Source organism: Sabethes cyaneus, chromosome 2 (assembly GCF_943734655.1).
Source record: "Sabethes cyaneus chromosome 2, idSabCyanKW18_F2, whole genome shotgun sequence".
NCBI classification, from domain to species: Eukaryota; Metazoa; Arthropoda; class Insecta; order Diptera; family Culicidae; genus Sabethes; species Sabethes cyaneus.
In genome coordinates this window covers 184,763,503-184,996,515 of record NC_071354.1, presented here as the reverse complement: position 1 = coordinate 184,996,515, position 233,013 = coordinate 184,763,503, and the positions used below count along the sequence as shown (strand labels likewise).

At 39.6% G+C, this 233,013-nt stretch overlaps 4 protein-coding genes across 11 annotated transcripts; 2 read left to right on the top strand and 2 right to left on the bottom strand.

The window, feature by feature from the left end:
* The first annotated feature begins 5,106 nt into the window (after window positions 1-5,106).
* On the top strand, window positions 5,107-180,164 carry LOC128738118 (G protein alpha o subunit). 5 transcript variants are annotated; one of them, XM_053832988.1, is made up of 9 exons: window positions 5,107-5,296; window positions 6,151-6,657; window positions 70,356-70,398; window positions 83,099-83,240; window positions 98,651-98,811; window positions 167,218-167,340; window positions 167,418-167,547; window positions 175,287-175,440; window positions 175,540-180,164. In XM_053832988.1, the coding sequence occupies exons 2-9, from the start codon at window positions 6,540-6,542 to the stop codon at window positions 175,725-175,727; spliced, it is 1,059 nt and encodes a 352-aa protein (XP_053688963.1). In that variant the 5' UTR covers window positions 5,107-5,296; window positions 6,151-6,539; the 3' UTR covers window positions 175,728-180,164. The 5 variants fall into 5 exon arrangements, with proteins under 5 accessions (XP_053688963.1, XP_053688961.1, XP_053688959.1 ...); XM_053832986.1 differs by having other exon boundaries at window positions 5,107-5,359; XM_053832984.1 differs by having other exon boundaries at window positions 5,107-5,359; window positions 6,128-6,657.
* On the bottom strand, window positions 99,237-125,947 carry LOC128738117 (probable cytochrome P450 49a1). Its single transcript, XM_053832983.1, has 10 exons — window positions 125,722-125,947; window positions 109,448-109,694; window positions 109,021-109,137; window positions 108,641-108,717; window positions 108,290-108,485; window positions 107,761-107,926; window positions 107,369-107,538; window positions 99,870-99,948; window positions 99,521-99,754; window positions 99,237-99,350 (listed from the first exon to the last, which is right to left on the bottom strand). The coding sequence occupies exons 1-10, from the start codon at window positions 125,945-125,947 to the stop codon at window positions 99,237-99,239; spliced, it is 1,626 nt and encodes a 541-aa protein (XP_053688958.1).
* Window positions 180,165-190,259: 10,095 nt separating the features above from the next.
* LOC128733690 (cyclin-dependent kinase 5 homolog) lies at window positions 190,260-193,530 on the bottom strand. The gene is made up of 4 exons (XM_053827453.1): window positions 193,422-193,530; window positions 193,120-193,330; window positions 192,509-193,061; window positions 190,260-192,449 (listed from the first exon to the last, which is right to left on the bottom strand). The coding sequence occupies exons 2-4, from the start codon at window positions 193,285-193,287 to the stop codon at window positions 192,301-192,303; spliced, it is 870 nt and encodes a 289-aa protein (XP_053683428.1). The 5' UTR covers window positions 193,288-193,330; window positions 193,422-193,530; the 3' UTR covers window positions 190,260-192,300.
* A 4,616-nt stretch (window positions 193,531-198,146) lies between these two features.
* On the top strand, window positions 198,147-221,885 carry LOC128733935 (dnaJ homolog subfamily C member 13). 4 transcript variants are annotated; one of them, XM_053827810.1, is made up of 17 exons: window positions 198,147-198,174; window positions 198,860-199,266; window positions 199,330-199,470; window positions 199,736-199,891; window positions 208,537-209,132; window positions 209,197-209,449; window positions 209,513-210,310; window positions 214,140-214,696; window positions 214,755-214,923; window positions 214,983-216,110; window positions 216,171-216,368; window positions 216,426-217,744; window positions 219,191-220,109; window positions 220,168-220,713; window positions 220,772-220,894; window positions 220,963-221,221; window positions 221,282-221,885. In XM_053827810.1, the coding sequence occupies exons 2-17, from the start codon at window positions 199,078-199,080 to the stop codon at window positions 221,407-221,409; spliced, it is 7,479 nt and encodes a 2,492-aa protein (XP_053683785.1). In that variant the 5' UTR covers window positions 198,147-198,174; window positions 198,860-199,077; the 3' UTR covers window positions 221,410-221,885. The 4 variants fall into 4 exon arrangements, with proteins under 4 accessions (XP_053683785.1, XP_053683789.1, XP_053683787.1 ...); XM_053827812.1 differs by lacking the exon at window positions 198,147-198,174 and adding an exon at window positions 198,221-198,282; XM_053827811.1 differs by lacking the exon at window positions 198,147-198,174 and adding an exon at window positions 198,293-198,448.
* Window positions 221,886-233,013: the final 11,128 nt, after the last annotated feature.

The window sequence follows — 233,013 nt, the reverse complement described above, 5'->3', positions numbered from 1 at the left end:
AAAACACTATTCTCTAGTTACATTTAAGAAGGTGAACACATTGTATTTTATTCAACAGGTGCAAACTAAAAGTCTACGGTTCAGGCATTGCTGTGAAAAATCAGGTGGGCGCCGTTGGCTTAGCTAAGCATGGAGTTCTTTGATCAATTTTCCAAGGGTCAGTCTGACTAAAAAATAAAAAGCAGGCGCTCCTCCTGGAACATCGTTTTCATGCAATCCTGGCGGTTGGATGATAGCTAAGCAGCTAAGGTGTTTTGTAGGATAGAGCGTTTTATTCAGCACGTAAATTCAACAACAAATAATCCGATGTTTAATAATTCTTGATGGCCATTCTAGCCAAACAAAGAATCTAGGATTCGTCGATATGGCAAAAGAAAACCAGGTGATTGTGTTAAGCCACCGCATTGTTCTCATAAATGACAGCCCTTCGATGTAATTTCTTATTTCTATTTCAAGACTCATTTCTCAGAAGCAGTTGAAAACTTTCTAAAATATCATCCGGGATATGTTGGAACTTTAAACGAGGTAAGCTAAGCTCCGAACAGACGGAATATATGTCAGTAGCGGTTGATTTTTAAATTTTCACTATTGATAAATAATTAAATGTCGAACATTGTCATAGTTATGAATCAACCAATCACGTGTCAGCACATTTTTATTTTTCAAGTCTGTGATGACAATCATATATACGTCCTCGTTCCAACGAATTATTTTCCATTATATTAACCTAGACAAATTTGATGTCCTGAACGTAAAATGTGTCCGTGAAGTTTTAAACTGTTCCTTATGTTCGACGATTTACATTGATATTCTATTAAAATCAAGGGTGGAAACAATCACTTCTAGCGACCAAGAACATCGGAGTGATCAGATTCAGGTTCATTGACATTACTACTTGTAAGTGACAAATACTTTGGTTTTTGTAAAAATGGAAATTTAACACTGTTTGTCATGATTAGTACGGGTCGTGATATGTGCGTGTGGCGACAGGTTACAAATTTGACCAAACATTTTGCGCATTTTACTGCACTAATCCTAAGAGTTCATAGTAACATAATTAGTAAGAAATCACACTCGAGCGCTGCTGACGCTTTTATTCCAAAATTGATAACGAATGTTTCATTTATTTAATCGACCAGTGACTTGACGATTCTTTGGATCCTTCCATAGTATTGTTGTCTCAGAATACCATTACAAGATCCAGAGAGTTGATCGTTGAACTGGCCGTCCACAAACTAAACGGCTTGTTGGTTAAAGGGCTTCTATTTTTGAACTAATCTGTCACAATAGATGGCGTTTTCATAGCTTCATTCTCTTCGCGCTGATTGGAGAGTGCAAATAATAATAAGTGGTGAAAATGACACTTGATCCATGGCCGCCGGGTCGATAGAACGACGGTAAGAAATCGGAGATCTCCACTCCCGCCTGTCCATGTGCCACGGCTTTCACTTGTCGCTGACTGATTCTAGTCTACAGCCAGAATATCGTCGGTTAAGCCGCGTCGCCGTAGATCTCTGGGTCTGCCTCTTTTTCGTTGTTCTTGCGGATTCCAATTGAGTGCTTCTTTGCAGATCTCGTTCACTGCTTTCCTCAAGGTGCGTCCGATCTAATTCCACTTATGTTCTCGTTGATGCCATCGACGTTGGCGTTGAAAATTAGGGTATTAACATGTATAGTGATCTGGTTTGAGCACCAAATGTTTTGCAGACCTGCAAAGGCACGCCTGGCCTTCCTGATCCGTGTGGCTATATCAGTCTAGGTATCTCCATCGAGCGTTGTCTGGCCACCAGGATATTTAAAGTGTTATACTCAACCTGTTGTTCTGCTACTGTGTTGTTGGTATTGTCAGTGTTCTCTACCATTGACTTAGTTTTGCTATCTACAATTCCAACGGAGGTGATTTGCTGCTGAACAATAGCACTTGTTTATAATACAAGCGCTCAGCGTAAAATGGCGTCGAAAGAAGAGCAGGTGCGAAAAGCAATTGTGTGCGGTCGCAATGAAAATCCGGATCTCTAGTTAAGAAAACTTGCTAAAAAGCTTGGATTTCCTCCAAGCACTGTTCACAGTGTTTTAAAATTGTTCGTTACTCGCTTGGCAACAGCTAGGAAGAAGGGAAGTCGAACAAAAACGGATCTGAGGAACCACCACAAGGATGCGAAGGTAAAACAAATATTACGGAGGAGACCAGACCAGTACCATTGCTCGTAAAATAAAAATGTCGCCAACATTCGTGCACACTCCTAAGCAACGACAAGACATGAAGTCTTTCAAGGTGAGGACTGTGCCAAACCATAATGATAAGCAAAATACGACGGCCAAAACACGCGCACCTAAGCTTTATCACGAATATTTAACGAAGTTTCCATGCGTTATAATGGACGATGAAACGTATGTCCTAGAAGACTTTAAACAGCTTCCTGGTATGTCTTTTTACACTGCCATGAAACGGAATGGCGTTGCAGAGTGTTTTAGGACACAGAAGTAAGCCAAGTTTACCGAAAAAAATATTTAGTATGGCAGGCCATATGCAGCTGTGGTCGAGCAAGCAAAAGTTACATCACTACGGAAACGGTTAACAAGGAAATATGCCGTGAGGTGCGCCCTAGATATTTTCGTGGTTAACTCGGACAAACGCCTTTTTACAGTCTATAAAAAAACCAGCAGTAGAGAGTCCTGACATTCGTTTAACTGCTCCAATATAATGCGAAGCGTTGTAATATGGTCTACACACTATTGACACACATAGCATAGAATCCAGGTTGCTACCGCCAGAGATCAACGTCGATATTCTGGATCCATATGACCGCATTTCAAGGTCAATACTAAAAACACGAGGTTGGTCTATTCTGGATCCAGTCAAGGATTACCTTACAGAGTACCCTCAGAGTAGTACAGAGTAACGTGATGTAACACCAGTTGGCGCATTCAATCAGGCCTCCTTTTGTATGGACCTCGAACAATATGCCCTGCAACCAGTCCACTAGAACAGTTACGGTTTCCCATATATTACTGAATAGCTTATGCATTTAACGCAATAGTTACTAGTATTCCGTCAGAATAGAGTCTCAAAGTTCTAATAATACTAATAATCTGGTGGGTTCTGAACTGAACCCGAAAAACTGATAGTGCGGCAGGTGGTTTCACCTGCGGGCTGAAAAGCGAAGTTTTCGTGCTCCGTGCTGTCTTGGCCAAATCTCGCTTTCTCGATACGGAAGTTTTATACTGCCAACAATATGCAAGTAGTACCCAAGGCTTCATGGAGGCTCGCGCCACTACGTACCAAATTTTCACCATGCAACCGATGTTGCAGAAATGTCAGGAGTACAACTTGCCCACGCATCACATTTTAATTGATTTCAAAGCAGCAGTTACGAAGCAGTTGAGCGAGACCTGCTATGACAGATAATGCACGAACACGGTTTTCTGAATAAACTAACGCGATTAATCGGAGCTACATTGGATCGAGTGATATATTTCGTGCGCATCTTGGGGACACTCTCGAGTCCCTTTGAGACGTGGCGAGGCTTGAGACATGGTAACGACTTATCCTGCATGTTCATCGCTCTTGAGGGAGTGATCCAATGAGTGGGTATCGAAACGAGAAACACGATGTTCACCAAGGATAGCAAACTCCTAGGCCTTGCAGATAATATTGATATCATTGCCAGAAGTTTTGCAAAAGCGAAGGCAATCTACGCCAGACAGTAAGCGGAGTCTAGGAGGATTGGGCTAAAAATAAATGTATCGAAGGCCAAATACATGGAAGAAAGAGGCTCAAAGGAAACAAACGCACGCCTCCTACTGATGGTAACTGTTGACGGCGACGAACTAGAAGTGGTAGATGAATTTTTGTACTTCATGGATCGCTGCTGAGCACGGACAACAACACTAGTAAGGAGATTCAGCGACGCACCCAAGCAGAAAATCAGGCATACTTTACCCTTCGCAAGACGCTACGATCAAAAATCATACGCCGCCGTACGAAGCTGACAATGTACCAAAACCTTTATCTTACACCAGAATCTTTATGGACTTGAAGCTGTGACGCTACTCACGGAGAACATACGCGCCCTTGCCGTGTTCGAGCGGAAGGTGCTGTGGACGATATTTGGCGGAGTACAAACTGAAAGCGGAAAGTGGCGGAGGGGTGTGAATCGCGAGCAACAGGCACTGCTGGAAGAAATTCCCATCGTAGATTTGGCCAAATTCGGTAGGCTACGGTGGGCCGGACGCCCACGTTAAAGATGCCGGACGACAATGCGACGAAAAAAGTTCTCTTCAACAGCCCCACCGGCACCAGGAACAGGGGGCTCCACGTGAAGATGGCTCGATCAGGTCGAAAGTGATTTGCGACTTCTGAGACGTCTGGAAAATTGGCAGCGAGTGGCCCAAGATCGAGTTGAATAGAGACGACTGCTTGAAACAGCACGAGCCACCGGTTCTATACTGCTGATGATGATGACCCAAGGACAAAGAACTCCAAACTTTCCGAATTTTCTAAACGTTCCTAGTTGGAAACTATTGGACAGTCGAATAGATTCTCAAGTACTGAGGAAACAGTTGGCAAAGGTGTATAAGGAGGAACAATACTGGTATAAAGCGTAAAAATAGACACTGCGTTTGGAAAATCGGAAGCCTCTTACAAAATTTGCTCGTATTTTGTAGCCATCGAACTTCAAACAGAAATCTGTTTACATGGTTTCTATTATAATATTTTCATTGACACGAAAACACATTCCTGTATCTATAAGATAGACAACTAAATTATTTTCCTTACAGTTATTCAATGAAATCCTACAACGATTTTCAACCGTCCTTCACTCAAATTTCAGGACGCAGCCACACGGTACGGCACATAGCAGCAGCACTGCCCGGAACGAGTCGAGCATACCTTTCACTGGGTGGATGCATGAAACATGATGCAAAGTAAACGTCAGCCAGCCAGCCAGCAGTCAATTCAGTTCATGCCGCCTGCGCTAGTGTGTGTGCAATCGCGTGCAGCACCACTGCTGAGAGGGTGTCAAACTTGTCTACAGCAGCGAGATCGGGCGAGAAGAAAAATACCGAAAAAGAAGAGTGGCGAGTTTTCCAGCAGCAGGACGGGCGCGATTTGTGCAAACTAATTTGTGCAAAATCACCACTGAAAGTTGTAAAAATTATCAATGAAATCCGCTTTGTCACGGCTGCAGTCGGTGGAGTGTTCGATTGGTTAAATAGTTTCCACAAAAACGCGACCGACTAGCCGCCTGGACTGCTGCGATTGGAAAAGTGCTTTCCTCGGTTCTACAGTGAAGTGAGACTCCCATCTTTTTTTCCCCCTGCTGGTAGATTTTCGGGCGGATGGAAAATCGCTAGTGTGAGTGTAGATACAGGAAAACAGTGAAAAGCGGATAATTATTGCTTATGAAAAATTCTTTGCAAATTTCCTATTTCGAGATCATTGCAATGCCCCAGGCCAATGCATTGGCTAGAAAAGAAAGAGTACAGTGATAGTGTGGAAAATCGGATGGAGCATAGGGAGATAGGGAGCTCAAATTTTGAATGGAACATGCGAGTGGGGTGTAGGTGGTAACAGACGTTCACAATCAATGCAGCATCCGGTTTGACAAAGTAAAATGAAAAGCTACAGCTTTCGAGTCAAGAACAAGTTCATGTTGATAACACACAGCACAGGGAGAATCAGAAATCCAGAGCGCTAGCCAGCCTCTACAGTCTAGGTGCAGTGGTAGCAAGCTAAATTGCTTCGATCCGTGCGAGAATAATCCAATCAATTGTGTCTGTTTCATGTAATTGCCGTGGGAAAGGCACGCAGTAAATCTGTCTGAAAAGCACTTTAACCGCAACTGATTTTGCTGCGCAGGCTGGTGACTCGTAACAACGGAAAGTATTTTTGCTGTGAATGTAAATTTTGCAATCATTTAATATGTACGCTTAGTAGACGGTTGAAGTCATCAATACATGAGAAATAGTAAACTTTAAGTTCTACTATCATTTTAACTCAATCGAATGTTCCATTCAAAAAATGAGCATCATTTGATTTGTGACTCTTGAATGAAGAGTTTCACAAATCCGTGATTATCAAGTGCTAAAACCAGAATGTAAAGGAAAACATCTGTTTACTTAGTGAAGTCTTTAACATAAATATAGAGTCGTTGCTGTTTGGAAATACAAGCCGAAGGTGGCAGCGTGTAGCGAAAAGTTGAAAATAAAATCACCTAATATAAACAAGAGAACCTGCGTTGCAAGCAAGCGAGCGTGTGAGCGAGTGGGAAACTAGCAAAGCCAGCTAATAGCGTTGCATATGGAGAGATAAGACCAGTGTGTGGTGTGTGTCAAAGAAGTGTTTTCTCCCCATCGAAGCGTCTCTTAGAGAGTGTTTTCAGCAGCTCGGAACGCACTGCCATTAATCGGGCGAGACTAATCTGCGCACGCGATTAGCCGGCAGGGGAGACGGAGGAACGGACAGAACCATATTTGGACGGAACGCCGGCTAGGCAGGAAAGCGAGCACAGCGCACACAGCACAACACGGTCACAATGGGCTGCACATCGTCGGCTGAGGAACGCGCTGCCATCGCTCGTTCGAAGCAGATCGAGCGCAATCTTAAGGAGGATGGCATCCAGGCGGCGAAGGATATCAAACTGCTGCTGCTCGGTGAGTAGAATATTTTATGCATTTTTTTCTAGTCATTTTTACAACAGCTTAACATCATAAAGAAATATATTCAATGTTAAAGTCTTGAAAGAAATGTATTACGCTTGCTTATGATTTTTTAAATATTGCGGAGCTTCCACCTATTTAAACTCCCACGCAAAAATTATTAGCGTGGTTATTTTCTGCGTATCCTACACAGGTATGCAATTTAGCAATTTAAACCACCAGTTTATCGTCAATACACACACCCCCTCTGCACCCCTCTTTACTTGACAAGCATATTTTCAATGTATTGGCAAGTACAGGATAATTATTATTAGAATATGAATTTGCGTAGGACTCGTAAAATTGCTGCAATCCAGAACATTAAAGCCAGACATGTTTTCAGCGACAACTTCAGCGAATTTAAACAAAATGTCTATAAAATTAATATTGTAAAAAAAATAACTGACAGTTTATTAATTTGACTTTTAAATTAATTAATAAGTCTGAAAGAAAACTTTAACTAAATTTCAAATAAAATTGATAAAATCAACTTGAACCGAAGCAGGAACATAATTGTGACAAAATGACTAGCCGGTTTCCATACAAAAAATGCCTCCCAACCTAATTACGTTTTGGAATGATTCAAATAAAGTACTTGTCCTGGGGAGCATTTTGGCAAATTGGTAAATATATTGTCGTTGAACTGAAAAAAAACGAGAAATGATAATGGAAGAAAAATAAAAAGTAGTAAGAAAATGTCCTGATAGTAAGAGGTATTCTATTACACACATGGTCGATGGCATTAATTAAATGAGTGAAAAAAAAATCACGATTAAATTCCGACAAAAGTTCGAAAACAGACACTGATGAAGCGTGCAAGTCGTAGCCCAAGCAACAATGTGAGTTTTATTATACTCTTATTGCGGGTTTCAAGACCAATTTTGGTCTTAAATGCCATCATAAGAACGTAATAAAACCCAAATTGTTACTCGGGAGGTGAAATAGTGGAATTTATTCGTGAAAAAGTTTTTTTTTTCATTTAATTTTCTTATTTCACTAAGACGCTCAACGACTTTAGTCGATGACATTGATGTTATCCGATAAACCTAGACCACATGAGACTTCGTAATGACGGCAACGCTGCTCCTTCGAGTGCTATGTTAAATAGTAAGTTTATTAGTCCGCTGCACTTTACTGCAAACAATTTAACATATCTCATCCACTATCTAGATGCTTGACGTAGAACAGTCAAGGGTCAGTTTCGTTGGAAAAATCGTGTTGCTTTACTAAATCTAACGCTGCTTTCAAATCAATAAACAGAGGCTACATTTGAAAGTTGAATTTTCGAAATTCGTTATGGGTTTGTCGCAAGATAACATTTGGTCCGCTGTAGAGTGTCTCGCTCGAAAACTGCATTGTTATTCGCCAACAAAGAATTTATGTAATGGTATCTGTCTGTGAAGCAGAATGCGGGAGAGAATAAACGGACGCGAGTTATACCTTGAAAATTGGTGCATTGATGTATGGTGCATTGGTCCCTTTTTCTTTCGGATGGCTTAATCTTTTTTAAACATCTCATCAAAATGTTGTTTCCAGCGCCCGGTCATCTCTGATTTTTCGGTAATTAGGTTTCCCTCCTTGTTATTGAACACTTTAGGAGAGGTTCGCATCAATAGCCTGAGCATAGTTGACTAGGCTACGCCGCCATTAGCTTTTAGGTCTGCCTCTTTAGCACTTCCTGCGTTTTCAGTTGAGTGTCTTCTTGCAGATTCTGCTCGCACCTCTCCTCGAAATATGAAAAAACCACCACCATTTATCCGCCAGATAGAGCTGGTCGACGTTCGAGTTCCGAATTGGAAATAACCCGAATAACGTATTCAGTTGTTTCCGCTGAACCGCACCACGTCTCACAGGTAATAGAACGAATTTCACGTTTAAATTGAAAATTATTGTAAGGGTCGGTAACGTGATCTGATCGCCGAATATTCCAAAAGTCGAAAAAATCACTGCTGGCCTTCCTGATTCGTGTGTCTTTCTTTCATATTGCCATTGGAAGAACAAGAGAAGGTCGTTGGCTAAGTCGAGACCATTTAATTGTTACATTGTCAAAGAGTTCCAGTGTTATCCTCGGTTAGGTTTACTATCAATGCCTCTAATTTAAACTTCGTCGATAACGACGGAACAGTAGCGGTGAAAGTACGCGTCCCAAGTAGCACGCTCCTATCACATTTGATTGAAATAACATGTTTACGACTCGTATTAGTCATATATCAGTCACTACAACAACTTTATAACAACCGTGTTGGTAGGCACTCTGTCTTATTCCTGCTGTAACACTTTTAATAAGGTCCGAGAGGCCGTCATGTAGCACTTTGCACGAAACCGCTTAACCCATTTCCTCCCAGCGTTGCGAAAACGCAACGCACTTTTATTCGTTTCTAGAGAAGACCCGGTTGAAGATATCAACTTGGACCCTGAGAAACAAAAAAAGATTGGAAAAAAATCTAATCGACCTGTTTTTGCTCAAAGGTCAGATGTTACATGTAACATAATTACAGCTATGACAAAACAACAGGTTTTGCTATTTTTCAGACAGTTAAGGAAAAATGCTCATAAAACTCGATTTTACCTCTATTAACGCCTGACCTATCAATCAGTGTTAGTAAGAATCGGATGCTTGCCAAAAAAAACTTTGTTTCATAATTTTGATTATTTTTGTAATTTTCAGATAGGTTTGAAGCTTTGCGTTGCGAAAACGCAACGCTAGGAAGTAACGATATTCAAAATTTGCAACGGGAATGTTTGTTTTCGTTCGTTCGCTGCGGTGTTTCATTTGATGTCGTTGCTTTTTAGTAAACAAATGAATGTAAATCTTATCTTTTGCTTATTTAAAATATCCCGGAAACATTATAAAAGTTTACATAACATAGAGTTCGCTGCTTTAAACACTGATGGCAGATGGAGAAGCCGTTGTGATAAGAGCGTAATAAAATTGTTAAAGTACCTTTGCCTCCGGAATATCTGGAGGAATTGAGTGATGGCAACGACAGTTTCATGGACCCAAATTTAATGTTACAACCTTTCCGGAACTTGTTGGTAGGCATTTAATTATCTGCGATGACATGCATTTAGCATTCAAACTGCATACTATGCGTCTAGTGCAAAGATGGTCTCCAACCCAAATGTTTTGATATCTATCATAAAACATAACATGTAATACTCTAAGCCGTTCATTTAATCTTTATTAATACTCAAAATCACAAAAAAAATTCCAAATTTGATTTAACGGTAAAAAAATGTGAAGCATTTTTATGCATAATAATGCAGGTATGCAAAAACGGTATACCCTTAATGCCCAGCGTTGCGTTTTCGCAACGTAGCGTTGCGGGACACAGGGTCAAAATTAAAAATACATGTCAGTGGTTTTTTCTTAGTTGACCGAAAAGAGAATTTTCCTGAAAGTTTCAACTTTCTATCCCTGCTGGGAAAAGTCTGGGGCTTAATGGGTTAATACTGAACGACGGTGAGATAGACTGACGTAAAAACAGGAACTCCACTACGTCTTAGAACTGTAGCCCGTCGTAATACGGGTAATCTGAAGTACTGGGAAAGCAGCATTGCCGTGCGGTAGAAAGGTAGATGAGCTTTGCGGTGGTGTGGATGTTAGATTTCGCCGAGTGTTTGAAAAATTAAAAAGAAATCGAACACAAAAAGCCGTCGAACGGCTGTTCGACGCGGTGAGCCAAAACCAAGAGCCAAATTTTGAATTTGCATTATTTATCTTTTGTACTCTCCTCACTTGCTTGTAAAGCTGGTCCACCTATTTTACTCCTGACTGCGCTATTCTGTCTAACAAAGGATACTTAATTAATTTCACTAAGCTAAAGACATTCTCACTCTTAGCACAAACGTCATTTAAAAACGCGAAACACAAAAACACACACTCCGACTTCTTCGACTATTCAAATAAAAATGATCGAGCCGAGATTTGGAAGACCCTCAGATAGGAACGAGATTTTTAAATTTGAAGGTAGGAATTTCGTAACGAACTTCTGCGACCAATTCAAACGCGAACAAATCTCTCTTTTTCCCTTTGGTTTTATGCATTTAACCATTTCATTTCCCACAGTTTATTGAACTTACTTCGGGGGTAATTTAAAGAAGAACATGGCAAGTAAGCCCATGCTTCGTGCTTCGAAATTTGACTTTTGCGAACAGCGAATGAGCGGCTCTAATCTAATCTAATTATCTAATCTCACAGCCAATTCTGGAAGGCATCCTGGAAAATGACGATTACTTGAATCAATCATTTTTCTTGTCAACGGCCAGGCCAACTGCGCAGCATGTACCGCAGAGAGAATTCCAAGGAATCAAGTGGAACCAGAAAAAATACCTAATTTCATTAAACTCCAAGGGGAAGGCAGAGAGCGTTAACCTCCCGTACCAAACGCTTCCCATATACATACATAGAAAATGATTTATTCACAGTCGTTGGGAGTATCTTTGCTAATAAAGGTTAAGTGATACTCCGGACCATCAGGGATTAACTAATGGCATTTAGACCACAAGCCAGGCTGCAATAGACCAAGGATATAGCGCCTTATTTCGCTCTCTAAAAATAGATTAGTTTGCCAAAAAAAATAGTTTAAATCATGTAATACTTAAAAATAAAGTCGTGTGGTTTAATGGTTGCCTAAAACTACATTTGTAAGGTTAGGAACTGAAAACCGCACGACCCCGCACCTCCTAGCTGGGCTACTCAATTATACAAATTGAAGTATTTCCAGGTATGGCCACGTGGAGGCGCTAGGTAAGGGCTTGGGATGGCTAGAGCTATGTTGGGCGCTTTTTTCTAGTTGCCTTCCCCATTTCATACCCACAGCGAATGAGTGGCTCTAAGAAGGAGAAAACTCGGCCAATTTGTACGCAAGATGTATTGCGTATGAGTAGCTAACTAGTCATAATTTCAACTAGTGGCACATGCACTAATTGGTAAACTTATCCAAACTACAGAAACAATTCGACGTAATGAACCTGATTGCTACAGTGCGCCACAGAAGTTTTCGTCATTTAACGGGTGGCAACTAGAATTTTTCGCGGCCCTTATGCTCAACAACAAACGAGCTCAGAGTGAAATGAGAGTATGTATGTGTTAACTCTCTCTCTCTCTCCTCTTTCTGTTAATATTTTTTGTTTTGTTTCTGCTTGCCCAGTTTTGCTAAAAATGGCATCGAAACAAGAAGCATTTCGGGAGCGCGTTGTACACTTCTACGAACTGCAACAGAAATCTCGGCAAAAAGTATACGGTACAACATTTAAAAAGCAAATATGTTGCGGCTTCGACTGTTGATGCGATTTCTTGTTTGGGTTGGTTTATGGGGGACATTTTTTACAAGCGTTATTTCCGAGTATTTTTGATCGCGAACTTTGAAACCCTGTTTAGGCTAAATAGTTTGCTAATATTATCTGTGTTTCATTCTAAGTGCATATGAATAAATATGTTATTTTCATCATTCTTTTGAATTTAGGTCACCAGTTTCTATAGATATAAAAAAATTTCACAAACGAACATTTTTGGTTTTTGGCCCAATCTCACCCCCGTGGCACAATCTCACCCCGGATGGCGGTAGTCTGATCCATACATAATCGGCTGGCACGGAATCCAGTTTACTACTGCCGGAGCGTAGCGTTGATCTTCTCCTGGATTCGATGAAAGATCACCTTTCAGAGTACTTTAAAAGAGATACAGAGCAACTTGCCTAGTTTCCACAGAGCGGTCGTAGCTCCTACAAATCAAAAGGTTCCCTTTCTTGGTGATTTTTACCAAGATGTCTTTATCCAGTTCACCGAAAATGTTACTGTTTCCCAGATATTGCTGAAAAGCTGTAGCAACATTTACCGTGATAATACTTATTACTTTTGCCTGCCGTATCAAGAATTCCTCTCCACTGTACTCGGTCCTGGGCTACATGTCGCCAATTCGTTAAGCGTCTCGACACACACAAATCGGCTTCAACCTGGTCGAGCTAGCAACGAGGCACGTGGTGCCCCTCAATTCCTGGTGCCGGTGGGGTTCTTCAAGAGAACGGGGTTCACTGCAAAGTCGTCTGACTTCCTTGGCACGTGGCCGGCCTACTGTAGTATCCCAACTTCAGGCAGGTGTACGATAGGAATCTCTACAAGTAGTGCTTGCAGCTCGTGCTTCATACGTCTACGCCACTCTACGCTATCTATTTGTATTTCGCCAAAAATAATCCGCAGCACCTTTAGTTTAAATTAGGCAAGTGCACGTATGGCTTCCGTAAGCAAAATTATTGTCTCATGTCCATAGAGGACTACCGGTATGATTAGCGTTTTGAAGTTCGTCAGGTCTGTACGACGACGTATGCTCCTTAACCCTACTAGCACGGTTGTTACAAAGTAGTTGTGGTAACCGAATTATGACTATTTTCAGTCCTAATCCGGTTGCTACAACTTAATCGACCTAAAGTGTGCTACTAGGGAGTCGAAGTGTCTTGCTGAGGGAAACGTAAGCTCGACATCCAATTTGAATGCGTCGTTGAATCACCTTACCAGTATTATTGCCGGCGGTAACCAGAGATCTCAAATTTATGAACTCATCGGCCACTTCCAGTTCATTGCCGTCAGTAGTCACTGTCTGTGGTAGGCAAATGCTGTTTTCTCTCGAGTCTCTTCCTACCATATATTTGGTTTTCGACGTATTGATTTGTAACCTTACCTTTCTAGCCTCCGTTTTTGGTCTGACGTGGATTGCCTCCGCCGTCCAAAGTTTTATAGTAATGAGGCGGAGGTCGTCTGCAAAGGTAGTAGTTGGTTATTCTTGCTGAAGATCTTTCCTCTCGTTTCGCTGTCCGCTCGTCGAATCACACCTTCAACGAAGATGTTGAATTACGTACAGGACAGTCCATCCTCCTGCTGTAGCTTTCTGCATTCTTCAAAGGGACTCGAGAGTGCCACGAAAACACGCATGTAACACATCACTCGCTCCAGAGTAGCTTTTATCAGCCGCGTCAGTTTGTCCGGAAAACCGTACTCGTGCATCAATTGCCACAGCTGTTCGCGCTCGACTGTTTCGTAGGCTGCCTCGAAATCCACGAAAATATGATGTATGGGCATATTGTAGTCCCGACATTTTTTGAGGATTTGTCAGACAGTAAAAACTTGCTCCATATAGCCCACCGTGAATCCTTGAAATCTTTAAAATTATCGCCATTGAAATGTCCCTCGCAGAACTGCACCCACCTGTCAATCACCTCGCGCTCGCTTGTGACCAGGTTTTCCTCCTCGTCCCGACACATATCAGATTTCGGTGAGTGTTTTTTACGAGATTAATTCACCTTCTCATAGAACTTACGCGTCTCATTGGCCCGGGATAGTCGATCCAGTTCTTCACGATCTGTGTCCTCCCTCCTTCTGGTGCTTTTTCCTCTTCAAGATCGTGGTCAACTCATTCTGTGCTCGTCGAGATTTGGCCAAATTCTCCCTAATACCAATGCTTGAATAGCTCTTTTTTTATCACTTGTTGGCATTCCCCGTCAAACCAATCATTTCGTGCACTCGAGGTTTCCTTATGTAGCACCGCGGTTGCGGCCTCATCGACGCCCGAGCGTATCCTATTCCATCCGTCTTCGGGGGTCGAAGCACCTTGCTCCACATCCATAGACGAAGGTAGAGCTTCATCCAGTACTAATTGCCGAATGTTTAACCGAAGAGGGCGGTTTTATCGCGTAGTATAAATCGTCGATAGTTTTAAGCGCACATGTACTGTGCTACTAGGTATTGGTCCGAGTCGAGCCCCTTGGATCTCGGTTAGTCCTAGTGTTTGGAGCTACGGCGGCTAAATTTCTCTTGCCAATCGAGGCAAACTGTCTTGCTGGGCAAGGATCTGTCGGTAAATCTGTGGCTACATTCCGCAATTCTGAATTTTGCAAGATTGAATAGAAAGCTTTCATTTCGATCTGGTCCATGGCCTGGGCGCCACTGGGTTAATCGTACTGAATTAAAGTAACTTATAAGTAAAATGGGTGGTTTCAATCCTTATCCGTGTAGCAATTATAAATTACTAACTTTAGCAAACTTTCCAGCATAATATTCAAAAAAAAAGAAAAGATTTGGACTTTTTCAATCTTGTAGGGAATTTAAAAAGCCGGAATTTTTCCGAAATCGACATGGAAAAGCGGGAGAAATCCAGGAATTTGAAATCACCAATTGAGTTGCCACCCTTCGGTATCACACACATATATCGCACCGTTTTTGCATCACAAGGATTACTTGCAGCAAACTGTCGCACTACCGAATGTATTCAAATATCCGCTCTGCTTAAAGCAAGAGTGAAACCTCGTTACCAAACCTTTATGCTGTAATAATGTTAATTTTCTGCCCCGTTGTAGGTATGTATAAAATCGGCTAGAACATTTGATGCTACCCGTTTGGAGTGGCCAATAATGATCGAAACGCACAGATAAGACCAATCTAATTATAACATGTGGCACCCTGTATATAGGCATGGCCGTTATCTGTGCCTACAGCAAGAGCATGTCCTCGAACGGCAAATAAGTGCCACCGGTTTTTGGCGTATCTTATATTGATCGTGTTTTATTGCCTCCAACCCATTTTCCGCTACCGCAGTGGTTCGATTGTTGGATGGAATGGAACACACCGGAAAGCAGATTAAAACGCTCAAATTGATGCACCGATGGAGATAAGTTCGAGGGAAGCGCTTTGCTGCTAGAATTCGATGGAACCGGTAATGTGCACGCAGAATTATCGTCCCCGACAGTAACGAGTAGCGAATAGTTAGATGTGACATAAAATTTGTTACTCTTGTTCGTCCTGCCAACCAACCACACGACAACCGCATGCATCCTTTTACGGTGTGGTGCGCAATGGAGCTTATCGGTTTATGGAAGTTGAATTACTGTGTACGGTTTTCCTGTAGCAACTGGTGTCTTTCTCAACCAACACATATCTTGCAAGAATACGTACGTACAATAGGACAACATGGAGCGAGCACCACCGAAGCAGGTGATGAAAATCGTTATGGAAGGCTGCCAATGTAAACTGCATAATGCTGGTCGGATTGGGTAGACTATCAACATGCTGCTGCGCATAGATTATAAGTTATAGTTATGCTATACATATTGCAATCGTCGGTCGGTCTGCATTGAATGTCTTATCGGAGGCAGTTTAGAAACAATACATCAAGAGAAACTCACCCAGGGGTTTCTTACTGAACAATACGGCGTCGGTTACTATTCAGTCCTGGGCTTGGGTGGGAAGAACGGTGTGACCAGGGTAAGGGTTCTCAGTTGTTCCAACATCGTATTGATTCAACCATCGAAATCCGGCGTTTCCATATGGCATTTATCGGATTCCACACTACTGGTAGAAGTGCCATCAAACTACGGAAGCCAAAATTGAACGTGAATGGCACTTTACCAAGGAAACACAATATGCTAGGACCCGATGATGGAATATGCCGTGGATGCACTAGGATTCGGGTTTGCAGCAAGCAAGAATCGCACATTCGAAACAGCACTCTGAATTATAAATTAGATCCGATGTGTCCATGCAATATGGGAAGTTGGGTTTTCGAAAATGGTATGCAACAGGTTCCGTTGTGTGCTTTGCAATCAGTCATTCTGGTTTGTAATGATACTGTTGCATACCTGTTCTCGGTCGGATCGGAATCGGAATCGTTTGCTGCGCTAGGTTGTATATTAATTTTTATGATGCTATTTACGGTACGAACCGTACCGAATTGATTAGTTCGGTCGAATTGTTGTTATTCGATTCGTTAATAAATTTCTGTACCAATCTAATTTGAATCGAAAAATGCTAGTGAACACAGAACATCACAAAACTAGTCTACTATAAACTATAACAGTCAGAGTATGAATATTCAAATCAAAAGAGAAGATATCGTGTTTCATAAGAGAAATCATATTTCAATTTATTCATCGTTGTGCAAATGTAATATTTCACATTCCATGCAACACATAATAAGCGGCTTCCTTGACCAAGTCACGAAGGGGAACCACTTGCAGCAGGCAAGCGGAAAACAGTGCATTCACTAGACCACATTTGCTGGCAAACTTTGAAGTCTGCAGCAAATTTTGCACACACGTCACAGTTTCGCTGTGAATGATGCTCAGGTTACCATACTGGGCGTACAGATTGTGGAACAGAACACCTCCGGTGTTGCTGTAAAATCCGGCTTGCAGCGTAAATACGTACAAAAGGCAGTGCGCTTCCTGAATTTCCCGAAAATCCTCGGTCTGCAGACGTTCCAGTGCCGTACGTGGAATTCCACTGATAGACATACTCTTTATCATAATACTTTTCAACTGTGGTGCTCGATAGGTTACAAATTGCACATTCTTCGTCAAATCTCCGTACTCACGGTAGAAACACTGGAATGTTACATAGGCAGTATCGACTTTGCATTGCTTCTGGTTATCTCCGAGGCAGAGATTAGTTCTCATTTCAAACATACCTTCGTAGGACGAAGGAAGAAAGAACCGTTCCAAAGCTGACCGCTTAAGTCCCATTGCATCATCCCAAGTATGCAATAAGATCATAGTACAACGCACTAGACTTTCGGTTTGCACAGTGCAAGGGAACTTTTCCTGAACTATTTGATGAACCTCTTCCTCCGAGAACTGCAGTAGTTGTCCACATTCCTGCACTCCTCGTTCAAATCTTTTGAATACTGTCTGATGTTGCAGCAAACCTTGAGAGGTAGAAAAGAAAACTAAAGTTAGAATTAGCCTGTTAAGTTCCATGGCGTTTGACAGCCTTTAGGTAACTGAAGTATATGAAACAATAATAGCTGTTGGTTGGACGTGACTTCTTTAGAACTAGGAAGTGACTCCACTTAAAAGTTTTATTTGTGAATGAGTATTTCTTCTTCCGGTTTCAAACCACTTGGGCGCATCTTGCGCTAATCAAAATGAAACATATAAGTTTATTTTATTTCCCACTTATATTATCAACCGAGAAAGTGCAATCACAAGTGGGATGTTTAACTGTTTTCAATAATTGGATCACAGTTGAATTGCTGCTTCCATCAGATTCCTCCATGTTGTCGCACTGCTGCTGTCTACAACGTAATTCGTACCAACAACGGACATTCATGTGCTGTCCCCAATTCGGCTCTCCGGCAGCCAACGATAATCCCCCTCTGCAGAATAACGGCGGGGTTTGACACACTCAGCGCACTAACTGCTAACCGTAGCCATAGGTATGTAATTCTCGTGTTTTTTTTTGACGCGGCCACAGAACAGCGGTTCACGCGATTAGCAAATCAGTTTGGCGTTTTGTGATTTTGTTTCTAGCTTTTTAGCGTACTAAGCTGATTCTTTATTCATGCACTTATTTTTAGTTTATCGAGCTGGTTTTATTCTTGCACGCGGAATATCGTGTTATACGAACACAGTTTGTTCACTATTCAGTATCAGCTAAATGACGAATTTTGTTAAAAAAATACTGCATCAATTCATTAGCATTGAAACGCTATTATTCGGATTCTTTTTCGCTTTTTTACTGAGTTTAACCGCTTTTCGTTGTGATAAGTTAGATTTACTGTAACAGAGATAACCGGGAAAAAAATGCCTAAATGTACCTTCAATGTTAAGTAATTATAAGGCATCTTGTCAGGGTCTTGGTTTGTCTGTAACCTTGGCTCTTGTATAATAAAGGAACACCCATAACTTTCATAGTAATATATCGATATAAACCCCCTTTAGTGCATTACGTAACTTATGAATGGTCCTTAGATAATTTTCTTGTGTATTTTTGGGCGGATTTTATTTACAAGCGGCTTATGTAAATTATATAGACTTTCATATAAATATTTGCCCATAATCTAAGATAATTTTTGGGTAGGAATTTTTGTTGTAGTTCTACAATCGACAGAGAGGCGGTAGAAGAAAGTAATGAAACAAAGGTGTTGATAGTGTTTGAACAGAATGAGACAAGGTGTGAAATGGACAAAAATGGAAAATTTGGTAAGGGAGATTCATTAAAGCAATGCTAAAAAAGTTGTCTTGCGTAGCGTTCCTCTTCATCCTCGAGCTGGGCGATTGGCTCGATCAGCGGATTCACGTCAGCTCACTTCAAGCCTTGTCCCATTCTGTTTGGATACTATCAAAACCTTTATTTCATTACTTTTTTCTACCATCCCCTCCGTCAATTGTAAAAACTACCATTATAAAAAACTACGTATATCTCGCGAAACATGTGAGAAGAGCCTATGTGCAAATGAGAGATTCTTTTCGTGTCTCTTCTCTTGCGTTTATCACGGTGACATAAATGCATTCCAATGCAATTTTTCTTCACCAATAGCAAGCTAAAAATGCCACTTAAGTAACAATTCTAAAGCCACTTGGTTTTACTTGAATTTTATAAAGGTTTTATTGGGGTATTAATCATTAGCTTCGGTTTTATTGAGGTATTGTGCAATACCAAGAGAGTACGAGTAAACCACAATAAAACTGTTAATAAAGCAAATTTCTTGTGGTTACCACGTTAAAAGTTGTTGGCTGCACTACGTCTCTTATAAACTTACCGTAAGTGTGGCGTAGCAATACAAAATGGCGTACCAATCAAAATTAATCTTATCGCGGTTGCTTAATGCTTATCAAACCGCAAGAAATATGTTAGTTTTATAGATCTATTAAAACGGTAACACCCTGACCAGTTTTTTGACGTAGGACTACGTCTTACGGCAAGTTTTGAGATAGACTGTCATTTTTTCATCATACCTGTTCCTCACGGCGAGTTTGAGAAGGTTTTTAAATCTTTTAGCTCTATTAACGCCAATAGGCCCAGCCGTTGTTGAATTTCATACAAAGAAATGCGAACTTTTTATCCCGTTGTTTTGTCACAAACAGCAATTAAATTTTGTGTAGAAACCGTAAATAACGCAGTAACGCAACGCAAAGCGAATTTTTTTTTGTGTATATCACAGTTTTGCTGATATTTTTCACTCGGGTTTTTACCTACCCGTCAGTCTGTTCGAGGAGATCAATGTGGTTCATGCCGAGTTTAATGTAATAAAAGATTAGGTGCTGCATGCAAAGTTAAATGTTACTAGGTAAAAGTGTGATTTAACGTTAACGGGGTTTTTGCAATATCGATATAACTATCGATATCCGGCCTAAATATCGATGGCAATATCGCGGAGGGTCCAAATATCGATATTGCTGATATCGATATTTTTTTCAGGATATCAACAACACTAGATTAAACCTAGTCCAATTTGATGTCTGTGTTAGGGAAGTGTTCCAGAAAAATGACAAGCTCGTTGTCCCAACAGAACGCAAATTCTTTACTGCGAGATTATTTTAAACCTCGGCGAATTTGATATCTGTGTTGGAAAAATGTGCTACAGCTGTAGTGTTCGGTTATAATACGACTCTGTGAATACGCATGCTTGCCGTTTCATTAGAAGTGCAGTGAAAAGATGTGCTGCTGATAAAATAGGATTGAATTGGTAAAATCCCTTCAACCTTTAATTTCAGTAAGGTAGCAGGAAAGCAATAGTTTGTGTTCTTGATTTTGTTAAATTGTTTTCAAATGCACAATCTTTTAAGAATTGAACGTATGCAATGTTACTACTTTGATAAATGTTACATACAACGCATGTAGCATGTATATATGTTGCATGTAGCATGTATACATGAAGAATCGAATGATTACAAGCATGAATACATGCTACTATCATTATAAAGAGACTTACGTAGTCCTGCGTCACCTATATATGCGTTCGTGTCTTGTACACAACCCCTCTGATTTTTTTGCTGCTATTATGAACAGTACTAAAGTTCAACACCTTAATCATTTTTTATGCAAGGCCATATTGCCATATTCCAGTATTTTGTTTTGGGTCGCAAACAAAAATTCATCAAAGCAGTGTTTTGCAGAAAGAAACTTATTATGTTACTCAGATGATTTTCCTACAAATTGAGATTGACTAAGTGAATTGTTTTTATTTTGTTAAAACAACCAGTTTTCGAAAATTGCAAAATTTCAGTGGCGCGTTGATTTTTTCTACCTAAAATATCAATATGCACGATAAAGTTTAACGAACGAAGACTGCTCAAAATTCATTTTTTGTTCTATGGGATATTTTATTATGATCGTTCAAATCGTTCAGAATGATCTGACAGTAAAACTTTAACTTTTCTGCTCACGGATAAATTTTCAGGTTAACAAAACTGGCCGTACTGATTTAGCTTTGCCCAAAGCGAAAAGCTTTATTAGATTATGGCGGTGGCTGTCAAGCAGCGAAAGTTTAATCGGTTTTATTGCTGCTTTCGGCAGAGCGTGATGCGACTACTTGAGCTTATAACCTGATTCTCATAGAGGTTATGAAAACATTCTGAGGAGTTCTGAGGCCACTTGGTCCGAAAGTAGCTAGTAGAAAGTTCAGGTGGAGCTCATAGTTTTATTAGCGGTTTTATGAAATTGGCCAGGAAAATCATTATTTGAACGTAATAAAACTTGAAATTGTTGCTTGGGCAGCAGCCGCTTTATGCAAAATTAATCCTTTCAAGTGCATTTGCATCGCCGTGATAAGCGGAACTTGCACATAGACCCTTTTCACATGTTGCTCTAGATATAAAATGCAACAGACTATTATGCTTGTGTAACTATTAAGTAAATGTCATTGCTTCTTCTTCTTCTTCAGTATAGAGCCGGGGTGGCTCGTGATGTTTCAAGCAATCGTCTCCATTCAACTCGGTCTTGGGCCACTCGTCGCCAATCTCCTAGTCGTCTCAGAAGTCGCAAATCGCTTTCGACCTGGTCGAGCCATCGTGCACGTTGGGCCCCCCGTTCCCGGAGCCGGTGGGGTTGTTGAAGAGGACTATTTTCGTCGCACTGTCGTCCGGCATCCTTACGACGTGTCCGGCCCATCGTAGCCTGCTAACTTTCGCTAGATATACTATGGGAGTCTCCCCAAGCAGTGCCTGTAGCTCGTGATTCATACGCCTACGCCACTCTCCGCTTTCAGTTTGCACTCCGCCAAATATCGTCAGAGCACTTGCATGTGAACATCGAATATTAAATATAGGTTTTAACCTGACATCTGTACATCGTTGTATCACGTATATTTAAACACCAATTTTGAACGCCTTCTTTTTCGGGTTCACAAAAATTCTGCCCTGGGTAAAAGAGTATTCGTGAGGTGCTTACACCAGCTGTAGTTTAGATTACATGCATTAGTTTCAGCTCTGTACAAAGCTGTGATTCTTATCACGAAAATATGGCGTCCTGTTAGGGACCTGGTTTTGATTACAGACAGAATAAGAGACTTACAGTTATGAAGTTATGATGATTTTAAGCAAAAATCTTACAGTAGTTTTATATTTTTTCTAACATTTTACCATCGACAGGTGTCTTACAACAGGTAAATAATTTTGCAATAGGGAAAATGTCGTTCGCCCCGCTATTTTCATCGTAAGATGCCCGACTCGTAAATCTGATCCGCTGACCGTCACTTTTACTGGGTACACGACATCTGGAATACGTATTTTGGGCATAAATGTATTAGCCATAATGGAAGAATTACATAAATTTCCCTAACCTAAAAATTTAATATAACGAAGAGTCAAGTCAATTGGCATAATGTTGTTTAGCATAACGCAACCGTAAAGGACCATTTAACATAAGTGACATTTGGCATAAGTCCTCCAAATTCATTTCATGACCAATGACTGGTAGATCATTGAACAGAATCTGTTGAAAAAAGGGTTAGAATATAATTTTTCATAGATGGTTCAGGGAGAGACAACTGCAGGCTGCGAATGTTGCCCGCCACCCGCCAACGAAGACCGCCACAGAAATTACCTCTGTAGAGGCTTATCCGTTTTACTAGGTTTACTGAGTACGAGTTGTTTTTACATTGATTCGTCTCTTGCTAATAACGAAGCATTGTCCATAACTGCCTCTTGTAAACAAGTACTGAACAACAAAATAGCATAGCATTATGACGTTGCACTCATCGTAGATGGCACAAGTACTAAACAACAAAATCTGGCTAAATTATCAATTAGGCCAAAAAATCGATCTGCCATATGAATTTTATGTCAAAAGTCTATTATGTCAAATGGAATTTTGCAAAATGGCGTTATACCAAAATGATTCTTTGATGCGCGAATAGTCGAGACTCCGCCTGAGTCGTCCGCATTGACCAAATCTCATACCTGTTTCTATGCGTTCTGATTCAGGGTCAGGAAATCAAGAGAATCTGTCGTTTCTGCTTCAACGTTTCTAGCAGCAGCCTCTACTGCTTTCTTCGGTGCTTGCAAGTTCGGATGACGCCTGTCTCGGTAGCGGAAAGCTGCACGTCATGAACGTATAGATACGCCTTTAGCTTTTTCTTCGTAAGGTATGGGTATAAAAACCTCATTCCAGTGATCCAAGTGTTCAACTCACTTCATGATCCTTCGTCCTCTTCGTAAACTGCTCTGCGAAGTTCATTCTTTTTGGAACGCAACGTCACTCCGACAGATTTGTATGGGCAAGTATTTCATCAATACGACGAAGGTCTACAAGCTCCATGTATCCATATTCTTGCTCGTCCAGAAGAAATGGTCTCCACTGGATGAACGTCTCGCTAACGCGGAAGCTGTCCTGGCCTGTAATACTGTCTCACAACTGATATTTGCTCCGGGGAAAACACTGTCATTCAGCTGTCCAGGAAATCAATAAGCAGTGAATCAGCCATTTACCGTGAACCCCCACTTATATGAAGAACATCTTATTCAGATTAGGGAGTTCATTTTCACATGCGAGCATGGCGAGCGCCCTATAAATTTATTGTTTGGCTTTGACGAATACAAACGTTATGAAAGCGCATTAAATATGCGCGAATTCTGAGCTTCCGGATTGTAGAAGACAGGAAATTGGCTCGGCAATTCTGTCTGAAACGGTCTATTTTGGGTGCTGGAGAGCGATAAGTTTCATATGAGCTATATTGCCAAAGCTGCTAGGCACGAGGAAACATGTGACGTTCTTTTACTTTTTTCCAATTTGCCCGGATAATATGTTACATGTTGGTTATAAAGCAGGATAGAATGCTGTTATTTTAATTACTAATGGCACCAACCCTACTCAGCATCTTTGGCTCGAGCAGCACGTTCCTCACAATCATGTTACCAACCCTACTAGCACAGTTGTTACAAACCAGTTGTGGCAACCGAATTATGACTAATTTTACTCGTAAATAAGTTTCTGCCACCTTAAGTGCGTAAAATGTGCTGCTTGGGAAGTTTACATCAAAACGCAAAGAAAATTTTGCTACAAAAAATTTTATTTAGAACTCACTTTTTGTCAGTAATCAGCTACAAATAAGCATTGTCAACATCTTATAGTGTTGACAATGCTTATTTGTAGCAGATTACTGACAAAAAGTGAGTTCTAAATAAATTTTTTATAGCGAAATCTTCTTTGCGTTTTGTTGTAAACTTGGACTTAGCAGAAAAGTAGCCGTATATGTTGGCAAAATGATTTTAAGTGAATTAAATACTTATTGACTTGCCTTTAAGTTGCACTAATAATGCTTATTGCCCTAATTCGTAATGGCTTTGTGACAAATCCTCGATAAATTTCGGGAATTCAACTTGCAGACTCACCATTTGTTTATCGACTTCAAGGGGGCGTACGATTTCGTTAAACGACATGAGCTGTGGCAGATTAAGCTTGAACATGGTTTTCCAACACAACTGAGGAATTCGATAAGCGGATTGCCACCGAAAAAGTAAGTAATGCTTATTGGTTACCTTGGTAGCGTACACCGGACAGTTCTTCTACCACAGCTTGAATGCCTTTAGCTCCTTTGCTTGCCGTGGGCCTGGTATGCAGTCTGAGCTCTACTATTTAATTTATTCTAGCGTCTGGGAAGTAAATCTGGGAAATTATAATTAATTCAATTGCCTGCTGTATGATCTTCCAACAAATTTACGCTCAACAACAAAGAGAGTAGATCACTATGGCACAGCTCAACCCAGTTCAGCTAATAGTTATAGGGAAACGAAAGTTTGTTAATAAGCTCATTCAACAGCATCGGATTGTTGAGATGATCTGACAGATGGGCAGCCTCAAAATGGTCAGAAAGTTGCTTCACCGTGATTCCAAACTGAATAAAAGAGTATTTCGGGTTGTAAGCTATCATCAAAAGTATCTTCAAAAGCTTCTCTAGTTTTTCTTAATATCTAGCATGTAGGGAGATCATCGATGACATGTGGAGTCAGACTTCAGATAATGGAGTAACTAGTTGACTTCTAACAGTTTTAAGTCCGCTACTCCGTAGACTGTTTTACACCCGGTTCAGGTTGTCAAACTTTAAGAAACCACACGCGCACGTAGACTACTCGTAGCTGCTTTTGAAAATTGACCACAGCTCTGGTTCTTGCTTGATGATGGGTAGGTTCATGAAGACAACTTGTCTAGCCGCTATCTGTACCTTGAACAAACTTTTTCCTGCACCGCAAGCTCGCAATGTATTGTAGAGTTAAAAAGTCTAAATTACTCCGTTCTGTGTTGGCATGTTTTAACCCATCAGAATTCCAGTCACCAGCACATCGAATTACAACTTGACTTAGGAGCTTCTGATTTGTTAAATTCCATGGCAAGAGCAGATTATTTACCTAAAATAATTAGGCAATCAGTAAGGCATGTGGTACTCACTGAGTATCTGAGTAGGCAGAAACTTAAGCTGTTCCTATACGGCTGTTTAATCCTTTCAATGCATTTTTGAATCTGGAAAAACTCGTATGATTAATAAAAATGTGAGCAATCTGTCTTTCTCCAGTGTTAAGATGAGTAGTTCCATTCTCAATTTAAACTAGGTAGTTTGACTAAATCACCTTTTTCAAGCTTATGAATAATCTTCGTTCATCAAAATGAAAATAAAACATGCAAGTAATTAATTTGCCATTCATTTGAAAATATTTGAACTGATTCTTTGAGCGCTTCAGTAACGTTGTATGCACACACGCTGTTAGCAATTGATATCATGCGCGCGCCTTGCATCGTCCGGTGAATCTCGGATTTGCATGCGGTATAGTATTTCCCCTAACGGATCGCAAGAGACAGATGTTGAAAATGACACCATTATGAATTTGAATAGACGGTGTCATTGTTCTTGTAGCAGTGTAACTAGCACTTACTAATCTAACCTTAATATCTGAGAATTAATGTATGCCGCACCGTTCAGTCGCGAACAGTGCGTGCCTTCGGTTAGGTTTCGGAAGTCTGCTGTTTGCAACCGCTTGCCGTCGGCGTCGCCGACATTGCACCAACAGCACCGCTCGCTGTCCCATTCTACAGTCACAGTTCAATCAACCAAGGGCCACCCCAAAAACTATTCCACACACCGGAAGCCCGATGAGGGGAACTCGTACATACTGTGTAGTAAATTAGACAGTGTGAGATCAGCGTTCGTGCAGTCAACTCTTGCTCATTCGATTTTCTAGCTTTGCAAGCTCACTTTCGCCTGTCGAAAACTGAATGATTTTCACCAGGCCCTACTCACGCACCGTTTAATCGTCGATGACGGTGATGGTGTTTGACTAGTAATTTGTTGACTGAATTCTCAACTACCGCCTTCTCAGGTTTCACGCGGTAGCACTAGAGAGATTGTAGTTCTTTTGTCGACTGTTCATCATCATCATCATCATCTCTCTATCGCTCCTATGTGGTGGCTCTTTCTCGACTCAAACGAGACATGCGCTTGGATCGGCTTGGTAGCGCTCGAGTGAATCCGTAATCGGTTGCTCAGTGAAGTTTTTTGAGCGACGTTGTTGCGTTCCCCACGTGGAAGGAGGAACTAAATTTACTGTGAAGGTTGTGCTGTGCTGCGCCGCGTCGCTCAACAGTGGTTGCGGTTTGCAGTGCCGGAGGTGAAAATTGAGCCGCAGTCACTGTTAGTGAACCGCAGTCTCTCCGGATGATTGGCACCGGACATCGGATAGCGGTTACATCCTACGGATCGAGCCGGGGCTTGAAACTTTATCCTTGCATGCACGCGCGCATTAAGCTGAACTGTGCAGTGCAGTGCAGTTTCGCTGTTAGCTAACTTTAGTAATTTCTTTCTTACACACAAATTTCGAAATAGTTTGGAAATCGGGTTTTCAGTAACAACCGTCCATGTTCATTATCTCCGGGCTGGTTTGGTATGTCATGGCAGATAGCCAAAAAAATTTAAATAGTTTTGTGAACAAATCGACAAATGTAAAATTAACGTGTTCAACTATTCCATCCTAGAGGTGGGAACAGGTTTTATTGTTGTGTAATTGTTTTGTGTTGAGAAACAGTATTGTAACTGTTTGCTGCTCAAACAGTTTAACAGTAACTTGAAGGTCAATGATATATTTATTGGAGGTGGTAGGTTATTGATTATGAGATTCCAAAAATCTGCGAGCGTCATAAAAAGCGGTTAGATTTTGTGCATTCATAAAACTGTCATTTCTCAACCAATTCGAAAGAAATAACTTTAGAAATTCTGGGTATGACACCGCTAATAACTTAGCATGTGTGATGACTATAAGACGATTTAACTTTGGGTGGACAATTGGTGTAAGAAAAATTGCCCCAAATACGAACTTATTACAGGGTGGCAACTACCTGGGAAAACCTGGAAATGTCAGGGAATCTGAAACCTAGAGAAACCTGGAATAATCAGGGAATTTTTAACAAAATCAGGAAATTTTTTAAACAACCTCAATGATCGATTCATTGAGTAGTCAAAAACACTTGCAAATAGATAAAGAAGTACGGCACACAAGCGATAGATTGGGTTATCGATAATTAGCTCAGTGTTTTGCAAAGGGCCTTATTCTGCGAGGCAAGTGAAGTGATATAACAAATTTAGTTTGCACTCACTTTGCGCGTTTCGTTTGGCGTTAGTCAAGTCGAATCGAATGACATTGAAGTTTCAGGATGGACATTTTGTGGCATGTGACACCATTCGCAAAACATCGAAATAAATGCCAGTGGCACCGCAGCGAAATTCGGTTTTCGAGAAAAATATTGGAGAAATTCCACTGACTCACGGCAGTACATAAACTTGTCATACTTTTGTAACAAATTGTAACCGAAATGCGGGTGTAGCGACCCTACCTTCCACATTACGAATTTTTGGCTCTATCTTGGACCCGGAAGAGTAAATCCCGATCAATCCATGCAAAGTGAAATAAACCGCGTTAGTCAGAAAGTAGAACAGCTACTAGTAGTAAAGCAAAATTAAAAATTAGCTCAATTAAACTGCTTTTTTGCATGGCTTATGGCTCGAAGAACGAAAATTAAACATACGAACATTTCCGCGTGGCTGGCAGGAAAAGCACCACGGCGGGTTCGAGAGCTAGCCGCAATATGCACTAAAATTCCGCTTGCGCCTGAGTTTGTGAATAAACTTGCGCGGGAAAAAAAACGGGAAAGGAGTGTAATTTGCTGGTCGGCAGAATAAGAAAAAGTGATTGAAGAATTCGCTTAGGGAAATAGAGTAGGTGGGGAAATTTTTCTTAATACCTCGTAGATTGATAAACAATTCAAATATCAATGATCGAAACACATTTTCAGTTAAAATTATATCGCAATATGAAACCTCGAATTTTATTAAACACCGGGAAAAACCAGAAAAAATCAGGGAATTTGGTTTTTCGAATCCAGTTGCCACCCTGTATTAGTCTATAGTGACGGTAAAAGGCGGAACGTGGAATCGGTTTCGGAGCGCAAACCAGCTAGGTAACCAGCAAACATTACCAATGCAATTTAACTGCAAGCCAATAAGCATTTAAGTCACCTTAAATGCTGCTTAAAAACTACTTTGGTAAAATATACAGCTGGTTTAGTCCTAATCCTTTTATATTGTTGATAATGTTTAATTGCAGCTGATTACTGACAACAAGAATTAGAATACCAATAAGCGATTGTTTTATTGCTAATGCTAATACTTTTTGGTTACGTGGACAAAAGCAACGAAGTCCGTAGATGGTCTTATATGTGTGTTAAGAATCATGAAAAAGTTCTTAAAGTACAGTTTAATCAACATTTACGCAATGACAACCGACAAATTCGATGATGATATGGCTACTTCTGCGACAGACTCGTGCGGATCTTCGGAGAGTCTTCAAACCACGACGTGAATAGCCACCTCTAGCACACACTTTCCACATCCGTATATTCGGAAACACATCTAGAGACATCCAAATGGAGACTTTACTCCCAGATCGATCGTATCCTGCCTGATTAACGGTCGACTTCTTTTAGATGTTCTCGATGCACGGTTTTTGAGACAGTGGGGATAGCAGGAACAGGGTAAGAATCATGAGCTGCTTAAGCAGTGGAGCCAACAACACAGAAGGAGGTCGAAAAATGGCACGGCTACTGGGAAGGACGGTATCTTGGCAGAACTTCTGAAAGCGGAGAACGAGCATACGACTGTACGCAGCAATCCATCGGATCATTGTCAGCATCTGAACGGAAGAACAAATGGCCAAGTAGTGATTGGCATTAGATGGTTTCATTTGCTCGTTTCCCGACACGTGTGTTGAAACTATCGTGGCATAACATTGTTCAGCTCTGCCTGTAACGTGCTCTCTCGTATCCTGTTCTGTAAACAGATTCCATTAGGGGAATTCTTCATCGGCAACTACCAAGCTGGTATTCGTGGGGGTTGCTCCACCGACGAATAAGATGTGTACCCTGCGTCAATTACTGGACGAGTTCCAGGAGTACAACTGGCAGACTCCTCGTTTGTTTGTTGATTTTAAAGCGTCGTATGATTCAGTTAACCTCGAGGTATGATGCTGGCTCAAGCCAGTCGTAGTATGTTCGAAACCCGACTGGGCGAGGCTGTTAGAGTCAATAGGATCGTAGTAACTGGCCCTGCAATTGTCCGGTACTCAAACAGCTGGCTGCGAAATCTGCCGTATAAAAACAGAAGGTCAAGTTTCTCGGCTTGCTGAGGCTGACGGTAGAATATGGTACGCCGCTTGGTGGGCCAAAATCATGCGTCAGAATGGCGTGTGAGACCTTAGCCACTTTCGCGATGTTGGATGAACTAAAGCAAAGGGATGCATTTTATATGATATTCAACACTGCCTTATTGATTGGAAAAGAGAGAAAAGGTGGAAAGTAGCGAGACTACCATCACGAGATCTCATATGCTTCTTCGTTTCGTGGATGACGTCAATATCATCAGGAGCAACCACAAAACAGTGGAAGTGGCAAAATAAAAAGTGGAGTGCAGCGTATACGCATGAACCACCAGGGTATTTTCTGTAACCTGCACTGCATTTTTTTTTGCTAGAAACGTTATCCGTTATCCAGGTACCAGTGCTAGTGATTTAACCATTTTTAATTCTACCACCAGTGGTGTCTCTAACTATAGCCATCCATGGCGAGGCTGACTAAAAAAGGCAAAGCAAAACCTAGCTGCTACATTCCGTTATCAAAACTTGACCTTCTGTTTTTATACAACAGACTTCGCAGCCAGCTGTTAGAGTGCAGGACAATTGCAGGGCCAGTTGCTACGATCCTATTGACTCGAACATCCTCTCCCGGTCGAGATTCGAACATAGGACGACTGGCTTATTAGGCCAGCGTTATACCTCGACGCCAACTGGGAGGCGAAGCTGACTACTACATTTAAAAAAGCAGGTGATAAAGGGCCTGAGAATAAACCCACGAATACGATATAGACGCTTTTATTTCGAATGGCCTGATTCTACCTAGATTTCTGTCGCTTGTCGAAGCAGACTCGGTAACTTTGCGGCTACACAGCCTTCCGAACGCTGATATAGTGAAGGTAGTACAATGTGACAGGCTACGATGAGCTGGGCATGTGGACAGAATGCCGGACGAAAGACGAGTCAAAACTGTATCGAGTAGAGAACCACGAAGAGATAGCATTCAGAATCCGAAGAGCTCCGGCAAGCAGAACTTGCACCCGGCGGATGTGCGCAGTCGAGAGTGATGTTCGTTCAGCTGCTATTCGAGGGGACTGCAGAACGGTAATCCAGGACCGACAGCGCTTGAAGACCATACTTCGTTCGCCGAAGGATCGATTAAAGACTGCGGCCACAGAAATAATCCCCATTTAAAGTTTCCAGTAGATTGAGATCCACCGCTGGAGAGCCGATCAACGGCGAATAAACAGCCTAACTATCATAGTCCAGTAGTTATCTAAGCAAGTGCGTTAAGCACAATAGCCCCTCCCTGAAGTGATACCGATAAGGTGGTGCCAGGGGGGATTGAGGTTGGAGACTCGAGTAGGGTTTTAGTGGGTCGGGATCCTCACGCCCCATTAGGGGGGTCGGGATACCTAAACCCCACTCCCTGAGTTGTCTTCTCAGGTGTCTGATAGTACCGTATCTTCTAAGGTGCTCAGCAGATTTCCCAACTCGTAAAAAAGGAGATTGAGATCCAGTGTTAAAGCAGGCCATTCTTGTAATGATATGAAACGAAACGGGATAAATTCTAGGGACACCACTTATGTGTCGCTTTTCTTTTGACTGATGGAAGGAGTAGAATCCAGCTGAGAGCAGTAGTTTCCTATAGTAATTAGTTTTACAACTTAAATTAATATATAATTTTTAAAGCATGTTCCATATGACACATTCCAGCGTTACGGGACACAATTAGCAACCATTTTTACTGTACAAATTTGCATTTGTTTCACCAAATTTTTGCCAAATAGCTTGTAAAATTGGTGACTAAAGGGGACTTTAGTTTCCAGTTGTATGCCAGGGATTTGGTTCAATGTGAACTTATTTGCGGGGTGGGCATGGTGTCCCGTAACGTTGGAATGTATCATATGGTAATGGTTATTTTTTTTTCCGCTTCGATGAAAATTAGCGAAAGTTTGGTATTCTGTGAAATTCTACCCAAAACCATCATTCATTCATTAATTCATCATATTGCCCCCCGGATGCTGTCTGTTTCACGCCGACGCACAGGGGTCTAAAACCAAAAATATGTCGCATTAGAGTTTTGAGCGGGATAACTTGGCGTCTAAATGTACACGATTAACAATAGTATCAGTGATTGTGACGACTTGCAACTCCCGGAGCAGACGCGATAGGCAAAATAATATTAAACTATGTTATGGAAATCGAATAACACATATCAAAATTTGGTATTTGGCTGACATAGTTGGTCGAATAACAAAACATAATACTGAAGTTTTTGGAGCGTCCTAAAAGAATACGAAACCTGAAATTAAATAAAAAAGAAAACTTTCATTTTTAATTTTTATTTTTTTTTATTTTTATTTATTTAATTTTATTCAAAAAACATCAGAATTCTGCTCGTTCAAAATGAAAAGAATAACTACTTGTGTTTTTTGAATAACAAAGCACTAACATGACTATTTCCAGCGTTTGGAATAACACATTTAAGTATTTCTATGGTATTTAGCATATGAGATATTAAAAAGTTATTTAATAAAATATATCGAATATCATTTTAAAGTCACAATAAGATACTATAACAGAATCAGTTTTTAAATTCATCTTACTACTACTGCACAGTGGGGATTTTTTAGAAAATAAAAGTCCTTTATCTCTATATCTCAAAATACCGCTGGGCCAGAATTAATCTTTTGATGACAAAAGAAAGATATTTCTATAAGGATTCCAATGGTGTGATGTTTGTTTACGGCACGCATCTGTTTCCAGCAGTTTTTGCCAAAAGAAGGGCATTCTACCCTCGACATGAAGAGATGTAAAAGTACATATTTTCGGATTCCGCTGAGATAAAAATGATCTTTTTTCGCCATAAATAAGCTATCATCAAGAGGAATCCGACGACATGGTATTTGTTTACGACTCACGGTTGCGTCTTGATGTTTTGGCCAAATAAACGGCATTTGACCCTAGTTTTAACAAAGATTACCAATAAAAGTGAATATCTCTGGATTCCGCTGGGATAAATGAACTCTTTTTTCACCAAAAGAAAGTTACTTTTATATACTTTCGAACAGTTTGGTGTTTGGTCACAGCATTTGTTTGTATTTTGTAGTGTCAAATGAAGATCATGCTATATTAATTTGGTCACGTTAACTGAGAAAATTAGGGTAAAATGACTAATTTTGCCGCGATCAAATACCCTGCCATTGGAAAGTACATAAAATTAGTTTTCTTGTGGCGAAAAAAGATCGGTTTTATTCCAGTGGATTCCAGAATTATTGATCAATACATCTCTGTACTGCTAGAAAAGTAGGGTAAAATCCCCTTCGTTTGGCCATAACTATTAAAAACAGGTGCGTGCCGTAAACGAGGACCAGACCATTGGAATCCCCATAAAAATACCTTAAATATCAAAAGATTGATCCTAGTCCAGCGACATCTGGAGATATTGAGATAAAGGACTTTTTTGCAAAAAAAAATCCACTGTGCACTGTTTTAAACATCTACTTAATAACAAAATGTGTTATCAATGTATCTCCATATCTATTCAATAACAAAATAGGGTAATTTGCCAATTATTGCACACCACCCAAATATTGCGCACTGCGTAGTATTTGCACCATTTCACGACAGTTTATTATGTTAAATATAATTTGACAACAACATTGGCTAGATAATTTCATTGTCCATCAGAATGTTACTATTTCCTTAGTAAATCAACGTGGTTTTTAAGTGCAATAACAAATTTTCTGACATGTGTCCCAATTTCGCTTTCACCAAACGATTTTCTTGACAAAATTAGTAAGAAAGTTGATTTACAAAATAAGCTTTCATAGAACGTAAGATGCAAATAAACATGTTCTATGGGTTTCGGAACATTGATAGAAACTTACTGTACTCAATAAATGGATAAAATTGGGTCTTTCTAACACAAATTGCCGATAAATCCGTAAGTTTAATAATTGGAACTACATAAGGCTCTCCTTCCAATTTTATTGCACACCTGTTTTGCTTGTCCTAACCCCTGTGTTTCTGCAACGCCGTTTTGACAGTTCACTTCCCGCGGCGTTGCTTTTTGTTTATCAACGCAAGTGGTGGGAGTCGTAGTTTTCCGTATCGCGATTTTTCCCGTTTTCACCGTTTATTACGAGGTTTCTAGGTCTTAATGGATGCTAAAATAATCCTAAAGTGTGTATATGTAAGTGGTATTGTTCACAAACAAAACAAGTTGGCAATAATGCCAATGTAATAATGAGGAAAAAAATGCTGTGCAACAATTGAGCGAAAGGTGAGCAATACTGAAATTTGAAGGTTATTTTGGTGCGCAATAATTGGGCGCAGAGTTGGTATGCAAAAAACGCGTTTTACACGATTTTTGTAAGATATTCCACACAGATGGCTATGGGAACCTATTTTATATTAGTTTATTGGCATACTAAGCGGTTTTACCAAATAAAATTTTCTTGGATTTGTTCAAAATCATCAAATTGCTATAAACGAGTGCTTAGCTGTGCAACAACTGGCAATTTACCCTATATCAATCCAAGATATATATCAATTTGAAAGTTTTTTACAAAATTTACTATTTTTTAATGGTCAAAAACTTCATGATATTGTTATTTTTCGTTCTTTAATTACGGATCATGAGCTGTTAGTGCGATCACTAAAAAACTTAAATTGTGACCACGCATAAATCATAAAAAGTTTCATAGTGCACAGTAACGGTAACTCACAGTAGGTCAGAGTTGCGAATCCTGCTAAATAAGTTTGAGTGTATGAATTGGGAAAACTATTCACACACACAGACTTGCTCACATCACTGCTCTTTTTCGTACGTTTCCGCTCTCATTTTCCCTCATATATAGGATCACCTTCCGTTCACAGGACCGTCGCATCCGTCCGCCACTGCTACTACTACTGCTGTGGGTCAGTGTTTTATTCCCAACATGCAAATGTCGACACTCTCTGCGTTCAGCGACAATGGAGTGAACCCTCTCAGCAGCCTAGCCTCTAGAGCGCGGCGTGAGTGCTCATTCGCATGTGTTCGTGTTGACGACTTTCGCTGATTCGGACGACTTTTCTCGCTCTGGATTATCGAGCTTTTTAGGGCGGCTCCAGTTTTGTTTTAGTTCTCTCCCGTGTCTTATGATATTGGAAAATTCCCTGCAACGATAGTGGAAATTTAGTGGGTATTTCAGGCAATCAGAGTGCAAAAGTAGTTATATTTTGCACCAATCGGTCATTCAAACAGGTGTAAAGTGGTTTTAGTTGGTTTCGGAGTGCATTGTGGGCTGGAAAAAGGTGAAAAGTTAACGCTAGGATTTTGCTCGACCAGGATCGATTTCACCCCGGATGCTAGGTAGTGAGTTCATGTGAGCAGTGAAAACAGAAAGAAGTAGAAATCGTGTTTTCACCTTCAGAGCACCAAAATTTGTTCCGTGGAAAAGCTTGACATGGTGAAAAGTTAGCATTTCAAGGATCCATGGGAAGTGCAATTGTGTGCAGGATTATGGGAAAAGTTGTCCCTGAGTGAGATTCAGTGTGTTTCCCGGAGTCCCATATTGTAGCCAGTGCAGTGTACCGAAACAGACAAACACACAAAACCCAGACAGGAAACGTTGCCGAATATCACTTCTTCAACCTCGCCCTAAGTTGTAGTGCGCTGCCTGCGAATGCAAAACTGTTTTTCTCGGTTTGCCCGAATTCGAGCTGCGGTATTTTATACAATACACCATTTCCCATGCTGATGATGCCCACTGTTTTCCCTTGCAAATCCGTCTGATTCACACACACGTTCGTATTGATTTTTCTTTCTCCACGCTTCATCGTCGTCATCTCGGGAGGACGGTTTCCGACCCGATGTTCGTTCGCTTCGTTCGCACTCTGTGCGCAAAAAATGACGTGTCGGACGAAATCGAAGTTGGCTGCGAGACACCACCCCGTTTGGGTCGGGTCGGATTGGGTGATGATGGTGATGATGAGATGGGGTGGTGGGTCGTGTTTTTTTTCTGCCTCTCTAGTTGTTGTGTGTACACCGCACCGATATTGGTTTGTTGCTCGCGTGACAGCCCAACTCCGGTGTGCTCTGTTCGGTGTCATTCAAATTTATGATAGGTGTGCTATTTAGCCTATCGAACATCACTCTTATTTTTATTAGATAACGATGGAAGCGCGATGGTGAAGAGCGACCGGCGGAGGATAATATGATCGATACTATTGATCCTTAGTTTACTTCACATATTTTGCTAATTTTTGTTCTCTGAAATAGGAACAAAATAACTTTATGTGAAATTAATAAGTATGGTTTGAAACGAAGGTTAAGTTATCCTACTTTGCAGTGTTACTCATGTTTCGAGTTTTAACTTCTCATTGAAATAAAAAGCAGTGCACCATGTGCCATTGAAGTCAGATGGCAAAATCGTGCTGAAAATAGCATGTGCTTCCTCGATTTTTGTGTGAACAATACTTTCAATCAAATTGACTAGTTAATTTCCTCCACCTAAAATCCATTACTTATTAAGAGTGATTGGAATTGGATTATGATCTTATTCATTTCCCGTACCGCAAAAAACCTTGAACCTTTTAATCACATCCAGCGGCTATCCTTATTCCGATACATTACCGTGATGCCGGCCACACTTGCCACAGTAAACGCCACTTTTGCCCTTCCATACAAGCCGGGAACGGGTCGTTCCCAGTTTTCATTGATAAGCGTCACTGCACGGTGCTTACTTACTGACTAACTGGAAAGCGTGCTGGAAAAATCAATTATCACCAGCTGCCTACTAGGCAGGTACCTGTATAGGTAGCGAACTGCTGCTGCTACTGACGATGATTGTTGCCATTCACTGCTGGTCCCGAACCCGATGAATCAGCCGACAGCAGCGCAACAAGAGCAACCCAGGAATATCGCTATTTTTAGTCCAATTATTATGATATGAAGTGCCAGCGGGTTCAACTGGTATCCGTGAAGAAAAAAAAAGAACGGAAATAAGTTGGCAGACTTGTTCAAACTGTTGATAGCGCGCTAGCCCTGCAATCGCTATGAAAAATAATTTTTTTTTTGTTTTTTTGTTGGCACTATTTCAGGCACTTCTACTTGATGGTCGATATAAAATATGCTACAGCGAAACAATGGCTTCGATGTTCTACTTAGAAAATTGGCTTGAAAGTGATCTAGCCAATCGTTTTTGGGTTATTTGTTGATGAATTGTGTGGTGTAGACGCTATTGTCAGCTTCATTAGATGCCTATATCTTCATTGTAAGATGTTCTATGTTGCAGTTGAAACCAAATTTTAAGCCAAGTTTATTTCAAGAAATAACCTAGTTGACGGAGTCCTATAATTAATAAAACAATTCGGACTCTATTGGAATTAATTGCGAGAAAAGATAAATAGAATATAACCATTGAATAAACTGCACATAAATGTGGATAATTATAAGCTCAAACAAAGTTTAACTTTGTAACGATTGCTATGCAGCTAAAAACTTAAAACTTAAATAGACCTTCAAACTTAACTTGCTTCAAAAGAAAGAGCGTTTTCAACAACGTATTCTGCACAATTTCAGCGATGTTCACAAAAAAGTACACGTTGAGTGCCTTGAACTTTTGCGTGTAGCATGCAACTGAATTTCACAGGAAAATTCCGGTTTTTTTGCCGACTTCTGCTTGCTTGCCTGCTGCACCAATCATCATGGGGTGTTTTGCACCAAAAAAAAATAGGACTGGAGAAAAACTAGGAGCAGCTAAATGTTTGCGTTCCTTTGTTCCGTTGTTGCGTTGTGCCGTTAATCTTTCCAGCGAAAGTAATAAATTATTCGAATCAAACCTATTATTTGCATAAGGAAAAACTGGCACAAGCTGGCCGCCGGATCAAGGTGTTGTTATTAGCTGCACGTGACTTAGCTTATTGTGTTTGTGATCCCTATCGGTGGCAGGAAATTAGTAAAAGCTTACCATCATATTGTGGCACAGTTTTCTGAAATTTGCTTGAGATGATTAAATATTTAGTAAGACGACTCGACGGACGTCGAGTTCGTGAATCCTAAAATGTCTTTTCCCTAAAGCTGTAAAACAATCTTTCATTTTTGAATAATGGTGCAACTGGATGAATAATAAGACATCTAAATTGATCGGCTTCGAATGGATTTTTTATAAACATTATTATTAGCTCCATTCTTTGTTCAGACATTTTTAACAAAATTCTTACCTTTTTACCTTTGTTATACTATATAACAAAGGTTTAGAAATTGGTCGAAAAACACGAAATTGATCCGAGGCCCGTAGGGCCGAATCACATATACCAATCGATAGAGCTCGACGAACTGAGCAATGTCTGTGTGTGTGTGTGTATGTGTGTATGTGTGTATGTGCAGCTCATTTTCTATCGCCTGTTTCTCGAAGATGGCTGAACCGATTTGATCGCTTTTACTTTTGTTTGAAAGGTATTATTGTCTAGTATACCACTATTGAATTGCTTTGCGGTCCGACGTTTCGTTTAAAAGTTATAAGCAAAAATGTGAAAACTACGTGACACGCGTTTCTCCTGAACTACGCAACCAATTTTAACGATCTTACTACCAAACGAAAGCTCTTGCTGTTACTAAACTTTTTACCAAGTTTTATTGAAAACGAACAAGTAGTTTAAAAGTTAGCCTTAAAAAACCATTTTTGATAAGGTTCAAATGATCGCCTGTTTCTCAGAGATGGCCAAACCGATTTATGCGCTATTAGTTTTATTTGGCAGGTAATATAGCCGGATAGATCACTATTGAATGGTTTTTGGATTGGACGTTTAATTTGAAAGTTATAAGCAATTGTATACACCACACCAAAATTAACAATAATTTATAATGATTTTAACCAAGATAATTTACCTAATTTCAATTATTTTAATATCAAACGAGAGGTTTTGACACTACGAATATATATGCAAAATTTCATAAGAATTGGTTTTACCGGTCAAAAGATATTAATCCTCGAACGCTCGCGCCAACTTTTGCAACACAGTTACTCGCGCGCACAATAGCCCAAAACCAAAGAAAACGTGTGCACTAGAGTTTTGACTAGGAAAACTTGGTTTTAAGTTTATCGAACCTTTGAAAGAGTTTCTTGAAATTGAATGCTCTATCATCTGGTAGAATTTAAATTTGGATTAATCCCCCTAAAAGTGAAAAAAACTATTTTTCTTCAGTTTCAATATAACACATTGATGTGTTCTGCAAAGTTTTAGAACATATTATTACAAGAAATTTTGCTGAAGACTGTAACCTTCTATCTCTTCAGCGAAGACAGAGAAATCTTATTTATTGTTTCTGTATTTGTAAAATCAGTTTTTCTATTTTAGCTCTTTTTGCAATTGTTGTATGATTTTTTCATGTGTTACAAAGTTATACAAATAGTAAAAATACACAACTTTGCTGAAAATAGTATACCTCTATGTTTGCTTGTTTTGGAACTGTAGAACTTTGATTATAAAAATACCCTGATTTTAACCCCGAATCACTCGGCTACCAACTGACGGATACATTTTAAACATTTTACATTTGCTGATAGTTTTGCCACATACAGACACCATTTTTCCATATGAAGTAACGTGAAAAAATTCCAGTTGGGGCCAATAGCGGTACACCTCACATGCTGCTTGCTTCGTTTCTGTGCTGTCGGTTTATGCTGATCTATTTTCCTAACAATTTAAAGTATTATTGCATTGAATAATTCAGACATTTTGCTCATAACAAGTTTATTGAAAAATATACGTTAGTTAAACAACGATTGGTAAATATGGCATTCAAAATCCTACACATGTTGTTCAGAATACAACAGCGTGAGTAACCGAAGGTTAATAAAAATTGATGAAATTTTTTCAAGAAAACTTTATTGATGCATAGTTATGCATAGTGCAAAAACCTATAAACTAGACCTTTACTACGCAATGTATATGTTAAAGAATAATATTTCTTCTTACAACTTACTTACTTTGCACTTACCCACATTAATAACAACTTACTCAGCAATTTCATGAGAAAAAGAACTATCAAAATTTGTAAGTGCTTCTATTTTGTTCAAATTTTGTAAGCTTATTCAATTTCCAAAATTTTTATGTAAACCAACGCACAATGCAACGTTAATTAATAGATGAATTATGTTCCGAAGACGTGTCGATTTCTATCTCAAATAGCAAGTAAGACCGTATAACAAAGGTTCTTTTCACCAATAGGTGGATTAAATCAGGTTTTTGATGTCAAAGGTTGAACGATAGCAGGTAATGGGGGCTGGGGCACACTGCCCAAGTAACAATTTTAAGCTTTGTTGTTACGTTCCACTAGTGGTTTTCATGACCAATTTTATTAAACTGCTAATAAAACTATGAGCTCCACCAGAACTGTCTGGTGACCGGAATAATATTATTTTTCGACCAAGTGGCCCACTCTTCAGAAGGTTTTTACAACCTCTATGAGAATCATGTCATAAGCTGAAGTAGTCTAATCACGCTCTGCCAAAAGCAACAATAAAACCGTTTATGCTTTTCGCTGCTTGACAGCCACCGCCGTAATTTAATTGAGCTTTTCGCTACAAAGCTATATAAAGCTATAGCTTGCTCTGGTAAAAAGCCGAAGCAGTCCGCTAGCTTTGTTAACTTGAAAATACGTCCGTGAACAGAAAAGTTTTACTGTCAGATCATCATGATCGATTTGGTTTATAGCGACCATCATAAAATATCCCATAGAATAAATAATAAATTTTCATAAGTCTCCGTTGATTTGCAGCATATGCGTACTAAATTTTATCGTGTATATTGATATAATAATGCATATTGATATGAAAAACGGTCCGCTTCGACAAAATAAACATAGGGTGTTATGTAGCTTAGTGCAGATATTTCAGGGGGTGGTAGAGGACCACATTTGACGAGAAAAATTCTACGTATATGGTCAAATCTCAAGCTTTACAGACTTATTAAACTTTCTTTAGTTTTCGATTTTGTTTGCCTTAAATTTGCTCTAGTACAAAATGCTGGCTACCTCAATTCTGTTATTTCTATTCGAAAGCTGAAAAAAAATTGTATTGAAAATTGTTCCTAAACCTCCCACTTTAAGAAATTTAGTAACTTTTTAGAAGCAAAAAGCTTTGAAATAAATGTTTCTCAAGGCGTTTTTATCAAATTTCTCCTAAAAAGGTGTGATAAAACTGATTACATTTATATACCAATTTGAAGCTCTGGTACCGTTCTACAATTAGTTCTTTGACGTGAAAAACCTATCTCTTTTAGCTTCGTTGTGCCATTCCATTTTAAGCGTATGGTTTTGGATGTTGAATTAGTAGCTGAAAGCTGCACGAATTCATACATCACGCATAGCACGTTAGATCACCGCGTGCGACGGACACGGTCAGACGCATATGGAAAACATTAACGAAACAGATTTCTCGGGTCCTTTGCTTTCTGCTAACTTTTTTTCTGCAAAACACTGCTTTGATGAATTCTTGTTTGCGACCTAAAGCAAAATACTAGAATAACCATAATAAAACCGCAATAATATCTTTATGAAATTCAAGTATAACAAAGTAGTTTTAGAATTGTTAAATGGGTGGGTCACATTCTCTATAAAATTTAATGTAAAAAAATAATTTCTAAAAATTTAGCTAGGAAGTACGGAAATTTTAAGTCAAGTCATTAAGACTCGGTATTTTTGCGTATTTTTAACTGCGCAAAAATAGATCCAGTCTCAAATCAAACTTTAGGTCCAAATTCAACGGTTTAATTTCAATTCCAATTTAAAGTTTGACGTCGAATTTCTAGTCTGATTTCAAGTAAAAATTCAAATTCAATTTTAAGTCCTATTTTAAGCCAAATTTTATGTTGAATTTCCTATCCAATTTAAAGTTCTAATTGAAATCCAATTTATGTCTAATTTGAAGTTCAATTTCAAGTCTACTTTTATATCCACTTCAGCTCCAATTTTCTGTGCATTTTCAAGTCCATTTCAGTCCATCTTTTGATTTTAAATATAAATTCTAATCAAAATCAAGTTCAAAGTTTACTCCAATTCCAAACAAAATTTCAAGCTTAATGAAGCCCAATTTCGTGTCAATTTTTAAGTAAAATTTAAAGCAATTTCAATTCTTATTTCACGTACTTTTTCAAGACCTCTTTCATGTTTATTTCAAATCCAAATTCAAATCCAACAGCGAATTTAATTTTAAATTTAATTTAAAATCCAACTTTCAGTTTAATTTGAAGTAAGCCTTTAAACTTCGCCCGCCCAGTTAACTCCGGGGTACGATGCTGGGCTAACAAGCCAGTCGTCGTAGGTTCGAATCTCAACTGGGCGGTGCCGCTATTGAGTCAATAGGATCTTTACACTAGCCCCGTAATTTTCCTGTACTCTAATAACCGGCTGCGAAGTCTGTCGATAAAGAAGGGTCAAGTACTGAAGGACGTTTATACTCATGGCTTTGCTTGCTTCCTTTAAACTTCAACTACAAGCAAAGTCTCATATTCAATTTTAAGTCTAATGTAATTTCAATTTCATGTTCAATTTGATGTCCCATTTCTAGTTCTGTTTTACGTCTAATTTTACATCTAATTTTAAGAATAATTTCAACTTTAATTCTAAGTCTAATTTCAATTTCCATTTCACGTCCAATTTAAATCCTGTATCAAGTCCTATTTTAGGTCCAATTTTAAGTAAATTGTGTTTCAAATTCAAGTACAATTTAAGTGAAATTTCAAGGTCAATTGTAAGTCCCACTTCATGTTAAGTTTAATTATAATTACGAGCACAATTTTAAGCACGATTTTATATCTTATTTCAAGTATAATTTCGTGTTTAATTTCAAGTCGAATTTAAGCTCTGATACCCAATTTCATGTCCTATTTCGAGTTCTATTTCTAGTCTAATTTCAATTCGAATTTGTAGCCCAAACTCAAGTCCAAATTTTAGTTCAATTCAACATCAAATTTTCATTTTTATTTGAAGTCTGGTTTCAAAGTTATCTAATTTATAAATCGGCCCAAATTTAAAGTCAGTTTCATGTCCAATTTCCAGTCCTGTTGCAAGTTTCAAATTTATAGTCAAATCCCCCAACAACAAAAAAAAGTTCAAATTACAGTAATGTTCCGATTTTGTCAGCTCCCGATTTTGTCTCCCCCCGATTTTGTCTCCCCCCGATTTTGTCTACCCCCAATTTTATCAGTTTTTTATCCCGATTTTGTCAGCCTATAAATTTTGTTTAACTTTTGTGCTTTTAAACATGATTTATAAAACTTTTCAACCTGCTTGAAACTATTCAGTGGGGTGGGGGGAGTTTTTGAATAAAATGATGCCTTCTTGCGAGTAATTGGGGGTCAAAATTTGGGTATTTTTATAGTAAATGTTCTATAGTTTCTAAACAAGCAAAGATAGAGGTGTACTATATTCAGCAATATTGTGTATTTTTACTATTTGTACAACTTTGTAAAAGAGGAAAAAGTCTTACAACAACTACAAGAACAGCTAAAATAGAAAAACTGATTTTAACGACTGTCCATTTTTGAGAAATAGGATTTTTCTATCTTTGGTGAAGGGATAGAAGGTTACTGTCTTCAGCAAAATTTCTTGTAATAATATGCTGTAAAACTTTGTAGAACGCAACAATGCGTTATATTGAAACTGAAGAAAAATAATTTTTTTGCACTTTTAGGAGGATTAATTAAAATTTGAATTCTGCTGGACGACAAAACATTTAATTTTAAGAAAATCTTCCAAAGGTTCCATAAACCTAAAACCAAGCCCGCTCAAAGCTAATGCGCACCAAAAAAGGTTCTGGACCAGTGTGCTGTGCCCGGTTCATTGAGCTTTCGGTTGACCAATTGAGAGTTAAAATTTAAGTTTTAGTAGAAGTCTCGATATTGCAAGGTCTTAAGTGTTGAATTTTGAAAAAATGTTCGAAAAAAAATTTCCCGATTTTGTCAGTTTCTCCATTTTGTCAGCCCAAAATTCAACTTGGGCTGACAAAACCGGATTTTAATTGTCAAGTCCAATTTCATGTTTTATTTCCAATCTAGTTTCAAGACCATTAGGGTGTTCAGACAAGGACATGTGTCCCGTCTTTCATATAAAATTTAATGTAAAAAATCTTCGTGGCTATTCCGGACCTGGAAGTCCGGAGTTTTTAATCGACCGGTATTTTTTCGATGAGTACATTAAATGCATAAAAGCCGGCCCGCCAAAAAACTGTATTGTTGCCTTGGTTACTCTAATCTGATGTCCATTTAGCCCATCGATTAGCTCAGAAAATCGATTAGCTTTTGCGTAGGAATCTGTTTATATGTTCGAAGGGAAGAAGAAAAGAAACATAGACAACTATGAGGTAACACTACGTTATGCGCGTTATGGAAACTTTCCATAATTCCAAATTCTAGTAACCGAATAGTACCAAATTCTTTGTTCGTCCAGTAGTACATTGCTGATCAGTAGCACGGATTCATGTCCAAACGCCAGCTGTCTAATGGATTACTTTGTTGGCAGTGTTTTCAGACAGAAGTCATCTACATGGACCTCTCTACTGCGATTGTCAAGCTGAATCATTACTATAAATTGCCGTCACTAAACTGGACAAATCCAGAGGTCCAGAGTTAGTCCAGAGGTCCAGAGATTCAATCGACAGATATGTCTGGTCAATGCATTTAACGACCACTTCCTTTCGCCCTTTTACTGTTTTTTCCGGAATTCCACAAGGTAGCCATCTCGAACCAATGGTCTTTCCTATTTATTTAAGCGATAGTTCACTATAGTGACAGTGCTCAAAGGTTTTTGGCTTGCGTTCGCCGACAATTGAAAACTGTTCTCAAAAGTCTATGACTCATCTGGCAATCTCGCACTCCAGAAACAGTTGTCTATATTCGTTGGATTGTGGATTGTGGATTATCGGATCGGAAGCTGAATCCGATAATGTTCGAATACCAACTATCAAGTATACCTTTATGTAGTATAGGTTACTTTAAAGATTACTAAACTGCAAATTGAAATATCTCTACTGTGCATTAGTTCGTTCCAATCTCGAATATTGTGCATCCGTATGGAGTCTGCACTATCAAAACGGTGTAGCTGAATCGAGGTGGTGCCATGGAGATTCAATCACCCTCCCAAGATTACCATGGAAGGAGAAGGACCCGTTCCGATTCCCAAGCGTTGTAGACTAATCAACCTGGACACCCTGCAAACAGGTCCGGACGTAATCAATACTGTCATCATATCCGATGCTTTAACGTCCCAGATTGACTGCCTTTGGATTCTAAAAAGAATCGGCCTTGCTAAAGATGGAACAATTCCACTATTACACCTTTAGTACTATAACAGGCTTACAACGCAGTTTTAACCGTTTCATGTCATAATTCCCCAGATAACTAATAAGCATTACCAATGCTATTAAGTCGCCTTAAATGCTACTTAAAAACTACTTTGACAAAACATACAGCAGCTTTACTGCTAATCCTTTTATAGTGTTGACAATGCTTATTGGCTTCAACAAGCCCACCGGTACCAGGAACAGGGGCGTTCAACGTGCACGATGGCTCGACCAGGTCAAAAGCGATTTGTGACTTCTGAGACGATTAGGAAATTGGCGACGAGTGACCCAAGACCGAGTTGAATGGAGACGAGTGCTTGAAACAGCACGAACCACCCCGGATTTATGCTGCTGAAGAAGAAGAAGAATGCTTATTTGCAGCTGATTGCCGACAAGAAGAATTTCAATAGAATTTCGGATGCCAAATTAATGCGAATAGGGTGTCAAAAAGCTAATAAACAATACCGCGCAGTATAAAATGCCGGATATGCTAATAAGCAGCTTATTTACTGCTTATATTAATGCTTGTTGGTTACCTGGGTCGACTTTGACGTCAGCCGCAACGTGCTGAAACCCCGATTTAGAACCTTCGTTAGTGTCATTTTTACAAGTAAATAAATGTAAATAAATAAATGGCAAAGTTGTATCATGCCAGAATATTGTCAATTATGCCACATTGCGTAGAGTCATACGGAACCCGGAACCAGTCATACGGGCTCTGAGAGACATGAGATGACCACCAATCGCTATATTGTTGAATGCTGATGTTTTTTGATATGCGACACGACGTGCTTTACTGATGCTGAAATGTCCCGTTACGGGAACCGGTCCCGGATTTATAGTGTCCCCCCGGATCCGGATGGCGCGCACCGTGGCACCTAACTGCGGCAAAGTAACTGATATGTCTACAGTCGATGGTATGTTTACAAAAATCAACAGATTTCAAACCAATTTTAGATATTTGGCAAATTTATCTAAAAAAGCCATATCTCGGTCCCCCAAGGAACTCCGGAATAACTCCGAGAGCATATGACATATGGCCATTATCTATAGTTATTATGAAAATAGAAAATATTTTCGGCAAAATTCCCAAATTTGGTGAAAAAATATTGAAAAATAAAAAAGTTATGGCCATTTTAGTAAATTTTGCAGTGCTAAAAATGATGTAGACCTTAGAGGGGTTAATGTTAATACTATGGGCTATAGATTTCGTATAAAGATGCCAAGTCCTTTTTCATCATTTGTACATCTGTTTTCTTTCCGAAAATTCCTTTAACGGAAATGAATCAGAGCCTTTTTCTCTTATTTGAGCCTCCCTCATTATGAATGGCTACCCCACTCCCGTTCTTTTTTGAGCCCTATTCTCACAGTCACTTCACCGCACCTCACTTCTTTCACTTTCCTGTCACCTCACCTTACAGGCCCCATTTGATTTGTACAGTCACCCAGCTGACTGTGAGAATCGCAAATTGTCACCTCTCCTAAAAAATTTAGGTGAGGTGACTGTGAAAATAGGGCCCTTTTAAGCCCTTTTTAATCTACCAGCAACTTGTACACTTGTTATCGTTGCGGAAATTCGCATAATGTAAGACAAACAAGGCTCATTTTCCTTATTTGGACAGCTTCCGCGTTATTGGGGATTATCCTCCCCCCCCCCCCCCCCCCCCCGGTGCCAATTCCCTTATGTCAGGGAACATGTATGCCAAGCAAGGTTGCCAACAGGTTTTCCCGAAAATCTGGAGAACACGAATAAAAGTGTCTGGCAAAAATCTGGTGGTTAATTAGTACGATGGGGAGGCGTTTTCCTCAAAAAATCTCGCTCGTTTTGCTCACCGTAGATGCAAAATTTCGTCCAAAATTAGAAGTGATGACCTTTTTGCAAGACAGTGGATCGGAAATCTGGCAAAAATCTGGCACATTGCCAAATATCTGGAAGATTTCGAGCTTTGTCTGTTTGTCTGGCGCGCAGTCAAAAATCTGGCAAAATCCAGATTTATCTGGCATACTGGCAACCGTGATGCCAAGTTTGTTAAAGAACTTTTCTTTCAAGACGTCAGTTTTGAATGTAACAACAGCATATCTATACAATCGTTCAAAGTGAGGTTATCGAAGCGCACTTTCCCAAACCGGTTGTACTTTCAATAATGTCCGTGCTATTGGAACGGTAAAACTCAATCATATTTTTTTCGTAAATGAAAATAACCGAAATTCCAGTTGCCAGAAGGTGTGTCGTCTGTGCCAGGGAAGTAAGTCGACCGCAGGCGAAAATTTTACTTTGAAACTTTTCGTTGGACTTCACTATTTATCAATAGAAGAAAACCCGCGCTGAGAATCGCGGCTAACACGCTGACGGACGAACAACGTCACACGCAGTGACTTGCAAGTCGTAAGGGCCTGCATAGTGTCGTCGTCCTGAAAGTAAAAACAAGTTAGATTAAAACTTCTCGGTCGATGGTTTCTGTAGTAGACGGAGGAAGAGGCACAATTTTTTTCTAAAAATAACCCAACCAGATACGTCGCTACATTAATAAGGGGGGTTGCCCAGTCTCCTTTTGTCTGCGCCTCTATGGTTCAAAGGTACATGGGTACCAGCGAGCCACACGCCCTGGCGGGTGTTGTGGGTTCGAATCCGGTTATAATCTCTGATTATAGCTTGGTTCGACCCATGCACCTTCCAGCATTGGACAAAAGGTAGGAGTTACAACGACAACTTGTTAGGTGTAGTAACCTATTACCCCCCATCCTCCAGCTCTCCGGCTAGGGCTAGAAGGATATCCAAAATTCTAACCTATTTCATATTATTTTGTCTATTTCTAAGCTTTAAATAACATCAATTAAAGTTCAACACCCAGTTGGAACGAATTTTTCTACGTGTTCTATCTGACTAAAACACGTCACCAGCTGCAGAACATTCGTCCACCCACAGCGCAATGAGGAGATCTGAATTATTATGCGACGTAATAATGTGCTATCAATCTTCTGGCGTTCTACGTTCCGCCAAATTGCGTGGGCCCCTGGAGGCTCTTTTTCAACAGGCAGACCACGTTTCGCTGCCTGCGGTAGTTCCGATTCCGACAGGCATCTTTATGATGAATATTTGCTCATTGAGATTCACCTGCGCAACAGCACGGTTTTTAACATTGACATGTCTGTTTCTTCACTGCATTCCTAGACAGGAATTAAAGTTCCCAATTCTAGAATTGAATTTCTTCTACTGTACGGAAATGCCGAGCTACCAATGTAATGGCGGTGCGATGTTTCTGATAGCTAAGCTATAGTAAACAGATACCGTAATAATAATCATTGACTAGTTCGCCGATTAGGTAATTATGGAGGCATTAACTTTGATTGGTTTGATTGGTTTTGATATATAATTCACACCGAAAACTTTTCCTTATAACTGACAAATGACAGCCGATACTGTATCTATTCAGTTTGTGATCTTCCATTAAATAGTCAAGGAATATAACCTGCCAATTGTTCTGTCAGTTATGTTGCTCGCCAAGCCATGCACGTACAAGTCGTCTGATTTGAGTTATACTAATAGCGTCATCGACAGAAATGGATCAAAATCAAATTTTGGTTGTTTGAAAAATTGGTCTTGACCTCTCTTTAACGACAGACTTTGCAGTCTGTCGTCAGTTTCATGGATGCTACTAACTCTGTCAGCAACTTTAATTCAATATTCAAACTTACGACGACGTGCTTGTTAGACCCAACGTCTTACCTCTAATTCAACCGGCAAACAGGTCACTGGCAGTAATGACAAAGAGTTATGTTAGTCATTTGCACACCACTGGGAAAATATTATCACGCGTTCTTCGAAGTTGATGGGTCGAAAACGTAACACGAGTTACCCCCAAAAAATAAAACAAAACTACACATTGCGGAGAGAATACCTGTTCCGAATTACCTCTCATTATGGTGTGCGGAATACCCCCCGCGTACGACATTCCCTGCGATATGGATAAGAAAATTTACGACATGAATAATGAACGCTGTTTTGGGGTTACGTCGACCGGTGCCGATCAAACTGCCACGAACGGCTTTACTCACCCACCGTCATGGAGGACTACGTCGGCGACGTCGACAAAGTATTACTCTCCGGACGATGATTCTCACGTTCTCTCGCCACCATGGCCTGCATGAGATGTAGGTAACTGCGTCTGTTGGGTACACTCACTCACTCACCAACAGCAGCGATGAAAGTTCATCCACACTTCACTCGCAGCGTAGAACCTGACGGCGCTGATAGAGTGATTTGGTTACTTTGTAAGAGCACCCCCCTCAGTTAGCGGAGGGCGCTTTTCCAACCTCCCAGCCAGCTCCCAGCTGAGTACCAGCCGACCCCAGCGATGATGGTGCATCAACAGATTACAGTCAGCATCGTGGCAGTTTGGCTCGATCTTGATGGTGTTGGTGATGGTGTATCATCTCAGAACGTAAATCCGTTTGCTGAAATATATCTTCATAGCTTCTATATGTTTCTTTCAAATTTTAATAGAAAGCTACTGCCAATGAATGCCATAAAGGAAATTATAGGTAGATTTATAAATATAAACAGGTTGGGGATAAAAGCTGAAGTTTTAGGGTAAAAATGAGACTACATTATTTTAATGAATGAATGAAATGGCAATGAACGCTTTTAAATGTTTGCACGCCAGTATCTTTTTGCAGTTGACGTGGTCTTTATTGTAGCTTGCGGGGTCTCCAACGGTCTGGTAATACAAATTTATTGAACTTTACGACGAATGGCACATTCCAGCGTTACCGGACACCATCCCCACTTCGTGAATCAGCTTGTACTGCACCAAATCAATGACATACAACTGCAAAACATAGTTCCTTTCTGTCACCTAATTAGCAAGCTATTTGCCAAAAATTTAGTGGAACAGGAGCCAATTCGCACATTAAAAATGGTTGCTAAATGTGTCCCGTAACGCTGGAATGTGTCTAATACACAGTAGCATAGAGGAAAAAGCGCAAGTGAATTTACTGTACTCACACTTGAAGGTGGCTTTTGACAAAATAGACCAAAAAATACTGCTACACAAATTATGACATTAGAACCCTACCTTGCGGAGCGTGAACTAAGGGCGAAGATTGATGGTTAGGTATCACAACTTTTCTCAAACAGCTCCGGAGCTCCACAAGGCAGCAATCTTGCGCCATTGCTGTTTATTTTATTTTTCAATTATGCTGCTTTTACTTCGGATGATGGCTTCAAGCTTGTTTATGCAGACGATTTAAAGTTATAAGTTACTGTTCGCACGCTAGAGGATTATTGACGTCTACAAAACTCGCTAACAAGGATTGAACGAGTTCAGAATCGTTTTATACGTCTGGCAATGAGAAACCTATCTTGGCGTGCACCACCGGATGGTCGGAATGGATGTTGTAAATGCCGAATCGGCTATATCCGACGGACACGAAGTGCCTCACAATCTCCAACTTCTACTCTCCGGGGTGGAGCTGGCAGTACGAATAAAGCTGGGAGCGTAGTTGCTTGACTGTTTTTGCCTTGGCTGGTCAATTGATAACGTTAATTTTTTTTGTGCGTAACAGGGTTGCTGCAATTGGCAATGCACAAGTGGAGTCACCACCAAGTGGCGGGGTAGTTGTTAAAAACCATCATGTTGCTGTGATAAAAACCAAATTGCTGCTTGGGATAATCAATGAGCCATATACATTTACACTTCCTAGCCTTGCTCAATATACGAATATCGTGTGCATCGCACAAGTGCGAAATAACACGTTCTGCTTCTTCGAAAGCTACCAAAGTAGTGAACTATTTTCTGTTCATAGTGATAGTGATTATTTTGAACACTATCGGGTATCACCGGCCATCCTATACCTGCTAAATCGGCCAAACTTCATGTTCAACATTAAATTTTTGAACGATGATCATGATAAAATTCAAAGCCGATGGATGTATTATGGACGATGCAGGCGAATAGTGTGTGTAGCGTAAGTTTTATTACGTTCCTATAGTGGTTTTCAATACCAATTTCCGCTAAAAAAAACTATGAGCTCCACCAGAACTTTCTGATGGCCGCTTTAAAACTGCCTTCTGAGGCCCACTTCTCAGAATGTTTCCATCACCTCTATAAGAATAAGCCTATACGCTCAAGTAGTCGTATCACGCTCTGCTGATAGCAGCAATGAAACCGATTATGCTTTCGCTGCTTGACAGCCACCGCCATAATTTAAAGAAGCTTTTCGCTCTGGTAAAAGCTAGATCAGTTCGCCAGCTTTGTCAACTTGAAAATACATCCGTGAGCAGAAAACTTCAAGTTGTACTGTCTGATCATTCTGATCGATTTGGTTTATAGCGACCATAATAAAATATTCCATAGAATAATTAATAAATTTTGAGCAATCTTAGTTCGTCTGCAGCATATGCGCGTTAAATTTTATCGTGCGTATTGATATCACAGAACAAAAGTGGAAGTAGAAATCCAAATACGTACATGCTACTTTCTATAGATACTAGCAAACCTGGCGGTAGCGAGTCACTTTTTTCCACGGAAACACACGAACGCATACGAATGCACACGAAAGCATGTGAAAGCTGCTATGCGATTGGCAGTGAGCGTTCTGCTTATATTGCTGTTATTCGCTTCTATGCGAAAACCTTCCCAAAGAAAAATAAAAACAAAAAAGACTCTGTAACCAGTTTTGATCGCCGAATCGTTCGGACTTCCACTTCTGTTCTGTGTTGATATGATCGGTGGATAAAATCAACGCGGCAATGAAGTTTTACAATTTTCGAAAACTGGTTGTTTTAACAAAATAAATATATTCAGTTAGACTAATCTCAAGTTTTTAGTCTTGACCTTGAAATGCGATCATACATATATATTAATATTTTTTGAAACGATGGTTCTTCAATTGATGAAGGGACGGTAGGGGAAAGAAATGAAAATTTTTTGGTGAAGGAGGGGAAGACCAACTAATTTTATCATGATAATATAAGCAACCACAATAAATTTGCTTTATTTCCAGTTTCATTATGGTTATATAACTAGCTATAAGTGTGTTTTGACTCGTAGTCTCTTGGTGTTTCAAAATACCGTGTACCCCCGTTGGAATGACCTTCTTTAATCTGAACATTTTTAATCTGTACCCCGATGAAATGAATGCGTTCACATTAAAAACCGATCAAGCGTCATACACAATTGACGTTAAAGTTAACCAGGCAAATTGAAAAAAAAAAAGCAAAAAAACTTAATGCGTTTCCTCTTGCTCAAGAGCTTTGGCAATATAGCCCATATTGAATTTGCCTCTCGCCAGCACTCAAAACAGACCATTTTAGTGGAAACTGTCGAGCCAATTACTACTTCCTCAAACCGGACGTTTAGAATTCGCGCATGTTTGAAATATTTTCAAAACGTTTGTTTTTGTCAAATCAAAACAACAAGTTCATAGGGTGCGCGTCTTGCGCATATGTGAAAATGAATAGAGTTACCAAATATTCTGATGAAAAATGAACTCGCCCAATCTGAACGAGGTGTTTTTCATATTAGCGGGGGTTGAGTGTACCACAATTAAAACAGAGGTAACGATTAATTCCGCAATGAAACCTTTATAACATTCAAGTAAAACCAACTGGCTTTGGAATTGTTACTTGTCATGAGGGATGTTCATCGATTCGAACAATCATTTTTTCGCGACTTCTCCAACCACTGCTTGCCAGGCATCATAAATTTTTCAGAGTTTATTTTCCGAACCGGGTTACTATGCCTGATAAACACTTTATTAGCTCATATGAAATGGGCTACTACTTCTAAAGTAGTCAAAACCGTCTTGTTTCCCATTTTTCAATAGTTTTATCTAAAACTACCATAAAACGCTAACGAAACCAAAAGTTCTTGCCCAAAATAAAGAAGATTTTACCATGACAAATTTATTAAGTAACAAAATTTTATTGCAAGATAGCCATAAACTTTGTTTAGTATAAACAAAGAAAACGATTCATTTCAACGAAATAGGTCACAGCGCATATTGACACTTTTGAAACATAGAGCTCAGTGGGCTGCAGCTTTCGTTTTTCGTTCGAGGTCTACTTAGTTACCGTCGCAAAACTCTTCTCGTGTTCTTAGTCCTCTGTTAGCAGCTTCAAGCACATAAAAAATTACCGGTCTAATAAAGGTTTGTACATTGTTAGATTCGTATGACCGCGAATTATCTTGATCGTTGCGTTTTGTAAAGGGAAAAGTAGACCCGATTTCTTGATTCTTTATTCTTGAAGGTATACTGGAAAAGGACGATTACTTGAATCAATCATTTTTCTTGACAACGGCCAAGCCAACTGCGCAGCATATACCGCAGAGAGAATTCCAAGGAATCAAGTGGAACCAGAAAAAATACCTAATCAAGGGGAAGAAAGAAAGCGTGGACCTCCCGTACTAAACGCCTCTTATATACATAGATATTGATTTATTTATTGGGACGAACCAACCAACGGTTGAAAGCCCCATCAAATAGTAAATAAATAAATAAATGATTTATTTACAGTCGTTGGGAGTATCTTTGCTAATAAAGGTTAAGTGTCACTCCAGACCCTCAGGGATGAACTAATGGCATTTAGACCAGAAGCCAGGCTGCAATTGGCCAAGGATATAGCGCCTTATTTCGCTCTCTGAAAATAGATTAGTTTGCCAAAAATATTAGTTTAAATCATATAATAGTTGAAAATCAAGTCGTGTGGTTTAATTGTTGCCTGAAACTACATTTGTAAGGTTAGGACCTGAAAACCACACGACTCTGCACCTCCTTGCTTGGCTGCTCAATTATACAAATTGAAGTCTTTCCAGGTATCGCCACGTGGAGACGCTAGGTAGAGGCTTGGGATGGCTAGAGCTATGTTGGGCGCTTCTTCCTAGTTGCCTTCCCCATTTCATACCCTTTTTCGGTTGGCACGAATGTTTTACCCACTCTACTACTGCCGCTCGTTATGTTAGATGAATATGAATATGAAATGGTACTACCACCTGCCTTAGCAGAACATCCGTTCATAGCAATGAGCCTATCATGTCAAAAAGAGTTGAACATATTCAACGATTGGTCATGCTTCCCAACTCTTGTATGAAGGGCCAAAAGGGAATTGGTCGATAAGCAACATCACTTACACGTACCAGGGATTTAGAGAATCTCCTTTCAAGGGCTAAGTCACGTGAGTCAATCGTTGAATAAACCGTCTTAATGCAGAGTGACTCCATCAGGTGGGGAGAAGAGCCCGCTCATTATCCACGATGTGTTGTTAATCGGGCCAAGATTAACCCTAGAAAGTTGACTGTTTCACTCTCCCTAGGCCCACCGCTTCAAACAAGTGCTCTGATGGTCCCTCCCTCTTCCCGATTCTAGTTTATTTATGAAAGGTGGAATATATGGGTGAAAATAGAACAATCTCACCAGTAGTCCTTCGAATGGAATAGAGTTGCGTCCTTTTAGTTTCCACAAGTGCTTCTAATAATTAATTTAATTTTTGCTTCTGGTATCCAATATCCATGTGCAGTATTAATACTCGTATTAGCCAAAGTTTTCACTATATAGCAGGAGGTGCTTCATACGCTAAAATGAATAAATAATTAAAATAACTTATTTTATGCTTACCTATTAACAAAGTCGTATGGCTCTGCCATCTGCCCAAAACCTCGATTTTGAGATCAGGCAGCCGGTAACCACCCAGTATCGCACCTCCTAGCTTGGCTACTCAATAGAGCATTACCGGGTATGGCCACGTGGAGACGCTAGGTAGGGGCTTGGGATAGCTAGAGCTATATTGGACGCTCCTCATTTGCTTTCCCCATTTCATACCCACTGCCGCTCGTTATGTTAGATAGTCCAAAACCTTATTTTGTTTCATTCTCCCCGATTCTATTCTCTTCCATGAATTTGATCTTCGAAGTATGTATGTATTTTTAGCCAAACCCTCCTAGATTCCGCTTTCAATCTAGCGTAAATTACCTGCGCCGTCGCAAAGTTCCTGGCTATGATATCAAAGTCGGCTGCGAAGCCTAGGAGTTGGCTACTTTTGTTGAAGTTCATACCGTTTGTTTCGATGCCCGGTCTTCGGATCACCCCCTCAAGCTTTTCACTGGGTCATTTCCAAGATTTGGAAGGATAAGCTACCGGAGGAATGAACGAGGTAGGAGGTGTTTGTCCCATCTACAACAAGGGCGGTTGGCTGGACCGCTGCAACTATCGCGGCATAACGCTGGCAAACACCGCCTACAAGGCACACGTATTCATTTTACGTGATTTCCTTTTTCGTTCGAAATTTTGAATTAACGTCCTCTCATTTTACGTCCAAAATTTGAATCAAAGTCCTCTTTTATGTCCGAAATTTAAGTTAGTGTCCTCGTCAAATATCATCTCAGGATAATCTCAGGAAATTCAAAATAACGTCTTTTTTTTACGTTTAATATTCGAATTAACGCCCTCTTTTTTACGTCCGAATTTTGAATTAATGTCCTCTCATTTTACATCCAAAACTTTAATTAATGTCCTCTTTTTTTACAACCGATTTTTTTACGTTCCCCCAGTAGGGGACGTAAAACGAGATATGATTGTGCTCTTCCAGATCCTGTTACGCCGGCTGTCACCGACGGAACAAGATTTCGTAGGGAAGGCAAAGTGAAAAGCAAAGCAAACTGTTTTATTCGTACGGGTTAAAGATCAGAAAGCAAACTCATCCTTTTGATACTATCCAAACCTGTTCTTTATCCCTAAACTGCATGAGAATTAATGTACAATCGGAAATGCCAAGTTTTTACGGAAATACGGATATGAATATAGCTCCAATTCGACTAAGAAAAGAAAATAAGAAAATAAAAAATCCATGAATCTAAATTTGTAGAAAAATTTGGCATCACTGTTCATCGTAGCCAAGGTGTTTCATCTGGGTTGGTGAAATTAAGAAAATATTACTTTAAACAAAACAAAACAAAACAACTTCAAAGAAAACATAAGATCGTCTAAAACTTTTACAGAAAATTTCAACTAAACCCTCAAGAAACGCACTGAAAACGACCTTGACAACCTGGCTACGTTAATAAGGGGGGTTGCGCAGTCTTCTTTTGTCCAGTGCCTCTATTGTTCAAAGGTACACGGGTACCAGCGAACCACACGCCCTGGCAGGTGTTGTGGGTTCAAATCCGGTTATAATCTCTGATTATAACCTTCCAGCGTTGGACATAAGATAGGAGTCACAACGACAACTTGTTAAGCGTAGCTACCTATTACCCCCCCCCCCTTCCTTTCCACTCTTTCTCCTCCTTTCCCAAAAAATTTTCATTACTTTCCCCAGCGTCCCTCCATCAATTGTAAAAACCATCGTTTCAAAAAAATATTAATATTAATGCCTGACCGCATTTCAAGGTCAAAGACTAAAACACGAATTTGGTCAATACTTCATATATGCTTGTATCATCTATGTTTTGAAAGTTGAGACATCAGGAGAAAATGTATGGAAAATTGACATTTTCTCACTAATCAATTTTCACCATTCGCTATGCCCTTTTCTTCGATGCGAATCAATTCGTTAAAAAGTTTCTGATCCATTGATGTGAAAATCGGATCACCCTTTTATTTGTGGACTGTTTTATGTTCTAATCTTAATTGAAAGGAATCATTTCAGTTTTTCCATCTATTGGTTGCCAAGTCGGTTGAATGAAAGGTCAAACCTCTTCGCAGACAACAACCAAAAGTTTGCTTTTCCATTTGTATTATGTGCATTTCCACTGTCCTTCACATCTCATTTTAAAATCATTCTCACTGCTGCCAAACTGGTTTCAACTGTAAGTTTGTGTTGACACCAAATATTCTTACAGCTCGTCGAATTGCAAGCACTTGATGCAGGTTGTAAACTTTTTGCCTTCAGCCAGGCTCCCGCCCGGTACCGAGAGAGGGTCGAATAAAGTGGAAAACTGATTACATTACATTTGGCCTCCTCTGATTCCATAATGAGATAAAAGGTTTCGCTCGCTCATCAAGCTTACACACCCAACCTGCCACCCACGCATCCCACAACGTACACTACTCGTACACACTGCACTGTTATCATCATTTTCACGCTCTCGTCGGTCGTTGTCTCTCCGTTTTCCAAAGGGATGATGGCCACCCATCGTGAAACAGTTTATAGCGATTCACTCCAGCGCCAGCGCTGCTGGTTCTCTCGCCTCTTCGTTCTTCCTCAAGGTCAAAGTGCGATGCTCATGCTTGCTGGTAGATTATCGAGTCGATGATCTACTGCTGATTGCTGGGTTAAATTTGCGTTGTTTTTCCAGAGTTTACTGCCGCTGCCGGTTTGCTGCGAACAACCAACCGAGGCTCATAATTCAACTTCTTGATTATCGATTCCCTCGAGAGGCAGTAAAACCCTCTTATCGTCAACGATGTTATTCTAAATTAAATACCCTAGGAGGCACCGCCGTCAACCATCTGTAGCTTTTAGCACAAGTATTGAAGTGGTTTACTTTCTAATTTTGGTTGCGACCACAATATGTCATTAGCAAACTAGTCCTATTTCGCAATAATACAATTTAACTACATTTAAGGGCAAAAATTAACTTAATTTCCGTCGCAATCCGGAAATGTCAAACTGCGATTCAAAGAAAAACTTTTTTCCTTCGTCAACCCTCGGTCTGATCTCACTTTTACGAACGTGGTCTTCATTAATGCCTCAATCAGTATTCATCTTTGCCACCCGGTAGCAAGGATAAAGCCCCTCACTCACTTTCTGCGTCAATTAGTTGCTGTCGGAATGCTAGCAAAGTTACTATTCTCCCTTTTCCCGCGTAATGATATACCGACATTCGATTGGTTTCGTCTCCACCCGAAACTCATTACGCAACTTTTACTACTTGGCTTTTATGACTGGCCTGGAATTCCATTCATTGTTCCATTCCGCCTCCCGCTGCCTGCCTGCCTGCCTGCCTGCCTGCCTGGGTGGCAGTTAGCCCGTAGGAATCCATCGTGCGCTTGCCGTGCCCGGCCGAGTGAATGCTCGACAATACACATTTTGTTTGCTCTGGAGATAGCGGGGCATAAAAATGATGTTGACTTTATTTCTTGGGCTTCGTTTTTTCCGACTGTTATGATGATAGACAGGCAGAAAGGAAAACACCGGATCCAGCAGACATATTTATATACGAAGTCAAATCAATAATCCTAGCACAATGTGTTCTTGCAATATTTTAGACGCTAATTGAATTGCCCGGTTTTGCTTTTGATTCCGCTTAAGGCCGTATCAAGTGTCACCGAAATGGCGAAATCAGTTAAATTAAATCGAAACACCATGCGCCTCCATCGTCAGTCTGTAAATGGAGACGCATTATTATTCACGAGCAATTAGTACTAAATTCATCTCATTCAAAACAAGCAACATTTTACAACTTTATAAGGAGGAGCCATTATTTTCGGGGAATGGCATTTTTTTTTCTTTTCTTTGGGGAACACACTCGAAACATAAAAGCTTTCCCTTATCGTGTTTCTCCCGTCACTAGTTTGGCTAACGACACTGAACGAACGCACGAACGAACGAATGATGATGAATCGAACACATTATAGGTCACGCTACGTCCAGTACATTAGCAATCCAGTAAAATAAATGGGTATCGAATGTGTCCCGGTAATAGGTGGGTGCTTTCGTGATTGAATGCAGCATAAATAGATTCCACTTCAGCGATCGCCGAAACCGTAAAAATGCTTCTATTATCACTCAACTGAACGGGCAAGATGATGCTGCGCTCAGCCGACAGAAGAATTTGAAGTGATGTTCGCTCGTTTCGAATAAGTTGCCGTAAAAAACGATCGCTTCCGGAATGCAAGCGCGCTCACATAAAAGTGTTTGCCAATAAGGGTTGGCGAATAAAGTCGATTTTATAGCTCATATGTGACGTTTCAGGTTGACGTGTGTGAAACTGATATAAATGAAAATGTCTAAAGTGTCCAGTTATGGTGTATCTGCTCAAAACCGTTGCGGTTTTTAGTGTTGTTCAAATGTGCGACTAAAGAGGCAAGCTCAATCCATCTGAATCGAGAAATAAAAAAGTTGCTCATCGAAGTGAAGTTCTGTGTCTCCCCTTCTAAGCCACAGCTAGTATATCCCGTGTGTAAATACGGTGCTATCGGCAGCCGGAAAATTAGCCGAAAATACCATACCGTCGTTCGTACGTACGTACAGCCGTGTGAAACGGTGTTGCGTGCCAGCCACCACTTTCTTCTTCTTTGATCTGTGATTTCGGCCGAGCTGCTGGCTGGCCGAACCAACCAAAGCATCCACCACGTTTTGCACGGAAGCGATCCGCATTATGGGGTGCGCACAGTCGGCTGAGGAGCGTGCGGCAGCGGCCCGCAGCCGTCTGATCGAACGGAACCTCAAGGAAGACGGCATCCAGGCGGCGAAGGATATCAAACTGTTACTGCTCGGTAAGCTGTAATTATAGGTTAGAGTAATGTGCCAGTTTCCTGGCCGCATTAGGAGCTGGATTTCACCATCAAAGAGCCATGCGGGCTTCGCAGACTTGGTGGTTTTGTAATTTAAAGGGGAAGTATATGAAACGAACGTTGCAAGAAGATTTCTTTTGGTGAAATAAAAGTATATTAAAATTGTAGCGTGTTGCGCAAATCTACCTATTCAGTCTTTAAGAACATATATTCTATATATCTATATACATATACGTAAATAATCCCAAGTAACAAATTCAGTTTCAAGGTACACTTCCCGCACTTGCTTCTTAAAACCTATTATAAAGCATGTAATACAACAATACTGCGATAAAACAGTCATAACATTCTCTCTTAAGAGTATTTTTTTCCAAAGATATACGGTTTTATAAGAATTTGACGGCAGCATTGTTAAGATAAATCCATCTTGCAGTAGTAAGTATTGTCAAAACTATTTGCATATGTTAAGGAAAATGTAAAACGTCGTTTTTAAACATGGATCAAGTAGGGCAACAAGGGGTAAGAAGGCCCGGCGGGGTAAAAGGAACCACATCGATTGCGTCAAGAAATCCTTACATTGTTTACAAATACGCCAGTATGTTTTGTTTATTAGCCTGTCTAAACACTTTCGAGACAACCTATAGCACTCGACCGTATCAAACGTAAAAACTAGAATCAAAACCTATTTTTCGTTCGCAGTATCTTCATGTGATATAATTTCAGCAGCAAAAAATTTAAGTTTTCAGCAAAAAAAATGTATTTTCTAGTTTTTCTTACGGCTGACTTTTATTGGGCAATTTTCGTTCTCCGTGTGTCGAAAAAAGTGGCTTGTGAGAAAAAAGAAAAATAATGAAATTGTTAACTAGAGATAAGACGGACCATTTTTCACGGGGTAAAAACGCCATACGTCATAATGCTCATAATTGCCTAATAAAGTTCTTTTGCTTAGTGTCTTAATAGATTCTAAAAATATTGAATGGAAAGACCAACTTCTTCCTGTTAAATTCGACTAATTATTTTATTATTCTGACAGATACGCATTTCGTTTGTCTTCAGTGTCTTTTTCGAAATAGAGTATGTACACCCGTACTAAAAATTATCCCTGAGTCTGAGATTATCCTGTCTGGCTCATAGCCTCCCATGTCAAAAGAAGCAAACAAGTGCCATTCGAATAACGCAATCGATGTAAATTTGCATCTAACGAAATCTAAATTCGATAATTTCAATTCACTTAACGGCTCATTTAATGTGTTACCTTCCTGAATTCAATCGCTATCTGAAGTGCAGGCTATTACAAAGAGCAAACGTCCTGCTAACAAATCAATAAAAATAACACAAAGAAAAGACCGGGACGCCTGGTTGTGAATGAGTAATTATTAGACGTTTCAAAAATTGATGAAAAATCACGAGAAAATATACTGATTAATTCTTTATATAATTTTTAATGGTAGATGAATTAATGCTTATTCATGTGTGGAACAAGTAAAAGAAATTTCTGTACACATTTTATGCTAGCATTTTATTTGCTTAGGGGGACCATCTTACCCCGTCTTCCCCTATTCTTCGTAGCCGCTTATAAGGTAAAATATACTTACTGAAAATTAATTGGTGTTTCTTCTATCATACTTTAGAATTGTTAATCAAAATTATAAAATTCACCTGAGGAAATAATTACCAGAACTAGAAATAATAACCAGAAAGAGAAACCCCCAAAAAGAATTAGATAAACAAGTTTTACTTTGGGGTCTATTTAGCGATTCATTTTCTCACAACCACAAATTGCAAAATGCTTGTGCTATTAAACAACGACTTTCGACATGTGCCACAACATGTGTGCAGAGTTTCGAGGCCCGCACTCGTGTGGTCTAATTTTTACACGCACGCGTTCTCGTTCTAACAAACACGCTGGCATAAGCATCTCTTTCGGACTCTCGCTCTTATTTTTTCATGCACCACGGCGAGTTTTTGCGAGTGTGTATTTAGCTGTCAGCCACCGGTCATCGCTCTTGTTCATCATTGCTACCCACGCAGCTGATACCGATTGCTCGTGAGGGCTCACACTCTCAACCGCGTGTGTAAGGAAGGACGTAAGATGAAGAAAAAAAGAAAAAGCAATCCAAAATCTGTATCCATACAACCTAACACGGATGATTCCTCTTCAGAATAAAAAAAGAGAAGAGAAAAATTCACACTTTACTCAGTCGCGATTTATGTTGCTCCATTTTGTTTGAACTTTTCTCTCTTTTACTGATCGCGATTGCTCTGCAACCTGCTCATTGTTCTTCTCATTGAGGAATAAACTGAGCAACAAAGTGTTAATACACTTTTGGCTGCCCATGATATGGCACAAAAAAACTGTTTAGACTTCTCGCAGCGGCAACAGTGCAAAAAATGTTGCATATGACGACGGTGGATGATAGATATGGCAACAATGTAATTCCCGTGCTGTTGCTTGCTGCAGTACGAGCGCACAATGAGAATCTAAAGTTTGTTTATATTTCTCTTTATTTTTGGTCAGTTTCTCATTGCGTGAATGTATTTCTCATTTGTGGCAGCAGTTCTGCTCATTGTGTTGAATGAAAAAAGTTGCACTTTTTGCACAATGAGTGCAACCTAATATGCCTCACGGGCTGTTGCCTTTCCAGGTAACTAATAAGCATTAGTATGAGCGGTAAATCAATCGTTTATTAGCATCCCTGGTGGCAACTTAAATGCTTATTGGCTTGCATTTAAATTGCATTGGAAATGCTTATTGGTTACCTGGGTTCTCACGAGTTGCTGGCTTCGTGAGTGGGCTGTGCAGAAAGACGGTACGAGGCTGTGGGTTCGCGAGTGTGTAGGTAGCAGAAAATATGCATACAGCACCGACTCGTACGCTTGCATCAATGGCGTAAGTGTTGGATGCTGTGCTTCTCATACTCGCTCGTGTGTGAAGGTAACGGGCAAAAAAATTATACCAGATTGCAATCAAGACAAGCATTTCATAGAGTTACATAGCGTTAGACCTACATTTAGGTATTTTGGTCATACATCCCAGTATTCCCGTTTTAGTTTTTTTGCAAAACTATAGAAAACTAGCTGTGTGCCCGATCTTACTCGGTACTCCTTTGTTTCTCAGTCACTTGTACATCAGTTATTGCAACGGAAATTCTCATACTGCAAAAAACCAAAGCCGTTTTTCTTTATTTGAACGTCTCTACTCTCTTTGCCAGCTCCGCTCCTTTTGTTGTCCCCCAGCTACTTGTAGATCTTCTTTTCGAAAATTCCTATAAAGCGGTACAAAGACTTTTTTGCTTTTTTAAACCTGCCTCTTGTCAATAGGCAACCCTACCGATCACCACCCCTTTTGTCAATCTTCTCCCTGCGCTGAATCTCTCATATCAAAGAACATGTGTGCCAACTTTAATGCAGAACCATCCAGGCGTTGCGGAGTTATGGAGGTACATATATTAATACTCACTTTTCTAGTACTTCTTTGTTGACTCTCACCAGTTAGTTTCTCCCTTCACACAGTCACAGTGTTTTTTCCGAAAATCCTTATTACGGAAGAAAGCGCCTTACTGCTCCGCACCTCCTTTCAGACCCCCCCCCCCCCCCACGGTTTGCTTTCGAGCCACTTGCACAACTTCTATCGGTTCAATTGAAGACCGCTCCCCTTGTTGGGACCTTTCGCTTTCGCTTTTGTGAATCCTCAAATGCTGATACCCTAATGAAAAGTAATAAGTATACCAAGTTTGGTGGAGAACGGTCAAGGCGTTTTGGAGTCATGGCGCAGCATACAGATGTACGAGTTTTGTTCAAAAAGTATCGCGAATGTCATGCTGTTTCAAGAATTAATTATTTATTCATGAATATCTATTTTATCCCCTTCAAAGTAATTCTCATCAGACATTATACACTTGTGGTAACGTTTTTTTTTTCCAATCCTCGAAACATTTTGAAAAGCATTGTGATCTTCTTCAGCTCCTCCTTCGATGCTATCTTTATCTCCTCAATCGTGGCGTAGCGTCGTCCTTTCATGGGCCTCTTTAGTTTCGGGAACAAGAGAAAGTCACTGGAGGCTAAGTCTCTCTCTGGAGCAAACTTGGGTCGTCACGGACAGAATCCAATTGCTCCTGAGGAGCAATGCTATTGCTATGCTGTTTTGGTCGAAATTGAGTAATTTTGATACGAATTTCGCGGCGACCCGTCTCATGCCCAAACTATTTATTAAAATCAAATAGCACGAGCCAATATTTAGCTCCTCAGCAACTTTCCTGACGGTGACTCGACGATTGACCAATACTAGTTTCTTAACTTCATCAATGTTCTCGTCTGTAGTTGACGTGCTCGGGCGTCCGAAATGCTCTTCGTCGCTCATATCTTCTCGGTCCTCTGGGAACACGATAAACATTGCTTCTGTCTCCAAAGTAGCTTCGCCGTATGCAACAGTCAACATTTTGAATACGTCTGCGCACTTCAAGTTGTTTTTTGCACAAAATTTTATACAAATTCTTTGATCCATTTTTTGGAATAGACAAAAATCGGAGACAAGTTAAACACATCCACGCACAATAGTTGTCCAAAACTGACTGAACATTCAAAATGGCCGAAATTGAAGGTAATGAGTACCATCATAACGCCACAAAAAATCGAAAATCGAACATACCTTGCCCACGAAAATTCAAAATTCACGATACTTTTTGAACAAACCACGTACCGTGAACGTACCATATTCTGCGCAGCTCCTAATTGTGCGCATTTTTCTTTATATATGTATTTTTCAACATTGTGCATAACTATGGCCATTGTGTTATTTTTTTATAAATCTCTGTTGAATATTACGCCATTATTCACAATAGGGCCATAATATTTGACAGCGAAATAAATTAAAGTGAAACTGAAAGTATTTTATATGTCAGAAAACAACGTCGTTAGCGCCAACGCTAAAACTGTCCTTCTAGAAAATTAACAAAATAATGATCGAAATTCTTTGCAATGATCAAATTACCCAGCATAATTAGAAAGAATAATTAGTTTTAGTCATGTTTTAGGCAAAAAGAGTGATTGCATGCCTTGTTTTCGTTGGAAAAATGCGATGCAGTAGTGCGCAGATTTGGGCACAGATTTTTTATTCATGTTCCAAATTCTGCGCAGTAATGTATCCTATGAAGAAATCGCGAAAAAATACGCAACTTCTCCCAAATGGCTGATGTATAGAGGCATAGAAATTCAAGTAGAACCTTTAACTTTCATTGATTGGAATCCTGTGTTACAGCTCGGGGTCCGAACCTACGAACGCCCATTCATGGAACCATGTCTTCTGATTTTTTCGACAGTCGAACTTCATTGAGCTGTCAGGGAGTGGGGAAGTGGTTTCTATATGAAAACACAATTGTTAATATTAGTCTAAAGTATAATGTTCAGTATAGAGAAAACCCGAATGAACTCGCCCTTCACGTTATCGACAATAAAATATTTAAAATAAGCCAATCCAAATGATAATAATGTTCCTGTGCCACCTGGACAGCACAAGAAGGCCAAATCATGAATTTAATCATGGTAATGGCTAATGTCGGATTTTTGATGTGCTTTCAGCGTATAAAGACATAAACTACATGGTATGAATGTTTATTGTTACTTTTTAGGTGCGCAGAATTAGGAACAAACATGCGCAGAATTAGGAACATGGGCAAGAGAGTGCGCAGAATTAGGCACCGTGGATAAGTTTACAAAACGAAAGATATACTCAATTGTTGGTCGACTTTTAATTCCCATGTTTTTTACCATATATTATAGACCGTAGCACTACATGTTGCTGCTATCAACGTTATCAATTTAACTCTAGAATACTTATAATAGCGGAGGAATCATAAAAATGTCTTAACTGCGCAGAATATGGTACGTTCACGGTACTCCTCTCAATTTAACGCAAGATGACGCACGCGGGCTACAGATAGTTTTTTCATACTTATGTTCATACTTTAAAAATATGTTTTAAATTAGCGTTAGCGAGAGAGTGCACTTCAACGGCACGTGACACTTTACAGATGTTTGTTAACATGTTGGCTGTCAATTGTATGTGAAATAACCAAAATAAAACTCGAATTGAGGCTCAGCTACAACAAAGGAGAGAAAATTAGGTCTAATAAAATAAAAAATAAATAAAAAGCAGCTAGAGGGCTGAAAACAGCAAAGCACCTGGAAAGGACTAGAATTCATCAGGTTATACTAGAGGTATGGATTGAGGAGGAACTACCTACGGACTGGTTGGAAGGTCTCATGTGCCCTATTTACAAAAAGGGTCAACTGAGGTCCCGTAGTCTGCAACTCCGTCCAAAAATCACGCTTTGTAAGAAGCTAATTCTCCCGATGGTACTCCACGGCCACGAAGCATCGACGTTGAAAGAGAGCGACCGACGAGCTCTTGGCGTTTTTGAGCGTAAGATCCTGCGATCAATTCTTGGCGGTATATTAGACGAAGAAGTGTGTCGCAGGCGCATGAATCATGAAATATCCCAAATATGTAAAGATGCGGATATTGTGAAGGGATTTAGCAGGCTACAGTGGCCTGGTCACGTAACAAGGATGCCAGATGATAGACTTGCAAAATCGATATTTCGCAGAAAACCCGAAAGAGGCCGACGGTTTCCTGTTGGATGATCGTTTTTGACGTAGATGCTAGATAAACGGATGTTAATTTCGACGAGCCATCCCATAAAGTTGTAGAGAGGTTAAGAAGCACCAATATTTTATAGAAACCATTCATGTAGACTTTAGTCAGATGAAATAATAATAATAAATAAATAAATAAATGTTAGGAGCGACTGGAGAGCGGCAGCCCAAGAACGAGGAACGTGGAGACGGCTCCTGAATTCGGGACGGATTCAATAAGCGGGTTGTCGCCGAAAAACAGATTTAGATTGAAACTATTTGGACGAAAAATTGGGAGAAATTTTCACGTTTCAGTATACCAACTTGTGCTTCGGTACATAAACCTTAAAATGTACTGAAATTTAACCAGAGTTAAAGCTTCATTGAAACAATTCTCATGCGTCCATCAGTTTCAATCAAATAAATAAATGAGTGGATAAAAGCAGCCAGATGACCTTGGATCTCACGGAAACAAGCCACCCCGGTTCTTGCGCTCCGTCTAGATTATTAATTATCCTACAGTTTGGACGGAAATGAAATAAAAATGCTAGAATTTTTAATGTGTCAATGATGATTTCATGATAAATCTTTGAGGTTTAAGCATTGAAAGTGGGTGAAAATTGTGTCTCTGACTCAACTTTCCATACATAGGTTTTGTATTGGCTATATGTCCCTAGTTGCAGATTTACCATTATTATTTTCGATTTCACATTAAGCTACATATCATACATGGCGGAAAAGACTAAAATTTATCTAATTCATGAGGAATTAAAATCTGCGTTTGATCTGTTTGATGACGAAAGTTATTCGCTAGACAAAAATTGTTAGTTACTGAGCAGTCTGATAAATACCTGAAAAATGAAACACGGAGACGTTTTTTTGGCCAAAGTCGGTTTTATTTTTCAACATACTCTCCTTTTAGGTCGATACAGCGAGTCCAACGATTTTCTAACCTTTTGAAACCGTCCGAAAAGTACTCGATCGGAAGGTCTTCAAAATACGCCTCAGTTTCAGCTATGAGCTCCTCATTTGAGTAAAAACGCTTACCGGTGAGCCATCTCTTCAGGTTAGGAAACAAGTAATAGTCGCTGGGGGCCAGATCTGGTGAATACGGTGGCTGAAAAACCAATTCGAAACCGATTTCATGCAATTTTGCTTGTGCAACTAAGCATGAAAGAACAGGCGCATTGTCGTGATTATAAAGAGGGTTTTCCTTCTTCAAAAGCGGTTTTACCATTTTCAAGATAGTCCACGAATATTATGCCATGTGCATCCCAAAATACGGAGACCATAACCTTTCCGGCCCGTTGTTGCGTTTTTGGACGCTTCGGAGCACTTTGGCCCGGTAAAACCCACTGTTTTGCCTGTTGCGTTGACTCAGAATTGTAATAATGGATCCTAGGTTTCATCCATGGTTATGAAGACTCGGTCGGCTTACGCGAAAATAATGCCAAATTCTGCTGGGAAGTCGTCACACGAATTCGTTTTTGGTCCATTATGAGCAAACGCGGCACCCATCGCGAGCAGAGCTTCTTCATGCTCAAAACTGAATGCACGATATTGTCCACGCTTTCCAATGACATGCCTACAGCATTAGCTACCTCTCTCAATCTCACTTTGGGATCATTCAATATCATATCATGGATTTTTTCGACGTTTTCTGGTGTAGTGACCTCTTTAGGGCAACCAGAGCGTTCAGCATCTGCTCGTACGGCCACATCGAAACTCGGTAGATCACTTGCGAATCGTTTCTCGTAATATTCATCCAGCTTGGCCTTGGTCTCGGATATCGTTTTCTTGCGTCGATAGTAGTGTTTGATCAACACTCGAAATTTAGACTTTTCCATATTAAAAAAAACTCGGAGGTTAGTCGATTCTCAGTGCTGTAACTTGTAAATGCGTAAACATAAATGGCTGAAGTTTTGACAGTCGTCATTTGAAGGATCAAGCTCGACAAAAATGGTTCATATTAGTGAATACTAATGCCATCCCTTAGAATTTTCAGGTACTTATCAGACAGCCTAGTATTTCAGTTCAACTCAGTAACACCTCATTTGTTCTGCAAAACGCTTCTGCAATAATGTCTTTCAACTGGGTATGGTATTCTGGGACACAAGCCCACGTTATCAATTTTCATTAATCTAACGATTAATAGCTTCGATGGCTATGGGGAGGAGCATGGTCGCCTTATATCCCCCTCCATAGCACGAGGAAGTAAAATTATTGGTACAGTTAAAGTTTTGGGGAAAGTCGCCTCTTGGCATTGGGAATCGGCGAAATTAATCGAACGGCAGTTTCCTATCGGTATTTTTGAACAAATAATACATGGAAAACTTTGTAAATTAATTATTTAGTAAAACTGGTGCAAAGCTAGAATTTCGACTAATTTTTTATTAATTTTTGAAACGTTTCTTGTAAATATGACATTTTTGATGCAGGAAAAAATCTGCATTTTTCTTTTCTGAGATGTCATAAAGAATTTTTTAGAGGAAAATGTGCAAAGATAGTTGTTTCAATTTGAAGAGGATTTTTATGTACTAACTGTAGATTGCAGTGCACTATGTACTCTATTTTAAGAGATAAAACTATTTTCGACAACCTTACTAAAACCGGAATGATACAACCGACCTATTGCATCGTTGCTTGTTGTAAATTTGATACAGTATCTTTGGCCGTGGTACTGCTTTTACGAAAACGTGACTACAAAGAACACCAACACCGCCATTCGCTCCACTAACTCCACTAGCCATGCATGAGGAACTGGAAGAATAAACAGTCTCGAACTAAATTTAGATAAACTGTTCAAATAGCAGAATAGGGTAAAGTTATCTATTACCGTCCATCACTTACTTTAATTGCTATTCTCACAATAGGATGGTTCCACAGACCACAGACTAGAATAATAAATCTTGACTGTAAGGAAAAACATTTCCCCCATACCGACGCGACGCCGCGTTGCCTATTGGACTGGAACCACTGCGCTGTTGCCATCGTACCACCACACGTATGCTGTTGCTGCTACTGTCAGGCACTATCGTCATCGTACCGCCACCCACTAATTCGGATGCGGAAGAAACAAAGCTCGCTTCACGGAGCAGATCGAAATTTCCTGCCAGACTAGCGAACGGCAACGAATGTCCACCGTTTAAGCCCCGGCTTGGCTAGCAAGGCGGCAAAGTGGCCATGTGTCTTGCCACAGAACAGAGATGAGCTTTAGCTGTATTTATAGCCCACTTGGACGGACTGACCTTCGTCGGTTTTTTAATCCGCTCGTACCACACGGATTCCCGCAGAGACACCCTCCTGGCACGGTGAAGGGATTTCCATTGCACACACTCCGGTTCCGGTCCCGGTCCCGGAGCACAAATTCATTTGCCGTACAGAAATGAATTAAAAATGCATTGGCTGCCGTTTCACGCTCGGATGGGTAATACTTGTACCGTACGAAGCCGGAATTGAGAGGATTTGTGCCATGACGTCAGTCGCCTTGAGCGGTGCGAACGTCACTCTGATAATGAACGGCATTGAATCGGGAAGTCTGATATTTATGTCCGTCCGATGCTAGCCTAGCAGCGCGCGGAAAGCCCCGATGACAAGTTGCCTTCGCATGGTGCGAGGTGAGGTGGTGGCAGAACAAAGAACAATCCTCCTTCGGTCCCAACCCCGAAGGGGTTTATCTGTGTAGTTTTAGAATCGTGCCATGATGTGTTGTTGTTGAAGAAATGGTGGGTGTTTGGGTGGAAAATCTTTGAACGATGGGGTCTTATACGTAGAAATAATCCCCTCGACAGAGTTGACAATAATTCAACTGACGTAGTAAGGTTGGAATGTGTTCTAAGAATGTAATGCCAATGATTTATCCATTGGCACTTTGGCTCAAACCTAAACAAATCGTCCTTCAAAGGGGTCCCTTGGTACGTTAGAAATATCGATTTGTAAACTAAAATAATAATTGAAAAAGGCAAAAAATTGAAAAAAAGAAGATTAAACGAATGATTATAGTCAAGGTTTGGCAATCATGATTTATGAGGATTTATTAGTGCAGGCATCCGAAATGACATGGGTTTCATCGGTTTCTATTTGAGAAATGTTTTGAAACCATCCTCCTTTGGGTGTGTTGCGTCCGGGTCGCTAATTGTGTTGGAATGGGATTTTGTAGAATAAACGTAAACGTAAACTTTTTCCAGTCCCAAATTCAAAGATAAAAGGACAAATAATAATTATAAATCAAACGGTTAGAACCCAACAACAAACTCACTGGATTTTAATTAAGCTATTCTAACTGATTTGGGTGAATTTATAATGGAACTGTATCGTTCACGTAAATCTAATACAAGCCTTTCTTTTTTTTCTATTTCAGGCGCTGGTGAATCTGGGAAAAGCACAATCGTAAAACAGATGAAGTAAGTATTGAAGTGCACTTTGCTTTGATATTTTTATTTGATGCCGCCGTACGGCTCGACTGCGGTTGGTGAGCAATTCAGTGTTTGTAATAGCAAAAGGCGATAATTTTCTGATTTTATTACCCCATACGCCGGCCAGATCGGCCAAGAATTTGACCTTCCGTTTTCGTTCAATAGCGATGGTAGATATCATTTTGGGCTATGGAATTTAACACTCATTCTTATTATTAAATGTCGTCGTCATTTTCGATTGATTCTGTTTGATCGAGTCAAATGCCTATTTGATTTTGTAGTGCTATTCACGTGTTTGATTTAAACCTGTTCAGTAGGTGTCCCGCTTTCTTAAAATAGGTGGTATTAAAATAATATCAGGTTTAGAAAAATCCATTTATCTGTTGTCAAGATAATTTTTTGTAGTATCATTATAAGTATTTAGCCGTATATCAAACATTGAGCAAACAAGCCAAGGTGCTATGTCTGACCATCTGCACAAAATGGTGTAATCTACGCGGGTTTGAAAGCAGCGTACGATCTAATCGGTGACAAGAATTATGTAGCTCAATAAATCGTATACTGTTTACACCGCTCTTCAGCAATATTGTCTTCCAACAGAGCATCAGCTATCGAGGTCCTGTTGTAATATGAATTGTACGACGGTTGAACATCGGAAAGCTTAAGTAAGTTAAGCTGGAGTCTGTCTGGCAAACGACGCGGACGGTGATTGCTTGCTGGTCATAGCGATACAACCCAAACTTAACTGCGTAGTCCGAGGTTTGCGCTCCCAGACAAATTTTTTACACAATTTGAGCACTTGCTGAGATAAATACTTTCTCGGTTGCTGCAAGCTTCCTTGCTGTACAGCCCTCCTACTACTACGGTGCATCCAAGAACCGGGGACTCAGGAGCTGAATGTATCTTGCTAAGCGGCTGCGAAGTTACCTACACCGGCACAGCTGAAGCGTCGTGAATTACTACATCCAATTTCGACTACCGAGGAGTTTAGATGTATTCAGTAGGAACTACCCACTATTTGGATACCAAATGCACCACACTCTTTTTGGTTTTTATTACAGAGCCTTTGATCTGAGGGATCATTCAGATCTTAAGGGGAAACCGAAAGTGGCTCAAAGATGGCTGGGTAAATGACTGCCATTTGAAGCATGTATTGTTTTGCGCCTTAAAAATGCATCTGTATTAGCAGAGCATGCTTTCGCCACGTAATCAGTGCTTCCAGCGCTGTTATAATTTTCTAAAATTTGTAATTCAATTTATCGATCTGCTATGTATCAATAAACGCTCAGCAAAACATAATTGCTAATGGAAAATAAATTTAACTGATCATATCGATCATTATGTGTTCATAAAAGCGGACCAATGCATAATTTGGAATTAGTTAATAGATATTTGGTTGCGCACATATTTCGTTGAACTAGCGATTTCCGAAAAAGCAGCAACACAGTATCAAACTTTCGTCACATCAATGAGCTTTTAAAGAGCTTTCAGCTTTCGCCGCGTCGATGAGCTTAGAGTGAAGTAAACAAACAAAACGCAAACGCAGGAATCGAAAACGCAATCCGATGCAAGCGGATTAATTAAATCCTAGTGATCCTACGCATTGTTCAGTTGCTGCTGTTAATTTTGATTGAAACGGAATGCCTTGATAAAGAAAACAAACCCTTTTTCGGGATGTTTGTAGACAGTGCGGTTGGGTGCGGATCAGCTGTGTTTATGTTTGCAAGCTCCGCTATTTGACATATATTACCAATACTAATGCAATATTCAAATAAACGTTTAGGGTTTTAACGAACACATGAAATGTACAGTACAGTGTTTGTCGCACCAACACTAAAAGGTTAGCCACTTTCGGTTCCGCGTTAAGAGGAAAAATTAACAAATTAAAAATTAACATATTCATATCTTCTTATCATCACCTGCCGATTTCACAAATTTTAATACTTTATCTTCCCTAACTTCATCAAAACATAGTATTTCGCCAGTATTACATTCTAAGTTAATGTTTTTTTCTAATTACTTCGTATTCTTGACACTCGGTAAGGATCTGTTTCACCGAGAGCTGTGTTCCACAGTGCTGGCACGCATTATCCTCCCGTTTTTCAATCAGTTAGCCTCCGCAAAATAGTTAAAAACGCCTTTTAATATGGCATATCGCTTTGATGCATGCTTGTCTTTCAACTAACATGTAAAATGCTAGTAAAAATCACGCAGGTTGGAAGATTTTCAATTAATATTATCGTTCTAAGTACATTGGAGGTTTCATTGGAATTCTGCTTTTCAGCTATTTTTGTACTTTACAGCTTTTAAATCAAAAGCTTGTAAAAAATTTCATTGCATTTCATAGTCTTTAAATAAACATTGAAAATTTTTGTCTCACATGCTAGAATGTTCCATCTACCACGTTTTTATACAAGACTTCAGTTTAGAAAATATATTTTTATAGTATATCGATATGATCGGTTGAAGAGGAGTGGTAGGTGCGTTCTTTTCTTCAACGGATTACTTCCAGGGCATCAACTTTGTCTAGATTTAATGTTCAAATGATAAGATCGATCGTAGGGTAGGGATGATTGAAAGTATAGTTTTACACTCTTACAAACCTGTTTACTTTAAGGACATCGAGTTCGTCTAGGTTCAATGTTTAAATAATAACATCGATCAAATAATGAGGATGGTTTCGAATTTTTACAAATTGTTTACCTTCAGAACTTTAATTTGGTTCAGGTTTACTGGTAATGAATAATTCCTGTCCTGTTGGAAAGCAAGGGTTCGGTCTCTTTTTTTTAGAGTCGAAATAAACGAAACCGCAAGTTTATAAGATTGTCGTACCGGACCTGGGAAGCAAAAAAGTGCTTCCATATGATTGGCTAATTCGTTTGTTTTTGACAATGCCTACTATTTATGCTTTTTCCAATAGTGATTTGACAAATTATTTTTATATCTGCTATGCTAATCAATTTAAAAAAAAATCTGATCGATTGATGCAAATATCTGGAAAATCCATTGAAAAATGGCTGAGTTATAAGCGAGCAAATCATAACCACTTTTCGTTACATGCTCATTTTTCGATCTTCTAAAGTGCACCCTAATATAGAAAACAAAAGCGAAGTTCTACGTTAAAAAAGACAGCAAAGGAAAGTCGAACAATTGAAAACGCGAAAGATTCAAGCTCTCTTAGGGAACGATACGTGGATTGAAAATACAACTACAACACCATTACCAGACTATCTGACCTTAAAGTTGGGCCAAATTTCAATGTACAAAACGGGAAAAAAGTACCGCAGATGATCGCCGAAATAGAGAGAGCTATCAAATTCAAAGATACGACGGATGATATCAGAACCGATGTTTCCACCGCAATGATAAACCATATAAATTATAAAAATCAACCCAGACACCATGAACATGAGTGGACCACCAAAAACATGGATAAAAGGAGAAAATTCCTGGCAGAAAACTCTGACTTAGTGATCACCAAAGCGGATAAAGGTAGCAAAATCGTGATACTCTCATCAACCGAATACCACAACAAAATGGAAAATCTTCTGCACGTTGAAAATACCTACAGAAAACTGAAAAAGGACCCAACAGCAAAAATTCCAAAAAAAATTAAGGTATTAGTCGATAGATGGAAGGCAAAGAAATACATCGACCCGCGTACACACCGAAGACTGAAGGTGACCAGCTTCTACCCACCATGCATATACGGATTGCCCAAAATTCATAAATTCATAAGCAAGAGCGGTCCCTCCGCACTATAGTATCAACCATCGGATCAGTAACGTATGGAATGCCCAGTTCCTTGCTGAAAGAGTTGGTAAAATAGTTGAAAAAACTAAATTCTATGTCAAAAACAACTTCGAGTTCCCGGAAGAAATAACAGGAATGCAGATTCCTGTCATGATGATTGCTTCGTAGCAGCTCACTACACATTTCACATAGTTTGTCGTTGGGTGCAGCATCACTTCCACCTCCGTGCTATTAATTAATACTGTCTTCATAGCTAGCAGGTTTCTAACTTTCTCCTTATTTCGTACCTTGATCGGATGGCTAGCATATCGTAGCGTTGTTCGCCGTGTATGAATCGTCAATACTGCCAGCAACATTTTCCAATAAATGTCCAATGCAGCAACACGGTCGTTCGACTTGAAGTCCCGCTCGTAAACCGATCCTGGTACAGTCACTATTCCACTGCCAAATATATCACGTGTTGTAGCGATGTGATAGCACAATAGACGTACCCGACGTCAGTAAACTTTCCACTATTCAGATACCAAACGCATCACACACACTACAAGCGGTATAGCAACTCGGATTATATGTAGTACTCAAAAAATTTTCGAACTGTTTCACAAACAGTTTAACCACGATTTCATCTCCGAAATTTTAACTAGCGATCAAGTACAACTGACTTCTGAAAACGTCCCATCCCACTAGCAAGCATGCTGCATGGATCTCAAACGAAATAAACAGTAGCACCTGTACTAAATTGAAATGCATAACCAATGCTAGCTCAGATGGAATCACAGATTTCTCTACCGCTTTCGATAAACTAAATCACCAAATTGTAATGTCTAAATTTAAAAGACTTGGATGAGCACGTAAACCAGCAATAAAAGTTGCTGATTCACTATCGTCAAAATTGCAGCAATATCTAGAGTTGCACAAGGAAGCCATTTAGGTTCGTTATTATTTCTATTATATTTGCATGATATTCAGCTACCAATAAAATGCCAAAAATTGGTCTATGCTGATCATTTCAAACTGTTTCACATTATACAAAATATTGACGGCATAAACTTTCTTCACGAGCAACCTGGATGAGAGACTTTGTGCTCACGGGACTATCCTATGCAATATGATTTACGTTTACATTTTGTGGGATATTTCATCTGACATACCATCATTGATTTGACCAAACTCGTGACTTTAGTCATGACCTTGAAATGAGGTCAGGCATATATTAATATTTTTTTTTTTTTTGAAACGATGATTCTACAATTGATGAAGGGACGGTAAGGGAAAGTAATGAAGAAGGTTTTTTTTCGGGAATGAAGGGGAAGGGTGGAAAGGAAGGGGGGTAATAAGTAGCTATGCTTAACAAGTTGTCGTTTCTTCTTCTTCAGCAGCATAGAGCCGGGGTGGCTCGTGCTGTTTCAAGCACTCGTCTCCATTCAACTCGGTCTTGGGCCACTCGTCGCCAATTTCCTAGTCGTCTCAGAAGTCGCAAATCGCTTTCGACCTGGTCGAGCCATCGTGCACGTTGGGCCCCCTGTTCCTGGTGCCGGTGGGGTTATTGAAGAGGACCGTTTTCGTCGCACTGTCGTCCGGCATCCTTACGACGTGTCCGGCCCACCGTAGCCTGCTAACTTTCGCTAGATGTACGATGGGAGTCTCCCCAAGCAGTGCCTGTAGCTCGTGATTCATACGCCTCCGCCACTCTCCGCTTTCAGTTTGTACTCCGCCAAATATCGTCCGCAGCACTTTCCGCTCAAACACGGCAAGGGCGCGTATGTCCTCCGTAAGCAGCGTCACGGCTTCAAGTCCATACAGAACTACCGGTCTAATAATGGTTTTGTACATTGTTAGCTTCGTGCGGCGGCGTATGCTTCCTGATCGTAGCGTTTTACGAAGGGCAAAGTAGGCCCGATTTCCCGCTTGGATGCGCCGCTGGATCTCCTTACTAGTGTTGTTGTCCGCGGTCACCAGCGATCCCAAATACACGAACTCTTCTACCACTTCTAGTTCGTCGCCGTCAACGGTTACCGTCCGTGGGAGGCGCGCATTTGTTTCCTTTGAGCCTCTTCCTTTCATGTATTTGGTCTTCGACGCATTTATTTTTAGCCCAATTCTCCTAGACTCCGCTTTCAGTCTGGCGTAGATTGCCTCCGCCGTCGCAAAGTTCCTGGCAATGATATCGAAGTCATCTGCAAAGCCTAGAAGTTGGCTACTCTTGGTAAAAATCGTGCCTCTCGTTTCAATGCCCGCTCGTCGGATCACCCCCTCAAGAGCGATGTTGAACAGCATGCAGGATAGACCGTCACCTTGTCTCAACCCTCGTCGCGTCTCGAAGGGACTCGAGAGTGTCCCAGAGATGCGTACGAAACACATCACTCGATCCAATGTAGCTCTGATCAGTCGCGTCAGTTTGTCCGGAAAACCGTATTCGTGCATTATCTGCCATAGCTTGTCTCGATCGACTGTATCGTATGCTGCTTTGAAATCGATAAAGATGTGATGCGTGGGCACGTTGTACTCCCGACATTTCTTCAAGATCTGTCGGATAGTAAACATTTGGTCCGTAGTTGCGCGAGCCCCCATGAAACCCGCCTGATAATTCCCTACGAAACCTTGTGCTATCGGTGACAGCCGGCGTAACAGGATCTGGGAGAGTACCTTGTAGGCGGCGTTTACCAGCGTAATACCACGATAGTTGCAGCAGTCTAGCCGATCACCCTTTTTGAAGATGGGACAAACCACTCCTTCCATCCATTCCTCCGGTAGCTGTTCCTCCTCCCAAATCCTCGAAATAACCCAGTGTAGAGCCTTTGCTAGCGCTTCCCCGCCATGTTTATAAAGCTCTGCCGGTAGGCGGTCCTTCCCAGCGGCTTTATTGGTCTTCAGCAACCTGATTTCTCGTTTGACTTCTTGGAGATCAGGTGCTAGGACATCACTATCTTCCATGGGCGCTCCTAGGTTAATTTCCGTTCCGCCTCCTTCTGCGACTTCGCCATTGAGGTGTTCATCGAAGAACTGCTTCCACCTGTCGACCACCTCGCGCTCGTTTGTAATTAGATTCCCTCCCTCGTCCCTACACATGTCAGGTTTCGGTGTGTAGCCCTTCCGAGTTTGGTTCACCTTCTCATAAAACTTGCGCGTGTCATTAGCTCGGAATAGTTGTTCTAATTCTTCACGATCTCTGTCCTCCTTTTGGCGCTTTTTTCTCCTCAGGATCGTGGTCAACTGGTTCCTAGCTCGTCGGTACTTGGCCAGGTTCTCTCTAGTGGCAATACTTAGATATTTTTTCCAAGCGTTTTTTTTTTTCTCCTCCACCGCTTGTTGGCATTCCCCATCAAACCAATCATTTTGTGTACTCCGAGGCTCAATACCTAGTGCCGCGGTAGCGGCCTCTCCGATGGCCGAGCGTATTCTGCCCCAACCGTCTTCGAGGTTTGAAGCACCTAACTCCTCGGAAGAAGGCAGTGCCTCATTCAGTACTCGCGCGTAGTTCTCGGCAGCTTGTGGGTTATCTAGCTGCCTGATGTTCAGCCGAGGAGGGCGGCTTTGACGTGTCCGGTATACGGTGGACAGCTTTGAGCGCACATGTACTGCTACTAGGTAATGGTCAGAATCAATATCCGCACCCCGACGGGAGCGTACGTTCGTGATGTTAGAGAAGAACCGGCCCTCTATGAGAACGTGGTCAATTTGGTTCATTGTACGTTGGTCAGGTGATCTCCAGGTGGCTTTGTGGATATCCTTGCGCGGGAAAAAGGTACTTCGGATCACCAGGCCTCGGGAAGCTGCGAAGTTTATACATCGTTGGCCGTTATCGTTTGTGTCGGTGTGCAGGCTATGGGGTCCTACCACCGGTCTATACATTTCTTCCCTACCGACCTGGGCGTTCATATCCCCGATGACGATCTTGATGTCCCGTGACGAGCAGTTGTCGTACATAGCCTCCAGCCTCGCGTAGAACGCTTCTTTCTCATCGTCGGGTCTACCTTCGTGCGGGCAGTGCACGTTAATGATGCTATAATTGAAGAAACGGCCCTTTATCCTCAATACACACATTCTCTCGTTGATCGCCTTCCAATCTATCACGCGATCCTGCATTCCGCCCAGCACTACAAAGCCCGTTCCCAGTTCGTTGGTAGCGCCACCGCTCTGGTAAAACTTGGCCTTTCCCCCACGGATCTTCCATACCTTCTCTCCTTTGCGACAGATTTCCTGCAGAGCTACGATGCCGAGTTTGCGGGGTTCCAGCTGTTCAATCAGCACCCGCTCGCAACCTGCGAAATTTTGCGATCTGCAGTTTCAAGTCCCGAGTCTCCATTCGTCGTCCTTATTTCGTCGCCTAGGTCGATGCCGAATATTCCGCTCCGAATATGCTTGAATGTTGTTAGTTAAGTTTAGTTTAGGTGTGTAGCCGTACTGGGGCAACACTACCGAGTCTCGCGATGGGGCTGCCATCTCATAGTGCCGAGACGCACTATACCTCCTTCCCGGTTAGTATACGACCTTAGTTTCCACCGGGGTTGGTTACCCGATCTCCGCTAAGGTTGCTCGTATTCCGGCTGGTACCACGAGGAGGTCGGGATCGGAGTTGCTGGATAAGAGGCTAACGACCACTATGGGGTCTATATTCCGCATTATCTAGCCGTTTACCAACAGTTGTCGTTGTGACTCCTATCTTTTGTCCAATGCTGGAAGGTGCATGGGTCGAACCAAGCTGTAATCAGAGATTATAACCGGATTTGAACCCACAACACCTGCCAGGGCGTGTCGCTCACTGGTACCCGTGTACCTTTGAACCACAGAGGCGCTGGACAAAAGAAGTCTGCACAACCCCCTTTATTAACCATAACGACTTCTCGGTCGGTGGTTTCTACAGTAGGTGGAGGAAGAGGCACAATTTGTGTTTAAAAATAGACCAACCCATGTCGCTATGGTTAATAAGGGGTTGATTTGTTTGGCTGAATATCACCTGTTGCATTTTACGTCTGTGGTCAAGTGTGTTTAGGTCAATTAAACGGCACTTGTTTTCATAAGGTGGCAACTTATCGGAATGACGCCAAGGGAGATGTCGCAAAGTCAATCGAACAAATCTCCTTTGCACATGTTCGATGCGTAGTGAGTAGATTCCAAATGGTCTGCTTGGGCAATCGAACCAAATTACAGTTCTCCAACGGTGGACGAATCGGACGATCGCGCAGTACAAGGATTTTAAACAATGGACATCCTTAAAATCTCGCCCAATCTTACAGATAAACCCAAGCTGTCGAGATGCGTTAGAAATAATCAGCTCACGGTGTTAATTATATGTTAATTTAGCGTTCAGCAAGACCCAGGTTACTAACTTGTTCCACTTAGGGTAATTGTGTAATTAGCAGTAACGCAATCGTCGAAGAACAACAAAAAAAGCAGAGGTTCCATGTTGCTGCCTTGAGGTACTCCAGCTTTATTGGTAAACATCGAGGAAATACTAGATCCGAATTTCACACATAGTACTCTACCGATTAGGTGTGCCTTGTGCCTCCCAGTTGGCTTCGAGGTGTGACGCAGGCCTAATAAGCCAGTCGTCGTATGTTCGAATCTCGAGTAGGCGAGACTGTTAGAGTCAATAAGATCGTAGCAATTGGCCCTACAATTGTCGTGCACTCTAACAACTGGTTGCGAAGGCTGTCGTATAAAAACAGAAGGTCAAGTTTCCATTACGGAATGTAGCACCTAGGCTTTGCTTTGCTTTACTCTACCGATTAGGTATGAGTTCAGCCATTCAATCATTTGTTGGGAAGCACCTAGACGAGACAATTTCCGTAAAATTATCCCCCATGGCCAATTCTAGCAAAAGCCGTAGTGAACTCCAGCAAATTAGTTCAGACTAGACTTGGGATACCAGGAGTACCGGAACCGGTAATACTGGTACTATCGGCCGACTTTCCTGTACCGAAATACCAGTACTGTCATGAGAGAATAATGGTATTTTCAGTTCCAGGCACTGACTCTGAAATTTAAAGTCAATAAAATTAAGGTACAACTCTGATAAATAAATTTTATACAAAATTAAGATAAATTTTAGTTACAGTAATACTCGCTTTACAAACATAAAAAAATATACTGAAACGACTATGCAATCCCAAACAGTCCTCCTAAAACAGTCGATTGCCATTCACGTTTCATATTCCATCAGAAAAATGTTTTCCATTCTACATATTCTACTTATGCCATGTCAAAACATGTCACTGTTTTCGTCAAATTTACGATAATATCCCTACTGTTCGGTGAATATTATCAGTAACAACCGACTTTCCCGTTTTTTTCTGACCCCTTCCCTCTTGTTGTTTCTACTTCATTTACAATTGCACTACCTACCTACTACAGAACGGAACCGGGTGACACACGCGATCGCATCAATTTTCCGTAAAGTAGGTTTAAGGGAGGCAAAAAATTTACTACTGTTTTTTGCCTTTTTGCTGCTGCTTTCGATGTGGATAATTTCTCCTATGGATAAACAGTAGGTACACTTTCCGTAGGTAATGAAACCGACACGGAAGTCTATTGATTTTAGTTCCATTCCAACGTTTAGCTACGTTCTGCCTGTTCCCAGACCAGAAGTGTACGGGAGGAATTGGCGAACCCTGAACTGACTGTAATAGGGCTCAACCTTAGGAGTTTACATATCAACCGGACATAAATCAAGAGTCAATTTCAACATTTGTCGCTTGTTATGTTCTCTTACGGTCGGTGGCCCAATTTCAGTTGATGGTTAAGAGCACGAATTTGTTGCTTCAATCATTTTTCACTGTGGAATTCGTAGAACGATCCCACTGAGTTTCAACGTGGTGCTGCATTTGTGACTTCTTGAGACTTCACGTCATAGAAAAGACCCCCGTTAGATGCCATTATCTGCGGCATTATCTTTCTCTCTCTTGAGTTTCGCCGCACATTTCATTCAAAATGATCAACTTTTCCACTTCGCCGTCGTCGTTTCGCCCGAGAAGTGGCCATTCTCCTCACACTACTGCTCCGGCTGCTCGTGGCTCGTTTTTAAAATTCATTCAGAAGCATATAACTTTTCTTTTGTAGTTTTCATTGCCATATGGTTGGCAGAGGAAGTAGGGTGTGTGTGTGTGTGAGGGGGACGGGGGCGACAGTTCTCGATTGGTCGGTGTGGTGCAAACGCGAGTACCCTTTGAACCTTCACCCGGCTCTGGCTGTCAGCCGTCAGCGTTCAGTGAAAAGGTGGAAATGGAGAATAAAAAAATGGCACCAACGACTTGGCTCCGCAGTACATTGTAGGAATTGTACGGGGGAATAAAAAGAGTTTTCCTTTGTTTCCAGGAAACAATTACCTTTGTCTGGTTAAGGATCAGGTGGGTGAATGGGAATACCGATAAATAGATTAGAATTTTATGGCAGTCCTTCCAGGTTGAAGTGCGCCGTTCGAACGACGAACTGTTTCATTTAAAGTAATTGCTGTTGGTTCCGGTTATCAATAGTCTAAATGTCTCTACTTGAGTTATACCTTGGCCTGAACCAGAGTAGCAGTTGCTTCGAGCGGGAATGGGGTGCTCACAGACATTAAAATAAATTATGGTAAAGGCTTAGTTTTGTAAAAAACAGAAATTGATAAGAGAAGAATATTTCTAAGAAATTGTAATGGAAATTTATTGTATCAAACTGTGTTGATTGTTGGTGACTTTCGCCATGAAGCCTTTGAAACCAATGACTGATAGGACAGGGTTTGTTTTTGTTCCACGTCTAGGCAAATTGTTTAACTATCTATGATAATTGTAAACATTTTGGCTTAGAATCGAGTTGTTGAATTTCTCAGAACAGTAATCATTTTAGGCGCAATTATATTGCTCTAGGAACAGCTTGGCGAAGCTAAACCTGAATCTCAACAATTCGTCGAAACCAGCAATTTACAGAATTTGCCGATACAAACAAAGCTACCAAAGTGGATTTTTAGATTTTCTTTTTAGTTTTCTCTTTAGTTTTAGATTTTCTCCCTTTTTCAACCTTGTCATGAACCTGGTTTCTTACAAAACATTACAGTACTTTATTTTGAAACGATGATTCTACAATTGATGAAGGGACGGTAAGGGAAAGTAATGAAGAAGGATTTTTTCGGGAATGAAGGGGAAGGGTGGAAAGGAAGGGGGGGGGGTAATAGGTAGCTATGGTTAACAAGTTGTCGCTGTGACTCCTATCTTTTGTCCAATGCTGGAAGGTGCATGGGTCGTACCAAGCTGTAATCAGAGATTATAACCGGATTTGAACCCACAACACCTGCCAGGGCGTGTCGCTCACTGGTACCCGTGTACCTTTGAACCACAGAGGCGCTGGTCCAGCTTGGTTCGACCCATGCACCTTCCAGCATTGGACAAAAGATAGGAGTCACAGCGACAACTTGTTAACCATAGCTACCTATTACCCCCCCCCCCCCCTTCCTTTCCACCCTTCCCCTTCATTCCCGAAAAAATCCTTCTTCATTACTTTCCCTTACCGTCCCTTCATCAATTGTAGAATCATCGTTTCAAAATAAATATTTATATATGCCTGACCGCATTTCAAGGTCATGACTAAAGTCACGAGTTTGGTCAATTACAGTACTGCTCTCGAAAAAAAAATCCAATGATGTAAAATTGTTGTTTACATGTACAGATCTGCTTGTTCGTCGTACAGCATGACATTCGCTCATCAGACAGCGAGAATATTTTTAATCGCCTTTGCAGGGCAACGGACGAAATACATATACCTATACGTCCTACCACTTGTTATCGCATTGGAAAGCTTTTTCCTCTGGCAGCCAAGTAGATCCTTCAGCACCCGGGGTCGTGGTACAGGATTTGGCCTATTTCTAGCACATCCGTTCGGCTATATTTAGCAAATATTCATTTGCTGGAAATTACCTATTTATAATCACTCTAATCAATTACGTTTGTTTTCTTTTTCGCAGAATTATTCACGAAAGTGGCTTCACGTCAGAGGACTTCAAACAGTATCGACCCGTAGTTTATAGCAACACGATACAATCGTTGGTTGCAATATTACGAGCGATGCCAAACCTCAGCATCGCCTTCGGCAACAATGAGCGAGAGGTAAGTAGTCGGTTAGCTCGCAGCATCACCATGCGTCTCCTCCATCCAACAAAGTCCCGATTCCCTTCCTTTTGATAAAACAGCTCAACACTTTCAGTCATCGATATAGGTACACAGGTACCTAACGTTTGTCGCCTTTAATTCAAATCTCGATTGAAATTTGATACGTGTTTGAGCTTGCAAATACAAACTCGATTACGCTTCCGTTTGACCACACCGAACAAGTTGTGTGACAATCTGAAAATCCACAACCGCTACGAGCTTTGAGAGCGTTTCCTATAGGGAAATTGTATCCGATAACAGGGTGCCCTGCACTTCAGTGCGTCGTTATTCAACCGCATCGGCTGGCGGAAAACGAGAACCCTTTAGAACTGTACAGCGCACACAGGAAACATGATCCTCACAGCAAACAAGTTGATTTCTGTACTGTACAGGTAGGTTTGCAGACTATGTAAGCTGTTAATTTTAATTTTCTTCTGTCCTGTCAACTGGTGGTGTTGAAAAGGCGACCGTCATCGATTACATCGAGATCGCACCTTATGTAATTCATAAAGTGTTGGTGAGAAAAAGGTGCGAAAGTGTCTGATTGAGTTGAATTAATAATAAACGATATTTGAGTTTAGTTTTAATTTCGTGGAATGGCTTAAAATTAGATTGGAAAATATGTTTAAATTTTTTGAGTCATTGACCTGTAACATTTGGTGTTATTGTGAATAGTGAAGTCAGCACTAGAAAAGAATGATTCTCATGCTTTAGTTTTTAAGTTTTAACATTGATTGGCTTTACATTTACCGTTCTCCTTCTTTTAATTTTCAGAAATTTTAATGATGATTTGAAGAACTAGTTAATTTATTCGAAAATGGTCTTATCGTGCCTCCTTATGGGTAGTATAAATATAATTATTTCCAATGCCTGGGATCGCCGGAACATTAATTCAATAAAAATAATAGCCTTTTTACCACTGAAAGCAAGAGTAAGTAAGTAAGAGGGCATCTAAACGAATAATGTTAAAATCATCGAAGTTGAAATCAAAAGTAAGCCAGATTTCAGAAATAGAAAACACATTCCATTTGAAATAACTGATCATTACTTTGAAAGACTCAAGTTAGTTAATAATACTTCTGCAGTGGGATTCCACTGTAATACATTAATTGAAAGCATCACCTCGATTGCTGACTGAAAATTCAGAAAATTATAGACGTTCAGACTCTGGTTGAATCTTAGAAAAAAAAATATGGAAAATTAGGCTTTTGCGTGTTCCTCACACTTCCAGTGCTTGGAAACTCGTCAAGTGAATTCAATTTAGACCGTCCTGGACAAGTTTGCTTTGTATTTGTTACAACACTTCTTGATTTCTTAGCGTTCACCATTCGCGTGCTTGGTAAATCTAGGGATCTAGCAGTGGCAAAACAAGATCGCTCAAGTGGATCGCTTCATAGAGGTTCTTTGAGATTGGACCACTTTGACACATTTCTGCAAAGGTGCGTTTGGAACTCGCGTTCCTTCAAAGATCGCTTGTTTACACCAATGTGCAATTTGTGCTTCCGAACGGTAGAGGAACTTTTCAGTAGCATTCTTGAAAGTGTTATCCGAATGATAAGTGCTCGATGTCTGAGACCGAGAAACTCAATATTTGAATGTCGACCATGAAAGTGTTCGAAATTTGTATCAAAACCTTTGAACAAAGGTTCAACATAGCTTAAGTGTTCGAGGTTTGAATCAGAACGGTATGCGCGAAGCTTCCTCGTAAGAAGCTCACAAGTTTGCTCGAGATTCGAGACCGAACCACGCAATTTATTTGACAGGGACAGGACTTTCGATCCCGCACGACTAAATAGTATTTAGGCACATCCCGAGATGTCTGTAGCAAACACAACTCACGGTCCAGTCGATCCATTCAAAGGGCTGGCATTTGAAACGTGAGTTGATCTTCTCATTGACATTTTAACAAAGTTTAGTAACGTTTCATTTATTTCATACTAAATGCGCAACACAAGTGTGAAAGCTTCAAATATACCCACCAGCACAAGGAGGAAATAAAAAAAACTAAGAGAAAAAGAAACTACTTCACTGAAACACTCACTGGGACGTGCTAAGCATCTTAGGCAAACGAAACTCGACAAACTTCGTATTGCCACAAATTAAACTGTATTGTACATAAATCGTGAATCTCGGATGATCTTTGTCACAATCTTGAGTTTTGCAAGTTGCTGGGGAGTTCATGGGTGTTTTAATATACAAATTTTGCTCACATTAAAGTAGAAAACATCTCCCCCATTGCTTAGCCTGATGAAATAAAGCGGATAGCATTTAAATATTCGCCATCATTACAAACCATTTCGCCGAATACCATTTTGCGAAACACCAATTCTCGGTTGACCATAACGCGGAATATAGAGTTTCGCAGAATACCATTTCGCGAAAAACCTTACGCGGGATGTACCATTTCACGGAAAATCTTTTCGTAGAAAGTATCATTACGCTAGGATCTAGGAAAATAAATAAACCTAGATAGAGGTGATCTCTACGGGAGGCTGCCCTCCGCAGTGGCCGGCGCTTCCGTCGGCAGGTCGCCGGCAACACTCGCGGCCTGTGGCCGTCTCGCGCTGAATTATCTAATGTTACTATTGATAGTTTTTGGTGGTCTTGTTATTGATTAATGTTTATGAAAGAGTCTCAAATTTCTCGAGTTCGATTAGTTTTTGAGTTACGCAAAAATGTCTATTTTATTTGTATGAGATTCTCTACCACAGGGGTGAGGGGTCTCAAACCATCATTAAAAAATTCCTGCCTCCAAAACTCCCCACATGCCAAATTTGGTTCCATTTGCTTTATTACTTCTCGAGTTATGAGGAAATTTGTATTTCATTTGTATACGAGCCCCCCCTCCTGAAGCGGGGAGAGGTTTCAATTCACCATAGAAAACATTCTTGTCTCCAAAAACACCCACATGTCATATTTTGTTCCGTTTGCTTGATTAGTTCTCGAGTTATGAGGAAATTTGTATTTCGTTTGTATGGGAGCCCCCCTCCTAAAAAGGTAAGGGGTCTCAATTCATCATAGAAAAAAATCATGCCTCCAAAAACACCCATATGCCAAATATGGTTCCATTCGATTAATTAGTTCTCGAGTTATGAGGAAATTTGTATTTCATTTGTCTAGGAGCCCCTCCTCCTTAAGTGGGGAGAGATTTCAATTCACCGTAGAAAAAATTCTTGTCTCCAAAAACACGCATATGTCAAATTTTGTTCCATTTGTTTGATTAATTCTCGAGTTATGAGGAAATTTGTATTTCATGTGTATGGAAGCCCCCCCTCTTAAAAGGGAGAGGTGTCATTATTCCCCTCCTAAAGAGGGCAGGGGCTCAATTCATCATAGAAAAAAATTCTTGTCTCCAAAAACACCCACATGTAAAATTTTGTTCCATTTGCTTGATTAATTCTCAAGTTATGCAGAAATTTGTGTTTCATTTGTATGGGAGCCCCCCCTCTTAGTGGGAAGAGGGGTCTCTAACCATCATAAGAACTTTCCCTGGCCCCAAAAACCCCTATATGCAAATTTTCACGCAGATCGGTTCAGTAGTTTTCAATTCTAAAAGGAACACAGGGACAGACAGACAGAAATCCTTTTTTATAGGTATAGATTGCACGTTTTTAGCAGATAATTCCAATGACAGACTTTCGCAGTCACTTATACTACTAAATATTTGTAGTGACAATCAATAATGTTGATCATGTTTACATTTGTTTAACACTGTAAATCGTCTGATAGTCGATGAAAACAGTATAAGTGTAAGTGTACAAAGCGTTACAAAGTTCAAGTATGAGTGTGTAAAAAGGTTCACCGTGCAGAAATTTTTTGCACAGGAGTCTAATATGGTGCAAAAAGCGCAATACATAATAGCGAATATGTCTCGAGCGCCACGTGTTTTGCTTCCTAAGCACACAGCTTATATAAATATTCATCTAAAAATAATCCAGTTGATAATAAGCTATCAAAATGAGACAATATATTGTGTTTCGGTTGAAAAGTATAAATGGATAGGACTACCCAAGTAAAACAATTGGTTTAAAATCAGAATTCCTAACAGACTTAAAACAGAGCTATTGCTGACATTTTGTTTTCCCATACTCATTTACGACCCATTTACGACTGAAAAAGCACAAGAAACGAGCTAAAATGTAACATGTTTGTGAAATGTTTCAAAGCGACGCATATGCGTTGCATGGTTTTCGCACTACCAACAGAAAAGCTTATTTGCGCTGTTGCCGGCATTTTTTCTGATGTTTCCCTGAAGTTATGCATTTACAAGCAAAATAATGTCAGATATTTTCGCATAATAGTAATGGCTAAAATATATTTCGGTAATTCATCAACGCAATATTGTAGCGTTCAAATAATCCAAACTAAAGTGCGATTTTAGATTTATCGTGAATTTTTAAGCTTTGCCATTCTACTTCCATAAAATTGATGCGCTCAAGAAATGCTTTGATAAGGAAAAATTGAGTGAAGTTGAAATAATCATAGTTTTTTGACGACCTCACAAAACATGCTAATCTCTGTGAAAACCTGTGGGATTTTACATGAAATATCTCTACGACCCAAAATAATAATCTATTTCATCATATTTTTGCACAGTCATCGGCCATATTTATACAAGAATGCGTACACTTGAGCACACCGATATCCGAAAAATACGAAACCAATGAAAAACTTTACTGTGTGAAGTTTGTTTTGCATTAGCATACAGCGTGATACAACTAATTCAAAGTTAATTTTTATTTGAAAAAGATCTTAAATTGCGACCAAAAGAACAAACACATAAATTGGAGCATTATAGGGGATCATTCAATAATGATGTCCATTGCTTATGGGGGAGGAGGGTGTCAATTTTGTGACAGGTTGTGACAAAGGGGGGAGGGAGTCTAGGAAAATGTGACATCTGTCAAAAGAAATTGCATTTTCATCAAAGGGCAGCAAAAATATGTTTCTCAATCATTCATCACTCATCGATTTATTTCGATTTCGAACTTATTGTTCCAGCTGACGGCGCTTGAAAGTCAGGCACAATTTGTGAATGTTAACTAGATAGACCATGCGTTACATTGAAGGATTATGTAAATCAATTTCAGTTCATTTGCAATCAAAGTTTCTAGCTTTTTACTAAATATTAGATAGAAAAGTACAATGAACTCTAAAAGCTATCGTCACGATGTAGTGAAACCTGCTTCGCCGACGCAGATTGAAACTTGTTTTAAAGTGGAGCCGTGTTACTTCAATTGAAACCAAAGCTTCATTTCTTCATGGATTTGTAACAATTTGCAATTGAATGTTCGCAGTTATTATTTGTTATTTTCTATATCTTTTTAATCATATACTAACTCTTAAAAAATTAAGCTATTTTTATAAACCACTTTTTACTTTCAACACGCTTTTTAATTTTTATTTTGAGCTTGTGTGGGGAGGGGGGGGGGGTAGGTTGAGTTTTGTGACACAATCGGGCAGAGGAGGGAGGGGGGGGTCTAAAAAAGCCGAAATTTGATGGACGTCATATTTGAATCGTTCCTAGCTCAATAAAATGTTGCATTGTTACGAAAATGTGTCAAAGTTATTGATCTGCGCTGTACTCATCGGCATCGCTTCACCCGATTGTCAATGCTGGCATTGAGGTTGCCAATAAACATCGTTTACCAATGTTTTAAACATGTTGCCAGTGTTACTTGGGTAGTACCGAATGGCCGAAACGCAAATAGCCGAAATCATAGTGGCCGACTTTACGAAACTGTCACAGAAGGCCGAATTTATATTTGACCGACCCTCTATTCGGCCGAATCCCGAAAGCTCAAACCCCTGCTTGTCTGAGTTACAAAAGGTTCAACATGAAGACGAATTTTCTCGGAATACCTAAATAACTTTCAAATGAAAAAAAATAATCGGAAATCGAATCGATTTGTTCAATCGAACAAAAAACAAAATAAGCAATACAATTTTTCACTACAAATGCTTCAAGAACGCCTTTGTTTAGCGCTTACTAAAAGCACAACTGGGTCCAAAAATTTTTGTTGTTCATTTTGTGATTTTGTATTTCTAATAGTTTTTTATTTATTTCTCTCCGCGAATTTGGAACGTTGCGCTTAAGAACCTTTATAAGTTTTATATCTTATCACTCGCGGAACACTGTACTGAGGGAGATTTCGGATCAACAGGTTAACGACCGTACTTAAAGTTCAATCAACTTAAACATCGGATTCTGAGGCCAGCTCAGCCGTATTTATTTGAACTCATTTGCATGTGTTCGTTGCAGTATTTGAATCTGCTGTTGCATCTCTGATATGGGCTTAGCTATTACTGAGCCTTTTTCTTATACATAACAATTCTTCCTCTTTTAGAATTTGAATACAAAATTTTTTTTAAGTATTTACAATTTTATAGCTAATAATTTTCATGTTTCGTATAACCACTTGATTGCGCTTAACATTCTAAATTTTTATTCACTTAACTAATTAATATACAATCATTGACTTCAGTTATTCATTGACAGTTTTGTATTTTGTAAGTAATATTTGTAATATTTATATTTCACTTTCGATTGTGTCCTTTGACACCTTTCCATCTTGTTTGTATATAAAATTTGCTCAATAAAATATTCTTTTTCAGATTGTGCCCGCTGACACCTTTTACTTTATACATAATTTTCGTTTAATAAAATTTTGGTTTTTCAGATTGTGCCCGTTGACACCTTTATGCTTTGTTTGTACATAATTTTCAATTAGTAATGTTTTTCTTTTTCAGCTTGTGCCCATTGACACCTTTCACATTTGTTTTTATATAACCATACATATAACCTTTTCTTTTTTTTTATAAAAACTTCTTCACGTTTTCTTAAATTACATCTTTTCTCTCACCAAAAAAAACTTAAATAAAAACTTTTCACTTTTCAATTTTTGTTGTCTCTATGCTGTCGTAATCTGTCAGATCGTCGCAATACCGAAGATCCCGCTTTGCTACTTGAACCATCATTGTATCGGATTTTCTTTTCTTTATTCTTTGATATCGTGTCAGAGAAATGAAAGAGTTCGTCGTCTGACATGGTCCTTTCACGCTTGCAGGTCCTTCTGCATGGAACTGTCAGATTCTGACGACAGTTAGTTACTTTGGGGACCCTCAATTGCTCTCGATGCGCCTTTAGCACCACGCTTCCAATAGAAATCTGGAAGATTGTAGGAGAATACTGTTTTACAAATTTAGCTTCAACCCATCTTGAACAGTCTTTTATATTGTGATTTTTGTACCAAATAATATCCCCCAATTTCAATCGAGCAATAGGGTCAACAGAAACTGATTGCTTATTACTAATATCACAGATTTTTGATTTATTATCATCAATAAAATCGTCAATTTTCTTTGGCTTATTTATTTTCTTTGGATTAATTAAATCCAATAGGATTTTTGGCGTATATTTGAAAATCCTCTCCGATGGAAAACTACCATCTTTAGGCAAGCAAGTATTCCGATAGTTCATCAAAAATAGATTAATTTGATCTTCCGTTTCCATCCGCTTTACCTCTGAATCAAAAAGGAATTTTTTGAACACCTCCTTTACAATCCTGACAGACCTTTCGGCTTGCCCGTTACTAGAAGGATTGTAAGGAGGGCTTTTCATGACAACTATACCTTGCCTTTCCAAAAACGAAATAAAAGCAACCGAATTAAATGGTGGGCCGCCATCTGTAACCACCACATCCGGAAGACCAAATCTGGCAAAAAAGGAAATGAATTTCTTAATAACCTTGCTTGCGTCTGTTCCAAACCTCATCCATTCTACTTCGATCCATTTCGAAAAACTGTCAACGATCAGTAGAAATACCTTTTGACCAAAATAAAAAAAATCCGCGTGTATCCTACTAAACGGACGAATCGAAGGAAGCCAGTGAGTTTGCGTGCTAACTTTGGGTGTAACTGCCATTCTATTACACGGTTCACAGGCGTGGACGAAAGCTTCAATAGCAGCGTTAATACCAAACCAGAACACAGACCTACGAGCCATTTGCTTCATCTTTACCATACCAGAATGATTTACATGCAACAATTTCAAAATATCTCCTTGCATCGATTTTGGTATAACAACTCTATCCTGGAAAATTAGACACCCGTCAACCACTTCCAGGTCGTGTCTATTAGAGTGAATATTCATCAAGTCTTTGTCTATTCTCTCAGGCCAACCATTCTGGTAATAAGCAATTAATCTTTGTAAAAACACATCACGACTTGTTTCCTTGGCTATCTTGGAGCAATCTATGGGAACTTCCTGAGTAAAATTTATGCTCTTTACGAATTCCCTATCATACTCTTCTGGAGTACCCTGTTCAAGCGGAAAACGAGAGCAGAAATCCGCGTTACCCATTTGTGCTGATGGTCTGTAACATATGGTAAAGTCATAGATAGAAAGCTCTAAAATATACCGCTGTAACCTAGTGACATAAATAGCATTTTTACCCGTCTTTCCAAAAATTCCAACTAGAGGCTTATGGTCAGTATAAACCGTGAAACTTTGTCCATAAAGGAATTTGTGGAATTTCTTAACTGTACTTACTAGTGCCAAAGCCTCTAAATGCAGAATCGGATAAGAACGCTGTGCTTTATTCAAGGAAAACGAAGTAAAACAAATTGGCTTTTCTACACCGTTAACCACATGTGCGATTACTCCACCCAATCCATAACCTGAAGCATCTGAAACAACTACGATTGGCTTTTTTGGATCATAATATTCTAAAATATTTGCATCCAATAAAGCAGCTTTGCTATTAATAAAAGCCTGTTCGCATTCTTTACTCCATTCATATTCAACATCTTTCTTGAGTAATTGATACAGACAAAACAGCTTTGAAGACAGATGCGGAACAAACTTGCCATAATAGTTAAGGAGACCCAAATAAGCTTTCAACTCAGTTACATTTTTAGGTGTAGAAGCTTGGTTAATTGTAGTCACTTTATCTGGGCTTGGAAGCAACCCATTGTCAGATATAATATGCCCTAAATAAGGCAAACTCGACACGAAAAACGAACATTTCCTCCAATTAACTTTGATGTTTGCATTGCTTAGTCTTTCCAGTACTGTATAAAGCTTCTTACGACAATCCTCCATATCAACTCCTGCAACTAGAACATCGTCTAAGTTAACAGAAACATTGTCTAACTCTGCCAGAACCTGCTCCATAACCTGCTGAAAAATAGCAGCACTAGAAGACGCTCCCTGAGGCAAACGATTGTATGTAAACAGTCCCTTTATGGTATTTATTACCATTATTTTCTTAGATTTTTCTGATAAAGCTAACTGAGTGTATGCACCTTCTAAATCCAGCGAACAAAATACTTCGCAACCAGACAGTTTAGCGAACAAGTCCTGCGTAACGGGAAGAGGATATGTGTTTGGAATGATTAATTTATTAATGGAAACCTTACAGTCAATAACCATTCTGATCTCCTGATTCTTTTTCATCACTACAACTACAGGGGAAGCCCACTCGCTAGTCTTAATTGGTGTAATAACCTTTTCCCTTTCTAACATGTCTAAATGTTCTAAAACCTTTTCTCGTAATCTGTACGGAACATCGTAGGCTCTCTTAAATATCGGTGAATCATCCTTCAACACTAAGTCAGCCTCATACCCTATAATCGGAGAAGAAAAATTTTTGAGGAAAACATTGAGAAAACGTGTTTTAATGTCCGAAATTATATTATCTTTACTGTCATATGAACGAATATTGTTAGCAAAAGAAGAATTAGCAAAAACTTTTCTCCAGCTTGGATAGAAAACGTCCAACCAACTACGTCCTAATAAAGGAAGAAAATCGTTTTTACTATCTAAAACTATCAACTCTAAACGCTTATAAATTCCGTTAATAACAACATCAACCAACACCTTCCCCAAAATTGAAAGTTCAGATCCATTAACAACAATCAATTTCCTTGAACATTTTTGCAGAGGCATGTCAAAAAAATTGCAATATAATTGTTTTCCTATTAAAGTAATTGAAGAGCCGCAATCAACCTCCATTTTAACAGTACGACCCTCAATCAACACATCAGTCAAACATGGTTCATTCAATCTAGTTTTGTTAGATACCATCATACAAGTAAAATCACCTGATTCATCCAAAGAGTCATCCATTGTTGGCTTTAATCTGTTGAATAATTGTTCCAAACCGCTGCTAGTACCAGGATGCGGTTCGTCAGCAAAACGAACAGTCGGTTTCCGTTGGCTGTTAAGATACTTAAAACATTTCTTTAAAATGTGGCCCGGTTTGCCGCAGTAGTAACAGGTTACATTACGTTTGTTATAACCATAATGGTCATGTCTAGAGCCGCTCTTACTTCTATTCCTGTTACCACTCCTACTCCTGCTTCTCAAACCAAAGCCCGAACGACTTCTGCTTCTGCCTCTATTCCTGGAATCATTCAAAAAATTATCCCGTCTTCCCAGCCTAGCTTTAACCGTTGCTACCTGCTCTGCTCTACCACCCAACATCCTAGCTCGCGATCCGGCCAACTCCCAATTCACTAGCATGCGCTCAGCTGATGCTAGCGTAAGATTCTCTTCGCCTAACATCTTTTGCTGCAAATCTTTGTCGTACACACCCATTAATAATTTGTCTCTAATTGCTGTATCCCTAAACTCCCCGAATTCGCAAAACTCAGCCTGCATCTTGACGGCTAATACAAAATTTTCCGCCGATTCATCAACCCCTTGCACACGGTTGTAAAATTTAAACCTCTGAATCAAGTCCGATTCACTTTTATCGAACCGCTCTTTAAATTTTTTTATCATCTCATTATATGGTATGGTTGATAAGTCTTTAGCTGGGTACAGTAGCTTGAGTTCCTCAAATACTACTGGCCCACTCAACGTAATGAACAGAGCTTTTTGCGAGTTCTCGGGAACCTGGTTGTATTGAAAGACATATCCAAGACGCTCAACATAATTGCTAAATGAAGCACCAGGGACGTAGGGTTCAATAGAACCGATAATGTTAGAAGCCATGTCAGATGAAATTGCTGCACAAGAAAAAATACGGTCACCCTAATAAAAGCAAATGTAGAAGTCGCTTACCGAAGCTGATGTATACTATACCACTCAGAACAAAATCTCTTCACGCGCTCTCTGCCGCTGATGACCAGATGAACGCTATGGATGCGTAACGATAAGTAACGAACGATAAGTGGACGCTGCTAAACCAAATCCTCTCACGCGTCGATGCGGTAAACTGGTAGGTAAGCTGCACACCACTTCAAACTTCAGCAAAAAAAATCTAAAGCTGCACACAATTCGAAGCTAAGCTCAATACGCTTCGAGCAATATAGGCGATGTATGTATTGTTGAATTAGCAAAAAAAAAACTATTCTCCCGTTGGAGCACCGAATATAAAACTTTCTTTAAACGAAAAATTGCCTTTTAAAAAAAACACTTTAAATATACTTTTTGCTTCACTTCCGTATTTCCGTATTCCGCTCAATTCAATAATTCAAAATTCCTAACGGGAAGCCTTTGCCTCTCACAAGCCGCGCACTATTTCCGCCAATTTTTCAAATAGTAGACCTTTGCCTTTCACAGATATTTTCCCCCTCAGCGACGCTATAAATCTCAGAAAATTTAGCACCTTTGCACACAAATTTTCGTCAGTTTTCTAACAAATTTCCACTACTAAAAGCACTTATACCGACCTTTGCCGTACAATTTATAAAAATCACCGAAATCTTCAAAATGCCTTTGCATTACATAAATTTCACTATTTGCACCATTTGAACTTAAACGCGTACCGGAAACTTTTCTCGCTCGTCGCCAATTTTTATATCTTATCACTCGCGGAACACTGTACTGAGGGAGATTTCGGATCAACAGGTTAACGACCGTACTTAAAGTTCAATCAACTTAAACATCGGATTCTGAGGCCAGCTCAGCCGTATTTATTTGAACTCATTTGCATGTGTTCGTTGCAGTATTTGAATCTGCTGTTGCATCTCTGATATGGGCTTAGCTATTACTGAGCCTTTTTCTTATACATAACAATAAGCTGCGAGAGCTATTTAGCGAGTCAGTAGCAAATGTTTCCAGGGCGAGACGGCCGCAGGTCGCGCAGGGAGGCACCTCTTTCGCAGAAGCCAATTCTATTTAGGTCCGTGCATTTTTCTAGGTTCATTGAGTTTGTGCAGGTTGATAACCGTGAATATTTTAGGTCATTTGTGACTCGGCCATCAGATCCATTATCCATTAGATTATGTCATTTATAATTTCGACATTTTGTGTTTCGGCCATTCGTGATTCGACCATTTGTATTTCGGCCATTCGTAGGTAATCCCTGGGAAGCAGGGCTAATAGATGGAAAATGTATGGGAAAACCTTGAAAGTTTTCAATTTCAATTTTAAAGTGATTTGAAATCCATTTTTCCATGACACCACACGATTGCTGGATCTTTTAGGAATCGATTGATATGGAAACCCTCAAAATTCGATCAAAATTGCTTGAGGTATAAGCGTTTAAAATCTTTCATTTTTTCAAGACGTTGGCTTGAATAGCAATTTGAAAAGGATGGCCTCTTCGTGGAATTTGAAAATAAACAGCCAGCAGCTGTATTGTGCGATCTATCGGATTATTCAAAGTATGAGCATAAAAAGACTTTCTTTCGACGCATTGGACAGAAGGTCTCGTATGCCTTATATACAGGCTTCATTCTCGGTTTTTTGCTCAGTAGATGCTCAATTGACTATAGCGCTTCAACTAAACAGAATTCGAAAAAGTAGCGTAAAAAGCAATTGTAGAGCTTATTATTATCTACATTATTGTTGAAGAAGGTATGGTTTTATCTTTTGTATTTACGGCGCTATGCGATTGCTACACCGTTGATAGCCAAATGAGCGCTCTTTTTGCTACCAACGGGGTAGCAGCCCCATAGCGCCGTAAATACAAAAGTTAGAACTATACTTTCTTTAACAATAATGTAGATAATAATTAGCTCTACAATCGTCCTTTACACTACTTTTTCGAATTCTGTTTAGTTGAGGCGCTGTAGTCAAATGAGCATCTACTGAGCGAAAAACCGAAAATGAAGCCTGCTTATATAAGGGCCATTGATGCGGGTAGCAATAATCGGGACATAACTTTCCTCAACTCTGCACACAAAAATTAACTCCCGCATGCTGTTCCCTAAATTGAGACCGGTACAGAAAATCTTTGTTGGTGAATATTAGTGCGGCTTTCGAGAGGTAAACTCCACAATGGATCAAATGTGCCACCTTGCGGCAGATCCATTACAAATTCTAAGAGTCCTCATAGACTGTTCATAGACTTCAAGGCTGCGTACGATTTAGCGGAGCGAAATTAATCGTGGCGGGTTTTGACTGAACATGGTTTATCAACGAAACTTATTAGACTGATGCGTGCCATGCAATTTGATGGTTCAACGTCGAGCGTCATAATAGCTGATGAGACTCGTTCGTGAAGTTATAGATAATAAAGCGGTATTTTCATTACAAAGTCATACATATTCCTAGGCTTTGCGATGATATCTCTATCATCGGTGATAGACGCAGAGCTTTTTACACGGCTCTAAATATCTTAGCAGGGAAGATGCAACGATTCGGCTTATCATAAACTATACTAAAACAAAATACATGGCAGCTGGGAGAGTGCGTGGTAGCTCTTCGGACCTTCTTCCTTGCGTAGCCAGGTGAAGTCCTGCAGTCTGTATTCTGCACAGTGTGCTTCTGGTGATTTTCTACGGCTATCAAATGTAGACGTTATAGGAGAGTGATCGTCGGACTCTGGATGTTTCTGAGGGAACAATTCTTGGCAGCAATTTAGAATTAAAAGTGTGGCACCGGCGTATAAATCACGATCAGGTGTAGATGCAGATATTTTAAAGCGAGTAAAACACGACAGACTACACTACCGCTCCTCGCATAACAGTCCTATGGAGTTTCCTATATAAATGGGATTGTTATGCGAATAGCGGTAGCATAGCGGGCCTGTCACGTAGAAAGAATGCAATATGAGCGACCAGCGAAAGAAGCATTCAGCAAAATCCGATAAAGGCCGATGACTTCCAGGCAGATGCCGGTTCAATGTTGCAGAGATTGCTTCGGAGGGTTTTTTTTTTTTTGAAAAAAATCGACTTCTTTTTTCAGCAGTGTGGGAATTGCCACAGAGATCTTTGTCGATCTAGCGATTTCGTCAGCAAATTCTCATACAGCTACTTTGAGTATTTCTTTGCTTCCAGATTTTGCTTCATGTCACGTCCCGGTACAGCTTGTTTCTTGAAATTTCTCAAATTAGCCCATTTCTTCGCTTTCTGGACGTAGGATTGTGAAACTTCTTCTACTTTCTCTCGCCGTTTCTCTCGATGACAACTTAGAATACTGTTTTGTGACTCTCACAACCTTAAATTGGATTTAGTAACAACTACCTACCTTTGCTTTTCTGCCACTTATCCGGGTTTCCTGTCGACAGTCAGATGTTCTGCAAATCGTTTAAGCCCGTCACGCACCGTGAAACTGGGATAATTCATCAGTTCCGCCATCTTGCGAGCTTTGCGACGTGCTTGTTGCGGTGACGCCACGGTGCAAACAAATGAACTCATCCTGATAACCAGGATATATGTATTCAGATTTCGACGTGTTCAACCTTTGCAGCCGTAAATCCAGTATTACAGTACTTTAGAGCAATAGAGATTTACAGTTTTTGCAAATTCCAACAAAACAAAACGAAATGCTAGAAACTTGGAGATAGAGTGCCAGTAAAGACCTGCCAGTGAGTTGTCAATGGTTAATGTCAAATTATTGTGAACTGTCAAACTGTTCACCCGTGGAATTTGTTGGTTATGCCAAAATAAGGAAAAGTGAGTAAACGTAATTCTTTATCGAAGTCCGGAGTCCGGACAATAGATTTTGTGCGCTTCTTGGACGCTAATGAATTCTAGCTTGTTTTGAGATACTGTACCTTCAATTGGCTATTGTTGAGAACAATTTGGTAGACTGATATTGCTTTCCGGCACTGTGGGGTGTATGTTTTTGTCTTGACGGTAAGACTGAACTTTCGCCACTTCATGACAGATCCTCCAGAGAACGCTCATTTCTGGACCTTTTAATGATGCGTTCACGCTTTCCGGACATACTTTAATTCATTGTCTATTTATTCTTTCCCAAACGTTTAAATAACCATTTTTGCTATGCTACAACAGACTGCAGTTGTACGATTAAATTTGAACTGCTGTTAAAAAAGTAGGTAACTACATTTCTCGTTGGTGTATTAAATTTGCTTCCCAAAATTACTCATTCATTCATCTCCCACTTGGAATGGTAATTAAATTGCAACCGACTAACTCGTTTTTCCCATTTTTCTTTTTTCTTTTTCCAGTGCGACGCAAAGATGGTGTTCGACGTGGTGCAGCGGATGCACGATACAGAGCCATTCTCGGAGGATCTGCTGTTAGCGATGAAAAGACTGTGGTCGGATTCCGGTGTGCAAGAATGCTTCTGCCGTAGCAACGAGTACCAGCTGAACGATTCCGCTAAATAGTGAGTACTACCTAGCTAGTAGATAGATTGTTTTTTTTTGTTCGCTTATCGTGTTACACCTAAAACCGAAACCGAAATATCACACAACTTGCCCGGTGGTCCCGTCGGTCCATGATGGGAGCAACATTGTGCTACGTTATAAACCGAAATGCAAAACCCCCCAAAAGTGACTTATGAACCGTGGTGTGCCTTATCTGCTTGTAAACCGTATCTCGTTTTATTCCATACATTTATGTACATAAATATTTTATTACATCTTTCGGTGTGCTTTCGTTTTTCGTTCACTGGTTCCACTCACTGGTTGCACTGGGAAGGAAAGGTGGAAGGTGGCATTAGCATAATTCCCAGTAGTTCTACGCTGATTCTTAGACACTATCCCGGTAGCTATTCTGTTGTTGCTCGGCAAACAGGTACCGCATAGAGTGTCAGTCGCTGCGCTCCGTTAGTTTAAACTTCAGTGGGTTGGCGGGGATGTACGTGGGGTTCACCTTGTAGGTTAGTTTATCGTAGTTATACTCGACATGGTACCGCCGGAAAAGCTACAAATGTAAACACAAATGTAAAAGAATAGAAAAGGTCAAGCAAACCAGGCAGAGGCAAGCTAGGCACGCACGCACTCGATGTTTATCTATTTTACTTATTTTTTCACCGGAAAAGAGGAAGTGGCATTGCGGCTGTGAAAGCGTAATCGTTTAGTTTTAGGCCTTACCTTGGACAGTAGAATTTGCAGCTCACATTCGGCGAACCGCCGACCGATGCAGGTTCGTCGACCGTAACCGAAGGGTAGACTTACGTAGGGATGAATTTTTTGGCCGGCGTGTGGACATCCGGCGTGCTCCTTCAGCTCTCCGCGCTTGAGCCACCGTTCGGGCAGAAAGCGGTCCGGTTCCGGGAAGTACTCCTCCAGATTAGACACGACCAGATGAGGGAAAATAACATGGGTCTACGGAGAGAAAGTTAGAAAAGTAAGAACGCAGCAAAGTCGAGCGTAGGTTAATAATGGCAAAGATGACTGGCAGTCGAGTGAAAGTGAAAATGGTTAGATCCGGCGTTTTTACCCCTTTGGGAATATGGTATCCTCCGATAACGGCATCCGACTGGAGGCTGCGTCCGTTGCCAATCACAACCGGGTACATTCTGAAAAGGGAAGGCGGGGAGAAAAAGTTAGATACGAAAAGCTAATGATGTGACGATAAATTGAATGAGAAAAGGAAAATGAGAGGATGATTCTATAATATTCGAGCGACGGAAATGTAACTTCAAATGTGACAGAATCATTTTCAAATCAGAAATCAGACGCACACACACCACGCCATGTGGTGTCCTTGGAGTTGGAAGGAACGCGCAAGATCAAAGATGTATAAAAGTCGATTTTAGATTAAATTCGACGAAAAGGGCAGATCCGTCAAACTTATTTCTGTTATCAACAACTTTCGCCAGACAGTTGGGCAGTCCCTGATGTTAAAAGCATAAAAGAAAAATGACTTTTTCTAAGAATAATATTTCTTTCTTGGCAGGAGCCCTCGCCTAATGCCAAAGTTCATCCGAGAAAGAAAAAAACATCACGCATTTATGCTGACCAACCACAAAAAATAGATGGTTTTCCAGAGCGCTTTTTTGTCTCTGAAAGGGGCTCAGTTAAGTTTAAATTAAATTCAAGATTAAATTATGTTTCAACAAAATGTTGTGAGCCGTTTCACGGAAGATCCCGTTTAGGTTGAAAGCACTAATGGCGAGTTTGAGTGATACGAAATCGGATGCTTTTATCCCTTTTCATTTCAAAGGAAAGGATAGTCAAGAATACTCAAAATCAATTTCACTGCACTGCACTGGGGGTAAACCAACCGGAAAAGCTTCCCCTAGATTGACACAGCAATCAAGTAGAAGCTTTTACAAACCACGTGTGAAATTGAAAACTTCGACGCAACATTGAATATCAGTGAAAACGAGGAACGTCGGAAAATTCGTCGTAGGTACAAGGTTATTAACAGAGGTGACTAGCAATTTTATACTTGTTTCCGTTCCTGTTCTTAGCAGGTACAACACAGAAAAGCACTCGCTTTATTTTTATTGTCGACAACGGAAGTGTGCGGATGTAGATTGTCGGTATAAATATCATGTTGTGTTGAACCCCTTTGGTCAACAGGTTTGGTGGAGCGGAAAAATGGAGAAAAACATACCAGCCGGCATGACAGGAATAAAATGAGTTGCCGCTTCATAGCTCAATTGGTTTATTTTTCTTTATATTAACAGCAAAAAACGTGTTAAAGCACTCTTTCTGTTAAATATTTTTATGTCAAAAATCTAGCATTTTTTTCGAAAGATGTGTCAATAATGAAACAGTTCTGAAAAGGTAGTGCAATCCTTTGAATTTTCACCTCTGACATAACAATGTTTCAAACAAAGAAAATACCCACGTAAAATTACAATAAATTACCGTTCGAATAAATGTATCGCTTAAAAAAATAAACTGCAAACTATAATAAACATTGTACACTGCTGCGGCAGCATGGTGAAACTTCAACCATTTGCTGCAACTGCAACGAAATATAAAACCTCGTTTTATCGCCTGCCGCCGTCGGGTGGTGAAATGATTGCAATTTATGCTGTGCTTTATTTATGCCTTTTTTGTTGTTGATTGTTTAAATTGGATAACCGAATTGTTTAATGCAGGATAACCGTACCGTATAGTGCAGAAAGTCGTGAAATTTAATTATTTTTGTGGCTGCACAATTATTTTTATAATGCATTCAAATATGCCATTTCCATAAGAAATTGCTCGAACCTGAAATGGCACTTCAATATGCATATTATACAAACATGAAAAGTATTTTCTTTAAATTCTGCTACCATAAAACGCCAATAATGTGGTTTTCCTTTTCTTCTTCTTCACTGCGACCAACACTGCAGATCAATTGTGATATCGTCGGTTATTTGCTGTAACCGGCACTGCATTTATTTTGGTATAATCGCTATTGAGTGAACGATATGTTTAATACTAATTTTATGCGTGCTTGTGGGTATTTTGCTGCAAATCAACTGTAGGCTGTATTTTTTTTCTGCACACAATAGTGTTACTACAATTGGCGATGCGCAGGTCGATTCACCACCAGGTGTGCAGCGTGACACATGCAAAATCGCTAATATCAATGCATTTTTTCAATGCATACATTATTATAGAGCATAGCAATAAACATCCCATTAAAATACTCTTCATTTGGTATTAAAATTATTGAAATCGGTTCGGTGGTTCCAAAGTTGCATGCATTTTCAAAGAAAGAAGGTTTGGTAAACCACAGTTCCTAGCGGGAATTGTATGTTTCCTGTTAGCTTTACAGCATAGAAAAATCTTACGATGAAGCAAAAATGCATTACAAAATAAATGGATGCTTCCTTACGTACTTCATACTAGCATTTTTATACCTATTCTGTGTGTAACTTCTGTGTCTATCACATATGCCATATAGTTTACTCAATGAAAACATAATTTCGTATTCTTTTAGAAAGAATATTTGTATTCTTTTAGAAAGTATATTGTACGTAAGAGAGAATATACTTTGGCAACTGTGTCCTGCAATCATCGTGGCTCTGCGGGTTATGGCGTCGTCGACTGTTCTTACGATAATATGACAAACGAGCTCAACTTCGATTGCCGATCATTTCAGATTTTTCCAGGAAATAGTGATTTTACTATTTTCCGATAGATGCCGATTCGTACGCATACGAGTATACTTTTATATGTACGAAGCATTCAGGACTGATTTTTCCAATCTACTTCGTGGTAGAAAACAATAAAAGAATTCGTAAAACAAACGTGTATTTTCGCTTGGTGTATATAAATAGTCGTCCGTGGCTGGGAAGGCCTAGAGGGCAGGGCTATGAGAATTTTATTTAGTTTCACTATTCGAGCGATTCAAGCGAGATCATCTAAATACGTTCTGAATATGAAGAGCGATTAGCGTTCAAAATCTTTAATTCTTTCGTGATACTGCCCTGAATTAGCATTGGGCGATACTGTAAGAAATATCGATCGAAATATCGATATTCGGCTGTCGATACAATGTTATTAAAAAACTGGATGATGCGGCTGGAATATTGGGCGGTAAATGTCGATACCACCGGTACCGATACACTGATAGGGTTCTTTCTACTGTGAACTTCAAGAAATATTTATGTATTTAATACGAATTAATTCGCAATCGGTTTGAAATCGCACTCGAAACTAACTTTACTATCAGAGCTGGAATTGCACTTGAAATTAGACATAAAATGAAACTTACTTACTTACTTGAAATTGAACCTGATATTAAACTGTACTTGAATTAATAATTGAATTCAAATTAAATTTAATTTTCAGGTCCTGTTTTTCGGCTATGTAGTCTGTATTTAGCAGCTAAAACGATGTTTTGCTTCTATATCCGAAGTTTCGGTGGTTTTATTCCACCTTTTTCAAGGAAACTAAATTTAATTTTGTACTGAAATTGTACTTTGAATTAAGCTTAAGATAATGCTTAAAATTCAACTCAAATTCGACTTAAGTTTGGACCAATTCAGACTAGAAACTTTACGACAAATAAACTGAAGTTGAGCCTTCAACTAAATTTAAAATTGGACTACATTTTCGAATTCAAATTGGACTTGAATTGAAATTAAACATGAAGCAGTACTTGCAATGCGGCATGAAATTGAACTTGAAATTTTACTTAACATTAGCCTTGAATTGGACATAGAATTTAACTAGAATTTATACTTGAAATTCAACTTGATATTTTAGATGAAATTGGAGTTAAAGTGGACTTAAAATTGAACTTCAAATTGGAATTAAAATTAGACATGAAGTTTAGAGTGACTATATACAGAATGGTGACAAGTCATCCCAAATGTATGCAATGCGGCTTTTCCAAGGTTTTTCTTTCCCTTTCCTGCATACGCGTTGGATAGATCGTCTGCTCGATTGGAATGACACTGACAGATAATTATCATTCCAATTTTGACATTGTCGCCACTCTGGATATAGTCACTCTAATGAAGTTAGTTGAAATGGGATTTGCAATTGAATTGAATTTTTATCGGATCAGATATCGGACACGAAATCTGACTTGAAATTGGGTTTTAAATTGAAATTTGACTGAAGATCTAGGACTGGATCTATTTTTGCGCAGTTAGTTTATTTATCGCAAAAATACCCGGCAATTAAATTAGTCACCATACTTCATAATTACACCTCTTATTTTAGTTTCTCTAACTTTTACTATAAAGGTATCGATACTGACTGGTATCGGCACGCTGGGTATCGATCCAAAAGTTTTTTTTTCGATACCGATACCGTATCGCCCAATACTAGCCTAAATCTAAATTTTGGATTGACACCCTGTGGTAAGACGTAGTCCTACGTCAAAAGCTATTTTCGTATAGAATCCATCGCAAAACTATTTTATTGTCAATCAGGTTTCATATCACAGGAAGCAACGGGAATGATTTTACCAGAAACCTATTCCAATATGCATGATAACATTTAATGCGCATATGCTGCACAATTCCAAAAACTGCTGGAAATTTGTTATTTATTTTTTCGAACATTTTACTATGGTCGCCATAAACCAAATTGCTTAGGATGATCTGATAAGTTGAAAAAGCAAGCAGCCTGATTTAAATTTATAGAACAAAATTATGTCAGTTGCTGCCAAGCAGCGAGACACATAATCGGTTTTATTCCTGACTTCATCAGAGTGTAATAAGACTACTTAAGCTATTAACCTTACTTTTATAGAGGTTATAAAAAACTTCTGAAGAGTGGTTTACTAACAGAATGGTTTTATAGCTGCCCAGGTAAGCAATAAGCATTAACAAAAGCAGTAAATCAACTGCTTAATAACATATCTGGCATTTCATACTACACGTTGTTGTTTTTAGCCGTTTGACAGTCTATTTGCATTAATTTGGCATCCGAAATTCTATTCAAATTCTTCTTGTCGGTAATCAGCTGCAAATCAGCATTATCAGCAAGAGACAAAGCCTTGGGTTTAAACGTCCTGTTGAGAACTTGACCTTGTTAGACCAGCATCGTACCTCGACACCAACTAAGCAGATTCAGTATTGTCAGCACTATAAGAGGATCTGCAGGCAAGTAGCTGTATATTTTGCCAAAGTAGTTTTTAAGTAGTATTTGAGACGACTTAAATACTTATTGGCTTGCATTTGAATAGCATTGGTAATGCATATTGGCTACCTGGGTGCTATTAGAAGGTTGTGGGGATCTCTAAGTTTTATTGGTAGTTTTATAAAATAAGTGTTAAAACCATCTGAAGAGTATAATAAAACTTAAAATGTTACTTGGATATTCTAACGGGTGACAACTAAAATTTTAGAATTTTTTTGAAGCCCCTATACTCAGCAACAAACGAGTTCAGAGAGAAATGAGAGTCTGTATGTGCTAGCTGTCTCTCTCCTCTTTTTGTCAATATTTTTTGTTTTGTTTATGCTTGCCTTGTTTTGCTTAAAATGACGTTGAAACAAGACGAACTGCCGCAGAAATCTCGGCAAAAAGTATACGGTACAACATTTAAAAAGCGAATGTGTTGCGGCGTCGACTGTTTACCAAATCCTAAGATGCCCAACAACTATTCGCAAGCAAGGTAGTGGAAGATCAGCAAAAATTATGAACGCAGAAGAGCATCGTTCTCTTTCTCGTGCCTTCAAAAACAAGCCCTCGGGTTTGGCTATCAATTAAGATGTGCCAGACGAATGTTTGAAGAAAATTTTGATCCCGTTTCTACAAAAACATCATGCAAATGGACAATACGTGTGTTGGCCGGATAGAGCATCATCGCATTACGTCAGAAAACACAATCGTTCCTGAATACCCATTCGATCCCATTTGTATCCAAAAACCACGACCCGACAAATCTGTCTCAGTGCGCCCAATCGAAGATTTCTTCGGGATTTTGAATTCCTTGGTGTACAAAAATAACTGGAGAGCCACGAATTGCAAACAATTGATTGGTAGAATCAAGAGATGCATTCGCAAAGTTGACATGACGGCCGTACAACGCTTCTGTTCAGACATCAAACGGAAGCTTGGCCGAACAGCCGATTGCCGTTTTCAAATGTACACTAATTTTTTTTCAACAATGGATAATGTATCTTTAATTTCGGTAAATCAGATCTTCTTCATGTATCTTTGTGTTTTTTTGACAGCTTGAGAAAAAAATTCCAAAATTTTTGTTGACACCCGTTATGTTCAAACGGTTCAATTCAAATCTCTAAGACTATTTGATATTTCGATTGTATCCCTTATTCTAACTGCCACAAGCAACAACATCCGCTGAATTCCGAAAGCAATACCTATTTACTTTATTTAGCAGGTTTGAATTGTAAAAAAACGTAATTAGCAGAGATTTTGCTAAGCGGTGTAACCCTATGAAATAAAGCACGAAAGCTTATTTAAAGACTTGAGAGTTTTTTCGTTAATGATTTCTATCTACTAGAAACATTCAGAAGGCTTAACCTGTTTCATTAACAGGTGTTTAGCAGCTTCTGCAATCCATCAGAAACTTTATTTAAGCTAACAGTTAAATGCTAATAATTTCACACCTACAAATAAGATTCGCAAACCGTTCATTTTCAACTACTTAGACACTACTTACACTGTGCAGTGGCGATTTTTGTCGAAAAATGAACCCAAAACTAAAAACAGCTGGGCCAGATTAAAACCTTTGATGTCAGAAGAAAGAAGTGCTTTGGTAAAATGAATGGTATTTTATGCTACGTTTCTCGATATACAGAGGTGAAAATGTCAACATCAGTCCACTGAGATAAAATCGATCTTGTTTCTATAAAAGTAGTTATTTCCATATGGAATCCATCGCAAAACCATTTTACATCTTAAACATTGAATTGCAAGCTTTATGCATATTTTTCATTCGAACACGAAGAAATTTTTAAAAGTAAATCTCATTTGAACTTCGAAAATAGCCTTCAACAATCCTGAAGCTCAGTAAACTCATCAAACCAGGGCCCGACAACGTCACCTTCAATTGCATAGCGTCACTCAACAATGAAGCAGTGAAGCTTCGGTTTCAACTGGCTCAAGTCAGCGTCAGTGAAACGGGTTTCACTCCATCATGACTATCAGATTCAGACTAATGTCGACAAATCGTGCCTGACTTTCTGCCGTCGTCAATTGAAACAGCCACCAACTTCAACTGAAGCTTGCTTGAAACGTTCTGTTCAACAAATGAAGCAAGTTACTTCATGTATGAAGCGAAGGTAAGAGGAAGTCAGTTTCATTTATTTGTTTCGACGATGTCGGGCTCTGCATCAAAGTTTGATATTTTCCAGTTTTTTGTATCCAAGAATATGATTTTTGCTCAAATCAACATTGGTTAACTATCAGAAAGGATGTTAAAATAGGCAAAAATGCTATTATCATTACAAATTCATCAATTCATCAAAAGTTTGAAGAAGCTAGTCCAAGTCCAAACCACATTTATACCTACTTTAGATAATAATAGTGCATAAAGCAATGAACTGGAAAACTCGACGAACACAAACTCACCTGAGAGTTTCCTTGATGCAGGCGCGCAGGTATGGCATCGTTTCCAGCATCGAAATCGTAAACTTCGTATCAGTCGTAGGCAGGCTGCGTTTGATTTCGTTGAACAAAATTTCCTGCTTGTCCGGGTTCTGACTGAGCTGATAGATGGTCGAGGTAGCAGCCACCGAGGTCTACGAAACGTAAGGCGATTAGTAAATGCAACAAAGAACGGTTGCTAACTGTGTTGCATTCGCTGTCGAACAAGCGCGAACATCGACTGGTTAGCGGTGACGCAAACCATACGTTTAATCGATCGATGAACACAACTTCAAAGCACAACTGTGAATGCGAGACACAGAAAGCACCAGCCGAGCCATGGGGTCTGCACTGCTGTTGGGTATTGTATTGCTTACCGTATCAACGCCAACCATAATCAGATCCAACGCCAGGACGGCCGCTATTTTGGGATTGTTCGTTTTCTGCAGGATGCGCTCGACTATCGAAATATGCTCCTCGCTCTTCACTTCGCTGCTGTTGTTCATCTTTTCCATAGCGATATTGATATGGCGCATGCAGAGGCTAAAAATAGGTAAGATAGGAACGGAGGCAAAACATTTGAACTTTCGTGATCGACCAACCGACCAGGTTAAAAAGGGGGAAGTTAAAGCCTGGCCAGGGCACGTGTTCTACTTTGCGCGCGGAAGATAAAGTTTGTTATGCTAAAATTATTTTTGACCTTGGTATGAATGGGAGTAACCATATATCAAGGGCTTCCAGATCAAACTGATTAGCGAGGCTATTATTAAATCACCAACCGTAAATGCTTAGATAACAACTACTAAGTTCGATATAAAAAAAAAACTACGGTCTGGTGGCACGGAGCACCAGACACCAAATCGGTATAACCCACCACTAATTAAACGCCACCGTCAGTCCACTTACTCTCGGAATGTGTCCAGCGCTCCGATGTATTTTTTGTAGGCACTGGTCTGGTATATCCGCCAGATGGGCATCCGCAGTTCGACCTCCGCCACGGTCCAGAAGAAGGCGTTGATTGAGTCGATGATTCGCTTCGATTCCTCGTTACCCGTTTTCGACACACAGCCTAACCGGGTGTCCAGCGCCACACGTCCTATCGCTGTTCGTTCGTCCGTTCGATGCAATGGAAAATGGGACGGAAAAAAGAAAAAAAAAAACAAACAGAACGGATTCCGTTTAGTAAAAAATGGGATTATGTTTAATCAAAGCGATTCGCTTTTTTATCATAGTTTTTTTTTATGGTTGGCTATTTACACTCGAGCGCCCACTTGTAGAGCTCATGGAGAAAGTCGCCCGGCAGTTCATTGTTCTCGTCCCGCATTTCGTGTATTCTGGACAGTGCAAGTGGAGGAAGGAAATCGCAGGAACGAAAAGAGGAAAAAGAAAAGTTGTTGATTAATTAAACTAAAGTTATGGGCCTGGCTGTTGATATGGTTATTGTTTGGCGTAGTTTTGAACTGTACAAGGATGATTTCTGTTGGCTTGAATTATGAATGGAAGCATGCCATAGTCTTCCTTGGACTATATTTTGATGGAATTGAGCGGAATTTATGAATTGCATGAGCATCTAAATGTACGCGAAGTACGAGGGTGAAATGTGTTTGTGATAGAAATCAGCATTATCATAACTGTACCTGGACATAAAATCGGAGGAAATTTCGTCGAGTGGAGCGATGTATTTTTTCGCTGTCGATGGCTGCAGCATCACTTGCTGTACCTGAGCGCGGAATGCATCCCACTTTTCGCCGTGTCTGTTGAAACCAAAAAGCAGAAAAAAAATGAAAAATTGTTGCACAAACCTGACGAAAAAATAGGTCGCTAACTCTAGTAAGCGATTAGGAAGGCAGACGGCAAAAAAAAACGGTCAAGTTCAAGGCCACAAACGTGGCTTGACCGGCACGTAATCATTTAAGTTTTTTTGGTGCAACCGGTTCCGCAGCTCGCGAAAGGTAGACGCAAAACAAAACGCATTAAGCGGAACCCGTTTTTCTTCTTCCCAAGCTCTCACTGCTCACATACGAAAATCGTTACATTAGCTGGCTGACGTTTGCGAATACTCACACTCCTATCAGTCCCATGTTATCGCCGAAAAAATTTTTTCGCAGCTTGGATTTGTAGTTCCGCAGCGACGGCATGGCCGGCCGGTGCGGTTGAACTTCCTCCTTTTTGAAAGTGTCCCGGATTAGGTCGGCATCGAAAACAAACAGCAGGTCCGGGTGCCCGATCAGGCCACCCACCTTGGCGATCTTGCCAAAGTGTCGATGCAGATCGCACATCACCTTGTCCAGATCTTCGATGCGATACTGGCCTGTGAATATTGAAACGAAAATCGGTATTAGTTTTGCATCTGAGAAGGGTAAGACTATGTCTTAATCTAAAAACCAATCATTTTTGAATTATTTGAAAAGCGAATTAAACCTTCTGTTGAGAATTCCTCTCTTGAATTCTAGTCAAATGAATAGAAAGTCTGTCCAGTAAAAAATCTTTAAGATTTTTCCCCGAATTAAGCGACATATTTGAGAAAATTTGTTGTAATAAATCACAAACAAAATTAAATCAAAACTAAATCCTTCACGAGGACACAAAGTGGCACGTATGTTAAATGATTGCAGGTCTTATGAATCCTCAGCCCACCAGTCAGAAGAGAAGGTGCAGGTGCAGGTGCTGCAGCGTAGCAGCAAAAGTGCAAGTGCGGCACGGCACAGCTTATACGAGTGGAGACGGTTTGTCTGGGCTTGTCTGGGTCTCGGGCGCCAACGGGACAGACAAGTGGAGCAATCATATTCATGAATAAATTACCAAATAATTAACTTCGGCGCTGCTCTCCCTGGCTGTGTGCGCCCCGCTGAACTGAACAGTGACGATGCACTGCAGTAAACGCAGTCATAATAATCTTTCGGTAATTTCGGTAAATGGTCTTTGTCTTTTGCACTTTTCCAGTTAGCGTTGATTTTTTGTAAAATATGTGAGCACATTATCCCAATGTGCTTTCGGCAGGTACGACAGGTTCCTTCGTCCAACGCTCACGGCGCGGCGGCTATCGTTGTCGGCAAGAAACTCCCCGTTCGCGTGTCATTCTCTTACGCCCCATAGCGTGTAACAACGCGTTCGCGTTCACATTCACGAAAAAGAGCGAAACATGACAGACTCCTGCAGACGGTAAAATTCGCCGCCCATATATTAGGTGTGTATTCCAATTTAACCCAGAGGTCTACTTACCGTGGGTCGGGTACATTAATTCAACGTAGTATTTAAGCAATTAGTCAGTCAGCCATTATGCTAGTGAAAACAGTGTGTATGTAATTGATTCAAAAATAGAAGGACGAAATTAATAAGTAAGCATTCTTGACTTCAAGTGTGATGATAGTCGAGGCTAAAAACTTTTGTGTCATTAGACTGAGACAAAAAGGATAGAAGAAAACCTATTCATTGTATGTCAAAGGTCGTTGTGCCGTATGACATTTGATGTACCTAATCTATCATTTGGTGTTGAACATAAGCAACATTAAAATGCTAAGCGCTTTCTTCAAATGTGAACGAATGGAGGCGGTTAGTTATCTGTTAAATTTTAAATCTCTTTGTGTAACTTTACCTGGCCCTTTCATGTTAATAAATACCGTCTGTGTTTGAATGACCATATTAGGTTAGGTTAAGCCTTTGCTGTCAACATATATTTTTCTCGCGAATTGGAATAGCGTTAAACTTTTGTTCCAAAAGCTGTCGAAAGCAAATAAACTTTTTACAGAGAACTAATTGACTGACTGACTAACTAACACGAACTACGAATTTGTGCAACCTTTCATGCTATACAAAGAACTAAACCTTCGCATTAACATTAGCGTATTTAGAAAGAAGAACCTGAATGTAGCTCCGGCGCGCATTTGCAGTATTCAGGTTGCGCAAACCGTATGCTTCCACGATGAGTAATATAAAAAAACCTGATGCACCAGACAATTCGGAATAGAAAAACAGCTAAATGTTAATTATCCTTTCAGAAAAGCAAATGAAACCCATAAAATGTTATGGCCGTTGATCTCAGTATATCGCGGAATAATAGTCAAACCATTTTGAAACCGATGAACAAATTAAAACTTAAATGAAATAATCACAGAATACACACAGGCACGATGGTAATGATGTTTGACGTGTTTGTTCACTTACTGTTACTTAATAGTAATTTAACATTAATCAACATTAATCTATTTGACAATAGCGTCTATATGAATAAAACAATCTAAATTAACATATTAACTAGGTGGGGGGAGGGCTTTGAGAAGCGATTAGTCGCGAGTTAGAAGCTTAGTATAATCAAGGCATTCGATTTCAAAGTGACATTAGCATGGGTTTATTCTCAGGTCCCTCATTACTCTTCCTTCGTGCTAAGTTCTATATTTGATCACCCTTTTTGTAGATAGGACAGGTCACCTATTCCATCCATTCTACCGGTGGCTGGTGTAAAACGTTTCTCGGTCATATTTATACAGGGTATTGTCGTTATCATCTGGCCGCTGTTACGATCGGGCCATCACGATTTTACAGTTTTAGTAACTCATGATATCTATGATACAACCATTGTAAAACTCCTTACTGTGATAGCTAACTTTTCACAATATTGTGAGTTTCAATCTTGTATTCAAAACACCCGTACTGAATTCAGTGACTAAATCTTACAAAAAAAAGTTTTCCAGGCGCAATGAACTTTTCTTCAAGAAATGATTCATGAAATACAATTATCGAGATAAATTTAGAAAATGTATGAAGTGTGTTGTACAAAGACTATAGAAAAATCCCCTCCACCTTACTGGAAGGCTAAGGTAAAATACTAAAAAAGCGCTATTTGTAAAGGTCGGACCACTTGAGTAGTCATGGTTGGGCCACCATAATTTTAAGCGCAGAAGTCCAATAATCGCTAGAGAATGTCAGTCACGTAAAATGTCATGAAATGAAGCAAAATTAATACGATAAAAACCTAGATTTTTGTTTTTTTTTTTTTCATTGCAGTTGAACACTTCGGAAAAGGCGATTGTAGCAATATTGATTTTACAATATCGCCAAAATTTCGCAAAAATGCAATTAAAAATAGGGTATTTGTGCCTATATGAGCCGTTGTTCACGGAATTCATTCTTTTCATGTCTCTATATAGAATTTCAATACGTATGTCTTAGATTTTTTGCGGTGGCCCAACCTGTACAACATGGCCCGACTATGACAACATTTTTTGTCTTCACGTAACTGCCTATAACTTTTTTATTTTTCAAGCAATCAGTTCAAAACTCTCCGGAATATACCTTATTCTTAGACCTTTGCAACGATCCAAAATTCCTTTTGAAACGAAAGTTAAGGACGAATTTCAAAACGTGGCCTAACCACGACGACACTCCCCTAGCTCTGCCGGTAGGCGACCCTTAACTACCAGCGGCTATGTTGGTCTTCAGCTACTCGATTTCTTGTCACCGGTGAAACCTTTTTAACAGCGCGAAAAGTCTTTCTTATTGTTAAGCTTTTTTTCTTGATTTATGATGTCTATATTTAAAAATCGAATTTGCGATTTAAAGTTTTAAAGGAATAAACGTTCAACTATGAAATTTATAACTATAAATATGACGAAAAACACACTATTGAATCACAATTGCAAGGATTAAGTTTTTTAAAAGAGATTTTTAATTTTAACTTTATTCATCTCTGAGACAACGATTATATGTTATATTGAAGAACGTATTATGTATATTAAAAACCACACTGAAGAATAATTGCCAACCGCAAGTTAGGGCCTCCACCATTCGTTTCTCCGCCTTGAAAGCGCGCTAATGGCTGAATTCCTCCCCATTTGCTAAGCCTCTCTTTCAGAGACACGCAGCAGTTTATAAGGGGGGGATGTAGCGACCATACCCGCTATTTAACTCTCTGTAGACATAACTTTCAGAGATTCAGTCAGGAAATCAGACCAACCAACGGCGGCAGTGAATTAAAACAATACTTGAAATGCGCGCCCTACTTTTTGCGCGAAAATACGAAACACGGAAAAGAAAACATTTAAATGCTTCGTTCGCGCGGCGCGAGTTCGACAGACTAGAATTCCATTACCTGAAATTAATATGCTTTTCAGCAGAACTTATAACATTGAAAATTAAACAAAACACACCAAACTGCCTGGGTTGCTAAACGTAATCGGCCGACGCGTCACTCAGAGAGCACAAGGTTTTACCAACTTTGTATCAGCTTGTATCAAATTATTTAGCACCTCAAAATTTTGAAATTTTGGGAAGAGTGGGAAATGATCCCAAGACAAGCATTAGCCAACCCGAGCAGGAGCGAAGAGCAAAATAATATAAAAACAATATCAAACTGTGTTACAATGGTATATTTTGTTATTGAATAGATATTGAGATACATTGATAACTCATTTTGTTGTTGAGTAGATATTTAAAACAGTGGTTGTAAGATGAGCTTAATAACTGATTTTGTTATCATATCTTATTTTGGCCTTAAAATGATATTCGATATATTTCATAAATTTTTTTTTATTGATAAAGAGATTTTAGATTATAAATATTTTATAAAACGATTTTTTAATATCTCCTATACTACTGCATTGGTATTCAATACCTTAATAATATGTTATATGTTGTTCTAAACTCTGAATACCGTCATGTTATTGCTTTATTATTCAAATAACACAAGTAGGGTAGACGCACCATTAGTGGTGGTATTATTTGATAAATATCAAACTTGTACCAAAATCTGCAAAAATTATGGAATAATTCGAGTTTCCACCACTACTGGTACTACCACCACTAATGGTGCGTTTACCCTAATTATTCTTTTGGCCTTGAAGGAGTAAAATTTTGTTATTATTTTTTGTTATTTTACCAACTATGTCAGCCAAAACAAGACCAAATTTTGATATGAGTTATTCGATAACACATTTTGATATTATTTTGCTTTTTGCTCCTGCTCGGGAAGTTGCGCCACAGCTTCGTGTCACACTGGAGGCACACTACAGGTTGAAGAGCTACTAGCTGCGGATAAACCTAAGCAGCCCGAATTTTCCAAGACTATGAAGCAAAACTGGAGGCGAACCCTCAATTTATGAAAAACATCGTTATTGCTGTTATTGTTTTTCATACTTGTTAGGCCGTGTACGTCGCACGCAGTGATCTAGTGCGCTATGCGCGATGTATAAATTCGTACAGTTTTCACATACTGATTCAACACCCAAAACGATACGTTAAAAATTAAATTGCAACGAAACTAAAAGAGATAACCTTTTCACGCCAAAGAACAAATTGTAAAACGATACCAGAGCTTTAAATTGGTAGTTAAAAGCAATCAATTTTATCACACCTTTTTAGAAGAAATTTAATAGAAACACCTCGAGAAACATTAATTTCAAAGCCTTTTACTTCTGAAAAGTTATTAAATATTATGAAGCAGAAGGTTTAAGGGCAATTTTCAGTACAAAATTTGGCATCAGGCATCATAAGTCGTAGGTAGTACGAATAACGTTCAAACACGTGTATTGGCATAATTATTCATTTGTTTTCGTTTTTTTTCAAGTTCCTTGCTGTTCGAGAAACCCAAATAATACAAAGGATTATCAGTGTAAATGTTGCGCAATTTTCGTCAACAACCAATGTTTATTCCTGTTAAAATTTGCACCGGAAAAGACGACGCATCGGTTAAGTCTGCGTCGAAGATGGCCCGAGACAGTCAGGCACCAGGTCCATAAAAAGTATGACTCAATTCGTAAACCGCAGCGCCTGTCAGTCAGTGCAAACCGTGAGGCGGGTGGTGTTGGTCAGCACATGCTAGAAGGTGATGAACACCGGCCCGTGTTTTGCATAATAAGTACAAGTACAAAGTCGGCGGGCTGGTGCCACCCTCAAGTCGAATCATTCACAAAGAAATTACAAGATTTAACACATGCCAGTACGCACGTACGTTCGGTGCCAAGTCGTTAATTAACCAATATCTTCCATTTGAATATTACTGTTTACACATTTACATTTCGCACACGATGCCGCCTCGCCAGTGTATGGCCGCCAATGTCAAATAAAAAAATTGATTTGCTATTGCTATCACAGCGTTTTTTCTCACGCTCGTTCGATATTTTTTCTTGTGTTGCTATGTTTTCTTTCTCGATGATAAGAACTTTGTTATTACATTATATTAAAATACCTATTTAAAATAATATTATTAATTTTTTGTAAGAAAACCTATTTTGAAGATATTGTCCTGAAAACAACCGTCCTTCCAAAGGACAATGCCTGGGGTTCATTCCATAAAATATTCATCGTTGTTGCGAAAAAAAAAGTTGTCGTCACCTAACAAAGCGACAAAACGTAATTCAACACATACGGTAACGGTCGGTGAGGTTTTGTCTTAGCGCGATTGTTTGCGTCTGAAAACAATCGCAAAAGTTCATATTTTTCGACAATAAGCATAACACGAAACCTGAATACAAATGGCATCAGCCAGCCAGAGAGGTGGAATCATGTCATATGACCAAATCAAAAGGAAAGCGACAAACGGTCCGCGCGACCTTCGGTGGGGCCTGCTTAATGCCACACCAAGCGCCACAAAGCGCAGTTTAGTGAGTGAGTTTTATTGTTATGTAATGTTTGACAAAAATGTGCTTTCCATCTTGGCCTTGTACTAGTTTGTTCACTACCAAATGCTTTATTATAACGCATTTTAAGCTCTAGCTTTTTTCTGCTTTTTTGATTAACCTGTTGGCCCACTTTGCTAATACGTGCGTACGTACGTCAGCATCAGCTGTTTCGTTTCGTTCTGTTAATCAAACAGCTGCCGTATTTGGCTTGGAATCTTAAAGTATTTTTCACGCCACATTGATTTTATTTCATGGAAATAAATTTGAAAGTTTCCGCTGCAGGGTGGAATTACACAAGTTCAATTATTGCGCTATATTCAGTTGCTAAATGACAAATATTAAATCTCGAATGTTTGCACCATTTAAGGCACGCTATGGAATCTGCAGCTACTGAAAGTAATGATTTTGTAGCGCTAATATTAATTCTTTACTTGAATTAAGCCTAGTGAAATAGAATTTTCTCCAGTATCTTATCTGCTTTCTGTCCGTTTGTCTGTTTTATTTCTTTTATTTTAGATTTACGGTAAGGTTGCCATGCTGTCAATACAAACTTACATTTTTCACTTTGATGTCGCGTATAGCAACTAATGTAAAAATGAGGCAGTCGGCCCTACATTAGCATGGTTGATGCATCTGCTGCATAAATATGAACGATAAAAGGCATATTAAGCAAATTTTAATCGCGTTTTTTTTAAACATAGCTGTACATATGCGTAAATGTACAATTTACTTATACAATCGTCACCTATCTATTGAAACTGATAATTTAATTTTCCTCATATATGGGAGCTTGACTGTCTCTTTCGCTATGTAAGCACAAACCGATCTCTTGCGATCTCATACAACTACCAACTGTTTATAAAATTTGTGTGAAGTATTCTCTGTCTTTTGCACTCTTATATAAATCTCTATTCTACTTAACAAATAGAACAAACTTTCGCAGGTGGCAGCTCCATTTTGTTTTCATAGCGATTTAGAAATCAATGTTGTCTCAGTCCATGATGTTATCAATCGTTTTATTTTTTTAAAGGGTCAAATTGAACATATTCTATCGCATTATTTTATTCATGGAAACTATCAAGGCACTTCCAAATAATTAGAGAACCAAATTTGTTCCTTCTGCAACGAAATTTGTGTTGACAGAAAAGAGTTTTATCAAGCATGTTGAAATTTTTTGCTCATTGGTTCCCGGTGATCAATTTCACCCGACTGATCAATCGACGGTAAGTCTGATATTTTCCTTGTTGAAGTACGAGACAAGGCAAAATATTTTCGGTTTTATTATTTCTCACACAATTGACAATTATTGATATAAATCCTATAATGGGTTAGAATTTCAAAATCCTTCACTACTGTCAAGCGAATACAGTTATTCTTTATAAGCACATAGCTGAAATTCTTGTTCTTGTTCTTACATTAATTACCTTTACTCGTTTTACACGAAAATCGGTTGATGTTAAGTCAGGCCGAACCAAGTAACAGAACTCTGATTTCGAGAAAAACGTGTTCAAAATTTGCTGCTCTGTATGGTTTATACCGATCAATCGTTCAAAATCATTTCATAACTCTATGTGGTTTGCCACATTTATGTAGTCTGATTAGAGTAAAATGTAGTTTAGAAAATTCTTGTTGTTTGCTGTCATTAACTCATTTTTTTTTTAATTTTGCGACCTGGTCCAGTCTGATTTAACACCGGCCAATTAAAATATTATGAGGTCTTCAGAAAACACAATAAAAATCACCGGCAAAAACCAAAAATACAACGAAAAGACAACAAAGAGACGGCGTCAAGATTACGAAAATGTGATGCAAAAATGATGAAAAATTGACGAAAATACAATGAAAAGTTGACGAAAAGACGACGAAAGGAGACAAAAATAAGACATAAACAACATGATTATACGCTGAAAAGACGTCAAAAAGACATTAAAACAGTGACAAAAAACGACAGCACGGAAAATGCTAGAAAGGTGCAATAAACAGCCGATCGAAAAACGACGACCAAATGACGAAACGACAGTAAAAAACAACATCTTTGTTTTCTTGACATCAAACAATAACGAAAATGGTAAAAAAGTGACGAAACAGCGACAAAAGGCGAGGAAAAGATAACAAAAAACAAAGAAAAGTCGACATAAAAAGCGACAAAAAACAGACGCCGAAAAACGAAGAAAATACAATAAAGAGATGGCAAAAAGACGATAAAAATACGACAGAGAGATGATCAAAAGGTAACGAATAAAAAAATACAACAAAGAGATGGTAAAAAGATGAGAAAAAGACGTCGAAGATACCTTAATGAAAAGACTAAAAGACAGTAAATAGACAATAACAAGGTGACAAAGAGACGGTAAAAACACGAGAAGATGACAAAAAAATGACAAGTAGATAAAAAACGATGGAAAAAGGCGAAAGACAACCAAACACTCAAGTTTTTTTTTACACGGATTATTTTAATAATTTTTAAATTAACGCGGTTTTTGACGTAGGACTACGTCTTTGTTTACTCTACTGGGACTGGGTAGCACTTTGTGAAAACGAAAATAGAAATGTAACGTTTGAATGAAAGATTTCAAATGCTAATAACTACTAAACTACTGCACTAAACTGAACAGTTTATATGTCGTTGGATAGATAAAATGACCATCAATTTTATGGGGGGAAGGGTTAAGAGAGCAACTTTAAGGAGGGCATAAGAGGTGGGGGGAGGGCTCCTATACAAATGAAACACAAGTTTCCTCATAACTCGAGAACTAATCAAGCAAATGGAACCAAATTTGGCATTTGGGGGTTTTTGGAGGCATGAATTTATTTTATGATGGTTGACACCCCTCACCCCTGTGGTAGGAAGATAAGAACTTTTTGCGTATGTCCGTATCTTTCAACCTTTATGATGCACGCAAGTGATTTTTAAAAGAAATCTCTATGTCTGAATGGTTGTAGGCGTTGTGCTTATGAACGCCGTCCACGTATGTTCAAAGCCACCATTGCATTTAAAGAAGAATTTGATCTGAATATTTCGCTCTTCTCTTTTAAACATTCACTTAAACAATGGCACCTACAGATTCTTATAAGCATGCATATGCCAGAAATGCAGTTTACATTAGTCTTTGATCTAATGATCTGTTATAGCCCTACGACACCCTTTCGTACAACTCTTAGGGCTGTATACTTTGTAGTTTTTTATGACGATTTTTTAATTAACACAGTTTTTTACACGGTTTACGCGTCATATATGTCCCATGTACAAAAGACTTAAGGGGAAACCGAAAGTGGCTCAAAGATGGCTGCGTAAATGGCTACCATTCGAAGCATGTATTGTTTTGTGCCTTAAAAATGCATCTGTATTGGCAGAGCACGCTTTCGCCACGTAATCAGTGCTTCCAGTGCTGTTATAATTTCCTAAAACTTGTATTTCAATTTATCGATCTGCTATGTCTCAATAAACGCTCAGCAAAACATAATTGCTAATGGAAAATAAATTTAATTGATCATATAGATCATTAAGTGTTCATAAAACGTATAATCTGGAATTAGTTAATAGATATTTGGTTGCGCACATATTTCGTTGAACTAGCGATTTTCGGAAAAGCAGCAACACAGTATCAAACTTTCGTCACATCAATGAGCTTTTAAAGAGCTTTCAACTTTCGCCGCATCGATGAGCTTAGAGTGAAGTAAACAAACAAAACGCAAACGCAGGAATCAAAAACGCAATCCGATGCAAGCGGATTAATTAAACATCTTAGTGATCCTACGCATTATTCAGTTGCTGCTGTTAATTTTGATTGAATCGGAATGCCTTGATAAAGGAAACGAACCCTTTTTCGCGATGTTTGTAGTCAGTGCGGTTGGCTGCGGATCAGCTGTTTATGTTTGCAAGCTCTGCTATTTGACATATATTACCAATACTGATACAATATTCAAATAAACGTTTAGGGTTTTGACGAACACATGAGATGTACAGTACAGTGTTTGTCGCACTAATACAATAACGTTAGCCACTTTCGGTTCCGCCTTAAGTGTACGACGATGAAAATATACAGGAAAAACGCGACCAAAAATATTTAAAAATGACGAAAGGCCGCCATCAGAAAAATACCAAAAAGACAGTAAAGAAAGAAAATCATAAAAGTAGTGTAATGAGCAATTGTAGAGTTGATTATTATCTATAATATGGTAGAAAAGAGTATAGGTCTACTATTTGTGTTTATGTCGCTATAGGGCTGCCACCCCAAGATTTAACGTTACATGAAAATTGTAAACCTTGCTACAGATAATTAATAATTGCTTCATGTAGTTAATGTTAATGCTAAAATTGGATAGTGCGCCCATCCCAAGTAACAATTCCAAGTTTTATTTCGTTCGCGTGGCGGTTTCCATGACCAATTTCATAAAACCGCTAATAAAACTATGAGCTGCACCAGAACTTTCTGATGACCGCTATAAAACTGCTTTCTCACCAAGTGGCCCATTCCTCAGAATCTTTTGATAACCGTTATAAGTGTCAGGTTATAAATTCAAGTAGTCGTATCACGCTCTGCTAAAAGCAGCAATAAAACCGATTAAGCTTTCACTGCTTGACAGCCATCGCCATAATTTAAAAAAGCTTTTCGCTTTTTGCTTTTCGCTTTTCTAGCAAACGCTCGATAAGTTCGCTAGGTTTGTCAACTTGAAAATATATCCGTGAGCAGGAAAGTTTTACAGTATCCCCCCGCTAATCCGACACCCAATAATCCGACGACTCAATAGTCCGGATCTCGCTAATCCGGAAAATTCCGAATTAAAAAGTATTGTACTTAACTTCTTTCAATCGAATACTACCTTCGTTTGGCATCTCCGTTAGAGTCAGAATGGTACTCTTTCTAACTAAATGAAAATGATACATGATACATGCTTCTAACGAAGTTAACTTTTGCCATGGCCATAATATTTTCATAGCTATTCTCAATAGACTGATGTGCTTGCGCTTATTTCGACACTAACTAAGAGTTTCAAAGTATTTTGTTGACGAAATTGAGCATTACTGAGTATTAAACATAGTTATTGTGTATTTACGACAAATATTTTATAATATTTCCGGAGTTGTTTACGTATGGATGTAAACAAAACCACATTTCAAATTCACACTGACGTCAGTTTGACTGTCGGATTATCGAGTCAAAATTCGCTAATCCGGCTATAAATTTGTCGGATTAGCGGGGCGGTACTGTAGTTTTACTGACAGATCATTCTGAACGATTTGGTTTATAGCGACCAGAATAAAATGTCCCATAGAATATTTATTAAATTTTAAGCAATTTCATTGGTTTGCACTATGTGCGCATTTAATTTCATCGTGCATTTTGATATGATAGGTCGATAAAATCAGCGCGCCACTGAAATTTCGCAATTTTCGAAAACTGGTTGTTTTAACAAATTGAAAATATTCAGTTAATCAATCTCAATTTCTAGCAATTTTTACTCCATTTGAAAGCTCTATTTTTGTCTTTTACAGAGCCGTGTTGTTTCATTGCAAATTTAGGAAACATCACACGATATAGGTCTCAAAGTTTGCTAAAAATTACACTTTTTTCAAACTGCGAATGGCGGGTCCACTGTTTCGAGGAACTAAAAATGTAATTCTGATTTTTAACCCATTTTCGATCAATTAAGTAAAGATCGTACATTTAAAAATCTCGTATCGGTAGTAGCCCCGTTTCTACGAGAATTATTCAACTACAATGAAAGCAATGTAGGGTTTATTTCTAATTCCCGTCGTAGTAAGTTAAGCCATTCTCATTTTCATCATTTGTTGGATGGATTGAATGAATACTCCAAAAGTTCTTGTGCTGAGTTGACAAAAACACACTTACCTTCCGATCCGTGAACTTTGAAATCACTGAAAAGCGATTATTAAAACATATGCCGACCAACATTTGAAAAGGGCGGATAAGCCAACTGTCAAACAGAACGAGTGAGAGTTTATTTTCCTATGCTGCTCCAGCAAAAAATAACTCACTCGTTCTGTTTGACAGTTGGCTTATCCGCCCGTTTTCAAATGTTGGTTGACATATTATTGAAATTACGCAACTGACTTTATTTCTTAAATTCGTCGTACCGTTTTAAAATCCATCCATCAAAATTTTTCGTCGTCCGAACTAAAAATCACAACAATGTTTACGAAGCTAACGCGCATATATTTGTGTAGGACGGCATGACAAATGTTATTTTGCAAAATTTCTGCAGGTCAGGCAAGTTTTCCTGGCTGTAGAATAACGACAATGCCTTGCGTGAGTTATTTTCATATGTGAATGACGGAAATTAAAACGATTAGTCGACATTTTCTTCTTCGTCGTACGAAAAAACGTAGGAAATTTGGCTGGTAGGACTTCTTTAATGATAAAAAGCATTTAAATAGATCTCAGCTCACTTTGATTGATTGCGCATGATAGACAGCAAACTAAAATATTAAGGAATAACTAGTTTGGCATTGTGTATCATAAAATGCTGATATTTCCATTAATTTGTGTTGGATAAGACGGGAATAGGCAATTACGACGAAGCAGCAACATACCCTGTATCTTGCACAAAAAAATCAAACATGTTATTTTTCTTGCCAGAATATTCGTTCTGAAATGTCCGTTTACGTGCAGCTAAGGGAAAAATATCAAGCTATTAATTTTTGGTAATCATGCTCTTGTGGTTACTAAAATTTAATCATTGTTACTAGTGATTACTTAAGATTATCATTGCTTACTATACTGATTGTCATTGATTATCTAATTAATTTCTAATTGAAAATATCAAATGTCTTCAAATTTACGTCACCAATTAGTACATTTAATCGCCCTGTTTTGAACCCTAATCAAGTAATTTTTCTGAAAAGCACATTAAAACATCTTTCATTTTATATCAATACAATTTGTGCAATATGGAACAAAAATTGTGAACTTTTAAAAATTATTTGTAGCCAAAATGGGTCTAAAATGATGGTGCTTAGCACCTTCCTAACTCAGAAGCGGATAATTGGTAACCAGTTCTTTACGTTTCACATTTTATTTTAACTCAACTAAACTTCACTAAAACAAGATCTAGTTCCAAACACGGAAAATTGCGCATTTGTTTACACCAATTAAATTTCTTTTAAAGATTGGAGCTGTGCAACATATCATAACACCAGGTGCTTTTCAATACTTGAGCAACTGAATAATATTTCGCAGTCGACCAATTCCGGCCTAGATTCGAACCAGTCGGTCATTGCCGTATTACCAGCATCATTGCTTTTTATTAGCAACAACCTGCCCATGGCGTTTAAATTCGGCGGTCGTTTGTGGAATGCATTAAAATTATAACGCCACCGAGAAACCCTCTCCCCTTCAAACACCGAAGAAGATCCCCTCTGCACAAAAGGGTCGACCGCTTCGTGCGGCAGTGTTGCCACATTATGAACCTACCGGCAAACTCATCGACGCAGAAAATAAAAGCGCGTGCGAGATAGCTAATTGGCTAATAGATAAGTGATGTTGAGCTGGGGCTCTAGTTATAAACAATTAATAAGTTCAACACCAAAAATGGGATTATTAGGTTTACTAACTTATTATCTTCGATGAAGTATGTTGTTGGTTAACGTCGATAGTATTGCAATAAAACCTTTATACTTTGGTTGCTCCTACGAAAGATCAATAGGTTTTGTGTAATACGATATGAGATCTGCGAATGCATATCAGCATCGGACCGGGTGATCGAGTTCGAATTGTAAATTTGTTTTATGACAACAGCACAAGAATCATAAATATAAATTTTAATTCCATATTTTGTGCAATGTATGGTCTGAGTGGTTAAAAAATTATTACCGCCCTTTTCAATGCTTTACAATCGTTCAATATACCTTAAGTACTCAGCAAACACTCAATTGAAAACAATGAAAAAAGCAACCAACAAACAAGCAAATTACATTGCTTTTCAACTCAGAATTGCCGGCACCGGAGAATTACGCAAAGTATCTATATACCATCATCGATCACTGCTCTTTCCCAACATTAACGACGATCCTCCGCGTTCAAATCGCCGCTTACAACTCGAATCGGAAGCAACCGGACTGATCCGTGTGGCTGCGTCAATCAGCATAACGTCGTTATAAGGCAGGTTTATTGCCTCCGAAGCCGGTACCACTCCACCACCGCACCGCAACAACTGCAGCACTACGCGACGGAGTTCATAACGAAGCCGGTAACAATAATTAGTGCCTTCAACAATGTGAGTTTCCATAATCGAAACTTACCATGACTCGCGCAAATTCACCTGCCTTTGCGAATGCTGCGTGCGGCTGTCACGGCGGTGCTCCGCGCATCGAGCTCTTCGGCGGGCGGGCTTCTTGAATCGTACGTAACCTCAATAATCTGTCTGTTGTCACTCCCCGCGCACTTTCTTGTTGTCGAAAGATTTAAGATTCAAACCGTTTAAGAAAAAAATTTACTGCACCAACCGATACCGTTTTGTGGTGGCGCCCAAATAGGACACAAAATGGACAACGTAAAATTAATTATGATTGATTTTCGGTGGCAGTTTCATGAAATTTTATGCAGCAATATTTACCGCCATTTATTGGTGTATCACGGGGCAACAACAGGTGCCAAGTGGGACAACACTTTTCGGCTTTTGCTACTGTTGTTGACAAAGTGCGGGGAAAATTGACAGGTATGACGCGTATTATTAATCAATTTTTCGGACCAACTTATAATCAAACTGACACCGATAGTAATGTCAAACTGGTATTGTCAGTGAACTTTGGGTCGCAGGGTAAGTACCCTTACACACACGCACACACGTGCGCTCGTTTTAAAAGTAGGCCGTGGACCAACAACGCAATGGTTTGTGATTCTTTTTTACGACCTTGTCCACATTACAGACCCGCACTGTCGTCCGGTATTTAGCCATTCAGAGAGGTTGCATAATACGCCATCTCTGATTTAAGGGTTATTTTCCCCCTGTAACTTTTGACCGACCTCGGTGTTTGCTGTAAATTCCCTCGAAGTCGTGTCGTTTGCATGGGTATTACATGTATACATGATCATTGTTCAATTAATTTCGAACTGCGAGCACTCGCTAATGTGGAAAAGGTAAGCCTGATTTACTGGTGTCTTGTTTACTTATGCGTTGGCACACTCCGATCGTTGGAGAGGACAACGGATTTCAAAATTGCACTTCTTACATGGAAAGAAAATAAATTTCGAAAGAGATGAGGAAAGTATGTATTTGAATCGTTTGTTTGAGAAACCCCACATGTGTTTTTGACACAATTGTAGGAAAACAACAAAAACTGATTTTCTAAAAGGGGTTTGTGGAACCAACCTTTTTCCAGAATTTGAGAGAAGATGTAGGAATACCCGACGATTCAAAATTGACAAAAACTCATGAAAATTCACTTATGTCAAATGGCGCTTGTGGGGTTTTTCAAACTAACGATTCATTCGCTTTTCTCAACCAATCTAGACGAGAAACGTTCACAGACAAATAGCAAATCAACTTGATGTGAACTTGATGCGAATCTACCAAAATATTTAAAACCCTCGATGCAAAGGTTAAGATTACAAAGTTCTAAGCCGTAAAATTCAATCAACGCTCTGGTTATAAATTTTTATAATACCAATCCAGGAACCAATGTTACATCCGCCTTCAGGAACTCGTTCTACGTGACATTTTATGGAAGCAGTATTCTAGAAATTTCGATATGTTACTCACCGATGAGTGGGGCAAAACGCCAGCTGTTCCCTATCAGGGGAAGTTCCTTCGGTCCCGGAACGTCGGAGTAAGGTTTTACGTGACCGCCGGCATCTGCCGATCGGAGTTCCGGCCTTGCCGCCGTACTCGGCTGTGGTACTGCAGCCACTTCGTTTGGTAGCACATTGATTGCCGTTGAAAATGCTGATCTCTTGAGTAAAGAGTTTGCGATTCTTTGTCCCACCATTTTTTCCGTATCTTAACTTTGCCTGTTGGAAAGAAAAAATGAAACAATTACAAATTAATTAGAGATCACTCGAAGTTTGGGCACTTCTAAGGGCACTGAGTTGAGAGAGGTGTCTAACCTTCTAGCCCACCCGGTTGACTGTTACCGCATGGTCGATTGAAATCGAAAACCGGTGTCATCACGTCACTTTTCTCCGTCACACCGATTTTCGAATGAACATTATAAATTCAAACCAAACAGGTTTGCGGCTTCAAACCCGTCTGGGATGCGAAATATTCGCCTAAATTATGATCTCTACCATCTTTGAAGACGGAGACCCGCCATTCCGAAGGGGGTTAGACGCTCCTTCAAAATTTATTTCCAAAATAGTAAGCTATTTTTGTGACTGTCAATAAAAGAACTCAAAAATTAGAATAATATTCTAATTCGAGCATAGTGATTGGCACAAAATTCGACATCAAAATGCTATGGATACTAAACAGTGGAGGCTCAAATCCACTAATGTCAAGCAAAAATTTCACACATATATCTACATCTGCTGAATATCTTATGATTTTTTAAACCTGTTTGCAGTACCGTCAACCGTCAGGTCAACCTTCGCTTTATTCGGAGTAGGCAACCAAATCGGTTGGAACCGACAGCAAACAGTGCGAAGATTATCCATCCGACCGCCGCGCCACGCTGCGAGTCAATATGAAAAACGTTGACCCTCTCGATTTGTATATAAGCTTCAAGGCCTCTTGAAAACAGCAAGCAGCCTCGATAAGTGATGATATTTCAATGTGTTGAACGGTTTGTTACCTTCCCTGCTAGAATTGTGTGCTATTCGATATCGATTCCGTTTGTACTTCTATTTTTTCCCAATTGAATGTTATTATTTTTGTTTCTGAAAATTCACTTCAACAGCTGTGATTCGTTTGACTGATGCATTTGTTTAATGCTAGTAACATTTGCTGAACACAGCCAATCTGTAGAAACAGTCTTCGAGAATTGAGGTTACACACAAACCTCGTGACAATCTACCCCACCGAGAGCGCAGTGACGTAAATACGAAACGGGTTTGTAGCCATTCTGTGTCAAAAACGGACCCAGATTGACGTCCGTTGTCCGACTGTGCCATTTTGAAAAGATCATTTCAACTGTGTTTCAGAGCTTTATAGAAAAATGGTTCAAATGGCTTGCTTTAGTCATAAACTAAATCAAAAGAGTTAATTTTTGCTTTTTAGTAGAAATTTCTTGAACATAAATAAATGAGGATTTTTTCCGCTAAGTTCTGCTACTATGGAATTCACAAATTATTTACTACTGAATTATTTTGCAGATACGATATTTTGATTGTTACTCACAATCTACTTTAGTGCTTTAATGAAAAATCAGAAGAGGTAAAAAACAAGCACGTCTATTTAACCATGGGAAATATTAACCCGTTTATCGTAAACATCGAAAACCTTCTGTGGGTTTACAATAAGACTCACTGTGAAATATTACTGATGCAGAACTGTTATGGCTACAGCCATTGAAACTAAGAACTAAGAACTCCGACTCCAATGCAATTCTGCTTTTAAAGCTTAGCATTCTATTCATACAAATTCGACTTGTTCACAGTGTATAAAACAACTACAAGGCTACGACGAACCAACTATTTACTGCAAAAGTCATTAATTTCAACTTCGATAAAAAAAGTTTTCATTGAAGCCCTCTTCCGTTGCTTACAATTCAAATAAATCTAGCAATTACTATCTATTGTTCTATTAACGGAACCGTAGAGAACGATTAATACATAAACGTGTTTTCTAAATTATTTTTAAGTTTCCATATTTAACGAGTGAATACGTCTTGCGAGACGGTAAGGGCAGCATTGCCACATATTCATCCTTACTGGAAGGTGTAAAAATATTTTTCATCTTTTCTTTCAAAACTGAATCAAATTCAATACCTTAAAATATATTTTATTGCTTAGAAAAATCTGAGGAACCGCACCCGTCAAGAATGTTCGCGTGAAGCACAAATATGTTATTCAGGCTAAGCTTCACAAATTGATTTTGTTCCGTTTTCGTACATAAAATTGAGAGAAAAAAAATTGTTTTTGACACTCAGAAAACTCTCGCTGCTTTCCATCTCATCCTTAGCCACTTGACCTCATCCACTGCACTGTGGTTGATTGCTATAATCCTAAAAGCCATGTAAGATCTCGTGATAATAGTCTTATTCCTTTCCACGTTTGCTTCTCGTATTATAGTTTAAAGCTCTGATACCGTTGTACAATTCGTTCTTTGACGTGAAACAGCTATCTGTTTTAATTTCGTTGCAATTTATTACGCAATTAATAATTTAAACGCAAAGTGTTCAGTTTTAAATTAGTATCTGAGAACTGCATGAGTTCATACATCACGCATAGTACAGTAGATCACCGCGTGCGACGGACACGATCTGACGCGTATGGAAAACAACAACGAAACAGGCTTCTCGGGTCTTTTTAAGACGTTTCAGAAAACGATTGCAGCATCAAAATGTATTTTCGGACAGAACTTGCGAACAGTCACCTTTGCTACAATGTCCTTCGCATGCGGTGATCTAGTGTGCTACGCGTTTTGCGCAGTTTTCAGATACTAATTCAACACTCAACGCATTACGTTTAAAACTAAATTGCAACGAAACTAAAAGAAATAAGAGTTTCACGCCAAAAAACGAATTGTAGAACAATACCAGAACGACAATTTTCAGGGTAAAATTTTCTCTGTTTTCGAATAAAAGCAATCGAGCTAGCTAGCATACTTTTTGTACTAGAGCTAATTTGATGGAAACAGAACCGAAAATTAAAAATGTTAACTCGGTAACGATTGAGATTTGACTTGTGCGACCATAATAAAATATCCGATAGAATAGATAGTCAATTTTCAGCAGTTTCCGTAGTTGTGCAGTACACTGAAGTCACTTTTCACGCGGTTCGTTTTTTACGCGACTATTTTTACGCGAATTTCGGAGTTTACGCGATTTTTTTCACGCGATTTCCAGAATTTACGCGGATGTGCTCAAAACGTCTATTTTTTCGCGTAGTGTTCAAATCTACAAAGTTTTTTTACGCGAATTTTAGAATTTACGCGGTTTTTTACACGAATTTCGGAATGCACGCGGTTTTGATTTACACGGGACGTATCCTTCGCACCTCCTCAATATTGGTACTAAAGACCTTTCTATAGATTGTATAAAGATAGGAAAGTTGAACATTATTAAAAATCGAAGTGTGTGCTACAATTCGATATTTCTGCAACAATCTATGAATTTCACTCTTTGAATATTTTCAATGATGGAACATAATTCGCGTTGCGTCCGTGGCTTGAGATGGTCTAAATTGTGGTTAGCTACTTTTGATAGATTTATTGCAAGTTCTGTGTTACCTTAGAGAAATCAAAGTTTGTTTTTATTACCAACCCTTCTTCCGTTAACGACATTTTACCACTTCATAACATATAAAATTATACTACTATCGAACACTACTACAGTTGGTCGGTTTTAAATCAGACCGAACCAAGTGACAAAACTCTGATGTCGAGAAAAACACGTTCAAAGTTTGCTGCTCTGTATAGTTTATACCAGTGAAGGCCAAACTGCGGCCCGCATGTGGCCTTCGAGATGATCCGTGCGGCCCGCGGACTGATCTGAAAGATGGTGAAATTATGTGAAATTTTTTTGATGAATTTTTCCGGTTTAAATCTTGTGGCGATTCCTAGAAAATGTTTTTTGCTGTCGGATATTTTACATTTTGTTATGTACAAGAATGGTCAGAGATTATTGCGGCCCGCGGCATTCATGGGCGATCTGATTTGGCCCGCAGCACGCCTATGCCTGGGCACCACTGGTTTATACCTATCAATCGTTCAAAATCATCTCATAACTCAGGCTGTTTGCAACATTTATGTAATCTAATTAGAATAAAATGTAACTTAGAAAATTCTTGATCGTTTGCTGTCATTAACTCATTTATAGTGTACTTTTCTAACACAAATATCAAATTCGCCTAATTTAATTCGTCTCGCCGTAAAAAAATTCCGATCTGTTGGAATAATGTATGTTTCTGGCACCTTCCCTAACGTTTGATGTCTACGTCTATTGGTCTTAAAGTTTTAATGATCGTCTTTTGTGGCAGGACCTGCTTAATTACACAGTTTACGGACTACTCATCCCCTTTGATGGAGTTGTGCTAGATAGTCGTGATCCTATGCCCCAATTCGGTACTGCATGGTTAATAAAACCAATGACCGTTTTGAGATTTAGACTCCAAAGTTGATATGGAGTAAAAAGGTTTGTCTAGGTTTGACCGCGATCGTGAGAAATTTTGTTGGGACCAGGAGACTTTGTCACTCTTTCTGGCATACTTCCCAAGCCAAGACATCAAATTGGTAAACAGTTGATGTATTTACTTGTTGTCCCTACCTGTAAAGCAAAGCGAACACGAAGAAAATGTATGGGGGTACTTGACCTTGAATCTTTTCGTTAATTTTCACTAATTAGTTATTTAACAGGAAAATTATAGGCAGAGCTATTAACCTTAAAATCTTTCATATCTTCGTTACGACTACACTCGAATCTGAATTATAAAATAACACCCTACGGTAAGACGTAACCCTACGTGAAAAATGAGAAAAACAAGAAAGATTCCTAAATAAAACAAGGCAGAAAATGAGGATAAACTGGACAGAGAAATAGGAAATATGTGACAAAAAAGAGAAAAAGAGAAAGAACGGGATAGAAAAGGAGAAAATACGGGAGCAGGAGATTGAAAAAATGAGAACAGAAAAGGAGGAAAAACGAAACAGAGAATAAAATAAAATGGGAGCAGGAGACAAAAGGGATAAAATGGAAAACAAAAACAAGACTGAATAGAAAAGGAGGAAAAGCGAACGAATAAAAAACTATATAAAAAGCGAAAAAAGACGAAAATGGGACCAAAACAAACAAAATACTCGAAACGAGATAGAAAATGACAAAGAACAAGACGAGAAAAAAGGAGAAACGGGCCTGAAAACGGCAAAAAACGGAAGAAAAAAGAGGAAGACCGGAACAGAGAAAATTTAGGACAGAGGAAAAGGGTAAAAAACGATAAGATAAATAGGAAAACGACAGAAAATGAGGAAAAACGAGACAAAATGGGAATGTGGAACGGAAAAGAACAGAAACCAACAGAGAGAAAAGAGAAACGGAAAAAGAAGAATGGGATATGAAAGAAGAAGTATGGCACAAAAGCGGGAAAAGAGTCAAAACAAAAGATGCAAAGAAAAACAGGAAAAGTTAACTAAAGAAAAAGGTAAAACGTAAGAGGATTTTCTTTGTTATTCGATTAGAAGAATTAATCGAACGATTAATGAACATCTTAAGTCCACTATTGAATCAATTTGAATTCCAATTTCAAGTCTTCAATCTTAATTTCAAATTCATTGGTCCTGGTCGATAACGGAGTAGCAGCATATGAACGGTATCCTATGCTTATGCTGCTTTTGCTTATGCTTAATTTCGATCTTAATTTCAAATCCAACTCTAAGTCTAATTCAATTCCAATTTCAAAGAAAATATCAAATCTAATTTGAATTAAAAACTTCAAATGCTGTTTTAAGGCCGATTTCATGTCTAATTCCAGGTAAAACTTCCATTCCTAATTACTCCAGATTTAAGTCTAATTTCAAAGTTAATTTTAAGTTCAATTTCCAGGTCAATTTGAAGTAAAGTTTCAAGCCCAAATTAGTCCAAATTGAATTGTAATTGAATAGACATAGGGTATTGTCAAGTCGGATTTCAACTCTCATTTTTAGCCCAATTTCAACGTTGATATTAAAACCGACTGCATTCGAAAGTTCAGAGTGTTCAACTTGATTGGCTGGTATTTTTGCGATCAGTAATAATAAATTTGCCATCCTAGATTACTCCGTTTTTTGTTTTCAGGCCAAAACATTCTTCTGAAAGGTCGGGTGCTCCACCTCTTGTTTATTTCTGGGCACGCTAGTGGGCATTTCAGGACACATCTTTATTGTGATGGTGGTTATGTCAACAATTAATTGAATATTTAAAGAAAACCATCATTTGAGATTTTGGTTGAGTTTAGACAAGGTAACCGGCTAACAGCCTTCAATGGAGCTTTGCCCTGAATTGTCCCCACAGTAATCGTAGTACTCGTGTTAGATAAAGTTTGTAATGCCATCTTTCGAGGCATACAGATGATGCAACACGTGGCGCACTATGTATGATCTTCACGGGTAATACAATAAAAAACCGACTGAAGATTTTTGGCCTTTTGATACTCAGTAGAAGTTAAGAAATTGCCGACATGTTAAGCGACACTCCCTCTTTCCGCACCTTATCTCGTCACCACAAAGTTGGACTCCTAAAGCAAATAATGAATTCGTTTGTGTTTTTAAGCAAACAACTATGTTATTAGCCATACGATTCTAATTCATACTGCTTTTATTTACACATACTTGACACTTCGTGGGAACGAATCTAAGTTTGAGTGTCAATGTCACGAACAAAACTTCGTTGCGTTCCGTTTTTACCGGCTTACAAAACATATATTTTGCGAACCGTAAGATATGTTTAAAAAATAAGTAATCAGTAAACGCAAATTGGAAAATTTCTAAATTTTTTTGACGTTTGCTATGAAGCGATTTACACTTCAAAGCTCATATGTAGGTACCACAATTCATAAAAAAGACACCTGTTTGAGAAATCACTGCCTCCAGCCAATAGTAACCAATGGAAATGCGGTTAGGATTTGATATTTGCGAAATGGATTAAAATCTACCTAATTAGACTTAATTAAAAACAGGTTTTGTTATCTCAAGTTCACTTTTCTGCGGTCGGTTTGATCCTGATGGCAGAGGCAAATGTGCTATCGTAACTCAGCCACAAAACCAATCACAATCTTCATTCGTTAGGAACCTCTAAATTAATTTAAAACCATTTTAAACATTTTTAAGCAAATGAAACAAGTACAAGCGCGACATGGTTGAAAACCAAACGCTGTGTTACGACCGTGTACCACCGTTACCAAACACTCTATCTGACTAAAGGCACTATGCACATATTTAATCACAATGGCTATTATCCCTACCAGTTCTTTCGTCAGAAGGTTAATGTTTTTAAAACGCTTTATGTTACCTTCAAGTATGAAAATAAGTCGCTTCTATAAAAACAGCAGTATATTAGACACTAAAGTTTAATGCAACTATAATGCAATCAGTAATGCCAAAGCGGTAAAGACTTAGTTACCGCTGCTGGCTGGTTTACTACTTGTTCGGTTAGAACTATACTAAGATTATTACCGCTGGCAGTGAACGCGCTCGTACAAGCACAAATACCACCATGATGGAAAAGATCTACTACTTTAAACTAATAAAACTATTCGCACTGTGGTGCTACTCTCCTCCGGTATGGCGGCTTTGGTACCAACTGGTTCTAAGCACATACGATTCAACAGGTGTGTCAAGATTTCATGGTGAAGCCACTTAGAAAACGCTAGCTAGCATGTACAGAGGCCCTCAGTATTTGTTAGCCGCGACCGACAGATACCACACACTTTCAGCTGGTTCAAGTTACCGAGAAGCCGATAGCTTCAACAACCGCGCAGATCCCACCCATGTTTGACTGATTTGATTGCATGAATGAAACTTTTGCTTTTCTGTTTACAATTTCCCTTTTCTTCTTTTCTTTTTATTTACTTCGTCCAACCGATTAAATCAGACCAACCGAATGACGAAAGTGAATGAAACGAAGAAAATATCAAAGAGCGGCTTGCGATCGACCGACCGCGCAACGCGTTGATGCACGTGCGCGAACCGGGAGCAGGTTTTTCGCGGAAGATCAAGTTCACTTCAGCATGAACGATACCACGCTTGGTTGAGCAACATTTTTTAGCTTAGCTAAGCCTATGGTATAGGGAAAAAAACGCTATTCCAGATGTGTGCTAAGGCTGCATTTGGTAGTAGTATGCCGGATAGACGCCAAAAGGCGTTTCCCACTGACCGACACGATCGACGGACGTTTGCGCGCAAAAACGTGGGCAAACGGGCGTACAAATTGAATTATACACCTTTACAACACAGCAGAGAGGTGTGAATCAGTGAGGAACGAGTGAGGATTGAAATTGCGTAACATATTGTTAGCAGTCACCATTTCACTTTCGTATACAACTTCTTTCTCCGCCGGTTTTTTTTTGGCCATCTCTCACACGTGAATATTTGAATACATTGAAACAGTGACATGAAAATGTTTCCTCGTTGGTCCCCGAATGAGGTTGGATGGAAGGAATAGGTTTCACTAGGCTCTTCATTTTCGAACCGAAATGAAACGTATTTTCTATGCATTATAAAACTAATTATTCAATACGAACAAAAAAGTTACATAAACAAAGCGGCACTTCACATAGTTTCGAGTAAAAACCTTCAGGCGTTCAAGCATGGGACCACTCATTCACCGCATTTATGGCGAAACGCTTCGCGTCAATCCAATGCAAGCAAAGACACAACAGCAGAGACACTTACTTCCTTCAATTGAGAAACAAAACAAAAACTGTGCGGCTCGCTTCTTCAGCTTCCAAAGACTTGTGATTCGCGAGACTTCCCAGTCGAAGAGCTGGCAAGAACTAAACACAGCTGTAATACTAGAACGCTTCAATCGCCAACGAATCGCTGCAAATATTCACAATAACACCGACTCCAACAAAACGAACAATCGTTTCGCTTTTGCGTAATCCCACACTTGAGGCTTTTCAACAATCGATTTCACCACCTCTTCTATTCACTTTTTTTCGATTTCACTTTTTGAATAATCTTTTCCACTAACTATCGCATCCGGCCGCCGTCATAAATAAAGTAGAACGCACGAAAAGAAGTGCAGAATAAGAACAAAACAGGCGCACGCCACCCACTGTTAAGCACCATCAACACTTGAGCTGACGCCCTCGAGAACGGAGAAGGTTGATATTTTTAGGGTGTGAAGTTACAAAGATAAAGTCTTCGCGACACCGTCCGACAAACCGTTCGCCGCTGAATACCGTTTATGATTAAACCAACGGTTCAGATATTCAACGCAAATCAACCGCCAAAAGCTCTGTACGAGCGCTCTCGTCGTGCAACAAGCCGCCACACCACCACGACGGCGACTCCGAAGAATCCGCGAGACTGTCACTCACGACAACCGCGCCGCCGCTCGCAATCCGTGACGGTGACGAGCGACAACAATACGCGTGACTCGCGATCGATGTTGGTTTGCAAATTCACGACGAGCGCCGAAAACTGATTCGTACGCGTACGTCCAGAATCGATCCCCGCCTAAAATTTGAACCGTTTAGGAGAACTACGGCTCGTGTCGACCGGAGCGAACGAACGCGTTACTATGGCTGCCCAATCGTCTCCCCAGCAAACGATTGACTGACTGACCGGTAAACACTGTTGAAGAAAAAATCAAACATACCCCATCACCCCATCACCAAACACCGATCAAACGGCGGACATGCCTATGTAGGTAGGTTCGATTCGATCGACACCCGAGGTCTATGCTGATCAAACCGAAACCGAATGCCTACTACAAGCCTACTATGGTATGCGCGATGATCGCGCAATGACATGGAATTTGTGCCTGATTTTTTTCATGCCTATTTCTGCTTGAGGCGGTTCGGAGCCTAGGCCTAGGTTGAACATAAGCAAAACAAACGATAATGCGTTGCTGCCGAAAAATGTGAAAATTCAGCTTGTTTTCAAACTACTGTGGAATGGTAAACGAAATTCGAGGATTTGAAGAGCAATGCTCAAGTGTGCAGGTTTAGGTTCAAAATCATAGCAATTCGAGAGAGAGAGTTGGTTTTGCTATGCTAGTATAACAAAGAATAAATCTATTATGTTGAAAATATAGGCCCCTTTCACATGTTGCTGCATTCATGTTTGTGATGTTCAACAGCATGAATTCGAAAGAAGCACAATCCCTTTTTAGATTAAATGGGATGGGTATACAATTATGTTTTACATTAAACAATACTAGTAATTATAAAATGAAACAATGGTTCTAGTAGTTAAACAATGGAATGTAAAATTCTACCATATCACATCTAATCTAATAAAACACTAACATACTCAATATCAACAACTTGGTCAACTTTGTTGAATATTTCAAGAAATCGAAGACTGAAAAGATAAAAGAATAAAATAAAACACAAAAGGTGATCGATATCGAAAAAGAACATTTTAAAATTTAAACTGAAACAGTGGTAACCAATTCTAATTCCGAGTATTAAATTGAAACAATGATGCAATTTCGAATTAATGGCAATGCTGCAAAACGAGCGAGGCCCATTCTTTCGCGAATATGCGAAGCATAGCATCCAACACTTACTCCACTAACGCTAACATACAACAAACAACCGCTGGTGCTGTGTGCATACATATTCGGCGCACAACCTCATAGTGTCTTTCTGCACAGCTCGCCCACGAAGCCAACAGCTCATGAGTTGCTAACAATCCGTAAGCGCATGCGGATGTATTGATACACAATTTGCTTTACTTCTTCTTTTCTTCTTCATCTTATGCCCTCGCGTACACAGGCCGGTTAGAGTGCGGGTTCTCGCGAGCGATCCAACTTTCACTACTGGGTTTGCAAGGACGAACGAGAGCGACGACCGTGGTAAATACACACTTGCAAAAACTCGTCGCAGTGCTTGACACAATATGAAAGAGAGTTTGAGTCGTTAGAACTAGTATCATCTCTCGAGCATATCTCAGGCGTTTTTCACTGACTACATTTTCCTCCGATCTCGTCTGTACATCAGTTAATTGGTGAGATCAAAGCAAACAACCATGGCATTCGGCTAACCGAACTGAAAATGCGTCTCAATTTCAATAACGCGCAGAATGTTTGTAACTAGTAGAATCGTTTGTGGAGGATATAAGTGTAGGAAGAGTAGGAAACCGGTAGTGCCATTGAGTCCAGATACGGTTACTTAATAACTGAGTTACAAGTTAAGGTACTTGTTAGATGCTTAAAGAATAATTTTCATGCTTCGCGCAAGGATTTATTTACTAATGGGTCTCTTGCTACCAGATCAGCAGTACGTAAAAGCGTTTCTCCATTGCCGCCGGTCAAGAGAATTTGCTTGTTCTGCGCTCTTTCTGTGCATTCCAGTCGACTACTTTCGTACCGATAACGCTTGCTCCTCTCCTCAAAGTTTGTCCAACCCATCTCCACCTACGCTCCTGAATCTCTATGTGTACCGGGCTATGGAGTCCCAAATTGTCGTTTCGGGGACGAAACTATCAAGCCCAGACGATTAACGAAGACCTGCACTGCCCCTCTTCGCATAACAGTCCCATGATGATTTTTGGTGATTTTGAGTTTATTGCGAATATTAGTTTGATTTTGTCTGTAGTTTAAGAAAAACTCATTAAATAGTAGGCTTTGTTCGCGAAGAATACAAAAACAAAATCCACTTGTGTTATACCATTTCAAAAATATTCGCATAACAGTCACATCCAATTCCGCCCCGTATTAAATTGAAATAATTCCTCATAAATGCATTATATTCAATCATCTGACCTTATTGTTTCTAAGTAGATCGTTTTTTTGTCTTAATTTTTTTGGAATGTATCGTTTGCGACGTACCGTTCGCGTTCATATTGGTCAGAGGTGGGCACCGCTAACCGAAATTTTAGCTTCGCTAACAGCTAATTCGCTAAATCAAAACGTTAGCTTCGATAACCGCTAACCGCTAAATCAATCAACAATTTAGCGGAAGCTAACGCTAACCGCTAACAGCTAAATTTGTAAGCACTGTAGAATCAACATTACTTCAGCGAAAAGCGCTGATTTCGGCAATAAAAGATCATTTTTGTTTCAAAGGTAGTAATAAAATTTCAAGTTTTTAGTAAAAATCCAATGAAATCAGAATAAAGGGAATTAGCAGGTAGAAAATTTGTAAAAACATATTTTGTTGATAATAATTGTCCTTGGTTGTTGTGAAAACTTTATTGCGTTGATACTTGGCCCAACACTTATGAATTTATTAAACTAGTGATGTTCGAGAAAATTGAAAAATCTCCCTTGATGTTTTCAGTGAATGTAGGAGGCCTCGATTTTTTTTAAATTTCGATTTATTTGAGCCCGCGTACAAAAGTAGTCCTCTACGGACTTGAGGCAGCAACTTTGTTTACGGAAGTGCACTTGCCGTATTTGAACGAAAGGTATTGCGAACTATTTTTGGCGGAGTACAAACGGATAGCGGAGAGTGGCATAGGCGTATGCACCATGAGTTGTAGTCACTATTTGGAAAAAGTTGGGAGACTACTGTGGGCCGGTCACATCGCAAGGATACCGAACGATTGTGCAGTAAAATCTGTTTTCTACAAGAGCCCCACTGGCGCCAGGAATAGAGGGGCCAAACGAGTTAGATGGCTTGACCAGGTTGAAGCCGACTTGCATGTGCCGAGACGCGCGTAACGATTTGGAAACGAGTAGCCCAGGACCCATGGGTGACATTGCGATTCTCGTTTCGAGTGATTTTGGTTCGTTTCGACTACGTTAAACGAATGGGCGAAACGAACCAAAATCACTCGAAACGAGAATCGCAATGTCACCCCAGAAGTACAATGGAGAGGAATTCTTGATACGGTAAGAGCCACCCCGGCTCTTGGCTGGTAAAGTACGTACAAAAGTTTGGAATTTGGAACCCTTCAACCGAAGCCTGTGTGATATTTCTCACAAATTTTCCTTCTGCCAAAAAAAAGTTAGCGGTTTATTTAGCGGTACATAAATTTAGCGGAAGCTAACAAAAACGCTAACGGTTATAAAAATTAGCGAAAACGCTAACCGCTAACCAAAATGTTAGCTGAGCTAATTAGCTGTTAGCGGATTAGCGGAATTGTGCCCACCTCTGATATTGGTGTATGTGCTTAAGGATTTCATTTAGTTTCGAATTAGATAATTCATTTATGGCCCTTTTAATTTATTGAGAGATATTTTTATAGTTAATCAAACATTTTTGGTGATTCTAAAATTGATCAATATGATCACTCTTGCTCCGATAACCACAATCGATAGATTTTTAAGAGAGACAACGGTTTTTGCAACCCTTACTTTTCGGTCGCATTTCATATTTAACTCGTTTCAGTTATTTTACTACATTTTTAGTGAAAATTATCACCAGTTTCTTAATAGTTGGAACCAATTACAGGTCTATCCAAATATTGACATATGAACATACACAGGAATGGTCCGATCTCTTTGACTCAATTTTGATTAATCGAGCATATTGATCGTAGCAAAAAGAATCATTTTTTAAACATTTAAATTTGATAGCTATTCATAGTCAATCAATATTCTATGCATTGTTAATTCATTGAAGACATATCAACTCGTAAGTTTATGGCGGTTATTATAATTTGGAAAAGGCGGTACATGTTTTGTGACGCGTTTTGCTTAGGCGGCCAAAATTGCCCCTATCACCCCTATTACTTGGAATATGGTATCATGTGAACTGAGGGGGTGGGGGTAGAGGGTAGTTGAGTTGGACGTAACTATCTTTTAATCTTAATTTTAGTTCTCTTTAATAAAAGCAGCAAGTAAATCTCGAAAATCATACCATACATTATCGACAGTATTTAATTTAACAAACGACAGTTTAATTTAACAAATTTATAGTAGGTTTATAAGGTTCGGTTGAAAATAACCTGCGGGAGCGAAATTAAGTAAAACTAACGAAAAACTTCAATCGCCATTTTCTAGCCTTGCTGTTTTTCGCCATGGGACTGTTATGCGAAGAGCGGCAGTGCAGCCCTACCCATGGATGCATAGTTGACGTAACGACCAACACCATCATTGTTGAGAAAACGCATTTTTATCGGGAAAAATGATTAAGCCCATATAATCTTAACTGTATACTTTTTCAATCAAATAATCTATCTGTCAATTTAGTACAGATTAATAGTGAAAAGATGGCCAATTGGGTTTCGTGATTCATTTTTCGGTTATTGTATTCAAAAAATGCATACGCCAGTTTATCTAATCCAATTTAATCTCACACTAACGCAGTCATTTTTTCCTGGAAAGTGACAATTACTTGAATTAATCATTTTTCTTGTCAACGGCCAGGCCAACTGCGCAGCATGTACCGCAAAGAGAATTCCAAGGAATCAAGTGGAACCAGAAAAAATACCTAATTCCATTTAATTCCTTGAAATCAAGGGGAAGGAAGAAAGCGTGGACCTCCCGTACCAAACGCTTCCAATATACACAGATAATAATTTATTTATAGTCGTTGGGAGTATCTTTGCCAATAAAGGTTAAGTGATACTCCGGACCCTCAGGGATGAACTAATGGCATTTAGACCAGAAGCCAGTCTGCAATTGGCCAAGGATATAGCGCCTTATTTCGCTCTCTGAAAATAGATTAGTTTGCCAAAAATATTAGTTTAAATCATATAATACTTGAAAATAAAGTCGTGTGGTTTAATGGTTGCCTAAAACTACATTTGTAAGGTTAGGACCTGAAAACCGCACGACCCCGCACCCCCTAGCTTGGCTACTCAAATCTACAAATTGAAGTATTTCCAGGTATGGCCACGTGGAGGCGCTAGATAGGGGCTTGGTGTATTAAAAAATGCAGTTTATGCGAATAAACAGACTGTTTATGCTCATAGCTTGGCGTAAAACACGTGAAAAGCAGGTTGCTATGCTAGATGATTATGCGGGGAGTTACGTCAACTATGCAGAGTAGCTCTATTTTCCCAAAATTCTCAAATATTTTCGAACAAGCAAATGTTGTTTGAACTCTGGACTACATGTCCATCTACATTTTGGATTTGGCCGCCATCCAATCGCCAATCGCCGTTGTCACCACCATCCCCCCAACCGATTTTAATTTTACGATCACCATCGGAAAGCTGAGAAAAAATTCTATACGGAACATTTATCAAATTACATGTGCAGTGGCATTAAATAAACGAAACAATTTATTATCTGTATCTGTAATTATCTGCTACAGAAAATTAATTGTTTTATGTAGTTAATGCCGTTGCACACCTAACTTGATTAATCTTTATTATAGCATTTTTTCTCAGCTTTCCGATGGTTGTCTTGAAATTAAAATCGCTTGGGGGGATCATGGCGAAAACGGCGATTTTGTGATAAAATCCAACATGGCGGCCAAATCCAAGATGGCCGCCAATTTTTTTTTCACGTTATTTATAAGCCCTATATCTCCTCTTTACATAACGGTGTCGTTTGGTAGTTTGTTTTATAGCAAATTTTGGAAATATTACAATAATTATATAATTGGGAATCTTGCTACAAATGACTGGTTGTTTTATTCAGTTAATTCCATTGCACACCTTATTTTATGAATGTTTCTTGTAGTATTTTTTCAGCTTTCCAATGGTGGTCTTAAAATGAAAATCGGTTGGGGGCTCAACGTGAAAACGGAGATTGTTTGATAAAATCCAATAGGGCGACCAAATCCAAGATGGCCGCCATAAATTTTTTTCTCCATTTGAAAGCCCTGTTCTTCTTTACAGAACCGGACCATTTGTTAGTTGCTTCTTGGCAAATTTGTGAAATATCACATGATATAGATCTCAAGGTTTGCTCAAAATTCAACTTTTTTTTAACCTGTTAGACCCCTTGGCGCACGAGGGGTCCACTATTTTGAGGTATCAAAAGTGTAATTCTTATTTTTTAATCATTTTCAACAAATTAAGCGTAAAAGTTCCAATATTTGAAGACCTCGTGTCAGTAGTGGCCCCGTTTTAGCGAGAATTACTCACTAATAGCTTCAATTCAAATATCTTCCATAACGACGAAGAACAACAACTGAGAAAGTAGGCCTGTCTCACATCCTGAAACGTCGAATTCGTCTAGGTTCAATGTTTAAATAATAACATCGATCAAAGAGCGAGAGTAGTTTCGAATTTTTACAAAAATTGTTTACCTTCAAGACTTCAGTTTTGTCCAGGTTTGTTGGTAATGAATAATTCCTGTCCTGTTGGAAAGCAAGGGTTCGGTTACTTTTTTTAGAATCGAAGTAAACGGAACCGCAGGCGTATAAGATTGTCGTACCTGGTATTGTCGGCCAGGGAAGCAAAAAAGTGTTTCCATGTGATTGACTGATTCGTTCGTTTTTGACAATGTCTACTAATTATGCTTTTTTCAATAGTGATTTGACAAATTATTTTTATATTTGCTGTATTAATCAATTTTTAGAAAAATTTCTGATCGATTGATGCAAAAATCTCTAAAATCCGTTGAATAATGGCTGAGTTATAAGCGTGTAAACCATAACCACTTTTCGTTTTCGTTACATGCTCATTTCTCGAACTTCTAAAGTGCACCCCAATATAGAAAACAAAAACGTAGTTCTACGTTAAAATTAAATGCATACAGACAATTAGATTTATTTTCACTTTTTCAATTCATTCTATTAACGTAAAAATTGTCTGAAGTTTTTAGAGCGTCTTAGTAGAATATGAAACCTAAAATTAAAAAAGAAGAAAACTTATCCAATTTAATTCTTCTAAATATATTTTATTCACGACAGATACAAACTACGACTTGCAGGCACGAAAACAGACACTGAGGAAGCCTGCAAGTCGTAGGCGAAATACGTATCTGTCGTGAATAAAATATACATAGTAGAATTAAATTGGATAAGTTTTTTTCTTTTTAAATTTTAGGTAAAAATTGTGATTTTGATAAGTAAAACGGTTATTTTTCCTTCATTATTCAATACGGTCTAGCAAAAAAGGGCCGACCTGGACCGATGCGATCTCAATCAATTTCGGTGGTCAATATATTACTACACATCTATACAAAATTTGATTTGTTGCTTTTGAGCGGTTTTTACGTTATTGACATTTGAAAAATGCATTTTTTTTTGGGAAAAATGGCTATAGGTACAGAACCGAAGAACATAGCGACTTGATTCCTTTAAACAAAATGTACGTTTTTATTGGATGTGAAAGTGCTCAGAAGGCAAAATTTATGAGAAATTAACATGAAAGGAGATATTAAGAAAAAACGGATTTTTTATGTCCACCCCGACTAAAAAACTTAATTGCTCCAGCCTATCAACCATAAGAGATAGGAATTTTATTTCTTAAGCAAAGTTACTTAAAATTTATTGTTCTTTAACTTTGCAGAACACTTTATTCAGCTAACTTAAGCCATAAAAAAGTTTATGTTTCGCACTCGCTTACTCTAATTTCGTATACACTAAAAAATGCGAAAGTTGAAATAACAAATTTTCTCCGAAGATACTATATACCAAGGACTAACGGTTTTAGCGGAATTACTTTTGTCCACCTAGATTTGGGTTTCATCCCACGGTGCGCCGCACCGATCTTCTATAATATGGTCTAAAAAATCAAGTTTTATTTCGCTCGCCCAATCGAAAGTTATAGGTTCGAGTCACACCTACCCTATGTCGGTATTTTATGCAGTTTTTCAGTATGTCATTTCTCATATCAAACATTTGCTCAAGGAAAGAAAAAAATACTGATAATAAACTATACCAAAAAACAAATAAATCCTGTTTCTGAGTAAATGAGAAACAAATTTTTTTTTATTAATTTAGATATTTTTTTGTAACAAAATAAAGAAAAATTGCATCACTTGGACCAGTTACCAGACTGTACGAGCGAATATCACCACAAAACTCAAAATAAATTGACATGTGAGGAACAAAAAAAAACCTTGTGACTGAGTGAAATTGTACCGATTTGAAGCTTTCAAACCATTTTACCATTAACTTACTCTGACCCTCGAGAAGCCGGCAATGGTCCGTAACCGTCGTCATCAGGTGGGTAACGAAGAAATAATAATTATAATTATCGCTTGAGCAAATTTTGCAGTCACTTTTTTTTCTATTCTGCAAATGCGTTGTATACACAAAAGCTTTCGAGTGATGTTTGAATTTTACTGAACTGAGAGTGACCGGTTTGCAAAGTTTCTATGCGCGGGCCATACTGCGTGTTCGAAATGGTTAGGTAAATAATGTTGACAGCTCATTACCGAGAAGTAAACAGGACGGCAAACAAACCGACGGGTACCACACATCAAACCGGAACATGCTCGATGGTTGATGAGTATGTTACCAACATCACTCCAAAAGGAAATGATTTTTCCTCTATAGAAGCATAACAATCAGTTCACTGATTATCATCCTCTATTACACTAATACATTTTTTTTTAAAGGGTTATTTACATATTATCGAATATTCTAGCTTCTGTACAATCAGTTTTTGACAGTTTTAACACAATTTCAAATTCTCAAAATAGAATAAATGTGCATTGAGGCAACAATAATATCATTTTAAATGCAAATAGCTTCAACTTTGCTCTGTGGAATGTTTGGTCAAAAATATCAAACACCAGTAGACAAAATTATCCCATTAGATTTATTCGCAAAGCAGGCAGATCATACTGGTCGGTCAATAGAGGACGAGTTATAGTTCTGATGTATCTGAAATAAATGGGAAAAGAAACTGTTGCATGAGAGTGGCCAAATATTTACTTCGCAACTAAGTTTGTCACATTAACACCGCTCAAGGCCGAACGCATTGATTCGTAAAATGTTCACCGACGCCGGTTTGATTCTATACCTGCCCGTAGCAGTCCTAAGGCTGTGTCGACCGTATCTAATGGTAGGATTTTTTTGGCAAATTAGAGTGGATGCCATGACCGTGTGGAAGTATAGCGCAGCGATCTATCTCAAGGGAAATCATCTTTAGTGGATTTGTTTTGGTGTGACTTGGATTGAAGTTTGCACCCCGACTTAAACAAGTCACTATTAGCCGTACAACATCTTGTGACGAACCTCATCTCTTTTTTTTTCTTAACTTAAACAAACAACCTCATTTAATTCGTTGTATTTAACCGTTTGCACGAGCTGTGTGCCAATAGAGCAAAAATCTCAACCCATTTCTATAGGCTCCTATTAATCGGTGGTTTTCTCACCACTGGCACTGCACTGTCACTGACTGACTGGAATGCTCAAACATCGTAACCTTTTGCATTCGCCGCTCGACGCGGGCAAGCATATCTCACAAAAGAGCCTTCTACGGTGTACGAGTGATGAGTCCTCAAATCGTGACACCACCTTCTATTTAAGGGGTTGGCTGTTGTGACGAAACTGGGCAAAAAACTTTAGTGCACGAGCTCATTGAAGTCCATTAGGCTAGTAGGTAAAGTAGGGTGGTAGACATTCACCAAAAAAGACATGCATTTTTTTGATGACAGATGCTACTATTAGATGATTTCATCTTCTGAAATATCTCTTAATAGCAACCTTCACAACTAATAGGTTAGCGTAACAGTCACCCTATACATAACATTGGCTATTGGGTGCTATCACACAGGACAACTGCATCTGTCTATTCCACATTTTCTCGGATCACAGGCAGAAGTTGACATGAATGGGTGCCTAAAGTGACTACCAGAGTGTCCTCTTAGCAAATATTATTTGCAAGTAGCAAAACTAAAACAGAGACTGAGTGAAGACTGTTGACTTGTATTATGTATGGCGGGAAGAAGAGAAAAATAACACATCTCAACTAAATTGCAGCACGAATCAAGTGCGAACCGTAACGATATGATGCAGCATCTGATGCATACGGAAAAGTGTTGATAACGTTTTTCACTCATCGTGCCCGTTGTTGGTTGTTGGCCCGAGTGCCGGTGTGCGCTAAATAAGGAGTCACCCGGCACCGGTTACGTTAAATGACGATCCTTGATCTATCAACAATGGCTTGTGGTCTGATACAAAGTGGGACCAATGTGGAACAGTTATGATTTTAAACAACGAAGAGAAAGGTTCCAAAATGGGAAATAGTAAATTAGACCATTAGGACAGTGACACTTCTAGCTGGTCTCGAGGTACAATGGTGGTCTAATAATCGGTCGTATGTTTGGATCACGGTTGTGAAAGGATGTTTCAGTCTATTCGATCGTAGAATTATCGTCGTAAATTAATTGATATGCTATACCCATCCCATAAAGCTTTACTATAAAAACCTGATCTCTGAGTCGGTTTTTGGGTAAGATTCTGACCTAATAAGCCAACATTCATGTTTGATTTTGATTTTTTGATTGCACTTCTGATTTTTAGCGAGTCAAGGAATAGTAAAAATTTTTGTTTTCTAACTTCTAAATGACTCTACATTAAAACGCCACCGATTTTGCTTTCTTCTCGATTTTCTTTAGCAGTAAACCGGCTTGACCTTCAGCAATGCTAACCCCATTCAGAGGTTTATTCAGTTGTTTGTCGTTTCGGGTGGCCAGCTGCGAATGACATGGAATGATTCTAGTCTTTTTATTGCCATGAGTGGCATAACCAGCCAGTTCAAAATGCTTTACCATTAGAGAGACGGTTGTACTTCGCAGCGTCCAACCGAAAATTGGAAAACAGCACGACTTGCAGTTTGCTGCAATGAGCCTCTCACTAAACAATTTACATCAATTTCCTGAAGTTGTTTTTCATTTTTAAACGCTCGTAGACTAGCTATTAGGCCGTGTGACTAAAAGAGTCAAATCAAACTCTACCATAAGATTTACACGGGAAAGCAAAGCAAACTGTTTTATTCATAAGGCCCAATACCACCCAGTGTGCGGAATTCGAAAGCATTTTAATCATTAAAAATTCCTTCAAGTTGTTTACTAATGTTGAATTTCGACTGCATGTGAGTGGCTGGAAGTATGGCATGTTGCATTATGTTCGATATTCAAAATCATGCAACAACCGGACTAACGTAGTCCTACGTAAACTATGGGCTTGCATCTTGTACACAATCTCTCTGCTGATGTCATTATGCTGTTCAATGAGTGCTAATTTAGAACTTTTCAATTTGGAATACACACGCTTTGTTACAGTTTTAGCGATTGTGTGATACTTGACTTGTTTCTTTTGTACCTATGGCACTACGATTCTGCAATGGGGAGGTAGCAGCCCCATCTATCTTCTTCTGTATGAACGGTGTTAAGTTAAGTCGGACCAAGTCGCAAAATTAAAAAATAAATAATAACAGCAAACGATCAATAATTTCCCAAGCTACATTTTACTCTAATCAGATAACATGAATGTTGCCAACAGCCAAAGATATGAGATGATTTCGAAAACTAATACAGTTACAAATACTAACGAGTAGCAAACTTTGAATTCGTTTTTCTCGAAATCAGAAACTTGTCACTTGGTTCGGTCTGACTTAACGCCGGCGCCGTCCATACATATAAGTGCCTTGTCTGTAACCAAAACCAGGCCCCTGATAGGGCGCCATATTGTCGTGCTGTGAATCGCCCATATTAAGCAAAGACTGCATTCAAGCAAGATTGCATTCAAGACGAGCAAAAGTAACTTAGTTGCATCTCATTAGTTACATAGCGTAAGCATTACATGACGTACCTCCGATTCGCTCTCAATCAGACGCGAGGCGACGCGCGCGGTTTACAGCTAGTAGCACCATAAATATGAACGATAAAACTATGCTTTTTTCAACAAAATTGTTAATAATAATTAACTCTGCAATTGCCCTATACATCACGTTTTCACGAAATTTGGATCTCTAGCAAAAGTATTCGTTTCGGTAACATAATTTGCCTCATCTGCAAAATATATATAGTAAAGTGGTTACTAGTGTTGCGAGGCCCAAACTCGTGTGGTTTAATTTTATCACACACGCGTACTCCTTTCGGACTCTTGCTCTTATTTATTCATGCACTGCGACCAGTTCTTGCAAGTGTGTATTTAACTACAGCTACGGTCGTCGCTCTCGTTAGTATTCGTAGCCCGAGTTGCTGATACTGATTACTCGCGAGGGCTCGCACTCCCGCCCGTGAGTAGAGTCGAAGGGGGAAGAAGAAAAGAAAAAGTAATGAAAAATCTGTATCCTAGTGCGCCACTAGCCCTCACGGGCAGCTCATTGCTCACGAGATGTTTGATTCACGGGTAAGCTATGTAGGAAGACAATATGAGGCTGTCCGTTCGCGAGTGTGTAAGTAGCAGAATGCCTGTACACAGCAATGGCGAATGTTTGGTTTACGTGACGTGAGTGGCGTAAGCATTGAATACTATGCTTCTCATACTCTCTCGCGTGAAAGTAGGCTTCTCGTTCGATTTTCAACATTGATGGTTACACTCTGCATACGTAGGTATTCTAGAAACACAAAGATTCACTATTTCCATTTTTGAGGAAGAATACAATTATATTTCCACGTTATTTATCTTTCTACGCGATATCTGCTGTAAATGGTTCATCAAAGTCGTGAAAAACCGTTTTCTGATTCAAAATTTCAGAGCAAAAACTTCCCTAATGTATGTACGCAGGCTTGGCATACACTTTTCGCTTTGATTTTGCTCTTTTGATTACTGCTCCTCAGCCAAGCAGAATTTGAAAAAGTGGTGTATGGGGCATTTGTAGAGCAAGTAATTATCTATAATATTGCTAAGGAAAGTGAAGTTTTATCTTTAGTATTTACGGCGCTGTAGGGCAGCAATGCCGTTGGTAGCAAAAAGCCTTATAGCGCCATAAATACAAAATGCACTGTAATGCTTTCTTCAGCAATATTGTAGATAATAACAAATTCTACAAACGCCCCATGCATCACTTTTTCAAATTTTGCTTGACTGAGATGCAGTAATCAAAAGAGCAAAATCGAAGCGAAAAGTGTATACCAAGCCTGTATGTACGTCCAACAAAGCCAGCCCTATCTTTGAAACAACCCTTCTGATTTTTTTTACTGAAAAAAAACTTCATGCATATACCGGCCGGGACTACGCTTGAGTTACTCCATACGAAAGGTCCAAGTTTCCACCTCAGTTTTGAGCATTTCTGTTATTATCTCACCAAATATCTGTGTAATATTGTTTTCCAATGCCTTAATGGTTGCTGGTTTATCCGTCTAGATGAGAGGCTGTACGATGTTCCACTAAAAGTTGTCTACAGGCGTGAAAGCAAACGATTTAGATATCCAAAACGAGATTCTCAATTATTCCATTGTATCGCGTGTCACGTGGCAAGTAATTTCCGACTATGTGGTCTGTTATACCGATGGTTCCTTGCACGAAGATCGCACGGGTGCTGGTGTTTACTGCCGTGAGCTGGAATTGGAGGAATCCTATTCGTTGGGTAGTTACTGCACCGTTTTCAAGCTGAAATATTTGCAATTATGTGCGGACCTCAGTTTGCACTTCAGAAAGAACTGATAGGAAAGATTATCTACTTCTGTTCTAATAGTCAAGCCGCTATAAAAGCACTTTGTGCGGCTAATTCAAAATCTAAAACAGTCATCGCGTGTCACACTCAATTAGAAGAAGTATTCTGAAAGCCGTTCATCTGGTTTGAATCCCTGACCATTCCAGTATAACCGGAAATGAATTGCATCAGCTGCTTAGGGAACCACCCATCGCTCAAACCGCAAAAATCGGTCGCCTGCGATGGGCTGGGCATGTCGTGAGGATGTCGGACGACTGCCCGGTTAAAAAAGTTCTCAATAACGATCCGACTGGAACGAGACGGCGGGGCGCGCAGCGAGCAAGATGGATCGATCAAGTGGAAGGCGACCTGCGGACCCTACGTAGACTACGTGGCTGGCGAATTGCGGCCATGGACCGAGTAGAATGGAGACGACTTCTTTATACAGCAGAGGAAACCACGGCCTGGAGCTGATTAAGAAGAAAGAAATGAATGGGCTGATGAACTAGCAAGATCCGGAGCTGAAAAGTCGGTCTTCGGACCAGAACCTGCTTTACCAATTGCGGCATGTGGGATAAAACAAAAGATTCGATCTTGGTTATCATCTGAACATGAGCGTTATTGGAAAAATCTTGAAACTTGTCGTCAAACGAAAAGTTTCATTGTTAAACCTTGTGAGAAGATTGCGAAATTTCTTTTGCAACACTTCAACGTAAATTGCAGTATTCTTGTCGGATCACTAACTGGTCACTGCAGACTGCATATGATAATGGCTACGATTCAGCAAGCTGAATCCTTTCTGTTCGGTTTATGTGAATCCGACTACGCTACACCATATCACGTAATTTGCAACTGTCCTGCAGTAGCACAATTACGTCATAAGATCTTTGGATCCTACATCTTAAATGAATCGGATTTTAGGAAACTAAAATTACGAGACATTTTGATGTTTCTTACCAAAAGCGGTATTGAGGTATAGGCTCTTATTTATCACTAGCTGTAACCCGCGCGCGTCACCTCGCGTCTAATTGAAAGCAAATTGGAGGTATGCTATGTAACGCTAACGCTATGTAACTCTATGAGGTGCAACTACGTTACTTTTGCTCGCCTTGAATGTAATCTGGTATGATTGGTTTGATTCTTTGCTTAATGTGGGCGATTATTACCATGAAAATACATATCGCGCCCCTCATGTTGGCTACAGACTAGGCTCTTATATATATAGATGAGTATACCCACAGGGATTTACTATTGATAAGTTAACTACCAATTATTGCAGTATCCGCTCGGGGGTACAAAAATCACTCGGTATATATGTGTTTGTGTTTGTCCAAATTCTTCATCCACCCCTTCTTATTCTTCCTATTCCTTCTGTTTTCCTTCCCGTCCTCATCAGGTAAATGATGACACGGGCAAGACGGGCTAGGCACAAATCTTCCACATGATTGTGAGGAACATGCTGCTCGAGCCAAAGATGCTGATACCTGATACGTGGCAAGTAGCGCCGTCTTGTTGCAATCGGATGTCAGCCTAATTCAATACTTGTATCTGAAGCGACAAAAAAGCCGTAATAATCGGACGGTAGCGGGCAACATCCTTCTGAAGATTCCAGAGTAGTGAAAGGCTCGTTTGTGCTGTCCAGGCAAATTTTAGTCCTTTTCCCGATTTGATTTTAAGTTACGCGCCATACACGTTAAAAATTATGCACCTTTTTATGTGTATTAATGTATCGAATGTTTAAGATTTGCATTTTACCATACCCCTTAAATCGACTTTTTATATTATTTTGTCACTTAGGACAGTTTGTCGTAAAATTGCGACAATAGTCAAAAGAAATTCATAACACGTAATTAAAACCTTGTAATGGTCATGTTCTCATAATTAGGAAAGCCCTAATTAATTAAGTTTATGCACGTGATTACGTCAACGTGCGTCGTATTTAAATTCCCATTATTCTTAATGACAATATTCAATCGAATTGAACCGACATAAACAGCACATTAAGCATCATAAAACGAGACATGTGAGGATTGTTTATTGCTAACACAGAGAGTGGTCGTCACATTAACCTGTATCTATGTCTCAAGTCTCAAGCGTCAAACATAACGTTTCTATGCTAGTTATGCGTAAGAGCCTAATTACATATACGGACAGGGTGTAATTATCAACCGCGCGGTTGCTTTCATATCGATCAACACTGCGTTATGCGACATAATCATTGTGAAAGGGAGTAGGAATGGAATTCTAATTAGTTATGGGATACAGTACAATCTTAAATATTCTACAAAATTGGTTGGAACTAGTCATAGTTTTCTTAAAGTATAAAGGGTGTTCCACGTCAAATTGCACCACCGAAGAAACGCTGTAGAAAATTACCTAATTGACCGATCATTTTCAAACTTTCAGACAATAAAATATAACCCATTAAGGCTTGTTCGCGACAAAATCTGGACACCTCAATTTTACAATAAAACAAATTTGCTAGAAGTTTATCCATGAAACAATTTTATATCATTGATGTAGGTATCGGTAATAATTATCAAACAAATTAACACTACATATTTGGTCTGCAAAAAAAATTGGCGAACTTTGCAGTTTACACTTGCCATGAGGGTCAGTGCAGACTTGTTGGCAACCAATTTAGCTGCGTTTGTCCAAGATTTTCGAAATTTATCTATAGTTGTTGCTCTCTCTTCGCCAAAGTCCAATACCGCTCGATGGGGCGTAACTCTGGACAGTTAGGTGGATTCGCCTCCTTCGGTACAATATGGACTCCATTAGCATCATACCATTCCAAAACATCTTTGTCGTAGTGACAGGATGCCAAATCAGGCCAAAACAGTGAGGGTACATCATGGCTGTGTAGGAACGGTAACAATCGTTTCTGCAGGCATTCTTCACGGTCTATTTCCTTGTTAACTGTTCCCGTAGTGATGTAACTTTTGCTTGCTCGACCACAGCTGCATATGGCCTGCCATATTAAATATGTTTTGGGGAACTTGGCTTTCTTCTTTGTCCTAAAATGCTCTGCCACGCCATTCCGTTTCATGGCAGTGTAAAAAGACATACCAGGAAGCTGTTTAAAGTCTTCTAGGACATACGTTTCATCGTCCATTATAACGCATGGAAACTTCGTTAAATATTCGCGATAAAGCTAACGAGCGCGTGTTTTGGCCGTCGTATTTTGCTTATCATTACGGTTTGGCACAGTCCTCACCTTGATAAACATCATGCCTTGTCGTTGCTTACAAGTGTGCTCGAATGTTGGCGACATTTTTATTTTACGAGCAATGATACGTACAGAAAGATCTGGTCTCCTCCGTAATATTTGTTTTACCTTCGCATACTTGTGGTGGTTCCTCAGATCCGTTTTTGATCCACTTCCCTTCTTCCTAGCTGTTGTCAAGCGAGTAACGAACGATTTTAAAACACTGTAAACAGTGCTTGGAGGAAATCCAAGCTTTTTGGCAAGTTTTCTTAACGAGAGATCCAGATTTTCAATGCGACCGCACACAATTGCTTTTCGCACCTGCTCTTCTTTCGACACCATTTTACGCTGAGCGCTTGTAACATAAACAAGTGTTATATTTTCAGAAAGAACAGACATACGTCTGCCACTCTGCAATATATTTCACTTATTTTTAATGTATCTCCGAAGCTGTGTGTGTTTAGGGGTGTTCAAATTTTGTCGCGAACAAGCCTTAGTAAGCTTTTGGCATATTTATTCCATTAAACTTCAATACCATTAGCGTATACTCGCACCTTAAGCTTAACTCTATTCAAAAAGTTTTGTACAACATCTGACTGCAACTGTACACTGCTGTCTATACGGAAACTCACTTTTTCTTCAGGTCTTTTTCAGATTTGACATCCTTGGGATGCTTCTGTAATACTTGCTTCATAATAGCCCAGTATTTTTCGATGGGCCTTGGTTCCGGTGCATTGGGGGGACTCATGTCCTTGGGTACGAAAGTAACCCCGTTGGTTTCGTACCACTTTGGATCTGGCTAGAAGACTGTAGGGCCCTCGTATTGCTTCGACAGAGGAGGCAAGATGCTTCTGTAGACACTCCTTGAGGTAGATCTGTCCGTTTACAGTCCCGGTAGTCACGAACGGGGCACTCCGTTTGCCACTTGAGCAGATCGCTTGCCAAATCATGTATTTCTTGGCAAGTTTTAAAACTTTCTGCATCCTTACTTCCTCCGGAACATTAAACTTGTGCAGGGTGGTGAAGTACAGTAGCCCCGGAAGCTGCCGGAAATCCACCTTGACGTAAGTCTCATCATCCATGATGAAAGAGTTGAGGATTTTGTTTGCGCAAAATAAATTCGCGATGTTGCTTTTTGGGTGACGCCATTTTTTCCAATTTTCGAAAAACAACTGACCGCGATAAAAATACAATGTAAACAATACACTCTAAACTATTTCTACCCAAATTTTTAAGAGAAAATACCCAATGGGTAATTTTCTACAGCGTTTCTTCCGTGGTGCAAATAGAAGTGGAACACCCTTTACAAACTCAGATTCTGGGCAGTTTCTAGTCAAAACGAAATAGGTCAAATTGTCTGCTCAAAATCTGAGTTGGGACATTTTAAGAGGAATGTGAGTAGTTTCAAGTTTCAACCAAATTTGGCAGACATTTCCTTTCGATATCACTTGAAAATAAAACACTCTTCGTTGTCATCGTCCTGTTTGTATGTTTTGAAGATGCTAATTTGATTATAATTTTTCGGATCGTTACGTTTCAATATGTTGTTTGGACATTGGATTCTTTTACTCTTTTTCTCCCTCCCTTTGAATGTAGCCTCGCCTCTGGTTGCGTGCCAAACTGTTGAATGATTGGCCCTGTATAGAGCGTCATCGATAGTGTTGCTTTTGAAATACGAAACTGCACGGGCTTCATGATAAGTTTATAGGTATGAAACCACTGACATGCCGCTGCAGCAGCATGTTGCACTCGAAACTATACTGCATAACGAAAATAATCGAGCTAATAATAAGAGCGTGGGCAGCTTGCCGGTAGGCTGCCGTACCATCCGATAGAATTCGATTGAAAGTCGATTGATTATGTAGGAGTTGATTAGCTAATGGTGCCCTGATCCATCGTGTGGTTGAACGTGCCCATCGCGTTGGGTAAAATAAGCTAAATTAGATTTAGAGCTTGCGCGTGATGGATCACACCGCACCGGTCGTTACAGGTTGTAAATTTAATTGCCATTTAACACTCGAACCGAGCGAGTCATCGTTTACGACATTTGGCTTCTTTAAACTTTCAACATTGAAAATATTCCCATCGAAGAGTATTGAGCTCAAGGGTATTAATTTTGCTCTAAGACTGTCGATAGTTACAGCCAAATTGATTTGGTGAGACAAGTTTGGATACGCTATACTTAAAATAAGGTGAAATTCCTATTCTTAAACTATCTCGTCGTAATTAGAATATATTAAATACACAAAACACGATTAAACTCAAATAACAAGTGAATGAATAATTATTTTTGACACAGGTCCTCAGAAGGTCCACCCTGTGGCAGCTTTCCAGTAAAGGGTACTCCACCCTGCCCTCTTCTATTTTGTTTTAATTTATTTTTTGGTATGCATGGAATCTTTTGTGCGACCTCGCTTTTGGGAACAAAAAGATTGACCACCTTTCTCTTTTCTGTCATCACGGTCATTCAGGGTGGCGAACCTGTAACAATTGAAAGCGTTGTTTTGTCCTGCGAGAGATAAAAGGATATTCATGATCGAAGATGTGGGTTGCATAACGCTTGCCGAGCCTATGCTCTGCTGAGGTCAAGTAGGGCACTGAAAACAACATTTTTGGTCACTGATGATTATGTAAAAAGCAATTACCTACGTATGTGCTTTACATACAGGAGAGAAATTTGTGTCAAGCTGGACTTTTTGATCGTTTTAAAATTGCTTCAGAACTCCACGCTAGGTAGCAATCAAGCCATTCTCTTCTCCAACATTACATATTATAATCCGTAAGGGTCAAACCTATTAATCAGGGTCTTGTATTTCCTAACCCACTGTTATTAACAACTAAATTGTATTGCTCGCTTAAGACAGCAGCAACTGCTCCGTCGTCTGACTATCATGCAAAAGGAGATAAACGTAGTAAAACCTGATAATAAAGGGCGACAGAGCGAAAGCAAACTGGTCGTATGATTGAAGAGAATCCTACCTATCCCTTCGGCAGCAGTGGGTCACCCGGTGGGGCCGGCCGGTTTGAAGTTCACCTACAGCAAACATGTGATCTTAATCGTGATGGTCCAGCAGCAAGTGCCTCTACGCCTCTCTACCCACAGTCTAGCACAACTAAATCTGCCTATGATATAACTACCGGCCGGGCTGGTTAACCTTTTCTATCCCTCCGTTGAATTTGTTTTGCTAAGTAGGCTATAATCTTAGTGGCTCATTGCTTTTGCACAGTCTGTCAAAACATTGAGGCTGTCCAATCGGTAGCAAGTAACGCGCGCACGGTTTTTGAGCTTTTTGAACCTCGAATTCGGGTCAAACTGCTCAGCTCGAGTCGTTCTTTGGGCAGTCTTCCTTCGCTGAACGTGACAAACCGATGGATTGCAACCTCCAACGCAACCGACGAATTGACGGGGCCCAACCATCAATCTTTGTGGCGCTCAACAACCGGCAACGTATTATTTTTTGGTTAAGATTTATGGTGGGAAACACAGCCCCCACAACCACAACAAGGGTCGTAAATGGCATAAATCACTGACCACAAAGAGTGACGGAAAATGGAATTAAAAACGATAATTTCAAAGTTGCATGGGTTTTCTGAACGTGAAAAATGGTAATTATCCATTCTAATTTGAGTGTACACACTCGGGCCAGTTAACGATCGATTTGCTGCCAGCAGCAGAGGTGAGATTCACACACCGTTGGACAAATTTTTATGAACTGGAACGATTTCGACACCAGAGGATGTTTCACGCGAATTCGCAATTTCGATTCGAATCGACCTTCTGCGATTCGATTAAAAAATTTCATTGTTATTCTCTATTTTTATAATCTATTTTTTCTATTTTTATTTTTTAAATCTCGAATTCATAGATTTTTTTATACTCATAGCTTTTCGTAAGACTAAATCTCATTAACATCTGATTAAAAATTAAATTCTTCTAACCATGTTACATGAGTTTGAGTGGATATTTTTAAAACGAGTCATTCAAAGTCAAAATAAAACAAAAATGTTGTAACCACGTGGCTATTAATATTTCTTTTTCATTAAGCTTGATGGACGATGGGCAAAACAAAAATGACGAAGCAATATCGGCCAATTATCACCATGACTGTGGAAAACTGTTCGCCGGCCATTTAGCACTTTTAATAACAATTAGATTACATATGTACAAAAGCAGATGATTTCGATGAATGATTTCGTGTAGGTATAATGAAATTCACAAGGATTACACAAGCCTTTAATCGCGCTCATGTATTTAGTTGACTTATCGTCAGTGTCAAATGACTAATTTTACCTGCAAGTTGTATGGGCATGCTGTAGCACGCTGCACTGAATCTTGTCAACTTACTTACTTCTATCTGCCGAGAGCCGGGTTGGTTCTTGTCGTATCAAGAATTCCTCTCCCCTGTACTCGGTTCTGGGCTACTCCTCGCCAATTCGTAGAGCGTTTCGACACACGCAAATTGATTTCAACCTGGTCGAGCCATCTAGCACGTTGGGCCCCTCTATTCCTGGTGCCGATAGGGTTCTAGAAGAGAACGGATTTCACTGCATAGTCGTCCGGCATCCTTGCGACGTGGCTGGCCCAACGTAGTCTCCTAACTTTCACCAGGTGGATGGAAATCTCTCCATGTAGTGCCTGCAACTACAACGCCTACGCCCTTCTCCGCTATCTGTTTGTGCTCCGCCAAAAATAGTTCGCAACACCTTTCATTCAAATACAGCAGACGAACGTATGTCTTTCGTAAGCAAAGTTACTGTCTCAAGTCCGTAGAGGACTACTGGTCTGATTAGAGTTTTGTACATCGTCAGCTTTGTATGACAGCGGCGTAAGCTCCTTTATCGAAGCGCGTTGCGGACGGAAAAGTAATTTCGACTTCCAGCTGGAATGCCACGTTGAAACTCTTTACCCGTGTTATTGTCCTCAGTGACCAGAGAACCCAATATATGAACTCATCAATAACTTCCAGTTCATCGCCGTCAATATTCACTGGTCGTGGGAAGTTTACGTGGATTTCTCTGGAGCCTCGTCCAACCATATATTTATTTACTTTTTGATGCATCAATTTGTAACCCAATCCTCCGTTTTTAGTCTTAGTCACATCCAGGACATACATACATACTGAATAGACCGTCCCTTTGCCGCAACCCTTTGCTCAATTTGAAGGGATCCGAAACACGCACGTAGCACAACATTCGCTCCAACGTAACTTTGATCAGCTGTATCAGTTTGCACGGAAAACCGCTCTCGTGCATTATCTGCTTTATCCATAGCTGTTCCTCTTGAAGTCCATGAAAATATGACGCGTTAGCCAATTACGTTCCCGACATTTCTGCAGTATTTATCGGGAAGTGAAGATTTGATCCGTTGATAGCGTAATACCGCGGTATTTACAGTAATTGAGCCGATCCCCCTTAGCTGATGGAACAAACCATACCTTCCATCCATTCCTCTAGTAGTTTTTCTTCCTCGCAAATCCTTGAAATTATCCAGTGAAGTGCCGTTGCCAGCGATTCTATGGCATTTTTGCAGAATTCTTCCGGTAGCCGGTCCTTGCCGGAGGCTCTATTATTCTGCAGCTGGCCAGTTTCTCGACGGATCTCTTCGAAATCGGCAGCTGGCACGCTGTTATTGTTCGTAAACACTCCTAGATTAACTCCCGTTCCGTCTCCGTCTGTTATATCGGCATTGAGGTCCCCTAGGAAGAACTGTTGTCACCTGTCGATGACCTCGCGCTCATCTGTGAACAACTATCCCTCATCCTCCCTACACAGGTCAGGCTTCGGTGTGTATCCGTTACGTGATGGGTTCACCTTCTCATAGAACTTGCGCGTCTCATTAGTCATTGTTTTAGTTCTTCACGATCTTTGTTCTCCTTCTGGTGCTTTCCCCTCCTCTGGAGCGTGGACAACTCTTTCCGCGCTTATCCATAGTTGGCCAAATTCACCATTTTCTATTTTCGAGGATCGAAGCGCCTAGCTCCACAGAGGAAAGTACAATCCAGTACGCGCGTGTAGTCCTCGGCAACTCGCAGTTTTGCTGAATTGCCGAATGTTTAACCGAGGGGCTTTGACTGGCCAACTTTGTCGTGAGGTATATACCATCGATAGTGTTAAGCTTTCTCAAGGGTGCCCCACATCAAATTGCACCACGGAAGAAACGCTGTAAAAAATTACCTAATTGACCGATTCTTTCCAAACTTTCGGACAACAAAATATAACTCATTAGTAAGCTTTTGGCGTATTTGTTATATTCAACTACAATACCATAACCGTATGCTCGCACCTTACGCTTAACTCCATTCAAAAAGTTTTGTACAACCTAGCTGCAACTTCATCTGTACGGAAATCCACTTTTTCTTCATGTCTTCCTCAGACTTGACCTCCTAGGGATGCTTCCGTAGTGCCTACTTCATAATAGCCTAGTATTTTTCGATGGGCCTTAGTGCCGGTGCATTCATGTCCTTGGGTACGAAAGTGACTTCGATGCCGCCGCTCCAATACATCCTTTGAACATTGGCACGAAGGTAGGTCCGGCCAGAAGATCGTAGGGCCCTCATATTGATTCGGCAGAGGAAGCAGATGCTTCTGTGGACACTTACTTACACTTACTTCCTCCGGAACATCAAACTTGTGCTGGGTGGTGAAGTACAGTAGCCCCGGAAGCTGACAGAAGTCGGCCTTGACGTAAGATGAGAGAGTTGATTTTCCAGCTGCTATAATTCGACCCAAATCCTTTTGTATGTCTTTGAACCTCCCCCTTGTTAATGGCTACCCTATTCCCCCTTTCAAAAATGCGGCCATTCGTACAACTGCTGACGTTCAAAATGCAAGAGAAACGCACCCTTTTACTTATTTGAACCTTACTCTCACCTTGTGAGAGACCGTCTTCTTCTTTTATCATCCCCCTGCGCTCTTTTCGAGTCAGCTCCCCTTTTTGTCACATAGCGAATTATGCATCGGTTTGCTCTAAGAAAATCCCTATAACGGAAACGAAACAAAGGTATTTTCATATATCCTCGGTCCTCCTCGGTCTCACAGACACTTACACAACTGCAATCGGTCCAAATGCAAGGGAAACTCCCCCCCCCCCCACCTTCTTTAGGGACCCCCCTTTTGTCAACTCTAAGTGCTGATTCCTTTATGTCAAGCAACATATGTGCCAAGTTTGATAAGCGAGTTATGCCCTCGCTTCCCTGTTAGGGACCCCTTCTCCTTTTGTTAACCCCCAGTGCTGATTCCCTTGCGAAGAGGAACAAATTTGATGGAGGACGTTCTAGAGTTATGGCAGAGTATACAAAAATACAAACATACTCACGGTTCCTTTGATATAGTATAGTATCCTATTGCATATATAGATTCATCAATATAAGTTTCGATTATCAAGTAGGCACAGGTTTGCAGGAGTTAGACAGGTGAATATTCAGTTGATGAAATATAAACATTCTTTGTTCGTCCACCGTTAAAGGTAGTTTGTTACTACAATTCAGAAGTGGGATCGAGATTTTTTTTTTCAATTCAACAAAATGCCGAGAATACGGAGAAGCATGTCACTGAATTCAAGACCTCGTCAACTTGAAAAATCAATTGAAACGGCTGAAATTCAAGCGGAATCATTTATAGAAAATCATCAAGACCGTGCTGCTGGTGGAGACATTCATGTTCAGGCTCATGCTGTTCTTAATGCTCAAGATTGTGCTGCTGGTGGAGACGGTTTTTATCAGAATCAAACTAAGCAAATGGTCCTGTTACATCCCGAAGATGTCAAACGCATTATTCCTGAATTCAATCCGGCAAGTACAACGGCAGATTCTTGGATTGCGAAGTTAGAAAATATCAAAACGCTATACCAGTGGACGGATCAAGCTTCACTTCATTACGCAATAACAAGATTTGGGAAAGTTCCGAGGTTATGGTATGAAGCAGTTCAAGAAACGATCGTAAGCTGGGAGGATTTCAAGCGTGAACTAAGATCAGGATTTCCATCTCATATTGATGAAGCAGACGTTCATTGTCGATTGATTCAGCGAGCAAAGCTACCGGAAGAAGATTTCGAAAACTATATCTATGAAATAATGGCGATTGGTAAAACGGTTCGTTTAAGTGAGGAAGCAATCATCAAATACGTTATTCATGGAATTCAAGACGAAAAATTACAAATGGTTTTGGCGACAAGTAAATTCAGTTCTATTGGAGAATTAATTTTGGCAATGAAAAGATATGCAAGTATGGTTAATATGAAGAATGGAGAAAGAAGCACGATTAATGTTACAAAGGCTGAGGAGCGGCGTGCTTTATCGAGAAATTGGATATGTCACAATTGCGGAGAAGAAGGTCATATTTCGCGGCGATGCGGTAGTGTTCCAGCGAAATGTTTGAACTGCAATCGTTTTGGTCATTTGGCAACATTTTGTCGATTAAGAAGAGATGTAAGACAACAAGCAGAGGTATACAAAGATAATCGGAATGGGACATCATCCAGAGGAGCTGTTTTCACCATTGGTCCGGTAACATCAACAAGCCAAGGCAATGACGATAGGAACGAAAACGAATTAGGTAAAATAGCCAGAGTTAGGTTAACGAAAGACCATTTTTCAATGCGTTTAAGGTTTAATGATTATTTTAAAAACATTTTATCTTTATTTGATTCAGGAAGTTCCATTAGTTTAATTAAGCAGAGTGTAGTACCGCAAAATTTTGATATTGAACATTTTTCAAATGATTTAGAGTTTAAAGGAGTTAACAATTCAGCTGTAAACGTGTTAGGAGTAGTTAGTATCGAAATTTTAATTGATAATCTTTTATTTAATCTTCAGTTTAAGGTTGTTCCTGATAACACCATGTATCCGGATTGCATCATTGGGCGCGATTTTATCAAGTCGAACGATGTAACTATTGAGCAAGACCGACATTTTATTGAAATTCGGCGAAAATCATATTTAAATAACATTTCGAAGAATTTGGAAGATAATGAATTGTTTTTGAACCAGCTTTATTCTATAGAGATAAATGATACACATAGTTTTAATAATGTTGTTGATGAATTGGATATTGGCGACAATAATATTTCATTAGAGATTGTTAATCAGATCAAGTCACTTTTTGTTCGGCATTGTTTAAAATCAGAGATAAATTCGATACCAGATACTGTACACGAAATGTCAATTAAATTAACAGATCATAAACCTTTCAATTTTTCTGCAAGAAGATATTCTTTTGCACAAAAGAAGGAAATAGAATCGACTATTGATAAACTTTTAGAAGAAGGAGTAATTACTGAAAGTAATTCACCATACGCTAGTCGCATAGTATTGGTAAAGAAAAAAGATCAAACCTATAGAATGTGTGTTGACTACAGAGAACTAAACAAATTTACAATCAAAGATCACTATCCGATTCCGTTAATTGAAGATCTCTTAGATCAATTACGCGATAAAAAATATTTCAGTACGTTAGATTTAAAAAGTGGATATCATCAGTTGAAGCTTTCGAATGATTCACGTAAATATACAGCTTTTATTACTCATATGGGACAGTATGAATATAAAAGAGTGCCTTTTGGCCTTTGCAATGCACCATCAGCTTTTATGCGATTTATTCATTGCATATTCCGAGATTTAGTGAAATCTGGTAAAATTTTAATTTATATTGATGATATTTTAATTGCAACAGAGACGGTAGAAGAACATCTGGAAATTCTGCAATCTATATTTAAAACATTGAGTAGAAACAATTTATCGTTACAATTAGCTAAATGTAAATTTATGAAAACTGAGACAGAATATCTAGGATATAAAATTGATCATGGCGGAATTAGTCCTAGCAACAGGCACATCGAATGCATTAAAAATTTTCCACTACCAAAGAATGAATCTGAGTTGAATAGATTTATTGGTTTAGCAAGTTATTTCAGACGATTTATTCCCAAATTTTCGATAATTTCAAAGCCATTGTATAATGCTTTGAAAAAAGGCAAAAATAAAACGTTTGCATTTAATTTGGAACAAGTAAATGCCTTTGAAGTAATTAAGGAGAAGTTAATAAGCGAGCCTGTACTCAAAATTTATAATCCAAAAGCTCCTACAGAACTTCATACAGATGCTAGTAGTCATGGTTATGGAGCAGTGCTAATGCAGCAACAATCTGATGGATTTTTCCATCCAGTCATGTTTTTCAGCAAAAGAACGACTGACTCAGAATCAAAACTTCATTCGTTTGAATTAGAAACTCTTGCCATTTATAATAGTATAAAACGATTCCAAGTGTATTTACAAGGTATCCACTTTAAAGTTATAACTGATTGCCATGCATTAGCAGATACATTAAAAAAGAAAGATATAAATCCAAAGATAGCAAGATGGGAAATATTTCTTTCAGAATTTGACTTCGAACCTGTTCATCGTCAGTCGAAAAACATGCGTCACGTAGATGCATTATCAAGAATATATAGTATTCATGTAATTGATAATTATAGTAGTGAATTTGAGAGAGCCCTTTTGGCTTGTCAAATGAAAGATGTTGAAATTAATAAAATAAGGGAAAGTCTATTATTATTAGAAAATAAGTTTTTCGAATTAAGAGAAGGACTAGTTTATAGAAAATATAAAGATCAATTATTGTTTTATGTACCCTGTGAAATGGTCAATCGAGTAATCAAGTCTTGTCATGACGATTTAGGGCATTTTGGGGTAGATAAAGTATGTGAAGTTATTATGCGTTGTTATTGGTTTCCACACATGAAGAAAAGAGTAATAAATTATATTAACAATTTTTTACAGTGCATTGTGTTTTCGAAAAAAAACGTTTAAACAAGATGGACATTTAAATAATATTGATAAAGGAAATATTCCATTTGTTACAATCCATATCGATCACTATGGTCCGATTACAATGAACAATTCCAAGTTTAAATATGTTTTTGAAATAGTGGATGGGTTTTCTAAATTTATTAAATTATATCCATGCAAAACAACAAATACAAGCGAAGCAATCAAGCATCTTAAACAATATTTTTCTTGCTACTCTGTTCCAGAAAGATTAATATCAGATAGAGGATTATGTTTTACTTCGAATAGTTTTGAAGCATGTATGAATGAATTTGGTATCAAACATATATTAATTGCAACAGGCTGTCCAAAATCAAATGGGCAAATAGAAAGATACAACAGACTATTGACACCTTTGATTGCAAAGCTGATTGATACATTTCCTTCGAAAGGTTTATCCACGATTTTAAATGAAGCTGAATTTTTTATAAACAATACTATTTGTAGAAGTACAGGAAACACAGCTTCTAAACTATTATTTGGAATTAATCAAAAAATGAAGTCCACCGATTCAATTAGGCAATTTTTAGAATCAAAATTAGACGTTGTAAGAAATTTACCTGATATTAGAAAACATGCCGAAGAAAAAATAAAAGTAAGTCAAGCTTATAACAAGCAAATACATGATAGTAAATGTAAAGTCAACAACATTTTTAAAGAAGGTGATCTTGTGTTCATTCCTCATCATCCAGAAGTTGGATCGTCACGTAAGCTACAAAAACAATTCAAGGGCCCATTTGAAATAAAAAAAGTCCTTCCAGATAATCGATATGTTGTAACTGATATAGAAGGACAACAGAATAGTAGAGTGCCGTATAGTTCCATCTTCGATCCATCTAATTTGAAACATTGGAATCCAACAGATATTTAATGGTGCACTTCGGGTCGAAGCGTTTTCAGGATGGCCGAATATAGTATCCTATTGCATATATAGATTCATCAATATAAGTTTCGATTATCAAGTAGGCACAGGTTTGCAGGAGTTAGACAGGTGAATATTCAGTTGATGAAATATAAACATTCTTTGTTCGTCCACCGTTAAAGGTAGTTTGTTACTACAATAGCAATCTCTTAATAGGCTGAAATTACCTTCCCGTGCCCTAGGTTCTGTTTTTGAAACTTGACCTTCTGTTTTTAATATTTTTTTGAAACGATGGTTTTTACAATTGATGGAGGGACGGTAGGGGAAAGTAATGAAAATTTCTTGGGAAAGGAGGGGAAAGAGTGGAAAGGAATGGGGGGTGGTAATAGGTAGCTACGGTTAACAATTTGTCGTTGTGACTCCTATCTTTTGTCCAATGCTAAATGTTTTATGAAAAAGTCTAAAATTTCTCGAGTTCGATTAGTTTTTGAGCTTCGCAAAAATTTCTGTTTTATTTGTATGATAGTCCTTATCCCCCTACCACAGGGGTGAGGGGTCTCAAACCATCATTAAAAAAATTCCTGCCTCCAAACCCCCCACAATTTGGTTCCATTTGCTTGACTACTTTTTGAGACATGAGGAAATTTGTATTTCATTTGTATAGGAGCCCCCCACCTAAAAAGAAAGAGGGGTCCTAATTCATCATAGAAAAAAAAATTTAAGGCATAGATTTGTATGGGAGCCCCCCCCCCCCCCTCTTAGTGGGGGGAGGGGACTTTTGCCATCGAGAGAACCTTCCGTAGTCCCAAAAACCCCTACATGCAAATTTTCACGCCGATCGGTTCAGTAGTTTTCGATTCTATAAGGAACATAAAGCAGACAGAAATCCATTTTTTAAGGCATAGATTTGTATGGGAGCCCCCCCTCTTAGTAGGGGAGGGGACTTTTGCGATCGAGAGAACCTTCCGTAGCCCCAAAAACCCCTACATGCAAATGAAATTCAGATGGGGTTAAATCTAAGACTTATAAATCAGATACATACCAGCGTTACCGGACACAATTAGCAACCATTTTTGCTCTGTAAATTGATGCCAGTTTCACCACATCTTTTGCAAATAGCTGAAAAAATATGTACCTAAGGGTGGCCTAATTTCCTGTTGTATTCCATGGGCTAAGTTAAAAAGGAACTGATTCAGATAATGCTGATAATGTTCCGTAGCGCTGGAATGTATCATCGGTATATTGTCTTTGTTTCACGCGTGTCGCAAAATACAGAGGCCATGATGGTGAATTTATTTAGAATAAAAGTAAAACTTCGGTGAGCTGAACTTTGTATCGTTCATAATCAATTTCGAGTACAATCCATTCGTGAATAAACGTGAGGAAGCTCGAAATAACGGACTGAAAATATGAAACAATATATTTAAAAATTTTAATCAAATTCGAAAAGCTAATGTTCAGTCGACTATTTTACTATGATCCACACGATTGTTTCGTAAAATTGCACGTTTAACACTTTGCTTCCGCATTTTCCAAATTAGCGCTCTTTCACAACTGGCAAATGCTGCACACGGGCTTCCGAATCACATGCTCCCACAGCGGAACTAAAACAGACTGTCACGTTGTGTAATTTGTTGGAGGCTCCTTTTGGTTCGATATTAATCACTGGTTAATATTTCCTGTTATTCATACAGTTCAATGAAAATAACTGTATTCGTAGCATCACTTACAAATGAGCTGTAATGAACTGTTAATGCTCCAACGTTTTTAAAACATATGTTAACACCACCGGCACTATACCGTGTTGTTACTATAAGTGGTAATAAACTACCATTGAGTTGGGATAACTGAGTGGTAAGTTATTAAAAGTGAAAAACGTCCAATTATCAACGTTTTTTGGCTTAGGTCACGGTTCTCCGAACAACAGCTAGTAACACGAGCCGTCGTGAAGCAAACCCTAATGATATGGGAAGAAAACTCCGGAATTCAAGGTTACGCCATCGTCACCATCATCCAACTTGATTAGCACTTAGGCGAAAAGCATGAAAAATGATACAACCCAAAGAGGCTGCGTTGCCACTGAATTATCATCTCACTAATTGTAAAACCCAGTGGCCATAACGGGGCGGTAAACGGTCGCACAGTGTTTTGCGTATCTGCCAACTCGATCGTCCAAGTCGCCCGCCAAATACGATAAAACATAATTATAGTTTTGTTTGCTCCACGATTTGCCAAGCATAACCATCGAGAATTGACCGTAAATCCTCTAATCTCTCTCTGCCGCTGATTGCCCGTTAAAACGTTCGCTGCGCCATGTTTTCTGCAATTCTGCATGCATAAATATGACAACTTCATCGGTTGCCAACCCCCCACGCTCGTAGCCCTCTCAGGCGGTTCTGTACCATGTTATAATTTGTAAATCTACCGTGATGCAAGCGATGGATTTACCGACCGTTAAGCCCAGCTTGTCAGACGTATTATACGGCCACTTGAAGGGTAGGTACCAGAATATCCACAGCACACGCCACCGATGTTGGACATACATTAAGGTACATCACCATCACATGGCGAAATCCAGCACACACGTCTCAGACAGGTCAGCAGGAGTACAGAAAGCCATGTTTACAGCCCCGGCATTGCCGGCCGTTAATATATTAATACGCAATGGAAAACCGGGTTCCCCGTGTCTTCTTACCCCAACAAATTGCTTTGCACGAAAAAAGATGTCTTAACAGAATTTACTGCAGTCTCGGGTGCTTCTGCTGCAATGCGCTTGATATACAGCTACGGCCGGCTCGGCCCAGCCCGGTCCTGCGTCCGTCGGTTGTAATGTGGCACGCATTAGCAGCATTTATTTTGTTTCTGACTTGCAATGCCCCAAACCAAATGCGAACCTACGAACGAGCATGGCGAACATAAACACTAAAATGCGGCTCACTCGGATTTTAGGTGCAACATGTTCAGGCAGGTCCCCAAACCGAATGCAACCTAGCAAACAGGGCAGAACGAAATTAATAGAGCATAATGGGGGTAGAGCATTTGCAAATGAACAAATCTCGTGACATAAGCGAACTTGCGTTTTGCTGCTTTAATTGCATTACCGTCTAATGCGACTTAAGCACTAGTGACTAATGTGTTTTCCTTTTGCTTGTTCTCCCACTCCACAGTTTCCTAGATGACCTGGATCGATTGGGCGCCAAAGAACCTACTGAGCAGGACATTCTGCGGACGCGTGTCAAAACCACCGGCATCGTGGAAGTGCATTTCTCCTTCAAGAACCTAAACTTCAAGTGAGTTTGAAAAATAAACAACGGATATCTTAAATGCCAGATACTTAATTTAAATATTTATTTTTGTATTTTAACAGACTGTTTGACGTCGGTGGCCAGCGATCGGAGAGAAAGAAGTGGATCCACTGCTTCGAGGACGTCACCGCCATCATCTTCTGCGTTGCCATGTCGGAGTACGATCAGGTGTTACACGAAGACGAGACCACGGTGAGTGATTAGATCCGATGTGCTATCTAAAATGCGTACACGACAGCCGTTTAACCTCTTTTTTGCGAGTAAACAATGGGCAATGTTCCCACGCACCATCTCTTCAGATCGAGCATCCGAGCATCGTTGTCGTTGATCGCAATTTAACACTGTTTTACTTTGCCGAACGTGTGCAATACCTGCCGGCTGCAAAGATCAATTACATAAGCTACCTACCGAAAAAGTAACGGCTTTTAGTAGCTGCGGCTATTGTTTGATTACTATCGCAATCCTGTCGCAGTCTGACAATGGCAGAGCGGTCTAAATATGCTCGGCGTTATTTGGGTTGCAGACTTTGACGTCAACCAGCTAAAGCTATTCACCGTGGTATTCAGACCAACGGATTGCACATAAATAACTAGTTTTGTTCTCAACCGAAAACAAGATTTTGAAATTTGACTTTATAAGTTCAAGATATATGCATTCAGATAGCTAAGCTAAATTATAGGTTAATCGCTAGGTTTGACGCAAGTTGTCACTCTGAACTACACCTACACTCCAGTTTTTTCGATTCAACAGGTCAAGGTCATTATTTCTGATTACCGTACAAAAGTGATAGTTCACGTTACTGCGCAGATCAAAAACTAAATCCGTTCCGAATAAGTTATACCTTAATTGTACGACTGGTCCATTCTGTGCGCGTCTTGCCAGGCCTCACCTACTTAATGTTGTATCTAGATACAAGCCAAGTGGGCACTGCGAGGAAATAAATTCATATCCGACAAACTTTTCGTTCCACTTGGTTAGCGATCCAAGAGCGTGTAAGCAGGTAAGCCTGTTTCCGTTCTAATCCATGTGTGCTTCGGAATAGCGGACGGGGTTCCGGTAAATACAACCGCTATGCCGATTTAAATGCGTTTCGTCTTCGGTAGTAAATACCCTGTCATGTCAGTTAGGTTGCTGAAAATCTAGTTAAACAACAAAGCAGGTATAGTGTTGTAACCCGAAAACCAAGTTCATCAAGTGTGGAACTTCGAGTTTCACCTACTAGTGTGTTTAGATGTTCGATCTTAGATAGATTGTTTTATAATATTATAATCAATACATTTCTTTGTTAGAACTGCTGCGTTTCCTTGCAGTTAACAGAAAAAACCATGCGAACCCATTGCATTTCCGAAATTTGTTTTCAAAGACAAACACTTTTCATTCGATATCAAAATTATTTCAGTATCATACAAGTTATAAATATGTTAAATAATGTCAAAAAAATGTGATTTTCGGGATCTTTAGGAACTCAGAACAGGGCACCCTAAATTCTGAATAAAAAATGCGAGTATAAAATTCCGTAAAGGAACCAATCCAATACTCGATCAAAAAATCTACTTCCGCAATGATTAAACTATGTTGTCTGCATTAGGAAAAATGAGCCTCGGTCATTGACTTACAGCTAGCTTTATACCACGTAAGGGTTGCGGCTATCTAAACAATGATTTTCATAATTAGTCATGAACACAACTGGTTTCTCGTCAATGTTAGCAGCTTTGTGCAGTCCCTAGCTTCGTTAAGTATGTTTTAAGGTACGTTTTATACTCGGATTGAGAATCTATGAATACTTGTATTGTTTGTCAACCTAAGGAAACCTAGACTTGAATTTAAAAAAGTATTTTTTTCTACCAAGCAAAAAAATTGTTTTGCAATCTTTGTACCTCCAATTGCTCCCCGCTTTTTCCGAAGCGCAAGCGCAATTTCTTTATTTTTACTTTATGCATTAAACTTGAGTGCGAATGCTCTGGTAGTTTCAACTTACCGCTTTTGAACGGTAGTAATTTTAACCGTAGTACGACGAAACAGTTACTGAAAATTTGTCTGAATTGTTTGCCGTATTATTACTCACCTACGACTTATGACAAAGCCTGCATAACGTAATTCCTATGTCTACTCGATCCATGGCAGTTGGTTTCCAGTACCGCGGGCACCCTCATACTAACATTTTTTTCCGTGTTGTGGACTTATCACCGCGACCATTATTTTGATCTATTGTGGTGTGTCCTTTTTTATTTTATGGCATATTGTATCAGTGAGCTATCAAAGTTTGATTGACTACCTCTACAACTGTGGGCATTTATCCCAATCAAGTGATGCATTTCGTATGAAATTTATCATCTGATTAGGAGCAGCATTCCAAATATCGCAGGGCTGAGTCAGCCCGTTATCAAGATATCTACGTCATTTCTGATATAATGCAACACAGTCGCACAACAAATGCTCGGAGCTTTCAATCTCATAACTACAAAAGTTGGCATCATTAAGTTTACCGATGAGTTTCAGGTGATACTTACAAGGACAATGACCTGTTATCAAACCGGTGTAGGTACTTAAGTCGGATTTGGAAAGGTTTAATAGTTTTTGTGATTGAAGACCATTTGGCTCTATAAAACGTTTTGATTGCCGGGCATTCGAGGTAAAATTCCAGTTAGACTGTACCTTTAGTTTTTCCCAGTTCCTAAGTTCCATTTTAAAGGCACAGGAAGAGAGTCCAAAAAAGGGAACTGGCAACACTGTCAACCAAAAGTGCTCTGTTCGTGCCGGCTGCAGAACTTTTCGTAATTTTTAATAGTTTTATCAGTTACTATTGTTAAAAATGGTTGTAAACGATAAATAGGCGTATTTTGCATGTAAAAAGCATGAAGGAAGTTCCCTGAAAGTGAATTTTGCTGTGAAAATCATCTGGGAAAATAACATGAAGTTCTGCCAGTTTATTTGACGCTGATAGTGTAAGCGAGATGGCACTATGTGCTACGATTAGCAGCGAGTAGTTGCGAACAAAATGCGTAACAAATTTTGCTATTTGGTGTGAGTGAGATGTATCGAGTTGCTATCTAGCCATCGAATAATTCAAGATAAGTTGCTATTCTGTTCCTGTGGTTCCTGCACTGCGGCGAGTGATTCTATGTGATCTGCGGAAGTTTCATTCGGCAAACGAGCATAAGTATTCTGTTTTCATTCGTGTATTGCTGCCGCGAGTAATTGCTATGCAAATTGCAAATCACTCTGACCAGCTATTGTAGATAGTTGGCTATATTTTGGAACTCTTGCTGTTAAATTATCGATAGTTATTGATATCGATAAAATTACTTTTCTATATAAATTAATCAATACTTTTCATGAATTTGCGAGAGTACTAGAGCCACTAGCGCTAGAGATATGCAATGCACGGGTGAAAGCAAATATTTGTAACATCGTTCTATTTCAATTATCATTGATTTTATTAATTTTATTAAACCAAATACGCGCCAGAATAATGAAAACTATTCTGGAAGTGAGGATATTTAAAAGTATCCATGCGGGGCTCATTGTCCATGAAGGCGACCTCGGAATGTACGTGTATATCTGGGCATTCTAGAAATGGGTCGCTGGATGAACAATAGCTATCACCTTCCATCTCCTGGACTAAAATTATTTGCTTATAGAGACAAAAACTTTCTTGTTAATAGATGCAAGTAATTTTTTTTACATAAAAGCGCTGCCGGTCAGCGGGCGATGGATTGTATCACACACACACACACACACACACACACACACACACACACACACACACACACACACACACACAGACACACACACACACACACACACACAGACACACACACACACACACACACACACACACACACACACACACACACACACACACACACACACACACACACACACACACACACACACACACACACACACACACACACACACACACACACACACACACACACACACACACACACACACACACACACACACACACACACACACACACACACACACACACACACACACACACACACACACACACACACACACACACACACACACACACACACACACACACACACACACACACACGCTATGTCTGAAGGCACTTATTATTTAACTTACATGCACCTCGAAATCTGAGGTCACATCCGATTTCAACCAAATTTGGTATAATTGCTCATTCCGACCCCACCTTCTTTTTCCCAAAGTTTTGTACGGGTTGATCAATCCCCCTTGCACATCTCACACATGCCAGTTTAGCTCACGATCGGAAAGCATAGACCTACAGAATGTAAGATGCAAAGCCTCTTCCCTTATCGCATTATCAAAAGTGGGAGAATTTCCCTTGTTACATATATCTATGTCATGTTTAGAAATAAAATCAAATAAGGACTCGCCCCTTTTGTTGATTCCTGAGCTGCTCCAAATTGTGTGATGGGCATTTGCATCACATCCGATGATAAAAGCTCTATTTTGGCTTCTGCAATAGTTGATGAACACTGCAATTTCTGGAGGAGGTACGTCTTCAACAACACCAGGAAAATAAGCAGATGCCACGTTCCACGTAGATCATCGTTATTCCTTTCGTTGTTGGCACCTCTAGTGAAACTGCAGCAATATCTAGCTTAGTTGAATTGCCGTCCTAAGACATAGCTTAATGAACAAAGTTTCTCCAATTTACTAGGTTGTGGGCTGCCGCTTTGCCAATTCTTTGGACACCACGTACTTTGCCCAGATCTCGCTCCATCTGGTCTAACCATCTTTCACTATGCCCCTGGTAGTCTTAGTCCTACCGGATTTAAAGCAAACGCTATCTTTGCAGGATAGTTGTCCGGCATTCTTGCAACATGCCCTGCCCGATTCCATAACATTAACCCGAATACCTCTAGCCCGAAAACTACTAGCCCGAAATCATATAGCCCGAATAACACAAGGCCAAATATAACACATGCTTGAATGTAACACTAGCCCGAATGTAACAGTAGCCCGAATGTAACAGTAGCCCGAATGTAATATTAGGAGCTTCGTAACCGCAAGGTTGCAGAATCTACTTTGATGAGCGGAACTTAATAGAATCAAAACTATTCTACTTAAGGATGGGATTCTCAGGTCACTCATTATCAATCCTTTGTGCAGAATTTTATATTATCCTAGTGATGTTTCCTATAGAGTTAATATACTGGTAAGAGGAGCTATTGAGAACGCACCAACCAAGGATCATAACTTCATGAGGCCTCGCCAGAGTTATACAATTGCATATTGATACAATTAGAGGTAATCATTCTACCAAATACCAATATATAGTTAATAAATAATACATATATATAGCAAAAATCTGAATAGAAACGATTCTTTTGGATGAATCAAATATTCGCAGCTCGACTACGCCTTCAATCATCAAGGAAAAATTGTTATCTAGAATGTCGCAGATATTTTTTTGTACATTTTGCCATTAAGTCAAAATATTTACTTTTTTATAAAAATATGTCTGATTTCGTGAAGTTCTATTAGAAACGTAATTATCAACTTTGATCGACTGGCTGCGAAGTCTGTCTTTGCTTTTGGAGCAATATTGCGAAGCCCACGCTCGTGTGGTCTAATTTCCTCACACACGCGTACTCAGTCTTTCCGACCCTCACTCTTATTTATTCATGCACTGTAACAAGTTTTTGCGAGTGTGTGTTTAGCTAACAGCTATGGTCGTCGCTCTCGTTCGTCGTTGAAGCCCGAGCTGCTGATACCGATTACACGCGAGGGTTCACACTCCCATCCATGAATAGAATCGAAGGCGAAGATGACGAAGAAAAGAAAAAGTAATGCAAAATTTGTATCACAGTTCACCATTAGCTTCACGGGCAGCTGATTGTTCATGAATTTTTTGACTCGCGAGTAAATTCTGCTAGATTGGATAATGTAATGGTATGCGTGCGCGAGTGTGCGGGTAGCAGAATGTCGGGGTGGACCTGAAAAATCCGCCTTTTTTTTATATCTTCTTTCGTGTTTATTTCTCACAAATCATGCCTTCTGAGCACTTTCGCACGAATGGAAAACGCACATTTTGTTTGAAGGAATCAAATCGCTATCTCCTTCGGTTCCGAAGCTATAGGCATTTTTTCTAAAAAATATATGGTTTTTTCAAATGTCAATAACGTAAAAACTGCTGAAAAGCAGCAAATCATATTTTGTATAAATGTTTAGTAATATGTTGGCCTCCGAAATTAAATGAGATCATATCGGTCCATGTCGGCCCTTTTTTGCTAGACCGTATTGGATATTGAAGTAAAAATTACCGTTTTACTTACCAAAATCACAATTTTTACGTAAAAAGGATGGATTACAAAAGCGAAAATAAGTTTACCACGATAGGAATTACTGGGATAGGAGTTACAGGGGTAAGAGGCTTTGAACCATTGTAGGGTTTGTTTTATGTCCAGTGCGAAGAAGCACGGATGGTACGCCAACCATTTACCAACCAGGTTAGCTTTGCACAGTTAGCTGTGAGGTACGACGCTGGTTTAACAAGCCAGTCGTCGTATGTTCAAATCTCGAATGGGCGGTGTTGCCATAGTCAAGTAAGATCGTTGAAATGGCCCCGTAATTGTTTTGCGCTCTAATAACCGACCGCGCAGTCTGTCGATGAAAGACGGTTATACTTAAGGTTTTTTTTCTTTTTACCAACCAAGGTTTACTAAATGGTGTAACGTGCACTTTTGCAAAAAGTTTTACTTTGAAGACATCAACTTGATCTACGTTTAATTGAAATAAACTATCCCCAGCGTGATGAGACGAAAAAATTCTTATATTGTATAAAAGTGAAACAAACAAGACTGCAGTAAACAAATGACACATCCTAATATCTTAGATTTGAGAAGTTAAAACTGTGCTTACATTTACCATTTCTTAATAATTTGTTTAGTTGGAAAAAGAGCAAGCTATAAGGACACAAAACTTAATTATTTTTTGTTACGGGTTGTTTCTGAATATCCGTGTCAATGTACCCCAATCTGATAAACGATGACGCAGTTCTACACTCTTAAATGATTCTACCTGTAAATAGGTCGGATTTAGTTAAAGCTAGGTTGAAAGTACTCAAAAGGCCCTTAAAGTGTACAAACTCAAACTTTGGGTAAAAATTTCAACCAATTTTGGCTACTTGCTACCGATAATTGAATTATTCTCTATGACAAATAACGCAATTTTAAGTTCCTACTACCAATTTTTTGGTTGAAAAACTACTCAAAATCTGAGTTTGTACACTTTAAGGGCATTTTGAGTAGTTTCAACCTAACTTTAACTAAATCCGACCAATTTACAGGTAGAATCATTTAAGAGTGTACATCAAAAATGCAATCTTTATACTGGCAGTTTCTAAATTATGAAATATGATGATTAGAAATCTGGCAAGAATCCAGATTTCAATCCCGTTAGGATTGGCATTCATCAAAGCACCGTAGTACCGCGCTACAAATTTTAATAGAAAGGAAAGCTAGGCTCAAAGCGAAAACCTGAAAAATTATATTAACTGCTATTTCGTACTACTACTGCTTGTTTCGTTCACCGTAAGCTATGATTCATTGTCGACCCCAGGGTGCAGTTAATTGCACGTTGAAATCGAAAAAATTAACAACGAAACCGAAAACAGAATAAAATCATTGTTTTCCAGCAGCCGTGGCCTAAATGTTCCGTATACCAAGGTACTGAGGAGCTTTTTGTTGACAGCGAAAATAAAGCAACACAGCGGATGTAGTTTATGGTTGTAATATTATAGGCTTTCGCAATGCCACATTTTAGCACTTTCTAAAAATGGTTCGGAGTTACGAAATTTTGTGGTTTCTTACCGCAATGTCACTATAACTTTGCTCACTGTTTACTCAAGAAATACCTTTTGGTGACGCCGGAAAACTGGATTAATCACAAAATTTATGCAACTGTTCTTTTCTCTTCCACAGAACCGCATGCAGGAATCGCTGAAACTGTTCGATTCGATCTGCAACAACAAATGGTTCACGGATACCTCAATCATCCTGTTCTTGAACAAGAAGGATCTGTTCGAGGAGAAAATTCGGAAAAGTCCGCTGACAATCTGTTTCCCCGAGTACACCGGTAAGTGGCAACCGCAACGTTTTTGTTTACTTATGCTTATGTTATAAAACCTCGTTTCTCTCCTCATTTGACGCTTACGGTTTTCGTGCTCTATCGCAGGTGGCCAGGAGTACGGTGAAGCAGCAGCCTACATTCAGGCGCAGTTCGAGGCTAAAAACAAGTCAACATCAAAGGAAATCTACTGTCACATGACTTGTGCAACGGATACCAACAATATCCAGTTTGTGTTCGATGCCGTTACCGATGTTATCATAGCCAATAATCTGAGAGGATGTGGTTTGTACTAAGCAGCAGCAGCAGCAGCATAGCCCCCGATGGGGCGACGCGGCGGGGACAAACCGACACAGCCAAACACCGAACCGAACCGAACCGTTGTTGAGAGTTCGCAGTTGGCTGGCTGGCGTAGATGCTTTTTGTTCTTGTTTTTCGTTTTTTGTACTCTATTACTATTATTATTATAATTATTACAGTTGGGGAAACATAGGCCGGGAGAAAACAGTAATTATTACAAATTTGACTATAAATATTGCCGAGTAACAAACAAACAAACAAAAAAAGGAAAGAAAGTTTATATTAGGAAGGCGTTAGGCTGCCACAAAAGCAAAAAAAAATGAAGAGCAAGTAAGCAAACAGTTTGGGGTTTGAGTGAGGAGTGAGTCGATAGAATACTATAGGAATAATGAAGGATAAAGTATGGATATCGGTGTTCATTACGAAAATAGTGCATATTATACTATTTCTTTCGATGATTGCTACAAAACAAAACAGAAACAATTGCACACATACGACACAGGCACACTCACACACACGTACATTTTTTATAGAAAACATTCTCAACGGGTGAACCGGAAATGATCCGCATCTCAATCTATTCAGCAATCAGCTAGAGGCATTAACAACACTGAACACATACATACCTACATACAAACATACATACATACATGCTAGTTTGAGGCAAACTACACTTAAGCGCTCACAATTTAACATTAAACATTAACATAGTTTCGTATATGCAGAATCAGCGCACTCGAAAAGGAGAGAAAGCGAGTTTCGAAATTTTACCCAAAGTTAATCAAATAATATGATTTATTTATACGCTATTGCAACTTGTTTCGTTATAGATTTATTTATTTATTTTCGGATCAACTGTTGTTTTTTGCCCGAAACGCAGTACGACAGTAAAGTTTTTTAATGCATTTGGTACAATCATTTTGACTCTAGCACAAATATTGTAACGCTTTTTAGTACATATTCATCATGATAGGAATAAGTTGTTTCAGAATTAAAACAAAGTGACAACAAGAAACATGAATACGGTACGATGCCCTGGAAGCAGCATGCCATGATTTCGCGAAACCAGGCTGCTTCGTGGCTCTTGAAGATAAAATGAAAAAAAACAACAAGTGTACATATAATTATTCATCCACTCCTTTAGAACACATAAAAAATTAAAAGAAACAAAAACGAAAGCAAACCTCGTGCAAAACTAGAAATTAACGCTCATCTATTTATTGCAAATTGTGATTATTATATTCGACTAAATCATTTCACTTCTGCTTTTATACTATAGGTAACTCTGTGCACAAATTACATTTACTTGCCGTCGGTTAATAGTTTTTATTTTTTTGCTTAAAGCTTTTTTCGCTCAAATTTTGACCAACAACCAACAAAAATAGCATTAGTTTAAAACGAAATGTTCTAGCGAATTTATTGTACATTCCTGATTTGAGCATACAAAATGAGCAAAGCGTGTTGGAAAGAAATAATGTCAGAATTGTCTGCAACTCACCGCACACACCGAAAAGTATTACCCTGTAGGAAAATTCTTCTCCATAGTTTGTTACGGAACGATGTTTGCCTTCCGGTTAAACTTTTGACAACAATTCGTCGTCGTCAGGCTCGCTCTGCTGACGGCTATCATTTGCTATATTTCCACCTGCCACTCAAACTATACAGCACAAAGTCGCCGAAGATTATCACGCAAAGTTTTCCAGACAAGACAGCCAAAGAACAATCACCAGCCAGGGACGGTGACTGTGTGTTGTGTTGGCAATGGCAACGATGTATAGAATTTTCCCTGTCACGTGAGGACAAATCATGGCAAACTATACGAGCACAAATGGTTTTTCGATTGCACTCTGAGTCAGATAGAATCGTTCGAGACAATCGCAATTCTGACAATTATTATCCAGTTCGGCATTTCGCTTCCAACTGCAAAACTCTAATTATTTATTTTGCTTTATTCATTAGTGATATACAGTTTAGAAAAATGAGATCAAACAACATGTAGACAGGAAGTACAGTACATAGAAAGTTGAAATCCTTGACATCATTTGTGCCAATTTTATAGAAGACATCGTACTTTCGTACTAGATTTTTTACCAGAGGGCACACGCATTTCTGTTTCTGTCACTCCACCCACAGCAGTGACAAACTTGGTAGCACACCACTTAGGCGCCCAATCAATTAGGAATCTCTTTGAAGAAAACTGAAAAAGAAAACCAATCCCGATAATCCTCATTAGTGAACTATTTTGTCGCTTCAATAAATAGTAATCTCGACTTAGAACGAGACCAACTAGCACACGAAACCCCTACACCGAAACACTGAAAAGAAAAACGACCAAACAACAATATTTTTATAAGAGGAACATCAAAACTTCGTACAAATGACAGATGTGTTAGAACGAAATCAAATCTCTATTTTTTCTAAACTGTTTCATTGCGTTAGAAAATCGAGAAGGAACTTTCCAGCTTTAAAGTTTAGTTCACTAATAATTTAGACAATCGTCCCTGTTGTTGTTTGAAATACACTAGTACAACATTTGTATTGCTACTATTGATAAATTTTTGGTAGGAAAGAAGATTTCGAGTAACAACAGGTGGTAACCAGAATGTCATTGATTTTGCATAATAAAAGGTGAAGCAGCAGTTTTCTTGGAATTTGCAAAATTTCCAAGAAAGGTAACAAAACAAAATGTAGGAAAAATGTGTGACAGGCAGCTTGAAATTTTACTACTAAATCTGAAAAAAAATCACACTTCACTTCAGACGCTTGCTTCTTCTTTAAACTAACTTACAAGAACGGTTGACAGCTGATAATCCAAAATTGAACTCTAGTCAGAGCAGCTGAATCTACTACCAAATCTCGTTTTGCGACAGAACACGCAATTAAAAAAAATCCTAGGTTTAGCAAATCGATCTAAGCAAAACTGTTATGTTGGAGATAAGTCTTCTTTTTACGACCAAAGCCATAGCAACATACACGCCCACATTAGCCAAGCAAAAAAAAAATGGCACAAAACAATCACCGCCTCCTACGTTGATTATATTATAGTGCTTTTGTGGTTCACATTATCGTTTAACCATATGAAGCAAAATACTTTTTATTGTGAAATAAATAGAACACTGTTCACTATAACAATTTGAAACTACTATCAGAATCACCTAAGAGATAGTAATCTTGCGCATTTAGCTAAATAATTAAACAAAATCCATTCAAGGCATAATTTCCAAGTAAAAAAAAAGCTATTATTACAACCAATTGAAGAGTAAAGTTAGAATATATTTGACGAAATATATCCGCTTACAAAATATTATTAGCGCATTTTTTGAAAGCAAGCAAACCTAAATAGTAGGAAGAACGAAGATAGTTCAGTAGTTTAAGTAAGAAAGTCTTTACAAGAAAAAAAACAATGAAAGGACATCTATTCAAAGCAAAATCTAGAATAGGATAAAATAACAACAACAACAACAAGCAAAGCATAAACTTCAAACCTCCAGATAAGAACAACAATGATAACAACAAAATATCAAACTACGCCATCTTCGAATCAAACCGATATGATACCGCGCGGCTGTCTGTACCGACGACCGACTCCCAGTTATTGATGGGCTGGGATGGAATGGAGGGAGAAGTTAGCGCAGCAAACCCATTACATAAATCAGGCCGTAAAAAATTGAACACAAAAAAAAACAAACATTTCTACGTTACATGGTTCAGATCAGATGTACAAAAGTTTGATCGGACGTAGGGGGAAAAAATAAGCCCAGTAAATCGTGAACAAAAAAAATCCAAGTTGTCGATGCACTATTTAAAAACACGAGAAAAGGAAAATTAGCTAACATTAAGGGAAACAAAACAAAACTTTAATCTGTAGCCATATAAAAAATAAAACTAATAAAAAAAAACTCGAACAAACTAAAATACAAGCAAACACGGAGAGATCCCCAGTTATAGATACAACCAGAAGAAGAAAAAAAAACCCAAAATCTGATAAGATTAGAAGGAGGCAAAAAACTAGAAATTCATCATCATTAAATTACCTACTCGTAAGAAATCAAGTAACAAGAAAAGCAAATCATATACACAGTTTTTCCTTTTGCTGAACAGTTGTTGAAAAAACCAAACAAACAAACACACACACACATACACAGACACGATCCAACCATTTGAAAACCGAAATGGCCGAAGACATATTGAACAAGTGAACTCACAAAGCAGAGCAGAGCAACACAACAGCAACAACCAAAAGAAGAAGAAGAAAAAAACAAAATCAGTATGAAATATCGCTCCAGGCTCGCTGGAAGGAGCAACCAAAACCAATAGAAATTACAAAAATTAACACTTTATTGAGAACAAAAAAAAAGTAAAATATATATTTAACTTAATGTGTATGTAATTTTATGTGTGATGTAAAAAATCGGAACAAATAAATGCGTTTTAGCCACTAACGTCATAAAACTATCTAGAAAAAAAATCGAATGTGTTATATTTTATTCTCTGTGGCATCCGAATTCATTTAAGGTGAAATTAGCAGTCATCGATTCTACCAATTTCAAAAGCAGTTTTTTTGTTTGAAACAAAAATTCTGTTTATAAAAATATATTCGCTGTGTTCAGAATGGCAAGAAGAATGCAGTTTTACATTTTTACAAACAGAACCCCGCCTTTGGGCCCAAAAACTGCTTCCGAAATTGGGCTCTCCAACGAAAAGGCAATGATTGCTAATTTCCTGTTAAGATGATGAGTTCAAGTGGGTAAAATACGAATGCGATGGGTACAGTTTCCATCTACGATGCGATGCTTTTGTTGAAACGTGAATTTTATTTCAACTGCTCCCCTTTTTGTGATTCCTCGAAAATATGACCTCCAAAGCACGGACTTAAAATTATCGTAACACAGAAATTTTTGATCTAACTCTATGTATTTATCGGACTATAAAATTGTTGGACTGTTCTGTCATGAACGGTCACATGGCTGGAATCATATACACGGGTGCAATGGAACGTAATTTCCTCACATTTTGCCGTGCTCACTATCAAGTAGGGTAAAGAACCGGTTTTAAGCAGTCTAAGCGGGTCACTGATTGTTTTAGCTTATTACAAGCGATGGGTTGACTAAGTGGGGGATATCAGCATACCAATCTTCTTGCTATCTTTAGTTCTTCAAGCTGTTACCACTGGAAGACACTATTGTTGAGCTAAACTTTTGATTTTTCGCTTTAAAAGTTGGAGCGGTGGAACTAATTTTGATCAGACCGAACATATTTTCACCCGCAAGGTGCTTTTTTAAGCAATCCTGAAATCTGAATTTTTTTACGTCCCCATAAAAAATCCCTCGAACTTTTCCCCCTATTCAGTAAGTTCGCGTTCCTATCCGAAACCTACTAATCGGCATCTGATGCGTAATCGGCATAGCGTACCGGCATAGATGCGCAAAATGCCATCTGTCTAAATTGTTTATCGGGGTATACACACACCGCACCGTTCGGCAAACGGTATTAGTCGTCTCTTTTATTCTCCAGTGTTCTTATGGGAAACTGCGAGTTTGACGTCTCACTCTCTGTTCATAAGGATGGTGGGAGAACAAAAGAGGTAAACATATAGCAGTACACACGGTCCGACTCAGTACAGTGTTGTCAAAGCAAATAACATTGAAACACATCGTTGCTTCATTAAATCACTGAGAAAATCTTCGAAAATTATTGAAAAAGCTGTCTTTTCTGTTGTTTTTAATAAAGAAAAATTAACCACGTTTTCACCATTGGAGGTTTCAGTTAATTTCAAACCTATAATTCTTATTTCCAGAACCGAAACAGTGTCTTGGCAACACGATAATTCATCAGTTGCTGCAGCTGCTGCTACTGGTCAACAAGTTCCGTCAATTCAGAATTTGTTTTCAGTTTTGTTAGAAAATAATAAAACTTTCGGCTAGTGATAAAGCCTTAGATAATAGAAAAAAAAGAGAGTGAATAATATGGTATGTGACAATTGAGTGCTTGACTTGTAGAGTTGTTGTAATCAGTGCTGAAAAATGTGATGGATTCGTTAGTCGCGAGGTGGCGATTGCTGAAGAGCAGCTGAAAAATGTATGTTTTTGGACAACAATTTTTAATTCATTATATTTCTTGTCGGAAACCCAGTAAATTGTGTTTGTGTGAATCAAATGTATGGTTAAGTGATTTGTGAAGATGATCCTATGAAAAGGTTTTGAAAATATGAATAAAAAAGTGCATTTTTGGCTCATTTATTTTCAACTGATTAAAATAGGTGACACTGCTTAACTCGTTCCTTACTCTAGTTGAACTACTTAACAACAATCCCTGGTACCGACGAAAATCGTCGATGGAACGCACGCTGAGAAACACTATAAGAGCGGAGCTTCGGTCTCTGGTCGGTCGACGGTCTTTTAATATCGCAGCATCTTACGCTCAAAAATACCACTAGGTAGTTCCAGAGCCGTAGCGTTACATTGTGGTGCCCTTGGCGGAAACCCAATTTGGCGCCTCCTCGTTTCTTAAATCAGTGCTCGCTTCAGGTTTATCACTTTTTCGTATTCGGCTCTTATCCAATATTTAGATGCACTTAACGTATGTATTGACAAAATAAATTGATTTCGGATGGCGATGAAAAAAATATTGCAAAAGATAATTCAATGAAAAAAAAATCGTTTCAAATCCAACGTTTATTAAGCCTTCTATAAAAAGGCTTCGACGCCCTGCCAGGTAGTTTTACAGCTGTTCACCAGAATCTTCGCTATGGCCGATCAAAAGATACACGTTGGCAGATCAGGTCCTTCTCCGTTTTGGCCACAAAATGTATAATCGTTTTTCGGCCACTTCCCGCGGTTGGATCATTACAAAATTAGTTTCAAAATAAGCGGAAAAGCGAAAAAGCCTGAAATAAAAAAATAATGAATTTTTCAAAATTTTTAGTCATTTATGTCCCCTTAAAAACATGAACTCCGCAGAAACTTGCAAAACTCGTGATTGTGATAAAGGTCATCCGAGATTCAGGATTTATGTACAACACAGTTTAATTTGTGGGAATACGAAGTTTGTCGGGTCAGCTAGTTTTCTATCTATACACTCAAAAAATCGGCACGTCGCATCAACGTGAAAAATCATGTAAACTTTTGTACAGCAACTTACGTGAGCTTCATGTACTAGTTAAAGGGAAAATTGATACAACTTACCGGGATCGCACGTAAACTGGTTAGTATGAGTGCGAGTTACCAACAATTCACGTGAATGTTACATGAAAAGTGTGATGGATGAGAATTCCCTATGTTTTCACGTAAACTTGACGTGCTGATTTTTTTGAGTGTACCGATAAAAAAGGATTTCTGTCTGTCTGTCCCTATGTTCCTTTTAGAACCGAAAACTACTGAACCGATCGGCGTGAAAATTTGCATATAGGGGTTTTTGGGGCAGGGAAGGTTCTTATGATGGTTAGAGACCCCTCCTCCCACTAAGAGGGGGGTTCCCATACACATGAAACACAAATTTCTGCATAACTCGAGAATGGAGCAAATGGAACAAAATTTGGCATGTGGGTGTTTTTGGAGGCAAGAATTTTTTCTATGATGAATTGATACCCCATACCTTTTTAGGAGGGGGCTCCCATACAAATGAAATACAAATTTCCTCATAATTCGAAAAGTAATCAAGCAAATGGAACCAAATTTGGCATGTGGGGGAAGGTTTGAGACCCCTCACCCCTGTGGTAGGGGGAAAAGGACTTTCATACAAATAAAATAGAAATTTTTGCGTAACTCAAAAACTAATCGAACTCGAGAAATTTTAGACTCTTTCATAAAACATTAATCAATAACAAGACCACCAAAAACTATTAAGGGGACTTGAACGACTAAAAATTTTGAAAAAATCATAATTTTTTTATTTCAGATTTTGATTCTGCAATCTTTTCCGCTTATTTTGATACTAAATTTGTAATGATCCGACCACGGCAAGTGGTCGAAAAACGATCATACACATAAACATTCCAGTGCGGCGTGGAACAACTTCGGCGGAATAGAACGCCGCTCCTGAAAAACCATGATTTTTTTATGTACCTTTTTCTCAGAAACTGCGTTGTGTCATTGAAACAAACTTTTTGACTGAAGTTTTTGGAGCGTCTTAGTAGAATACGAAACCTAAAAATAAAAAATAAGAAAACTTATCCAATTTAATTCTACTATGTGTATTTTATTCAATGACAGATACGTCATACAAACTTTTTTTCTGTTTTGTTGGTAGTAGCTTGGCAAAGACCTATATAACTTTTCAGCTTCGTGAACAAAACACAGCTTGAGAAAAACGAAAAAGAAGAAAAATAGAAGCCCGAAAAAATAAAATTTTATCTTCTTTTTCTTTTTTCTCTAGCTGTGTTTTGTTTACGAAACTGAAAAGCAGAATCAAAATCTGAAATAAAAAAAATATGATTTTTTCAAAATTTTTTGTCGTTCATGTCCCCTTAATAGTAATATTAGATAATTCAGCGCGAGACGGCCACAGGCCGCGAGTGTTGCCGGCGACCTGCCGTCGGAAGGGCCGGCCACTGCGGGGGGCAGCCCACCGTAGAGGTCACCTCTATCTAGGTTTATTTATTTTTCTAGATCTACTGACCTCTATTACTTTCCTTCAGTTGGGTCACCCCTGCGAAATGGTACTTTCTACGAAAAGATTTTCCGTGGAATGGTACATCCGGCGTAAGGTTTTTCGCGAAATGGTATTCTGCGAAACTCTATATCCCGCGTTAAGGTCAACCGAGAATTGGTGTTCCGCAAAATGGTATTCGGCGAAATGGTTTGTAATGATGGTGAATATTTAAATGCTATCTGCTTTATTTTATCAAGCTAAGCAATGGGGGGAGTTGTTTTCTACTTTACTGTGAAGAAAATTTGTATATTAAAACACCCATGAACTCCCCAGAAACTTGCGAAACTCAAGATTGTGACAAAGGTCATCCGAGATTCACGATTTATGTACAACACAGTTTAATTTGTGGCAATACGAAGTTTGTCGGGTCAGCTAGTTTAACATAAAAGCATCATTTAATAAACCTTTTTCAACATTTAAGTACTTTTTCAATTTGTAAAAATCGAAAATTTTTTTTTGATTATTTCGAATGATTAACATTTTGACCATATGTGTTTGGATGAATTCCAAAAATTGACAAAGTTACAACTATTTGTACCGCGCATGTCTGGAGCGATTACACAGCGAATAAAAACTTCATCGCCGAAAGCCAAAAAATTATCTAGTGTTTGACACATCCTTTTTTCGATATTGTAATTTTCGTATTTTTTAGAAATGTTTAAAGTCAATTTATTCGACTAAAAACCTTACTTTTACGTTTGAATGTCCGCCATTTCATTATGCGTTCGAATTTAAAAAAAGCATGGGTCAAACACGAGATAATTTAATATACTTTCATGTCGTTTTGGAATTTTTCAATTCGGATAAGCCCCCCAGCGCCAATTCATGGTACCACAATTCTTGTTTTTTTTTGAATGACTATCTTCAAGGAGCCGTAGGGGAAAGGGGAAGAGGTTCCCATATGAAAACAAAATTGTAAATATTAGTATAAAATGCAATGTTTTGAAAGCAAAAAACCTGATTCGATTGGTTTTTCGCATTATTGAGAAATAAATTTTTGAAATAAGGCAAAAAATATGGTGTAAAAGGTACTATGCCCCCTTAAGGAATCTAGTAACTGAAATAAAATCGACTGAGTTATTATTTAACGTTATCAGAGGTTGGAAAACTCGCCAAATGAATATATACGCCGAGCATCGGCAAACGGTTTTTATCATGATAAAACAGCTACGCGAGTGGTTCAATTCGCCTATAACAATGAGCATCATACACTCACGCTTCATAGCATCGCTGAATATACGAATATCGTGAGCAACGCAAAAGTGCAAATTACTGCTTTCTGGTGCTTGTAAAGCCACTAACACTACTTTAAACTATTCCCTTTTCGTGGTAATATTATTTTGAATACTTTCTGGCGTCCCCGGACATTCTATATCCGATAAATCGAACCAACTCAATGTTCAATATTCAATTTTTGAACGAATTCTGATGTTCACATTGAGGTTCTGTTCGTGATAAAATTCAAAGCTGATGCGTGCATTATCGCCGAGGCAGGCGAATAGTGTGTGTTCATGAGGGATGTTCATCGATTCAAACGATCACTTTTTCGCGAATTCTCCAACCACTGAACGTTATAAATATACGATTCACAATAGTTGCTTCGTTCATTACTTTTGTAAAAATTCTCAATCATCCTCGCAAGGGTAGGTGAAGTGATCGAAGCAGCTCAAGAACAACAAGGCAGCTGGCAAGGATGGCATTGTAGCGGAGCTTGTCAAGATGGACTCGGATGGGTTGGCTACCTGTCTGTAGCGGCTGATAGTCAGGATCTGGCTAACAAAACAGCTACCGGAGGAGTGTAAGGAGAGAGTAATATGCCCAATATACAAGAAGGGTGGAAACCAAGGTCGTATGCTGACAGGGGAGGAGGGCTCCTTCGAACTACGTTGGCCCTCCGGCGAGACTGTGGGGTTGGTTGCGGGCTTTGCAAGCCTGAACCACTAAAAAACCAAAGCAATGGACTCCGTAAGTAATAATAATAACTCTAATCGGAACAATCGGCAAAGACCCAGGCGACGAAAACGGACTAACGATTGGAAATTAGGAACATGGAACTGTCGGTCTCTAAATTTCCTCGGAAGTACCCACGTGCTTTCTAAAGAAGCGAAGAGCCGCAAGTTCGACATCGTAGCGCTGCAGGAGGTATGCTGGAAAGGAACGATGGTACGTACGTATAGAGATGGTCATACCATCTACCAGAGCTGCGGCAATACACACGAGCTGGGCACAGCTTTTATAGTGATGGGCGAGATGCAGAAGCGGGTGATCGGGTGGTGGCCGATCAACCCCCGAATGTGCAGATTAAGAATCAAGGGCCGATTCTTCAATATAAGCATAATTAACGTGCACAGCCCTCACCTCGGAAGTACCGATGATGACAAAGACGAATTCTACGCGCAGTTGGAGCGTGAATACGACCGCTGCCCAAGACATGATGTCAAAATTATCATCGGGGACTGTAATGCTCAGGTTGGTCAGGAGGAGGAATTCAAACCGGTGATTGGACGGTTCAGCGCTCACTCGCAAACGAACGAAAACGGCCTAAGACTTGTCGACTTCGCCGCCTCCAAGAACATGGCCATACGTAGTACCTTTTTCCAGCATAACCTCTACTATCGGTACACCTGGAGATCACCCAACCAGACAGAATCACAAATCGACCACGTTCTGATAGATGGTCGGCACTTTTCAGACATTATCGACGTCAGAACCTATCCGGGCGCTAACATTGATTCGGATCACTACCTAGTGATGGTAAGGATACGTCAAAAACTATCTGTTGTGAACAACATACGATACCGCCGCCCGCCACGGTATAATCTAGCGCGACTGAAGCAACCAGAGGTCGCCGAAAACTACGCGTTATCTCTCGAAACCGCGCTGCCGGAAGAGGGAGAGCTGGATGAAGCCCCTCTTGAAGACTGTTGGAATGCCGTGAAAACAGCCATTAACAGCGTAGCGGAGAACGTCCTAGGCAGTGTGGCACCGAATCGACGTAACGAATGGTTTGACGAGGAATGCCAGCAGATATTGGATGAGAAGAACGCAGCGCGGGTACAAATGCTGCGTAGAGCCACCCGTCAGAATGTGGAGCGATACAAACAGAAGCGGAGGCAGCAAACCCAACTCTTCAAGGAAAAGAAGCGCCACCAAGAGGAAAAGGAGTGCGAAGAACTCGAACAGCTGTACCGCTTTCACGACACACGGAAGTTCTATCAGAAACTCGATTGTCGGACCCATTCGAATCTCGCAGGGGACTTCGACAAGGAGATGGTCTTTCTTGCCTGCTATTCAACATTGGTTGCGCTTGAAGGTGTTATAAGGCGAGCGGCGATCGAAATGCGGGGCACGATTTTCAATAAATCCAGTCAATTTATCTGCTTTGCTGACGACGTGGATGCTGTCGGCAGAACATTTGAGGCGGTGGAAGATCAGTACACCAGACTGAAACGCGAAGCAGAGAAGATTGGATTGCAGATAAATACGTCTAAAACGAAGTATATGCTGGCGGGCGGGACCGAGCGCGACAGGGCTCGCTTGGGCAGCACCGTGGTAATCGACGGGGATGAGTTCGAGGTAGTCGACGAGTTCGTATACCTTGGCTCGCTGGCAACAGAGGACAACAATACCAGCCGTGAGATTAAAAGACGTATTATCAGCGGAAGTCGGGCCTACTACGGACTTCACAAACACTTGCGGTCGAACAATCTGAGCCCCCGTACAAAGTGCACACTGTACAAAACGCTAATTAGACCGGTTGTCCTCTACGGGCACGAAACGTGGACATTGCTAGAAGAGGACCTACGAGCACTCGGAGTTTTCGAACGGCGGGTGCTAAGAACCATCTTTGGCGGAGTGCAAGAGAACGGTGTATGGAGGCCAAGAATGAACCACGAGCTCGCGCGTCTCTACGGCGAACCAAGTATTCAGAAAGTGGTTAAAGCTGGACGGATACGTTGGGCAGGACATGTTGCTAGAATGCCGGACAACTATCCTGCAAAAATGGTTTTCTCATCAAACAACAGGAACAAGACGAAGAGGGGCACAGCGAGCGAGGTGGCAAGACCAGGTGGAGCGAGATCTGGCGAGCACTGGGTGCCCGCGGAACTGGAGATCAGTTGCCATGGACCGAAACAGATGGAGAAATTATACTGCGCAGGCCTTGTCATAAGACGTTAGGCCAATTAAGTAAGTAAGTAAGTAAGTACAAGAAGGGTGACAATTTGGAACGTGAGAACTATCGAGCGATCATCATTCTCAACGCCACCTATTAAAGTGCTTTCTCATATTATGTTTAGCCGTCTATCGCCGCTAGCAAGCAGATTCGTGGGAAGTTATCAAGCCGGCTTTGTAGACGGGCGATTGACAATGGACCAAATCTCTGTGCTGCGACAGAGCCTCCAAAATACCAAGTCCCTATCCATACGCACCACCCATTCATAGATTTCAAGGCCGCCTACGATACTATCGACTGTGAAGAGCTATGGAAAATTATGAACCAAAAAGGCTTTCCCGGCAAGCTGATAAGACTGATTAAATGCTCGATAGATGGTGAGAATTTTGGGCGCGTTATCAAGCTCGTTTGAAACATGCAGGGGACTTCGGAAAGGCGATGATATTTCCTGTCTCCTGTTCAACGGAGAATACCTGAAAACTCGAATTTTCAACTCAAACGTAAATCCGTTGTTGTATGCCTGTGAAACGTGGTACGTCTCAGCGAAGATGTCATCACCCAGTAAACCATTTGGTTTGTATATCTCGATTGCAACTGAGATATACGAAATCATATCTGAACGAAAAAGTTATATTTCACGCCATATAAGAACATATATGTACCAAAGTGGAGGCGATATACGTGCGAAAGCTTTGTCAATTATTTGTAATTCTATTTTGCGTAGTTTTTATAACACGCAACTAAATACTCCTGAATATATGATTAAGATATAATCAAATATTGCAATCGCCTATCCTGCTTTATAATTCACAGTCATGAATTGTATATGAAGGCACGCACGACTGCAAAACAACTTATTGTTCACTTAGATTTGACATACTCCAATCATTATACAATTCCAATGTGAAATTGACATGAAAACGATTTAATGTGAACTTTCTATTACGATTTTGTGTTATCTGGGCAACGCCCGATAGCGACAGAAATTCGTGAACGTAGGTGGAAGTGGATCGGACACACCTTGCGGAAAGGAGCGAACGCGATTTGCAGAGAAACACTCGACATCCGGGCTGTAGACAAGAACTTGTGCTGGCAACAGGTAAAAACCATCGCGGGTAACCTTCGGCAGTGGAGAACTCTGATTTCACCCTTTGTTCTGCCGGACCGGCAGACATAGACACATAAGTGAGTAAGTAATGAAACCACATGGGCACGACATGTCAACCTTTGCCGATTGTTCCGACCCGTGATTTCTTTTGTGCTGCTGTGTTTGCAACTTTTTGCTGTCTTAAGACCCTTCATCTCGCCAAAGACCCACCGTACGCAGCACGGTTCAACATTCCCACACTGGCACGATAGCAATGATTGGTTTACTCTAACATGGAAGACAGACACCGTTTTGAGCCACTCCTAACCCCCTATCTGTTAGGATACGACCAACTGGTACCGCATGGAGGTACCGGATAGGAGTTGCAGATAAAAGGCTGAGAACCACCAGGCCTATTTTATGCACACAGGTACACGAGACATCGATGGTACGTTTTATCCAGCCGTTAAACAACCGATGTGGATATGTAGAAAAGTCAGTTATTAAGCAGTTTACCGGCTTGTTTTTAGTTTTCCAAAATTCGGACAAATAATTCACAGATTTATGAATGATTTTCTGGGCTTTTGTATATTTGTTTCCAAATAACTTTAACTTTTCAATCACCCAACTTCGAATTATGCAATTAGTCTTCCCAAATTTAAAGTTATACACTTATGTTTGGCATACCACACGTATTAAAATCATAATTTTCGTTTATCCCGGTAAGCATCTAAGTTTTACCATGATGAAATAGGAATGATTTTTCAATTAAATTATGCGACCCAGCTTCCGGTTTTGGGTTACAAGATTAGCGTTTACAAGACTAGTTATAAATCGTCGTTTCATATTTCCTATAACTATTAATTAATATGCCAACGCAACAACAGCTTGAACTTTTCATTGGACGCCAATGTCTTAACTTGATGATACCTCAGTATCAAATAAGGGACTTGAAAAATCAAATTCCAATTTTGAATGTGATAACTTCAACCAACCTGAAACGATCCTTGATAATTTTATTTGATGGTTCTTCACTAGGATTTTAGAACGAGACAACGCTGGAAAGAATTCACCTCTAATTTTGTCTTTTTTCTTGTTTCGCTAACTTTACTGACTTCTAGGGACGATCCCCTATTTTTTGCATGGATCTGTTATCCAAAAGCAAAAGCCTTTAATACCTAATTCAAAATGACCTATTTGGACAACTTGAATGCCATCCTGTCATCCGTGATGACAGCATAAAATTCGTAGTTCAGTTTTAACTGACAAATGTTTTAAATACCCTATTAAGTGAACACTCAAAAGCATAGAAAAATCTCGGTACTACTACATTCCATTTTCGGAATCTGACTTTCTGCTTTTTATTCGACAGATTTCAGATTGTACAGGACAATTGCTGGACCAATGCTATGACCCTATTGACTCTAACAACAGTCGTTCCCAGTCGCGATTAAAACGTACGATGACTGGTTGATTAAGCCAGTATTCTACCTCGAAACCAACCGGGTGGGAGATCTTACTTATACACGCTACACTTACAATCCATCAGAGGATGACCATGAATATATTTATATTTTAGAGATTATGTGAGGTATGTCTATTATGCATAATGTTTACTATTCGTCAGTATTAGGCTAATTGTTAATAATATAATATCCTAAGCTAATACACTGAATCAATCTGCAAAACGTAAAATATAGCTCATATACAATTGTTCAATTGTATAAAACTTTACTTCCGCTGAAAATTACGTGCCACACTAACGGACAGTGGTGACTCGTGGGTACAAAAACAAATCAAAATGCAGCTTTTATTATTATTGCATTTCATACTTAAACCATCATACAAACATATTCAAACATTATTCAAATAACAACGGAATACGACGGTTTACTTTACAAGCAAATTCGTCTATCATTTCCTTATAAAATGAGGGCATTTGCATAAGCTCGTTAAGGAACTTACTGCCATCAGAATCAAACTTATAACTCGGTTTTCCCCATTGTTGTCCTCATGTAATTTTTCAATCGGCGAAAGAGAAGCTTCACCGTAACTGTTGTATCAATTTTAGCTATGATCCGAATCCTTTTGTTCAATGGTCCTATTGAACCGAACTCAAGAATAACAACATGCTTAATTGGTATGCTTGTTCAATGAGATCGCTGAACCAACGTGCTCGTCGTGTTGAACGTTTTACTCGTCAGTTTCGTAGTTAAATAAAATGGAACTACATAAGATTAAATTTCGTTACCTGTCCAGGGTAGAACATGCGGACGAGTCGCCACTGCTAACGGATAATTTTGTTTCGCGGAAATCGACACTTTCTCGGATTTGTACTTTGTAGTTTTCTGGGGATTAGTACTTATTAGTCTACTGTATTTTTGATTATTGATACATTCTAAGAAAAAAGCTGCGGCTTTTTCCTGCGGAATAGTTTACGGAGAATCGTTATACAATCGGCTAGACGAAGGCGACTAAAAAATACAGCAGCGATGCTGTATGATAGACCAAAACCGTTCGACAAACGGAACTATTCATCAATCGGATCCATCGCGACTCCAGATGCCGCTGAAAAACTGCTCGATTTTCGGTTGCTACTGCCGCCGCTGGTGCTTCCGCCGCTACTGGTAAGAAACAGTTTCAACTGCTATAATCGCTTTCAGTTCTCCGTGAAATACGCATGTGCCATCGCCTGCTCTGCACTCAGTCTCAGTGTTGGACGGCAGACCAATAGTTTTTGTAGCAGATCTCGTCCTTTAGAATTCAGGCGGGGCACAATTTGACTCCAGGACGTGGTTGGAGGATAGACTAAAAATATGATAGATTACAGTTAACAAATTGCAGACCTATAATAGCTGAACACTTACGCGGGAAAGGCTTGTAATCTGATAGTTGAGTAATACCAGGCCAAGTGTCTTCTGTAGGTGTTCCAAGCAATTTGAAAATTCTTTTCAACTGATCATCTACGTCCGATCCCGGAAAAAGTGGTCTACCAGCATTAGCCAACTCAGCAAAAATACAACCAGCAGACCACATATCGATGCTTGTTGTGTACAACTTTGCTCCAAACAGAACATCCGGGGGTCGATACCATAGCGTTACAACTTCGGCTGAATAGCACTTAACAGGAATACCAAACGCGCGAGCCAACCCAAAGTCAGCTAGCTTCAGTTCTCCATTTTTATTAATAAGTAAATTTTGCGGTTTCAAATCCCGGTGCAGAACATTGTGACTGTGACAAAACGCTAGCCCACGCAGCAACTGGTACATGAAACTCTTCACTACATCAGGATCAATCTCCCCATTCAGACTGTCGAAATACTTTTTGAGATCCTGATCACAGTGCTCGAAGACGAGAGTTAGCTTTTTATCCGAATGCAACACATCGTACAGTCGAACAATGTTTTTATGCTTCAGTTCCTGGGAAAATAATGACTCTTTCAATATGAACAATGTTTTGTGTCGAGAACAACCTTACCTTAAGCAAACAAATCTCACGCAGTGCCGAACTCGGAACACCCTCATCATCTTCGTCCAGACGAACTCGTTTCAGTGCCACGATTTCCAGGGTATCTCGGTTTTTACCTTTGAAAACAGTTCCGTATGTTCCCTCACCAATCTTCTCGAGTTTCTCGTATTTTTGCATTTTTTTTCTTCGTTGTGAGATAGCGGCTGACGGTCAATCGTTTCTGCAATAGCATTCAAATTTAAAGCAGTGTAAGCATAAGTAAAGCTCTGTTTTGCTATTTTGCTTAATTGTTAAATGGTGAATATTAATACCTGTTCACTGATGAGCGAAGCCGCAGTTTACTAGCGTTTTAAATTGCAGTTTCACAGCAAAGAAAATTTCTTGAAGCTGCCACAAGTCACAACCAAAATTTTGGTTTTCTCCGGGGTTTCCTCTGACAAAAGTTTGTTTATCGATAATACTCAGGCCTGTATGCAGTCACTGCAAAATCCGCACAAAAAATATTCAAGGGGTTTCCAACAACTATGATTACAACGCACCACCAGCAAAAGGTAAAGCACAGATAAACAGACGAGACACTCGCATTAATTCCATCGTCCAATAAAAAACCAGTCAGTTTTTAAAAGAGCATGTTTCGCAACATGACCACTCTGTGGCACGCGAGTGTTGCTTCGAGTTTTCAGTATAAAACCATAAAGCAAAGCAAAGCCTAGGTGCTACATTCCGTTATCGGAACTTGACCCACAGAGAACAGACTAACAGGTAATTGACAAAAAGTGTGTAAAAGGTTTTCATGTAATCTACGAGTAATCCTTCAATAGAGCACCCCTCGAGCAGTAAGTGGCAAACTAAATCTTGATGTCGCTGCCATCGCTGCTATGTAACTCCAGCACAAAGAAATATTGATAAAGGTACAGGATATTTTTTTATGCGTTTGGCAAACTATTTCTGGAGGGCACTACCGACAGATTTTACACACAAAAAATCGATTACTTACTTCGAGCCTGTTAATCTGTTCTCTGTGCTTGACCTTCTGTTTTTATACGACAGACTTCGCAGCCAGCTGTTACAGTGCAGGACAATTGCAGGGCAGGTTGCTACGATACTATTGACTCTAACAGCCTCTCCTAGTTGGGATTCGAACATATGATGACTGGCTTATTAGACCAGCGTCATACCATGTACCCCCGCTGAAATGACCTTCCTTAATCTGAACATTTTTAATCTGAACCCCGTTGGTATGAATGCGTTCATATTAAAAACTTATCAAGCGTCATACACAATTGACGGTTAAGTTGACCGGGCAAATGGGAAAAAAGCAAAAAAAAAAACTTTATACGTTTCCTCTTGCTCAGCAGCTTTGGCAATATAGCTCATATACAACTTTCCTCTCTCCAGCACTCAAAATAGACTATTTTAGTTGATACTGTCGAGCCAATTTCCATTTCTACAATCTGGATGTTCAGAATTCGAGCATATTCGACATGTTTTCAAAACGTTTGTTTTCGTCAAATCAAAACAACAAGGTCATAGGGTGCGTGCCTTGCGCGTATGTGAAAGTGAATAGAGTTACCAAATATTCAGATTAAAAATGAATTTGCCTGATCTGAACGAGGTGTTTTTCATATTAGCGGGGGTTGAGTGTAAATGAGTCAAAATGAATCATTTGAGGGGTCTAGAAATACGAATCAAGATCATATTTATTGTTGTTCATGGGATAATCTGCTGGACTCAACGTTACGGATTACGTCTAACTTTTTAGCTACAGGTAATGTGGTATATTTGCGCTTTGTCGCTGTTCTTCCCGACGATACGGCCATTGTCTGTTTAAAAACAAACTAGTCATATCAACAGTCGATTATTAAGCATCATACCTGAATGAAAGACAGCAGACCGAAATGTTTACCTACTCCAATTTTAAACCTAACCAGGTTTTCAATATGCATTCCGAGTCACAAAAGATTTCAAAATCAGAGACAAAAATAATTTGCGTACCCCTCAGGAAACTGTCAGTCAGCCCAGTTAACGAACACGACTTGATAGTCGTGGCCCAATTCTAGATAGAATTAACAAAAGGGCGAATGTCGCAAATGTAAACAAAACGAGTGAGAGTTACTTTTTGCTGGACCAGCATAGGAAAATCAACCCTCACTCGGTTTGTTTACGCTTGCGACATTCGCCCTTTTGTTAATTCTATCTTCAATTAACAAATTTTGGCTGTAGCACCAAACGGTGTAGCTACACCACAAAAATGAAAACGACATAATCTCACTCGGTCTGTTTGACGTTTGGCTTATTTGCTCTTTTCTAAGGTTGGTCGAAAATTGATACTTCACGCAGAAAAATAATTTGTAAATGCAAAAGGATTCTGTATAAATTCAACAAAATATTGTAGACTCACGGCTTACATGGTGCACTCCTGAGTTCCAGAGCTGCCATAAATAGACCATTTTGTATTGCAATTGCAAGCGACAAGGTAACGTGCTGATATTGATATTGCGCTTTCCCGTCCTGGTACTTTGACAATCCACAGATGACCCCACGGGAAAGCAATATCAATATCAGCAATGTTGTTAGTTCGTAAAATGGCGACCAACATTTGAAAGGGGCGGATAAACCAACTGTCAAACAGAATGAGTGAGAGTTCATTTTCCTATGCTGCTCCAGCAAAAAATAACTCTCACTCGTTCTGTTTGACAGTTGGCTTATCCGCCCCTTTCAAATGTTGGTCGACAAATGGTCTATCCAGCTTTCCACGAGCGATAATGGCGGATATTGAGCACAAGTGGGCCCAATCTTTTGATATTCATTGGAGGAGCGTCGAGTTCGCCCTGACGGAGTTACTATGGATACATTCATGATTGTTTGTTGTTCGAATGTAAAAATGAAATCATTGTTTCATTTTGCAGATCAGCTGAAGTGCAACATAACCGAACGGATTCAAACTTTTGTAGTGGCTTGCGGCCATAATTTTCTGAAAGCCCTGCCTCAGGATACTTTTTACAATCGTACGAATTTAAACATTCGAGTGCACTCAGAGGCAAACATTAACTTCATATTGGTCGCTCCGTTGACAAGTTTGCTCTCGAACAGCATCTCGTTTTGATAAGAAACTTTCCGTTGCGTATTTGGCCATTCTCCCTGAAATGTCCAAAAACTGCGAAGCCACAATCCATAAAACTTCTTATCCGTATAATATATTCCTCTTCAGCTGATCTGCAAAATTAAACAATGTTTACATTTTTTCACTCGAACAACAAACAATCATGGGTGTTTCCATAGTAACTCCGACAGGATGAAGAAAAAAAGAAGATATTTGTGCATGCATAAATTTGGGACCTTACCGTTTTCTCCGGAGTATTTTATTTTCTCGATCTAATTTTTTAAATAACATAAATAGTTTCTGGAGTACTTTGAAATTCAGGAACATTAGTAGAGCCAGAAGTCACAGCAACTGAAATAATTGATGGGTCTCAAATTTATGCATGCACGAATATCTATATTTGTGGCAGCTCTGCTGGGTTACGGAAATTATTGCAGCTTGCAAGAAAAATCCTCATATTGCGGTTGTCTTGACAGCTGAACCAAACCACAAAAAAATAACCGAATGATTTATTATAGTAATTTAGTATTTCAAAATTTATCAACCATCATTAAAAAAATCCTGCCTCCACAACCCCCCACAGGCCAAATTTGGTTCCATTTGCCTGATTGCTTCTCGAGTTATGAGGAAATGTGTATTGCATTTGTATGGGAGTCCCCCTCCTAAAAAGGTAAGGGGTCCTAATTCATCATAGAAAAAATTCAAGCCTCCAAAAACACCCGCATGCCAAATATGGTTCCATTTGATTAATTAGTTCTCGAGTTATGAGAAAATTTGTATTTCATTTGTATAGGAGCCCCCTCTCCTAAAGTGGGGAGAGGTCTCAATTCACCATAGAAAAAAAATTCTTGACTCCAAAAACACCCACATCACAGAACAGAAGTGGAAGTCCGAAAGATTCGGCGATCAAAACTGGTAACAGAGACTTTTTTGTTTTTATTTTTCTTTGGGAAGTTTTTCGCATAGAAGCGAATAACAGCAATATAAGCAGAACGTTCGCTGCCATTCGCATAGCAGCTTTCACATGCTTTCGTGTGCATTCGTATGCGTTCGTGTGTTTTCGTGGAAAAAAGTGACTCGCTACCACCAGGTTTGCTAATATCTGTAGAATGAAGCATGTACGTGTTTGGATTTTTACTTCCACTTCTGTTCTGTGCCCACATCTCAAATTTGGTTCCAGTTGCTTGATTAGTTCTGGAGTTGTTCTGGAAATTTGTATTTCATATGTATGGGAGCACCCCCTGCTAAAAAGGGAAAGGGTCCTAATTCATCATAGAAAAAATTCATGCCCCCCAAAATATCTACTGCCAATTATGGTTCCATTTGATTGATAAGTTCTCGAGTTATGAGGAAATTCGTATTTCATTTGTAAAGGAGCCCCCTCTCCAAAGTGGGAAGGGGTCTCAATTCATCATAGAAAAAATTCTTGACTCCAAAAACACCCACATGTCAAATTTTGCTCGATTAGTTCTCGAGTTATGCTGAAATTTGCGTTTCATTTGTATGGGAGCCCCCCCTCTTAGTTGGGGGAGGGGTCTCTAACTATCATAAGAACCTTCCCTGGCCCCAAAAACCCCCATATCCAAATTTTCACGCCGATCGGTTCAGTAGTTTTCGATTCTAAGGAACATACGGACAGACAGACAAACAGAAATCCATTTTTATAGGTTTAGATAAGCGCCGCAGTAGTTTATTTTACATTAAATTTTACAGAGAAGGTGGGGCACGTGCCTCAGCCTGGGCACGCCCAGATTGATAATAGTTGTAATTACATCTGTTAGAAACCCCTTGACCGAAACCTTCAAAACTGAGTAGAGATTACTCAGCCTTGCGGTAAAATAATAAACCGTGTGTAACTTGTACGTCATCCTGCCTGCCATCGCCGATTCCGATTTGATTGATCATCGACGACGACCAGACGAAAAAAGATTCACTCCTTCATCTTCGAAACGGGCTTTATCGTAAGTGCGCGTTAAGTTTTTGCAAAATTACCTGTATTTCGGAAGTGTTTTGTGCTATAGTTATTATCAGTTTGTAGCCGAAGCAATGCTGCAGCGAGTGTGCATGAAGTTGTATTACGAATTTTCCGTTTTGATGGCAAAAATTACAATTTTCTGCAAACTTTGACAGTCGAGTATTTTTTTGCAGCCGCTAGGGTTGCTTTGCTGATGCTGACGACGAACCAACTTTTGCACTCCCCTTTTTTCTGCAACAGCAAATCGATGTTTTGTTATGGTATCTGTTTATTTTGTGCATTTTTATTTACTGAAAGTTTTCGGTTTCGCTTCATTACTCTGTGACACGAATGGACTGTTGTGTATAATTTAGAGCTCTTGGTAACTAGCTGACATTGCGGTCGATTATTTAATAGTGGAAATTTTGATTATCAATTTGTGTGGTTTGTTTGCTCTGCTGTGGTGGGATGCATTCTGCTGATTCTGCCTGAATCGAAAAATGTTCGCTCTTGTTTAGGGCGGATGCATTGCTTTGTGTTAATGAGTGGCATTGATGGTTTCGCTCGTAATGTATTACGCTAGCGATAGCAGTATTTTATCTGACTGAACAGTGATATGTTTGCTTTTTTGAACAGTTTTGTTATGTACACACATTACGCGGACTCTACAAAGTGGAATTTTTTTTTTGCAGAGCACTATGAACATTCTATCGCTGGTGTAGATCGTACGGATTGATATTTCAAACGAAAAAAGCTAGTACGAAGCTAGTGATAGTAATTGTTAAGCAGTACGGTGGATGTTGCTGCAGTAGTAAACAGAGTGGAAAAGATTAGACGCTGAACAAACGCGGTATCAGCGCTTTCTTACGTATGCGATAAAGAGGAAAACTACAGCAACTGCGAAGCGAAGATGGCAGCGAGAGAAAGCATCGACCTAGAATGCTTTCTGGTGACAAAACATTCATGGAAAGGTAAATACAAGCGGATTCTTTCGATAGGATCTAACGCAGTGTCTACCTACAATCTGGATAAGTTTGATCTCACAAATCGCTGGCACTACAATGAAGTGGTCAGCGCACTGCCGAACAAAACCGGCAATGTAAGTATCAGTGTGCTAATTCTATTGAAATTGGTATTAAAAAATTCGAATTCTATTTCCCAGACTGCGTACGAGTTTGTACTGAATTTGAGAAAAGACAAAAAGATAGACACGATTAAGCTGTCCTCGGAGTACCGCAATGAAATTCTTACTTCGCTTTTGAGAAACTACAAGGAATTTGCGGACAAACCGAAGCATGTTTTGGTGAGTATTGGGTTTGCTTAGCATTAGATTTGGTTCATTATCCTTACATTATTCGGCTCGGTTAGAATTTGACTTATGTGGCAAATTTTTCGCAAGGAATAGGTTATTCCACTGTTCCTATCCGTTTCCTCTTATTTAGCCTAGCATTAGAAAATTAGCAAAAAATGGTAAAATTCACTAGAATTTTCTGTAAGCGTTAAGATATCGGTTGGTTCGAAGGGAAACCGCGCGAGTTAATTTACGTTCATTCTGCTTTCTGTTCCAGGATGATGTAGAATGTCCTACTGAGTCCTCCTATCAGAGTGCCTCCCCGTCTACTGCTAGTGTTAGGCTAAATAGTTGGATTAGGATGTTTGTGTCGTCACTGCTGTTGCAACCGAGTGTCAGCGAGTGTTTGCCGTGCTGTGAGCTCGAATCCTATGTGAGTTGTGCGCAGCTTTAAAAGTTACCTATCCCCAATTGTTATTGTATACTCTGCTTGCGGTTCATCCTTCGTTCCATGGGAAAAGTATCTAACTAGTGCTGCACGTGTATTTGTTTCTTCCAGTTAAGCAGACAAAAAGCCAAAGTCCAAAAGTAGCCATCTGAGCACATGCTGGAAGCTAGTCAACGCTGGTCATCAATATGCTTCGCTTTACTAACATCTACTAAGAGGGCATTTAATTATCATTTATATATCGGGAGCACAGAGCTACTAATTTGCAACTAACATCTGAAAAAAATATGTTATTATTAACCACTAGATTATGTATGCCAGCTAATTTGTCAAGAATACCGGGCGTTCGGCACGGGTTTGTTAACAAAATGCACTCATAACATGTTCTGCTATTGGTTTAATCCACTTAAGCTAATGTGTGCGTCAATTTTACACTAAATAAACAGAAAAGAAGCTACAAATAGGGATGTCAGATTATTTCTCGATTAATCGAACTTATCAATTAACATTTAATCGATAATTTATATTCCGATTATTGATAATCGATTAACTGACCTCGATTAGCCGGTTTATTTGAAATTTTATAATTTAACAATATGTAACAAATTTAATTTATTACAGCGCAATATGGATTTTTCTGCAAAAAGGTCTTTTATCTAAATATCTCTAAATATCGCTAAACTGTATACAATCTTTCGATGTCAAAAGAAAAACATTATTATAGGGATTCCAATGGTATGATCCTTGCTCACGGCACATGTCTGTTTCTAACAATGTTGGACAAATAAAGGGCACTATCCTACTTTTTAGGAGTACAGACAGTGTCTTGATCAATAACTCTGGAACCCGCTGGCATCAAACCGATCTTTTTTCATCATAAGAAAGCTCAGGTGGATTCCGATTGCAGGGTATTTGATTGCTGTAAAAGTAACCATTTTACCCTAACCTTCTCAGTTATCGGCACTTAAATTACGGTAGCACGGTATTCATTTTGCTAAAATTACAAGAAACAAACAAGTCGTTTGAACAGCTATTGGAATCGGAATACAGAGATATTCGCTTTTACATCGATAAAATTAAGGTTAAATGCCGTTTATTTAAGAGGTTAAGGTTAAGGTTAAGAAACAACCACGTTACCGTAAATAAATACCCTGTCATCGTGATCCTCGTTATAATTACTTATATATGGCGAAAAAAGAGATACGGACTTTTACATGTTTCCATATCGAGAAAACTAGGTTAAAGACCTTTCTTTCAGCAAAAACTGCTAGAAATAGTTGTGTGTCGTAAACAAGCACCAAACTATTCAAATCCTTGTAATATTTTTATTAGAGAATGGTTTTAAACCTGGAAGTTCATTCGCCACTCTTGTAATATCTTTCTTTTAATACTAAAAAAATTGAACCTCGTCCCAAGTCCAGCGGTATTTTTAGATATTGAGAAAAAAGTATTTTTTTTTCTAATCAAAACCCTACTGTGCAGTGGTTGCCGCTTAGTTAGGTACTAAACTTGTCACACGCCATCAACAAGTTTGCCCGTAATTTGTCGCTTAAAATGCCACGCTGAAATCTGCAAACTAAGCTAAAGTTCATCTAGATATTAGTTGTGCCACTGGTTAAAGATATTTCGAAGTTTGTCAGTTTGCCAGACACGGAACTTTGTACGGGATCATAAGAGAACTCTTGCCCAACAAACATTTTTGTTGAATAACAGCTTATCGGTACACTGCCGCTCTTCGCATAACAGTCCCATGGCGAAAAATAGCAAGCGTAGAAAACGGCGATTGAAGTTTTTCGACAGTTTTACTTAATTACGCTCCCACAGGTTATTTTCAAGCGAACCTTTACTATAAATTTGTTAAAATGAACACGTTCAAATGTTTTAAACAAAAATTAGTTACAGATTTTCAATTATCATCAGTTTATCTTAACAAAATAGCAAAGGGACTGACATGCGAATAATTTTCGATTGAATCAGCAAAATCTTCGCATAACCGGCACACTGTCGATAATGTATGGTATGATTTTCGAGATTTACTTGCTGCTTTTATTAAAGAGAACTAAACTGAAGACTAAAAGATAGTTACGTCCAACTCAACTCCCCTCTACCCCCACCCCCTCAGTTCACATGATACCATATTCCAAGTAATAGCGGTGATAGGGGCAATATTGGCCGCTTACGCAAACCGCGTCACAAAACGTGTACCGCCTTTTCCAAATTATAATAACCGCCATTAACTTGCGATTTGATATGTCGGCAATGAATTAACAATGCATAAAATATTGATTGACTATGAATAGCTATCAAATTTAAATGTTTAAAAAATGATTCTTTTTGCTACGATCAATATGCTCGATTAATCAAAATTGAGTCAAAGAGATCGGACCATTCCTGTGTATGTTCATATGTCAATATTTGGGCTGACCTGTAATTGGTTCCAGTTATTAAGAAACTGGTGATAATTTTCACTAAAAATGTAGTAAAATAACTGAAACGAATTAAATATGAAATGGAAAAGTAAGGCCCCGTATAGAGTAAACGTGACAGCGACGCGACACGACTTCGCTCACATTCGCTTAAATACGCAACCCTGCTTCCGGCGAAAAAGTGCTGCGTATTTAAACGAATGTGAGCGAAGTCGTGTCGCGTTTAGTCTGGCGGTACCCTAAGGGTTTCAAAAACTGTTGTCTCTCTTAAAAATCTAACGATTATAGTTATCGGAGCAAGAGTGACCAAATTGATCATTTTCAGAATCATCGAAAATGTTTGATTAACTATAAAAATATCGATAATTTAAAAGGGTCATAAATGAATTATCTAATTTGAAACTAAATAAAATCCTTAAGCACATACGCAAATATGAACGCAAACGATATGTCGCAAACGATGCGTTCCAAAAAAATAAGACTTTATTAGCAAATGACAATAACAGGTACAGGTGCAAAAGTTGTTATATTCCCTATTTAATAATACAAAATAAGTAAATCTAGAAACAATATGGTCAGTTTATTGAATATAATGCATTTATGAGGCATTATTTCAATTTAATAAGGGGCAGAAATGTATGTGACTGTTATGCGAATATTTTTGAAATGGGACAACACAAGTGGGTTTTGTTTTTCTATTCTTCGCGAACAAAGCCTACTATTTTATAAGTTTTTCTTAAAGTACAGACAAAATCAAACTAATATTCGCAATAAACTCAAAATCACCAAAAATCGCCATGGGACTGTTATGCGAAGAGGGGCAGTACAATGGTTGAATAACTACTATTCAAAAAAAATGTTTGTTAGGTGATGTTCGCCTGCTGAAAATATTATTCCATTTATTCATACGATTTTTGCTCCAAGTGCTGTTGAAATTTGTAGTGTCGTGTTCATTTTAGAAAAAGGTTTTAATCCATCGAGCCTGCCGGCTAGTTAGACAGTCAAACTTGTAAACATGCTTGTTGATTTACGACTAAGACTAAGCTAGTTTAAATGACAAATGCGCTGTGCAAACCTTTGGCAGAACTCTCTAGCAGTCGTAAAAGATGCCGTTGTTAGTCAACCCTTAAAGCAAATTAGTTTGTTAGGAATATTTCGATATTTAATGAAACCAATATACACAAATCGTTTTGAAATTACGTTGGTATATTTCATTTTGTCGCTTTCTACAAATAAGAAAATCCAACAGAAACAGAACCATTTATTTTTATGTCAAAATATTGACAAATATTTTTACAAAAAAAATTAAAATCTCTTAAACAACACTCCGCCTGTAAGGAACGTTGCAACTTGGCGACGCCAGTCGTGCACCCTACAGGTTTTTTATGGATTAATATTGAGCTTGCTGACGTTTATCGTACGCACACATCGACGCGCGATTTGTTGTGGCTGTTGTTAGATTTTACATTGATTTTACACGTTTGTTTTTGTTTTCCCCCAGTTATACCCCGGTAAAAAAACATACGTTTGAGTGATAAACGATAAGTTTTTGTAGCCTTTTGCACTGGGCTTAGCAAGCTCTATGCTCTCGCAGCAGAGATCGATGAGATACAGCAACAGGTCCGTAGCAAAACAGAGGAAAGACAGAGCGATTGATGTATCAAGACGAAGCTCAATGCGGCTACGCGATTCAAATGCAAGTGAGGTCCACGAATCCGTAATCCCTCAGCAGCTTCTTCTACGAGATTTGGTCTTCCATATGGACGAAGCAGTCGTACAGCTCCGCAATACTGATGACCCGGCGCTATTGCTGCACAAATTACCAAAACTGCGAGTCTCCCGCAAGCTAATAAATGCAATCAATATCCTTAATGGACACGTTTTGCCTTTGCATTTGAATGCTGCCCAGCACCTAGAGGATTGTGGCGGCTGCTAAAAAGGTTGGGATTGCGCACAACGCCCAGAGCAGAGCATTTAATGCCCAAAGAATAGCGTGAGCCTCAGCAAAGCAAAGAATCTCAAACAAACGAGTTGCAATTGGAAGACTGATACGACAAAAGAATAAGAGTTCAGTGATAACGAAAAAGCGTTTTACGAGCAAATTTGCATCGAGAAGCTCGATTACAGGAGAGAACCCTGTACAGTCGTGGCTAGTGTGAGGTGAGGAAAGTTGTGGTGGCATCGAAGTAATGCCGGCTATCATTGTCACGGCAGCAGATGGCGCGAAGCAACACAAGCAAAGCAAAGCCGTGGGACGTCCTTTCTAAGACTTGACCCTTCTTTATCGACAGATTTCGCAGCCGGCTATTAGAGTACATGACAGTTACGGGGCTAGTGCAAAAATCCTACTGACTATCTGGCAGCCCCGCCTAGCCGAGATTCGAACATACGACCGGTGACTTGTTAGATAAGATCCAAGATAACCGAGTGCTACAATAAGGTACTACGTGAGCCTCACACACTTCCTGATTTTGCCACCCGAAGCACCACTTTGAACATCCTCAAAGACAGTAACACATAAAACTTATCAAAGTACAGGCCAATCATATGCTTACAAAGTACAAAGTACTTGCCATCATTGCCGCGAAATCTCATTTCACTGTGAGCAACAAAACATCCTGACGGAGGAACAAAAAGGCACAACCAGAGGAAACTCAGTTTGGTCTACATTGACTACAAGAAAGCATACGACTCCATACCTCACACGTTCTTAATTAGGGTGGTGGAGATGTGTAACAAAGATCCTGTAGTCGTGTGGTTCCTGCAGCATGCAATTTGGCAATGGACTACTACAGTACAACTTAGTGATGGGAAAACTGAGTTGCGCTCGAGAACGTTGCGGATTCAAAGAGGTATCTTCCAAGGGGATTCATTCAGCTTAATCGACGCTTAATAGAACCGGTCATGGCTCATGGGTATAAGATTAGGTATGGCGACGGCGAGCATGCAAATGTGACCCATACCTTTTATATGCATGATCTCAAGATCTATTCTAAATCAATAGAACACCTAGGAGTAGCTATCAAATTAGTTGAGAGAGAAAGCAGCGATATCGCTATGAAATTTGGGCTTGACAAATGTCGAGCACTACAACAGCTTCAAGCAGGGCGCTTGACTAGTTTTGATGGCTACGAGTTCTACGATGAGGAAATGGTTAGGGATATGGTTCGTGGCGAATCGTACAAATACCTTGGTTTTAGGCAGCTCACCAGTATTTGCCTCACCGACATCAAGATGCGGGATACATTTTTTGTCGAGTGAGCTATGTCCTAAAGTCTTTGCCATTCCCTTGCTGACCTACAGTTTAGGAGTAGTTAAGTGGAGCAAAACTGACCTAGAAGATCTTGAGAGGAGGATGCGGCGAGAATTCAAACAAGTGGGTATGCGTCACCCTCAATCGGCACTAGAGAGATTTACTTTACCACAAGTATAGAAGTGGGTGTAGGAATAGTCGACATTCAAGCACTGTGCGTTGCTCAGGTGAGCCCGATGCGTGAATATTTCGTAGAATGCACAACTGGACACGGAGTATACAGAGCTGTTTGTGCCGCTGATAGGGACTACAGCGCTTTACATTTGGCGCAATCAGACTACGATTCAGAGGCAATCTATTGTCGATGGAAGAGAAGATTGCATCTTGGAAGCAGAAAGCAGTACATGGTGCTTACCCCTACCAATTAAACCGGCCTTATATCGACAAGACCGCGCCGAACTTGTGGCTCTCCCGTGGTGAACTCTCTCTAGTGGTCGAGTCCAACATGATAGCCATTCAAGACGGGATTATACCGACGAGAAATTGTTTACGGCATATCTGGCATCAAGCTGTGGAGGACCATCAACCACAAGAAACTATCGACCACATTATAGCTGGCAAATGCAGCCTGTACAGAACACCACAACAACGTAGCAAAGATATAGCACCAAAAGTTGGCGCTGCAATCTGGTTCGTTAGAGGAAGATGTGCCAAAATACCGCTACAAACTTAGAAAACGACCATTTCAAGTTGTTTTGGGACTGCACCGTTCTGACGGACCTTTTTATTGACCACAATCGAGCGGACATTACGGTTTACGGCAAGGGTAGACGAATAGTAACCATTATTGAGGTCGCATTCCATTGAGCCGTAATTTACAGTCAACACGCGGTCCCAAATGATGTTTTCATTTAGGTCAAACAGATTTCTGCTAATGTTGATCAAAGTGCGCTAGAATGTATGAAGTCATCTCGATAAGCAAAGAAATACAGGTAAAGCTAACCAATTTTAGTTGGGTTTATAGATTCAGAAGGGAGAGAAAAACGTTTCGACGTTTTAACGTTGACATGATTGGTTTTTCGACCATGTGATGCATTTGCAAATTTTGATGTTGATTTTTTGATGTTTGGCGATGGATTCCCGTTCTAAATACTACGTACTAGGTGTTTGGTCTCGAGGGTTAGGAGGCTGGTGTGACTCTATGGTTTAAAGCTTCTGTCGACTACCGCGAACGCCCACGTCGCGGTTGAGGACAATCAGTGCTAGGCGGGGCTGATGATATCTCCACTTCTTCACTATACTAGATGTTACAACTTAAATAGCACAAAATGTCCCGTGCAGAGGTTGGAGAATTCGCAAATTGAATATATACACCAAGCATCGGCAAGCAACTCTACCACGAGTATTGACCAAAATGAGTGGTTCAATTCGCCACATCGAATGAGCCGCATACATTCACGCTTCATAGCATCGCTGAATATACGATTATCCTATAAAACGCAAAAGTGAGAAATCAAACTTTTTGTTACTTCAAAAATTCACGGTAATACTATTTTGGACACTTTCTGGCATTCTCGGATAAATTTTATCCATTAAGTTGGCAACGTTCAAAGTTCAATATTCAATTTTTCAACAAACTTGCGATGTTCATGATGAGCTATACTCGTGATAAAGTCATATGCCGATAAATGCATCATCGGCAACAGAAGTAAATAGTGTATGTTGTTGATGAGGGACGTTCATAGATTCAAATGTTAATTTTTTCGTGAATTCTCCAACCACTGGTCCCGTGCAAAGATCTATCATCACCATCATCATCATACTTAAAATAGGACATCTCAGCCATTGCACTATGGGCAAAAACGAGAGAAAAAACGGACGCAATTAAGATACGGCCTGCAGGCTTATAAAACATAAGTGGTCTTATGCAAAATTTTCCGGAGAATCGCGTCGTGCCCACCACTTTCCTGTTTGTCATCGGGAAGTGCCCAATTTTGCACATTTTGCCCTATTTTTGACATTTTTCACGCTTATTGGATTATTTCAAGCAAGGTTTTGAGAAAACAAACCGCAAAAATCTATTAATTTTGTGTAAAAAAGTCCGCAGAATCGAATAGGGCTGATCTCATTTATTTTAGAGCAAATTAATTTTTTTGGTTGAATTCCCGTTTGGTATAGTTTGGTAACGGGAGCTCAACCAAAAAAAATAATGTGCTCTATACTAAATGAGATCAGCCCTGTTCGATCCTGCGGACTTTTCTACACAAAATTATTAGGTTTTAAACTTTTGTTTTCTCAAAACTTTGCTTGGAACAGTCCAATAAGGGTGAAAAATATTAAAAATAGGGAAATATGAGCAAAATGGGGCACTTCCCGATGATAAACAGGAAAGGGGTCGGCACCACGCGATTCTCCGCAAATTTTTACTTAGGATTACATATATTGTATCAGCCTGCAGGTCGTATCTTAATTGCATCCGTTTTTTCTCTCATTTTTGCCCTTAGTGCGTTGGTAGAGAGATTTTAGAACTGAACATCATTGGAGATATAACCAAAATGTAGTCGCAAGTATCCTCATTTTTGATGCCGGGGACGTAAAGCTTAATAAATTCCCAAACCCACATGGATAATTTTAGTTTGACGAAAAGCTTTTTTGTATCACGACAGAATCAATTCTATAATCATTTCGATGGACGAAGTATCTTCCAATAACCTCTCCCACCAAAGACTACAGTTACAGTAACCCTATGGGTAATGTAAGAAGCATTGTTGGTTCGTTCATTTACATCCTAAAGTTGTTACATGTTTCTTCTCAATTTTTGGTTTGCTTGTTTTTGGGCATGAAAAGTTACGACTTTCTTGGTGATTGTTAAACTTATTACTTCTTTTACAGTAGAAGCTAACAAAATATTAAATAAAGACTAATCAATTTCTTTTATTTTCCACTTCCAGAAATTCGATGCCTTCAAGCACCACTGGTCGGGCACGACTCTTCCGGCCGTGCTGGAGGTCACTCCCTGCTCGCTGGACCAGCTGGATCCGACGACCAACACCGTACTGGCCAGTTACAACTACAAAGACATCGATAGCGTGATCGGTATTCAGGACTACACCGATGGGATCGTGCTTGCCTACGGGGGCCACAGCCGGTTGCATCTGTTCCGGGTTCACAACCACCACGACGTGGTGCAGATGATGGTGAACAATGCTCAACAGTATCTAGGTGTCGAGATAAAAGTGCGCAAGAATCAAATCACGCTCGATCAATTCGAACGGGAACGATTCGGTTCGTACAGCGGTGATCAGCATCAAACTTCACTGTCGGAGTTTATCGTTCAAAAGATCACTCCTCGTCACTCGGAACCGATGCGTCGGATACTATGCCTGACCGACACTACCATCCTGGAAAGGGACCCACAAACGTACAGCGTTTGTACCTTACGACCATTAATCGAAATCTTCGCTCTCATTCGTTACGATGAAAACATACAGAAATTTTCCATTGAATATAAAAATGGATTAACCAGATCATACCTAACAAATGACCGGTAAGCTGTCATTCTTACGTCCAACCCACAACTAAGTTATCACAATTTCCGGTGATTTTTTCAGAGATTCATTGCTGGCCACGCTGTTGGATTCGGTGCGATCCTGTGGCAACCAGGATGTTCACGTGCGCATCTCTAGAACTCCTCGAGGAAAGCGAGTGGGCCCGCTAACCGCACCGGTAGACGAAGAGACTGAGGCCAATCTGCTGCGCTACATTATTAGCTGTTATCAGTACCCGGTTAAGCGGTTGGATGTTCTGGAACGATTTAATGCAAACATTCCGTACAGTGGACTGAATTACAGTGTCACACAAGAGGTAAGTTTTTGGCGTACCTACTTATTTCATGCCTCGATGCTAAAGACGCGTTAATTTTTTCAGAGTCTATTTTCTGAAAACAAGGAACGATTGATAACGGGAGCCTTGCAAGCCTTGGTTGGCGCTGGTTCGAAGGAAGATCTCAACCAGTTGAACAATGTTGACCTCGAGGCTTCATTTCATGTACTGCGTCGCTTACTGGCGAGTAAAGTGGGCTTTGCTGCTTTCACAAATCTTCCGGGCTTTCGCGAAACAATAGGCTTTCGAGTCGTGCATGCCCTCAATCGCAACAATTTAGCCGTTACATATGCAGCAATCGATATGATTAACTCCCTCATGCATCCGATGCATGCTGAGTATGAATTGAAACAGGAACAGGTGAACAAGTCTTCGCTGCTTCACTCGAAGGGCTTTCTCGAGCAGCTGCTTGACATGTGGGCCAAACATGTTAATCTGGGATCCGGGGCGCTGGTGTTGTCTGCCATGCTGGATTTTCTAACCTTTGCCCTGTGCGTTCCCTACAGCGAAACAACTGATGGAAAGCAATTCGATATGCTGCTGGAAATGGTAGCGACGCGTGGTCGTACGCTGTACAAGCTTTTCCAGCATCCGTCACTGGCGATCGTAAAAGGCAGCGGATTGGTTATGCGAGCATTGATCGAGGAAGGTGATACGGCCATCTCCAACCAAATGCAATCGTTGGCTTTGGACGAAGCAGCACTTTGCCATCATCTTCTGGTGGCTTTGTATACACCGTCGCATGATTCTACTATGGCCACCCACAGGCAGCTGTCGCGGCATCTGGTTGGACTGTGGATTACTGATAGCAAAGATGCTATGAATCTGCTAAGGAGGATTTTCGTAAGTATTTAATTTTTTATGTTTTAAGCTAAGGGAAAGGCGAAAAAGTTCCATTCTTGGACATAATCATTTGAAGGCAACTCAAATTTTTTTGCGGCCTATGGTTGTAAAGTATGCGTACAGGACGAATTTGAAATTTTGTCTCAATTCATATTAATTGTAACGCTTCAAGCCGACGATAGTAGTCATGAAATGAAAGTTCTAATATTTCGGCAATTAACGAAAGCATGCATTACTCGTAAGCAACTGGGCCAGGCCCAGTTTCTCATAACGCAGGCCATCAGCTGGGCGTGGCATAAATGTGGATCGATAAGTGATCGGGGCACTGGAAGATTACCAGCTAGAAGTTGGTTTACGTCACGACTGCATACAAGTACTTTCGATAGCTAAGCATGTTTACTAAAAGCCATGTGGACATCTCGGTCTCGGTCTGTTGTTCTGGTTGTACCTGGAGACTTCACACTTTAAGGAATTTGGTCCCAAGAAATGCTACCTAAAGTTTGTAGTTGATATAAATCCAAGAGACAACTCAGCGGTACCATTGAAACCGTTGGAAGACAGACAGAAGATCCCGTTTCACCCCGCCATCAGGGCCTTTTCAACCAAATTTAACCCAAGAAATAGTTAAGCCTAGTACTTGGTATTGATTTTTTTGTATTCAGATTAACGGTATCCACTCAATGCGTATAATGATATTTTTCCCGTTGATTCGTTATATTACATACAATTCGGGACTCGTTCATTGAAGTGCTTCATAAGGCGATGTATCACAGTGAAGTTAACACTCGCATGATGGGGAGAGCAGCATTAGAGAAGTCTGAAACATGAATGAAGGGATCCGGAGGGAGACAATGCACCAGCAGGGTTCAGGACCACTCGGGGTCCGTTGAAACATTGCAATAGGATGCCGGTAGCCACTTTTCCGCTTTTTGCCAAAGAAAACGATCCGTTATACTATCAGCTTTCAGTCGAAGGATCTGATGGTCATTCTCACCTTGTTGCATCGTTAGCCACGTTCAGTTTACTTGGAACCTACCACCATTCGCACATTTCTGAAAACTGTAGCATCTCGGTAACTCTGAAACTAACGAACTGACCCTCGTGGCGGTGGCGCTGGTCCTTCCAAAAGAGTAGAATTCAATTAACCTTTGCAGCTGCGTCTCATATTATTTGAACCTTTCCGGGTTTGTTCGTGTTCGAGACTAGGAACACAGGTAAAACCCAGCGATCAGCCGATTGGTATGTGCTTTATCGAAAAGTCAACTATCTAGAAGACGTAATGATCACCAGCTGGATGTGTTAGGGATTCTAGTATCATGTTTGCTCGTTCATCTTCAGCAGACAGGAGCAGCTTGGTTAGGTTTCTTACTCCCATACTGTCACGAGAAAAGAATTCCTTCACTGTCTGAAGGAGATTGTCGTCGTTGCAAGAACAGTTGTGAAGTTGTAGTGAAACCTATTCGGCGTATTTCGGAAATCGTATTCACCGCAAACGATCCAACCCAAACGAGTTTTTGTTGCAACAGGTTAGCCAAACTCTTCCTCAGAACTTTTCAGGGCAAGCCCCAACTGGGTGTGTTTCATTCCGAGCAGAATACGCAGATGCGTGTCCTTGTTCGACGCAATAGAGAGGCCTTCAAGAGCATGGTAGGAACACTTCAATTCGTTGATGTTCAGAGACTCGTGGGACAATATTAATTGATTGACTGTTCGTACATCCTTGAGAGTAGATCTCTCCGCTCCCTTGCTATGTCCCGCTACTTGGAGACGGACAAGTCCTTCTAGAAACGTTCAGTTCTACCTGTGGTTCCTTCGCCAGCTCTTGATCCAGTAGAAATGATCCTGAGCTATCGTTTAAAAAAGCATAAGTATGCACTGTTTTCTTCGGTCCATAGAGCACAATCGGCAGATAATGAAACAGTACTGAACTGAACGTCATTTGATGCGTAACCAAGTCTAAATCCGGTTGCCTTAGTTTGTGAAGACTGTCGATTTCTTGATACAGTGCTAATGCTCTGGCTTTCCTTTTGCTGTTCGTTATGAAGAAGTTCGTGGTGGCGGAATGTGCATCCATCTTTGCCGCAGGGGTCCGGCATGCAACTACCATTGTGTTTGCAAAAACAATTTCGACAGAGTCCAAAGTCTCGGACAACGGCCCACTTGGAGTCTTTTGAAAACTATTGAAACCGCTCGAATACGCAAACTGATTCGAAAACTGATTTACAGGTTCCTTTACAAACCGAACATTTTCCTTTTGCTGAGAAAGACGCTTCCGACGGTTTGGGACGTTTCGGTCAGCTGCACATTCTTGGTAGGGGAACGCAACGCAACGGAACTCGCAGCTTTCGCAGAGATATACATCCATGGGGATAAAAATTGCCCAATTGAGGTACGGCTGTGTCCTCCGGTTATGGGCCCAGTTTATCTTCGGTGATAATTTGTCGACGAGCTGATGCAGAAGATTCAAGTTGTACATGTATTTCTCAAGGCCGCATGACTCAACCGAATCATAAAAATTCTGTACGTTCTACTAGAGTCTCGAGTGCACAACCAGCAGGCAGACAACTGATTTTTTCAATTAATGAATGTACATTGATTGAATGTCTTCCAGTTGTCTATTTTGGCGCTTTCCTCCTCTGTGAACCCATACAGCAGCCGAGATCCGCTATGGCAGATTATACACGAACACAGTTAAACTTACGCCGAGAGAAAGTCAATTCCCATCGAATTAAACAAGTGCTAGCTGATAGGATTCCGTGCCGCGTTAGAAGGGAAGACCGCTAACGGTCTACGTCTACAGAACAGGATAGAGGAGAGCACCTGATAGGCAGAATCGAGCAATGTTATGCCTCGACAGTTTTTACACTCGAACTTTTAAATAGGGCAAATGAGGACATCTAACCACTCTTCCGGCATTTGTTCTTCCACCCAGATGCTGACAATAATCAGTCACTCACTCTCCGCTTTTGAAAGTTCAGCCGGGGAATCATAAATCGTTTGAGCAGAGTTGGCTATTCCAGCTATGTCGCTAGGCTATTTGATACTTTTCACGTCGTCTTTACGAAGTGGGAGGTAGATAATCGGATCCACTTGATACTCGAAGAGAGACTGGTTACGATTACTTTGTCTCATAGTCGAGTTAGGCAATCAGCGAAATTTTGTGCCGTTCTATCTAGTCACAAGCGGACAACTGTTGCTAATATGGAAGTTCGTCTGTGCCACAGTAGCAAAAAATTATTAATTTTTGTTCGGAGTCCATGCACGTTCTGGTAGTAAATACACATTGGCAGAGTTTTGTGCGGATCAAGCACAGAACTAGAAGCGGGATACGCGTTAACCGTTAACTGATAAATGGCTAAAGAAGATTTCGCATTTGCTTGGACTGGAAATTTGAAAGCCCCAATTCCTACACCTATATGCAGGTTTGGGACGATGGTTGGTTGCTGACGGCATTAACTCGGCAGCAGTTTGCAGGTTAGGTGCTACTGTGAAGTCATTGCAGCCGGATATCTTATCCGAAGTCGATAGCGATAACGAGGTAGTCACCGTGAGTTGTGTGCAAGTTTGAAATTTTGATTTGCTTTCTTTCTTGCGCACACAGGGCCGGCCGACTATGAACGGTGAAACAGAACCCGTAACATTATAACCATTAGGCCGTATGAATAAAAGAGTTAGAGCAAACGCTCCCACGGTCTTGACTCGACGAAACGGTGGTGACTCGGCCAAATTTTTCACTGAACAGTTTATTATCATCTCTCAACACCTTCCACTTTTCACCTGTCACGAATAGTCTACTTATCCGTTGTATGCCGCTTATCTTCTATTTCAGCCTGCTGGATTGCTCTCTTTTCTGGAAAGCGAAGACCCCGTACCGAAGGAGGACGTCGAGGAGGACAAGCTCAACTTTCGCGACAATCTGAAACTGGCGGTACAGCATTCTAGCAAGAACAAGCGACTGAACTATCTGATCGAAAAGCATCTGGAGGGAATCAAACATTGGGGTCTGAATCTGATCGATCGCCAGGAAAAGATTCAGCAGTCGCAAAAGAATCGACCGATCGTGCTGCGCAATCGCCGCCAGAAGAAGAAGGTCGGCGACGAGGTGATCAATCTGCCACTGTTTTTCTACCAGTTTAACAAAAACCATGCCATGCCGAATCTGATCTGGAACTTGAAAACCCGCGAAGAGCTGCGGGCGGCTCTGGAGAACGAGATTCGGCAGTTCAATGCCGATAAGGATTTGGCCGGCAGTATGGTAGTTGCCTGGAACTATGAGGAGTTCGAGGTGCAGTACCAATGTTTGGCCGACGAAATCAAGATCGGTGATTACTACATCCGGCTGCTGCTGGAGCGGGATGATTGGCCGCAGAATTTGGTTAAAAATCCGTAAGTTACCTCATGCCATTAGGTGTTCTGACGTGTTTTAAGTTTTTATATTTCATAGAATTGAGCTGTTCAATGCCCTTTATCGAAGAGTACTTTGCCGGAATAGGTTGAATGACGATCAACTGACGGTTACGTCTCTACAAGCTTTGGCTAAAGTGTACAAGCGATACTATGAAGATATTGGATATTTTAGTGACATAACGTATATCCTGCAAATGTTAGACCGAGTAAGAAAAAATATTTATTTTTACATTAAAAAATAATGCTTAATTTACTTTAATTTTAGTGCTTATCGCCAGCTTTGCGCGATGCGCTGGTAGGGCTAATTAAAAACTTAGTACTGCATAAATCCAACTGCCGTCCGCTGGTTGATCACGTCAATTGCTTAGTCGATTTGGTGACGTTAGCTCACATGCACACGGGTCGTGCGATGCCCAACACAAAATCTAATGTTATCGAAGCGGGTCCCAATATGAAACTGCACGAGGAAAAAGATTGGTATTACAACGTAGAACGGGAGAATGAGAAACCGGAACGCTGCGGACCGGTCACTTTTTCTGAGCTCAAAGAACTGTGGAATAAGGGCGGTCTTTCACCGAGAACACGCTGCTGGGCCGTTGGTATGGATGGGTGGCGTTCGCTTCAGCAAATTCCTCAGTTGAAATGGTGTTTGATGGCTAAGGGTTCGCCTTTATACAACGAAACGGAACTAGCCCAGCATGTGCTGGATATACTTATCAAGTGTACCAGTTTCTTCCCAAGTCGAGCTCGAGATGGGGAAGCTGTTCTCATACCCGGCCCGCGGCTTTCACGAAAATTATCGGAGTTTATTTGTTTACCACATATCGTTCAGGTGTGCTTAACGCATGACCCAGGCCTGTTGGAACGAGTCGCTTCATTGCTTTGTCAAATTATGGAAGACAATCCGGAAATGTCAAAAGTCTATCTCACCGGTGTGTTCTACTTCATGTTAATGTACACTGGCAGTAACATCCTTCCGATTGCCCGGTTTCTAAAGATGACGCACATGAAGCAAGCCTTCCGAAGTGAAGAGACCAGCTCACAGTCGGGCATTATGCACCGTAGCATCCTCGGACAGTTGCTGCCGGAGGCGATGGTGTGTTTCCTGGAGAATCACAGTGCCGAAAAGTTTGCTGAAACATTTTTGGGCGAATTTGACACCCCGGAAGTCATCTGGAGTTCGGAGATGCGGCGAATGTTGATCGAGAAGATATCGGCTCACATTGCCGATTTTACTCCCAAGCTGAAGGGACACACGATGGCACGATATCCGTACCTGGCAATCCCTGCGATTAGCTATCCACAGCTTGAGAATGAGTTGTTCTGCCATATCTTTTATTTGAGGCATTTGTGTGACATCAGGAAGTTTCCCAATTGGCCGATACCGGATCCGGTGCGTAATTCACTCTTTCATGGGGTGTTTGAAGTATTTTAATGTGTTCTTTGCTTCTAGGTACAATTGCTGAAGCATACGTTGGATGCTTGGCGTAAGGAGGTCGAAAAGAAGCCTTCGCAAATGACAGTAACGCAAGCCTACGAAGATCTGGGCATCGATCTGGTAAAGAATCCACAACCGGACGAATCTATCATTCGTAAAAGTTACTATCGGCTAGCGCAAATGTACCATCCGGATAAGAATCCCAAAGGACGGGTTAGTCCGTACTCTGAATTTCTTGACAAACATATTTTATTCCGTTTTTTTCCTTAGGAAATCTTTGAGCGAGTGAATCGTGCGTACGAATTTCTGTGCTCACGAAGGAGCACCAACGATGGTCCTAATCCTGGAAATATTGTGCTCATTCTACGTGCGCAAAGTATTCTGTTCGACCGCTACGCGGACGTGCTTCGACCGTACAAGTATGCCGGCTACCCGCAGCTGATCAAGACCATCCAGCTGGAAACTAAGGACGAGCAACTGTTTTCAAAGACGGTTCCGTTGTTGAGTGCTGCTTCCGAACTGTGCTATCACACTGTTCATTGTTCGGCTCTGAACGCAGAGGAACTTCGCCGCGAGGAAGGCATTGAAGCTTTGCTGGAAGCCTACTCTCGTTGCGTCTCTATTATGGGAGTCGATTCTCAAAAGGATTCTCTGCACTATGAAGTAATATCGAATATCACACGATGCTTCGAAGTGGCGTGCCGATTCGAAAACTGCCGAAAGAAGATATTAGAATTGCCGCAATTAATAGTAGATGTGTGTCGCGTTGTCTACTTCAAGCACTCGTTATCAGTGAGTTTGGTCACAAGTTTAGCAGCGAATAACCATGATCTGCAGTGTAATCTCGTACGGAATGGCGTACTCTGGTCGTTGATGATTTTCATGTTTGACTACGATTACACGCTCGACGAAAGCGGTGTTAACACGGATGAAAAGTCAAACAATCAACAAGCAAGTAACAATTTAGCGAAGCTATCACTACTAGCTTGCGTTGCGCTGGCCGGATATCATATGACATTGTTGGAAGAAGATTCATCCGTTGTCACGGGGAAAACAGTTCCCAAATCGAATCCCATCTCTCGTAGCGATTCTCCGCAACAGTTAACCGCACCAAGGAGCAATTCTCTCACCCAAACGCAAACCTACTCTCAAAATGCGTCCAATTTAATACAGAACAACTCTAGCCTTATCCAGTCGGTAGCAACTATCGATCGCACGCTGTCCGAGCGGGCAGAATCTCTTACGTCGACCAACACAACGGAATCGAGCGAACCAATCGAATGCGAGAAAGGCATTAACAATAAATACAAAATTTCCAGTGCTGCCCCGACCAATGTGGTCATCAAAAAGATTCTCGACAAACTACTAACAATGTTCGTTGCGAACAAAATGGTATCCGATAATGAAACGGAAGTCCTAAAGCTGCTAAGTTCCAACACTCGCAATCCGTACCTCATTTGGGATAACGGAACTCGTGCGCAGCTGCTGGACTTTCTGGAGTTCCAACGGTCGAACGCATCCAGACAGCAGTACGATAATATTGCCGATGTTTACGAGTTGGTAAAGAACTTCTTCTACGATGCTCATAGGTAAGTAATTTACTGATTTGCTATTGAACTATTTTGACGTAGGACTATGTCCTACGGGAAGGTAGCAAAGGTAGTGGGTCATTCCAAAAAATCTAACTGGCTCGTGCTGTTTCAAGTAGTCGTTTCCATTCAACTCGATTTTGGGCCACATCCCACATGTCGCCAATTTCCCAGTCATCTCAGAAGTTCCAAATCACTTTCGACCTGGGATGACATTGCGATTCTCGTTTCGAGTGATTTTGGTTCGTTTCGACCACGTTAAACGAATGGGCGAAACGAACCAAAATCACTCGAAACGAGAATCGCAATGTTACCCCTGGTCGATTCATCTTGCACATTGAGTCCTCTGTTCCTGTTACCGGTGGAGTTGTTGAAGAGAACTGTTTTCGTCGCACTGTTGTTCGGCATCCTTACGACGTGTCCGGCCTGCTGACTTTCGCTAGATGTACGATTAGAATATTTCCAAGCATTGCCTGTAGCTCGTGTTTCATAGGTTTCTGCCACTCTCCGCTCTCAGTTTGTTCCGTTCGAACACGGCAAGGGCGCATGTCTTCCGTGAGCAGCGTCACGGTTTCAAGTCCATAAAGAACTGGTCTAATAAGCGGCGTATGTTTGATCGCAGTGTTTTGCGAGGGAGAATGTAGGCCCTATCACTTCTAGTTCGTCGCCGTCAATGGTTACCGTCCGTAGGAGGCACGCATTTGTTCTCTGTGAGACTCTTCCTTTCATGATTTTGATTTTCGGCGCATTTATTGTCAGCCCATTACTGCTAGACTCCGCTTTCTGTCGGGCATACATTGCCTCCGCCGTCGCAAAGTTCCTGGCTATATTTGCATGTCCGCTCGTCGGATCACCCCCAATGAGCAATGAGCAATGTTAAATAGCATGGATGTGTCACCTTGTCTCAACCGTCTAGAAGGGACTCGAAAGTGTCTCCGAGTTGCACACGAAACACATCACTCAATTCAATGGATCCGGAAAACCTTGTTCGTGTACCAACGTTATGCCGCGATAGCTGCAGCAGTCCTCCGGTACCTTCTTCTCCTCCTCCGAAATCTTGGAAATAACCCAGAGCCGTTGTCAGCGTTTTTCGGCCATGGTTATAAAATTCTGGCGGTTTGCGGTCGTTACCAACGGCTTTGTTGGTCTTTAGCAACCCGATTTTTCGTTTGACTTCTTGGAGATCAGGTATTATATCTTCCATGGGCACTCCTAGGTTAACTTCCGTTCCGCTTTTGTAGTAAATCCTTCTTCATTACTTTCCCTTACCGTCCCTTCATCAATTGTAGAATCATCGTTTCAAAAAAAAAATATTAATATATGTCTGACCGCATTTCAAGGTCATGACTAAAGTCACGAGTTTGGTCAAGCTTTAATAATAATTAACACAAGTAACATCGATTTGCCATTGAACTACATATTTTTTCATGTTGATTTATTCCACAGAGATGAGCTTAAAATCGGTGGAATATTCATCCGAATTTACAATGAAATGCCGAGCTTCCCGATTGTGAATCCGAAGACCTTCGTGATCGACCTGCTCGAGTTCCTCAAACAAGCCTTCAATTATCTAACAGCTAAAAACATACGTCCTATTCCGCCTCCGGTCAGTGTCAACAACGTCAACAGTCAGGGTATTCTGATTCCGACCAAAACGTGGAAACCTCTAGTCCCGGTGAAGAGCAACAGCAATCCAGTGAACAGCAACGTGATTAATAACAATAATAACAACAACAGCAACAGCATCAATAACCACCGCAGTGCTGCCAATCAGTTACAGAAACAGCAGGATATCAGCGCCGTACTCAGCGAGTACAGTCGAGCGAAGCAACGAAGTCAATTAGCGAGGTCAGATCCGTCCGGCTCGGATGAGAGTTCCAAGGTCTACGATTTCGCCTCGAATCCCAACGCAATCAATCACATCGTGATGGCACTGAAGGCACTGATTGCCGTTATCAAATCGAACAGCAACGTGGAAATCCAGTGTATCGGTCATTTCGAAATGCTGTTCGGATTTTTGTCGTCCAGTTTATGTGACCGGGATAAGGTACTCAAATCACTGTCACTGGAAGTGGTTTGCCTTGTGTCCCGAAACAAGGAATGCGTGACGGAAATATCCGCTTGCGAAATATTCGGACTGTATCTGGTGGCCCTCAAAGACAAGGATCTGCGGGACGTCCAGCAGAAGGTGCTGGAAACCCTTTCCGGTTTGCTGAATGTGCCAAAAATGATCAAAGAAGGTCACTCAAAGGGGGCGGTTATCTATTTGCTGGATCTGTTCTGCAACTCCAACAACCCACAAATTCGGGAAAGTTGTGCGGAACTTTTGTCGAAAATGAATGCCGATAAGCTGAGCGGACCGAAGGTAGACGGTTGTTTCGTTTGCATTGCAAGTTTTTTCTTACAAAATCTCAATTTTACAGATACGCATCACCGTCTGCAAGTATTTGCCGTCAGTATTTCTGGACGCCATGATTGATTCGCCGTCGGTGGCCGTGCAAATGTACGAATCTACCCACGAGCACCCGGAGCTAATATGGAACGATCGGATACGAAGCACGGTATCGGATGCGGTACACGACATGGCGGACAGCTTCTACATGCAGCAAAAGCAAAACCCAAAAACACTCTGGCGAGACCCGGAAGTGTTGCCGGAAATTATCTCCAACGAGCTTGTGGTTTCCGGAGTGTACCTACGGTTGTACATATCGAATCCTGGATGGACGTTGCGCAAACCGAAACAGTTTCTTTCTGATTTGCTGGATTTCATAGTGGATAATATTAGCCGAAATGGGGTAGACAAAAATGTGCTCGATATTTCGACCAACGCCCTCGTGTTACTGCTTAATGCGCAGCCGAACCTGGCGGATTCCGTGCCAGTACTAGGACACATACCGAAATTTTTCCGTCAATTATCGGTACAACCCAGGAGTGCTCTCACAGTATTGCATCAGTTGTCCCTTTCGGAGGTAATTGTATAAAAAAATAATTGTTGACTGGCTAATTAAATTATAACCACCCTTAAAGATTTGTGTGAGTGCCATTTCTCAAACCGATTGCATTCTTGCACTGAAGTCTTGCATGGAAAGCCACCGCGAGCTACTGGCGGCAGCATCAGAAACGTTGAGCAGGCTCTTTAAATGCCAGCACGTAAGTTCTCATGGTCTAGAGTTTTTTTTAGATTTGATTCTTAGAATTGTGACCTTACTTTCAAACAGGATTCTCTCATACGGCAGTCACTGGAATGCCAGCTGATTCCATTCCTGCTGGGTCTGCTGGAGAGTCGAATAGAATCTACCACGAATCCTGCGATGGTGAAGGCACAGATCGTTGCCGCCCTGAAAGCCATGACATCGAATTTAACCTATGGTGATCGGGTTGCTCACATCCTGAACCAAAATCCGGTGTGGGCCGAATATCGTGATCAGAAGCACGATCTATTCATTACCGACACCAACGTGAGAGGTTATCTAACAGGTGGGTTACCTCTTTAGTTTGTGTTTGTGTAGATCTATCAATAACTACTCTTTCTTCCAGGAGCCCCCAATACCACCGCCGGCTATCTGACACAGGGACCAGCCAAGAATGTAGAGGTACTAACATCACCGCCACCAATGGACCGCGATGATCCACTGTTTGTGCGTAGTAGCAGTAACGACGCGTAAGTGTGCACGGCACGGATTGGGTGACTCGCTGCTTTGGAAATTGAAAGTTCTCCCTCAAAACGCGCAACCTAGAGCGATCGATGATCGAATGCTCTCTGGTTGGCGATCGTTTATCCAAAATTCCAGTAGCTCTCAGCCGAGATAACATCCTACAGCACCACGTTCTCGGATAGCAAGGACGCGTGGTGGTACCATTCGTTCGGTAGTTTGTGTTCTGTAAAAGAACTGATATACATATTTTAGCTAGCAGGAAAATAGCAAAGAACAAACCGTTTACAGTGACCGGGTGGTAGTACCGCTGAGGAAAAAATATCGAAAAAATTACGTTGGTAATTTACGAACATCAGATAATAGCTTCTAAAGGTATAACTGTACACTATATATTGAAAATTAAGGCAATGAATTTTTATTATATTGTGATATTTTTAAAATGTAATTTATATGGTGAAGTCCAAAAAACTTCGAGAAAAATAAACGTCAACACAAATTAGAAAAAATTACAGAATGCAGAATCGAGCGGATTTGACGAGAAAGAAAAGAAATCGATTTCCTCTGTTGTCAAGAGTTCCTGTTCTGTAAATTAACAACTTTTGGAAGCTATGATTAAATTTTGAGGTAAGTAAAATGAATTTAAAATAACTCTGCTTTTTATTTTGCCAATCAAACGTCACAGAGAATGGTCGACCAAAATGTGAAACCCCACAATTGTCCTGTTCTCGAATTAAAAAAACAGAGGGTCAAGTTTCGAAAACTGAAGTGCGGTAGTGCGCAATACATAGGGTATTGTCGTTATCGTCGGGCCACTGTTATGGTCGGGCCATCACGATTTTACAGTTTTATTAACTCATGATATCTATGCTACAACCATTGTAAAACTTCTTACTGTGATAGCTAACTTTTCACAATATTGTGAGTTTCAATCGAGTATTCAAAACACTCGTACTGATTTCAGTGACTAAATCTTACAAAAAAAGTTTTCCAGGCGCAATGAACTTTTCTTCAAGAAATGATTCATGAAATGCAATTATCGAGATAAATTTTGAAAATGTATAAAGTGTGTTGTGCTGCACACGAAGACTATAGAAAAATCCCCTCCAGTAAGGTGTTTGGGAAGGCTAAGGGGAAATACTAGAAAAGTGCTATTTGTAAAGGTCGGGCCACTTGAGTAGTCATGGTTGGGCCACCATAATTTTAAGCGCAGAAGCGCAATAATCGCTAGAGAATGTCAGTCACGTAAAGTTTGAAGAAATAAAGCAAAATTACTACAATAAAACCCTAAATTTTTATTGTTTTTTTTCATTGTAGTTGTACACTTCGGAAAAGGCGATTGTAGCAATATTGATTTTACAAAATCGCCAAAAATTCGCAAAAATGCAATTAAAAATAGGTTATATGAGCCTATACGAGTCGTTGTTCCCGGAATCCTTTCTTTTCATGTCTCTATATAGAATTTCAATACGTATGTCTTAGATTTTCTGCAGTGGCCTAACCTGTACAACATGGCCCGACTATGACAACATTTTTTGTCTTCACGTAAATGCCCATAACTTTTTTATTTTTCAAGCAATCAGCTCAAAAATTTCCAGAAATATTTCTTATTCTTAGACCTTTACAACGATGTATTTAGATTTCTAAAATTCCTTTTGAAACGAAAGTTATGGGCGAACGCCAAAACGTGGCCCAACCACGACGACACTCCCCTACTATTAGTCACAAAAGGCCGAAGCTAAAACAAAAAGAGCGTGCCAAGCCTGCTTCTTGTCTCAACTCAAAAATTATGAGACGCTCAAACTGCGATGTTTAAATTCAATTGGGTACTCCGTTTGATGCCAGCTTATTTCAATAAATCTTCTACCTTTATACCTAATTCTCGTAATTTTGTATCGTTTTAGGGATTGATAAGCGTGATAAGCGTTTGAGAATCTCAACTTGGTTAGTGTATCCGAGCAAGTTTCTCCGCAGGTCGTCATTACGAATGCATTTCCTGATAAACGAAAAATATTGAATGTGAAAATATCACACTGTTTGCTGTAAAACAATCCCCTAGGTCATTTCTCACAGGTATGGTCAACATTTCTCTCTATGTATAAATTGCTTTTTACTTTTATGCAAATGTTGTTTGGTTGAGAGATTGGAATTAAGGTACCACCAGAGTACAAACGATGGCCGTCTCGACCTAAAGTGTTCATTTTACAGTAGAAGATGCTTGATGACCTAAAACGAAATAAATAGGCCTAATTAAAATAACATATTAGGCTTACTTACTATCAAGGTCGTGTGGCTCAGCTGTATACCCAAAATCGAAGTTTCGTGATCAGCCGGGAACCGCTCAGCCTTGCACCTCCTAACTTAGCGACTCAATAGAGAATTACCGTGTATGGCCGCGTGGAGGCGCTAGGTAGGTAGCTTGGGCTGGCAAAAGTTGTGTTGGACGCTTCGTCATTTGCGTTCCACTGAATTACTCCATTCCAGAATTCACAAATTACTAAGGTATGTTGCTGCTTCGTCGTAATTGCCTATTCCCGTCCCATCCAACACAAATTATTAAAAATATCAGCATTTTCGTGACACGCAATGCAAAACTAGTTATTCTCTAATATTTCAGTTTGTTGTCCATCATACGCGATCAATCAAAGTGAGCTGAGATCTATTTAAATGCTTTTTATCATTAAAGAAGTCCTTCCAGCCAAATTTCCTACGTTTTTTTCGCGCGACGAAGAAAAAATGTCGACTAATCGTTTTAATTTCCGTCATTTTGTCTTATATATAAAAATGGATTTCTGTCTGTCTGTCTGTCGGGATGTTCCTTATAGAATCGAAAACTACTGAACCAATCGGCGCGAAAATTTGCATGTAGAGGTTTTTGGGGCCAGGAAAGGTTCTTATGATGGTTAGAGACCCCTCGCCCCACTAAGAGGGGAGGCTCCCATACAAATGAAACACCAATTTCTGCATAATTGGCGAACTAATCAAGCAAATGGAACAAAATTTGGCATGTGGGTGTTTTTGGTGACAAGAATTTTTTCTATGATAAATTGAGACCCCTCCCTTCTTTAGAAAGGGAATTATGACTCTTCTTCCCCTTAAGAGGAGGGGCTTCCATACAAATGATATACAAATTTCCTCATAACTCGAGAACTAAACAAGCAAATGGAATCAAATTTGACATGTGAAGGTTTTTGGAGGCAATAATTTTTTCTATGGTGAATTAGGACCTCTCCCCACTTTAATAGGGCGGGGGGGCTCCTATACAAATGTCATAGAAATTTCCTCATAACTCGAGAACTAATCAATCAAATGGAACCATATTTGGCATGTGGGCGTTTTCGGAGACAAGAATTTTTTCTATGATGAATTAGGACCCCTTAACTTTTTAGGAGGGGGGGCTCCCATACAAATGAAATACAAATTTTCTCATAACTCCAGAACTAATCAAGTAAATAGAACCAAATTCAGCAATCTGAGGGTTTTTGCAGGCAAATTATTTTTCTATGGTGAATTGAGACCCCTCCCCTCTTTAGGAGGAGAATTATGACTCCTCTCCCCTTTAAGAGGGGGGCTTCCATACAAATGACAATGAAAATATTTAGCCATTTTGCCGTACTCCAACCAGGAAAATATCAGTATTACTGCAAATATCTGCTGTCAAAGCGAAAAAAGCGAAAAAGCGAAATGAAACTTTCAATCTTTTCCGCAAAGTTTATGAAAATCCGTAGATTTGAGCACTTGTTCCGTAGGTCCGTAGAAAATTCCTAAATCCGTAGAACTACGGATAAATCCGTAGATCTGGCATCACTGCGATTTAATCGCACTGTTGTATTTTATACAACGCCTATGAAACGATAACTTTATCTCGGTATACCCTCGAGACTATGGCAATAAAGAAAGTTCCTGTTTTTAGTAAAGTTGGTCAGTAGACCACGATCTTTCAATCAGTGAACAAAGTTTCATAAGTTTTTCACCAGGAGGCGTTATATTCGGAAAAGTTCTGTTTTATAATGGCATGAATAAAGTCATGAAATCAAAAATTGTGAATTGCTGTGAAATCATGACTGAACTGTCATATCAGGCAGCACAAAATCATGAATAATAATTCATGATCTTGGGTTGTCTTGAACCACAAGAAGATCGTGATATCATAATTATTATTCATGGTGTATTTTCATAGAACATAAGCAAAAATCGTGAAATCATGAGTCATTTTGCTCATTCTGAAGATTTAAATTTTTTCTGTAAAAAGCATATATATAGTGTCTTACCTACACGATTGAAAGTGCAAATGAGTTGATGGTATACTATATCAATTTATATGACTATTGGCCATAATCCATATCAACTCAGCATTTTATAAAAAAAAGACATCTAAATATAAAATTGCTCCGACTTGGTTCAAATTTTGTGGACTTATTCATTTGCAGTATATTTTAGCCAAGTATTTTTATTTGTCACTTGAGGTTCTATTTTTTAAGTCAGTGTGGTCCCAAAAATTATTATTTTTTGCCACCTTTCCTTCTTTAAAAATTCATTACTTTTGAACCACTGAAACGATTTAAATGATGTTAATACCAAATGGAAAGTATTTTAATAAGCTTTTCAGGATGAAATTTTGGACAGAAGCTCAAACCCAGCTAGCACCAAATTTCACAAAATCTCACAAAGAAAAAGAAAAAAAGAAGCGTTACAAAATGATTAGATGTTACTTTGCGTATTTGACTCTAGCATTTTCATACCTATTCTGTGTATAACTGCATGCCACAGATGCCATATAAAATACAATGAAATATTCTCTGCTATGCATAAATTCATGAAATCTTCCAAATTTTCATGACGCATTTTTCCATGTGTGGACTCATTACTGCGACCAGTATAGTTGATCTATTGTAATATCGCCCGGGTGTTTGCTGTATGACCTGCACTGCATTTCTTTTTTTTTGCTATAATCGCTATTGAATGAGCGATATGCTTATTTTAAATTGTATGCGTGCTTGCGTGTATTGGGGTTTACCCTTCCTTCAATGCTTGATCTACTTCACCCACTTATTCCTCGCTGCCAGCACTATCCCATATTATAGCCGTCCCTGGCGAGGACTCATTCGTACCTCTGACCCAGTACACTTAACTATAGGAGGGACATTTGCACTGTCAAGAGGCTTCAGAGGGTTAAATATAGAATTCAGCACGAAGGAAGGGTAAATAGAGGGGCCTGAGAATAAACCCATGCTAAAGTCACTTGACATCGAATGGCTTGATTCTACTAAGATTCGAACCCACGACCACTCGCTTGTCAAAGCAGACTCGGTAACCTTGCGGCTACGGAGCCCCCCAATTCATGACGCATGGTTGAAATAACAATTTAAAAACTACAAGGTATACAGCCCTAAGGGTTGTACGAAAGGGTGACGTAGGATTATATCAGATCATTAGACCAAAGACTAATATAAACTGCATTTCTGGCATATGTATGCTTATAAGAATCTGTGAGTGCCATTGTTTAAGGGAATGTTTGAAAAAGAAGAGCGAAATATTCAGAATCAATTCTACATTTAATGCAATGGTGGCTTTGAAACTACGTGGACGGGGGTTCATAAGTACAACGCCTGCAACCTTTGAGACATAGAGATTTCTTTTAAAAATCACTTGTGTGCATCATAAAGATTGAAATGATAATGAATGACCAATTTCTGTATTATTTGTATGAGAGTCCTTACCACAGGGGTGAGGAGTCTCAGACCATCATAAAAAAATAAATGCATGCATCCAAAAAACCCCACATGCCAAATTTGGTTCCATTTGCTAGATTAGTTCTCGAGTTATGAAGAAATTTGTATATCACTTGTATGGGATCCTCCCCTCTTACACCCTCCTTAAAATTGCTTTCTTACCACCTATAAAATTGCTGGTCATTTTATCTATCCAACGACATATAAATTGTTCAGTTTCGTTCAGTAGTTTAGTAGTTATTAGCATTTGAAATCTTTCATTCAAACGTTACACTTCTATTCTCGTTTTCACAAAGTGCTACCCAGTCCCAGTATAGTAAACAAAGACGTAGTCCTACGTCAAAATAAGGCAGATAAAAATGGGTCAAAATGGTAGACAAAATCGGGAGTAGATAAATGCAGATGTCGATATAATCGGAATACCACTGTATTTCTTCACTTCCATTTAGTTTCCATAATTTCTAATTTGCTACATGCATTGCAAGTTATTCATGCAAGTCTGCAAAAATTAACTTTTGTGTTTGCGTATGTTTCTATAAACCACGTAAAAAAAGGTGTTATAAACTAAATTAAATGACGAAAAAAAAGAATAAATATACATAGTAGAATTAAATTGGATTAGTTTTCTTTTTATTTAATTCCAAGTTTCGTATTCTACTAAGACGCTCCAAAAACTTCAGATCATATGTTCTTTAGAAATTCACCCTTATTCTGCGAGTCACGTGACTGAATACGACAATTGTCACTCGCCGTGACTCGCCACGGCGAGTCGAGTCACCTAGGTGACAACCGTGTCACCTAGGTACCAAACCCCTCTGTCACCTAAGTGACAAATCGTGTCACCCAGGTGACAAAGCGAGTCACCTAGGTGACAATTGTCACCTGATTCGCGGCGACTCCAAAATAGTCACGTCACTCGCCTCGCAGAATAAGGATGATTGAAAAATAATTGTTGTACATAGTAGAAAGGCTAGGTCACACCGCTAGGTGGATTAAGTCAGGTTTTTATGATCGCAAAAACATTGAAACATTCCCTTTTTGTGTTTTCATGGTGTGTAAATCAAAGAGTCCCCTAGTTTTACAATGAGAATACAATGGAGACGCATGGTTTTTGTTTTTACTTGTAATAAAGGGGGTATCTTTGGCAAAGAAATGCGTGTCTGGTTCCTCATCGCAGGCAAAAATAAAACAGCATGCCAATCCAATGCATTTTTGCAAATTTATTTCTTTAAAAAATTATTTCAAACTAAAAATGTTACATATCTGTTTTGTTATATTTTAAGTTAACAACTAGCTTTTTATAAAAAATGTAATGAAAACTTAAAAACGATTATTTTAAATGTTTTAAGTGGTTCAAGGTCCTTCAAACGCAACGCATTATTCTCTCGATTCTAGAGAAGGCCAGGTTTGAGATATCAACTTGGACCCCAAGAAACAAAGAAAGATTGGGAAAAATCTAATCGACCTGTTTTTGCTCAAAGCTTAGATGTTATATGTAACAAAATTACAGCCGTGTAAACATAACAGGTTTTGCTCATTTTCAGTCAGCTGAAATTAGTAACTTTACCCTCGGATGGCAAAGGCGAAACCGGTGAAAGCGGGAACGTCAATGACAGTATTTCCGGAATGACAAAAGCTATGTTAAAACTGCATACCACTCTCCACCCCCCGGCAAGTCTCAGCGTTTGCAATTTTTCAACGCATCGTTGCGGGACATAAGGACAAAACTAAAAATACGTCTCTGCGGTTTTTTCTTAGTTGATCTAAAACAAAACTTTCCTGAAATTTTCAGCTTTTTATCTCTACTGGAAAAACTGTGGGTTAGTGTTTTTTCTAAAAAACTCATTAAAATACATTTTATTTGGTGATAAAATCATTAAAATCGGTTTAATGGTTCAAAAGTTATGAATTTTTTAGGAATAATAATAATAATAATAAGGAAAGAAAGGTTGAACTGTGGTTTGTTCCTAGTGGAGTGGGGGCGGACCCGTTACCGTAACGTACGGCCGATATAGAAAAATCTTACAGAGGATCATTATGAAATATTAAAAATACAGGGGTTAGACAAAATGATCGGGACAGGCAAAATTTTTTTTTTTTTTTTTTATCTCAAAATCAGATTTCATTACCAGTCGATTAGTCGAAAAAGAACGGAAATCCGACGAGAAACAACCGAGATATGGTCATTTTAGTGAAATCAGTTCTGGAAATGTTGCCAGTAATGTCTTATCTTTATGACCATTTTAAAACATGACTAAAACCATTCCAATATGAATGTCAAACTTCAAACATTTACGAGGGTTGAAAATCCTGAAGTTTGACACCCATATTGACATGATTTTGAATATTCCTTGAAACGACCACATCCGCCGGGGTACCTAGAACCTGCTACAGGGTTGCCATGGCACGCTGCGGAACTGTTAATGCTTCCAGTGTCAATGGCTCATAAAATCTTAACGCTCATACCGTGGACCCCCGTTCGTTTGACCGTTTTTAATCTGAACACTTTTTAATTTGAACCGCGCTGGTTTGCACGATGTGCAAATTAAAAATGGTTCAAATGTCATTCTCAATATGGCATCATTTGCCTTCGCAGACAATGCACATAAACACGATTTGTTTGTACTGATCTAGCGTGTTTAATCCTAGTTTAATCAGTTTCACATTTCGTTTCCCAACGATTACGATAGAAATCCGATAGGAGAATAACATATTCGCTGCTTGCAACTACCAACTAAAGGAGACTAAATCAAACCACCAAAACAATAACAAAGAGCAGGGCGGCCAGTTCATACAAGTTTTAGCATATTTAGGGTTGCTAGTTGTTCAAATTAAAAACGAACCCCGTTAGTTTGCATGAGGAATCGTTCAAACGAACGGGGGTCCACTGTATTGACATGGTTTGCGTCATGTCCTAAACTGGCCAGAGCAATAGATGTTACTAGTACTGATTTTACAAAAATGGCCGTAACTTGGTTGTTTCTCGTCGGATTTCCGTTCTTTTTTCACCAATCGGCTGGAAATGAAATCTAGTTTTGGGATAAAATATGAATATGAATAAATTTCCATGTCAGAAAAAGATACAAGCGAAGAAAAAAATCAGTTTTTGACATACCCCCAGATAACCCGGAATATCTCCGGTATCCACTGACTATTGCAAATCTTGAAATATTTTAGAAAAACTAGAAAGATTTTCCCGTCGAATGCAATTATTTTCATATACAAATGTCCAATTTTGAGGAAGTTATGGCCGTTTGAATTTCATCAAAATTTTGCCTGTCCCGATCATTTTGTCTAACCCCTGTATATGTTACAAAATTAATGGATGTTACCTTGCGTGTTTAATACTACTATTTGTATACCCATTCTGTGTATAACTGCATACCACACATCCCGATCAGGAGGCCATAACAAGATTATATCTGTTTTATAACACATTTTGATATTTTCAACATATTGTGTTACAAATCGAAAATAAACTAATTAGGAAGCAAATTCAAGTTTGTACCAGATTCAGATACAAGTATCACATTGAGTAATGGATGAGCTATTCAGATTCCACATCTAAGAATGACACCACTTACCACTTAACCACTTACGGAGGCTAATTTATAACAACGGTTGTTATAATACATCTAATTAATAACAACTGTTGTTAGAAAATTTGATAACACAATAACAAGATCTGTTATAATTATGTTAGGTCCTTCTGATCGGGATGCCATATAGTTAACTAAGAAATACAAAGAAATATTCTCTGTTGTGCATAAATTCATGAAACCTTCCAAATTTTCTTACCGTATGGTTGAATTCACAATTCAAAAAAGAGGTAGATAAAAACGGGTGTAAAAGGTAGACAAAGTTGGGGGTACCTAAAATCGGGATTAGATTAAATCAGGTGTAGATATAATCGGAATACCACTGTATTTCCTTTTACAAATTACTTTCACTTGCTTTTACTCAAATTAGGCCATTACAAATATTTAAAAAGGTTTTTGTTCCTCCGGTGTTAGGCCACTGAACGGGGGGGGGGGGGGCGAAAAAAAACAAAGAGAATTTTTTAATCGAGCAAAAAAATGGATTTTAGGCATTTTTACTTAAAGTTTAAACGTGAAAACCAAATCTATTCTTGCTTTTAATCAATACGTTGTTATTTTTCATGCAAAAATCTACGCACTAAAAGACAAAAACGAAAGAATTTTTTTGGCCGAGTTTCGGAAATTCCACTGTTTGAACTTCCATTTCTATTTCGTGCTAGAAGTGTTAACTCAACTTGTACACTCATTTTTCGAGGTTTTCAGGCTGTAGAGCCCACAGACAATTGATTTTATACAAAAAAATTAACTCATATCCTACAAATTATTTTTTTGCCCCCCGATTTTTCAAGCCAATTTCCAAGGGGGGGTGACAAAAACTTTGAAAATGATTTGCAATGGCCTTAGTAACAACTTACTTATGCTTACTCAGCAATTTCATAAAAAAGGGATCTATCAAAAGTTATAAGTGCTCATATTTTGTTCAAATTTTTTAAACTTATACAATTTTCAATTTTATGTAGACCAACACACTACGCAACGTTAACCAATAGATGAATTATGTTCCGTAAGTAAGACCATATAACAATGGTTCCTCTTATCACTAGGTGGATTAAATCAGGTTTTTTTCATCGTTTTTTTCCCGCCCTCACTCTCTCTTGTTCTTCTTCTTCTGGAGAGCAGCAGAAAACGGACTACCTTTAGATCCATAGGTAATCTATTTGTGAATATGCTAAGAAAAATTCATTTTGTTCTATTTGAGTTGGGTATAAATATTTAGGCAAAGCGAGTCCATAACTCAGAAACAACAAAAACTGTCACCTTAAAATTTTTATCATTACAAGAATAGAAATTTACACACTAGAAAAAAATATCTGAATAAAAATCCATGTGACAGAACATAATTTTCTTTAGGAGTTTTCCAGCATTACTTAACTTAAAATTGCACTTAAGAATAAAAATAAATGGTTTAATATTGGAAATTACACTTGAAGTTGGACTTAAAGTCGAAGTTGACATTAGACTGACAATTGACATGAAATTAAACTTGAAATTGACCTCAAAGTAGGAATTGAAGTTGGATACAACTTGGATTTAAATTGAACTAGAAATTGTGTTTAGAATTGGGCAAGAAATTTGGAAAATTTATTTTGAACATAAAATTGTGCTTAGCAGAACGTCATGCGACTCCCAAGCATCATTAAATTGGTGGTTTGTGCAATCTTACTGGTTCAGCAAATCACGGAGTACAACTACTGGTGGTCAACTTAAGCCAAGCTTGAACTTGAAATTGAGCTTAGTATTCGTTTTAATTTATAATTGGAATTCAAATTGGACGTAACACTGGAATTATTTTCACACAATTAATTTACTTAGGGCGAAAACAGTGGCCGATTATAATAAAAATGGTACACTTCTTAGTTACAGAAATTATTTTGTTTTACATCAAATTTTACAGAGAATGTAGAGCACGTGCCCCAGTGTGTCCCAGCCTGGGCGCGTTATTGATTGCGGGCAATTAACGAAGATGCACAGAACAAGATCCTAAAAATGATAAAAATTGCCAAGAAAATGCTCAATTCACCAGTTGATACTAGCACCTAAATCAAATTGTTGAGGAAATCCTCATGTTGTTTGAATCGTATGCTAAAGAACAGTCTGCTGTCCACTGAATACGCAATCCTGAATCCTGTTTAGCTAAAATGAAGCAGCATTGCTTGAGAAACATATTAGATTGCAGAGGTTGAGAAAACATTACTATGTCTGTACTACTATCAGCAGTAAGATTGCCTCAGTTCTAAAACTTTTTTTCGTAAAATTTTAATAATGTTCAAACAATAAATGTAAAG

Bases quoted from the DNA above. Each gene is read 5' to 3' on its own strand.
- LOC128733935 (XM_053827810.1), top strand. From the start codon at position 199,078: ATGGCAGCGAGAGAAAGCATCGACCTAGAATGCTTTCTGGTGACAAAA. The intron at 217,745-219,190 runs GTAAGTAATTTA...TTTATTCCACAG, and splicing joins TTCTTCTACGATGCTCATAG to AGATGAGCTTAAAATCGGTG. The intron at 221,222-221,281 runs GTGGGTTACCTC...TCTTTCTTCCAG, and splicing joins CGTGAGAGGTTATCTAACAG to GAGCCCCCAATACCACCGCC.
- LOC128733690 (XM_053827453.1), bottom strand. From the start codon at position 193,287: ATGCAAAAATACGAGAAACTCGAGAAGATTGGTGAGGGAACATACGGA. The intron at 193,062-193,119 runs GTAAGGTTGTTC...TTATTTTCCCAG, and splicing joins GTGAGATTTGTTTGCTTAAG to GAACTGAAGCATAAAAACAT. The intron at 192,450-192,508 runs GTAAGTGTTCAG...TCATATTTTTAG, and splicing joins AGATTACAAGCCTTTCCCGC to TCTATCCTCCAACCACGTCC.
- LOC128738117 (XM_053832983.1), bottom strand. From the start codon at position 125,947: ATGGTGGGACAAAGAATCGCAAACTCTTTACTCAAGAGATCAGCATTT. The intron at 107,539-107,760 runs GTAAGCAATACA...TACGTTTCGTAG, and splicing joins TTATGGTTGGCGTTGATACG to ACCTCGGTGGCTGCTACCTC. The intron at 99,949-107,368 runs GTGAGTTTGTGT...TTCCCTTTTCAG, and splicing joins TGCATCAAGGAAACTCTCAG to AATGTACCCGGTTGTGATTG.
- LOC128738118 (XM_053832988.1), top strand. From the start codon at position 6,540: ATGGGCTGCACATCGTCGGCTGAGGAACGCGCTGCCATCGCTCGTTCG. The intron at 6,658-70,355 runs GTGAGTAGAATA...TTTCTATTTCAG, and splicing joins TATCAAACTGCTGCTGCTCG to GCGCTGGTGAATCTGGGAAA. The intron at 167,548-175,286 runs GTGAGTGATTAG...TCTCTTCCACAG, and splicing joins TACACGAAGACGAGACCACG to AACCGCATGCAGGAATCGCT.